The sequence below is a fragment of the Paramormyrops kingsleyae genome, chromosome 12 (assembly GCF_048594095.1).
Source record: "Paramormyrops kingsleyae isolate MSU_618 chromosome 12, PKINGS_0.4, whole genome shotgun sequence".
Lineage (NCBI taxonomy): Eukaryota > Metazoa > Chordata > Actinopteri > Osteoglossiformes > Mormyridae > Paramormyrops > Paramormyrops kingsleyae.
The window spans coordinates 18,076,827-18,328,606 of record NC_132808.1 but is presented as its reverse complement, the minus strand read 5'-3'; the positions used below and the strand labels follow the sequence as shown (position 1 = coordinate 18,328,606).

Below are 251,780 nucleotides of genomic sequence, written 5' to 3'. Positions count from 1 at the left end.
AGCTAATGTAAAAAGACTGCAAACCAGAAAAGCCTAGAAGTGTTTAGAAGATAACAGAATACTTTCAGAGTAAGGACATAATGTGCTTTTCATCTTTTTATGCTTCATTCATTTTAGGTTTTTTATTTAGATTCAGGGAAATAGTATAATGTGATTACAGGGCATGTTTTTCTACAAGTAATGCATAAGCGTAGCAGATGTTAAAGAGAAGAAATCCCTTGTTAGGCCAAATCTGCTTACACTTTGAAGGCAGATAATGACTGATGGCTGCCTTATATGCCTTCATCTGTTGTATGTGGAACATAATTTTAGCAACAGTAAGTATTACAGCGACAAAAAAGAAGCATCTGGTACGATGGGTCTCGTCTGCGGCAGCACACGTGCTTGCCGCTGAAGCGCAGTGCATCATTCTCTTGCTAAAATGTTGCGGCAAAGTTACCAAAACATTACGGCAATCTGTCTGATGAAACATTAAGATCCAAAACCCCAACGGATATAGGAAGACAGAGGTGTGTAATAGCCGGCCCATTTTGCCAGTTTTTCTGCTTCTGAATTTAGTCTTATTATTTAGGTGTGAAATTACAGATATTAGCATGATGCAAATTATCACTAATGATAATGTTGCACAGGTGACTGACACTAATGTTAGCCATATTCTACATTATCAGTGTTAACAGCAGGGGGTGCTGGGTGGGGGGGGGGGGCAAAAGAATGTTCCCTGGAAAATTTCGCCGTGGCAGATTGTTTCTCCGACACCTGTGCATTCCCCCGCCTCGGTTTCAAAGGCAGAATAGGCTGAGGCGACGACCATTGGCTGTGAATGTGACTCATACGTGGTCTTTCCATTTCATTTTATTGTCTTTTATTTTTGTCTCTGGGCCATTTATGCAATGATGACACAACAGAAAAAAATGGATTTTATTTATGCATCTGTACTTGCGCTAAGCTGTACAATATCCTAGCATGGCTAGTTGCTTTGCCCAGAGAGTTTGTTTACCTTGAAAAGTGTCGGCGTCTGCTGCTTATAAATTTAGCAGCTGTGAGCATAATGCAGTACATGGCTGTTCCCGAGATAAACAAAACCTGAATACTGGTCAAATGCTTGATTCACATTGAGGGATAACATGCAGTACACATCCCAAGGAACAGAAAAGTGAAGGCCTGGCAAGGTGATAGAAATCCTACTTGCAGCCTTTGAAAAACAAATAAAGGAATAGCGTCAACGTCAATGTCAAACTCAATGTCAACTGAGGAGAGATTCTACATTTCCTCTGTGCTGGGGTCCCTTTTGCATGAGATCCTCAGCAGTGAGGTGACTGCAACTGGGCCAAAGGAACAGCATATCAGTGTGTCATACAGAGCCAAAATTGAAGTTCAAGCCCACTGTGAAGCTAGATTTCGCTTACATATGAAGGAAAACATCTCTCGATGTGCCTGGGTTGTTTAGGGTGGTAGTGGGGGGTGTTCAGCCCACACACCAACTCAAAATAGCTGTCCTTCTGCTAATATCCTCCACCCTAACTTGGTGAAATTAAATTGCTTACACTCATACGCATTCAGCGTTCAGTTATTAATGTTGAAATGTGACGGCTGGTCCGGGTGCATATAGAGGCAGCTTGAGAGGGCTTACCTGGGCTTCGACGAGTCACATCTTCCTTCGGGGGCCAACTTTCTTTTCGGAAGCGCGCTCTGTGTTTTCGAGTGCCAATCACAGGCGATAATCTTTAAATCAAAAAAAGTGCTCAGGAAGATAAGTCCCCTTTGTTAGCTGGGCAATGCCATTTAATTAAATATATGAACGGTCCTCTGACCTAGAAAGTCTAAACAAAGATAACATCATCTAATCAAAGGAGAGCCAAGAATGGTTCAAGGGCAGAATTATTTTCTATTATGAATTTCCTAGGGGATTTAGCCAATTTCCTTTATTATGATAGAATCAGCATATAGCAGATTGAATTTTAAGATAACGTCACATCGGGTCTGGGGTGAAGCAGGCTATCCTCGATGGCATCCTGAAACCTTCTCGCCATCCATGGGTCTCCCTGTAGTTGGTCCTGCGGTTTTTACTCTGTCCTGTTTCTTCCTTCTCCTGAAGGTCAAACAGCTGGCACATGGGAAGATTATAGAAGGGTAGGTGAGGTTCTCGGCCATTGCTCATAATGGCCAGTTTGTTTGCAGATGGGCTGTTGGCTTTAGGTTGTATAAATGTAGACGGACTTCTCTATCATTTCTGTCACATCTTATTATCAGTTTGATGCATTGGGGCACTGAAAATATACTGTATATGGCTATGATATGGTAGTCAGCACTTAGTCTGACATAATAATTTTACGTATTGCCCTGTTAATTACGGTGGTATCCATGTCTATTCATCCTTCATTCAAAATTCTATAAATACAGAAAATGTGATGAAAATTCAGTTCACTTTGGTGATAAAGTCAATACAAAATGAACTTTAATTTAATTTTGGAAGCTAGTACAAAATTCTCTCGGTTGATTTATTCCATGGCGGTTTTTTTTCTAGGGAGGAACATTCTTAATCCTTAGGGAAGAAATCAAGCGATCCTCCCTCTGAAGTCCGGACAAAACTGGATTTAATTTAGTGTCTCTATGAGGGAGAGATTTGTTCTCAGAGGAATGTGTTCCTGGCTCCTGTCACCATGGCAGTGATGTGGATTACTGTGGTCACTGCGATTGCTTTACTGCCTTCCTGCGTTCTGGCGGCTGCATTTCGGTCAAATACCAGCACGTCAATTTGCATTTCCGATTGCAGTTATCTTCGTTAAGGGATGCAAGGTAAAAACAGAGTACAAATGAGTGTGGAAGGGTGGGCGTCCAGTGTAATTGGACCTCCCATCTCTGTCATTGGCTTAACTCTAGAGTAACAAATAAGAGGCTACCTCTGCTTTCAATTAGGAGGGTGTCCATTATGTTCTGTCCTCAATTCATTGAATGATCAATCTTAGAACTGGCCAAGAACCAGCGAAAGAGATGGCGCTCCTCTTTTTAATTGCCCACATGTCCTTGTGTTATTTCCATTAGATGTGTTCTCATTGTCCTATTGGCTACAGGTAAACAGCCTGCTCCGGTGGAGCTGTGCTTCTGAGAACTCTGAGCTACGGCGCAAGTATCTACTAAAGGCTGCAAAGTCTTGGTAGGAAACTGCATTATTAGACGTAATTAATCAATACATCCATGCAGGCCTGATGTCGGTCAGAAATGAATTTCTATATTAGCGTATTAGCGGGAATAATTAAAAAAATGCACCTATTCATCTGAGGGATTCGCATGTCCTCGAACACATATGCCCCCCCCCCCCCCCCCCTTTCTCAAGGACCCATGTGCCTCCAGGAGAGAGAAAAGCAGAGGCCGTGAATCACATCCTGATCTCCTGTGTGCCTGGTGTCACTGACAGGTTCATTAAATAGCAGCAGGCCTTTGGGAAGGGGGGGGGGCGGGGGTGCAGGTAGGGGAGGGGGGGGGGTCAGCCTCTCGGCGGAAGAGGGGGGATTCTTCTGCGTCGCCCACAGTATTCGCCCACTATCTGATCTGAGCATCTCGGCCGATCTTTCCATTCCGGTGAATACACACGGCATGACTACGAACTCGCCAAAGGCGACCGTGGAGAAGGACTTAATGGTGGACAGGTGCGGCGCACTGAGACGCTTTAAATGTCAAATAGCGTAGCGAGCAGGACTTCTTTTTAAAGGTGGCCTTGCCCCCCACTGCCCTCTCTGCAGAAAGGACCAGTAGAAATTAACGCGCCCCTCGCTGGGCCTGTGAAAACAGCTCCGCCTTTGTTCCGGCTACAGATAAGATTCACTGGTGACGGCCATGTTCCTTTGTGCGCCTTCAGATGCATTGTCGTCCTCTGCAGAAACACTCAGCCGTAATCGCAGGGCTACCGGCGACCTGGAACAAAGAGCCGGACCCTGGCCGGCTCATCTGGAGTCACCTGGCGTCTGCTGACGGTCCAGGGTCCCCCCCCCGACAAGTGGGGCCTGTTCAGTAAGAAGCGGCGTTTGTCTGAGGGGGGGTGGCGGAGGAAGAGAAGAGCGTCAGCCGCTCTGCATGGAGGAGCCGCTCTGCTCTTTGATGAGGGGATCCGGACCTCAATGAGAATCTGACCCACCCTGAAACCGGAAAAAGAAAGAACACTTCATCACTCGGCGTGTTAATGCCCATCAGACTTGCAATTAGTTGTGTCGCATGTGAACACATTTTCTTTTTCTCTTGCTTTGTTAGTCCCTGTACAGTATTTTTCACGGGTATGCAAATCGACTGCCCAAATATCGCATATAACTACGTGATGCTGCTATCGGAAATACAGTAGTGTTTACGAAGCAATCAGCGTTAGTTCTGACTTTTAATTTCCAGTGTTTATAGGGAAGTTTTTATTGTCGCATGACACACAATGAAATTCTTGTGCAGCGGAGGAGACAAGTACATGGGGGGGGGCAGTATGACCAACAAAAAATCAATAATGGACAAAAAGGCAATGCAACGAGAGACATTCAGACAATATAGGAATTTTACTTATTATGGAAAGAAAGAAAAAAATACAGAAGATAATGCAGGAGAGAACCCAAAAACTCACATGGGGAGAAAAAAATCTTGTGGTGGTTCAAGGTCATCCGGCTTACCTCCAAGGTCATCCGGCTTACCTCCAAGGTCATCCGGCTGCCCCCGCCCCCCAGAGATGTTAACATTACAGGTCTGAGCAGAGAAGCATTGTTGGGGTCCGTTGCTCGTTCGGTAATTTGCATTTAACTTCGAAACATGGCACTTACTTTCCATTAAGGTTCTCTTTGACCGCAATATTCTGTTTCCAGCCTGTTTTTGAGTCTCATAACGATGCCTCAAAACACTATTTATACGAACCTCACGTTGATGGCATGGGGGTGAAGAAGTGTACAGTACATTTGGGGAGGTCAGTCTGGGTGTGCGCATGTTACATCATTAGTATGCTGGAGGGTGAGTTCAGGTGAATCTGCAGGAAATCTAGGGGACATGCATAGCTAGCGCTCCCTCCAGCACAAAGCCTTCTGGGAAATGTCAACAGGAAGGCCTTCTATCCTGCACAGCCCACTCAGCTAAATGTTTCTACACCACAGCCTGAGGCACCAGCTGAGGAAATGAGTACCTCGTGCCGTATACCACTCTGCATACAGCGGCTTTGATGTCTGGGGGCAGGGAGAGCCAGGAGAGAAGCAGGAGATATAGGTAATACTGAAGGATTTAATCTCCTGCCGACGGAGGGCACAGGCAAGGGGCCGAGGAATAGAAACCTGTCTCAGATGGATATCTGGGAGGTGTTTCTCCTCGTCTTCTGCTGTAGGTGACCTTGCTATCACGTGGCAGGTAGAGCGCGGTGGTCTCCACCGAAAGCCAAACTGTCGTATAAATGAAAGGTGACCCGGGGCAGCATCGAGAGTTTGCCAGTTATCGCAAAAATGTTTCTGTAGCAAAGACCTTTGAAATCGCGTTTATGGAAATAAATTCAAATTGCGGCATATGAGGACTCGATAGAGGCTACAAACACGTCGCCGGCAACCCCAGCGAGCATTCATTAAGATTTGCAGGGATGGGTCACAATGTTAATTTTGTTGATTAATTGCACAGTCTCTGATGGATTTATACAAATTTCTATTTATTTTTCATTTTTAGATAACAGAACAAAACATTCCATGAAATTACCTTGGACAATGAGCTGCGCTCACTGTTACATTGAATCTGAATTGGTTTCATCATGTATAAGTAGGTAAAATGAACTATGACTTAAAATGATAATTCAACTTTATGGATTTTTATTGTTGTTGCTTCAGCTTAAGTCTGAATGATATTACAGCATCTCTTATATATTGCACAGCAAAACATTAAATTGTCATTTTGAGGAAGACTTCACACCTGCATTTTATTTATTTGTAGATACTATGACCTGTTAATAATTAAAGGCAATCAAATCACAGCGAACAGAGGAAAGAAAACTCCTACTCAGTGTAAAGGCTCAATCGCAACTGGAAAATATCAGGCAAACCCTGTAAAGCTCAATTTAAATTTACTACTGTTATGAAGAAAGAATAAAAAATAAAGGATAATCTGTCATTTTGACACTGATTCTACAGGAAACAGACTTGGATGCATACTCTCAGGCAAAAAGGAGAAAAACAAATTTCACTAATTGCCACATGATTCTATAAATCAAGTGGGAGCAACATGGGCATAAATGATGGGGGGATGGGGAATTGTAACCCCCACCCCAATAATCAAAACCCTGGGCCCCCTTAAATGGGAGGAGACCTCAACCTCCCAGTGCTCAACCCAAAGTTATGCCCTTGGGGGGGCAACCAAAATACAGAAAGAGATACCTCACGAGATCCCAGATCACGGGGGTTGCTGCGGGGATATCTCCCATGCGCTCACTCTTGGGGGAGTAGCAGGGATACCTCTCATGCATTCGCTCCCGGGGGAGTTGTGGGCATACCTCCCGTATGTTCACCCCCTGGGGAGCGGAGGGAATATCTCCCGTGCGTTCACTCCTGGGGGAGCGGTGGGGATACCTTCCATACATTCACTCCTGGGGGGTGGCGAGCTTGCATCCCACGTCATCACTCCTGGTACATAGAGGAGCAGCAAAGAAACATGCTGGAACATCAAAGAAAGGATTTAAGGACAAACTGGACACATTTATGAAAAACAAAAAGGTATAATATTATTTTTTATTCAAATAACAGGCCTCAAGGTCCGAGCACTGCTGTTTTTCCAGCCTTCCTTCACCCGTGAGCCAGGTGTGAAGCCTACAGCCAATCAGAATCATTAAACTAACTACCTGGGAGAACTGAAAACAAGGCCTGGATTTGGAATCGAGGGCCAGATTTGAAGAGCCCTAGTCTAGCTGTTTACAATGCAAGTCCCATGATTAAGCTTAATATTAAATAAATCCTTGTCCTAGAGCTACAATCCATAAGAAATTAAACTATATATATGTTCTAACTTTAACAAACGCTGTGACTGAAAATCCAAACTATTCAGATCACAGACTGACAATGAAACACGATGTCTCAAGATGGTTAGACATGAATGCCCCATTTTATTGATGTATGAGGAGCAAAAATGTGTTCTGAACTCATAATGGACATTTTACACATGAAGCAACACCCACCCTGTCCTGTTTTTCATCCCAACTTTCTTTATTAAATTTTACCCAATATACAATTACAAACTGTACATTTACAATGGATGAATGACAAAAGGATTTGAATAATAAGAAACAAGACACAACAAAGTTATACATTGTATCAATTATAGCTTAGCAAAAGCCCAAGGATAATAAGTAATAAACCACAATATACCATGTAACACCTTCACTGCTCTGATCCTGCACTGCTCCTGGGGTTTGTTAGCCTTTACCCCTAAGGCAGCCATGTTGTTCTGATTCTGTGAGTCACTCGGACTCGAAGCATGCATGGACTAGCGCGGTACCCTGGGTGCACCTTAGGATAAGACCCGTGCGGCTGTCAGGTAAACGTGTGTGACGACGACAGGCTATTTCAGCTATAAGTTGCATGAAATCCATAAAATACAAATCCGGCTCAATCTGCTGTCGCCGCTGTCACGCCCTCGGCAGACAGAATTTGAAATGTGCAGACTGTTCAGAGCCAGGCTCTCCGGAGGAGTGCGGTTTGCTCACGCTGGCCAGCGTGTGACATGTACGACAAAATCAGTACTACAGCACCCGTGTCTGAGGGTTAATGAGCCCTTCGCTACTATCTGTAAACACTAGCATGAAGAACTAATGTTTACTCCTCAACCGTAACGTGTTTCCCCTGCATGTGGTACGGCAGAAATCAGAGACTATTCTAAATATGGATTCAGCCAAATCAGAGCTGATAGTGTTCAATGACACAAACTGCTTGATATGCATTTAGTGATTAGATGACGGCTTATCCATTCATTTTCTAGGCTCCAGAATCTTACCCTGTTACCCTGCATCGGATGAGCTTGTGGGAGTTTTCCTTACACAAAAATGTTCTGAGGGCAGAAGGAAAAATTATTCAGAGAAATAACCAATGATATTGTAGAGGAGGTGGGCCCAAGCAACTAGAGATGTATTGGTCCTGCCTTCTCTAGTCACTTGGACCCACCTCCTCTACAATATGATTGGTTATTTCCCTGAATCATTTTTCCTTCTGCCCTCAGAATTTTTTTGTGTCAATAAAACTCCTATGAGCTTGCAGAGTCGCAGGGGTCTGGAGCACAAGGCAGGGACTAATCCAAGATGAGGCGCCAGCCCATCGCAGGGCACTCACACCGCTCGCATTTAGAGACAATTTGCCAATTCCAATTCACCTTAGCATGTTTTTCGGGAAACATACAAACTGCACACACATAGAGCCGGGCTGGAGGCTCAAACACTGGTCCCTGAGGTATCAGGCAATCATGCTAACTACAGCACCAGCATAATAACTTATGTCAGCATTAAATAATGAATCATATGGATTCTTATTTGCGTTTGTCTCACTGCTCATCTGTTTCTCTCCTTAATAAAGTGATGTTTTGGTACTGATGGTAAGCAATGTCTTCAGTGTTTTCTTAATCCCCCAAGAGCACAGCTATGCAGATTAAATAACCTGATTTTACAAGCTATGGAAAAAAAGCAAAAATAAATAAATTATAATATATGAAGTGTGCAGGGGTCATGAAACATTCATTGGAGCATCTCAATGCAGATTAGCTTGTTATCTGGTATAGTGGAGGAGCTGGATCTTAATACAAACAGCTGACACTGTCAAATCACAGGATAAATGTAGTTATTAAACATACATTGATAGAGAACACTACAGTTTACATCAATTCAGCTGCTTTTGATCAGTGAAAAGTCTCAGTTCTGACACTTTTTCTGTCATGTGAATGTTGGTTTGATTTACTGAAGTTACATGAACAATAGTTCTTCGATTCATCCTAGTTGTTCTTTTAGTTTTTTTAGAAGTATACCTTTTATTGGTATGACTGGGTGATAATAGCAGAAATAAGGCCTACATAATTAACTGTGATGCATCTGAGCTGTTGTCTGCCTTTTCGGACCTTTTGTGATTACCTTCATCAGAAGCCATTGGCTGATCCAGATTCCATCACACGTGCTGACAAGTCACCGGTAGAGATCTTCATCATGTCTCTTCTTTGATGTGTAAGAAGAATTCCTGTCGTAGACCCGAAGACTTCATCCTTTCCAAACTGTCTGGAAAGAAGATAACGTATCCATCCAGGGAATAAGCTTCGAATGAACATTTCAGGCCATGTTAGGGCCATGACAGCCTTTGGACGGTGTGGAGGGGTGGTACCTTGCGTGAGAAACTATGGTTAAAAATCATGTCTATGACTGCTGGAACTGCTGGAACCAGTAGACTAAGCAGATGTGCAAGGAGAAAGGACTGGAAAAACACTCAGTGAAGGAGGCCCAGGATAATCGGCATGGAACATCTGATATACGACAGACAGCGTGGTGTTGACAGCAGCTCATCAAAACACTTACATTACAATAACAGATATTGCTGACCTACACTAGTGGGCAAATATCATACTACTGACAATGCTTCCCATTTTTAAACTCTACGGAACTTTATTCAGCTGCTGCTCCAGTTACTTATTTAATCATCCAATATGTGATATTTGTGACATTCTTTGATTGTTTATAAATATTACCACCGATATTCGTGTAGTAATTTTTAAAGCGCGATGCCAAATATGCTGGGTGTTTCCACAGTTTTAGCCATCAGCGTAACTGATGTTTATTATTTTTTTCATATTTCTGTTATCATAACCGTTACCGTTATTTCTTACAGTGGTGGAAAAAGTGCTCAATTTTCATACTTTTCAAACATACGTAAAAGTACAGATACCACACAGAAATGTTACTGAAATAAAAAATACTTGGTTTTATAAGAACCAAAGTATCAAAAGTCAAAGTTACTACACATTCAAATCTATTGATCTTACAAAATGCAGCATATCCTTTTACATTCAGTGAAGACAGGTTTGACTACAGCGTTGTATCACAAAAAAAAATAAAGTGATTCACAAGAGGGTAAGTGGAATTTTTCTTTACATTCTGGAAATAGGATGTTTGTAGCGCAGTGCTAAACGCAATGTTGGGCAAGTGCTAGGCTTGTGCGATATGACGATATTATCGGTGTACAGCATATATGATATCAGACTAGTAAGCCGGTGTCGGTATCTGACACGGTCTAACTGCTGATTATCATGTTTGTTGGGGAAGTACTGTAGGCTACACACAAAGCAAGATAACAAAAAGGTTTAGAATTTGCCCATCAGTTCAGCCTTATAGTCTACATTTCCAACATCCCCTACAACTTCTTCACAAGTCGTATACTATCTGTGGTGGAACGTGGTGTAAAACGTTTGTGAAGCACTGCTTTAGACCGCCTGTGACACGCTTTTGAATGATTATTAAATCCGTCTGTCGATTGATCATTTTCCACAAAAGATTAAAAAAAAAAAAAAACACAACGGTCAGCAGAACCACCTAATGTTGTTCCTTTTTGACTTAAAAATAAAAAGCTTCCTTAAATAAAGCCTAGGAATATGTTTTGGTGCTTTTTTGATGACCAGTCTGAAGAAGTGCCAGGTGAGTTTACGTCTGACTCTGTAGGTCTGCTAGATACACCTTCCATGGTCCTGCTCGCAGTTAAATGCGAGTTATCATGACTGGTGGGTGGGGGTCCGTCTTCCTGTTCCCCTTTGTCATGTCACCTTTTGACCCTTTTATATATTATTTTTTCACTCTGTGACAGGCTCAGATTTGAAAGTAACAAAGTACACTTCCTGAAATTAATAATACTTAAGTAAAAGTACTGTTATTTAGAAAAGAACAATTTCACAAAAAACTACTTGGTTACAGTAATGAGAGTAAATGTACTCCACTCCTTTGCACTACTTGTTCTTAAAGAGAAGGTATAATTGGTATATTTGGAAATATTATTAATGGGTAAGAATTATGTCTGTTATAGCTGGTCTGAAATTCAAAGAATAAAAAAATTATGAAGTGAGCTAATGTAGCAATTAGTAATATTTAATGATTTAAAATGTAACAATAAGAGCACTGAATTTTGAGCCATGTAGTTATAATTTCCCTGCTAAATTTGCTGTAATTTAGCATTGAAACACCACTATAATTTATACACATGTACCTGTATACATGAAGAGAATACAAAGGACCAAAGATTTACGCTAATATCAGTAGCACCACTGAAAACCGCAAGCCCACAAGACTAGATTTCTCTGGCTTAATGGTATTTTAGGGATGCTGTCACTTCGCACATAAAAAAGAAAAAGGCGAGTGTGCAGCCTTGCAGTTGGACTTGTAGCCTTGAGATAAGTTAATTTATCTGCTAATCAGGGCTGCTCATCTGGGTTTGATGTCACTAATGCATTCAAATGCTAAATGGGTTTAACAGCGAGAGGAAAAGATTTGCACTATCCAGGAATCACACACAGTAAAAACTCTGGACTGATGCAATAAATTGGAAAGAAAATATGCCGATAGTGCGCTATGGTAATGCACTGTGCACTGGAAAATTACACTGGGGTGGCAAAAACAGGGACACATTAATCTTTCGCACGATTCCTATCTATGAACGTGGCTTGCAAAAGACAGTAGAACAAAACAAATAAATACATAAATATATAATAGAAAACTGATAAATGCCCAGCAGTAAAATTCTTTAATTGACAAAGAACGCTCATTTTAAAACCAGGATGTTCCTTTCCATAATCAAAGTCCACATTCTTGATCACAGCTTAACACGTAGGGTTGATGTTTGTTTTTACGTCCCAGGAAAGTAAGAAAACCATTGACCTGGTATTGAGGAATTCCAGTGGGGCCATTTAATAACAAATACTTTCATAGTCCATTAGCAGTGGGCATTAAAAAATGAAAATAGATATCTTCTCCTTGGCGCTCCTCAGCTGGCCACTAATGCTGGGGCTCAGCTGCGACAAGGCAATTAAAAGTCCTCAGACACATTTCAGCTCTGATTACAGTTCATGCCCCCCGCCCCCCACTCCCCCCCCCCCCAAAAAAAAGTAATTTTCGCTTCATTTGTAATTTCTCCATCTGGCTGGTTTACTTTTTGTAGCTCTGCATGCAATACAGAAAGCTTCTGAAAAATCATTGGGTGATGTATATCAGGTTTGGCAAGGATTGGGGGGAGGGAGGGCAGGCAAACATTCAGCGTGAGTTTCCCCCCCCCCCCCAGATTATTGGCCCAAGAGCTCGGTTTAGAAATGGAATGCCGTAGTCAGAGGTTTCCTGACCTGCCAAAACATAAAAGTCCCCCCAGATAGCAGGCTACCCACTGTGTGTCTGCAGTCTATTCTATCAAGGTCCACCCTAAGAGATGCCAGCATGGATATTCAGTGGTAATTACTACAGGGCTACTTCTCTCTCCACAGAAGCTTGTGGCCACGAGGGATGAATTTCATTTTACGCTCCGCCAACGTTGTCTGGAAGCCATTCCCTAAAGTTTGCTGCTTCTTCACACCTATATCGCAGACACTGGGCATAGTTACGTTCTGAATTAATTTAGAAAATTCGAAGACGAGTATGTCATTAAGACTGACATCGTATGGGCATTTAAGATGTCAATTTGCGCCTGTTTTGAGTTTTCACGGACGGTCGTCAACACGTCTCTTATTATTTCGAAACTGTCATTTCTCTATCGGTCCGGAAGCTTGCCAGATAATTGTGATCGCTATTCACAATTGAACCTTTCATGTGTGATGAAGATTCTATGCAACCTATTATTAATCAGTTATAGCAAGCTAAATTTGATGTTAATTTAGCTTGTCAGTATTAAGTTGCAAATGTTTTAAACAGGGCTTTGAAAATCAATGATAGTAATTGTTATTTTCAAAGGAGCTCAACTGCTAGAGCTGAGTATGAACCTGAAAACAGCATTTTGTATTTAAAAACAGTCTGCGTGTTTACTGCATGTTTGCTGAGAAATACGAAGGAAACATTTTTTTAGGTACCAAATATAAACTGGAGCAGAGGAAGAACTAAGGGGCGAGTTGGACTTTGGCAAAACATAAAATGTGGTTTTGAGGTTAATATTAATGTACAATTTCCCAGATCTCATCAAGTGTAATTACGCTCTTTCCCATACTGGGTGCACATCATGTGAAATACAAAGTTACCACAATACAGTGAGAGTCCCGGATAGCTTTGAGACACTGGGAATTCTGGAACTTTCGTTTTCAGCAATTCTCAGGGCAGTGGACTCTGATGCCCAGTTCATTGTGTTTGAACTTGCACCATCTCCATGGTAACTGTTCAAGAAAGCATGCTTGTTGTGTGTGAAGTAGATTGTGTTAGATTTTACATCAAGGTATTTCTTTTTCACTAGAAGATATGATCCAAAACCTAATTTGTTTATAAATGTAGATAACTCATTCTAATTAATGAGTCAACTGTTCATCCACTGCGTAATATTATGTCATTTCACTGGCCCCGAAGTTTTAGCGGTAACTTTCTGGCGGTATTTTCTCCATATCTCTATTTTCTAAATTTATCAGCTGTCCAGACCAACTCCATTAGACCAGAAAGTGCTGAGACTGAAATGTGAAGATCCGGCAATTAAAATACAGCTTTCTCAAATGACAGTTTATCATTTTTTAGCCAATAGGGTTCAATAAAGGAAATGAATTGATATTTAATTGCCTTACAGGTTATTTTTCACTGAATAACCTGACAGTTCCTGTTAATTTCAGATGAAACTTGCTGGGTTGCCTCCTCAGGTTGCTTCGGTCTGACATAAAAATCAAATCACGGGGCCCTGTGGCTCAGGCAGGAGTTGTTGATTCACTCCTCTGAGCATATTGGTTTGAACTGGGCCCCAGGCCTGTGCATGGTTTTCACATGTTCTTCCTATAACCCCCCCCCCCCCCCCGGCCCAGGTTTTGACTGGGATTAAAAATCGGCTCTGGAATTTAGGGTACCCCAAAGTTTTGCTGGGAGGAGGTTCACCATGATGAATTTTGACAACCGAGGACGCCCAGCCCTGCTCCACATTAGGCAGTTCAGAGGACTGTGAGTGTGTGATTCCCATTTTGCATGAACATTTGTGAGTAGCCGGTGATGGGCGATTGTTCTGCCCAAGGCCTATTCTGCCTAACGTCATGCTTCACAGGGCTAAGATTCTAAGTCACTTTTCTTTGAAAAATGGATGGATGGATTTATGGATAGATGGATGGATGGCATCTTCACCCGTGAAACATTTCTGTATTATTTGTTTATTAGCTATTTCATATAAGGGTTACAATTAAAAAGAACAATGTCCGAATGAGGGTGACTTTGGATTCTAAAAACAAGATGGCATTACTGTCTAACAAGTGTATGACAAACTGCACAACTAGTACAAATAGGCAGCATAAAATTTGTTTGAGTAACCTTACACTTTATTTCATGCAGCTTTTGACTGGACAAGTACAGTGGGTTAGCAAACATCTCATTCTTAAACCAGAAGTATTAATATAAAGTTGGTTCATCCTTTGTTGCTATAATAGTGTAGTATAACAGTATAATATTGTAATAATGCATAGTATAATAGAATGTCACAGAAGTGGAAGACTTAATTTCATATTAAACACACTGATCAGTGTAAGGTCGTACAGTTAGGTCATTCATTGAACAGAAGTATACATCATAAAACCCAAAGCACAGTGAGAACAGCTCTGGGATGTGCAAGGTGTGGGATGTGCAAGGTGTGGTAACCCAGATACCGGGGGGAGAGTATTTCAGAGTCATGGAACATCCATGCAGCACAGTCAAGTTGATCGTTAAGAAGCAGAAAGAACCAAGAACATCTTTGTTATTCCCACTTGTCGCCAATGTGGATATTGGTCCGGGAAACCAGCGATATATATGAAAGATCACTGAGTTCAGTTGCTGAGATGTGAGAAACCATTCGTGTATCAAAAAATACCTCTGACCTCTGCTGGCGGCTGGAAAGAAGTGATAATTTGGGGAGAAAGTCCATTTGTAATGGAGAGAAATAAGGATGGGGGGATATTTCAGGAAAACCTCCTATAGTCTTCTAACGACCTGAGCCCATGAGCAGTGTGCTGGTCCAAAACACACAGCAAGGAGACCGACCCAAACGCTGCATTTGCTGCCAAAAGTTGTCCTGTGAGGCATCAGTAATCTAACCCATGTGTCTCAGTTAAATTCCTTCTTTTAAAACACTGATTTAGTCACAAAAAACAACACTGCATAAAAGGCTTTTTAAAAGGTTTATTGTTTTGTATGCCTGTTCGGAGCAGTATTTAATTTAGCCATATGTAGCCTTTAGAAATTATACAGGAACAGAAATCCACTTAAAAGTTAGCAAAATAACGATTAACAATAATAACATGTTTAAAACTGATTTTCTGTGCATTACCGGCTGTTATTCCTGGCCGAATGTTCACAATCGCAAGAACACATGCAAGGTTTCATGCAAAGATGCAGAACCACAAATATTTTTGACCAGCAGGTGTTTTTTAAACACATTAAATTTAATAAGCTTAAATATGTTGCTCACCGGAGCAATGTAGTTATTTCGATCCCGTGGATAGAAAAGTTACTCCATTATTGCCATTGTTATTCCATTGTCATTTCAGTAACACTTCCTTCAAGGCCCTGTGCTCATGCAAAGGAAGGATTCTGAGTTGCTTAAACAGACTGCTCATGTAAAATTGGAGATCATAGACTTACTGTAGAAATTGAAATTGAAGCAAAACAAATGTCTCGTCTGTGCTTATCTGCAAAAAAAACATATCAAGAAGGGTAGAATCAATCCTGCAGGTTACGCTATCATTTAAGGGTATTACCAGTATGAGTGTGCAGGGTCTAGGGCACTAGCAGTGTCTATTTCCAGTAATATCAGTCCATCAACGGAAGTAACGGAAGCTTTCCGTGAGGCTCCCTGTATGATAGCAGTGGTGTCTAATTTTTCCCACATAATCATTGTGGAAGGCCGGAATGCAGTTGTTGTTATATACACCCTTTTTGGAGGGGAGAGAAGCCCCCCAAAAGAGATTACACGCTGGGGGAGGATTACTTTCAGTGGCAGGCCTTCAGTATATAAGCTCTCACCGGTGTCATTGCCGGCATCCGGCAAATGGATCGGCACCACTTAAAATAACCAGTATGAATACCCTGTCCTATTCCTTCTTCGCCCCCCCCCCCCTTATATTTATCTCCCACTTCATTTTTTTGTCTGAATCAGTTCCTTTTGGAAACTTGACATTTCACTGACCTTAATCTATTGGGAACAATATTCCGTCTCTTAGAAAGATATGGAAGCCCAGGTGGCTGAAAAAAAAAGAAGGAATAGCTTGTAGTGACCCAGAATAACTGTTACTGCACATTCTTTGAGCAGCTCGCTCCCCCCAGCATAGGCCTGTAGAGCTGTAGCGGAGCACAAGGTGTTCTTAAGAATCTGAATGCCGCTTGATTGGCAGGCCAGCGCGGCCGCGAAAGTGCAGCGGCACGTTTGGTGTTCAGCTTTGGACTAATCTGAGCTCGTCTGTTTCGCTTGGCTTTTCCAGCCATGTGAGAAACATTGTCACTTTGCACGAGGCCTCTTACCAGATTGAGCGCCGATGGCTGGCGTGAGGTGGGCAATCAAAAAGGAATCAACAAAGCAGACTTTCGACCAAGTCACGATTCTCAAAGAGTAGCTCGCCTGGTGATGGGCTGCCAAGCCATCTAGTTTTCTTGCCTTTTGCCCCCATGCAACCTTAAATAGGCTCCAGACCCTCGTACAACCCTGTACTGGATAAACAGGATGGATGGATGGATGGATGGATGTATTTTTTTATTATTTAAGAACAATAAAATGATGGCGTGAGTTAATGAACCAATAAAATATGCAAGACACACACACACACACATATGTGTATATATACACACACTCATGCATTAAGCGAATATTTAATTTATATGATCATAACTGCTGTTTCCTTGGTTCGTCGTCTGTCAAAGGTTGGTTGTCGTCATTTACGTGTTGGGCTATAAAAATGAAAAGTTAAACATGAATCAAATCATAGGCTTTTTGTTATCAGCGAGGCATAATTTTACCCACAGAGATTGTGCATAACACAGAGTATGTTATAGAATTACAAAAATCTACTGGGGAATGTGGGGTTGTGCTAAAAAAAATAATGTATCTCTCCCAGTCTATTCAAATGAAGCAGGGGATCAAAACAATCTAATTAGCTATATAAACAGTAAAAAGGTTTTGGAGGGAAAAAAATGCTAAAATGTCGCTACATTTTGCTACATTTTCAATATTATCTCCTGCTGAGCCTCAATAGAGGTTGACCCCGCAATATTAAAATTCACCTGCAAAGATCGATAACAATTCTGTACAACATAAATAATGGATGCCTTAAATTTATGGTCCTCCATTATGCCCACGGAGATATTTCAAGGTATAATTGTCATTATACTTTATGATGGGTCATAAATACAAACTTTGCCATAAATATTAAAAGTTGATCACATGGCTGGGTATAATTCCTTAATTGAAGACCACAAAAAACTTTTTTGAAATGCAGCTTTCTGCACTCATAACTCAACGTCCTGTGAAAGGTGCACTTCAGATTTACTCTACATTTTACTTTAATCTTGACTGAGTCATGCAGAAGTAATAGCATTCAAGGCAATCTAGGGTGTCCCCAGAAAACATAAATAATTGTCACGTGTGTGCTCTGCTTTATGTAATGTAACTTCCAGACTCCAAATTCTAGACTAGGGCAAGCATTATTATTTACAGACAATGTGCATGTTGGTTTACATTTGTTACTTTCTATGGATGACCTCAAGCTTGAAGCATTACTGAGTATATGAGTTTGTAGCAGTACATCCACAATGGCTATAATTCTGTATTCTTATATATTGTGTGTTATTGGGTAATTATACAATCATCCATCCATCTTCCCACCTCTTATTCAGTACAGGGTCACTCACTGGGTCACATTAATAAATGACTGAATTCCATTTAAGGTTTTACCAAGCCTAGTTTTTTGGCTGTTATGTAAGAAAAATGTAGAAATCGTCATATTATCATGTCTGAATAATCAAAGTACATGTATTTAAATAGGAAAATCTGAAAGGTATGCATGATTTAAATATTGCATCCTTCTGTATTCACTATCATCATTTGTTGGGTGGATTAAGAACAGACTATGTTAATATAGTATATCCTATACGGCTTTTGTTCCATCTGTTGCAAATACGTGAGAAGAATGCTGTTTGCAAAATAAATGGCACCAGGCTATGATTACCCTTGAAGTTCCTGTGAGAAAAATCATTCTCCTGGCTCAGCACATCCAACTTGATTATCAGGAGGCTGGGGCTTTATTTTATCAAGGCTGCTTATGTTTGACAGTTTCTGGCTGTCAAATACCCGTGCGGCAGCAAAGTTGTCAAGGTGTCAAGGCTTGCTAAGAGAAGCCACAATGAATGGTGAAATTAACTGACACTGCTATTATAAATAAATTAAGCTATACACTAGATCACATTTGGATTCAAGTGAATAAAAACATTTATTTACCCGTTACAATTACAGTTAGAGTGCTTCTCTGAATTTCTGTGACAGAAGGACGCATGGTATTCCAGACTGACTCGCTAAATGAAAATCCTCCTATTACTCAAAGATGTGAATTTAAGAGACGTGTGTAGACAAATCGCTGTTTCCTCGACCTTCAATACCCTGCCTCTTCCTGCCTGACCCACAAAACAAAATTTTAAAACCAAATAAGAAACAAAAAATTTTGACTAGGTTCACATGATTCACATTCCACCGCAGACATGCCGAATGTGTCTTTTTCCCAACAGAATAATGTGATTCGGGGTCCCTTTCCAAGAGACAGCAGAACGCAGGGTCTTTGGGACTGCGCCCCTTTTTTGAGTAAGGTTTCACATCCGCTTCCGTGAACCGCTGGGCCCTGAACCCACCGGAGACCGAGAAGCAGATGTGTGTGACAGAACAGGATTCACTTCACCTTACAGTCTCCTAGGTGTGTGTCTGCGAGTTCTCCAAACTTTCAGCTCCCGAAATAAAGCTTCAAAATATTAGCAACTTTCTCTCACCTAAAGGATAAAATTATCAAAATAGTCTATATTTTCACTAACTTGAAACTGAACCCTTTTGACAAGGACTGTTTTGACCCGATTTGAATCATCAAACCGGATTAATACCAGATTCCTCTTTGGATTCACATATTTCTGTAAATAACTGCATGAAATATTCTCTATGGGTTGGTCTGACACTAACTGGTTCTACTAAATTTCCCGAAGCATGGACATCTAAATCCTATATCCCATGCTCTTTAGCGTACTAATCTGGGAACAATCACTTTATATGACGGAATGTTTGTCTTTGGTGCCAGCAAAAAGCTTGGAATATTTAGATGTACCAGTGGAATGAGTTTAAGCAGGAAATGTGCCAACTGTTTTATTTTTGTAAAATTGCTCCTAATTGGGCAGCAGTCCAGAGCACCAATGCCTGACATCTCCAGGGTTCTTGTCTTTGAAACTGAGGTCCCCTTCTGTGTGTATGTAGCACACCTGGTCTGGTGAGCATGGCAGCGCCGCTCTGGGACAAACACTGCGGCTGTGATGGTCCATTCATGAAACCAGCCCAGGATTCATGCAGGGTCTGGTGAATCCCTGTGGTGGGGCCATGTGTTTGGGTGGGGGGGCTTAATGGACTAGGACACTTGAAATGCTGTCACTGCTTCCTCCAGAATTCCACACAGTTGTCTTCTCCCCTGAAACAGTGGCCTCCTTTTCTCCCGCCCCCAAGATCTCCTCCTTATTGCAGTGTGACCCGCTAACAGCTTGTGACACTGCACTGCACTGGATCATCGACACACAGAAGTACAGCCGATCCTGGTTCTATAAATTCTATAAATGCTACATTGCTCACATAGCCTGTTCTTCTGAGACCAAATTTCAGCCCATTAAGCGGTCTGGCCTGGTTCTGCCCATCTCGCTGGTGTTGTACCTCGGACCTCTGTGGATGGACGGCTTTTAATAAACGCCCCAGTTGCCGTGTCGAAAAAGCTAAAGACAACGTACTTCCTCACCTCGCTTCATACAGTTTTACTGGATTCCTGCTTACAGTACATATACAGTATCAGATATATATCTTTCGTTATACTTTCTATAGTATCTATAATATGCAGGTTGACAAGTAACTCAGTGGGCAGCTCTGTAATTAAAACAGCACCTCCAGGACTTTGGGTTCAGTGTCCACCTTGGCTTGCATAAAGCACCCTTAGTGTATGAGTTTGTGCCCTGTGATGGACTTGCATCCTATCCAAGGTACCTCCCTATATTGTGCTGTAAGCCTTCTGGAACGGGCTCCAGGCCCAGCACGATGCACCATGTACCGCGTAAGTGTTATGGAGTGTTGGATTTAATATTCAGTCATGGTAAATTTTCTGTGTTGAAAGCTAGCTGAATAATGGACAGCTGTTTGCTTAGCAACATGAGTTCATTCGACTCATCTCAGGATTAATAAGTGCTTGTATACGAGATGCCATTTCGGTCCTCTCCGACAAATGCCTGTAGGTACCTGTAAACAATTACTATGTGCAACGGAGCTCGTCTTTCGAGCTGAAGACTGCTTATGGTCTGATATCCAGTACGGGCTTCGCTGCTTAACAACCCGCAATTCGTACTATGCCTGGAGCCCAATCCGTAGCGTGGACCAGCACTGAGAACTAACTGAAAGCAAGAGACGTGAATTTTGAGTCTTGGCGTCTTAAAAAATAATACGAAACCTCTGTAATGCAGAAGTAAACAATTTGTAGAACTTTTTTCTGGGAATTTCTCAAGGGTGAAAGAGACTTCTTGGTACAATGTGTAAGAGGAGCATCCGAGGTAAATGCTTTATGGAGAATCCGCAGGGAGAGATTATTGTTATTGCTTATTGTTGTCTGGAAACATTTAAAGCAGTTATGAAAAAGGCTTGCCAGGCATTCGGGACTTTACTCCTATATGGTATTCTTTTTTGGATGCTATTTTTAGTTTTAATCAAAAACACTTAAAAACAGGTCAAGTGCACTTTATAAAACACTGCCATTGTGGTTTTCCTCTGAATCCAAGCAACCTTGATATATTTGTAATTGGAGCTTTTTTGTGGAGGATGATGATACACAATGGATTGAAATAAACCCCTAGTTTTTCATCATTGACTATCTCTAATCTTACTCTGCTTGAAACCATTTTGTGTGCTTTCATTACTCTGGCAATATCCATAAATGCATGAATACATCCAAGCACCTTCTATTCTGGACATGCAGTGTGGGATCAGAGTGTGCCTAAAGTCTCTGCTGGGAAGGACAGGGTGTTAGGCAGAAGCCACCCTCTGTCCAGTCCATCTCAAGCCACTTCCCATCACACATTATGGACTATTTAGAGTACCTGGTTGAAACACATACGAATATGAACAGCTGAGGGACGCTTTCAAAACCCTTCCTCCGCCAATACTAGGATATGTCAGATTCCAGTGGTGCGGCAGGTGTGTATCATCCCTGACAAGCCAGGGCCATGCATCAGGGATTTTTAGGTATCTCAGAAATTTTGAAGGATGAACCGATCTGAAATTAAGATAAAATTCTACATTTACTGTTGGCCTACATAGGTTGGTTACATGGGTGGTAATACAGTGACTGTGAACCAACACATTAAAATTTTTTTTAGAAATCTTGGCAGGTCGATCAGAAGGGGAATTTCAAGCAACAGGCATATTTGCTCTATATTATTTTTCTCTGGCATGCCTACAGCGGCCCCGCTGCCAGTAAGTGGAGCTGGCGTGAACTCCTGTCATATCAAGGACCTGCGGCCACTAGGGGGCCCTCTCTGACACAGCTCAGCTTTCCAGTGTGACCTGAGATCCAGGAACAGCATGTTACAGCCCTGAGTCTCTCAGAAGGCCCAGCACTGCGTCCAATAGGCAGATGTGCTTTGTAAATAAACCAAAGGCACTGTTATAACTTGCTACAAGGGAGTATTCCATGAGATGTTACAAACATTAGAGGGCGCCCTAAATTATCCACAGACATCTCCCATTGAATGATGCAGTTTGAATTATTTAATCCAATATGGAGAACATGACTGAAACTTTAATAACAAATTCAGATTTTCAGCATGCATAAAACAATATGTTTCTGCCTGGATTACTCTAGTGAGTGGTGTACTGTACTGTCAAATTTCAGATGAATTATTACGGCCCACAGTAGATAGATTATTAATAGTTTTTAAATGATGGTAAACAAACATAAATGTTTCTGGAAGGAATCTTCTAACAAGAAATGAAAAGGTTTAAAAAAAAAAAAATCTGTTTTTATTTTTTACTCTTTTAAGTCTGGTGAACTCAGCAGATTGAAAGTGCTGGAAAGCAGATACATACAACCAATATACCTGCAATTCTAGTCAGCTTTTTTTGACATTAAAATTGCAATTGCAATTACAATTCCATTTTCTAATTGCCTGTTTTAATGTTGCCTGCTTTTGTAGTTGCACCGTGGTTGGTTGCTAGATCGACCTTAAAACAGTGACCAAATGACGTGGATGATACCGTCTGGGGTGGGGAACATATACATCTAAACCACATTCTCACTCAGCTGGATAGACAGAATGGCAAGTGCACTGCCGCCATTGTGGCTCAGGGCAAAGGCTGCCTTTGCCTTGTAGCTGGTACCAGTAACACAAAAGCTGATTGGACGCTTAGATATCACACGAAAAATACTGGGCTGTAATCACCAGCAAATGCACCTTCCTTTTCTACTGAAGCACGTGTCCACACATTAAAAATAGACCAGCAGAACCAATTACAATTGCAAATTAGCAAGTTAATTGGAAAAGGTTCTATCTTTCCTATCTTATTAAAAGACGATGCAAATGATTAATTACAACATTTGTTACATCTCTGTTATACTGGTAAAATCTTATCTAAATAGGTTCTAAGTGGGCTATGGTTATAAAGCATGCTTCATAAGATTTTTTTCTCATTGACTATGACATGGTGAAATCAATCTTTTAATATTCTAACACTCAAAACCAGAATTCAAAACCGAAAACCTTTTTTATGGAGTTGATTATAGCGGAAAAATATTCCCTTTTGAAAAATTCTCTAAGATAATAAAAAAATACATAAAATTTAAAAAGCCATCTCTACCTGAGAGGATTTCCACTTGTGTCTTTTCAATCATGTACCTTTTTATCTAGAAAATAAATTTTAAGCAACTTGTGATGCACCTTGAATATATTTTTAGAGCATATTGTTTTTACCCACCTGTAGGTGTCCTGTGAGTCTCGATCACTGCATAGAGAATCTATAAAATCATACTTCCAACATCTTTCGGAAATGATACTCTTATTAATGATTTAGACCAACATACACTAATCGCACGTAGCTATGCAGAATTAATGTATTATTCCTGGGAACCCATTATGCCAGGAATGTGACAGTTAACATAAGCTGCACATCACTGACACATCCATGAAACAGTTCTAAGGGTTGATAAACTTATGCATGAGACATGACCACTCAAAGCCTTTTAATCCATAAGCCGACTGACCAAACTGCATACACCACTTTTATTTAACTTAAACTCTGTTTCGCTGACTGCCTGGAGATGTTTGTCTTCATGACTCATCATGATGCATTTGTCACAAATACATTTATTTGTCAAGGCAAAGTCAATATTACAGCTTTGAGGAAAAGACCATCTGACTGAAGTCTGGGGAACCAGAGAGATAAAAGTTTGCATTTTCTAAAAATGTTCTTAGCTCACAGCAGGTTTGAGTCCATTAGCATCAGTGGTGCTACCTCAAAACAAATCATTATCTATTACACATCCATCCTGGAATCAGTTTGTTTACACATGCATGTACACAAATATTAGTTTTGTCTTGGTAATTAATTTTGTGTTGGTCATGCCTTCATTGTTTTTCAGCAGGTTTAACTGCTTAACAAATTTCCACTTTTATTTTATTTGTATGGGCTGAGAAAAGATGCAAACCACCCTCTACAAGATGACTCACGGACTATTAGAAACAGATTTCTCAAAATCGCCAACTGTCTATATTCTACAACGTGTCCCGCTTTATTGGCTGTCAATCAAATCAACATACAGCATTATTCATTTGTTCCAAGAATCATTTTTTAAGGAAATTTCGCTTATCAGCCTTGTCCAAGTCTGGAGCCCTGAGGGAAAAGCCTTCCAAATTAAGAATTCCTATTTTTAAACATTTAATTACAAGGAGTTCACTCCTGACAAATAAATATTTAACCACAGTTTTGACCAGGGGTTAAATCAGAATTAGGTATGGGGAGGGGGGGTGGGGGTGCCGAAAAAGCTGCTCTGTAGATTAGTTTATTAGTCCTGTATATTAGTTTATTAGTTACCATGTGTGTCTTAAAGATGCAGTATGTTAATTTGTCGTCATGTTGTTTTACCATTTCAAAGCGATGCAAAATAAACAAATGTGATCAAAAAGTTATTTTTATTCAGTATTGGTATTGTACATAACACATGCTTAAACTGACGGCCTACTTGAATTTTTTTGAAATATAAAACTTAAAAATATATCAAAATGGCTTATCACTGCAAGTAATATTTCTTATTATCAATTCACAAGCCTCCTGTGACGATGCATTAAAATATCAAGCTATTAACAGGCTTCATCTTATACATGTCTTATCATTAGCAGAGTCTAGCTAGTAAGTGAAGTTTCTGCGGCAGTACTGTAAGTCAAAAAAATACAAAAACGTGGGACAGAAATCGAGGCAGCATTTTACTGCAAAACTTTCTTATTAAACCTTTAACTTTGAATCTTTTACTAAATTTTGGGACATTAACAAAAAGGTTAACATAGAATCAGGTGGAGCTGCACTCTGACAAGGTGCGATTTGGACATGAGGGGGGCGGAGCTGCACTCTGACAAGGTGCGATTTGGACATGAGGGGGGCGGAGCTGCACTCTGACAAGGTGCGATTTGGACATGAGGGGGGCGGAGCTGCACTCTGACAAGGTGCGATTTGGACATGAGGGGGCGGAGCTGCACTCTGACAAGGTGCGATTTGGACATGAGGGGCGGAGCTGTGCTCCGCTGTACTCGGTCTATATTTAAACTCTGGGTTTATACATAACAAAAAATGAAAGTTTTTCACACTGTGCAATATGTCATTAAGTAAACATTACTAAGTCACAATACAAACTTAGAATGGGAAAAGGGGCATGTTTATTTGCTTTCACAGTCCAAGAGGGAGCACCCTGAACGAAACTGTCCATGCACAATGCCAGCTTCCTTGAGACCACAGGACAGCAATGCCTACAAACAGGACTTGTCAAGTGCAGAGGGTTGGAAAACCAAGGAACTGGACAAGGAAAGCAGGAAGTGAGTCTGAAACACAAAAAACAAGACCACAACAAACCTCAAACAAGACACACCAGTGACAGAACCCTGTCCAACCAGTATCATGAACACAGAAGCAAGATGCAACTTAAACACAACCATGAGTGACAAGACACTGACCACCCAGAACTGAAAGCCTGGAAACATAAGATCAGACAGAGCCTGTTGAATTACCTGCAATTTGAAATAGGTGTGACCAATTAATTGGTTGATTGATTAATTGAATGGTTAATTAGTTTGCCATAACACCTCTAACGTAATAAAATGAGACATGTTCTTATGTTGCAGTTCTGGTCCATGAATAGTATTACTTGGTTCTTGCCGTTGTTAGAAGTTCTTGTGTAGCTCCTGCTCCAATACTGCTTACACTTGTCTAGTCCACTCCTTCATAGCATGCATGTTGCAATGTGCTATTTGCCTTGCTTGTATGTCACTTTGTACAAAAGCTTCTGCTAAATATGTAAATGTAAAATTAAAGTCTGGAAATCCGAAAGGTCAGGAGGTTCTAGATATACAGTAGGTCGTATGGCATCAATTATTTAGCATAAGTCTTAGCTGGACATTGTATATTTGGATGGGGGATTTTTTGGAAGCAAAAATGAGCTCATGAACTGAAGTAATATTCATTATGCCTGATTCATGGTGCTGGGGGACCCTCCAGGCCAGTCACGACCAGGACTGAATAAGCTACAATGGATACTTACTTTCTTATTTATGGCTTTGTGAGTCAGTGCATACAAGTACAGTAAGTAGCACAGTGTTACACAACAGTGAACGAACAAAGCGCAACCGAAGTCTACAGCCCCCAGAGAAAGACGTTCCAGCGCAGAGGGCCATAGGGACGTTTGGAGGTTTAGGGCAAGATGGGATTTCATGGCAGCTTCCTACGGCAGTATGAAGACCTCGGAGTATCAGCCAGCGACACCGTAATGAACACCTGCTAAAGATATAGAGGTGTCGCGGCTCTGAAGGAAAGGCCCAGCAGGTGGTGTTACTGTGATGAATGATGATGTATTTACCTCGTGATCAACAGCAAGTGTTTAATCTCAGAGAGCTGCCATTCCTCATGTAAATGTTTTTTTAGTGTGTCATTTCTACCTTCAAGTTCTGTATAGAAAAACATTGAAATGCACACTGGTGTAGAAATTGCAGTTCGTAGCAATGTACTTGATCCAGATATCCTATTTACGTCTAGTACGTACTCTATCAAATACATCCAGCAATGACTAAAAATACAACTGACTGTGGCTGGTCGGTACTTTTTATGCACATAAAAATATACTAATTGACCAATTAATCTCTCTTTTTTCAATTAGATCAAGCGATAAACATCTAATGATGTTATACTAATGTTCTTTGGATTCTTTTTTCCCGTTGTCAGAGAGAGAATGGATGTATTAACAAACGCAGCGAACACAATTTCTCAGCCAGATTCAATTATGTGTTTAAAATCTGGTGTGTTTCTTTTTTCCCTCTCATGATTGCGGTCATAAATTACAGCTGATACCTAAGCAGTCTGCGTGATATTTCGCTAATTACTCCCGCAATCTTTCAGGAGCCTGTGCTTAACTGTAATTCCTCCGCCAGACGCGGTAATGGAAGAAATGGAAACGCAGAGACGGGAGACAGCGATGGGATCAGCGAGAGGACAATGACTTTCAAATGCGATTCTTTCGTACCATTCGCAGCAAGTCAATAATATATTAGGCATTTATATATTTTCCATTCCTTGTTACTGCGGAGTCCAAGCAGGGCAGGATTTTACGAAATCAAAGCGAGTGTTTTTAAGTGGGAAGCAGTAACAGCGGCGTAAAGCTCACTTTGTTAAAGGGATAATGATGGCAATGTTTAAATCATAACTTTCATTATCGCTCGCTCTTTCGGGTTATATTTGGAGACGTGCAGCTCCCAAATAGTCAATGATCATTGATAGCGAGTTCAAATAAATGATATGTTTATTGCAATCTAAGAAGGCTATTTGCTGTGTTTTCAGCTACCATAGTACTGAAAATGCGAGCTGGGATTATTTATATACAGTGGTACCTCGGTTCTCGAACTTAATCCGTTCCGGACTCCGGATAGAATCCTAAAAAGTTCGAGTTCTGATCGAATTTTTCCCATAACAAATAATGGAAAACCAATTAATTGGTTCCCGCCCCCCCAAAATTACACCTAAATATGTTTTTTCTTTTTAGCATTTAAACACAAAATGAACAGGATAAAACAAGAAGAGCATTTTTTTCTTAATGGCTTCCAAAACGATAAAGATCTTATCCCAACATTACCCCTGCCCCGATCGTCCGCTCCTTCCGTGTGCCACACCCCCTCGTTAACCCCGTGTGATTTCTGTTTCTGGTTGTTGTCATTAGTCCTCTGTATTAAGTCCGCATTTCAGTTTGTTAGCCCAGTCCAATCTTTGGGTGCGTTCGACTTGCTTACAGCTCTGGCTTAAAGCAACGCATTCTGATCCTGACGCAATGCATTGCGGTTAGATGCTTTGCGACCTCTCACCCGGCTGCACAAACTGGAACCGCCTCCGTGACGACACACCTTTGCCCTTATTGGCTGAAGAGTTTAGTTACACGCATGACGTTTGTATCCCAGGCAGTTCCGATGCGTAATCTGCTATTTCTCCCGAATATCACGTAAAGCAGTGAGAACTGGTTTTCAGTTAATTTACCTGGTAAAATAAAGTTTAAATAAATGACATAAGTGCTCTAATAGTACACGTAAGTTAGTGGTTTATTTATTGTTAGGTACTGTAATGTTGCCCTGCTTTATTTGGTTAATCGTCCAGTCTGTGAAGAAGGCATTCAAGTAAGAATTGCATTGTAGTATGACTCATTTCCTGGCGCATACAATTTATATTAGGTCAGCGTTCACGGTTCGACTTCTGATATTCAGATCGAGTTCTAGGTCAAACTGGTTTGTTCGACTTTCAAGAAATTCGAGTTCTAGTGAGTTCGAGAACCGAGGTACTGTACCACTGTATGTATATAGCCTGCTATATAAAATGTATCAAGCAGGCTGTCCTCATGGGTGTGAGCTATGAGTCGGGTGATGTACTGAGTGACAGGTGTCGACTGTAACAGGAAGCCCTAGACGGCTTTTCCACCAGCTGAGAGGGCAGATACTGCAGAGGGAAGAGCAGAGAAGCAGAACAGTGTCGCCTTGATTTAGCTGCCATCGCTTAACATTAGGTGGAAGGTCACATGCTATTCCAGACTGCCAAGATTTCAGTGTCATTCAAGGGTAACTGCGCATGAAAGCCTGACTAGTATTAAGAAAAAGGTATTTTTTTTAAGAGGACACAATTCAACAGCAAATCAATAACTTAACAGCAAGTTCCCCCAAGAAGGCTAGGTCGTTGTTTAATAATTTCATACTTGGCAAGTTTTACCTTGCAGGAGGTGGGAAAAACACGTTTCAATTTTGTTTGTTTGAAAAGGTTTGATGGAAGTCCTTCCGGTACACAAAAGCCAGGTAATGACAAAACAAAACATATATTAAACGACAATAATAGCCATTCGAGCTAAAGCATATTTTTTAAAATGTAGAATAAACGGCAAAATAAGTTTGAAAGTGTAGAGTTGGTGCCGAATTGCACATTAAAAAGTTGCAGTACCTGAACATTGAAAATAAATTTTCTCAAGATAAAAGAAGATGGTGGATTTGGAAGGTGGAGATGTCTCTGACTCCGACCCCGAGGGGACGGCTGCATATCAACACCTCCATGTCCCTCTGCCAGCACTTCCATATTTTTCATCTAAAGTGACAATTTTGCCAATTTACTCGGCTGGATACTTTTCCGGAACAATTCAGCTGAAGTACCTTTCACACGACTTCGACAGTGGGACACCTTTTGGCTCTGGGGTCGCAATGACACATCTGTTAACCCCTGTGATACCTAACTGGCCCTAGAATGCGACCTGACATCATCACGAGGAAGTCGTGGTTCGAGGGCCGGGTCACACGTGGATATTTGCTACTTTGTGCAGATAGTAAGCTGGAGGTTGCCCTGTATCAGTCCTATGTTGATGATCTTCAGCATCTTTTAGCATCATACTAAATTTTTCTCAATGTCTTCACTAGACACCATACTCTATGTACAGACATAAACAGCAATAGATAGCGTGACATATTGAGTTATAGCTGTATATCAGGGTTGCCCAAATCCGGTCCTGGAGGGCCAGTCTGCACCATGGTTTGCAGATTACTCTGCGCAAACACACCTCACAAACCTGGCGATTTGCTGGTGAGCTGAATAAGGTGCGTTTGACCAGAGAAACTTGCAAACTGTGGTGTAGACTAGCCCTCCAGGACCGGATTTGGGCAACCCTGACTATATACACAGATGAGGTGAGACACCCCCATGGTATGACACCCCCCCAGAGACTTCCAGAAAGTCAGTTGTGTCTCTTTATGTGTTTTTGTTTGTTTGTTTGTTTGTTTTGCATTTAAGTCTTCATGTTCCGAACAAAGACATGACTGGGCTCCTGAAAAGTTTAAACTATTGGCCCCCCTTCTCTAAACAAAAGCTACCATTATCCACTCTCACCCATTCACCCAGTGTCTGGGCCTCTGAAAGTCATTCCCTGCCTCCCCCATAGTGACACCATGGTTACACCAACCAGCAGTGGTTTAATCCCATTGGTGTTACCTTTGGCACCAACCAGCAAGCCTGGAAAGCACTACTAATTCTGTAATTAACAATGTAGGAAATAAAACCCACGTCTAAGTTTCTGATGTCTGCGAAGCCTGTCTGCTATAGCGGTCACCGCAGTTACCTGGCTGGCAGTGACATTTCATGCAAACCCTTGGGGCACCATTCTGATGAGAGGCTGTTCCTACCAGAGGCGGAAAGTTCAGGTTCAGAAAATACAAATCCGGACCAATATTTTGTTCCAACAAATCAGCTGAGTATAAAGAGTCACAGTGACACTGAGTGCAACTGGTTGGCCGAAACAAAATATTGGTCTGGATTTGTATTTTCTGAACCTGAACTCTCCACCTCTGTTTCCTACTGCCTTCTCAGGCTAATGAGTGACACTGTGAATCGGGTGTAATTAGCGGGCACCGTGCTGTTCAGGGGACGAGCCCCTAGCCACTGTATGCAAATGCAGGTGGCCGCCGCAGCCTGGACAACCAGCGCCCCCTGGGGGCAGCAGGCAAGAGACAGGAAGTGGGTGTGACGTGGGATGAATCCTGTGGCTGTGTGTGGGCCCATGTCTGTGGTTATGTTGTGTCTATGGTTTGGGTGTGTGTGAATGTTTGTGTATGTCTGTTGAGTGTGTGTGTGTGTGTGTGTGTGTGTGTGTCTTTGACCTGTTTGTGCATGTTTCTTTTGTATGTTTGTCCCTATGTGCATGTAAGTGGGCATGTAGATATTACTTTGTGGGGACCAAAAACTCCCACATTGTGATAACCTTGTAGGGACACTTTTCTGGTCCCCACAACTTTTCTGGTCCCCACAAAATCTGTGACTGCAATCAAAAAACCGAAATGGCCAAAAGTCTTGTATTTTGTTACTTATGTCAGTGTTTCCCAAACCAGCCCCCAGACAGCCCACATTTTCGCTCCTTTACTATTCTCTGGGAGTTGGGAGGGAGCAAAAATGCAGAACATCTGGGGGTCCCTCAGGACTGGTTAGAGAAACACTGACTTATGGCTAAGGTTAGGCTTGGTAGGAGTTAAGGTTGTCATAAACGGGATTAGGGTTTTGCCCATAGAAATGAATGGACGGTCTCCTCAAAGATATGAATACAAATGTGTGTTTGAGACTGTGTGTAAGTATGCGTGTTTCTGCCTGTGTGTGTATGTCTGTGTGTACGTGGGTGTGTGCCTGTGTGCATGCATGTGCGTTTCTGCACATGCGTGCATGCATGCGCCCGCAGCCAGCGTGTGTCCATCTGCGCAGCTCTCCTGCTGTGCTGCAGGGCTGAAGCAGCTGTATGGGGGAAGCTTTCCTTAACAATGCTAATGCTTAACCAGGGTTTAATAAACGGCACAGGAAGCCACGGCTATACTGCAAAGAGACACCCCCTGTGATTAAATGGACTTGTTGCACAACCACCCCCACCCCCCGGGGAGGCAGAGCCAGATTAAACAAAACGCAAACATCAAAGGGAATGTATTCCCTCTCATTAGTCTGCTACGGAAAAGGTGAGCATGACTTGCAAGTGCCGGGCTTTTCATGTCCGAGGTACAGCAACTCCTCTACATACCTTCATCTGATTTGCCACCGTGCCTCCTTTCCTCTGCGCATTTTTAATTTTGCCGACGGCCCTGACTGAGGTCTGATCCGTTATGCTGGGGGTGCTGCAGTATGGCGGCGGGAGACGGGCTCTCCCCTGACCACATGGAATCTGCCCCTTTGGCCGGCTACACCGTCGCTCTTTGAGGCCACGAGTCGAGCGCCGACCAAGAAATGGCGGCTTCCCTGGTCAGCCACACGCCCTTCCTTTTGGGTAATCGCAGACTGCTGTTCTCCAGGGAAAGCAGAACAGTGTGGTACTGTAAGATGTATACGTACGGAAAAAAAACATGTATATATAAAATAATACTTCTCCTTTCACCTCCCCCATCTTGCTCTGCATGACACACATGTAGGGGAGAGCAAGCTTGGTAGTGAAGGGCCCCCACCTGTGACAGCACCCCTGGAGCTGGGGGTTAATGGCCTTGCTCAAGGGCCCGCAGACATGCAGCTATTCCGGCAAGGCTGGGCTCGAACCGCTAACCTTGAGCCTATACACCAAATCTATATAAATATATATATAATTGCATTATACTCATATATATATATAGCACTGTGCAAACGTCTTAGACAATCAAAGTCAATGGTGTTTAAGTGATCTTCATGTTGTCGTAAAACAATATTATGTCAAAGTTTGTTAGCTTAGACAAAACCTCTCCTAAAATCACCCGGCATTTTCAGCAACAATCCTATACAACAATATATTTTTTGAATTGAGCAGTAGCACACCTCGTATGGCTAATCAGTACATCACTGACTTTTTAAACTAATTAAATTAATTTAATAATTGAGCTGGTGGTCATATTTATGGTATAAAATGGCTGGGGTGGCCCCGAGGAGAGGTTTGGCAACTGTCCAGCAAGATATCAGTGACTTTTTGGGGAACAGAAGGAATTCTTGTTAGTTTTTATTGTGTTACTCTTAAATTGCATATGATTTAATTTTAAAGTGTTTTTTTTCTGAGCAAATATACACGTTCGACCCAGATAAACAGCTTTAAACATTTTAGTTGGCTGCCTAAATACTGTATATTTTAAGGATATTGACCTTCCTGTTTAAGGGTATTACTGAGCAAGTTAACCAGTGAGTTGTTATTTAAATTAACAATTTTTTTCTGTTGTCATTGTTTTACAGCATCATTTTAAAAGAGCGAACCCCTTCCTAACACCAATTGGGGTTAAACATGTCTCACCTTCACTGGGAAAAATGAATCATTCATGGATAAATGAAGTGAGATCATAATTTATGATGATAACTGTACCTGATAAATGGGAGCTAATGGAGGCTGCAGAATCTGCCAGCCAGCCCCTGTGGCCTGTACTGGATCGGCACCGACATGTGTTCAGTTCTAGCTGCATTTAAGGTTTTTGGGATGATCTGTAGGTAACTGTTACTGCAGTATTGGCATGTCAGTGTATGTCCGTGAAAATTCGGTGCTTTTACAATAGAAATCCCCGACATGTCTCTCGTCTTCAGATGCTTTCCGGTGTCCGCTGGGGACCTGGCTCCATGGCCCAGCTAGCTGGGCATATGTGCATCGCCGAATGCGATTTGGAATTGAGGACAGATGGCTTAATCAAGCTTTTATTACATCATAAATTATTTCATCATTTATCTTTTTGTGCAGATTAGTCCTGATAATCATTAGCAGAATCCCCATCGCAACAGAACAGTTTTGAAATGCATGAGAGATACGCCCACTAATTTGTATGTGTATTCCATAGATGCACACGCGCAGAAAAAATTGACTAGATTGATTAAAAATGCTCAATGCATTGATTAGACTTTCAAAACAGCTCCTGGGTGGCCACTTCCTGGAATTGCTTCCCGAGCCTTAACACTCCTTGGGTGTTAAGTGGCCTTCTCTTAACACTGCAGTGTTTAATGCAACTCATAAACAAAGTACTGGAGACGACCTAATAAGTTAAATAACTAATTTGGCTTGAAAGCTTTATGATATTGTAAAACTCACTTTCTGTTGGTCATGGGAGAGTGATTGTGGCATAATCTCCTCGTGAAAGTATCCCCAAGGAAAGGAAGAATTTGCATCCTCACGTGGCGTCACTTAATGTGCAACACACGCAGTCAGGGTTGAAAACGTGTCATTATTGTTTCAAGAAATGTAAGCATCAATATGCAGCACAAGCACCGTGACTACGAAACGGTGCTCAAGGCATCGTGGGGCTAAATATATTTCTGATAGCAGCCTACTCAGTGTAACATATCCAGCAGGAAATGCATAGTAGATAATTTATTTATTTAGACAGTGGTATGTGTAAAGATAATTCTTCAAAGGCGCTGTTCATTAAGCCTACATTTTGGAAGTTTGCTTATTTGTTTATCGGCTGCAAAGAGACTTAACTTTTTTTTTTGTCTGATTCACATGCACAGCCATATTCCCCTCAGAAATAAATCGTCTTAGTAATTCTCACTGTGATATGCCGTCATGGTATCTGACCAACTCAGAATGGTACGCCGTATTCAAGTGAAGATGATTTCCGTTTTGAAGATGGTGTCTTTTCACGTTTTGTGTGGACTAATTCAGCCCTTCATTCAATTTCAAGTCAGAAGAGACACCAGGACTGTTTTTGGCTAAGTTGCCCTTGTTCTGAGCATTTGTCCAATCATTAATCCTCTATTTCAGAGCATTTTCTGGGGTGAAGGCCAGCATAATTGTACTGTACAGTGTGGGAAATAATACGAGTTGGGTCTTAATCGTCGTGCTGTCAGCATTGTGCAGCGACCACAGGGAGAGCAATTAGAATGCTTGATCTGGCATTGTCTCTGGCCTCCAACTGCTAATGACCATTGTGGTTCCTAATGCTGCTCATTCCCTTCGCTTCTGTCTGGCCTGAGCGTATTACCTTCTCCATGGTCATGATTCAGACATCACCGGTTGGCAAAGCAGCGATTCTGTCACGTGAATGAGTTCAGAATGCTTGCAAGGGTGGAACTTGCTACTGGATGACAGGGCTAGTTCAGTAAAAAATATAGTCCTATAAGCACTTTATTTACTAGCCAGCAGGCTAGCGTTCAGATTTGAATTACTCAACTCAGGCGAATGGCCGGGCTTAATTTCCCACCCTGGATATTCAGCAACGAAGCGAGCAAAGCTGAACAAAAAATGAAACTGCTGCTACTATTCAAGTAGTAAGCTACTATTTATGGTGTCTCCAAAGGCTCTAAAAGCAGCCAAACAAGGCAGCGATGCTCTTGGATAGCATCTGGGACCAACATCCCGACCAGAGAAGGGGACATTAAGGCTTACTGTATAGGTCAGGAGGCTTAAGGCCGTGGATTGAAATATCTATGACGACATACCAAGTTAATCAAATTCAATTACAACATGGCTGCAGGATTCTCGATTGATCACCGGGACCTTGTCTTTCATGCCGATGCACCTGAGTAAAAATGAACTCATCTTGAAATGTTTTCAGAATATCGGATAAAACATAAACAGCAGTATTTCACTGAGACACAACACAGGAAAACCAATAATGAAATGCATCTGCTGATTGGTTGTCTCACCACAAATACCCTCAGTTTGGGATTTGAATTAATCGACACAGTGGGATTATGTAACGTTTCGTTCAGTAAAATGCCTGTAACTTCAGTGTGGTCCACAAATGAGGAGATATCAGTCTGTGCATTCGCACGTTTGCTAAGGAGCAACTGATTACCCCTTACAAATCACCCTGATGTAGTATTATTGAGAATGATCCACTCCCCATTTACTCCTAAAAGCTTAATGTCTTATTCAACAATTTAATCTCTGCTGACAGAAATATATCACCTATAAGTTTGTACCACCTAGTTGCTTTGGAGAATCCAAGCGTCAAAAATCAATCAGGCAGTACAAGCCATCTAACACGTCCACCTTCAGTCCCTAGAGCTCGATAATCGAAAACAGCCCTGGCTTTCACAAACCTTTGGTGAGCCGCACTGCTACGTGCCAAGGGCCTCGGGACGGCAATTTCTCAGATTGTCGACTTTATGAAATTGCTCGACGGCCTGTGCTGTGATCCAGGATGACCTTTGCCCTCCCCAAGCTGCATGTTCATCCGGCACCTTTGAGGTTAAGAGGTGGCATTCTCTCCTTAAGCACTTGGAAAAAGGCTTTGAAATCACCCAAAGGCATCAGTAGGGAACTCTCTCCCCCCTCCTTTCATGCGACACTCAATTCACACCCGTTTCAATTTAGTTAAACATTTATATTTACGGCTAAACAATCAAACTATTGTGCAAAAGAGAAATACAAGCAGATGGGTTATCTCTTGGCTGGCTCAGCTCTTTTTATATTGAAGAGACAATGAGAAAAAGAGGGTGATTAGTGAATGTCTCGCCTGATTCCTCTTGATTTTGCGTTTCCCATAATGCCTTGTGTCTATACCGGCCAGCTGTGATAATCTACTCTGCATATTACTGCTGGCTAGAACTGTCAGAATTCCACATGAAGTCATGTGATCCACATGTACGGATGTGTGACGGGGGACACTAATGTAAGCCTAGAAATTAGCATATGCACATTTACCCCCTTTACCTCAAACAACAATAGGGACTGGGAATTTGGAGCGAATTCTACCGAAAGCAGAGTGAAGCGCAGTGCCCCATTCACCGATTCCGGGTCTTATCAATCCTGCTTCTCGATCAGTATTGGGAGCATAATTGGATATTGACCGAATCCAGGCGCATCAGAGTGAGGAAAAAAGGCGGGTGGGGGTTGGGGTGGGGGGACTTACAGAGAAAGGCGGAAACGTAAACAGACCATCTGATTTGTGCTGCAGCCCGGGCAAACAGGAGAGTAAGAGATTTCATTATCTGATGCCATCCTTTAATGTGAAGAGCAGATATGGATTAGCAATTTGAAGGGAGCGCGCTTTCTGTTTACTGGCCGTTCTTTCTGGTCGTCCCCTGTGGATGGCGGGGGGGGGGGGGTCACCTACAGAAAACAGAAACCACCGGCTACCCCCTCCACAAAGGTGAGGAGTTGGAGCACTGCTCCGGTGAGCGACATCAATAAAATCTGGCACCCCCACTCTGTTCCCGCGGCATCTCCCTCCCTGAACACCTGCACGGCAATTTGTCACCAGCCAGACACATGGCGCCAAATGTACAAACGCAATATTTACACCATCAGGCACCTGTGTCGTGTTATTTTTTTTTTTGAACCTCTTTTGCATTGCTAACTATAGTCATGTTCTCCAGCCCTCTGGAGAGATTTATGTGGCCCATTTGGCTAAAGACATACGTGGCAAAACCTCAATTTGTGGCACGGTTAGAATGAGCAGGTCTTAGCGTTTAGACATTGCGGAGAATTCTGCACTCATAACTGTGAAACTAGACCTGTTTATTTACAGTATATTTTGCTTCCATCTTTCCACACCGATTAGGTAGTTAGCTGTATTTCCTTATATGTTTCAATGTTCATGTCTTAAAATGTGACTTTCATATTGTTTATTTGGCTTAATATTTATATTTTATTTGTTACTATTATCTCATTTGCACTATAATCAATGAAAATGACAATCACCTCACTGTATACTCACTATAACCCAATGCATCATATATCTGAAGTTGCAGGGCTATGCAACTCACGGTCCTCAAGGTCTGAGCACCGCTGATTTTCCAGCCTTCCTTTACCCATGAGCCAGGTGTGAAGCCTCTGTGCCCAATCAGTAATTATTAAACTAACTACCTGGGAGAACTGAAAACATGGCCTGGATTTGGAATCGAGGTCCAGATTTGAAAACCCTGCCATAAAGGATGATGTGAGAATTTGCTGTAATGCACATCCACGGCTATGGGGTTCACACACATCCATGTTTCTTTAATCATTAGTTAAAGCTTAGACTTCAGTTAGAGTCCAGGCCTGAGCCAGGTTATTTTTGACCAAACTCCTCTGCAGGTGTGAGTGTGTGTCATCTCCGCTCACAGCTCTGGTGTCAGTGCTGCTGTTTGTTGTGCATGGAGAGGGTGCATCCATTTTTGACGGGATGTCAGTCCTTCTCACAGGTCTCTGCGGGGTCCAGATGGGGACAGATATTGGCCGGGACCTGCCAGCAGGTGGGCTGAGATCATTTCGATGCCCTGGGGTGAGAGAGATCAGCTCTAATGTAACGGAAGTGTTTTCTGGGTGTGAAAAATCAGGAAATTTTTGGTCAAAAACTACACAGGGCCCAGTTTCTGTAAAAAAACAAAACAAAAAACAAATGACAGGGCCGTTTAGGACCCATTTCAGCTGAATCTCTGTTATTCCAATCTTTCACTGGCAACACTGTATTGCTTTTCATTTATTGCATACGATTAAGAATGTTTTTAATTGATTTTTTTTTTCTTTTTGTGAATCGTCAGGGAAAAATGACTAGTGGGGCCCACTCAGATACTTTTAAAGTGACCTCGCCTCAGTGACATCATAGGCCTTTGAATAGCTCAGCAAAGTTATTCTTCGAGGAGGTGCCTGGTATGTGAAACTCAACTATGGATGTACTTTGTAAACTAAAGGAGGACTAAGCCTCTTCACACAGGGGGTGGTGAGCCCCCCCCTCAGGCTCTGTCATTAGTAGCCGAGCCCGGACTGAGCAGTTGGTAGGCCACTGTCTGTCGATAGAGCAGCAGGCTTCACTTTGACGTTCTGTGGCCTAGAATGGCTGGGTTATTAATAGCAGTATTTAGCTACTCCGTGTGCGCGGCTCAGACTGATTGAAGAAGAAGAAAAGGGAAGTTACAGTGATAACACACACAGCCGTTTATGGGGATGAAAATGCTCAAAATATGCACAGGAAATCAAGCAGAGAAGTGTGTAATATCAGGGAGAGACAGAGGATGGGGGATTTCCGTAGGCTAGGGAAAAAAATCATAGACGTTTGTTGGCAGGGGTGGATTTGCTGTTTGGCTCCGCCCCCCTGAGTATGAAGACTGGAGATAGTTATCTGGTTAGCAAATCATGTTGCCTTTATTTAATATTTAGTGTAATGACTGATTGTGTCCGTGGTGGTAAACACTACTGGTGTATGTGGGTAGGGTTTGCATGCTAAGAGGAACAGTTACCTGGATCAGCTCAGAATAAGGGAAATGAAGCAGTCTTTGGCGTCACCTGTGTGGATGTTACATAACTCGGCCCCACGGTGGATCTTTCTTTGAGCTGCAGTCACACAATCAGGTGGACTGTAGCTGTGATCTCCGTTGTCTTTCCTCACGCCATTGTGGCACCTTTGTATGCCTTCCAGTAGGGGGTGATGCGATTACTGAACCCCCCAGGGACGAATCCAATTCTAACGAAACACGGCACCCTTCAATGCAAATTTGATAACGCACCTTTGAAAGCAAGTATGTCCCTTTCGTACCGAGCCGCCGAATAAATTGACCGAGCACATCCGTGGCGATTGAGTTTTGGACGCCAGACACCAATTCAAAGCTTGGCACTCGAACCCAGTGCCTTTCATGTTACCGCATTCAAATCAGCCATTTTTCCCTCCAGAGCTCAGGGGGCTTGTTAGCCGTCTCCCGTGCAAATGCGGGTCGCCCCGTTCCAGCGAGGGGCTTCCTCTTACAGGCCGGTTTGGCACGGCGTGGGTGGAGGCAGATGGCATCGGCGCCCGCCGCAGCTCTGCCGAGGTTCCCAGACCAGCACGGACCTGGGAGGGCCCAGTCGGCGCTCAGAGCGCCGCGGTGTGCCAGTTCAGAGGGGGCTGTGAGGCATCTGCCGCTCTTGGCTTCCGTCTGAAGCATCATAATCCGCCGCGGTGATGGTTTCTCCTGCTTGAGGACGGCTGGTGGTTCTTGAGTGCATGAGGCAGTGGCCAAGCCGAGGTCCATATAGATTTCCATCAGGAGCCTGCAGGCTCTCGAGCCGGATGGCTTCTACATGAGTGTCAGCGAGTCACGCAAGAAATATGTCCGCTACGGCCTGACAGATTGTGAGCATTACAGCAGCATTCTTACAGCATTTACTGTCATTTCTGAAAACACTCATGCAGGCCATTATGTCCTGCTTTTGACATTACAATACTCTGATTCTTAGCAAAAGCTTTTACACAAAGTGACAGTTTCAGATGCAACCAAAATCTTAGCATTTAAGCTTGATTTATTAAACAAAAATTTATGCATATTTGACAGCTATAGTGCTGTGGACTATAGATGCACATCTCATTATCTGAATCAAGTTACTACACATCTGTCAAGGTATCAGCCTTTCCACATCGTGGGCAATCTGGAAAAAACAAGTCAAATATTTTGGTCCCCTTGGCGAGTAAAATGAGCATGTGAGCAAAAGCGTAGCAAAAAGACAGGAGAACCCGAACCCTAATACATAGTCTTTTAAGCTATTTTACGACATATTTCGAGAAACAATAAGATAAGTAAAATGATTGCTTTGTAGTCTTATACTTGCAAAAAAGTATCATAAAGTAGTGAAAAATGCTAAAGAAACAACAATAGTTTGCATTTATTTATAAAGACGAGTTTTTACAGTAGCAATCAAAATGAAAAAACAAGTGACATTTTGTAATTTACAAAGTTACTGCTTACCTGAATTCACAGTGATTAATGAATTGAAACAATGTATTTTTTTTACTGCATTTCCTCAGTGAAAACTCACATCACAAAATAAAAGGTTGCAGGTCCTCAATCAGTGTAAACAAAACCCAAGATTTCAAGATTTCTTGAAATCAAGGTTTCTTTTGTGTGTTTTAAAAATATTTCTATGACAAAAACTTGCAGAGTTTTTTTAAACGGTTTGGCGGGATTTCTGCTTGGTCCAGCAGGCAGGGCTTCCGACTCTGAAGGGTTAACCTAACTAACTGAGAAATTCTGCTTCCTGGAACACCCTCCTGACAACAACACATGCTGGAGTGAGCGAGATCTTTGAAGTAGAATGTATGAAATGTTGTTTAAAATTGAGTATGGAAGACTGAATTAAAGTCGCTAGCACGGTAGCGGTCATGCCTAGCCTACCGTGATTTTCACTTAGCGAACATTTTGCTTAACGACCTGGTCATTGGAATGGAACTCGGTCACTAAATGAGCAACGGGTGCATAACACTCTCACTTCATCTTTGGTCAGGCTCTTCCCACAGAATTATGGGAAGGAAATGTTTGTCAATTCAAGGGACTTTTTACAAACGCTACGTGTTCTGTGTTTGCGCAAAATCCTCCCTCTTCTCCGATGTTGTATGAAAAATCAGGATGCTGCGTAAACAATTACCTATGACTGTATGCATCTGTGTTGTGGAAACATTAAAAGCCGAAGCATTCATCTTAGGGGCATTCGTTTTCAACACAATTCACACACCTACTGACAAGTTTAATTGGATAATTAGTAAAGGTGTGAGTCAATGGGAGGACAGCAACATCACAACACAGAGACATTACAACGCAAGGAGCGCCATGGATTTACAAAGCCCTCAGTTACTGAAACCTAGCAGAGTGGCTGATAGCCTGTTCTGTTCTGGCCCCAAAGTGGGGGCTGCTGGGTGGACTGTTGAAGATGAGGTGGGGGCTGCTAAGAAGAAGGGCCCTCCTTCTGAGTCGAGTTCTGATTTTAGCATTTTGCATAGATTGTAGTTCTTCACCTAAGTTGACCTCGGCCTGTAATATTTTCCAAGTGGTGGATCCTGGCAAGGGCGAGACGGGCATTTGCCCAGGGCGGCATCTTCTGAGGGGGTGCCGAAGCACCCCATCCCCCCCTCAGCGTGAAATTGGATGGTGAAGTTTTGTAGGGGAGGGGAGATCAGCAGTGAAGCTTTTCAAGGGGGGTCACGTGGGCTTTCACTGCTACTGTCTGTCCTGGTTCACACCTCTGCTCCAGAACCTGCCGTAGGAGGCGTACAAGTCATAAGGAGCACAGGTAATTTATGAGGTGTGCTGGAAGCAGGAGGAGAGCGAGCTGCAGGAACGTGAGCCCGGCTCTCTCGTGCTGACAGCACACATCTCCGCTGTCCAGCCAGCCGTAGCCAGCGCCACGCTGAGGAGAACACCGGCGAGAGAACGTCAGCGAAAGCGAGGGCCTCCTGTTTCTCTTCCGTCCCGTTCTTTGTCTTTGTAAAAGAGTTATTACAGACTCTGAGAAGCGGGGAATTATAAAAGATTGGCGTACCCTCCCAACCCGCGCCGTCCTCTTCAGAGTTAACAAGCACCTCTGAGCTTACTCTGCACCTCATCGGCACAATGAGAGAGGTAGAGAGGAAAACAGTGCAAGTTTAACTTTCCAGAACAGTCTCTGAGGCTTCCCTTCGTGCCCTCGCCTGTCTGAAACTCGACACTGCCTTAAGTCTGGCCATCTTCCTGCACAGACATACTGTTTTTTTTTTGTCTCCTTTCTGCCATGTTTATTCCTCTTGTTTCTTTACATCGGGGCGAAGGCAGCTGTCAATGTTACTGACGCTTCTGAGCCAGCGAGAAAGAAATAATTCATAAAATTGGAAGAGAGAATGTGCTTTGACTTCTGCGGCAGGCACATATGAAAGAGTCTCCTTCCAGCATGACCAGTGGCTCACTGGAAAATCAGAATGACATCCCAGTAAGGCAGCAATGAGAAAATGTATTGGGTGACTTCAAACATTTGATTGGCCTGTGCCCCAGGGCTCGGTATTATCTCCTGATAATGATTTTGGCAGCTGTTCATTTCAGTTTTGATATTACTAAGCCAGGTTTGGGTCAGATTTTACTCTCCTCTTCGATATTTAGGCTTCAGTCCACATTTTGCGCTCTTCCTTTTCTTATCTGGCCTTCATAACTTTTACTACTACGGTAAATGCAGGAGACCTTCGTCACTAGATGGTTCTCGTAAAATCCCGGACCAGTTACGATTATGGCTGACGATGTACATTTACATCTGACGATGTACATCTGTTTTTACAGAGTGAAATAATGGAGGCCTTCTTTAATAATTTACACATTTTAAAATGATACAAAATATTTAATACTACTTCAATACATATATACTGAATAAGCATTTGTTTATATTTATGATTTATGATTTTTATATTTTATGATTTCATAAATATAAAACTGCAGATGAATGTAAGCAGAAATGGTTAGTTCTGATCCAGAAAGTACAAATCCAGATCAAGATTTTGTTGCCACCAACCTGTTGACCATAAAAAGTCACAGTGACACAGTACTCAACTGGTTGGATGAAACAAAATCTTGGTCTGGATGTTTACTTTCTGGACCTGAACTTTCCACCTCTGAATGTAAGGCAACCTCTGCTGCTAGTAGTTACAGACAGCAGAGGACCATTCCTATGTCAGTATCTGAGAAGGAATATGAGTGTCAATTATGTGAAAGGGAAAATGAAGCATTGAACTCACTCATTCATATAATATTTACACATAATCCATTTCTGATATCTATATATAGATTTCCCAGAACAATTGTATTGTCTATTAAAAACAACACTGCACAAAAATTCAGTAAGAGAAGGGCATTGTACGGCTTTGTGGGTTAGGCTCGTTGGGTCAAGGCCCTGCTGAACAGTCACATCACCATTGGGCCCTTAAGCAATGCCAAATAAATGGCCCGATCCGGTGCTCAAACCCCAGGCTTTGCTCCCACCTTAATGTACAGCATATGTGAAAAGGAGCATTTCAAAGTAACAACAATTTAATAGTAAAAATCGAAAATGTGTTTTAAATTTCATGGTGCAACAATGGAGTATCCCATAAGTTGTGTACATTTATGAGGTTAATTTGGATGCTTTGGAACTGAATGTTTTCCAAGACATCGGGAAAAAAATATGCATGTCATCATGGCGCCAATTAAGACCCTCAAGGTACCTGTTTGCAGTTAGGGCCAAGGAAACATGTTGTGTAACTCAAACCTCCTGTAAGTACACGAGTTTCCCCACGGTGGGTTCCGTCTCTATGGCGATCCACCCTGAGTTCATTTGCATATTTTATGGCATCGGGAGAGGCCGACTGGGAGGAGAGAGAGGGAGACGGGGGAAAGTAACCGAAGCGGGGTTCAGAGGAGAGCCGGGCAGACCCAGAGGCATCGAATAGGCATCCGTCCAGAGCAGCGATGAGGACAAGCTGAAATCAACAAGGCCAGGAAGCGAGCAGGTAGGAGCAGGGTGGACCTGATGAGCTTGCCTGGATTTTGTTCTCCAGAGGGACAGCGGAGAGAAGACACCACAGGGTCACTTCCCGTGGTGACCGAGGCGACATGTCAAGTGCTGAAAAACATGGGGATAGTGTTAGCTAATGTGCTAATGACCGTACACGTGTAAACAACAGCCTAGCGTACGTGGATTTCTACGAGGGTTACCATTTATAAACATGCTGACACGTTGTTGTTTTTAGACTTTCAGTAAAACTCTTATTAGGAATATTGTTATTTAATAAACCAGATACAATACTATTATTTGTTTTGTTCGCTGTCATATTTTTATCCTTTAATCCTCTACTAATATTCACAGGTAAGCCAAGCCTGCAATGGCTGCGCGTTGAGTCATGGTTTCGTGATTAAGATCCAGAGGCAGGTTACGCCGATGTTTAACTTCATAGTTCATTCGGCTAGTGAACCTCACAAGCAGCTGCGCTGCTTGCCGGTGCCTTGTGGCCTTGGAATTTGTTCAGCTGTGTTTCTCTGGCACATTTACGGGGTGCGCTGAAAAAAACAACGATAAGGAACTACATGCGGACTCCGGCCTTTAGTGCTGCTTTATACACAGGAAGCTTTTAAATGATTTACCAGTTGTGTGCACATGTTGGTCAGGGCACAGATGTGGTGGCGTGATGGAACGGCTGGAGTTTTGTGACCAGACACTAAGACTGGAATTGTGGGTAGGGTTGCGACTTGTCACGCATCATTCCGGCCAGTTCTTTTGGAATTTTACTTTCGTTCTGGTGCCCGAGTGCTCAAGAAAGGCTTGTTTTATTTACAAAACGAATGCTGGATGTCTTGGGAGTTTGTGGGAAATCTATACATATTACACACTGTCCGGCGAATCTGTAAGCAAGGACACCAAACGACTGGCCCACTTTTGAAAACCCCAGCATGAATCAAGTCATGTTCAAATCAAAATAGCTCTATATGAAATATTTATGTCATCTTAGCTGCTAGTAAGTGCTTGATGATGTTTTAATAATGTCTTTTGACTTCAGATCTCATTAGTGTGATGGTGGTTGGTTAATGAATTTACACGCTTAACTTTACGGTCATTAAGTCAGCTGAACCACGGTCACTCGCAACGCTTTGAGTTAGTACGACATGATACGCTTAAGAATAATTAGCAAACGAACACTGCCACTTTGTCTTTGAATTTGAAGTTGTTGCTATATGATGTAATGGAGCGAGTGAGAGTCACAGGTTACGATAAGAGTAGCAGAGAATCTGAGAAGTTTTTTTTTTTTGCGCAGAGAAAAAAAAAGTAGCTTTCAAATAACATTGATTTACAAATAGAAAATTATCCTCTGCATATTTCATGCTTGGTATTTGTCCAGAGACATCTCTGAAGCAGTGTTCTGCATAATGCCTGATGAAATATTTAAGGTAATACAAGACCATTACTACGCTGTGCTGATGGTTTTGTAGATGGGGGCCTGAAGAATCTGGGTGACTGGTTTTAGGGTTTTTGTGGCTTGATGAAGCACTGGGCAGGCTTTGGGAAATGAGAGGTATATTGGGGACGACTTTCGTGGCACAGATAGCGATGGAAGAACCACAAGCCAGCTTTGCGGTTTCTGGCAGTGCTGAGAGCAGAGGAGGGCGGGAAGTGTATCTCTGACCATCCTCCACTGAGCTGCAGTATCAGTCACGGCCGGAGAATCGATTCTGCAGCTGCAGCACCCATTTCAGTGGCAGCGGCCCACTGCGGTTTTTATGAATTAGCTTGCGAGTAACGAACACAGCGATTAGGGCTTAGGTGGAATAGATGTGGATTATTTTTTTTCTCTCGCTGTCCTTGGAGAAACAAAATAATATTTATCATTAATTATGAATGAAAAATATAATGCCTTTGTGGCCTAATTCTGGTTTTCTGGTTTGTGCATTGGGGAATTAAAGTATGCGCCTGTGTTAAATTGATTCGATTGATCAATACTTTTTTGGTTCAAAACCAGCAAGACCATTTCAACTAATGAAAATCATTTAATTAACTTAAAAAAAAGACTGTCTGGTGTATTTATTTTTTTGTCAAGGACTTAAAATTATTTACAAACTTTTGTTTGATCTTACACTTCAGGTTTTAAATGGTGTGAATATTAGCAGACAAAAGGCAACCTCATGTGCTTGTTTGTTTGTTGTTGTTTGATTCTTGTTGTTTGTTTATTTGATGTTTGTTTCTCCTAGCTCTGATAGTGTGCCTCACAACCTGGGTGTAAGTGTATCATCTAGCTGCCAGGGCTGATTGATTCTAGGATTTTTCAAGGTGGGGGTTGGGTGGGGGTATAAAAGGGACCATAATTCATACAGAGGGGCCAACCTTATCCTTAGCCAATGATATGTTTTGAATTTGTGATTGACAGGGGAAGGAGCACCCCGTGGCCCCACCCCCCTGTATATTCCTCACTATCGTCATTGGCTTTGACTGCACGCTGTGTAGATTTTATGCTTTTCTTATATCAGATGCATCCTTCCTTGGCATGACTACCACACCCATGCTGTAAAGACTTCACCTGACTTTTGACCGTGACTCGTGCTATTTAGTTTCCTTATCCCCCATTCCTATGCTCATGCCATACTTTTTAACTAGCTATGAAAATTGCAGGGAAAATGCGACGCAGGTCTGATTAAAAATGCGTCGTATGCAGCTGTGCAGTCCGCATCGCGGAGCCACATGCACCGCCGCTGTGGCCCCAGCTTGCATCGACGCCCGCTCCTCAACGAGGAAGGCTCCTTTCAAGTTGTTGTTGTAATTAAAATCCTGTTGGGTTTATTTGCACACTTTCACGCTGTGGCTCGCTCTGACAGAGTGAAGCGCCTGGCACCTGGCCCTTTAGTGATTAACGCGCACAAACACAAACACACAAACGCGCTAACAAGAAAAGGAGTACCGTGCCTTTAAGACAGTTGACTTCACCTTCTGGTACGAAATGTAACATTGTACATCGTCATTCAATATTTCTTAGAGTCTCTTATACTTTTTATAAAACTGAAACTAGTAGGTGACTTTTGCTGTGACAAACCAGATCAGAAAGTTCCTGGTTCTTATCCCGTGGCCTTGAGTACAACCCTTGTCTCTGATTGCCCCAGGAATGACCCTGATCTCTGCTCCTCACTTTTACGTCACTTTGGACAAAGGCAACTACTAAGTAAATAAATGTAAGATTAAAACAGGATGACGGGCAGGAAGTCGCCTGGAAATGAATCGCGGATTGCAGGCCTTGTAGGTCATGAGGTCACGCAGCTCCACTGGCTCGGAGCAGAAAAACAACACGACCAGAGGAGAGACAGTTCGTGGTCCTTCACGCAGCATCCTCACTTTGTAATTGGTTATGGCATTGGTGATAGATCCACATGAATTATGCCCGTGTTTGTTTGTTATGATAATAGCGTCTAGAGCCCAAGGTAGGAAATTCAATCAGCCTGACTTTCAATCCCCTTTAGCTCCATTAATTAGTAATGAAGGCAGTGTCGAATCAGCAGAGGTGTGTTTGTCATTGACGGGAACGTCGCGCCCATGCGTGTCTGCCACCGTGCCGAGCCTGGAACCGGACGCTGCGACAGACACCCGACTCTGTCCTGATTGTGTTTACAAGCGAGATCCCGCCTATGTCCTCGGCATTTCGGGGCGAAACGTGGAGAAACATGCACCGCCTGTCGCGGAAGATTTAGACCGTTCACGCCGAGCTTCCGCAGTCTAATTAAAGTGCTGCTCCCCCAATGACGCGGCACCGGCGCGGCGCTGCGTCCAGTGAGCGTCTGCCGGAGTCTGTCGGAAGCCCGTTCCAGGTAGGAACTGGCAATCATGCTCGCATACGACCTCGACATTAACCTTTCCCTCAAGTACCAATTAAAACTTACTGCGCCATGCGCCGTCCCCTTGAACCGCCTTCAAAGTCCCGGCGATTCCCACGTGCCCCGTTCATGCGAAACGCCATCTGCTCCGCTTAAGCGGCGCTGAGCTTCGTCACGGATCTCGGCCTCTGTCTTCAAATATCCGCTAACAAACGTGGTATTCTTTTTGTGTATCTACCCGCTGTCCGCCTCGACTTATTCGGCATGGGTTATTATGTCACAATATGCACTTTTAGCGCGCCGTCGCTAAGCACTGAAGGGGACGACAGTAGTGATCTTCCTGGGTCTCTACCGTCCTCAATGCTCATTTTATAAGTGGGCTGAAATGAATGTTTGACTTTTAAGAGTGGCATTGGGTGTAAAAATCATGTCACATGTCATCTGCCAAATAAATAAAATGCAAATAAAATAATCTCCTGCCTGCCACTATGGCCCCCACAACCCAGGCTGCGTGCACAGAACTTGGCACCTGTTTAACTCCCCCCTCGTGTGGAAGGAGAAGAGGCTATATTTTCTTCTGGTACCTCTCCATCATACCGTAAAACTCCACCCCCAAATAAAACCTCCGTCTCTTCTGCCCATCCATGTGGATCTATTTTCCCTCTTGAGCGATGCGGTCCTGGGGACGTATCCAGGCGCATCCGTTGCTGCCTCCTGTCCCCGGTTGGTCACCCCATCTGGGATGGCGTTGCCGTGAAACTGACAGCACCACCGAGCCGGCACAGCGCCACGGCCGAGCTGCTTAATGCCGCGCGCGTAAACGGCGGGACAGGGTGCGGGGAATACTGCCGGAAAGGCGGTTATTACTCATTAGGCATGCTGCCATCGAAGCACCCTCAGTTCCCCTCCGCCTTTCCCCGTGCACCTGCACGGTTGTCGGATGCAAGCGAACGGAGACGTGTTCTTCTCGCGTCACGTTCACGTCTCTCCCCACCTGACAGCCACGGTTGTGCAGCTAAACAGAGCTGCGAGAGGCTCCATAAGGGCGAGCTACGGAGCACCCAAGCCGAACGGAGGGGTCAGATGAGAGCTGAGACTTCATACTCCCCCTCCTCCCCCCCCAGTCCGGTGTGTCAGCGTTCATTGTTGTGGGGGGGGGGGGGTGTTTGGGGGGGAGGTGAAGCTCTGAGCCGGAAAGCCGGGAGAAGAGGAGTGTAATGCGAACACGATGAGCCATGCTGTTTATCACAGGCCAATTTCTAGGTCTTTGAGCTGTCAAGTGTTTCAGATTAAAATACATCACAACTGGCTGGTAGGAACATCTACAGGGCTTCAAAGGCAAGCGTGAGATATTAGGATATAAGGGTCAATCCTGGATGGGAAGCCGGTGTAGGGGAAGCACTCAAGCACAGGATGCCTCTATTACAGGTAACTCGCACTTTGATACATGCTGGCGGTGTAACTCACCTTTATTATTGACACCTCAGTCTTAAAACCCAGATAGATTAAATGGAGCTAAAGTGGTAGCTGTGGAGTCCATCTGCCTAAAAAATTACATACAGCTTTTATTTGGCCATAATGTTTTTATAGTTTTTCGCCATACAGACAATTCTGCGGCAGGTCTTTTAACAGCTTATCTAGTACGGGGTCGCGAGGGGACCTCAAGCCTGTGGCAGGGGGCAGGGGGCAGGGGATACCCCAAGCGGGGATACCCCAAGCGGGAGGCCAGGAATTCAGCTAGGCGATAGCGAGTCCAGATCCTCTGAGACGCCGCTAAAACACAAGACGGCGTTCAGTCAGAAAGCAGGGGTCACCGAAGACTGCGCCGCTGTACGGTCAGCAGATGCAGCTCCGCGCTACATCGCCTGCTGTCCTCCTGTGCACACATCTCCTCAAAGGCTATAGGTGGCTCAGTGCTTTGACCTTTCACCTTTAATGTAATCTGGCTACTTATACAAAGCAGCTGCGTAGCTCCAACTATGCTGTCAGATGTAAAGAAATTCACCTTATTATGTGCAACACTGATGAGTAAGTCTGTTTACTGGGTTATTTAGATTCGTACAGATTCATATAAAATCACTTTAAGAGAAAACACTCTTTTTATCTTTAATAAGCAGCATCATTACATGAGCTCTGGATTTAACTGTATCCCTAATTATAGACCATGATCTTCCTATATATGCTGTTGCAGGTAAAACTGATTGGACTTGCATTGTAACATATGTAAGCGCGAAAAAGACACATGTTATTTGATCTGACACCTGGTCTGACTGAATGCTGCGTTTGCATACCAGAGTATACAGACCTGTCTGCATAATGGTTATGCATTCTGAGCCGGGAATAAGCACACACACTGTCCAGCTGAACAAGAGCCGGTCCCACTATAACCCTTCTACCAATTGGTATATATATATATTTGTGTTTAATAAAACCTTTTTTCCTCTCCAGGACTGATGATTAAGAGGCAGTTGCTATAGTGACGCACTGGCAAGGGACCATAAGATAAGCCTGTAATGGGTCTCTTGGCGCAGCTGGGAGTTTTGCTATGGAAGAACTTCATCCTTCGAAGGAGACAAAAGGTATGCAGATGTGAGTGAGCTGGGCTGGTTCGTGTGGTGTGTGTGTGTGTGTGTGTGTGTGAGCAGTGGGGTCAGTTTGTAGATGTCTGTCGCAAGGCAGGTTTGCTTTATAGATACATGTGTGTTTGGGTCAGTAGATGTGTGTGTGTGTCTCAGTCTGCTTGTTGATGTATCTGTTTTGTAGATATGAATGTGTCTTGGCTGGTTTGTATGGATATGTGTGTGTGTGTCTGTGTGTGTTTGGGTCAGTTTATAGGTGTGTATGTCTAGATCTGCTTTAGATGTCTGTGTTGGCTCGTTTGTAGATGTTTGTGTGTCTTGGCTGGTTTGAACTTGTGTGTGTGTCTTGGTCTGCTTGGAGATGTGTGTATATGTATGTAGGTGCCTTGGCTGGTTTGTAGGTGTGTGTGTGTTGTGTGTTTGGGTCTGTTTGCAGATACATGGTAGCCTTGCCTAAACTGTACTCACACCAGTATTATTTAAATAACAATCTACAGCGAGTGAGTTCCCGAGTTCTTTCCTTATCACCTCACCTGCCTTCTATTAACATTAATTTTCTCTCACTCTCTCGCATAATGACCTAGCTAACGACGGCCCCAGTTAGCTGTAATCGAGTGCGATGTCACCAGACTTGGGGTGTCAGGCTTACAGGGAAGGAGACGGGGCGACGTGGGGGTCAGCACACAGGGCACTATTTTCATTAGCCTCCCCAGCTGGGGAGTCCCAGTTCCATACTGACTCTGTCCTATTTCATTCCTGGTGGGTGGATCCGAGCTTTGATTTAATTCTAGCCTAGATATCTACCTGCCTGTGTTTTAAATATATCCATAGAGATTGGATGCGTGTGGGAGAGATCATCTCACAGAGTGCTGTAGAGATAAGGCTCACTGGGGACTTCCGCTACACAGGATACGAGGCGCTAATGAACAACAGTTAATGAACCGGGCGAAGGTCTGTCTCAGCAAAAAACGAATGCGAGCTTTTATCGGAAGGGAAGCTCACCGCTGCTTCTTCACATCTCGAAAACCACTCCTTAGTACGAAGATCTGTAACTGAATGCAAAAACTATTTTCTGAGCATCCAGAAAGGTTTTGAGATGGGACATTTCAGCCGTCAGATGTACTGTACCTTATCATTAAATCCTAAGATGCTTTGGCACGTATTGATTTTTAATTGTGTGGGGGAAAAAAATTCAACCAACCTGGTTACAAGACAGTTCTGAATATTGAGCCCTTTCATAATTCAAGCGTATTTCACAAGGTTTTCTCTATTTCTCTCCCTGACCACATTATTGCAGCACAAATCTGCTAGCATGGAATTATAGGTAATGCCCACCCCAGTCTCATATCCCTGTGGCCATAACCCACCTCACCTGAAACATAGACACACCCATTTCTCATCTATCGATTAATAGCCTACAGGAGATACAAGGACCTTTGTGAGATGTTGAACTTGCTTATTGTTGAACTACTGGCCACATTGGCTACCAGTGGCTCTTGAGCTCTTTCCTGTTGAAATGGAATTATTGACAATGTGCCAGAAAAAAAGAAAAAGTCTTTATCCAAAGAAACAGACATACCACTATACGGGGAATGGACAAATATTTTGATTATTGTAATCTTAAGTGATACAAACAGGAACCACTATATTTAATTATAGCTATTAATTATACCAAATAATACTCAATAATAAATGCCAAAAGAAATTCCGGAAAAAAATGACATAATGCCTAACTCGTCCCGAGATTATTGTGCCTCTGATTTTCATCAGCATGCCATTCCAACAAACAGAGGCATGATGGGAAATTAACCTGCCAGTTGACACAACCAGAGGAAGAGATCAAAAGCAATGGTGGGAAAGAAGATATAGACCATGAATGGCTTAGATTTCTGAGGATGAAAACCACTCAATTTATTTTGCTTTATTTTATCTTGCTTTACAATCCTCACACATTCTTAAAAAATACATTTTTAAATAGTATTTGGACCAGTATGATGCTAAGTTCTTTTTTTTCTCCATTCTGAGTCTGACAGAAGAGTCACCACCGTACTTATATTCTTGGGCTGAACCTGGATATGCAATGACATTTGTTGAAGGTTAAGAACTAAGCGAGCTACAGAAAGAGCTCCTCGCAAACAGCTCAAAGCCAGTACAGAGGTCTGTATGAAGTGCATCCATCTCTCGTCTCGCTTTTATTTTCTCCCTGGGGACATCAGGCGTGAATTCTGGGAAATGCTGACGTTACCGCGTGACATGTCGTGCTCAGGCTCTTTTGGGAAACGTACGAAAGGGGAACAGATTTCAAATGCCCGGGCCAAATTCCGTACATCCACGCAGAAGCTGCGCACAACCCCAGAAATGAGCCAAAACAAGACAATCAGGCTCCTGGCCCATCTGGCCAAATCCTTGAAATCGTAGCCTTAGCCTGTGGCCACATTCACGGATGATGTGGGAACTCCGCGTTCCTCAAATGCCGCCTCAGTGACCTGGCGCTTTCACCAGAATACAAGGAACGCAGGACTTCAGAATCCCTGAAATTCAGGCAGGACTGCAGGCGATGTCAACAGGGACCGACTACATCGGTTTTAGCAAATGAGGAGCCATTAAAATTGATAATTAGGTCAAAGATGATACGCAATTAACTGGTTCTGGGTCAGTTGGTAGTGAATCTGTTTACCTTTAGTCTGGGAGAGTGTGTATAAATTTGCATCCGAAGGCAACCAATGCCATCAAGGCTGAGCGGAGGCAAAGATATCTGTCAGGTGTGAACGTCTGTTCCACATGCTATGGAGCTATATGCCGGCTCCACGTTTGATTTCCTACTTTGCTCTGGCGGATTGTGTTACTCATAGCAAAACAGCTGGATGTCAGACATACACAGATTTTTTGCAGTCTGAGTGATTTCTTCCTAGGTATGACTTTTGCATCAGGAAATTCTTATAAATATCAAATCATTGTTCACTCGACCCTCTATCTTCATGAGGAATTAATTTGCATGGTGATGGAGGCAGGGCTCTGAGTATGTTGGCCTTGCCCCCCCCCCCCCCCTTTGGTTTTATGGACTGGGAAAACCATGTGACAGGTGGCTAGATAGTATCTTCTCTTCTCTGCCTTCAAGCTGTCACACCTAAGGGTGGCTTTGTTAGCCCCATCAAGCTCAGGTGTGTCCAATTTAAAACTATTTATGTTGGCATCGTGGGAAGCAGCGGAGAACAATTATCTATCGGGCTTTTGCGGTTTTCTGTGACTGAAATTGGCTGGTTCTTGGAGTCTGTTATTGAGGCATTAATTTCGACTCTGAAATGTATTCAGGGATTGGTAGAAATGCATTTTATAATGGAAAAGAATATTTTTATGGTTCCTCAATGGTTTTGTAAACAATTTCACTAGTAATGAGCTCCAGCAAAATGAGTTTAATGTGATAATGGAGCCTTACAATTTGGCGCAAGAGCCAAAACACAGCCTGGCAATGTGGGTAAGGGTACAAGCAACTCCATCCATCCATCCATCCAACCATCCATTTTCTATATTTTACTTTATACTCACTTGTCCTATTATCTTTCAAAATTTCGCTGTTCAAAAATAAATTACCTCTCATGTCCACACAGTTATGTTTTCCGTTTCTCTTGCCAGACAGAAATCACTGATTTCCACACGGTTGGGCTTTTGTTTCTTCTTATTTTTCTAAAGAATAAAGGAAATGACATGACTGCCTTCCCGCTTTCACAGGTGCGCCTGGTAGTCGAACTTATCTGGCCCCTCTTCCTGTTCTTTATCCTCGTCTGGGTGCGCTCCACAAATCAACCCATCTACCAAGGACAGTGTGAGTATGGCTCTTTTTTGTTAAAAAAAAAATCAAATCTTATAAATTGCTGAAGTCCTGAGTCTCTTCAGCTTCCCATAAAGGTGACTGGCGGTGGGTTGTAATCCACGTATACAGCATCTTAAGGGAAACAGACAAGGTCAACCTTGGCATCTACTGATTCACCAGCACACCACAAATGGACAGTAGCAGGGGACCAGTTTAGTTGGAACATAAAGTCAATATTTTTCACAAAAGGTTCAGAGGCTTGGAGTAACGTTCCTGGTTGTCTAGTGATATTTGCTTACCTCTTTCGAATGACTATTTTTAACTATTCATTTTATGTGTAGTACAAAGTCTATATGTAAATGTTTATGATGCTGCGTCATTAGTTGCACTCTAGCGGTCCTGCTTCTCGAGCAGATGGATGCTAATCAGTCGGGCTGTGTTTTAATGATTCGGTGTGTTAAGAGTTTTCTGACGGGCGGAATCGACTTGTGTCCTGGACGTGGCGATTGTGACGTGAAAGCTCAGCCTCTGCACCAGATGAGGCGTGATGAAGTATAAGAACAATATCTGTCTTCTTTCTATATTTGCCTCCCCCCCCAGGTCATTACCGCAATAAAGCCATGCCTTCGGCTGGTATATTGCCATGGCTACAAGGAATGATATGCAATATTGAGAACCCCTGTCTGAGCTCTCCTACTCCAGGGGAGACACCGGGAGAGGTCAACAATTTCAACTCATCCCTGTAAGCATGCCAACCACTTCAATTTGCTACACGGCCCTTTATCACTCGTGTCATACTTCTCTGTAGCACAAAATAGCTTTTCTTTATGTGACAACTTACTGCCAGTTTTGGTATAGATATTGCCAGTCATGTTAATTGTGCCATTTTGTTTCTCAGTGAGATCATATTTAGAATTAACTGTGCCTAGATTCAGTGATATCAATTAATGTAATTATGATTTAATTATTCTTTGGAGGGGAGGGGTGTCTTACTACTGGCTTTCTGGCTTGTTGAGTAATAATTGGTAATGACTGTTATCTGTTGAAATATTGAACGGCGGTACTTGTAACCGCTTCCTTTTAAAGATCCATGCCTGTTCATTGCTGAGGAGTTGGTTCTGATTGGCCTATTGTAATCTTTTCTCTCCGTGCTCAGCCTCAGCATGGCACTGCGCGAATTCCAGTCACTGGTGCTGAATACAACAGCGCTTAACAAATATCAGAGGATCTCCGAAGACCTGCAACAGTGGCTTTGGTTAATGCACAATGCCAGCGCCGAAAGTGGTACGTGTGTGCAAATGTGGGCAGATGCCAGGGCTGCATGATGTCAACGTGTGTGTTTGTGTGTGCATGTGCGTGTGTGTGTGTCCATGCATGTGTGTGTGTGTGTTTTTTTTTTTTGCCAAAACCTCTAGTCAAATTCTGCATCAGCAAAACATTCAACAATGTGCTTTGACACTCATTTGATTTCTGATTTTGCAATAATATAGTATTTATGTTTTCTATTCTGAAATAGCTTTTTGCATATTCAATTTCTATTGTTCCATTTATGGATTCCTGGTGTCTAAATTTGAATAAATAGAGTGAAATATCAGTGCTGTGCAGCCCTAAGTTTCTTTGTTTTTTAGAGCCTTATATATTTTTTGTTCCTTATTTATTCAATTGGCTTTTTGTTGGAATTTCAGTTAAGTATCGGGTTCGAGGATAGTACAGGAAGGGCCCCTTCTGCGATTCTTCGTGTCCTTAGATGCTACTTGCCGCTGCCCTTAGCACCTGCATCGAGGTATTAATGCATGCCGAGTGCCTTGTGTTCCTCATGAATTCCTGAAACAAAAACAGATGATTATTTATTACCGAATTTGCATAAGGACTGGCAGGTCGTTCTTCTTTCTAGTTTGTTTTGAGGGGAGTTTGTTTAGCATTATGTCATTCGTACTTTCATAAGGAACCTAATTTACAAATAGGTAAAGGTTTCTCTGTAGTGCCAAATACACAATGGGTAATACAAATTAGCCTTTTAAAGTCATATGCTCGTAATACTGGAGAGTAAACCCATCAACTATTTGCACCAAGGAATAATTTATTACAAATATTTTCTGTGCTGAAGGTCCCACACCATCTGATTGTTATGAGTATGGAGTATGTAGAGATATCAGTGGAGACAATGGCATTAATGCTTACATGATGAACCAGAAGGTGACAAAATGGTAGAGAGAGAAGACTCCTGTCTTTCAGAACAAAATCCATAACTCACTGGAGGAAGAATTATGTTTTTGGCTTTTGCTTAATGCACCTGTGATTGATCATAATAATGAAAACGTGAAATGAACCTCAGGTATATTGGTTCTAACTGGATGTTGATGCTTTTGTCAACTTGTATTTAGGGTTTGAAAAACACAATTTTATAAATGCAAATTCAAATGTTTCCGCACAGACCTTGGGCCTGTATCACAAAGCAGGATTTCTTGCTTAAGATTTAAGGTCCGCCAGTTTAAATGGACTTTAACTTTGTTCACCTACATTTAGCCCAGACTACCTTAAATTCGACAAGTTACCTAAGCAAGAAATCCGGCTTCATGATACAAGCCCATCCACTTGGATTAAGTTAATATTCTATAATCTAGGTTGGGATAGGTTAAGCAAAGAACCTATCTACCATTTCAAGGGGCTATGCCTCTCTGATGGGAAGTACCTCCTAAGAGATTTCAGCTTGGCAGAAGGTGGCCTTTAGTCTGGCAATCTGGGCACAAGTAGGATGTCGCCCATCCAACGGATGGCAGGAGCACGGACTAATCCTCCAACTTGGATAGAGCGAGCTTCACATCTATGTCCAGATCCAGTTGATTGTACAAACCGAATCTCACGCCATTCACAATGACAGCTGCGGGCCATATCCAAGTTGACGGCAGAGAAACCTGATAGCTTAATTTTTAGTTCAAATAACAGTAATGCCTGTAAAAGTGTGCATGTGTGTACAGGCAGTCTCCAAGCTGCGAGCAAGATCCCTTCCCGAACTGTCAAATTTGTAAGTCGAAATAATAATAATAATAATAATAAAACAGTAATAATAAAAGTAACTACATACAGTACCGTTGAAGCCATGCAATGTTTTCACAATCGTCACAAAGTACCGCATGTGTTCGATATTATGAACCATTGTATTTAACCCACATTTTTAAATGGAAAAGGCGTTATGGCAGTACATCCATAACTACGAATCGTTCATAAGTCGGAAGTTACGAACATTGTATTTACGTTATACGTCCATCCTGTCACAAAGACTGTCCTTCAGCAGCCCTGGCAGATTTTAATGTTTATATTTGACTCACTCTCTTATACACAAACTCGCCTGAATGTAATTCGTATTATGTATTTAAACCATAAAAATGCACAAGCTCTGTACAATGCAACAGACGCATCGCACTACGCGTCAAACAAAGATGCCGTAAATCGACCTTTTCCTGTTCCATCCTCATGAGAAAAAACACATCATTTATTTTTTTAGCTTTTAGCTTGTTTATGCATATAGATAAATCCTCGGTGGTCTGTGGTGAAGTCTGTGCAATATGCGCTTTCTGGATATCAACTAGGGCCCCCCTACAGTGATGGGGGTTGGTGAAGTGGTGGGGGGTGGTACATGCACCATACTAGCCTTTGAGGATATCTGGTTTAAGATGTAAGATGAAAAACAAGAGCATTTACTGTGATATGCAGAAGTCCCTCATTTAATCTCATACTTGATCAGCCTTTGGGCTTTCTTTTAAAGTGTCAATATTTCAAAACAACACACATTTTTTGAGTTTTTATATTCTTAAAACATTTTTAAATGTATCTTAAGTCCAGTTTTCAAGTGGATTCTAAATATTATGTAGTTTGAAGGTCAGGAGATACAATTGAATAGACAACAGTAAATTAATCTCAGAATAAGAAAGAGGTAACACTTTACTCAATGGGGCACAAATAATATAGTATTATATTATTACTTAGGTATTAATTAACCACAAACTAAGTCTTAGTTACATACTGATCTCATGTTCGTTTGTCGTTATTGAATCGTGACATGTTTTATCAAGCAGTTACTGTAATTACTATACTTGTTGCTATACCCGTTAATTTGGTAAACCATTGTGAACTACTGAAGGAACTACTAAAGGAACTACCGAAGGAAGAAGTGATGAATAACACGTTAAATACTGATGTCATGTTTCTTTCATCATTAATGAATTGTGATGCATCTTACCTTAAGTAGCGACTATATTTGTTCATGATTTGCTCATGATTTGTACTTCAGTGGTAACTGAGTTATTACTAAGTATTTATGCTCCTGATTTGTGCCCTGTGCTGCCTGAGAAAGGCTCCGGCGCCCAAGATAAGGCTGATGGGTAGATAAATGTACAATTCCAACAATTTTTCTTTCATCTGATTGGAGAATTGTCCAGCAATACATTTAATTTTATGAGGATCCATAGTAAATTTCAAGGCATTTAATAATACTGCAGTTTTTCCAAAAAACACTGCCTGTAATTACTAAAAATACTGAAACTGTTCTCTTGCTCTTCGTCCAAAACCTCAGAGTTATGGCTTCAGTAAGAAAAATGTCCCAACGTGTCGGAGGTTTGTTCTTATGGTTTAAGTCCGATCGATCGGTCTTATTGCCCTCGACTGTGGATAATGTTAGTAAAGTGAAAAAAGTAATATTGATATATTTGCTGAAATAGAAGCATTATAAAGAAAAATCTTTAGATGGATGTACTGAGCCAGTGATGCTTGTGTATGTTTTATTGCCGCAGACCATACGATGTCAGCAAATATACGATGTCAGCAAATATACAATGTCAGCAAATATACGACGTCAGTGCTTGTTGAATCTGATCTGTTTCTTTACTCCTCAATTCAGTTCAGCCGTTTTCTCTGAAGAGCGTTCTGAAGGACAACGAGACTTTCACCGCCTATCTGAGGGAGAATCTGGCGGTCCCATCCTCTTCTGTAGAGACCATAATGGCCACACGAATTCAGCCCAACAAGGTCTGTTAGCGCCATTACGAGCCTAAAGTATTAAATATTCAGTGTGTACTGACTCTTGTTAACTCAGAGGACGTAAAAATTAATGAATCCTCAGTGTGGGCTGGTGGTGTGTGCGCGTGTGTGTTTGGTGGATTTATTATAGAGTTTTATTATTTCATGCATTTTGTCACCAGCAGGGGTGCTGTAGGAACATAGAAACCCTGGCAGATTCAGGGGGTCCAGCACTTTGCAGAAACCGTAAACATATAAAATTATAAATTTTACTTGGTGGGGGCGGAGCCAAGGTGACATTTTGTCAGGAAACCCAAAATTTCTATCTCTGGCCCTGCCTACGGGCATCCAATCCAGCTTTGTGGTTGTCTTACAGTACATTGAGTCTGGAAGGGTTGCTGAGGTGCAAAGGATGATCCGTAAATAAATCATGACACTTATGCCCTTCATATAGTGAGCCGGGCCTGCGAGTGTGGAGACGTTTTATAGAGCTCGCAAACAAGGGTGTAAATGTGAGGCAGCGTGCGGTTATGGTAATTAACCCAGTAAGTTAATGCACTATCGGCCCGTGCACTGGGGGAGGTAATGTATCATTAACTCGGTAACCAACAAAGCTAACATCCTATTAACCCAGTAACCAAAGCGGTAATTGTACTATCAACTGAGTAACCAAGTTAATTCGCACCGCACACTGAACAGATAATGCAGTGGACAGAGCGACTGAAGCACTGCTTCAGAGCGACTGAAGCACTGCTTCAGGACGGCTACAGCCTTGCTCTACCCCAGCAGGATTTACATAAACGAACAAGAGTGCTCTCAAGCCATTTGCTTATCTACAATAGTATTACTGATACTTCATTCATCCCTGTAGGGAAATTGGGTTGTTTTCAGACATCCCATCATGCTCTCCATGACACACACACACTCACACACACATTCACACACACACAAAGAGGGAAGAAGTGGCACAGAAGTAGGTTATAGACCTGTGCTTGATGCTGTGTTGCTCCTGCTCCAGTCCTGCTTACATGTGTACCCGGGCATGCATTGTAAGCTCAGTCTAGCTGTTCTTATACCTAATATGGTTGCCAACTTTGGTCAGCTGACAGATTTTCAGTTCGAGACACGTCTGCACACACATGAACACGCATTTACATGTATGTGACAGTTCAATTACCTTGCAAATAGTCTCGGGTTTGCAAACTACCTAAACACTTTTGATGTAGCTAATGTTACATTTATAATGGAATAATATAGATTTGCCGTAAATTTGAAAGCGTGAGTGTCTTGCCAGATGCGTAAGAGTTGGAAGCTCCGGCCTAGTTGACTCCTGGACAGCATGTGTAAATGTAAATGATTGGTTCAGAGAGATAACCAATCAGATTGTCTAAGTGGGTCAAGCAACTAGAAGAGGCAGGACCAACCAATCAAATGTCTTGGTCCTGCCTTGATTGATACATTCTGATAAACAAAACAGCAGGATGTACAAGAAAGTTGTGTGAATCTTACAAGAGGCATGTAAGATCGCGAGATGGCTGACAGGCGCCCGAGCTCACTGTGACAAACTGGTGCCTAACGTATTATTTACCCCAGCGGGGGGTTATTGGCAACAATAAAAGCGAAACAGCAACGCGGTCAGGGAGAGAGAACACTATAGGGTGTTCATGATGTTTGTGTATCTGGATGCGAAGGGAAATGTATGTACTGAATACGAGGGGAGACATACTGAGATGTCATTATGTTCTGTGAATTTTCATCCATTAGTCACAAGAGGCTGGAAAACATATTATCAAATAATATAATATACAACGCAGGCAAATGTCTTATAATTTTGGAAATCAAGCCTGCAGCATTCAATGCCTACAGAATAAGTCAGCCATTTATATTAAATTGTTTCTCATTGCGAACGAATATAACAGAGTAGAAACCTTGTGGTTTACTGAGGTAAGGACGTTGTTATAAATACCTATTTAAATAATGTGAATCGTCTGCTAAGTGTGTGGGGGCAGTTTGTTGGTTATGCCTGGGAGAAATTTGCGAGTACGAGCCTGAGATGAGAGTCTACCCGATGCTACCCATCACACCAAGTGCATGACGTATTTGACACACGTGGTGCACGGTGGGTGTAATTCACAGATCACTACAAAGGGTGTACAGGCCCTGATCTGTCCTACATAACACACCTAGCAAAAAACAGGTAAAACGCTGATCGCTACAGAGGGCAAAGGATTTAAAGAAGAACAGCATAGACAGCAAGGCCCGCTGTCTCTGGGAGACAACTGGGTTGGGGTTAGGAGAGAGCCAAGGTGGGAGGAGCTGCGCAACATGGGGGTCCAGTTGAAGTCATTTTGTCCCGGGCCAAGGAATTATGCTTGTCGGCCCTCGGTGACACACCCTCCGCACTTTCATAACCAGACATCGAGTACGCGGTCACAGTCAGCCTGCAGCTTGTCCCTGGAAGCGCAGAGGGCACCTTGGACAGGCTGCCAGTTACGTGGAACACAGAATATAAAACACACAATTACAGGGAGAACAACCTGCGGATGTGAACAGTATTTCTGATTCCTTGGCTTTTTAGGTGCTGGCCTTAAGCGAGCGGGCGGACCTGAAGTCCATCTTCTGCAACGACTCAGTCCTCAAGCGGTATGCAGAGTTCAATTCCTCCGCCGCCGGGGAAGTCTTCCGGAACATCACCTGCTCCCGCTCGGACGTTCAGCTCCGGGGAGCGCGGGACGTCTTCCGACAGAACGTCAACGGCGAGAAGCTGGCTGCAAAGGTTCGTCCCGGCAGGAGGTGTCTGCGGCGCTTCTGATTCCTCTCCCTGAAACTGTCACATGAAATTACCGTCGCTGTATTAGCAGTTTCCGTTCTCAGTGACTGGCAATTTTAACATCTACACTAGTGGCCAAAACTGAGGAAACACCCAGCATTTTACCCTTTAAAAATTTCTACGTGACATTGGTGGTAATGTTTATAAATAAACAAAGAACGTTACACATATCATACATTGGACGATTAAATAAGTAATGGGACCAACCACTGAATAAAGTTCTGCAATCTCTAAAAATTGGAAGCGTTTCCACAGTTTTGGCCTCAAGTGTAATAATCAAATGAAACAATGAGTAAAATGACGTATTCACACTCATTAAAACATTCAGTCTTTGAGAGTTAGTTCTTTAATTTCATTCTGGTTTTATTCCTAGAGAAACTGAATGCAAAATGTATTTCTCAGGAAAATGAGCAAATAAGAAATACAATGAGTAAATACGGCTTTTTAAAGACCTGAATCAAGATCACACTGATCAGGCCAGGCCAGGGAGAACCAAACGTTTGAGAGACTCATAGTTATAGTAGTATGGCAGAGATACTTTAATAACTGAAACGTATCCTTCATAAACACATGGTACTTTTGATGACCTTTGACCCAGTCCTCACATACAACCACCATGTTTAATTGAATTCCACTACGGCTGACCTGCAGTTAAATCTGTGTTTGCTGTGGTTCTTAAATCCATTTAACCAGAAAATTATACCTTAACTGTACTAATGGACATAGGGAGTACTTTTACATGTAATACTACTGATTACTGGTTTTAGGAGATTTGAGTAAGTAGTTTCAAGTGGTTCTGAGTAATAGATGTAATAGCAGATGAATATCGAGACAGATGGCCTGTGTGAATGTCAGCTGTTACTGCACTTAAGCAAATTGTCCCCAAATAAACAGAGGGCCAATGCAACAGCAAATTCATCCCGGGGACCGCTCTGATTAGGGCACTTCAGTGGCTGCGCATTTCTGACGTCTTCCCCTCTAAGCAGGCAAATTAGCAGCTTTAATTTAGCGGGCTAAAAAAGACGTATCTCTGTGCTAGATAAATCATATCGCGGGCCTCCTGATTAGCTCCCGACACGACTTAGACACAAATCGCTCTCCCCACTCCGACCATTTAGCTGCGATTTCAAAGTGCTCCTAGACGGAATTGGCAGAGTGAGACGCTGATGCTTTTCTCATCAGAAGTGAGATTGGCCTGAAATGAATGCACTCCAGGCACAATGGAAGACCAAGCCAGGCTCCACTTTAAGTGACATCTCCTTGAATTTATAAAGGATCAAAGTTTTTTTCTTTTCTTTCTTTCCTCCCTGTTTTTGCCAGATGCTCAGGGTGTTGCATATTTGTATATTTGAGTTCTCTTCAAAGAACTCAAGAGTTATTGTCTGCCCTTGTCAAGGTCAGCGAAGCACACTTATCAGACACACTCCGTGACAGCAGGGGGCGGCAGGGGTGGGCGGGTCTGACAAGCGGGAGTGGCATGTCTGCGGGGTGCTTTAGTGGCCCACTTCTGTGCCCGAGGGGCCTGGCAGCGGAGGACATTTTTGTGAAAAGCCTCCGCGTGTTCAGCACTCCCCGTTGGTGGGCTCTCCACAGGCGTCGAAAACAAACGTTTACATGGCAGGTTTAGAGGTTATCAGAACTGCTGGAAATCCAGGGTTTCTGTTGTTTTTGGCAATAATAAAACCTGAGATGTAAATCTCTCCCAGGTGGTCTCTTAAAAAATCAGATCCAATTTGTCCATTTCAGATGATGGGTTTGAATGCACTGATTCTCATTGCAGTGAATTTACACATGAGGTTTTATGCGTGCTTTGTGCAATGTATTATTGCAATTAACAGCAGTACTTTTAATTAAGGTTACATGCTCTGTAAGTAGTAGCACTAAAGTGGATTGTTAAAGCAATTATTTAGCTATTGCTAATCAATTGTGCTTCATGTAGCTCTCTCCTGGATTGGACCCTGGTCAAGCATCTGAGATTCTTCGGAAAATCGCAGCCAATATTTCACCAATATTATCAGAGGTGTGTTTAGTTTTTCATTTTTCTTAAAAGATGGCATCATAATAATGCAGTTGTAACCTCAATTTCATTCCTTTGTTGTCTCCCACATACAGCTATCCACATTTCAGCAATCAGCCCTATTCAACCTTGCTGGTTCGTTAGACTTCAGAAGAAACATGTTTGGGACCATGAATCAGTTGTTTTGTGGGACACAAGCTGAGACAAATTCGACAAGTGCAGCAATGTCTCGTCCTTCTATATGGTTTTCCCTGAACAGCACAAATGAAAACAGGACACTGACGGATACTGAGAAAAATAACAGTAAGTGAATTAAAATGTATTATTTTAGCAAATAGGATAGGCGTATCATGTTGGATGACTTGACAAAACATAAAGGTACTTTGCACAAAACTCAAGCATGCGCAAAGGTTACTTTGTGTTATGAAGAAATAGGTTAAAATTGAATATATATCGAAATCTTCAATTTGTCAGCGGCATCCCAGCTTCTGTTTTCGGTGACCTGTTGATCAAAGTCGCCGTGATCCAGATCTCGAGAGGCTGATGGTGTAAGGCGGCTTCCCACCTCTCACATTTCTCCTGATCTTAATATAGAAGTGAAGGTGTGGTTCCAAGCAACAAATAATTTATTTAGGCACCTGATCTCGGTTTCACGTCCGTGAACACAATGGCGGCGCAGTCACCCTCGCGTGGCCGTGTGGGGCTATTAAATATGTAGATATGCTGTTTTATGATTGATACGCTGCCTCAAAATGGACATTTCAGGGGGTGGCGGCGCGGTTAAATGTAGCGATAGGGAATTGTAGCGATTTTGACTGATGTGCGGCAGCAAAACGAGAAGAAGCGTAAACCGTACTGGGGTTTTTCCTAATAATAGTTCAAAGGGACGCTGCGTGACTGCTTGGTTCGGATATTTATTTACGATCTTTATGCCGTCGACCTATTTTGTTTGGCCCATGGGCAACCTCGGGGCTATACTTCTCGAGTGTAATCTCTGAAGGGACAGGCTAATTAAAAGCCACGGTGTCCCGCAAAGTTAATTGTCTGCTGTGTGGGGAAAAAAAAAAGAAATCTGTGAATGGCTTTAATAAGCTGCCTCTCCCAGATTAACATTCTACCCCAAAGTGAATTCGCTTGGCATTTGCACTACAAATGAGGAAAACAATTCTCCAACCATTTGACAAAATAGAAAGAAAAAAAAAAAATCAGCGGCCCTCTGTTGCTGCAGTCCAGTCTGGTCCTGGCTCAAAATACTATCTGGGGTAAATGGCCAATTCCTTACTAGTTTACTTTAAACAAGCTGAGTGATGCTCCCTTTACATTCGCCAAGCTGAAAAAGTACTCCAAAGAGCATTTCTGGGATGAAACATCACCTCTGGAAATGCGGCTTCTCTTTAACCCAGATTTATTGCATGGCTGTATTATATGGCCATCTGGCTGCACCTTAGGTCTGGGCTGGTGAGAGCTACACCGCACAGAGCATCACTGTGGGCTCTACTGTACCTGTTTAAGGAAAGAATTTCAAAAACACATCCAGTCTGGGCATCGGTCCTTCGTGACTGTACGTTTACTTTTTGCATACATTTTTATAGATCTATAATTATAACGCAATTGCATGGTTCTTCGTTGTTCAACTACAAAGCTGCTAGATGTTTTAAAATAGCAGGAAAAGGTTTTAAAAGGGGTTCGAAGATGGAACATTTTCCCAATATTCTGCAAAACGGCTGTACACCTAAATGCTGAAGCATGTTTTGGGGTCTCGCTGGTGTCTGACTGCCAAGGGAGGGGCTATTATGTAAGACTAAACGATCGTTTCATTGGATGGTGCAGCGGGATGCACAAGGTGCTGTCTGTTCTGATCCGCCCCCCCCCCCTGCCCCATGCTGCTGATTCTCAGCACTCATTAGTTGGCTGGGGCCCGTGCCTGGACTCTCTGAGGAGCTCACACAAGCGGAGACGGATAGCGGGCTCTATACACGGGGGGGGGGGGGGGAGGTGAAGGAAGTGTAGCTCTGATGATTACCGGAGACCGTGTGTAATGTACAGTACCACATGGGTGTCCTCTGGGACGGATTTAATGAGAACTGTTTTTTTTTTTTCACTCTTACCATTAAAGATGGATTTACTGTTGCTGTTGGTCTTTTAATTTATCAGTCTGATAGTTGTAGTTTAGCCAATCCCCGGAGAGAGAGCCCTGAAGGTTTTTGGTTCACTGACTTCACTTATAGATGAACAAGGTATATATATATATATATATATATATACAATATATATATATGTATATATATATATACAGTATATATATATATATATATAAATATATATATATATAAATATATATATATATATATATATATATATATATATATATATATATATATATATATATATATATAATAAAACAATACAGGATTCTGATGACTGAAAACAAGTTTCAATTATCTTCTGTGAAAGGGGGGGTATGACCCCCCCACACACAGGCAGACATTTTTGTTTCCAATTAACCTTGGGCTGCAAGTTTTGCTTACTTAAAGTGAGTTTCCTGTCTTAATAAGGATTTATGAGGAATTAATAAGGAAATACATGGTGGGGGGAGGACAGAACGAGCACCTCCTTGGGAGAAGGACGTACACCTGAGGTGGGGGTTGAAGTTGAGGAGCCGTTAGAGAAGCTGCCCCCTCCCCAACCACTTTAGTTAGCATCAGACCACAGGCATCACGTTATCGCTCCCCCACTGAGTACCATCCAATGCGACGTCCGTCTGAAACGTCGCGCTCCGACCTTATAGACAGATCCGCGCTCCCGTGGGTCGCTTTTTATCCCGCGCAACGCGCGGCTTAGCAGAGTTTCATAGCTTGTCTGGAAACGTCGTGGGGATGAGAGACGGATGAAAGGTCTTGTCTGAATTCAGCAGTAGGAGGAATTACTATGAATATCAAAAGCAGCCTAGTTCCCTCCATCAGTCTGTCTTTATTTGCCATTGGAGGTTCACTCCCAGTGTTTCCGGATCTCATTATGTTGGATCAGCTTTTTGGACTGACAATTTATAATGAAATAACCTAGGATGTATATGACACAAGTAAAATACCCCTCGAAGGTCTCCTAAATGTCCACACGATTTCATTTTGTCTCCGTGACATGCATTATATTATATTCCAAAATTTAATCTCTATATGAACAAAATATATAATCTAACTCTGCAGATACAGGAAGAAACACTACTTCACAACGGTACTTTTTCTTGAATCCCAGTTGCAGTTTTGCGGTAAACATGTTTAACCCTGTATTGGACTAGCAGTAATATGTTTGATGCGGTGTTAATATTTTTATTTTTAATGAGGATTAAGCGGTGTTTCCTTTTAACGGAACAGGGCGCTGCAGCACCATCTGCAGTCCGCTCGCAGTAGCTGCCTATAGAGACGTTGCCATTCGTCAATGAAAAGTAGGTGGCATGGCAGGAATAAATCGCAACATCAGTACCGCTGGGCTTTGGTTACTGAGGTCGTGTAACGGCGTTACGTTGTCTTATGGACATCGTTTCTGGGGGGAAACGGTCAACACTGCATAGTCTGGCAGACGGGCTGAGGTTTTTCAATGTAATGTTTATTCGTCATTCTGATTAAAGAAGGCTGAAAACATTTGACTATTGACAGCAGTAAATTGTGGTCATAAATTATTAACTTAAAAGAGGTCTGATTTGTACTTGTCTTCTCCCATCTGTTAACCCGCAGGCTGTGGTGAGTCCAGTTTGTTCAGTAGATCTGATTGCCTTCCAGAATCAGCTATTGAAAACGAATAAATATGTTTACCTGTCATAATGTGCCTTCACCCTGTGGGCTCAAAATCATTTCATGCTTCAAAATCATCATTTTTCACGAAGATGGCTCATCTGATGTCTAAGCAATGCTCCAAATAGCTACACCCCAAGAGTGACCTCGTGATTGCAATCTATGTCCAGTAAGAGCATGTTAATACAACAATATCACTCCCATTATATTATTAAGATGGTTGTTTTTTTTTTCTTGCATTAGTTGAGCTGCAGGAGTTTTTGCAGGAGTCTGAATTAATTCATTCTTAACAAATCAGTGTTGAATTTCACTCAGTGGTGGCAGCAGGGTGTTGGGTTAAGGATCTGAATTTGTGACTGAAATATTGCAGCCTCAAGAGTGTGTCCTGCTGTTTCTCTGCAGGGAAATACACCTCAGAGAAGCTGCCAAAGATATAAAAATTTGATAAGCGTTAAAAAACATGCCATGGAGACCTTATGAGACACAGCATGGAAAAAGGTGCCATTTTTCCTTTGTGAAGGGTTCAGGTATCGTGTCGTAGCACTAACAGGTGTGATGCTGTATTCTGCCTGTCTATTGGCCCTTCCCGATGTCAGTCTGTCCTGTACGTTAACCAATCAGCATGCTAGCTTTTTACCGCATAGTCAACTTGTTCTGCGATTACATTCACCCGCAAAAGCTCGACAAATGGCCGCTAGCAATTATATGGCTTGTTTTTTACAACGCTCCACCACCAGTAACAATATTGGATGGTCAACTTGTTAATTAAGATGGCCATATTCCATCCATTATATATTGAAAATTAGTGGCCGAGTTTGGGGGTGCATCTGGGGTGAATAGAAGTGCCACGTTAGTGTGGAGTGGGCTTGTGGTCTGCAACACTGCCAGCCTGGTGCTGTAATGGCCTAGATCAGTGTTTCCCAATCCAGTCCTCGGGGATCCACAGCCGGTCCACGTCTTTGTTCACTCCGAGCTCCCTGTCCGACAGTCCACATTTTTGCTCCCTCCCAGCTCCGGAGCAGAATCCTGGACTGTCTATGGGTCCCCGAGGACCAAATTGAGAAACACTGGCTTGGATGAACGGGAGGATTATAGGGAGCAACACCTGTGTGGGCTGAGGAACAGCTGCTGAGAATAAAGGCTGTCTTTAATGTGCCGCTCATTACGACGATTGGAATCGGGGGCTGTTACTTTAGCTGAACTTTTGCCTCCATATTAAACACGACCCTCATTTTTGCAAGAAAACACCTGACGACCCACATTTCCTTCATACACCGTTAAAGAAAGGTATTAGAACACCTCTTTCCATTAGTTTTCATGGGTGCCATAACAAAATGGATTACGATGCGTAAACAACAATTCTAATTGATATCTCTAATGGTAATAGCATCCAGCTAATCACTGATTTAGCTGACAACGCAATGCCTCAGATGCTAATAGTTGTTCCACAGAGGTGAGCTCTTAGAGTGGTCAAGTAGCATAGCTACTTATGAAACAGACCTAAATAAATGTGAAATCATTTGAAATGCATTTTAATAGCGAATCGTTTTTGCGGAATATGCATAAGACGGGAAGGGGGTGCACTGGAAGCCGTTGCCCTGTGAAATGTACTGGAGCAGTTGTTAGCGGCTGGCGCATGGCAGTGAGGGGAGAGGGTGGTGAAGCGGAATCCTCTGGAGGTCTGGCCTGGGGGCGAGGTCCTGTACTCCTCTATGTCTTAAGGCAGAATCCATTCCCTGACCGACTATCAGAGATGTTCCTATGGCAAAGTCTTTCGATTCTGAAGTTTGCTCATGTTATATATGTTCCGCTTGCCCACAGTTTCAGAAAAGACACCACTGCCAATATGGTTCAAAAGTTTACAGGACAGGGCAAAAATGGGACTGGTTGATGGGGTTGAGTATGTGTTAACTAGCACTTTCTTACATTAATTGTCCTTTTGTTCAATTACTTGAGGGAAAATGCAAAAAAAAAAAAATGACAGTACAAGTGCATATTCTCTGTATGCTAAATAACCGCACTTTCCCGTGATAAAAGTGATGATTCGACTTGCTGGTGAAGATTTATTGTTTTACGTTACAAATGATGAATCATGGTTTTGATCCACAAAGCAAATTAAACGTGGTGAATTGAATGTAATAGTTTCTTTTCTGCAGTTATTTTCACAGCTTTCCAATATTAGAATTTTTTTTTTAAAACACAACCAGGTCAGCAAATGCAAAATCCGTGAAAAGCAAATCTACAAGTGGCAGAATTCAGCGAGAGGCAGTTCTTCGTTTTGGGTTTGCTCTGAAGGCCCTTTGATCTACTAATCTGAAGTGAGGATTTCTGTAACATGTAGGGTCACACAGAGAAAAATTCTAAAAAAAAAATATATACACTATATAGGGAAGAGTATGTGGACACCAGTTTGTCCAACATCTTATTCTGAAACCAAGGGTATCTGTATGAAGCTGGGCCTCCCTTTGTTCCTGTAATAGCCTTTGCTCTTCTGGGAAGGTTTTCCATTACATGTTGGAATATTGCAGGTGGGTTTTGTGGCCACTCAGGTCGGTATTGATGTGGGTGATCAGCTCCCATTCTGTGTGTTTCTGCTGCAACCACTTTGCAGGTGGATTCCCCCTCTTCACAGTCACTTGTGGTTGACCACGGCATCTCTGACAGGGGTAGAAATTTGGTGAACTGACTTGCTGGAAAGATGGACACATTCAAGGGCACCAAGATAAACGCCAATCGCATTTTTTTTTAAGACCCTGCCCCCATTCTGCCGCCGGTGTCTTCGTTTCTGGAGATTGCATAGCTGTGCGCTTAATTATGCACCGGTGTCAGGAATGGTGGTGGCTTAATTTGCTCGGTCCTTTAATTCATAGGCATGTCCACATACTTTTGGGCATATGGTGTAACTTTATATAAAACTGTGAGTCAAAGAGTTAAAAACAAAATACACTGGACCAGGGGTGATTCTAAAATTTGATCCTGAGGGAGACTCAGCCTCCTGAAATACAATAAAGTTTGTCAAGCGGCATGCATGGGACAAATCACAAAATGGTTTTAGAAAAAAATATTATTCAGGAAGTTAGGTAGTATGTAGAACCTACTTATGTATTAGGTACTTATGTATAATAAATAATAAATAATTTTTGCTGTTCCCATTAAACTCCTATCCTAATGACCACAATGTGCCGTTTGAGTTTTACCATTTAGACATTCAAAGTGCTCAGTTCTTTTTTTTAAAATTATTTTAATTTTATTATTCCCCACTAGCATATGTCCGAATATCTGAGAAATGTTGGCATGGCAGCAAGAGCTCAGTCATTTGCAATCTATTAAATTTTCCCTATGATATGTTTGATCATCCTGAAGGTTCAGCCCTTACTGTGCACAGTAGGTACTCTGCTGCTGAAAGGATGCTGGTTCACGCCCCGGCAAAGGACATTCTGAACTCGCCTTGATGTTGCTGTGAAAACATCCACCTGGACAAAGGAGCATAAGAAAAAAAAAAATTAAAAAAACATGAAATTGTCTATGTGGAGAAGAAAGATAAGTGGGCTTAGCATCAAGAGCTCCATAAATGCCGCGGAATCCCGGAATGATTCAGGGGGCCGGGAGATGAACAGGCACCCTGGAACATGCTGGCAGAGATTATATGTTACATACATGGAGGGCAAGGCTTTCCAGCCTCATCCCTGCTTAGTGATGAAATACCTCTAACAATAACAACAAGCAGATAGGTAGAACATCCAGTCCAGGTTGTGTTCTGCTCTGTGCTGGCTCCAAAATCACCATTACCCTGCTTAGGATGAAGTTGTGGGAGTTTTAATTACACAAAAATGTTCTGAGGGCAGAAGGAAAAATGATTGGGTCAGAGAAACTAGTGACTAGAGGAGGCGGGACCAAGACATCTGATTGGTAGGTCCCTCCTCCTCTAGTTGCTTGGACCCACCTTCTCTACAATCTAATCTAATCATTTTCCTTCTGCCCTCAGAACATTTTTCTGTAAGTAAAACTCGCATGAGCATAGGGTGAGGGGTTTTGGAAAACAGATAGATTCCTAGAGTGAAATCTGAAATAACAACAACAGGCTACATGTATAAGACTTAGTGGTTAATGAAAAATATGCATGGAGATAATTGCTAACAGAATTGTGGAGATTTGTACTTGAGAATTAAGCCTAGTCAAAGAAACTAGATAAACTATGTTATTGTGGTGTTTCAAATCTATATTGTAAGATTTTGCTAGCTAATTTCTGGAGCATGTAACTGAGAAATTGTTTCAAAAGTCAGCACAATATAACTAGTATTATTGCATTTATGGTATTTAACGGTTCTATTGAAATCACACAGTGAAGCAATTGTTCTAGTTTAATCACCATTTCATTGCTCATTAACACCTAAGTTAATGTAGCATTTTATTATAACACAAATACTTTCCTTCACTGAGCTGCATCTTAGTCAAAAACATAAAGGCTTGTGAGTAAAATGGAGGAAGACTGATTACTGCTGATATGCCTTTTGAATCAGCATTGCAAGGGTACAAGGAATTATCTGAAAGGCTGGCGTTAATGTGCTAAACTGGTTGATGATCCTTTTAGACGTTCTTCATAGATGATATCTTTTCACTGTATGTGGTAGATTTTATACATTTTCAATAACAGTGATCCAGTGAGGTTTGTAGTGGAACCTTGGGCGGCGTACACCCTGGGCAGGATGCCAGTGCACCACGGCATCTTCACACCAAGGTCATCGTCGAGGCATTGTTTCCCAGAACTGCGTGCTGGTGGACTGTGCTGGAAACCCACACAGAGGAGAATGTGCAACAATGTCGCAATTTACAGTAAATGACCTGAGGTGGGATTCGATCTATAACCCTGACTCACCTCCTCTCACTGCTCCATTTATGTATATATTATGCTTAGAACACGTACTTGACTGAAGGTCCACTCTCCATCGCATTCCCCCGAGAGCCCAGCGACTTCAGCGTAGCGGGTGAATGTGAACGGGGTCCGGCACTGTGTCTCTCTGCAGTGCATCATTCACATCAAAGCCAAAGGCCTGTCTGGCTGCATTCCCTCATGTGGGGTTTGTCCGGGGTAATGGGGAGCCACAGTCCAAATCACAAATGTGCCCTATTTTACTGGATTGGAGGCAGGCGGTGTGGTGTTTGAGCAGTTCAGCGTATATCTAAAAGGGTTCTGGTCTGAATCACAGAAAGGCAATTGCTATTCAGCAGCACTGATCGCCTTCAATAACTTCATAAAAATACACTGTGTAATAATATCATTGTTATACCCAATGTACAGCACTTGCCTCTACACTATGCTTGCATTTTGGTATAGCGGCGGTCCAGTAAATTTCCACTCTGGTACAGACTCCCTTAAAAAACTACAGGAATCGAATAAATAGAGGGGCATAGGCTGCCATGTTTTCTAGGACTATATGTCCTCCAGATCTTCCTCCCACTGTTAAGGTGATGCCAACATTGACTTATCAGCACGAGAGCTGTCAACTTGTTGCACACTTACCCTCAAGGTAAAGTTCATTCAATGGTTTTCATTAGATGGGTCTGAGTATATCCTCTCTTCATGACTGGGAGAGAATTTTTCAGATGTTTTTCTTTTTTTTCCATGGGTATTGGTTTTCAGTCTTGTTATTGCATCTTTCTGCTTTTCAGCAACAGTTACCTTTTATCTTCTAAAACCAACATATTGAGGGATTTTCAAAAACATAAAGTAACAACAAAATTGACTGCAAAGTGCTTTTTTGTATTCAGTACTTTCTATTGAGATTTCTTTTGTTATTATTGGAGTTTTGAATTATTCCTTTTCATTTCTTCAGATTTGACCGTATTAATATTCTTCCAAGGCTGTTCAAAGCGTGGGTCCTATGGAGGCTCAGTGGGTCGTACCAGTGCCTCACATCTCTGGCGTTGGTGGTTTGAATCCCCTCTTTGCTCTTTGTGTGTGGTAGTTGTCTGTTCTTCCAGTTTGTGGGCTTCCTCCCACAATCCACTGACATGCAGTTAGTAGGATTTGTTTCCATAGTTCCTCCTGTGTTGCTATATTTGCCATCTTGTTTATTTAGATGTACAAGTAATGTTTTGCTATGTGTCACAGAAAATAAATAACCACGCGGAGCCCAGACGCCGGTTTTGTGTCTCTTAGGTCAGCCGTGCAACTTCACATGAATCTGGTCTTTCGCTGAGGTCGCTTTGAAGTCGGGTTGAACTGCCAAACTTTGCTTAAGTTATTCTGAAAAAAAAGTACATAGGGAAGCTCGGAAAAGATCAAGAAAAAAAAGTGAAAGTTCTGTTTGAAATTGCATTAAACATGTTAAATCAGATTACTAAAGCTATACAAAGCTGGGACTGAATGGAAAACTTTTATATATCGAAAGAAAGTAGATACAGCCTGTTAGTGAGCCGGGCGGCATGTTTCATGCCTGTCTGCTGCTGCTTCTCATTGCTCAGGTGCCATATCCACGGCCCGCATTTCCACCGCACTGCCACAGAGCATCACTGCCACCTAGTATCAACTTCACTCTAAATGAATAAAACTGGTTATTTCTCTTGGTATGTGTAATTTGCCTCTTTGGCATTAATAATTTAGGCTGGCAGGTTTTTTTTTTCTCAAGTATCTCAAGGTACCCTTTGCCCATGCTAATGAGTGAATTACTCAGTTATAAAAATACCCTTTGGTACTATTTAAACCATTTACATAGTTATTTCCTATACAGGTAAGGAGGATTCAATGAAAAATATCACGACTAAAGATCACGACTAAATTCTAATGCATGAATGAAGTAATAAAGCTAATATTTTTTAATCCTTTTCCTAAACTGTGCTTTTATTTTTTACCCCCGCAGCTGCCTTTTGCCAAACCCTGAATGCCACCCTGCAGAGCGTTCCCGCCCTCCGGTACGTGTGGAAGACCTTCCGGCCGCTGCTGCAGGGCAAGCTGGTCTACAGCCCGGACACGCCGGTGACGCGGCTCCTGGTGGAGGAGGTACAGAGCCGCGCGAGAGGAGCGGCGCCAGAGGCGGCGCGAGCGCCACGCAGACGCGTTGTCGGGTGATTGCGGGCTCGCGGGCAGCGCCGCTGTAATGACCCGCCCCCGCCCCCCAGCTCCGCCAGAAGTCATCCATGTGTGAAGACTTTATAAATCACCACTGCTGTGTATCTTTACCAGAGATAGTTCCTCGCAAGCGGCGTCTCTTGTACACTTGTCGTATTTCACCCTTGCTGTGGCGAGCTGGCTATGCCCATTTTCGGGGGGCTATGAGAGTATTTGTAAGCGTTGACCTTTCGTGTTTATGTACATCATTTCTGTAGCTTAAATTATTTACGGAAATTGAAAAGTTAATATCACAAAATATGCCCAATAATACAATAGGTAAGACTTTACTTGACGGGGCGCAAATAGTTAATAACTCAGTTACTACTTAAGTATAAATCATGAGCAAATCATGAACACATATACAAACGCTTCCCGGGTTATGATGGCCCGTGTTATATTTTGGCTTTACGACTGGTAGATGTTATTATCTTTCAGTGCATATTTAAATATTACATTAATATTGAATTTACATTCAATATTTACATGATATCCAACACTTTATTATAAAATAGTTTTTGTGTTGATGATTTTGTCCAACTGTAAGCTAAGGTAAGTATTCTAAGTGTTTAAGGTAGGCTAGGCTAGGCTATGGTGTAATGTATTAAAATACATTTTCGGTTTATCGGAATAAAACCCCATCGTAACCCAGGAAGAGGCTGTAGTCGCTACTTGAGATAAAATAATTCACTGCTATTGTAACAAATATAGAGATCAGTATGTAACTAAGACTTAGTTTGTGGTTAATTAACACATAAGAAATAGTATAATGTTATATTATTTGTGCCCCATTGAGTAAAGTGTCACCATATAATCTATAATTTGTGGTCAAAGAAATTAGTGGTATCACATATCTACATGCGTTAAACTTGCGCTAAAACCTCTGCATGGCTTGGAATCATCACAAATGGACTACATGTACAATTTGTGATAATAGTAGCATTTAGCATCTGTCATTCCTTCACCTGAGACTTCCTCTGTTACGTGTGTTCGTTCGAACACCTGATGACCATGCTTTTGTTGGACCACCTTTTGTTAGAACAATTGCTGGGCAGCCACTGATAACTACCACTCACACCCCACCACTGCGAATAAAAGTAATTTTGGCCGCGGATTGTCAGAAGCACATCTTGTGGCGCATACCAAGTACCTTCAGGAGTGGTGGAAATGTCAAGCGGGCTCATAAATATTCATACCCCCACTTTTTTGGGAGGGAGGAGACAAATGACAAATCATGTGGGTGCTAAATAAGAGATGCGAATTCCTGAAATCATTCCAAGATGAAACCTGTACTCTTAAGTATAAGATTTTCTTACAATTTCTTGTTTAATTATGAACAAGCTAACCCAATACATCCAAGCTCAAGTTCAAGTGAAAGGATGAGAAATAATTAAAAAAAAACAAAAGAATGAAGGATACTCAGTTCTAACTATTCAGTGCTACCTGTGTGAAGCTTCAGAACCTGTCACACGAATCATTTTAAAGCATGCACTTTTCAGAACATGACCTAAAAATATTTGTGCCTTATGTATAGCGAGAGTAGGGAGAAAAATCAAGAGGCACCAGACTTTGTTGTCAGATAAGAGTGGTTTGTGTATCATATGGTGAAACTTCAGGAAATGTGGTCTCAAAACCATCAAGGGGCAATAGTGTATCTCAAAGTTGGGACGTGAATGTCATTGTTTACAACAAACACTGCTGGGTTAACCTTAGTTTAGGTTCTTTATGACAATGGGTGACAGAACACCGTGTGACTTCAGTTTTAAGGCTCATACAATCCTGATGATTTCTGGGATACTGAATGATCCAATGCCCTTTGCACAGTTGTATACCCCAATGTGATTCGCATTTTAAAGTTGGTGTGGCATTTAGGATTTCATATACTCTGATGTCCAACTGAAATCTAGTTTGTAGTTCTTTGTAAAAAGCGAAAAATGTCCTGTTAACTGTCAACAAAACAAAATACTCGGTCTCTGTATCCTGCATGTCATTGTGAATAGAGCTGAAAGACTGTGATTAGTAGTTTCAGGTAAAAGTATTGAACACATTTAATCTTCTTTAACCAGACCTTTACCTCAAGTGCTGTGACACATCAACTACAGCAAATATCTTCTTGATTGAATTAGTTTGTAATAAGCAGCAATAGATAAAAATGTGTATTCCCAGACTGAATTAATCATCATAATTTTGTTCCTTTACTCCCACACTACAATACTGCAGTCACTAATAGGCTGTTTGGTAACAGATACGGTATGCTGATCAATTTTATAGTAATCTAGCTAAAGGTACCCATGGATACAGTGTGCATTTGACCTTCAAGCTTGTCATAACTAAAATAATATTTTTGATTTTTCTTGCCTTTTTAGGCCAACGGAACTTTCAAAGCGCTGGGCATGTTGAAAGAGCTGAGCGACGCCTGGGAGGCGCAGGGACCAAAGATCTGGGATTTCATGCAGGACAGCCGGCAGATGAACTCCCTGCGGGTAAAAGCCCATCGGCTTGGGGGATGAGCCGACGTGTCGATGCGGTCATTAATGTTTAGCTCTAACCGTAACACCATTACATGAAGCTGCAGTACATGCTCATACTCAATAATCATCAATAAAATATCATAATTTATATATAATTGTAATATATATACACATACACATAGACAAACACACAAAGTACTGTGCAAATGACTTAGGCAATCAAAAAAAATCTTTAAAGCTATTTATCTGACCAGTAAGTGTCCCCTTGCTCAGAAAAAACCCTACTTAAATCTTATGCAAATTCACCAAAATCTAGCAAGGATGGATGCCTAGAAGAACACCACTTCAGTTTCGGAACCCCTTCTCAGGGGACACACTTCATCATCAGCACAATTAAATCAGTAATGTAATTAATTAATGTAAATAACTGAAGTATTGATTAGCCAGACATGGTGTACTAGCAGTAAAGTAAAAAAAAAAACATAGGTGCATAGACGGTGCATAGATGGTTGTTGCAAATGCTGAATGAGTGAATTACTCAGTTATAAAAATACCCTTTAGTTCTATTTAAACCATTTACATAGTTATTTCCTATACTGGTAAGAAGGATTCAATGCAAAATATCACAACTAAAGATCACGACTAAATTCTAATGCATCAATAAAGTAATAAAGCTAATATTTTTTAATCCTCTTCCTAAAGTGTGCTTTAAGCCCCCCCCCCCCGACTTTAGAAGTCAAGTTTTGGAATAGCTAAGCGGAATCATTTTGACAGACATAATATCATAGTCTTAGACCGACATGATGATCATTTACACATCACTTTCTTTGACTGACTTCTGCACAGTGCTGTGTGTGTGTGTGTGTATATATATGTATATACACACACACACACATTTCCCCAAATATATGTTAAAACTATATTGGGGCCTATGGATTTAATGATGTGTGTGCCATGGAATCAGTTATCCAATAAGGGAATATGCTTTATAGAGAGACTAAACTGTAGTTGGTACTTTAACACAAGTGGAACTGAACAGAATTGCATGTTGTAGGTGTTTAATGTTGGAAGGCTGTGTCTAATTACCAGCAGTGGCTTTTACAATGATGTACAGCAAACAGCTATAATTACTGTTATACATGCAGAATCGGTTCACTGAAGACTGATGCCTTGCATCTATAATTTACTTGTCTTCGAGCTCTGTGCAGGTACCTCCACGCTTTTGTGGATGCGGTACCTTCCGAAATGCTGCCTGAATTGGGTGTAAGGAAGAACTTCTGGTTTTTCACTCTGCTGCACTCTCACATGTATGGGAGGCGTGTTGGTGCAGTGAAGAAGTCATTACTACTAAAGACTAGAATGTTTCTCTCCAGGAGTCAGGAAGGGGGTGTGTCAGGGTAAAGAGAGGGCATGCTTATCCTTGGCAAAACTCTGCCTGCTGGCACTTGTGATTGGCTGACAGACACCCATCGGTGTATCCTGAGAGCTGGCCTGGCCTGGCCTATCACAGAAACCAGCCTTTACCCTGGCAACCATGGTAACTTCCCATCAGAACACGGGTGGCAGGTGGCATAGTATAGATAGATCGCACAAGTTCTTTTTGTGTCCTTCGGCTACCTGTAAAACATCCGGTATGAACAACCAGACCCACTTCAGGTGGACGTAATATTTTTAAAGAAGCTACAGCCGGCTGACACTCAAGGTTTCAGCCGGATGTGACGCGGCGTTCACCTAGTTGGAAATGTGTGCAGTTCCGATATCATCCCTCTGCGTTGTGTTCGTGTTCACCTCAGCTCCTGCCGCAAGGGAGCGGCACATTGCGAAATGTCATTTGGACTGACGTGTCTTGTTGGTTAAGTTTTAATAGGTCATGTAGATTAGAACAGATGCTCTGGAAAATTAATTTAGCGGCTGTCAGTAAGAGTTTGTGGTCAGTGACTACAGACAATGCATTGTAGCAACTGTGCCTTATAATTCCTCTTTTCCATTCATAGTAATGTAATGGTTAGTAATGTTCTCAATTATTTATATATGTGCCTACAGTTTATCCAGCTGCTTGTGTGTGTTTATACCATGAGTTGACTTATCTGCTTAAAATATGGCCGTCTGGGTCACTGAAGTGTTACAATATGCTACAGGGGCTTTAGTGTTGTTTTACAAAATGTTTCCTCAGACATTTTGTCCTATGAATAAAATATTCTAGGAGGACAGTTTTTTTTTATTTATTGTTTAGGGCTATTTACCACTCTCAGATTTGGTTAAGCCTCCTTGCACATAGGTACACGCCATTATTTCCCGTGCAAACAGCAGCATTTAGCAGAGTCTTCTTTCTGGGAACTTATGTTCAATGAATGAATCAAGCCACTTTCATGGGGGGGGGTAGCCAGTCATGTTTGTCAAGGCTGACCTATTTGCAGCCACATAGCAGCATCATGGAGTCATGTGGCTTAAGGACGACCTGTGTGACAGCCTCAGAGGGCTGGATGCTCCAGGGTTCCATATGACCCCATCAAGTTTTAAAGTAACTCTATAAAGTGGACTTTTTCCTATGGTGCTTAACCTTTTTGTACTCCTTTTCCCTGTTCTTTGTATTAATTACAATTTATTAGAGCGTAAACTTCCTTATCTTTTGAAATTTTAATTGTGAGCCCTTTTATAAGAGAAAATGGTAATACTTTACTTAAAGCTCATCTATAATGCACTATACATACCTTCATAATGCATTATAATGGTCAGTATAAGAATTAAAGCATTACAGTATCTTCTACTGACAGTCATAAGGCTTTATAGAGCTGATTATAATACTTCATACGCTCTAATGAAGTTTTCATCTATAACGCACTATACAGTATATATCTTCATAATGCATTATAACGGTCGGTATAAGAATTAAGGAGGCTTTATACTGCATTTTAAGGTATCTATAGTGCATTATAGATGAGAGCTACATAAAGCATTTATAATGCATTATAAATATGACTGTAATGTTTTATGCTTTTTCATAAATATTTGGTAACGCTTTAAATTAACTGCACCTTCATTTTGCCTTTATAATGCATTCGCAGAATAACTTAAATATACATTAATAATGATAATAATGATAATAACAAACATTGTATAATTGTATAATGTTTGTTAATAATATATATTAAAGCTGATCAAGTATGTTAGGAAATTAAGGTATCCTGCTGCTTATAAATAAATGTTCTTTGAAAGCATTATAAACATGCACTGAATGTTCTGTGAATGCATAGTGAAAGCATTATGAAGGGGCAGTTAATATAAACCATTGCCAGATATTTATAGCCGTGTTCAAAATGCTTTATGGATGCATCATAATGTGTTAGGGGTGTGTTCATAGATTCTTATGGAAATGGCAGAAAGTGTTACCGAGAAAATAAATGCGCAGTGATAGCAAAGATTTTTTTTATGATGATGAAAGTAATGGTAGGTCCCTGCAGGAGCCGAGGACATTCATTCATTTTTCCAGTTCCTTAATAGAGATATGATAGGGTTCTGTTCCCTTTTTCCCTGACTACCAGAACATATCCCCGACCCAATACTCAATCTCCTTTGTAGCTCTTTCTGCGCTCTATGCTGCTTACGGCAAATCTTACTGCTTTATAGACCAGAATACCTTTATCGTCATTATACAGGTTGCAAGTAAAATGAAATTCCCCTTTCACATACCCCATCTTGCTCTCCTATGAGACATACATACCTATTTACAAGTAATAGTGAACTTTTGGGCCAGAGTGCAGGTCAGCTACTTTTCTGGTGCCCCTGGAGCTTTTGGGGTTAAGTGCCTTTTTTAAAGGCCCTTCAGTGATATGATGACTCTGTTTGAACTGGCAACCTTCCAGTCAGGGGCAAAAGCTCATACACGCCACTCCATGTAACCTCAGCTGATGCAAAGCAACGTGAGTGTTTGGGCCATATCACCTCATCCATACCCATCAAACCAAAAGAGCTGGCAACCCAGCTAACCGCTCATTTGCTGTGGCTGTGAGCTTCTTGAATGGCTTCTGGTGAAACATCCAGGTGTGTAAGGCCTAAGACGCTTCGGATGAAAGGGTCTGCTGAACGACGAGTCGTTTTTACAATAAAAGCAATTCCACAGTCCAGTGGCCCTGCTGGTCAGAAGCCAGTCTGCTGCCAGGGACCTTTTGGGGAACCAGTTATTGACATACTATTGATTTCAAGCTGGAAATAAAACGAGCTGAAATGACAGAGGACATTTTAACAGTTTCCCCGCGAAAGAGTAACCGGGATCAATATCCCTCAAACAATTATTATGCCTCAAATTATCACAGCAAGAGAAAAAAAACGCATATAGGCATTGGGTGTAACAATTGTATTTGCTCTTTCAAAGGCCCTTAAGGCCTGGCCTTTGAATAACCTGTGTGTAACACATATTTTCCTGAATACCTGCTCTTAATGGATTTTCTTATTTAACATTAGCAAAGCGGAGGGTCAAATGAAAAAAAAAAAACATAGCCTGATGTATTATCTTAGATAGTGCTTGTTTGTGTGAAGGAACTGAATTGGATGTTTGCCGGACCACTGCGTGTAATACCAATGTGTGCGCCTTGTGTTTTAACAGAAGCGCAAAGGATACGACAGATGGAATAACTGTAGATGATGCATGATGAACTACTTGTTTAAATATGGGCGGCCCGGTGACTCAGCAGGTAGCAGTTCCGCTTAAAAGCTACCGGGTGCCATAAATGTGTGTATAGGGCAGTGTTTCTCAAGCCGGTCCTTGGGGACTCACGGGCGATCCACGTTTTTGCTCCCTCCGAGCTCCCTGCCAGACAGTCCGCATTTCTTTTGGAGCTGGGAGGGAGCGAAAACGTGGACCGCTGTGGGTCCCCAAGGACCGGATTGGGAAACACTGCTGTAAAGTGTGTATCTTTTACCCGTGTGTATGCCACCTCCGGCCCCATCCCTCCATCCCTGACTGGCTTATCAATTACTGTATATGCGCAGGTGATAGAAGCATAACTGGTATTTTTATCATACTTTCTTTAACCACGGTTAATTGCCACGGAATGGCACAGATTGCATGGTCGCACGGTAACACGGCGAGAAGCGCTGATTTGCAATTACAAATGAATCAGCGGTGACCACACCAACACCAACACCAGCAGCAACCTGTGCCAAAGCGGAACACTCCGGAAGAGACTGATTATACAGATTTAGCCTAAAAGAGCAAACCTGCATGTGAAGCGCGCTTGCATAACACCGTGTCATTACACTGGATTCTCTTAGCTTTCATCGGGATGGCCGCCCATTCGACCTGCTTGGAGCTGTCTGTGGTGGAAAGCTAATTTGCATTTAGATTAATGTGTTTCCCCATTAACCCCTCCAGTTGCGGGTGTAAAGCATGAATGCCCGCCTGCCGTTAGTGACCGCAGCCATTATTCCCGGAAATAATGGCGGAGGTTGGGCTTTCGGCGTGGGAGGCAGCGTGCAGTGCATGGCTGCTCATATCAGAGGATGTTCTGCATGCCTGTACTTCAGCTTACACTCACTTAGCAGACACTTTTGTCCAAAGTGATGTGCAATTGCAGAAAACTTAGGGTCAAAGGTCAGAGTCAGCCAGCATCCATAACAGTCCTGGAGCAATTGGGATTAAAGGCCTTGTTCAAGGGTCCTATGGTGATATTTAGGGATGTTCCAGCCCATTTTTTGGTACCCTGGTCCTATCCATTCAATATTTATATCTGCCAGTCCCTAGTCCTGATCTGATATTTTAATAAATATTTAAATAAATGCACATAAAATAGGTCTTGGTGCATTCTTCATCTGAGTAAGCCTTATGATTCCGCTTATCTTCCTTATGATGTTTATGCAAATGCCTAATTAGATTTGTTGCATTAAATGAGGCTCTGTTGCTACCTCCTCTGAAAAGGATGGCATTGCAAACACCGCAGGAAGCTGAGGGCTACTTTGAGTTTCCACTTTAAAGAATTTCAACACGACTGGCATCTTGATGTTTTGTAGTTTCAAGCCGTGTGCCTCAGGTTTTACTGCAGCGTGTGATGGAACCTTGCAATCTGTGCAACTGACGTAAATAAGACAGACGTGTGGAATTAAAAAGATGGGGCTTTGGATCAGGCTGGTTCAATTAAAAAAATTCTTGAGTTGGCCCTGATTCTGATCTTTGATCTCAGCTTGGGACATCACTGGTAATATTATTAATCTGCTGTCCACGGGATTCAAACCTGACACCTTCCTAACACCTTCCACACTGCCCAGTTGTACTTGTACTGTGCGGCATCTAGTGCAAGTGCGATGACGTAACCTCCCTGACCGTGCCGGTGAATGCTAGCACACGCACGGCTGCACGGGGCTGAGATCACAGGGGAAGCGCTGTCTCCAGCAGAGCTTGGGTAACATGTGCCGCAGACTCCTGATGCGTATTCTTGTTACCTGGTTGGTTCGGTACCAAGAGCCCGCAAGTGGAAACCAGTTGGGGACCAGATGAAAATAATTAAAAAATGAAAAAACGTTACACAAGGAGTTATGTGTTATTGATTGTTTATAGCTGTAGATTAAGTCAATAATAGACAGATTGACTAATGTTTTGGTTTTAAATGTGAAAGCATGCAATATCGGCTGTACTTGATATGCTCATATTCTTGGGTGCATCGCAGGGCCTGCTGCAGAACCCCGCATTCACCGCAGCACTGAACCCACAGCTGAGCCGGGCCCACTTCACCACAGAGGCGCTGGCCAACTTCCTGTACATCGGGCCCCCTGAAGACCGTCCCCCGGGCATGCCGGCCTACGACTGGAGGAACGCCTTCAACAGCACCAGCGAGGCCCTCCGCATGCTCGCGCAGTTTGTGGGGGTGCGTGTGCCTGCCCGCCTGCCCACCCGAGGAGCCACCTCGCGTTTGCCGCACTGTCACATGGGAAACGCTGTCTGGGAAGGTTTCCGGGAAGGCCGTGATGAAAGTGGCATGTCTTTGCGCTTATTTCCATAAAATTTCTGGTGAGGACAGGCCCCGAGAGCTGGGAAAAGGCACGCTTTGTCACCCGTTACTAGGGACAAGGAGAATCTTGGGGTTTGGGAGGAGGTGGCCGTGTCAAGAGCTGCCTCAGATCTGTCTGTTACACTTGCAAACAGCAGAAAGAAGTGTTTCATTCCCCATCCACTGCTGGGTGTTTTCAGTACAGCACGAATCCTGGAGCATTATTTTGCGGAACAAGTATGATGCATGATCATGTGACCGGGCTGGATACAGTTTGGGGTGTGCGATCGTTTTAATCTATAGTTCACAGATGTGCACTGCACTGGGCTTATTAACAGGAAATGCAGAGCCTAGGTCTTGACCCTGCGTCCACTATGAGGCCTGGTTATTACCTGTACAGCTCAGCACCCTATCGGACCTCTATATCCATCATCTGTCACATTCCTTATATTTTCCCATTGCTGTGTGTGCATGGGTGACTTTGCTTGAACGCTATACTTTATAAAACCTTCCATTAATATATCAAGCACACCCTGTGTTTTACACTTTACTGTATATTTTATATATATGCTGGCTGCATAGGATATGGGTCCCCCCATAATCCTGCTTCGGAAAAGTGGTTGTGGATGGATGAATGGATGGGTAGATGGATGGATAGATGGGTGTTTACTGTAGGTTATAGGCATTGTAGCATTATTGTAACACACCTGCATGGTTGTGTGTTTAAATCTCGCTCCCACTATGCATATGGAGTTTGCATGCTCTCACTGTGTCGCTGCTGTTTCCTCCTGCAGTCCAAAGGTATGCAGGGAGGTGAGTGAGTGCTTCTCGACAGCCTGCAGAGCGTGAGTGTGTATGTACCCTGTAAGTCGGCAGCCTGACACCCCCATACCACATAAGAGGTTAGAAGATGGATGGATTTGCAGGTTATATATGTTGCATAGATTATATTCAACTCTGGACCTCAATTCCAAATCCAGGCCGTGTTTTCAGTTCTCCCAGGTAGTTGTTTAATAATTACTGATTCTGATTGGTCAGAGGCTTCACACCTGACTGACAGGTAAAGGAAGGCTGGAAAACCAGCAGTGCCTCGAGGACCGTGAGTTGAATAACCCTGCTGTATTGGGTCCGTACAATATAAAATCTGTTATTTTTCTTCAAGGATTTGTTGAGGGGGAGCAGAATGGCTGTCTGGTGGTTTTTATAATACATCTGTAATGGAAAACATATTATTTGGATAATGAAATATTTGTGGGCTGTAGCACTAGATATTGCACTTTTCTCCTTCATATATATGCATTCAACTTACATATTGCAAGTAGATCATTGCACTAGTGTTATACTGCCCAGCTTGAAATTTCATGAGCGAGGTCATGTGACTTCAGACTTGCATGCCTCATATGAATTTCACAGAACATATTCCCTTTGCCTGTCTTGGGTAAAAATATAAAAACCCAACAAGTTGAACAATCGCCAGTTTCAGATTCCAGTATTGCATGCTGTTTTCTGTGAGACAGTGATTGAGGTCTATGAACAAATGGTGCAGTTTTTGTATGATAGGTGCACACCATCTTACCAAAATGCTGCACTAAAATCAAGGAGCACATTGCTATTAATATATAATTCATCATGGCCCTTTTTGGCCTTAAAGACTGTGTCTGTGCAGCCTAGCCAATCAGGAAGGTCCTCCTTCAATGCATTGCTAAAATCACCTACTGAAGAAGACCATCTTAGTCTTGTAGACTTAGCTATAAATGTGTGCTCCTGTCCCTGCCTTGCCTGGGCCCCCTGTGCTGGTCACTAAAAAGTTTGTATGTTATTTCCAGAAAATCCAAATACGCCCATATTGTGTAGCCACGCCAGAATACCTGCGGTGCGCGGAGCGCCGAGAGAATGTTGTTGGGCCGGTGTGCCTGTTGGCATGGCCAACTTTGGCGAATGAGAGGCGCTTTTCTCAGCAGAGAGTGATGAAATGCAGGCATAAACAGAGCCATGCCATGCGGCTCTGTCATCTGTCAGGTACAGCTCACCTGCTTGGGTATGCGGTGCGGGGGGTGCTGCTGGCTGCGTCACGCGCAGATCCCGATTCCCACAGCGACACCGCCGCATCCGTCCCAAGACAAGGAGATAGCGGCTGCCTCCCCCACCCCCGCGCTCTGATTTTGTGGTTTCTTCCACCTCTGACAGCCTTAGCTTCCGTGGCTATCTCTATTCTGTGGCCACCTTCCCCCCCCCCCCCCCCCGTTGCTTCTGAGGCGGGATTAATAAGTCATATATAGCTGGAGGGGAAGACACAATCATTCTCATTCCCCCTGCTGTGGACTCCCCCACCCCCTTTCCAACTATTGGACAAATTCAGACCACTATAGACTGTAAAATGGGATTTTTCACCAAGGATTTAAAGCTCGGTGTGACACAGCCAGACCCGTAAGTTTGGCTCCCAGGAATGCGCATTAATAGCTGTGTTGCTTTCTGGGGTTTAACACATGTATTGCAACAGAAAGGGATGTAACAGACACAACTATGTATTAGCGGTGTCCAGTATTTATCTGCTATGAGATTAGTTGTTGTTTGTGAAAGGAAGTATTTCTTAAGTCCAAAGATACTGTAGAGGAAGTAATTTCAAATGAGCACTAAGCAGTTTCACGAACATTATGTGGGTGGTGATTTTTGCTGGGACAATTCAGGTTATGTTTCTTGCTTGCTACAGTATATAGTATGGGCCCCCTTCTTGGCATTTACCAGCTCGGAAGACACCAGTTCAGCTCTGTCTTCTGAATCGCCCATGCGGCTTCATCAGCTGACCAAACAAGGAACTTCTGCCACTTCCACTTCATGATTTCCTGTATCCAAACTGGCAAAAAAAGACACATCAACGGCACTGAAATAATCAATACAAACAGAATCACAAAGTCCCCCGGCAGTGAGGATCAGAATTCGTCTCACTGTGCCTCTGTAATTGCTCTGGGGAGAAGTTGTATGGGATTTATAGTTATTCAAAGATCTACAGCTCAGCTGGGTGACAGGCGGTTATGGATAATAATGCGAAGAACTGCAGTATTGATCCAGGTTTAGGGTTACAAAGTAGTGAGATGCTGTTATTTAAGGTATGAAATGAGTGTAGCTGGATCTAAAACCACTATAGAATGTGTATAATATACACTGCGTATAGTACTGTGCCCAGTATACTCCAGCATACTCTTCCCCATGTACAGTATGTCAGCATCCTGACTGCAATCCAAAGACAGCTAGTTCAGTTGAATTTGTGGCTTTATATAACCCTTAATTTTTACTGTTGAGGTGTTTATTGTATTAGTGTTTGTACTCTCATGCAGTACTTCATCAGATTGTTTCTATACCCTTGGCTGGATATGAATTTACTTAGAATGTATTAATAGATGGATCCTCCTTCATATTTTTTTTAGATTTTATGATAAAATTCAATTTTTTAACCCTATTCCCTCTGTCCTTGTAATAAATATAAAACAGGTCACCCAAATTCACAAAATGACGATCACGCTGCTTTCCCAGTGCTGCTTTCCCAGTGCTGCTTTCCCAGTGCTGCTTTCCCAATGCTGCTTTCCCAGTGCTGCTTTCCCAGTGCTGCTTTCCCAGTGCTGCTATCCCCGGATAATATGGACCTCATTGACTGTACTCCTTTGTCTGTTGCAGTGCTTTGACCTTGATAAGTTTGAGGCCGTCGCTGATGAGGGCCGCCTGGTATCCAGGTCCCGGAAGCTAATTGACGAAAACAAGTTCTGGGCAGGAATCGCATTCCTGGATATTGACCCTCAATCCAGCCAACCTCCGCCGTTAGTGAAGTACAAAATAAGGATGGACATTGAGGACGTTGAGAGGACCAACAAAGTGAAGGAGAGGTATGCGCAGGGACAGCGGTTCGTGCCACAGTTTCACTAGTTCGCGGAGAGATTGAATGTGGAAAGGGCATATCCTCTGCTAACTCAAATCTGTTTTGTCTCCTTGGTCTATTTTTTTGCTTGATCTCTTCTTTAACACCGTATGTGTATAGTGTTTGCTGTCTACCACTGATCAAGAGTTCTTTTGAAACTGACATATGGAAATAATTTTATTAAAGAAACAAACAAAAAACACAATGTTCTCTGCCTGGATCGTGATCTTGAGTCATGACACAGCGGCATGAATTTTTCATGACGCCCTACGCCGTCCTGGCCAGTCACGTCTCACCCGATCCTTTACTGAGCATCATTGAGGAGGCTGCCTGTGGGCCCACGTTCTGGCACTGAGTCGTCTGTCTCCCACCAGGCTCTGGTTCCCGGGGGCCCGTGCCCACCCCTTCAATGACCTTCGTTACGTGCTGGGGGGTTTCGCCTATCTGCAGGACATGCTGGACCATGGCATCATCCGAGCCCACACTTCTGCATCCCAACCCCTAGGGGTGTTTCTTCAGCAAATGCCCTATCCATGCTACGTCAATGACGCGTGAGTACAAGGCTTTTATCCATGTAGGCATGATTACACCAGCAAGTCCATGGGGGGCTGGGGGGAGGGTTGTGCATTAATGCAATAAACATGAATCTTGAGGCACTGTCAGCCTCCAGTCCTACAGACTTGATTAATGTTCTTATTAGTTACCCAACACCCACAAATGTCCCAGCAGAAACTATTGGGAGCATCTCTTTTGTTAAAACAATTATCAACGTCTGATTTAGTTTGCTTGCAGCGGATAGCAGGGCAGGCGCTCAGGAGGAACATAAAAGGTCCCACCTCATTAAAATGGTTTCGCCGCATTTAGTCCCTAAGCCCCATTATTTCGGGTTGAAGGACCATAATTACGAAAACAATGTTGAAAAACTGCGAAGAAAGGAGAAGCAGACAAAAGGAAGAAGGGAAAAAAAATGCTCCATTAAAGTGAATGTCAACGAAGGACAAATACCTTGCTGTTGTGTGGAGGCCAGAATGGTCGCGAGCATTAGAAACTTTAATGCGATATAAACGTTTAGCTAATTCGGGACATATTTTCAGTGGTTTCTCGGATTGCTTTCTTAAAAGGAACAACCTTCTGATGTTTCCTTGGTTGAAGAATTGGGGAATTTAATCTGTCTGCGTAGTGCAGTGGGTCAGTAGGTAGTTCTGTGGTCTCGCTCCTCCACTATACGTATTTGAACTCTCCACTTTCTTCTGGGATGTAGCTTATCTCCTGCAGTCTGAAGACATGCAGCTAAATGAAGTAGTGTCTTTGAATCAGCCTCTCTATGTATGCCCTGTGATTGGCAAGCTTCCTACTCAGCGTATCCCCTGCCTTTTGCCCGCTGCCTCCCAGGAAAGACTCACCATAGCAGTTATGCAGTTATGGAAGGTAGATGAGTAAAGTTTGCATCTTTTATATCATTATATGTATATTCATTGCATGAATTTGCATTAAATACCATGCAGTATGAGGTCTTATACTGGAAGTAATGGGTTTGTTTTGAACTTTCAGTTCATGGTGATGATCTCTTTTAGACTTGTGCTGACATGGCAAGACAAACCCGCTACCTTTAACTCAGAGCAGGGGCCTCTCAGATTCAGAGGAGGCTTGTATCTGAGAGCTTTTAGGCACTGAGTCACAGATGTCTTCCTTCACGTGTCAGCAGGTTCTGGATTTTCAGATAATTAAACTTTCAGAGCCTTGATGCAACGCGTAATAAATGACAAATAATTATAACAGGTACGTGGAGCTGAAATGTCGATGTGGGTGAGATGTATTATAGGCTTGTACTTTAGACATTTGAAACAAATTGCCGACACCCCCCCCCCCCCAAAAAAAAACAAAAAAAACAAAACAAAGGCTGTTCTACCATGTGGCAGAAGTTCACCAAACAGGGATGGGTGGATCACTGATTTTGGCACAATGGAGTTTCTCACCATAACTGTTAAGGCTGTAACCAGCACTGTTACTTTTTAGATTGAAAGTGAGTTTGCTGTCAAATCTGTCTGATGTTGAGTTCATCTAATGGGAACCTCTGGGACACCTTGGCAGAAAAGTTTGAATTTCGGAACCAAGTTCAGAGGAACTGTAATAAAACTTTGTTTGAGCTGCAGTAGGTAAACACACAATATACCAAAATGCAGGGAGCATCCTATCGCTAATGGCTGAATTCTCACAGTTCCATCCTAAGCTGTTTTTAACAAAAGAAACAATCACGAGAAAGAAAGCCATGAAAAAGGCAATGTCTCTAATCCTTAACACATTTATTCCGCTCAGTGTGAAACTGTAAATTATTAAACTTTGAAAAACTCTCATTTCTTTTATAAATAATTGAGTGGAGGAGGGGTGAGGGCAGGATTTGGAGGCATGATATGGATGGGAGGGGGGTTTAAGTTTTCGTGCTGGAACATTGCAGGAGAAATATCAGTCATGTCCTTTCATGATAGTGCTGAAGGGCCACTCATTAAGATTTTATATCTGCAATGGAGATAAAATAGCATTATTGTTTACAGGTAAATGGACAAAATACCTTTCATCATATAGAAAGATTCAAGCACAGGTAGAAATGGACAGAATAGATTCTTAGAGTTAAGGGATTAAGTTTATGATTTCACTAGAAATGCAAAGTATAGTTATATAAAATAGTACACAGAAATATTACACATAGTGGTAACACTTTCTTTGGATAGTCTGCCTGCAGAGGGTTTGTAGAGTATTTGTAACATTTCAGCAATTTTTCCGTTGAGACTCAGCAGTTAATGTAACATTGATTGAGTGAACAGTCAAATTCAATTGAATTATTCTAAAAAATATTTAAGTATGTTCATGAATCGTTACATGTACTCCATATACTGTGTATTCTGTTAAACATCTACAGACACAGCAAAACAGCTGAATTGTTGAATCTCAACTAAGTTGTTGAAATGCTACAAATACTCTGTAGGCGGACTATCCAAAAGAAAGTGTTACCCACATATTAGTTAGCAAACCAGAAAATTATCCATATTTTTCATTTTGAGACTTTTTTTTTTAGAAGTAAATATCACCTGTTGTGGATTACGTAAGATAAGTAGCAGTGAGTGGTACTTTTTGGACTGTTCTTATAAGCTTATCTGGCTATAATATTCTGGAACCATCTGTTTTTGATCTGGCCTTTTTGCGGTCACCCTTCCTCAAGTCCTGTCTTTGATAAGACTCCAGTTAATTTGCAGAACAAGGATGTTTTTCAGTATTTTCCTCCCCTTGCTCACTCATGTGCGCACACACAAATGTGCACATGAAAAGCGGAAGATGTCCACGGGCAAATGATCAGTCCAGCAGAGGTCAATGCACTGTCTGGACTTGTCACATAGAGTCATAGAATGAAGTAATTTGTAGGTAGCATATAAGTACGAAAGATCTCTTAAATGCCCAAGATGTGTTGACTATGATGTAACTGGAGCCAGAGCTTACTGCAATTTCTTACTTTGTCTGTCGTTATAAGGAATGTTTGGTGATGCTTTAATGTACATTAATAACAAATGTTATGATGATTCAATGAATAAAATGGTTCTTATTATCATAAAATGTTTGTTATTAATGTATGCTACAGCTGTTAAAGTATTGCAGCGCCGGTTAGAGCATATCCCAGCATGCTCATGAACCCCGTGTTTAGCCCCTGTGTTTGTCTGGTAAATGGCTGTTTGTTTTAGCGTAAACACCTGTTTTGCTCTGGTTGTTGCGTGTACCGTGTTGTATGTGTAATCCTGACGTGTCTATAGCCACTGTGTATTTACTCACTGTGCGTTTACTTTACCGTTTACTGGTTAACCTCCCTGCATTTCCCTGCAACGTGGCCGCTGTGTTGTTGTTACTTAAGTGCAGTTCTTTAAAGGACTGATATAAAGAGCAACTTTGTGTGAATTAGTCTTTCTTCGTCTTCATTCATTGCTGCCACTCTGCCTCACTCTACTTCGCTCTGCCTCGCTGCCGCCACGATGTCTCACTCTGCTTGGTGCTACAGTACGAACATAAGAACATAGGAAATTTACAAACGAGAGCTAATTTACATGTTAGGATGTTAAGGTATACTTACATGCTGCTGATGAATGCTCTACGAATGCTTTATGAATGCATTATGAAGGTGCACTGAATGTTCTATGAATGCATAATGAATGCGAAAGTGGGGAGCAGGTTTGGAGAAGTGGTCAGGGGACAGCAAGGTTCAGATAAAAGGCTTTATTAGTAGGAACCAAAAACAAACAAAGGGACAGAGTCCCTTCAGAAGAAGAAAATATTATGTGGTAGAAAATGAAGAGCCTTGGAAAATCAACAAACAAAAATACTCAGGACATACTCTGGTAGTGGTGCCTTCCTTGGCACTCTTCTAACCCTTCCTGAACCCTTATGAGCTAATCATTCTCTTGAGTGCCATCTGGGTTATATTACTGGAGACATCCATGGAGTTTGTAATCAATCTTGATGGTAAAGCAAGGGATCACTCAAACCTGCTCAACATATGTCAGATAATATCCCTAACATCCTAACAGGGAGATTGTGGACTGAATGCTGTGCAGTGCAGCTACCATTTGTGGCTCCCAAGTGATTTCTTTTTTTTTTTATAGCAGAAACCTGCAGGCTTGTCACATGCCCAGACATACAGGTTAGGAGTCTGTAGTGCCTTGTGCTGCTTTGCTGTTGCACAACAGTAAAGGCAGAATGGATTAGGCAGGAATCGGTAGCTGTTCTGAAGCTGTTTTTAGCAGCAGGAGTGTTGCACGCTGGCAGGACATCCGGAAACGGAACACGGCTGGGTTCTGGCGATTTCCCATCTCCATGGCAATTGATCATCAGTCCCGAGCCCACAGACAGCTCAATTAGTGAAACCCAGCACCCCCCGATTGAGCAAATTATACTGCTTAGGGAAAAATGGGGCCAGCTGGATGCGTTTCAGAAAAGGGGTGAGACTGGGGGGCAAACTTCAAGCCTGGAATGTAATGAAGAGTGGTTCACTCTTTGGTTCAGGAGGTTTTATGTTTAGTGTTTTTATTAATAGAATGTTTTTGTTTATCGGAGCCCTTTTGTCTTGAGCCGTCCTCCCTCCCTACAGACCGCAGCATCCGGCAAAGTTGATGGGCATCCAGCAGAGTTGATGGGTGTCTAACAGAGCAGAATGAGTTTCTGACAGAGTTGAAGGGCGTCTAACAGAGTTGAATGGGCATCTAACAGACTCCAGTGGGTGTCTAACAGAGTTTATGGGCATCTCGTATTATAAATCAATGCTGTCCAGTGTGCGTTACACAGTGTGACAATAAACACAGTTTTAGATGTGTTTTCGGAACTGTCTGAACTACGCCACAATTTGAAGACATATTTCAAAAAAGTGCAATAGAGATATATGCTTCAGGCAGTCTGAAAATTAGTCTATGGACAAATCCCTTGACAATATTTATGTCAGACACAACTAACAATCCTGACGTCTTTCCCACCAAAAATCGGCATTTGGTATTTTTTAAAAACTTGACAGAGGACTTCTCAGGCTATCAGTTATATAAGCCAAATCATGCACATCACAATAGTTCAATATTGCAATATGGCAATTAATTATCTAGGAGAAGACCAAAAATTACTCACCCTTTAAATCAGGGGTGTCAAACTGCGGTCCTAGGGGGCCGCAGCCCTGTGTAGCTTAGTTCTTTCCCTGTTCCACCATAAATGATTCAGCTCAAGAGCTGTGTGGTAATTAGCACAAGGAGTTGAATCAGGTGTGTTAAACGAAGGGAAACCCAAAAATGTGCAGGGCTCTGGCCCCCCAGGACTGGAGTTTGACACCCGTGTACTAGTAACAACCTATCCTTGTCAGCCTTTACCTGAAAGAAAATGAAACAAATAATCAACGGATTGTTGATGTTTAATATTTAATGAAAAAAAAAATTCGGGAATTCAACAGAGAGAATGTGGTTTTGTCTGTAAATCCCATCATTCGGGGATATTGGTGACTCTAAATTGTCCCTATTGTGTGTTTATGTGTGAATGTACCTGAATATACTCACAGAAAATAGAGGAATGGAGGAAGTGTACAGTAGCACCCTGCAATCATACTTAATGTTAATATTAATATTATGCAGTTCCCTGCAAATCCATGATGTAAAAGCTTTGTTTTACAGACAGTCGAGCATGTTAATGCCATGGACTGTGGTTAATTTACGGAATTTCAAATATGCCAGAAATCACCAGAATTACTTCCCTCTGGTGAAATCACGTTATATAGATCTAACTCACAGAGGGATAATTACTTACTAAGCTCATTTTTGAAGTGCGTTTGCAATTACTTTTCATTTGCAGGATCGATGATGACAGCCTTGTGCTTACATGCTTGCTATTTCTGCTTGAAAAAAGTAATTATAAAGGATTTGTGAAATAATTACTATACTATTGTGTTCAGTTTTTGTGTTTTTCTTTTTTTAGATTTAATCAGGTGCTAAATGTATCTAAAAGCTGGAAAGAACCATTTAAACCCACTCAGTTCTTTTTGAATTGCTTCATACTATGTCATTAACTCCAAATATTCTCTGCAGATGGTATACAATGGAAAGTGATGTGATATGTAATTTAAACATAGAACACGCTATAAGTAAATCGACTGAATCTCTTGAATTCGTATTTAAAAATGCGTTTCATTCACTCAAAATTGTGGTGAGGCCTGCCGCATCAGAAACCGATAGGCCATGTAGTCTCAGTATGTAAGAAAGTAACAATGATGATCAAAACATAAAACAGTGGACTAACTGTGGTCAAGCATCATGAAAAGGGCCAGCTACTGTTACCTGTTACAAATCATGTTATCTAGCATGATTTATAACTATGGCAGGTTTGGAAGCCTGCTATATCTTGCGGATCTGTTTCGGGCCTGCGAGTGCCATGTGACAAGTCCCTTCTTTCTGATAAACATGGCTTGCTGAGACGAGTGCATACACTGGTATAATGAAGAATCTTAACAGCCAGTACTGATGGTACGGAGGCATAATTGAGATGAACATGACCTTTCATTGTTGGCCTGATCTGTTGTCTGGGAAACCCTGTCACAAGATCAGCAGAATCTCGCAGCGCATTGGCACATTGAGCCTGGAAGTGTTGAATCTTATCAGAGAGAGTTCTGAGCATCGACTGCTGGTAGCTACTTGGGCATTTCCTCAAGGGGTATGCAAATATGTGTCACCCGGCGGGCGTCCGCCTCTCGGCTTAGAGCACCTGCCCGAGACTTCAACAATGACGCTGGGCTGGGCGCTGCGCGTATCCCTATTACCGCAAGGTTAGCTTTTATGGTGCATCATTATTGAATTCTGCTGACACGCCTCCCTCCGTCTTTTTTGCGGCCACCCATCAGCGCTCGCTGTCGGAGACGTGCGGGATCATCCTGACGGCGAACAGAAAGTCTGCTATCGGGTCTAGCTTCTCGCTGGAAGATGCATCCCCGTACAAAAGCTGCTGGGAGCAAGTCGGCCTCCGTTTATGCACCAGAATGGCCGCAGTCGCTTTTGTTGTGTTATCGTCCATGCGGCTGTTTGCTAGCGGGTGGCGGTAACATATGGTGACAGTGCACTATACTGTATATGTGAGATTACTACCTTAAACCTTCTGCTTGCTGCTGTCTTCCTAGACGCATGGTGATAAACAATATGGGCAGGTGAGATCTTTGTAAAGGGCTCCCTCCATCTGCTAAATGGAACAAAAGTGCCTTTCCGGGCTGTCTTCTAACTCACAATTAGCGGGAGGCATGGACCTGTGATATCATGGGGCCTGAAAGTGTTTTGTCCCCCGGGGGGGGGAGAGGTGGACCTATTACTGTGCTTCCCCTTGCAGAGAACTTCATGTGCTGCCCCAGCTTTTCCGAACATGGCTTTATTTTTTCAGAGATAAAGGACAAAAATAGTTTGGGAAGAGTTGTTATGCTTTAGTAGGAGGTGAGTCTTTTGTCTTGCGTGACAGCAGTTGGTGAATAGCACCGGATAACAGGCAAGGAATATGAGTGTATGAACCATAGAATCCACCTCAAACAGACAGATCTTTGGGGCCTCCTTTGTGGGCTCTTGGCATGCTCAGTGTTTGTGGTCTCTCGTTCTGCTGGTTTATAATGGTCCCCCTTTGTGCATGTCTGCTCTACTTCCCTGCTCTTCCTCATGCAGTGATTGTTTTTTTTTTATATGTATTTGGTAGTCCATTTATGTGTTTTATAGTCTTTTAGCATAATTGATATGTCTAGTTTAAGGTTCAATACATTAGTCATTCTTCAGCTAGTAGGACAGAGAGAGGACTTCCAAGGAGTATTGAAATTATATTTAGTTGACTTTATGAAGCCTGTTTATTAGTTTCTCTTCCTACATTGGTAGCATAAAATGATGTATTATCTTTCCCATGATCATAAACACTGAATGGCTTTTGATAATGCTCATCCACTCATTTTACAGCAGCTTTGAGATGTAAAACTCGGGCATGTTGTCCCATAATGCTGTGCTGTTTTACTACTGCATGTCCAATGGCAGACAAGCAGCACTGACAGCAGCAACTTATGCTGTGTCAACTCTATGACTTTCCTTTACGTCCTTCATTTAGAATAACCCCACGGGTCATTTCTAGATAGCAGAATTGTGAGGCACGATTTCAGGGACTTTCCCTTGGGGCTTAGCTGGGATGGGCACAGCGATCATCTTCAATGGACAGCGGCTGTAACGCGACTCCTTTAGCAGGAAATGTGTCATTGTAAAAGTGACACTTCCCCCAATGGAGTAGCTGAAGCATAGTGAGTGTCATTCAGGCTCCTTAATTGTAGCAAACATGTATCTACGATGCAGTGTGGGCATCTCGGAAAGTGGTGGTATTAAAAAGGACTAGTTAATGGAGTGCTTCAGATTTGGGGCTTTGAAAAAAGGTGACTGCAGCTAGAAATGATCATAAAATAATTTTTAAAAGGGTTTAAAAGGTAATGGCTGATACTACCTGATATAAAAACAGTCTATCGGTCTATTTACTGTAAACTTCAAATGTTTTTTATTTAGCAGAGTAATCTTTTTGTGCAGTTTTATTTGCTTGATTTACAGCTTTTTGTTAAATCTGTGTTTTGTTTATTATTATTTTTGTACATGGCTGATTTCCCTCTTGTAGGTTTTCTATTCTAGACTGTTCTATCTCTCTTACACACACACACACACACACACACGCACATGTAGGGTAAACATATCCTTATGGGGACCGCTCATTCATTTCAATGGGAAAAATGCTAATGCTAACTATGACAACCTTAACCCCTACCCTGCCCCTACCTAACAAAATACAAGAGTTTTTGCATTTTTTTTTGTTTTTTTATAGCAGTCACCGATTTTTATAAAATAGAGTTTTCCCTTATGGGGACCAGGAAACCGGTCCCCATAAGGGAAAAGAAATGGATATTTATCACGTTATGGGGACATTATGTCCCCATAAGGATAGGTAAACCCGCTTGCACACACATACACACACACACACACAAGTTGGTCTTCCTATCTAAATGGGGACCATTCATTCATTTCTATGGGAAAAACCCAAATCCCAGTCACGACACCCTTAACCTCTACTCATCCATAACCTTAACCATAAGTAACCAACCCAAATACAAGACTTTTGGCATTTTTACTTTTTTGATTGCTTTCACAGAGGTTATCCGAATAGGGACCTCAAAAGATGTCACTAAAGGTAGGGAAAATTCAGGTTTAACTGCACTTTGGGGACAATTTGGTCCTCAAATGTGATCTATGCAAACCCACACACACACACACACACACACACACACACAAACTTAACACGTATGATGATATGGTGCCTCCTGCAGTTCCGTGTTCCTCTGGTTGCCAGTATATACCCTGAGAGTGTGAACTTTTTGGTTGCTAGCTTCATCTCCAGTATCGGGGGCATCCTGCCCATGTTCCTGGTGCTGGCCTTCATGTTCTCGGTGTGCCTGACCATCAAGGGCTTGGTGCTGGAGAAGGAGCTACGCCTGAAGGAGGTGCTTCGGGCTGTGGGAGTGCGCAATGGCGCCCTCTGGTGCGCCTGGTTCATCGAGAACATGACGCTGCTCGCCGTGCCTTGTGCGCTTCTAAGCGTCTTGGCAAAGGTCAGTGGAGACCCACTTGAGCGGTCAAGGAGATGGACGGTCTGCACACCACAAAGCACTACAACACCATGTCTGACAAATGAAATCTACCTTCAGAGGGCTAGTTTCAATTAACGTCGTGTTATCTCGTTATGAATCAAGTCACAGCGTTACAACAGGGACAGATTGCAGCAACAAAGTTGCGGATTCTTTTGAAGTCGTTCGGTTTTAGTGCTTTGTGGTTGGATGACCTTGATTTAGGCAAACTCAGCAATCACCTTGGGGGTAGTCCTGAATAAAAACAATGATCAAGGAAACGGGAAAATGGCCGAAGCTTGATTACACTGAAATTGGTCAATTTACAACGGCGCTGGTTGATTGATTGAATATTTGACGAAATTTGGTGTTGGAAATTCGTGTGTAATCTACAACTCATGTATCTAATCCTTTCAGTTATAACTCCTACTATGTTTATTTTTTTCTCCATGCTCTTTGTTATTGATTGTTAACTTTAAACAAGAAATTGATTTGACCTTTAATGTAAAGAGACAGCTTTTTTTCCACTTGCTGTTTATTTTGATTGTGATTTGAAGAATGATTAATTCTGTCAACATTTCACCTTAATAAAGGTAGAATTAAATTACATAAAGTGACATCAAATCATATTTGAGCAAATTTGACAAAGGTAAATTTGGCAACATTTTAAGGCAACAGACATAAAATGTGAAGGCAAGGAAAAGCTGCAAACTCACTCAGAACATTATTACACATTTTAAAGAAATATTCTGTTCCATGTTGTTGGAATTTGCTGATAGTGACCAACTTTGGTAGTGATTAATTGTAAGGCATAAAACTGCAGAGAAGTATGAAACATAAGAAAATAAGAAGATGCACACGCTTGTATCTGTGAGAAGAGAGTGCGTGTTTGCTTCAGTGTCTCAAGCCGTCCAGGGCCCTCCACAAAGATCAGCTGTTTTCGGGAAAACTCTGTCCCTGGCACAGTTGAGTTTGGTTTGAAAGTTCTCTTTTCCGCTGGTTAGTGAATGTTCCAAGATTGAGTCTTCAGTGCAGCTGCAGCCCCTCATTTCGGGTAACACGTCTGCTTTGATGACGACATTCAGCTTTGGCTGAGACGGTGGGTGTTGATCCCGGGTGACTATCACCGCTTAGACTCACTGTAGCACAGCACATGGAAACCGGGCCAGGCACACATCAGACCTGGACTGGGTTCATTCACAGATTTGACCTAGAAATCACTCTGAATAACATTCACGATAACTACATCCCTGTTCAATACAACCATTCAGCCAGTAATGGGAATTATATTTTAAAAGATACTACTACAATTGTTTCATGCTAATTAGTTTAATTAATAGAAATGAATTTAAGGGGCTGCATTTCAGCAGTAATGGATATCAACTAAGACTAAAATGCAGGACTTTTTTCTAATAAACCAGTAGACACCCTGGTATATTTTGTGCAATTTTTAGTTAGGTAGGTATAATGAAAAACTTGTGTTTAGTGGTTAAATTTACTTTTGAAATTTTATTGCTTGAAAAACAATATGGGAAGATGTCATAAAAGAAAAATAAAGAAATATACAGAAACATGTTTACACACATTTATATTCATAATTTATTATCTGCAATTACATTTATAATTAATATATAAATTGCATACAAACCTCTGTAGAACAGTTAATATACAAATAAATTCAGCTTATGAAACATGAGTGCAACTGCTTTAATAAATACAACCGTGTAATTTCCATGCAGAGATATGCCACTTTATTTTAAAATATATTCCACTTAAGCAGAAAGACATCTGTGTATGACCAATGACTATGGATATGCATATAAATGGCATAATTACTTAATATTAGCCCTCTTATATTCTTATATTGTATTTAATTGCACATAACTAGCTTGCCGCTTATAATCTTAAATTATCTAGTTAGGCTTTTTAAAAATGATATAGTGTTCTCTATAGTTCTTTACAAAGGAAGTTGTATTTTTTTCATTTAACTAGGAATTTCAATAAGCCAGCAGATGCACTGTGCATTGTATTGATTTATTAAACCATTTATTGCAATTAGCATAATATAATTGAAAAGTAACAGGCATTGATTGTTGTTCTATGAATATAATTGTAACAAATTAATTTTATACTTAGGTATAAAAACAGACTGCAAGTCTGGATTGTGCTATTGTATCAAGCTGTGTGTACCTACGAGATGCATTCAGAAGTATTTGATTATTAAAATCAGTGAGAGTAAAATGTTTCGAAGGTTTCACTCTGACCCCGAAGTCACTGGCTGCACGACCCGGAAGTCACACACTGCGTGGAATTGTTGCCCCGCCCCTGACCCCTAGGTTCCTCCGCTCACTGTCACGCTCACTACCCTTGTACATGACCCTGGCCTGGATCTACTCAGTGGCCATGATGGTGAAGGGAGTGGTGCAGGAGAAGGAGGCACGGCTGAAGGAGACTATTAAGATGATGGGGTTGAAGCACACCACCTACTGGCTGAGCTGGCTCATCAGCAGCATTATCCCACTGAGCGTCAGTGCCCTCCTGCTGACCCTAATCCTTAAGGTGATTCCCCCCTGATTCATTCGCATTCAGCCATGGTGCTGGACAGGTGGATGGCTACGTGCTGGATGTTTGATGAACGGCCTGGTACGGTCCCAGGGAAAGTTACAATACTAGGGCAACCCGAGAATCCATGTTGAGGAGGACACTTTGAGCTAGGACTGGATTTGGAAGCACTGAGTTCTTGCTGTCTGCTGAATGGTCTGTCTCCTATAATCATGCATGTGTCATTAATATTTATGTGAAACAGCGGCGTGAATATTTCAGTCAAGGAATCAAGCCGGTCAAAGCACAAGAAGAAGTGAACTGTTTAGCCGAGCACAGGAGCCTTTCAGTTTTAAAGTGGTTTGTAAAACCTGAAGTAGTTCAAAGGGTCCTCCTTGACATGGATTAGGTGGTCACCCTGTACGAAACATGCATGGCCAAAGTAAAATATTGTATATTCTAGATCAACCTGATTGGCTAATAAAGCAACTTTATGACACTGGCTCTCAGAAGGTGCTATATAAATGAACTACATGCTTACTTATTTACTTACTGCAGTGTCCAGTCAGGTGCGATCAGCAAGGCTGAATGAACAGACAGTATGTCACCATTTCCCTGTCCAGTCCATGTGCAAATATACAATCAAAACCAATTCATACCAATTGTACCTTGCAATCATGTGCTTGGGTTCCACTGCATACCCTTTTTCACTTGCTTTGCTTTTCCGATAAATCTGTCACTTTTCGTTTGTGGATGATGCATCACGTGCCACATGTGCATTTAGTCGGTTGACTGATGTGCCGTCCAGCGGTGGTGGGCCTGAGTGAGCAGCCACTTCTTCGGGCGGGTTAAACCAGCTGTCCGTATCTCTGGTTGGCAGTACGGAAAGGTCCTGCAGTACAGCGACCCATCGGTCATCTTCGTGTTCCTGCTGACCTTCTGCATCACCACCGTCATGGAGTGCTTCTTCATCAGCGTGTTCTTCTCCAAAGCCAACCTGGCCGCCGCCTGCGGCGGGCTCATCTACTTCGTGCTCTATCTGCCGCACATCCTCTGCTATGCCTGGCGCGACGTCATGAGCTTCCGGGTGAAGATATTGGTGGTAGGTTTCCGTTTGCTGCTGCCTGATGAAAAGTGATCAAGCCCAGCCTCAGCACATCTGCGGGTCCTTTAGCACGGGCCTTAACCCCCAGCTCCCTGGGTGCTGCTATGGGTGGCTGCCCTTCATGGCCAGCTTGCTCTCACCTACAGAGAGCACATTGGGGGAGGCGTAAAGGGAATTTCCCCAAGGGGATCAGTAAAGTATCTATTATTATTATTAATATTATTATTATTATTATTACTAACAAGTTTGTGGACAAAATAAAAAAATTTTATTAAGATCATGTTTAGTCAAAAGTGATCATTATGGTGGACAAACAGGGGCTTCACCAGGGGGAGGGGGACATGTTTTTTGCCCCCCAATATTTCATTTGACTTTATATGTCCCCACCCCCCAATAAACAGATCTTTGCATTTAAATAATGTAGTCGTAATATTAAAATATCCATATCTTATATGGTCTTATGGACAAAAGTCTTCTACAATGTCTGTGCAACAGTACTTTCCTTCGTATTGACATTAATAATCAATGTGCTGCATCGTCTTGCTTACATTGTCCTATATAAGTATATTGTCTGGTATGTTAATATTTCCAAGTGCTTCAAGTGACTTTGCAGGGAACTCTTGACATTGCGATCCTGTGCTGCTTCCAGTGTCAGACGGATGGGACCCTGCACTTATTCGCTTGATGTGCCTCAGACCAGAATGATGTCTAGTTCATCATCTCTGTAGCATTCAAGAAATGTGTTTTTGATCCAAAGGGACATAGAAAAAGTCATTCAGTATTCCCGGGTTGTACACGTACAACATTTTATATTGTACTAGACGGGATGAAAAACTTGCTTTTCAAGCCCGGTGGCTTGTCACTCTTTGCACCTGTGACACGAATCAGATGATTGATGCTCAGGGCTGTCATCTTGGAGGGCCTGTGTCAGAACAAACGTATCACTCTTCAGCCAGCTCATCACGCAGAGGTCAAAGGCCAATCCCACATTCACCCGCTGAGCTTTCTCTGCTGACGCGTAAATTCTGTCCGTATGGGACGTCTGGCATCAGTTTGAGAAATCCTCTGAGGAAAGCTGTCCTTGCAAAGCAAAAAATGAGCGAGGTTAAGCGCTGGGCTCACCTGTGAGTAGGGTCATCTGAGCTGGATTAGAAGTCTTAATATTGCCAGTATCATCCCTTCTGACATCCTGTTGACTCTGTACTTTTCCCTAGTCTTCTGCTGCAAACTGTGTCCGTAAAGGTCTGGTTTGAAATGACTGTTCTTGGTGTCCAGCAAAACGTTCTCTGTTGCCCAACCAGAGCCTTCTGTCCAGTGTGGCCTTCGGTTTTGGCTGCGAGAACTTCTCCCGCTACGAGGAACAGGGCGTGGGCATTCAGTGGAGCAACATCAGTAAGAGCCCTGAGGATGACGAGCGTTACAGTTTTGTGGTTTCCATCATCATGATGCTTGTTGATTCCCTCATCTACTGGGTGCTGACCTGGTACATCGAGAACGTATTCCCAGGTACACGCTCCTTCCCCACCCATGCCATTTGCATCAATGTTGCATGAACAACAAACAGAGAACTCCAAAAGAACAAAGTCATGTTCTACCTTGAAACTGTTGGCTTTAATGGTGAGGGTTGCCAACTTTGGTCAGATTTTCGATTTGAGACAAGTCTGCACACGGATTTATATGTATGTAACAGTTTTATTACATCGTAAATAGTCCGTAGACTTTCCAAACTAGCGCAACACTTTTGATACAGCTAATTTTAGGTTTATAATGGAATAATATGCATTTTCTGTAAGATTCCTTACATGAGCGTCACGCCACATGTGTGAAACTTGGCAACCCTGCATAAGTAATGCATGGCACTTCAGTGAAGATGTGGAGCGGCAGCTGCAAGCAGATGAGTGTGGGGAGCTGGTGCTTCTTGGCAAGGCTCTGCAAGTGCTATAGGGCAAAGAAACATTGTATTTCAATTCTGGGGATTGCAAGCCATGGAAATCAATAGTTTGAACTAAACCCATATTTTAGTGTTTACATTTGCAATTGATTGTATCAATTAATGTATTGTGTTTGATTAAAAATAACGGATTAAGGCATTCCATTATTTAGTGGATGTCCTGCATTCCCTACCTAAACAGACTTCTTAATCAGTTTCAGCCTTTTGTCGATGGCTCTATAAGGCGAAGGAGCAAGAGTGGCGGAACCTCGCTACTGCTGATTTCCCAGCAGGCTTTCAGTGAGGCTTAAGCTTGTTCAAAGAACAGGCCCTGGAGCTGCAAAAACCTCCTAAAGAATGTCTTCCTGTGCTCTTTTCACAGGCCAGTACGGAATACCCAAGCCCTGGTATTTTCCCTTCACGTCCTCTTACTGGTGCGGAACATCCTCAGACTTTGATACCGACCAAGATCCACCAAAGGACCCTGAGCAGCACAATGGTACGTGGGATATTACAGATTATTCTCCGGGAAGATGTTGTGCCCATTTGTGATTTATGGACAGCGGCCTCCATAGCTCATTTCCATTGCTTAATAAACCAAACCGTAAAAAGTCCTGGCAATTCATATGTCATCCTCGCTTATTTGTGGCATTTTAAAATGCAAAGGCGAAACAGTTTTGTTTAGACAGCAAGCAGCTCCTGGTTGAATCTGTGGTCTACTGAAATGTGAATAGAAACTAAAATATGCAGTTGATCGAGTATGAATGCAATGTACATCGGACTGTTTTTGGGCATGTTGGCCAAAGGGGAATGATACAGACACAGAGCGAAATGGAAATATGAATGGGAATGTGACAAATTGACGCAAAAGAAATCTCACAGTATAAAAATAACAGCAGGGGGGAGTGAGCATGAGAAAGAAATCACATATATAACACAGGACAGGATGTGGGGAAGTGGATGATTGAATATGATCTTAAACATGTCTGAGAATATGAAAGTTTAAGCTTTTGTAGCTTTTTAAAGGCTATGACTATTTTTATTCCTGCAAACATCAGTGTGCATTCAACATAACATCGATATATGACTGAAGTTTAAAATGAGTCCAAAACATGGCATTAAAAAGTGTTTAGTCAGATGTATAAAGATGATGAATTTTAGCCCGTGAGATTGTTGCAGCCAAATGGAGCAATGTTCAGGTTTAATCTTCTGTGAAAAAACACGTACACACACACACACATATACACACACATAAAGAAAGAATACAAAAGCTGGTGAAATTATACATATAGACAGACATATACATAAAGCATGAAAGCATGAATACAAAAGCTAGCGATATTACACACACACACACACACACACACACACACACACACACACATATGTCAGGTAAACATATCTTTATGGGGACCGCTCATTCATTTCTATGGGAAAAATGCTAATGCTAACTATGACAACCTTAACCCCTACCCAGCCCTAGCCATAACCATAAGTAACCAAACAAAATACAGGAGTTCTTGCAGTTTTTTCATTGCAGTCACAGATTTCAATTAAATTGAGTTTTCTCTTATGGGGACATTGTGGGGACATTGTGTCCCCATAAGGTAAGGTATAGAAGCTCACACACACGCGCACACACACACACACACAAACACACACAGTAAGCATGAATACAAAAGCTGGTGAAATTCTGTCTGTACTCCAGCTTATCTAGAAAAGCCCCCTTCAAATCTGAAAGTCGGAGTCTCTGTCAGAAACCTCGTGAAAGTCTATAAAACTGGAAAGAAGCTGGCAGTGGACGGGCTCAGCGTGGACTTTTACGAGGACCAGATAACTTCATTTCTTGGACATAACGGAGCTGGGAAGACAACCACCATGTAAGTCAGGAGTGTGTCTGTAATGTTAGTCAGGTAAACGCCTCTTCTGTGAGAGACTTCTAGGGCCATTCTGACCTGTACACTGTTCTTTGGTACGTATTCCATTGACAGCAAATCCACATACAGTAAGAAACTGGAAAAAACAAGTGATTCTAATAACATGGAATAAGACCAAATGATTAAGTGATCATTTCTTTAGTCAGACATCAGTATTATCACAATTAATTAAACATTTACCTTGTTCGATATGTATTATTTTTATGTTTTAAACGTATTTGTGTTTTGAACTATTTGTTTGGGAACAGGTTTGCACTCTGAAGTGCCTGAAAAGTAAACTGCTAACAGGTGTTTACATGGAGCAAATGAGTACAAGCTGCTTAATTATCTTGTATAATCATATTTCTGTTTGGTCTGTTTTGCCACCTTTTTTTTGGCATGCAGTACAGTGTGTCAGGGAGAGAACCAGGTAAATTACTTTGCACCTGTTTGGCAATAAGTATGAAACACTTGCTATTTATAATGTGCTCCTGTAGATTTTGAGAATGAAGCCCCTTGACAGGATGAAAAAGAGGGGAATGAGGAATGTCATGAATTCATGCGAGTGACTGAGATGATTCCCCAATAATGAGACGAGTGCTTTCGGGATGGTTGTGTGGTCGGCTGAAGCTGAGCATTTGATACGGTGTAATAGGGTCAAGCGGGAGTTCCATTTTTAGCAAAAAGCTGCAGTAGCAGAAAAATTAGTAGGTTAAAGATGGTTCAGGTCATTACCTTCAGGGTGGAACAGACCATTTCCTGATGCCCCAGAATGGAAGAAGCCATTAGCTGTTGCCCTGTTATACATCACGACAGGATAGGATATTACCTGCTTCCCCGTGACCTGTCTGTATGGTATGGGCTATTACCTGACCTGACAGTGAGACATTGCATATGGGGAGGGCAGGTTTTTACATGAACAACACGGTACTGTACTTAATGCAGCTGGTATCCCTCCAGACCAACAAAACATAGAGACACAACTGAGGAATTAGCTGAAAATCTATTGTGAAAGAGTTATTTAATATCACAAATAAGTAGACTCAAACTGTTTGTGATAAACTGTGAAATATAAAGACTGTTCTCAAAACATGAGTAGTTGTTTTCACATTAAGTGACTGATTGCTGTAAATTAATCAAAGCTTGTAGATGACTTCTCTTCGTTTCCTTCATCTGTTTGAGAGCCTCTGTCGGCCTTCATTCTTGCTGCCTCTGTAAGACTCTGAAGTAGAAGCTTCTCTCGCTTGCTTACAGGATCAGCTTCATATGTCTGCTCTTGATGCCATAAACAGAAGTTATCAGTAGCAGTACTACACAGCTGAATATAATTTCACATACAGTAGCTACATTAATTTATGAGGCTTGTTTGAGAATTATTGACAGAATAACAATTTTACCTTCATATTATACAAAAGTAGGTCTACATATAGCAGATCTTTTCCTAGATTTCTTCATATATTGCAGTCAAAATAGCACTTCAGCCCCATCCTGTAATTTTCTACAATATTGCTACTCGTTTCTAAAACTTGCATCCTTTCCTTGGCTGTACTCCTCACATGGTGTATTCTGCATACCTGTTATTTTTTTCTGAAATTTAGCTATATACAGTATATATATTTTTTTATCTTTGCTCCCTTTTATAGTGTGATAACCAAGCTGGTCAGCTGGTGCTAAAATGAAAATTGGGGAAGCTTTTATGTGAAATATGCTAAGCGTGACTGTTACATGCTGGCAGTTAACTCTGTCGAAGTTCCAAGATCACTATGTCAGCAGTGTTAATGTCCCTGCTAGCCGTTAGCACCGCCTGCCTGCTCCGGTTTTCCTCTGCTCAGAATATATCTGTTATTTTCAACCATTTCCCTGTATCCTCCTTTAGTATATTTTTCTTTTTATTTCTTACCTCCTCTGCACCACCTCTCTCCTTTGTCCTTTCGCTGTTGCCATCCATCTTTTCCTACATGTTGCTGTGCTGATCTAGCTACCAGATAAGTTCATAGGTGTCCCATGTAATTAAGGCAAACTCGGGCTGTACCACTTGGTAGGGGCCGCTCGTTTACTCCCCTGAATTACCGAGAATGGTTGCGATCTCCCATCTCTAGCCGGCTTCATGGCTCAGCAAGGCATTTTCATAAACATGATATTGTTAGCCCACAGTAATCAGCCTGAAACGTTACCGACCCACCAAGACATCTCCCCAACACGCCCGATTACCACTGCGCCATTTCTGATGGGAATGATACAACCGTAATGTAGTTGAGGGGGAAAAAAAGCTACTTTATGTGGAGTTTCAGGCAGGTTTGATGTCTTACACAGTTTGATGTAATGATGTGATTATGCCCAATCATATCTTATTCGCTGTACTGATGCAGTGCTGTTGCTATATTTGGTGGAGCCCAGGAAGTCTTCTATTCAGGCTAAAAGCAGGTGCAGTGTTTTATTGGAGTGATTCTGGTACAGATAAGGTGAAGGCAGCACAATGTGACCAAGAGTACTAGCAGCAAGTTCCCATTCCCGATGTATCTTCTTCTGTTTCCTTGGTATATCCTTCCAGTATGAGGGGGATATGTTTAAAAATAGTGATACACATATATGTCTTCATAATTAAGTATGTCAGTAACAGTCCTCTTTCTGTTGTCAATTTCAGGTCTATCTTGACCGGACTTTTTGCACCAACGTCCGGAACAGCTTTAATAAACGGGAAGGACATTCGCACGGATATGGATGCCATCAGAAAGCATCTAGGAATGTGTCCTCAGCACAATGTGCTGTTCAAAGAGTAGGTGATTTATAGTGCCAGTTATCTGTTCGATGAGTTGGTGATTTGTGGTGCACGATATCTGTTCAGTGATTATGTGTGTTGTACTGCCAGTGATCTGTTCATTGATTAGCTGCATTACAGAACCATTTTGTTATTTGTTCAGAAAGTAGGTACTGTAATATCCTCTGTGCTTAAGCGCTGCCTCAGTACCACTTAAAGGTCAAAATTACACCGTTGAGTCAGACCTTGGGTCCAGATATAGAATTTGTGATGCATTAAAGTGTCAATAAATATGCACTTATTTTTTTCTGCCTAACATTAGCCCAAATGTGAAGTACCATATTAAAGAGCTTAGACCTGTTAGAAATCAGCCATTAGGCTCTCAGTCAGCTCTGCTGAAGCTGGCTATTCTGTGTTATGTGTTCAATCACCAGCCTGACCGTAGAAGAACACATCTATTTCTATGCACGGCTCAAAGGCAGGAGCGCAAGCGAGGTGGCGGCCGAGATGGAGCAGATGATCAAGGACGTCGGACTGCCACACAAACGCAAAGACCTGGCCAAAAACCTGTCAGGTGAACACCAATCATATGTGGTCATCTTTCTTTTCATTTTGTTTCTCTTTGACAAAATTAGCCTCGACTCCACCCCCCTGCTGGCCACCTAATCTTCTGCAAGGAAACCACAACATAGTGCCGTCAGGCTCTCAGTTAAATAACAGCATCTCTGAACTTTAAAATTATTTTTACCTGTGGGTTTTAACTAAAGTGTTAGCTAAAGGATGACAGCTGAGGCTCTGATTATGGAGATTCCATGTTCTCCCACAGTCCAAACACCTGTGAGCTGAATTGGCATCTCTAAATAGCTCTTTTTGTAAAAATGTGGGTTTCTGTCCTGCAATGGACTGGCATCCGGTCCAGAGTGTCCTGTGTTTGCTGGGATTGACTCTAGGGTACAGTAACCCTGTACTGGATAAACAGTTCTTTAAAATGAATGGAAATGTATCTAAAGAAGCATTTGAACCTTTCATGGATATGGAAACTTCAATGTTTATTTATTACAAATGACCGCCAATGAATTCTGCTACTTTGATATATATGCATATTTTTTTCATCGAAACGTTTATAGTGAATGCTTATCTGTTTGTATGTCGTATGGTATATTACAGTTGGAAAGCAAACGTTAGCATTGTCGGAAGAGTTAAGACTTAATGAACGATGGCGACAATGGAGTGATGACTGTTTTCTCAGGGGGGATGCAGAGGAAGCTATCAGTGGCCATCGCTTTTGTGGGGGGATCTAACATTGTCATCCTGGATGAACCCACGGCAGGCGTGGACCCCTACGCTCGTAGGGGAATATGGGAGCTGTTGCTGAAGTACAAATCAGGTACCTCATGACACATCCTGGTCCTCTGGTATTCTCATCAAAGTCATCCTGGGGGTTTAAAAAGGTATCCCTGTTCTCCATCAGTGCCCGCATATTAATTATTCAGCAATGAGAGCATTTTCATTCATTGGCCACTTTACTTTTTAATGTGTGTTCACAGAGTAGAATGATGTCGTCTTTTCAGTCTTGTCTCCTGTGTAGCCTTACATCAAAAGAATACGATGAGAAGGGCTTTGTCATACAAAGGCCTGGGTGACACGAGCAGAAATGTCTCTTTCGTAGACGTTACTGCATGAGCTCATCTTTAGAAATTTTATTGTCTGTCACTTTGTTGATCGTAATTTGATTTCCCTGTGTCATTGTCAAGGGATGAACATGGGTCATTATTATGATATATCCTTCAAAGGTGTCTATTTGGTTAATGTTCAGCACTTGGCTTTCATTCTCCCTGAGCCAACAGTCATTAGCTTTTGACTCTGATAGGCTTCTCCCTCTATCCTGAGTTTTATCTTGAGTACCAGTCTTCCTGAATAACGGCCTAGCAGACTGAGTCTGTCTGCGTCTCCGGAACAGCCCAACAAATGATAGCTTGTCGACGATGAACGTCTGACAGGCCTCTTAAGTTATGTTATATGCAAGTCCTTTGTCATCCATCATTTAATTCATTTTAACACTGGGAAGGGGCTGAAATAAGACCTGAAAATGTTTCCGATTTGTGCACAAGTAGGGATTTTGTTTGAGAAACGTCAACGACAGCCGATAACTGTAATTGTGTTTTTGGCAATAAGCTTTCAGTTTTAACATTTCTCTTCAGTTAATGGAACTGCACCAAGAGAAGAAATAAATAAAATGAATATATATATATATATATATATATTTTTTTTTTCTCCTTGGTGAAGTCTTTATATCATTAAAGCAAGAAAAGAGGACATTCTCATCATTATCTAATATTGTCCTTTTTTTGTACAATTAACAAAAAAAAAGTATATATGAAAATGACATCATCCCTGATAATACCCAACAAAAATCCCTCTTACTGGATGCAGCACCCACATCCCTGGATAATATGCTCCATAAGCTTCAAGGAGCTTAGAAGTAACATGACATGCTGAGAGTGACACTTTATAATCTGTAAATATTTCAAGCGTGTCGTTGCACTGAATGATTGGCTATAGAGATAATGGCTTCGGATGATCAAAACATTGCCAAAAAAATAAGTTCTCGCTTTGCGTGGGGAGGTGTCAGCATGTTCTAATCAGCTTTTTAAGATTCTGGCCTAAGGTATATTCCCCTAGGTTTCTTGACATTATATTTTATTAGCAAATTAACAACTTTGGACAGGTGCTCATCATCCCACCTTCTAACAAGGTTGAGTCTGTCAGCGTTTTGCTTCACACGCGTTCAGCCAGCCCGCTCCCGGAATGCCGTTACATATAGACCATGCTGTTTTATTTGATTGCTTTGGTTGATGTGCCTCTCTCTTCACTGGAGGGAGGCTGTGCTTTAGGTGAATGTACCATTAGTAATGCTCAAAATGCTTTGTATATAATCCTGTGTGGTGACACGGTCTAAAGATACATTATGCATTATGTTGACTTGTGATGGAAAGATGGTCCCATTAACCTTTAGAACCCGACAAACGCGGAATGCGCCGATTTTCGCACCCCATAATCCCAGGCTTGTAACGCTGGATAGGTATAACGCACATACATGAATCGCATATTTTTGGAATCGAGAGAACTTACTCAATATGGCTGTCCAAGCTGCCACTTTGTTTGCTAAAGTATTCCAGAGTAATCCTGTGTGCAATGAGGCATATATTTGAAATATTTTCCACCAAAAAGCACCCTTAATAATCCATAAAACATCAATATTATTCACATTATATGGGAAACAAAGTGCATATCTGCTTCCGCAATGATCTACGTCAGGGGTCACCAACTCCGGTCCTGGAGAGCTACTATCCAGTAAGTTTTCAATCCCCCCTGGCTTCTGATGAGCCACAGCTGTTCTCAGGTAAATACCAGGAGCAGGTGTGGCTCATCAGAAGCCAAGTGGGACAGAAAACCTACTGGATAGTAGCTCTCCAGGACCGGAGTTGGAGACCCCTGATCTACATACTACCCCTCTGGGGAAAAAAATATTTATTTTATAATTAATTAAGTTTCCTCAAAAATGTCTTTTTTCACACAACACTGTTTTAACACTAAAATCTCATTATAATGCAGAAACAGATATTTGAAGTTTTAATAATGATCATAATTATTGCTAAATAATAATAATGATAATCATTTTATAAATAATTAATGAGCCAAACAGACAAAATCAGATTGGACTGCCATGCTCTGATTAGTCTAACTATACAAATCCATCCATCCATCCATCCATTCATCCATCCAAACATCCATCCATCATTTTTTGTAGCCAATTGTCATATGCAAGGTCACTGGGCTCCGGGACGTATTCTGGAAGTTAGACAGGGGTGCCAACCCATCGCAGACTATAAATGCAACTAAACAAAATGTAGAATAAGTATCTAATGTGTAACATATATTATGTAAATGAGGATATTGCTATTTACAGTTGAATGTATATTTAATTGTATTGTGTCTTGTGTTGTGGTGTCACGCATAGTTGGTAGGATAAGATGAATAGATTAGTGGCACCAGTGGGATTTGAAATACCCAAGAGCTTTTTTTTGTTTTAAGGATGCTGACGATTTATATAAAAAAGGATTTATTTCAATCTTAAGAATTGTTGCTCAGGGCAATGTAATTCTTGAAGCTGACCTCCTAGGCAGCAAAGCATCGCAGTAAATATCAACAGAACAGTAAATGGATCCGACTTGTTTGGAGAACGCAGACAGCATTCATTTTACGTGCCTCCTCTCCTGCGAGCTCTGAGGGATGTTTTCCGGCAGTTTAATGTCGCGTCCAGCTGCGTTTGGGACGCCGTGCACATGCCGGGTCAGCCGGGACTCGGATCAGCGAGGTATGCAGCGCCGTGCCTGAGGTTTAGTCCCTGTGTTCTGCTCGGAGTGCCAGCAGAGGGCAGGTGACGTCGACTGTTAGAGTAACATTAATGGGGGCAGGAAAATTTATTCAGTGCTTCTGTGCCCTGACCTTTCAGAGAGGGGAAGAAAAAACCAGGGAAAGCCTGCTGTGATTAATCTCCAAGTTCATAACGTTATTCTTGATCGTTCAGCCATATCACCCTTCTCTGTTCTCCTCTCCATCCGCTTTCGCTCTATTATTTATGAAGATGCTGCCACTAATGGCCCCGCCTTATCTCCACACTGCTTGTATTCAGGAGCAAGTTTGAAAACAGTGCTCTCTGAATGCCGCTAAAACGGTTTAAAATTTGAGAGCTGCAGTAAATACCCTACCCCTCTTCAGGCGGTAAACCTCAACTCTTATGTATTAGGGAGTTCATCATTTTTTTAAGAGCAGATGGATGGGCCGACCATTGAATTATCAGACGCAATTGTCGGCTGTGGTCAGTTTTGTAATATTACCCAATTTTCATTTTATTGTTAGAATGTTCTACTGTCATTTCTTTCTTTTCAGTATTTCTCTGAACGCAAAGGATAATATCCCATCGATGATATATAAATTGCCCAGTAAATGACGCTACATTTATTTAATATGTGTTAGTATCATACGTATCGCAAAAGGTGCATGGGCAGAATTTCGGCGTGTCGCCATTATTGTAGCAGGTGTCAGAGGTTCAGCAACTGCAGATATGTTGGTCAGTAATTTCCATAATGTTATTCCAGCAGTGAAGTATCCAGTAGCATTAATGCCTGTGTATAGTAAACCATACATTTTATTCTATAACCTTTCCTGAAATTATAAGTATATAGACTTGACATATAAGAAACATGTATACTTGTGTGTGTGTTTGTGTGTATAGGTCATAACTCTCTCTGAAAGGTGTTTATTCCATATTGAATCAGGCTTGTCTATTCTTCCAGTACAGGCAGGAGTAGATGACCTGTCCTGGTTATGGATACATGACAGAGATGTAGCTAGCAGGGGGTCACTGTGCTTTTACTTGATTGTCCCACTCTCTTGGTTTTTCTTATTACATATTAAATCACGCTGACATTGGAGACAACCCAAGGAGTGTGGGCTTAGGGTGCATTGACCCTGATTGTCCTTTTGATTTGCCCACTGCTGTGTATGTATGCAGATACTGTATATAGACCTCCTGTCTGATAACTTATAGAAAAACGTTATAGCTTAATGTAACTTACAATATTATTATCGTCAATGTATAACTATAATATAATTTGCATATTATATACTATGAATTAGATTTATTACATTTGGTCTTGTCAGCTAGCTTAATCGGCTCTGCATTAGCTATAGGGGTGCCAACGCTCATGTATCTCGTGTGACACGCTTTCTGACTCTCGGAAGAAATCTGTATTATTCCATTATTAAACTATAATTAGCTACATCGAAAGCACTGGGGTAGCTTGCAAGCCCTACAGACTATTTACAAGGTAATAAAACTTTCACATACAGGTGAATACATGTGCATGTGTGTACAGACTTATCTCGACTTGTCTCACACCAGCCAGCTGTAACAACCCTGTAGCTAGCTGACTAGCTGGTGGGTTATAGGAGTTTCACTGGCAGTTTATTTGTCTTATTTTTCTGGTTCCCCTTGATCTGACCTCCCCCACCCCCCCCCCATCAAACTGAGAAGTGCAGACCCAGTTTCGTGGCGACAGTCGCCAGTTAACGGCGAAACACCCCGCGGAGAGACCGTGCCGCGCGGACAGAGCCTCGAGTAGCTCTCGCAGGCAGGTCGCGATAGTAGCTGCGTGGCGGAGATTGCTCAAATAAAGGAGATGCAGAAAAGGCCCTGGACTTCAAATTAGAGAGTAGGGCGACGTGTGAGGCCGGAGTTAAGGACGGATCTGGTGACCTGTGGGGAGCATGCGGCTGATTGGCCCTCACCGGGAAATTGAGAGCCTCCCTTTGGCCTCTTCCCCCCAGCATACATCGGATTTTCCAGATAAAAACCACCAGGGACTTATTGCACTTATGGATAATTCACTCAGCAGACATTCTTATCCATGCAGCTACACATGGCCCAAGCAGGAGAGGCGAGCGGCCTGACAGACACATGTCTGCACTCGATATGAGTCTGGAAATGTGGTAATGTGAGCTAGAGAAGGACGTCTGCAAAACTAAAACACGGTAGTTCTGGCATATCTGCTCCTAACACAGTTCTAAGGGGGTGGGTGGGTGGATTGGCGGCGGGGGTGGGGGGGGGGGGCTACGGTCCTCTTTTGTAATACAGTTTCAGCGGTGGAGCCGTCAACAGTGAATATGTGCTGACTTCAGCGGGGCTCTCCAGCTGAATGAAATTACCGTCTCCTTCACGCCTGCTTTCATCATTCTGTTGGGGAAGAAATCTCAATGTCCTGGCTGGTGATATCATTCACCACAGAACGCTTCTGAACACCGAACGGGGAGGGGGCAAAAGTCGTGTCCATTTTTTAATAATAAAGTAATCTAGACTGTTATTAATTAAGTTTTATTGGTTCGTATAAAATTATTTGCTTTTATTGTTGTGATTGTTCATCACTGCATTCATAATCATGCTCCAGAAGTTACCCTGGTCCATAGGTGGTAATACTAGACAAGGAGATAGTGAAGTGACCGCCATACGGAGTGATTACACATCCATCGCATCAATGTGATGAAGGTATCTTTGCTAAATAGCTGTCGGTGTAAGATAAACATGATGCGTGACTAAACCTGATTCCTCTATGGGTTTTGGGGCTTCGAGTTCGGATTTGCCTACATGTCCTATTGTGGTAGAGCTGATAGCGTCATTGGATTAATGGTGTGCGATGCGCTTTCTGGCATCACATTTCTCAAGCCTCTTCAAGCCATTAATGGAATATACATGGAGACATCAAGGACCTATTTAGGCAAAAGAAGGCACTGTATGACTGTAATGATGCCCCTTTCTCTCCCTCTACGCGTCTCCCTGAGTAAGAACCAATCAGGCTTCTGAGCATGCCCAAACAACACCGGCTTGTCCTCAGCTATCTTCTGATGGCTCCGTAAGATGAATCCGGCATTGGCGGCAGTGACGGCGAGGATGTGGCACGGCGTGTCACATGTCCAGACAAATGGATCTTCTGTCTGGGGTAGCTGGGAGCACAGTGCTTAAGGACAAAATCCAATTGCTTGTTGATGTCCCAGCAGTGGCCCTGCTATCAGTTGCTTTAGTACTGGAGGAGGTCTGGTTCGGTTTCCAAGGCAGTAAAATTTTGGGTGAAATTATAAAGCGTGTGGAAGTGTCATATAAGCAATTGAAATGTTAATAGCCAGCAGTATAAATGGGTAATAATATACAGTGTTCATTAAACTCGTAGTACAGTAGGCAATTTTACTCTGTATACTCTGATAGTAATTATAATTTGTAGTAAGTATAATTGTAAACTCTGATAGTAATCTGATAGCTGATAGTATTCTGGTAGTAATGCACACTTAGACAATAGTGTTCCCCTTGATGTCTGCAATACTATTTTCTTATTTATCCTTCTACTTCCTACATCACGAAATGGAACTGATATAAAAACTGTGAGATGGGAATGTGCATAAATTAGCAAGTTTTGCATGCAGACAGAAGTGCTCCTTTTCGTGGGGATTTCATTGGTGACAGCTGATGATGTTAATGTAATTTCCTTCAGCGTTTCAACCAACACCTGTTTCCTCCCTAAGCAGTTTAGAAGCTGAGAGCATCCCGCATGGGAGCATATGCAGTTTACTTAATATCACTGTCCTTGCCGTACGATCACAAGAAGGGCTGGTGTGGCACTTTAGTGGATGGTGATTGAGCAGAACCATTTCCTGAACGGATGGACCACAGTGCTTCAAAATGCAGCACCAGTCTTTTCATGTCATCTCTTTGTTTCACTCATCCTCATAATCAGATGAGCCACTGGTAACTTCTGACCCTGTCGTTTCCATGGCTTCCACCAGGACGCACCATTATCCTCTCGACCCACCACATGGATGAGGCCGACATCCTGGGGGATCGGATCGCCATCATCTCCCATGGCCGACTCTGCTGCTGCGGCTCCTCACTCTTCCTCAAGAAGTGCTTCGGCAGTGGGTACTACCTCACGCTGGTTAAGGCGGGCCAGAAGAGCATGTCCATAAGGCACCAGGATCTCCCTCAGAGTCAGGTGGAACAGGTAACTGGGCTCTTAGCCGGGTTAGGGGCTTGGTCTGTAGTGTGGTTTCTAGTTTGTGTGATTGAGTATGTACATGGGCAACACACTGTGGTACAGGTGTTAGAGTAGCACGTTTTGTAGTGTTTGGGAGGTTGAGTCTATGTTGTAGGTGTTTGTTAAGTCTGTGGTGTAGATCTGTGTATTAATGGGTTGATTCTGTGTTTTAGGTTTGTGGTCTACGTATTATGTGAAATGGGTTGATATATTCTAGCTGTATGTATAATTGGTTGATTTGTTCTAGATGTGTGCATTATTGGTTGATGTTATAAACGGGTTGATTTTGTGATCTAGGTTTGTGGTCTGGGTGTGTGCTTATGGGATTCTTTGGTTTTGCCGATTAAGGTCACTTTGTGTTAATTCATCGATCAAGCAAATAAAATAGTATAATGCGTCTGTATAATCCCTCCAGCTTGTTTCAGGAAATCCCATGATTATTTATTTCCACACATCACACTTGCATGTGTTTTGCGGTTGGTTTGAATTAGCGACAGTCATAAACAGCAGGAATGCGGGGTTCGCCTACAGCCCCATTCCGTTTTGGTGCCTCGCAGCGGACGCCCACTGCTCCGTTACTGGGTCTCGCTGCCGTCGAATGCCAGCTGTTATTAGGGATGCATTTGATCTGCCGCCTCACAGGGCATCTCGCCCCTAATTGTAGTCAATACCAACAAATGGCAGGCAGTGGAAATAATTAGCTGAAGTGAGGTGCCGCTGAGCCGCGCGTGGGGCCCCACGTGGCACGGTCGCGCGGCGCTGCTTCCCGGGGCCGCGGGCACATCCCATGCGCGGCGCCTCCTTTCACAAGACGCTGGCTCGCGGCTGGAATTAAGGAGTACAGACGCTGTGCCTACCAGGAGATTTGGCGGCCACGCTTGACCGGTTTAACCCAGTAACAATAAATGTAGAGCGTGGCATTTCCTGTTCTTACTGACGCGCCTCTCGCTTTAGGGGACAAAAACACACTGAGGATTATGGGAGTGCTTAACAGCCATGAGTGGCTTGACTCTTATGGGGTGTGGGGGGGTATTTATCTGCAGCTGACTACGGCTCTGCACTCCTGAAATAATAATTCAGATAAAAGCTTCCTAATGCAAAAACAATTAAAACTTTAAATGACTGCAAATAATTAAAAATCGAATTGTTGCAGTGAGATAAAAATTACACAAGCTGTCACACCCTCCGAAATGTTGCAGCAGTCTTTCTGTGTAGCCAAACAGTGTCATTTATCATATTGTGTTATTGGGCCATTAATCGTAATTAATATATGGATACAATTAAATGTAGTTACAATAAATCCCAGCACTACATCAGTCCTTCCATTTTATTTTACTACAATGTGCTATTAGCAAGTCACCCCTCGACATCTCCTGCCAATCACAGGATGCTTTTGTGGCAACTGGTAGCAACAAAAATTCCTTCCTAATACAAATTTCTAAGTGATTAGTCATAAAAATTTACAAGAGGTTGAAGGAGCAGATATTCCTTTGCAATGAGGAACCACTTGCTACGGATGAAAGTGATGTTTGATTGTAATTTTTTATTTTTTTTTGTGGACAGTTTAATCAACCTGTCTGTCACGTTTGGATAAATCGGGTTCAACAATCACCCTCATTCATCTCTGTCCTGCCATTCGACCACCAAGCTCATGAGAGTGGGGAGATAATTATATTTATCCGAAATCTAATACAAGGGCAAATGACGACAAGTTGCATGTAATCTGTTTTTTCGACTATCCCGGTATTGCTGCCCTGCCTTCTCCCTGACAGAAGATCAACCCAGCCCGGGGCGGCAGCGTAGACGAGGGCATCGGGAGTCGAAAGTCGATCAGCTCCTGCCTCGCAGGTGCGGCCCATCCCGCTTCAGGAGGTGACCATTTGGCCTCCGGAGTGCTCCATACACGCCCCCCCCCCTCCCCCCAAAATCCTGGCAACAGCACAGACACCCCTGTTGCCTAATTTCATCAGAGCACGTTAGTTTCCATGCCTGGTTTAACATCTGTAATTATCTATGATAGGCTAAAATCAATAGCCTAGAATATGCTTTCCTGAACAGTGCCCAGAAAGATTAGAACTGAAATGTTGCATGAGTATAGATGAGGGTAAATCTATTTACTGATCTCAGGGGATCCAGCCAGCATGAGCTGGACAGACTGCCTAGTTATTACGATCAATCACTGTAATTGTTGTATCTCCACTGAAACATATTAAGAAAGGACACCAAAAAGTAGCACTGGACACAGTTCATTACAAGCTGGCCTATGGTGAACAGATTGAGTTTTGATTAGCAGACAAATGTATGCATTGTGTCCTGCTGAAGCCTGTAATGAACATACTGTGTTTTCACTACGCCGTCTCGTCAAGCGAGGGAAACGTTATGGGCTGAAATGGCACTTGGGGCTTTGTTTGCATCCTGTCCAGATGACATTCTGGAGTAGTGCAAACACGAGCATTTCATCTGCGTGCGGTGATGTATCGGAGAAATGTTAGTTTGTCATATGGAACGCTAATAAATAAAATACATAAAGCCCCCCTTTACCACAGATAAATGTCATGAAAATTTTGCAATAGTTTTTTTAAATAATTTAGAAGGACTCTGTTTGCCTTGTAAACCTTGTTAAGATGTGTTTTGTGCCAGTAAAGAACACTTCAACAACACTTTAATAATTTATACACACATTTTTATATATAATTCATAATGAATTATAATGCACTGATAAAGCATTATAAACATGGCTATAAATATTTATAAAAAGATATAACACATTATAGCCATGTTTATGCATTATGACTGTGTTAGGAAGCTGTATAGATCTATAATGCACTATAGATACCTTTATCCTTGATGCTTATACCGTCCATCGTAATGCATTATAAAGGTACAGTATCTACAGCACATTATAGATCATAGCTTCATAAAGCATTCATAATGCATAGTAAATATGGCTATAATGTGTTGTGCCTTTTGATACATTTTTTTTCCATGTTTATAATGTGTAATGAATGCATTATTATTTATGAATGTGTAATTAAAATACTAAAGTCATGGTCTTAAGTAAAGTGTTACCAATTCTCCTTTTTTGAAAGAAAGCTGTTTGAAATGACGATATTTATACAACAGAGGAGAAAACTGACACAAAATGCATGTTTTGCCTCAATCTTTCTCCCTCACGGGGATGTGGAGAAACTCATTTCCCCCCATATACACCCCGGTCCCCTACCAGGAGAGGCTCCTGGTGCGAGCAGCATCACCCTCCTACTGCACAAGCACATCCCGGCAGCTGTCCTATTGGAATGCATTGGACAGGAAGTGACCTACATCTTGCCCTACGCGGCCGCCCACGATGGCACTATCGCCTCACTGCTCAAGGAGCTCGACCTGGAGATGACTACCCTTGGTGTGACCAGTTATGGGATCTCCGACACCACACTGGAGGAGGTAACGGACTCTCCTGGCCCCCATTCCAATTTATCAACCTCACTGGGGTGACAGGTAATGTGCATTCAAGCAAACAGGTCTAGCAAGCAGTATAAACAATGCTCAACAGTCATGACGCCCAAATTCATCGATTTCTGTTTTTATTGCTTGACATTCAAATATGAAATTGTAGGACTGTTTCTCGGTAGCGTTATTAAATAGTGCTGTACTCATTGCCAAGGAAATGGCTTTCTGGATACACAATAGTTAGTTGGAAAGTAAACCCATCTTTTTTTATTTTTATGCAAAATTCAGTAAATCATTATTTGTGAAATGACAAATATGGTGTACATAAAAAATAAAAATAAATCATTGCTATGGTAAGCTTTTCAAATATTAGTATACCTATGCAAAATGTGTGTAATTCATTTATTGTGTGGAAAATATCTTCAGTGCTGGTTAAGTGTTGTATGGATAAAGAATCCTCATAGTTCAGTATCACTAGTGTGAAATCAAGCCTGCCGCAGATGTACGGGCTGAACAGCATGAGAGACTGCTGCTGTTTCCCGAAACATCTGTTGTTGATCCTACTCCATTTAGCTCCCACTTGCACATTTTTGGCTTAGTTCTTTGGTTTTATTGCCATTCCTCTCATTTATTTCATCTCTTTACAGATTTTCCTAAAAGTGGCTGAAGAAACAGGAGTAGATGTAGAGTTAGCAGGTATTAAATTTGCCGAGGTCTTCCTCGTCCCGAATGAGTCCGGCATGTTGATTACGGTTATTCATGAAGCAGAAATAACTATCTAAATGTCAGAGTTAGAAGCCCTGTTAGACTGCATGTTGAGAATGCGAATGAAAGCACGTTGGTTGCATGTAAGTGGTTGCATGCATCACATGGGATCTACCACGTGAGAGATTGGTGTATGGTAATTAAGCTCTAAGGTCAAGTCCAAAGGCATTAGAGCAGAATGTCATTCATTTTAAAGTAAGGATGCTTGCTATCATTTACTACTACATATTTCAGCAAAAAGCATTTTCTTGTAAAGTTTATAGATGTGCTAGTATTTATGTATTTTAGTTCTATTGAGATATAAATGTATTTTTGCAAGTACAGTTTGTATTATCCCTAAATGATGCTGTACATTGGATTTTACCTTTGTTTCAGATAAAAAGGGTCCATTCGTTAGGGACTGGAAGAGAAGCTCAAGAGAATCCAGACGTCACAGTATAGCCAACGCCAGAGTCTCAACAGAGACTGTTCCCGGAACAGGTACAGTACTAATTTATGGCTGTCCTGCTGCTTTTTCACGGAATTACGTTTGTGGTGATTTACGTTGATAGCAAACCCTGGCGTTTTTTTTTTTGTTTGTTTGTTTCAGCTGCTCTTCCTTCTGCCGTGTGCTCCGCTGACCCAGAGGGGAAAGACAAGTTCGCGAACAGGGTCGAAGGTGCGAAAGTCAAACCGCCGTCTCGCTGAGCCTCTCGTGTCTACGATGCTATCGATCGTCCTGTCAGTCGTTTTACGCAGCAATGAGTCATGACGTGAGGATCGTAAATGGCCACAAGTTTGTTGTCCATAAGAGAGTGGCCCTATTTTGCACAGCCGTGATATGTTATGTATTGATGAAGACATGTGTTCTCTCCTGTGGGAGGTGGGGCCCAGCTATTATTTCAGATTACGCGTCAAACAGCAGATTTGTTCTTTAATATAAACCCCGGCGATCGTAGGGGTGGCTTTTCCCGCTGCCTAGGCTGTGTTAGCGAATTAAAGACTCCTGATACATCTGGCACACCATCTTATATATTCTTCACAATTTCTGTAACCTTCTGGAAGGTTTGCTCTTCTCTTTTTATGGTGATTCATAGTAGTGCTTTGAGTCAGACCCAGTAGGTCTTTTGATCTGTTAATAAATATATCACGTCTTCCTACTACATTATTAACAGCAGATCTGGAGGGGAAAGGGGATTAAAGAAGGAAACCCTTCCGGAAGTGTTGTCTGAGGCGTTGTCTTGTGTTCTGCGCCTTTCAGACTCGACGAGAGTGGCTAGCGCCGACGGGAAGGGATCCTACGCCATCACCGGAGGGGAGCTGATACGGAGGCAGTTTCTGGCGCTCTTCATCAAACGGTTCCACCACGCCCGGCGGAGCCGCAAGGGCCTCGTGGCACAGGTACTGGCGCCGGGGGGGGGCAGTGGGCGGGTGGCAACTCCGGCACATTAAGGGCTTTGGTGTTGACAGGTGAGCTTCCTGTAATAACAGCAGGAGGGACTGGCATCTGTATGGATATTCACAGTGCAGAGCAGCCAGGCGGAGACAGAAAACCCAGCCTGCTGATATTGTGCCTAATATTACAATCAAAATAACGAAGATCGGGTCCGAACTCTGATGGCTTTCATTGTTCCATTAAAGCTCCCCCCATGGATTCTGCACAAACGTTTTGTTATTTTGATTGCTTTTCTTTGCATTGTCTGCAAAACCGATGGTGCCTATAATCTGAATAGGAAGAGTGTGGTTTCTGAAAATGTCTTCCTGCCCATTATTAAATATTTCATTCCAAATGCATATCATCAGGTCCCTTGTTAAGTAGCTTTCTCTCTGTTTGTTAGACGTCCCTTCTGTCCTTTCATTCTGTGACCCAATAATGTTTCTCGTTCCTGTCATCAAGTGCAAATTCTGGATGCACATCAGCTCTGTATGCGCTGCTTGTGCAGAATGAATTAGCATCTCCTTTGCAGCATTGAATGTCTTATTTGATGGCTTAAGGCACCCCCCCCAACACACACACACACACACACACAAAGACACTCATACACTCACGCACACACACTCACACAACCCTAAATGGTGTTGAGTGAAGTGAAGCTTGGTGTGCATACTTTATAACCTACTATAATGCTAATTTTAATTTTATTTATTCTTAACACAGTTGCTCGTGGTCTTTGTATGTATGATACATACGTAATGTCTCCCTGCTGCCCCCTGGAGGATGGGCTCCCCCTTTGAGTCTGGTCCCTCCCAAGGTTTCTTCCTTCTAGGGAGTTTTTCCTTGCCACTGTCGCCTATGGCTTACTCACTGGGGGCTTTGGGTGGGGATGCTGTAAAGCGCTTTGGGACAATGTAATGTTGTGATAATGCGCTATACAAAAATAAATTTGTTGTTGTAATGGTCAGTTACCATGTGAGTTCCTTCGGTCACATTAAGGCTCTTTGAGTCTCGCTCGTGTAATTTGGCTTAATTGTGTGGATCTGCAATAGCAGCGTATGTAAGATGCTGGTGGGGTAATCATGGAGTAGCTGCAAGATGTACTCATGCCACCTTCTAACTGCATAAAAAGAATTATGCAAGCTTCAGTGATAGTAACAACAACAGTCATGATAGTGACTGTTACAAGGGCTTAATGGCAACCATATTATTCTCGTAGCAATATTATGATGGTTCAGATTTTATAGTCTCTTGACCTGGATTTATATGTGGGAAGTATTAGTAACATAATACCACCACATTAAGCAACATGCCACCCCGTATTTATAAAATATAAACCTCAGTTCACAAAGATAAAGTAGGTTCTATAATCCATAACATCATCCATAATGGCTTTTCAGTGCTGGGGCGTGACAAGCCTGGTGCCTCATCTAGCCCGTGCAGATGAGGCCAGAGTACTGAACCCTTGAGCCATTTTAAGTGTCTTCTATTGTCCTCGTAACGTGTGGGTTTCCTCTCACATTCCAGATGCATGCAGATAGGCCATTGTGTCCCAATCCGGTCCTCGGTGGCCCACAGACAGTCCAAGGGAGGGATCAAAACTGTAGACTGTCTGGCAGGGACCTCGGAGGGGGCAAAAATGTAGACTGTCTGGCAGGGACCTCGGAGGGAGCAAAAATGTAGACTGTCTGGCAGGGACCTCGGAGGGGGCGAAAATGTAGACTGTCTGGCAGGGACCTCGGGGGGGGGGGAAATGTAGACTGTCTGGCAGGGACCTCGGAGGGGGCAAAAATGTAGACTGTCTGGCAGGGACCTCGGAGGGGGGGAAAATGTAGACTGTCTGGCAGGGACCTCGGAGGGGGCAAAAATGTAGACTGTCTGGCAGGGACCTCGGAGGGGGCAAAAATGTAGACTGTCTGGCAGGGACCTCGGAGGGGGCAAAAACATGGACTGGCTGTGGGTCCCTGAGGACCAGGTTGGGAAAGGCTAAGTGGTGAATGTAAATGTGCCAAAGCCTAAGACTGTGAGCTTGTGCATGTACAGTATGTGTCCTGTGATGGACTCAGAGGTGGAAAGTTCAGGTTCAGAAAGAAAAAAAAATCCAGACCAAGATTTTGCGTCAACCAACCAGTTCAGTACAAAGAGTCACATTCACAGAGTCCGCAACTTGTTGGATGGAATAAAATCTTGGTTTTGGACATGAACACGGACTGGCATCCCCTCCAGGGTGTATGCCAGCTTCGCTGGCTGGCATAGACTGCTGGGCCTCCCTGTGACTCTGAGCTGGTTAGAAGATGCATGAACTTGTCTTCCTGTTTGTGTATGGTGGTCATTAAATAGATGAATGATTGAATGAGTACTTAAGTATATTTTGTGATCCAACACTTTACCGCTAGTACCATTCCAAGCTCAAGCTGCAGATACAGGTCACAGGTAATTCCCCACAAAACAACAAGTCGCTGTCGCTGCTGGGCTGACGCAGGGCATTGCCGGCACCCGAAGCAGGCCTCCTGTTGTCGTGCGACTCCGCGGTGGCACGCTAATCTCTTTAAACAGTGCCGTGGGAGAATGCAAAGCAGATTACAGCGGCAAAGTCACTCCGGCTTATTTACAGAGAGAAGTTTGGTTCGAACTTTGGCGCGGCGATCACACATATGCACGTGGGCCTCAGGGACTGACTCTCCTGGGAAGCACCCCGTCTTCCCAAACGACGGTACCGCCCCCTCCCCACGTCAGGACGCGTATTTTTGTCCTGATGCAGGAAAAACAACACCAGTATCAATTTTTAACTTTCGCCGGCGTTTTTGCATCTACCGCCCCACTGCGGCCGATGGCGAACACCGCCTTCCCCCTCCATGCCGATGCGCTCCGCCGAGCACACCCCCACGCCCAGGATGCAGGTGAAAGCGGGGGCTTCAGGTGGAAGATGAGCCTGACACATGATTCAGACGAAATACAGAGGAAACAAATGGTACCTCCTCAGTACCAGTTATCGCATCTCTAGCTAGTCCCAAATTTAAAAGTTGCATTATTGTGATGCGTTATCTTTTTCTTGGCCTGTACTCCCTGGGGTAACTGGACACATTTATTTACAGGGCCCCTCTTGCAAATCCTGTAATGAGATCCATACACTGGCCCTTCTCTGGTGCGACTGAAATGCAGAGTTTCTCCACAAGGGGCCGGAGGAGAGCCCAGCATAACACAGAAGTGTGACCTTCCAGGGCAGGGTTCAGTATGAAGCTTGCACCTCCTTGTAGGGGTTACAGAGGGGCTTGGGAGGGTCACACTTAACACAACATGAGCGAAGTGATTTGGACAAGGGGCATGTGTGTCTTTATAATGTGAAATTAGCTTGTTTATCGCATCTTTGCACTTCTCACTATAATTTTAAGCTCTAAACATAAATTAACTACAGAAATTGATATCTGGTCCATTTGTTCTTAGTGTAATAAGGTGTGAATCGAGAAATAATGTAACGCCCAAGCCATCTGGAACCATCCGTAAGCCTTATATTTATAACAAACTCACATCCTGCTTGGGAGAAGAACCTAATCCATATGATATGTCATTTGAGGATAAAATCATTTACATACATTTCTCTCTGTTGCCGTGAGAGTAAATGACTTGCAGAATTATCCTGCAAAGTAGCGTTTTGACATACAATAAATTATGCCGCAGGGATTGATGTTCGGTGGGGGGGGTAACCTGCTGTCACCATCATAATTATGTGCCCATTTGAAATTAGTCCAAGGAACTACGATTTACATTTTGCTGCAAAACAGCACATACGCTAATCATATGCATTGCTGTGTAATTATTTTGGTTTGTTAAAGGCCGTACAATTGCATGCAGATTAGCTTTTGTAGGTAAGAATACTTGTAAAATCATCCAGCAGTCATCTGAAATCACAAGTCTGCATTGTTGTTTGTGCTCTAATTGCAGTTTAATTAATGCAGCCACGCAGTATTAAACTTCAGGATGTCTGAAACTTTGGATGGATTTGCAAATAAACCATGTCTGATGCCTTTCCAGTGTCTACAGTGCTGGGAGTAATAGAAGGGACAGCATACAATTAATCATGTCGAGGAGCCACTCTCACATTGAGTGCAAGTGATTAAACATTAAGTATATTGCTCGTTCTTGCATCAAACTTTTTTTGTTATTTGTCAACAGAGGGACACAAAATAAGCACACGCGTCGACACGGAAAGTGCATGCATGCTAGCAGCACAGACGCCGGATGGAATGTAACACGATTAATTATGCAAATGCACGATTGTTTGGAGGTGCTTAATCTAAATGCGACCATATTCATGAAAGACAAAACAAATTCTCCACATGCATTGTAATAGCTGTGGGTCTGTCTTATGTCTGACAGATGTCTTTCAGATGTAGACTCCACACTTTTTCCCCAAATGTTTTGTGTCATTTCTCTCTGTGACGTGTCACCTCCAGACTGTACTCAGTTATGAGGGGGCGACACCGAGACATAAGAGAAACAGGACCCTGAAATGTGGTGGATGGGGGGGGGGGCAGAAATGTTTCAATCAAGGTAGCAAGCTATGGTTTTTCCACACTGATTAAAGCATTTAAGTAGGCTGAGTCAGATACAGGATCACCTAATACCAATGACTAACGGTAATGACATAACGCTTAATGTGAATCACAATCAGTGGCTTGTGTTCGTACGTAAAGTAGGATTCATAAGATCTCCTTAAACTACCTATTATCATCACCTCAGATCACTGTGCAAACATCCCCAGATTTATCACCTTGGAAACTGGATTACAAAAAAAAAAAATACTGCCCAAAAAAAGAAAGAAAAAAACCCCCACAGAAATGAATTACTCCTTCCTTTTTTCAGATGTAAAAGTTCACTCTTTTCTGCATTGTATAGCGTGCACTTTCATGCCATATCCAACTTGTGGGTTTGCAGTGTGTCCTGAGACAGTTCACTCACTGTATTAGTCACCACGGCAACTGATGTCCGCGAGGAGGCCTTGACAGACCCTCAACCGACCTAGCCTTCTGAAACATTCCGAGCATTGTCAACCGCAGGCTCCTGAGAATCTTCTGCCTTGATGACTTTTCATTTTTTCTTTTACAGTTGTAAAAGGCATTTAAACATTTCAGAACAGAGACCTATCAACCTCGTTTCTGTACTGTCTCTGTGTGTGCGCTCATTTCAAACCTAAGGCGGTGATGGCCGTCGTCTGCTTTGGGGAGGTGATTTCTGGGCGGCTAGCAATGACTGCTGTTTTGTTTCTGTCCTCTGCCAGGTGGTGCTGCCCGCCGTTTTTGTGTGCCTCTCTCTCATCTTCTCGCTCATCGTCCCCCCCTTCATGGAGTACCCGAGCCTGGAGCTACATCCATGGATTTACGGAGTGCCACAGAACACCTTCTACAGGTAGGGAGCTGATCACGTGGGCGCCGCCACACCACTCACCGCCGTTTGCTTTTGAGGCGGACATGCTTCAGCTTTGAATGCGTCAGCTTTCATTTACACCTGCTCTTATTCTCCTAACAGCTACCCAGCATGCTTTGGGCTTCTTTGTCTGTGAATGCTGGGACAGATTGTCAGGTTTTCAGGGCGAGAGCTTGCAGCATTCCAGGGGTGACTAAGTCAGCGGCCACATTACGATGTGCAGTGGTGCAGAGCTCCTTCAGTGTCGTCTCCACTTCCTGTAGCACCTCCTGTAATAGTTCAGGTTTTTAATTGGGGATCACTTCAATTAGCGTGCTTAATTCTTGCAGTCTAAGTTCAGAAGACTTGCAGTTTTGTCTATTTTTCCCCCATTTCACACTGCAAAATGTGATTCATCCTGAGATGAACTTATATACTGTTTACACCTAATCTCTATACAGTAGGTACTCCCAAAAGACCCAGAATTGTAACGTGATGCTGTTTGTAGGAGATCCCAGATGATGTGAAAGCTGCTCTCAAGGGGGACAAAACTCATAACTGGCACAAGTCAAAGATCCGGCTCTGGAATTGAGTCTCTGGTGTTTCTTTTTTTCTACATCTGGATGACAAAGGGAGCAGTGTCTCCTGATGAATGGCTCAAATAAAAATCATGTGGCGCACACTCCATCAAAAGCAGAGCCGGCAACAGTATCTGACAATAGTTCCCCCACATCTGCAGTATCATCAGCAGTTTCATATATATATTCTTCAGGAAATTTTTTTCAGGGCAAGCTGACTTTTCTTTGTGAGATCGATAATTTGAAAATGGATTTGATTGTGTCCTCCCAATCTGATGTAAATATGTGGTATTTAGAAAGCTTTTATGTCTGTTCCACGTGAATATGTTTTATTATTATAATACAGAAATCAGTTAGTGTTCCTAATACTGTCTTTCATAAGCAGTGTGATAGTTTCATTCATGAGCGTTTTGTGTTGTTCTTACCATGGTATAAAACTTAATTCTTATACTTTTTTTTATTCTTATCATGAGAGGAACCATCGAAGTTCCCAAGTGTCATTTTAAGTCATCGATGACTTGCGGCTCACGCCGGCATATTCACAGCTGGTTACCCCGCATTCCTTCTCTGCCGTTCGGACTCTCTGTTCCTTCATCTGCTCCTCTTCAGACACGTCACCACTCGACTACCGTTGCTGAATAATTTAGACGCAACAGTAGACTGCAGGTGACTTGTGAATCATATATATATTTTATGATATTTTTTTTTATTTTTTATTTTTACTTTTTAACTTCACTGGAATAAAATATATGATTTCCCTGACATTCCATCTGAATTCATCAGAAGCGGATAAATGGATCGTAACACATGGGAATTTACAAATGCCATTTAGGAAGGTTTTAACCAGAGCCGAGGAAGCAGGGCTGTGTCGCTGGTTACTGAACTGCTTATACGTCAGTGACAGTCAGGGATTCAGTTGTCATGGGATGCACATGCATGCCATCGCCCTGTGGGGAAAAAAAAAATGAGAAAAACATTCCCCTTTGAAAATATACCATCCCCTCTTTCACCATCCCCGTGAATCATTCAGTGTAATGCCGCTCACGTAAAGTGAATCTGCCAACTATATCAGGGGTACTCAACTAGCAGCAAATTTTTATTGTGGGGGATGCCCCCCCCCACCAAATTTTATCATCGCAACCCCTACCATATCCACCTATCCGCCATCCCCATAGAAACATTTGCACAACTTGACCACTGTTTACAGTCCTAAATTGTCGGACGTAACAAACTGAGAAGACGCACGACGGCCCCGTCTGCTAGTTTCGGAGAAAACCGTCTTTTATTCTCCTGGTGAACGGCAGCCAGTCGGCACTTTGTGGTGAAGGTGAAAAGGACACGGAGGGGGTGGGCAGCACGGCCGCGGGGGCCTCGCCCTGGGCAGGGTGGCCTTTTCTCGCCCGCTCCCGTCTCTCTCTCTCTCCCGCGGTGCCGCCGCGTCCGACAGCGCGTGCCAGGGGCACAGCATGCGCCGGCCCGCAGAGGCGACGCCGGGCGGATAAATGCCCTCTTTGTGCCGTGGCTTTGCTTTGCCTGTGGGGGGCGATGCTCTTTGGCAGGGCTTCTCAGCAGCTTTGGCACGGTGACGTCTGCCATTGTTTCTTGGTGTCTAATGTGCTATAATTAACACCCTTAACCCTTGATTCTGAAAAAACTATACGTATCCAAACACTCATATGAGCTGTCATTATAACAAATATATTCTTAATTGAAATAGTCAGTGGTTGGTACATACAATACATTGAGGTTTATAGAGGCTTTGGAAGCTGTGTTTTTGGCCAGCATGTGGCTGATTTTTCTATGATTTTCACATGTGATGCTCGTGGGGTGAAGCTACATTGTTACCAGTCACCTGGCGCTTAAATCTTGCGTAAAAGTGAAAGACAGCGTGTAAAAGCAACTTCGAGCTCCGGGGGATTTTGCTCTCCTCCTATTGGGCAAATTGTTTGGATAACGCGCTGCTGCGAATGAGCGCAACCTGTTCACAATGGAAACGCTAGGATCTGTGAATGTGTCACTATCCTTAAGTCCCTGAAATGAGCATTGTATAACAGAGGTACAGTTTTACTGTATTTACTGAATTACTAAGAGACAAGCAGGGGTAAATGTTGTATCCATTTTAATTAAGTTGATAAAGTTCCAGTTTAGTTGTGTACACAGATGGAATAAGATGAAATTGGGCTTTATATAGTTCTGCACACGCATTCATATGCACACTTATGAGCCCCCTAGATCAGTGTTTCCCCATCTGATCCTCGGAGACCCACAGTTGGTCCGTGTTTTTGCTCCCTCTGAGCTCCCTGCCAGACAGTCCACATTTTTGCTCCTTCCCAGCTCCCAGTAGGGATGGAGTAAAAATGTGCACTGTCTGTGGGTTCCCGAGGACTGGATTGGGAAACATTGCCTTGGATAATGAATAAATGATATGAAGTCATTGTGTAGGGGTTTTAACCAATTTGTTGTCCAACATCAAAGAAGTCTCTGCATTATGAAACAAGTTAAAAACTGTGCCCAGATAGGTGTTAGAATTACACCTGCTGGTTAATTACTGTCTGCCATTTGGCATGAAGGATTAGGCTTTGACTAGTAGAGACCAGCCTCTGAGCTGATGTTCTGAAAGGAAAGAATTATGCTTGGCTGACTGCAACAAACAGATCTCTGATCGATCAGTACTCCTGATTAAATGCATTGTCCTTGTGGCGATGAATGTGTTGTGCTCTTTAGAAGTTGTCTTCTAATGTCCCAGGGAGCACTAAGATTGGAGAATTTCAGGATAAAGCATAATTGAAAGTTATAGTTCTCAAATGAGGATTTGATCCAAGCTAACCAATGGAGCATGACTTTCCTGACCATGCAACAATTTATAACAGTACCCACACCCAGTATCAGCTTTTTAATTTAACCGAATTGAAGATACACTCACTATTATGATGCCACTGTTCCATTCTGGAATGTGGGGCTGGCTACCACAGTGACCACCTGGTGAATGCCATGGATGGAACACTTGTGAAAATAATATTTTTAAGCAGTCTGTTGTGTGAACTGTTACTAACTAAGCCATTATTGGAGGACCAGATTTTTCAGTGTGAATAATTTGCCAGTCTAATCTGTAAACTGGAACATTTTTGGATATTTTGGCCAAAATCTTGCAGTTTTTCCAGTAGCTGGACAATCTGGCGTGTTTCTGAGACATGGTTTTTGTCCACAGTTAAAACACTAGACTGCTGATTAGGCCGCCTGTAATTCACCCATGTCTTGTTACAGCAATGATGCCCCAGACCACTTGGAAGCCTCTCGTGTGGTAGATTCCCTGGTGAATACCCCAGGATTTGGGACCCGCTGCATGAAAAATGACCCCCTGCCGTGAGTATAGTACCCCAGGACTTCAGGTAGCCACAACCGGCTGTAGGTAACCAAGTGGCATCTAGACAATCAAACCCATGTCTTTTAAGTTAGTTGTGTGCTGTTTATTGACCTGAAAGTGACCACATTGTGGCCATTTTATATTTTAATGTTGGTATGTTATATAAGCTACAGTCAAAGTAACCCAATTTTTCTTCTTAGGAGACCCTCTTTGGTAAAAAGGGAAAAATCTTTTTAAAAATGTATTTAAAGTCAGAGAATCCCAGCTCATGCGTGATGGCAGATCTTACATTGTGCTGTCTTGGTACTGTCAGGCTTCATTTGAAATAATCTGTTTCATCAGGGTTTTTCCTCAGCAGATGTAGTCACCATACCTGGGCCCTCTTTCAGTAATTTCAGTAATTGCCTCAATCCATTCATCATCCACACTCTGATTATATGGAATAATATGCATAATATTTAGGTGTGTGAAAGTGGATTTGCATGTTTTTATTTTGCGCACTTTTCCATATGCAAAAGGACATCAGTGCTTTCATGTTCTAGCATCTCTTTGATGTTTTTTTAGCATTTGAGTTATCTAAAGCAGTGTTTCCCAATCCAGTCCTCGGGGACCCACAGGCGTCCACATTTTTGCTCCCTCTCAGACAGGAGCAAAAACATGAACCGACTGTAGGTCCGGGTTGGGAAACACTACTCTAGAGGCTTTTCTGAATATGCAGGGGTAACAGGAAGTTTCATCAAGGAAACTTATTTACCTGGGGTGTATAAATGTGTAACATCTGAGGCCCACAGATGTTATTACTGGTTTTTTGGAAAGGAAGGCTCACCATAAGGCATATTTAGAACATGGAGGAGGGCAAGGTCAAGGTTATTGGTCCAAAATAACAGCCTTTATTACTGAATTTGCAGATTTATGTTACTATGTTACATTTTTACAAGATCATTTTGTACAAAGTGAGGCTGATAATACACTGCAACATGCAGCTGGCAACATACAGTTGGCTTAGGGGGTGGGACAGGATCTAGATAGGTGACATTTGGGGGTGCCAGTGAAGAGAGACGAGGCGAGGTACATTTCAGCTGATTGAATACCAAACGTGCTTCTACACTCTGAAGTGCAGTTGTTTTATAGCACTTGCTGGCAGGCCTGTCAGTAAAGAGTTACAGTAGTCTTGTCATGAGATGACATTTTTCTGGACTAGAAGCTGGGCTGCATATTCAGATAAATGAGGTCTGATCCTCCTGATGTTACTTAAGTAAATCTCCAACAACAGGAGATACCGCATGTCCCTTGCAGACCTTGATGGAAAAAGGTGACAATCCCTTATTTAGGACGCAACGTCAGCATGGCACTCAGAAATCCAAGCCCAGACTGTGGAGTTCTCTGAAAGGAAGCTCAGCTGGTCTTGGATGTCATCTCCATATTAGGAGTAGAAACTATGTCACTGGATTATCTCGTCTATAAAAGGTAGTGTACAAGGCAAGATGTGGACCAAGAACCAAAACTTGGGGCACATCAGTTGTTACCTGATGCAACTTAGACCTCTGCACCTCAAGACTCTTAAATAGGTAAGAGTTCATCTAGGAAGCATCTTAGAGCAGGCCCTGTGATGCCAAGTGGAGATAGGGTTTACAGGAGGATCTGCTGGTTAATCTGGTTGAGGATTGAAGATGGGATCCACAGCAGTCAGTATGACAGAAAATTATTCTGTGTGAGTAAGTTGGAAACTCGATTGAGGGTGAAGGTGAAGAATATGTCCCGTGTATCTGGGGTGGTATCATAATACAGTAGTTGGTTTTAGCAGCAGTAATGTTAGAAGGGAAAGTGATTGACAGCCTACCAGATCATCAGGGTCGATTTCTTGCACTTACACTCAGCACTCCTCTGCTTTGTTTGTTGCTTACAAATGGCACCAGACTGGAGAGTAGCAAGCGAGTATGCTGGTCTGGAGGAGAGGAGGCAGAGGGGGTAGGGGAATGTGCACCAGAGGCCTCATTTTCATCAGGTGATCAGAGCTGATCAGGAGAGGGAAAGGCAGAAGAGACAGAAGCAAGTCGGAAGGTGAATTCCTGAGACTTGAATTGGGACATGAAGACAAATTGAATAAAGTGACCAGGTGCATGCAAAAGGGTGATATGTAGTTGGTCTGTGATACACTTATGTGTCAAGATGAAGTCCAATTTGCTTCTGGCCCCGTGAGTCAGTGGACTGCGGAACCGTATTTGGTTAAATGAAGTCAGGAGATTAAGTAAGTCACCTGGCCTGTGCTTTATCAAGGTGGATGTTCAGGTCGGCAAGGATGACAAGTGGCATATCATCATCACAGACAACTGGAATCTACTGGAAGCCCATGATGAAAGAGATGGATGGAAGTGTTTTGGCAGGGCACAGAGATACTTAGTTGAGCAAGGCCACGCTTGGGGGACTCATACGGACTAACCAGTCTTATCACAAGCAGGATCTTCACACAGGAACTGATGCTTCAGCACTATTGCTTACTGATAAACTTGGCCAAATAGTACAGGTGCTAACTGCTGGTGTCATAAGCAAATCTCCAAAATTTCTTAACTAACTCCTCACAAATCACTAGAAACAAGGGAAGTCACCTACTAGCTAATAAGATCATAAGGCCTGTTGTTTAACCAGCAGAACTTCTCCGGCCTTATAAAACCATGTAGTTACCTACTATGCTTCCTGTTGCTCCTGGACATTTAGGAGAAGCTGTATTTTAATGAGAGGACATGGTGTCAGAAAAGTTCTTGTTTTATGTGCATATTTTTCCTCTAGGAAACTGCCCTGTTCCTCCAACGGATCAGACTGGTTCACCCCTTCTGTGCCCCCGTCAGTCTCAGAAATCTTCGCCAATGGCAACTGGTCGATGTCCAACCCCTCCCCGCCATGTCAGTGCAGCACCCCGAGCAGAACAATCATGCTGCCAGACTGCCCTCCAGGGGCCGGTGGTCTGCCCCCGCCTCAGGTAAATTCACTTACAGCCCTCAGTACTCAGCTGCTCTGTGTGATGTCATTTAGTCAGAAAGTCGGTGCTTTTATTTAAACCCCTTCACAAAGCTGCCTTTTTCCCGTCCAAACAGCTTTGTATCCACCACCACAATGGTGTAGATTTCAATTAAGCTTAAACATCCTGCATAAAAGTACAGCCACGGCAGCTGCCGTCTCGGTGCTTTTGACTCCTGTGCATTTTCTTGGTCTTTCTGCCTGTAGGCCTTCTCCTGTAAACCTGTGTCAGATGATTTATGGATATTTCCAATAAGGCCCGGGAATTGGTTAAGCGCTATCTGTTTGTTGTATTTAACTTCATCTCCCATCCAGCCTACCGTTTGTCGGCCAAAGCCATTTGCTAACTCCATAAGCAGTGGCTGAGATGCTGCAGCTTGACCTATGTGTTTAGAGCGCGGTTTTTAAGCAAGCGCTAATCGAAGCTCTGCTTGTACTGCATGCAGACGGGTAGCACACCCGCTCTGCACCAGCGCACGCTCAGAGCTGCGTGTGGAGTGTGGGATTGGGCGTGCCTAGGGTGCGAATTGGGCGCCATCCAAGCCATCACTTTAACAACATACACAGCTTGAGGGCCAGCATGGAGGCTCAGGTATTACTCTGCTCCGATCAATACGAAGGAAGGCCACAACCCCTGTCTCTGTCCTTCATTCTCAGCAATGGCAACTGGAGACTTCAGCTACAAATCCATCCCCTCCATTTAGTATTTATAATACTATACGAAATTTATGGGCCAAACTCTTCATACATTTGGTTTTACCTGAAGCTACAAGTCTGCTTCTTTCATTCCTCGGGACTCAGCAAATGACCTACAAGTATGAAGATGATTCAGAGTCGAGCAGGAAGAAAAACATACTTAATGAGATCAAAGGCTAGCTAATTGTGTAAAGCTTATAGATTTGGTGATGGGGGGCACATCTACTTTGAACCCACGGTTGTGCTGTGATTCAGTTCTTTCAAAACTGGCTGACTTCGGCTGACTACAGAAAATCGAAATGCGGAGCTCCACAATAACATCTGCATCAACGTTATTTCATAAAAGAGACTTAACTGAATATGACCAAAGCAAAATTTATTTATTTGGTTGGACTATGTTTTGATCTAATCGGGCCTTCATCCATTATGTCTGTTGGGATAAAAAAGCTGTTTCCTCTACTCAATAGCTTGTGAGACTTTCACTTACATAAAATTTTTCTGAGGGCAGAAAGAAGAATAATTATTTCAGAGAGATAACCAATCAGATAGTAGAGGCCAAGCAACTAGTGTAGGCAGGACCAAGACATCTGATTGGTTGGACCTGCCTCCTCTAGTTGTTTGGACCCACCTCCTCTACAATATGATTAGTTATCTCTCTGAACCAATCATTAATATGTTCTGCCCTCAGGACATTTTTGTGTAAATAAAACTCCCATGAACTACTCAACAGATGTGTGTGCATGTATCTTTCTCCACTGTCTAACCAATAGCATTGCTAGCTCCCTTTGACGGACCCATTTTTACTGCTGGACTCTGAGTCTGTGTTTGGATGAGCATTTTTTTTATATATCTACTCACAGCCATTCAATTATGCAATATTCCCCATGATAAGATCGACTTTGAATTTCTTGCAGAAATAGTGAAGAATTTTGTTGAGTAGCATTGGCTGTGGTATTATTTATTGGATAAAGTTTATAATATAATTCCACTAGAACTTTTTCAATAAATGTGTGTCTGGAAATGAGAAAAGTGCATGGCAAATGTCTCTGTGTACTAAAGTTTATAGCAACAGAAAAAAAACAATTTTGCAGAATTGATTTACTGCTATAAAAACAGTAGTGATGGTTGTAGGAATAATTATAGATTATGTATTGTTATGGACTTGCAGAGATCCATTTCAAGTTGCAAAAAAGTTTTGACGGGAAGAAAAAAATCATCTTGTCATCGCAGTAATAGTCTTTGTTGTCTGGCTTTGTTTTGGTATAACCTCTGTCTGCACATTTGGGGATCAGATTTGTCAGTGTATGCGCAGCCTAGGCAATTTGTCGCGCTATAACCTGGAGATATTTTTTCCACTTGATATTGACAGATGGCGTTCCATGTCTGTTGGCGTCCGTCTTCCCGGAGCAGGGGAGGATGCGGCCGCATGTGCTCGCGTACCACGGCGTGCAAATGGAAACATGCGCCTGTCTGCCTTTGAACATAAGCAGACAGATTCTGGCTGTTGGTATTGAGGGGCTGATTGAGCAGATAGCTAAGAATTCTAACTTCTGCCCATGGATATCTAGCGCTGTCAATTTCCCTATCAGACTCATTCACAGAAACAGCCAAGTCCATAATCCATGGCTGCCCTTTCTGTGGTCCATAGGCACAGTTGCCACCAAGTTGACAACCCCCTCTTGTCATGCTGATAGATTTATTCATAGAAACATGAGAATGGGCTTGAGAGTACACTCAAACCTTCGCCTCTACCTCACTTTATCCATGTCGTTGTCATTATTATTGCTTCAGCTATTTTTTTTTATTCTCTGTAAATGGCACCACACTTTCCACAGCCTTGTTCAAGATATTCATTTTTATTGAAATATGCAAGGAGGGAAAAAAAAACTTTGTTTTCTCAAGCAGCCATTATTGATGTACTGAGAGTGTCATGAAGCCCTGACAAGCTTTTCATCCGTGACGGCGTTAAAGTGCCAGTCCGCAGAGGGCTCTTAGTGGCACCTCCAATTGACGGGCAGTATTCTTTTGTCCAATTAGAAGTCATTTGATAATTAACTTTTAAGTCAGGCATTTTTTTTCCTGCACCAATGATGCATTGCCTTCCCATACTCATAAACTTTGCGACAGAACGGGTCTAATGTAAACACTAGACTTGACCCAGTTTTTATTTTATAATATATTTTTTAGTAGTTACTGTGACTCTGACACATTTGGAATAATTTGCGCCCAAGAAGTAAATAAGAAGTCGTGGTCTTCTTTCTCTAAGTGCTCTTTTTTCCCAGCTCTGGGTGCATAACTTTGTCTCATCAACTTTGAAAATAACAACTTTTCTCTTCTGAGGTCTTTATTTTTTTCTGATTTTTAATTGGAAAATCTACCAAAACCTCAAAGTTTAAGTAGTCTGTTAAAATTTAAACAAGGCCTGCACTTCAAATTAAGGGCCCTTATCTCCGCACAGCCTGTATGTGTCTGGGCTGTCACTGTAGCAGGGATTCCCCTTTGCCCAGCCTGACTTGTCTGCCAGATGCTCGGAAGGCCTCTACTTGTGCCACCTGTGTGATAAGCAGCCATAAATGAGAAGAGATGATGACAGACAGATTGTGACGCATCAGAGAAGAACGAGTTCCAGACAGCCCGGTCAGACATCCGTTCTTAAGCCACCTATTTTTGGATAAAGCTCTTGATGGCGTTGGTTCATTCTTGGGAGGTTTACTTACACAAAATTTGTCTGAGGGCAGAAGGAAAAATGATTGGTTCATAGAGATTACCAATCAGATTGTAGAGGAGGTAGGACCAAGACATCTGATTGGTTGGTTCCACCTCCTTTAGTTGCTTGGACCGACCTCCTTGACAATCTGATTGGTTAACTCTGTGAACGAATCATTTTTCCTTCTGCCCTCAGAACATTTTTGTTTAACTAAAACCCCTATGAGCTGCTGGTTCTTCTCATGCATATGTCATCTTGCATTTCTAGAGGTGATAGCCTGCTGTCAGGTCACAAGGGTTAAAGGTCATGCTAAGGAGAGTGTTATGATTCATGCCCTCAAGTGCCATGAATGATCCTGATGCGAACAAACTAGAAAACAAATTAGCAGGGGCACTCATTTCATATGCCTGATGCACTGTTCCGTTTCAGGTCATGTATTTTGTTTGATTGTTAGTAACACGATTAGTCTAATTAGTTGTATATACAGTGGGAATATGAAACTGTTATAGTTACTCAGATAGATGAGTGTTAAGGGCTTAAGTTGCCAATTATTTTGGTTGCGTACTTTGGGAAGCTGGAGAAGATGCCTTTTCTTAGGTTTTGCCACATGCTCGTAAACGTTTAGACTTGAATCATGTGTGCAAATAATATGCCCGTCACCTGTGTGTTAAATTACACGAAGAACCAGAGTATATGCTGTCTGTGTCACTGTGAAAGAAGCGCTACAAGCTAAGTGCATTTTGATCGGGGTGCAAGTTTTGTTATATAATAAATAATGAATGACGAAATAGAAAGCAAGGCCAATTAAAGTGAGATGTATCTATCCCACTGCCTGCTGTGAAGCAACCTTTTATTAAGTAAGGAACCTTTGGAGACTAGACTGTTGTGTTCATTCTTATTCAGCGTGATAGGCTCTGGGTTTCGCTGGAGTCCTGTGGAGGTTGCTGTGCATGTGTGGGTGCCCATGTCTTTGTGTTCATATCCGTCTGTCATTGCGTGCGTTTGTGTCTCTGTGTTTGGTGATGTTTTTGTCCATCTCCGTCTTTGTGGATGTGTGTATGTAGGTGCCCTTGGATGATTGTGTGTGTAAGGTACATTTATTGTCATCCCGCATCAGATCCTCGCTCTCTCTCTCTTTTTTTTAACGCCGGCTACAGAGATAAGTCGCAGACGGGCCTCAATGGCTCGCTGGGCACGTGAAAGATTTGCTGTGTGCACCACCTAGTGACAGACGGCTGTGGAAACGGAGCTGAAGGGTGTAGGTGTGTTGTCCAGGTGATGTGCTGAGGGGAAGAGCCCCCCAATGAGCCAGCGTTGCTGGTGTCCTGTGAGAGTGGGATCATTTCTGCCCGTCCGTGTCCCTCCCCCGACGTCACACTGCAACCCGCCACAGCGCACCTTCACACGCCACGTCTCTATAAACGCCGGTTCGTCTTTGAATACAACATGCAACAACCTTCCCACAATATACAATAATCATAATGATAACGTGCATTTAAATTTTTGCCATTTCTTATGAAGTATTTGTGATATATTTCATATTAAATTTATAGTCTTTCATTATGTGCTGAATTATCAAAGATAATAATATTTATTAGAGAATTATGATAATAATAGACAAGCATTTTTCTCTTGACATGAAGCAGTGTTGACTATGGTGTAGAATGCTCAGTGTGAACTAGTTATGAAAGAAAACCAAACTCAAGCATTAGATAAACCGGAAAGTCTGTGTGTTGTGCTTAGGTACTGTATTGTCATAGGATAATCGGTTGAACTCTTGAGGTCAGGCCTCGCCCTTCTGGTGTTGTGATGTGTGTCGACCTCTTTCTAGGTGCAAAGATCAGGTTCAGGTACCGCAAGGTGTTAATCAGAGAAGACAGGCATATGTACTTCGATAACATTTGCGTTTCACTACAGAGTTTTAAATTGTGTAAAAATTCTTGCGTTATTATGTAAGAAGAAACACCTCTTTGACTCCATATTACAGAGTTATCTGTCTCAACATAGGGCTACAATAGAGGTATAGATACCCTGGCAGATTCTGAGGGCCCAGCACTGTACAGCAACCTTAAAATACGTAAAACTATACATAAAATTGGGCCAATTTATCACGGGGTCAAGAATTTCTGGTTACGTCTCTGTTTTTAAGTAGGAAGGAGGGCGGAACCACTATCTGTTTTGGGGGGGGGGGGCTGAGCAGAGTCCGTAGTAAAGCTGGTGCTCAGCCTGTCAAACGAAACGAAGGGGTAATGTCACTTCCGCCCGTCAACCGCCTCGCAGCTGTTGCCATGGGGACAGTGGGCTTGTCCACCCGCGTGGCGCTTCGCTTGAAAAGGGCAGAACTAGCAGGCCCAGCATCTTCCGCGGCTGAGAGAGAGAGGACCAGAGGAAAGCTGCGCGGTGACGGCAGGGGCTCGGGACTGCACAGCATGCCGTCCACTGATCAAGCGAGGAGCCGCCGGCCACCAGCCAGCCGAGGACGGGCGTAGCCGCTCGGTCGGGCCTCGTCCAGATACATCCTGATCATTTTTTATTTCTTTTGGGCCCGACCTGAGAAGCTCCTGTGTTGAATTAACCATGACATCGCGAAGAGGTGCTGGAGGAGATTCTTTTATCTCATTTCCTTGATTTTCTACATGGTGTCCTTCAAAATGTGGGCAGGGAAGACATAAAGCAATAGGGCCGCGGAAGAGAACTTGTTATAGATGAATGAAAATTCTGTTCCCATGGATACCGCATGCATCATTACCCTTATTATCAAAACTTTAATATTGACCAATTTAATTATCTCTTGATATTTAACCTTGGCAGCTGAATAGGTATTCATTCTTTATACAATGGCATATATCTGCCTTCCTTTCTCTTTTGTGATTGATTCCTTTCCCCAGTGTCAGCCAAATGAAAAGCTTTGCTTTTTGTTGCCCACGGTGGATGGTTCTGTGGCCGAGCTGGGTCCCATGGATCAGGCTTTAAAGAGCTTTTGGGTCGTTTTGTCTGTGTTTTGCTGTCACAGAGACCTGCGAGTGCTTGCGAGGCCAGTGATTTAAATCGCGGCGTTTGTTGTTAGGCTACTGTCTCAAATAGTTTACATAGATTTCAGTAGCGGCGCGTGTCGAGCTCTGAGAGCCGGGAGAAACTCCCACAGCCCCTGAATGACCCCTGGGTGGCATCATCAGGGTCTGGTGTGAGGTGAGTGGGGCATGTGATCTGACATATGAGGACGGACCGCCTGCCTGCCTATCGCGCGCATTGCACCCACTTCAGTGAGTCAGCGTGACTGGATAAGGTCTCAGGGCCATCAGTGTGGGAGAGGGCTATGCCATTAATAACCCATTTAACTGGATGCTTCTTATTCCCTGTCTACCTCCTGCACAAATACAAAAGAGGAATGCCACAGATTCTCAGCAAAGCAAGGCGCGAAGTGTGTGTTTTCCCTGTCTGTCTGCGGAGGAACGGTGATGCACACCGGGGCCTTTGTGAAAACCTCCGCAGGGACCAATCTCAAAGTCGCTGTAATTCTAGGATGTGTTTGCCCTGCAAGCTCAATAGGTGTGTCAGTCTAAACACATGCAAATCCATATCTGTGTGTGTGTGTGTGTGTGTGTGCATGTTTGCAGGCTGTGATGATTATTTCCAGCTTCCGAGCACCTGCTCTGAGGACGCCAGCGTGTGGCGGCGGCTCATCTCACTGTTATGCCTCATCAAAGACTTAAAATAATTCTTTAGCAGATCCGTAAAATAGCCGACAACTGGAAAACCCAAAAGTTTTTAATTGAGGTGGTCGTACCGTAAGTTACTTTCTGAGACAGTTCTTTATACTGTTCAGAACTTCACAAATGTAAATAAATCGTAAATTATGACAGAATGTTGTGAGCGCGAAAAATTTACAAATATTGGCATATTGCAGACTAATATTCCTGAACCTGGAGATGCACTGAAAGACTGCATGATTTCATTCTAAATGAATTGCTTGGTAATTATGTAGAACAGAGATATAACTGAATAATCAAACATACAAAAAGGAAAAATAAATAGTCCCAGAGATGCATTCCTTAAACATTAGCTATTAACGAAATAAAAAGGCAGTAAATCTAGTGCAGAAATAGACATGCAATAAAAGCACATTTCAGACTTTTACTGAAGTATACAGCAATATAACAATCAAGACTGCTCAAAACACTAATTTTGAAAAATGATCTTTATGTGGAATCTATTTTAAATGCCTCGAAGGATGTGAAATATATTGAGAGTAACAACAATTTGAGATCCAGACCTTTAAAGCGGTCTGTTTTTATTTTTTATTTTTCCCTAGTGGTTGCCTGTAGTTATGGGTGTGACTAGAAATTCTGGGCCCCTTACAAAAAGTCACCTTGGACCCCCCCCTTGGGCTGCAACTCTCAACCTGAAGAAAAATGGGATGATCCCGTTATCGCAACACAACCCCCCCTCCCCCCCCCCAACCCAAAAGCAGGGGTGTGGACATCTGTGACTTTTCTGAGTTCTGCTGAAATGCATTGTCATTCACTTCACCTGCCCTTCATTACCAAGCCTCATATCAGCCTGAGATGTGCTCTCTCATCCCCAGAGAGTCTGATCCCTGAGCTCACATGCTGCTGTAAGCCTTTCCATGACTGGGGGCTTGTTTCTCTCTCACCCATTTTCCCTCCACGCTGACGGCAAATCCACTGTCTTCCTTTTTGGTTCCACCCCACTGTTTCTGTTAAACTCGTCTCCGTTCCCGTCCCCAAATAAAGTCCCCTGATTCTTCCCCCAATCAAGCGTCTCTGCCTCTCTCTGCCTCCCTCTGCCTGTCTCTGCCTGTCTCTGCCTCTCTCTGCCTGTCTCTGCCTCTCTCTGCCTGTCTCTGCCTCTCTCTGCCTGTCTTTGCCTCTCTCTGCCTGTCTCTGCCTGCCTGTAGCAGGCCTTCCAAGGACCTTTTTATAGAATGAGCGAGTTTCGCAGGAATTGGATGTGCCACCGCGATCACAAACGCCGACGTCTGGTAATGGACGCCTTCTGAGGAGTAACTTCTATTAAGGAGAGTGAGAAAAGATCTTGCTTGGCTGACCAATGCAAACATTTTGTAGTTAATATTGCAAAGTTGGCCGTATGCTAGATACAAAATGTGCTATGTATATAATATGCAGTATGAATGCGATTTATAATAGTCCTTCAGCTGGAAGTAGTTCTGATTTTTTTTTTTTTAATATCCAGAAACTTCATCACCACAGTATCTAAATCAGACTGTTGCCATAGCAACATGAGAATCGATGAAACCACAGTAATTTTCCAGCATGAAAAGTCATAAGTTGCGATTGGTTCATTGTATCGATGCTCTGCTCTGGCTTCATTACCGTGGGCAGGGGTGCCGCTAGAGATTTTGGGCCCCATAAAGCATATCATATCAGGCCCTGAACTCAGAACAATCCAATTATGCTCCAAATTTGTTGCAGCCCCTGTGACTTAAGGAATTGTGCTAACCTGCCCTCCTTTATGCTTTCCCGGACCATGGGCCACAGAGCATTCAGGCTTTTGCGCCAGCCATCTTCGAGGAATGAATCGCACTTTCCAGAGTAGATAACGGATAACAGGAAGTCAGAAAAATCGCAACCACCGCGCTTAATTTCAGGTCAAAGCTGTCCGCCTCTTTGTTTAACATCTGCAGCATTTCCAGCATTGCATGAAACTGGCTGCTTGGGTTGTGATCGGGATTTGATTGAGGCAGAAGTTTGTACGTGGTGGTGAGTCAGCTGTAGCAGCAGAGATCGTAGCGTGTTTGCCAGGTGACATCACGACACAAGGGATGCTTTGTTTCTTGTAGACGTCTATGCGCAGGTGAGCTCATGGATCAGAGAGTTTATGGAATATGGCATCTAGCTGGTGTTTAGGTGCGGTCAGCGACAGGCAGGTTAAAATGTGGGGGCCATCAGCGGCTGCGTCAGATCTTCAGGTCCCATTTTGCCAGGTTCCGAGTTTGTCTGGTACTTGCTGTGTAAGTCGGGATAGCGCAGTAATGTTCACCACTGGCCTCTAACCCCAGTGACAGGAATTTAGCAGAATGAGCAGGATGCAGAAATTAAATTTAGTTAATCTCTGAAGGAGGGCAGACTAACATTTATGGACCCTTCCGTTTGACTACCTAGAAACAACTATAGCTGGAAAATATTTTTATCTGGTGAAACATCCTGCCCAGAACATTATGCAGATTAAACGCTAAGCAGCCTCAAAAGAAATGTGCCGTTGGTTTTGTTTTCACATCCAGGCTTGGTTTAATTAAAATTACTTCTGAAATAAGGCTACTCTGGTCTGTCCCTGTAAAAACCTTGGCGTGTCAATATTATATACTTTGTTTTAATAGTAGAACAGCCAATTATTTTACCACATAGAATTCAAAGAATAAGCAACCTTCCAAGCTGTTTTCTAGAATCCAACTTTTAATTATTTTTAAACTTTTTTAATGAAATATGGTTACCTGATATATAAATGCAAAGACAAAGAAATGCTTAATAAGTGGGAGCAAATTGGAGGCCAGCTGAATGAATCACAGAGGAACAGCAGGGCTTTTAGGATGGGAAGCCAGTGCCGTTGGTCCTTTGTCTTTGAGCTATCCGGCAGTTTGTTGCAATACCCATTACAGCTTCTGATTCCGTCCCCATCAAATCACTGTGTCATTTTCTCACATCTTCTCATTTTAGGTCAACAACCATGTTCACTTCCACTGGCAAAAATGTACAGAAAGATGTCTGCAAATACATCACTGACTATGTATATGCCACATCTGTCTATTTAAAGGGTGATTGTACTGTTGACATAACTATTGGTACAGTGTAAATCTTTCGGTGGGTTGGCTGTTGTATATGACTTTGACTCCACATCTGTCCTCAGCTCATGCTGTGCCCAGCAGCCAAGTAACAATGAAACATTATTTGTCGGAGAGGCTTTACGTTGACCTTGCCTTTGGCTGACAGCAATTCTGGCATCTGGGACTTGCCTATGGCTTGCATTGAAAGAGACAGCGCTCCTACAGAATCAAATGTTAACTAGACAAGCTGGCTCTTTTACTTCCTCGCACCAGTGTGAGCACGTATACAAAGCACACAGGATCACACTCATGCTGCCCCTCGCACAAGCATCTGTCTGATGTGCCTCTTTGGATGACACTGAACGTGACAGGTGGAGAAACATAGTTTCATAGTCTCATTACAGCTTCCTTCAGTGCGAAAGGATACATATAGTATAGCCATAAGACCGGCTTGGTACGAGATTCAAAAACAATGTCACCTACACTCAGTTTATGGTGTTCCTTTCTATGATAATACCCTTTATAGGATATTTTATCAAGTATTGTTTTCTTTCTCTTTTTCTCCAGCGGGGAGGTAGCAAATAATGTGGACTGTCTGGGAAGGAGATGGGAGGGAGGTAAAGTGTGGAAGTCTGGCGGGGAGCTGGGAGGAAGCAAAAACACGAACTGTCTGGTAGAGAGCTGGGGGGAAGCAAAAACGTGAACTGTCTGGTAGAGAACTGGGAGGAAGCAAAAACGTGTATTGACTGGCGTGGAGCTGGGTGGGAGCAAATACATGGACTGTCTGGTAGGGGGCTGAGAGGGAGCAAAAATTTGGATGTTTGGTGGGGAGCTGGGAGGAAGCAAAAACACGAACTATCTGATAGAGAACTCAGAGGAAGCAAAAATGCGTACTGTCTGGCGGGGAGTTGGGAGGAAGCAAATATGTGGACTGTCTGATAGGGAGTTGAGAGGGAGCAAAAATTTGAACTGACTGGCAGGGAGCTGGGGGGGAGCGAAAATTTGGACTGTCTGGCAGGGAGTTGGGAGGGAGCAAAAACATGGACTATCTTGGTGTCCCCAAGGATTGGGTTGGGAAACATTGATGTAAAGGACGTCTACTCTTCACTCCTCCTTTTCTTCCCTTTTTCTCCTCTTCTCCCCTTGCTCCTTTTTTCCCTCTCTCCTGGCCTTGGAAGGATTTATTGATTTATAGAGGCACACCAGTAAACCCTTGAGGAAGCCATGGTATTACATATGTGGTGGAATTTTTTTATTATTTTTTTTCACCGTGGAAATCCTGTGTACGTAACTAATTGGAATAATGTGGGAGGCAGCCAAAGTAATTAAACACATGCTGCTTCTTAATGCAGAGCAATGCTAATTATGCAAAGGAAAGAAATCCCTTCTGTGGCTCTTGAGGTTCACAAACCACAGATGGATTCCGGTTCTGGACTGGCTAGCCGTTGACCCATTGTCCTGAAGCCAAGCAACCCTGATGATGAAATTCTTGGAATGGTTTTTACCATTTGCCAAGTGAAGGCCTTTGGTGCGTCTCAAGGCTGTGTAAACAAATTATATCTTGAATATGTATTCCTGACATTTGTTTGATCACAAAAGAAGTTACTGGATTCTTCAGTCTGAAAAAAGGAATTAATTACCACATTCTTGGTTTGCATATATCCATTTCATTACAGGATGACAAATAGAAAACGTTCAAACACAGTTAATCAGCAGTGGGCACTCTCCAAACATTTTTCCCAGCCTGCTATATTTGCTTATAGCTACTGCAATAATCCTAGAAGCAAGTGAGACTGACAGAGTGATGGCTTGGATTGGCTGGGTTCTGGCCCCTAATAAATAGCTTTCATTAAGCTTGCTGGAAAGAATTCTAATCATCGTCAGGGAGAATCTTCAGAATGAGCCTCAATGGGGTGTCGTGTTTGCAGAGAATGCCCACAACTGTGCTACATTCCCTAATTATGTGTTGGAAGGTGTCTATTTATGCTGGGCAGCCCTAATTAAAGGTCTTTGACACTGTCGCCTTGAGCTGGTTGGAAATGAGACTCTAAACGCAGGCATTCCTAATTGACAATTACACCCAGATATCTGTTGTGTTCTAAGGTCGTGTATATCCATCGTGGCTATTGTTAATGCGTGCGAGCATCACCGATAGTCGCATCTGGTTTATTAAAGCTTGTGTCATGCGTAGAGCATGATTTTGATGAATGAAAGGGAACAGCAGCCGTACGTGACGTTTGCAGAAGGATTTGAGGAGGAAAACATCCTTAATATCTTATTTGTGGCATGGACACGTAGAGCATGCTGGATGCAGTCTGATTCTGACTTATCTGCTAACCCTTTGCTTCAGAAATTAGCAGTCCTTAGTTAATCATTCTTTACAAAATAAATAATATTATATTGTTTTAGGCTTTAAAAAATGTAGCAATTGTAGGAAATGACTTTGCATGTTATTAGTTATTTTGTTGATGCGTTTTGTGAGTTTGAGGCATTATTATTTAATTTCTGATGCCTCCCCTCAACCCCATTTCCCCCCAGAGGCTACAGAACACTACTGATACCCTTCAGAATTTGACCGGGATGAACATGACTGACTTTCTGCTGAAGACCTATGAGAAATCTGGCAAAATAAGGTACTTTGATGTAGCAAATGAAAAGCTGCTTCTGTATGCGGCATTTTTTCAAAGGGAATTGCTATATTTAATTTTGTTGTATTATCTGCCTCACTTTCACGTCACTTTTAAGAAACACATCTACTAAATAAATGTATATTTCCACATACATAGTTTTATCCTTAATCATTTATAGCTTGGTATTTTACTATAATTCAAATTTATTACCTTTCTGAAAGAATTAGATTGACAGTTTATTCAGGAGTTCAACTCCAGCTTCTCTCTACGGTGCATGTGAGTATTAAATTGTATTGTGAGTATTATTTACTTGAGTATTATACTTACTTACTTTGTCATTTGTCCCTTTCAAGGTATGGGGGAATTTCAGTCGGTGGTGTCAACTCGCAGGTCCAGATGAATGAAACAGAGATTGGCACGGCTCTAAGACGGCTGGGCAATGTTTTTAATTCCCAGTCTCTGGTAAGGATCTGGGGTCTAAGGGGTGGCATTTGCATGTCCTTTTATGCACACTTGGGCGAAGAATGAGATTTGATAACAAAGAGACGTGTTTTGGTCATCTCAGAGAAAAGCACAAGTGTTTATGACTGTGTCTTTTGTGTGTTGCTACGTGCTTCTGTTGGTTTGAGATTACATAATACTCACTGCAAGACAGACATGCTACAGTATCTATATATTTTAACGTATCTGAGATGTGGGCTTCAGACCATATGGTACATAAATAGCTCCACCCCACATGTACCTTGGATACAATGTCTCAAAGGATGAGCTCAGATGTACTTCAGTCATCACGAGGCTGCTGATGTATTACTAAAAGCCAAGAGTTTCAGTGTTTCACTCCAGCTTGCTCATTATTGGGTGTTTTCAAAGAGACCCATCTTCTTCGGGATCTCCTTGGAAGACATCCGATGCATGTGACCTTGGCAGAGGAGCATGCATTCAACTTTTGATTGGGTGCTTTTTTTCATTCTCTTAAGAGCCATATTTTAGCTCATAAGAATGAACAGGACAGAGAAATCTGTGCAACCCTGCTCATGACATAACAATAAAAATTGTATATATCTTGGCCACGTTTTATTTATTCATTCCCTCGTTTTAGTTAAATTGTGGCCACGTTTTACTTATTTGTTCCCACAATATTTTAAAACGTGGCTACAATATATATAATTTTTATTGTTATGTCATGAACGGAGCTGCGTAGAAATGCCTTCACACATGGGAAGATCCAAAGCATCATCTCTGCCTGCCACAGTTCAAAACCCAATCGATATTTTTGGAGACACTTAGGTCTGTGTGTCAAATATTCACTTGGCAAAATAAGGTGTCTAGTTAACTTATGTCAATATGAATTCAGCCTGTTTTTGTTATAAATCATCATCCTCGGTTTTATTTTTATCTCTACTAAAATTTTATTTTTTATTCCATCTGTCCCTAGCACATAAGATGCCGTTAAGTGTATCAAATTGAGCCGATACTTCTTACAGACTGTTCTACACAAGAGAATGCCTTCCACGATCAGGTTTATAGATGGACGAAATAAATTAGGGAAGAAAGTGCACTTTTCCCCGAACATAGCAAGAGACCGGTTCCCTCTGGGGCCTTTAAGAAAAACTGAGAAGCCATTGTAGACAGTTTAAGTTGTCTGAAGTCACTCAGCCTAACATTAAAGATTACACAAGGAAAAAAAAGCAAAAAAAAAAAAAAAAAAAAAAGCATGTCTTTTTGGAAGAAATAACCCTCGCTTAAAGTGTTCTGTCAAGAGGCAGCAGGTCCCAGGCGCTTATCGATTTTCACTGCGTTTCTCCTACTTCCTTGTTCGCAGGTCGTTTGGCCTTGTCCTTGAGGAGGGAGAATACTTCAGGGAATGGATTAGATTCTGTAAATGCCCTCCGTAGATATTTTTTTCTTCCCTTAAAAGCATGTTGAGCGTATAAATAAATGTGAGGTAACAGATAATTCCGGTGCAGAGGTGGCGGCTTCACCAAGCCTTATGTGTAGAAAGCACAAGCTGGATACACAGAAAGGGCTTATTATTGACCTTAGATGGACAATGATGGTACTAGACTGCTTGCTTTTACATGACACATTGGACTGAAATCGCACATGGTGAACTTCAGGACGGTGCCAGGCATCTACACTGGATAAATGTCTACATGTACAGGACTGGAAAGTACATTGTTAACCACAATAACTCAATCTGATTCCAATAAATGTAAAAACAAACTAATAAAATTAAATTTTTCTAGTGACTTTTTGTTAAAAGTGATTGATTGTCAATGCTGATACACTGCAGCAGGCAGCACTGAAATTCTCCTCTGCATTTAACTCATATGTGACGGCATCTTACTATGAATACCTCAGTGTTACTTTGTGGTCGGGGATTGGAACCAGCAACCTTTTAAATACAAGTGCGCTTCCCTAACCAATCGGCCACCACTGCCACATAAAGCTAAGGCCCCAGCGAGATTGGCACTGATGACCCCTAGTGTACAAGGCCAGTGCACTAATCCCTGTGCGACAGAACCTGATACCACAGCACAGTTTGCGTGCTAAAGACTATAGATGCTGAAGTGTCTTTCCATTCAGACATACTGCAGACCTTAAATCAAACCAAAACTCCTTATTTGAGCTGCTAAACATGCAACAAAATAAAGCTGGTATAATATACTGCAGCCAAAAATACCCTCTCCATCTTGCCTATTCCTAAAGGTTAGACCTACCTACAGTACAGACCCTTGTCCCATGACCCTGCACACACCTCTGGCTACCCATTATTTTATAGTCTACAACTGATTGTGGCTAACAGTCACATCCACAAATAATATTCATAAATGACTATCAATATGATAGATCCACCCCCATAATATACCCTCTGCTATCCTTGAATCTAAATGACTGGGATGTATGACTTGTTTACATGGTCCTAGTGTAATAACTGGTTTTCTCAGTAACCTGATAGATAACTAGTAGACAACAAAGGGATTAATTGGCCTGGCAAAGGCTGTCTCACTTTTTGTGCGAAACTAAGCTCATTTGGATGGCGACGGTGTCATTTGTCCACAAAGTCTTAGCAAAACAGACCACTACTAAATTCTTTGGTTATATATTTTTTTGTATTTATTCTGTTTTTCTCCTGTGTTCATACATAAAACTAGTCCACTAGTCTATGTACTCAGTGTCACGCTATGTAGTGACGACTCGAAGATTAACCTCTCACTTCTGTATGTTTTGCATTTCAGGAAAGAGATGTGTTTTTCCAAGTGTGACCAATTAAAAATCTGTTGCTTTTCATCTCTTAGGGAAATGAAATTGATCACATTCTTCAGAAGGCAGGAACCTTCTTGAAACAACTTGGGACAAAGGATAATATCAAGGTATCAACAAAAGCCAGGCCTGCACAGGGGCTTACATGTATTTCAGTGGCCTTAAAACAGGGGTGGGCAATCTTATGTAGAAAGGGCAACTATGTATGCGGGTTTCGCTGCAACTCCCAAATTAAATCACTAATTAGAGGACTGATTGGCGGAAGAGTCTTCTCACCTGGGTTTGAACAACTTACCTAAAACCCACAAACTTGCATACAAACTGGCCCACCCCTGCCTTAAAGTGTTCCAGCTAAGGACTTGCTTTGGCAGGGATATTACATACAATTCTAACGCCTCTCATTCTGCCATCCATGCATGCCGCATTCCTCATTATCTAATGCTTGTTAGCACATGCTTCAAATAGTGGTTTCCTCTGTTCATGTGCTGAAATTGTTTTTTCTTTCCAAGCATACACAATATGCGATGAGGATATTGCTGTGGGGAAGCCCACATTCTTCACTCTACATGTCATTTGAGCATCCCAGCCACATCACAAGGATGTGTACAATGAGGCTTTGCTTCTGTGACTGGGCTGAAAGGGTATTATGAGGGTCATTTTCCATTGAGGTTCTCCTACACCACATTTTTTCCTACTACAGTGAGTGGTGGTGCCCCAGCTAACAGGGAACATTCCCAGAATTTTAGCCAACGGTATTTGAAGATCTTCTCAAAGTCGTCAGAGAACATTGTTACTATAATAACAATAATGATAGATACTATATTGATCACTGTGGGGAAATTCTTTTTACTCCTCAACCAACTTGCTCTTTGTACGTGAGAGCAAGCTGGCCTTGAAGGGCAACTACTGGTTGTGGCACCCAGGGAGCTGGGAGTTAAGGGCCTTACTCACAGACCCTCAAACATTCTAAAGCTAGGCTTGACCCGGTAACCTTCACATGACAGCCACAGAGGCTTAGCCCACAAGCTGCCCCAAGCATTAAGGGGACGTTATTTCCTCATTTTACATTTTAACAAAGGTTTTCTCAATGTCAGTACAATAACATTACCTGAACATCCTTTTAACGTTGCAGTGGCAGTTGTAGTAGTGGGATAATGTTCTGGGAACATCCTGAAAGCTGAACACTTTGAAAGATTCTATACCTTAATCGTACGACAACAATAAGGGGCTTTAACTACTTTTTGGAAACACTGGAAACAATAATCCAGTTGTCTTTGTTGAGATTGAGGTGTCTGATTTGCTCCTTTTCTAAAGTTGTAAGAGTTCCTGTCCTAGTAGGGAGATTACCAACATGCACCTTTTTTGTCTTCCAGGTGTGGTTCTACAACCAGGGCTGGCATTCCATGGTGTCTTTCATCAACGTGGCCAACAATGGCATCCTGCGGGGCAACCTGGACCAGAAGCGGCAGAACCCCAGAGAGTATGGGATCTCCGTCTTCAACCACCCCCTCAACTTGACCAAGGAGCAGCTCTCGTTTGTCGCTATGTAAGTGGACATGGAGAGAGGGAATGAGAGGAGAGAGACGGAAAGTGGGATACATGAGGGAGGGAGGGAAAGGGGGGAGGGAGATGGGTGGAAATGGGAAAGAGTTAATGAGAGAGCCTTAGTATCAAGGGAGTGAGGGGAGAATGGGGTACAAAATACAAGATTTATTTTTTAATTAAATATTTATATTTGTATTGACTTGTTTAAAATACTTTAGTTCTTTTGAGTTTTTCCAATATTTTGATTTTCAGTTTTCTTAATGTTCCCTGATAAAGGTAAAATATTGTTAATTTCTGACTGACTATATGTTTAAATTCAGCTGTACTGGCAGGGTTTCACACGTTTCGCAAATGCACTTTAGGTGTGTACTTGCGTTGCTGGTGCGTGTGTGTTTGTGTGCACGAGACGTGCTGATCCGCTCGGGACCGGCTGACTTTGCCGCGTTGTGTCCTGTGCCACCCGTGGATTAGCGCCGGGAGCCGGTCCTGAGCCTTGGTGCTGCAAGGACGCCGCCTTTGCGGGCTGGCGCGTCGCAGGGCATGGCGTGCCAAGGAGGCTTAGTTTCCGGGGGGGGGGGGTTATGTGTTCCTGCTGTGTTTGAGGGAGATTGACAGCGATGACTCAGACACGACGGAGGACTTGTGGATAATTAATGCTGCCAGACAGCAGCCCCCCCCCCATCCTCGTTTGAGCCTGCAGGCTCATCGCAATTTATTACTCATGATCTGTGGATTAATGTAGAGCTCCCCGGCCTGGGGAGACGAGCAGCGGGGAGGGGGTGAGAGACCCCACAGGAGAGGAGACCTGGTCCTTCATCTCACGCTCCTGCTACCTCTGCTCCGTTTCTCCCAGGAGAGTTTGCTTTCCGCCTGATCCGGGGTCTCGCTCATGGCGCTAATAAGCAGAGGCTGAGAGAGATGCGTCTCCTTCGTGTTCCTGGGCCCCAGATGGACGCTGCACACACAGGAGTGGCCTTTGTGGCTTTCGGAAATCACATTCCGGCTTTACAACATTCCCAAATATAAATCGACGTGCGCTCACACACTGCGTCACTTCTTCTGGTATCCAGGGCACGTTTTGGCACACCAGTGAGATTTGAAAGCCTTATCACCTTTACCTGTGATAAACCTGTTTCCAGGCCAGAGAAGCCAAAGGTGTTTTTTTTAGTGTGTGTTTACAGATCCTTCAGCCACCTTAAAATTCTCTAGCAGTGACAGTTTCCTATAGACCAGGGGTGGCCAATCTTATCCGCAAAGGGCCGGTGTGTATGCAGGTTTTTGGGATAACCTTTAGGACAGCTGTTCAAACCCAGGTGTGAGGACAGCCGATCAGTCCTCTAATTAGTGACCTAATTAGGGAGTTGCAGCGAAAACCTGCATACACACCGGCCCTTTGCGGATAAGATTGGCTACCCCTGCTATAGACAGTGTTGGGGAAGTTCCTCACAAAAGTTATCCATTACAAATTCAGGTGGAAAGTTCTGGTCCAGAAAGTACAAAACCAGTTGAGTACTCTGTAACTGCGGCTCTTTATACTCAGCTGGTTGGTTGAAACAAAACCTTGGTCTGTATTTGTACTTTCTGGACCTGAACATTCCACCTCTGTCTGTAATGGATTACTTTTGTGAGTGACTTCCCCAACACTGCCTATAGAGACATTTCTCCTTAGTACTGAGGAACGAATTGGTACGTTAAGCACTTGGCTGTTATTCTGAAATCATCAGAAGTGTTATTACATTGACGATTGGAGGGTGGGTGGGGGGGGGCACTGTCATTAAGTTCTTCACAGTCATTTTCTGATCCCCTACCTTCAAGGTTATCGTACCAGTTATTTAGTTGTGCAGGCATGCCTTCGTCATGGTGAGCCTGTTTAAACAAACCTGCTGGAATCTGGTCCTGCATGCCGCGGTACTGATTTCATATTGATATGGCCTAATTGCATCCAGACTGAGCGGGTGAACACAGTGCCAGGTCCATGTTGGTGACTTATTTAATATGTTAATTACCTCACCAGCCGTCTGGAGAGGGAGCACCGGGTGCTTTGGATCGCAGCGGTGGGTTGCTGCGGCCTCATTTCTCAGTTGATGCAGAGCGCTTAGTGAGCACGTCCTCGAACTAGAATAGCTATCGTCGCGTTACACTATTTGACTGTTGCTTTTAGTTTATGGTGAATATGGACTGTTGCAGACACCAGTGCAGTACAAACAAGGGCATAACGTTAGGCTGAACATTGTCGGGGTTGAGGTCTCCATTCATTTAAGGGGGTCCAGGGGGTTATATTGGCTGGTTTTAATTATTGGGAGAGTTACAACCCCACATCCTCCCATAATTTACACCCATGAGTTCAAGAACCTGTTAAGGTTGAGAAATGGTTGTTGATTGGTAATGTGATTCAACTTTAATAATCCTTATTGAAGAAGGGATGGTGACTCAATGAGTTGCAATGCAGGCTCACTGCAAGGTTGGGGATTTCATTTTCACCCCCAGCTCCATTTGTGTTTGCATGGTCCCCGTGAGTTTGCATTACTCTTCTTCAGGTACTCTAGTTTACTCTCATCCTGAGACATGAGGTTGGGTGAAACGGTATCTCTAAGTTGCCTGTGTGCTCAGTGATGGACTGGCTTCCTGTCCAGGGTGACCGTGTACCAGATAAGTGTTTAAGGAAAATTGATGTCTAGTCCTTGAAAAATCATATGCTTGTCTATCTGACATTTTTTGTTATAATTTTAATTATTGTAAGATGTAATCAATTAATCAATGTGTCGAACTGTTTGAGAAGCCACACACGATGAAAAAAATGCACATTGAAATGGAGGTTTAAAGACTGATGTGGTTAGGTATTTACTTCAGGACTGCTAGTGGTCATCTTGTTGGAAGTACCGTGCAGCGGAGTGCCGTGGAAGTTGTGGGAAACCAATGAATTTTAATTGTATACAGCTGAACCTCATCCTCCACATCAGAACTCATTATTCACTGTCTAATGGCTTGTAGCCGCTCGCAAGCTCAACCACATCAAGCCTTAGTGCGGGAGAAAGTGATTTTTAGTGGAACAGACCACTTCCTACTATATTCTGACCAAATGCTGAAGCGGGTTTGCCAACACGCACATATGCAAGCCAAGTGCACGAGATACTTTGCAGGGTTTGTATTGTATCGGCACTGAAGAAGCCTTCTGCTGGGTTTTTGCTCATATGTGTTTCTTCTATAGTTTTTAGGCTAAGTTACAGCTCCATGGCCATTTTTCATGCAGCTTCGTGGTGTTGACCACCCAGAGGGTCTTCGTCTTCCCTACCCAGACTGCTTTACCACTGTGGTCTGCTGACCACTATTCTGTTCAATGCAAGACTGAGTGTACAGTAACTGGCTGATTGCCCGTTGTTACGAGTTTTTAATCCGGTGCTTAAAGAGTCTAATTATGGGCGGATATGTGACTCTGTGGGTTAGTCCTCTGTACCTGTGATCTCTTGGGTGCTGATTTGAATCCTGTGTGTGAGTGTAAGAATAGTGGCATCGCCATTAAGGTCCTTAAATCCCCCAAAATGCTCTAGGAGCTCTGGGTAAATGGCTGATCCACTTGGATGCCAGACTTCGCTCTCACCTCTATACGTTTGTCTCAAAGGAGAGCAAAATGGGATTTGAGAAAACTAAAGAATTCCAATTTACTTATATTTGTACAAAATGGTGAATGAAGTATTATTTAATTTCTTTCATCTCTTCCTTAATGAGGCCCATTTTTTCTCCTGAGTGTGTAGGAGTCCCATGCCATGTTAGAAGCAACTGCAACATAACAGAATGAGATCAACCTAGAGACCTTGTCACCCCATGCAGAGCCACGACCTCCACGGACGTGGTGGTGTCTATCTGCGTGATCTTCGCCATGTCCTTCATCCCGGCCAGTTTTGTGCTCTTCCTCATCCAGGAGCGTGTCACCAAGGCGAAGCACCTTCAGTTCGTCAGCGGGATCAACCCGGTGGTGTACTGGGTGGCCAGCTTCGCCTGGGACATGGTAGGACTCCCAACTTCACTCCCTCCTCAGGCAGCATCATCAGCAGGATGTGCCAGACCAGACTGGCTTTTTTTCGTAGTTAATGAATTGTTTATTATGCACAACATCATGGATTGCCTTGCTAAAATATTAGTTCTGGCTGTACAAATATTCCCACTGTAAAAGAAAATAAATTTGTCCAAGTTCAAGGCCAGGAAGGTCATGAGACCTCGCTAAACCAACAATGTCCTGAGCGGTTCTCATTTCATCAGACTCAACAAGCTGAGCTGAATCGAGTGGTGCTGAAAAGAACCATTATTCTGGGAGCGTGTCCTCCTGTATAACCGCAGTAAACAGTCACCGGGAGAGACATGTACAGCAGCCACATTTCATCTAGCAGGAAACGGGGACAACTGCAGGCAAGCTGGCCAAACTGCTGTTGTGCAGTCTGTCAAATGGCCGGAGTCAGGCGTTCCCGGCCATTTACCTAGTCATCCTGTTCATTGTAATCTTCAATCTTCTTGATCTTCTGCCGTGCAGTCTTAGTGCTCCATTAGCTACGAGACTCCCAAAGTGTCTGCCAGCACTTTCTGCTGCATTTGCAGTGAGCTTCTCCAGCTTTATTGGCCTGAGTGTAATAGATCTCCTGTGTTCATTTATTTAGCTGAGTGAGGCAGCTCTTCCTTAATGTTCTGCATGCAAGGCCCTGATGCCAATGCATAGTGTCGCGTCGGAGGCTTAATTGAGTTGTTTACTGTGGACACTATTTAGCTGTTTCTTCAGCATCCAGAATAAGTAATAATAATAATTAAAAAAATATATATATATATATGTAGAGAGAGAGAGAGAGAGATGATGCTTTAAATATAATTAAAATGATGAGTAGATTGATACATATTGTGAATAAATTATTTTTTATTAGTTTGGGATGGTCGCATTTTCATCTTTTGAGCAGATTCAAATGATTGTACATGCGAGCTGGGAAGAGTTTACAGGGAAGAATTGGCAGTGATATCCAATTAATGAGAAGCTGAATGAATGGCCTGTGATTAAGATCTCCCAGAAGGTCTGAGGAAGGTGGTGTTCGCTAGTTCTGTAGATCCTCCTTCTGCAGGATCACACGGACTTGGCCTGTTCTGACCTCTGACTTTATGATGTTGTCTTCCAGTGTAACTACATAGTCCCATGTCTGATAGTGATCATCATCTTCTTGAGCTTCCAACAAAAAGCCTACGTCTCCCCAGCGAACCTCCCCGCCCTCATCCTTCTGCTTGCCCTCTATGGGTAGGTGCCGACTGGACATTGCTACACTTCATAGGGGACAGGCAAACAATTTAAGTGGAAATAAATGGAGGTTTTCTTTAATGCTGAGTATTATGGTCGTGTGACATTAGCGACTTGGCTAGGAACCTATGGGGAGCAGCACTGAGCAAACAGCACTGCTCTCCTCCAAGTGCAGTGGTGTGCAGTGAAATCTACTGTGCGTAGAGAAATGAAGACAGTGCTCAGGTACAGGATCTCTAAGTAGAATCTTATTTATTCAGCATGTTTCCCTTTCAGGCGTCTACTGCATGTCACGTGTGTAGGTTATTGAATTGATTTGCATCCATGTTTGCCACATGCTATTATTCACTGGCCTGGAAATGCCCAGCGCTGCTTCTAAAATTAATTTGGTTTTAGAGCGGATGAGCAGGAATCCAGCGCGATGAAATCTGTGCTGGGCTCATTCAAAACACCTCTCATAATATGAATATAAGCAGGGCATTTAAAGCTGCCTTCATTTTTATAATGGGGGAACTCGCTTTACGTTTTTGGAATTTATCCTCAGCTCCTCTGTGTGCAGCCAACACGCTCCTGGACGTTTTCCAGGAGCTCCGGATGAGGAGAATAAAATGCACTCCGCTGGTCACATCTCAGTAACTCAGTAACTCAACAGCCAGCTGAATTTGTATATATACACACGTGCACACACACATATATATGAATAGGCACACACATATGCTAATCTTTATATATATATATATACATATATCTATATATATATATACTTCATGGAAAAGCAGGATTACATAACATGTGAATATGAGAATCTCATTCCCCATCAAGAAAATGGGCCTTTACAAGATTTTTCTGCGTTGTCACCTTTTTTTGTAAGTCTGCTTTGTTTAGGTGTAATAGTCGATAGCCACACTGTCAGTCTTACAGATATTTGTTACTAATTAACTGGCCCAGTAAAAATGTTGGGTAGCACATTAGTTTAAGGTCTACCCCTTAACTATTAATATACAGTGGTACCTCAGTTCTCAAACTCATTAGAACTCGAATTTCTTAAAAGTCGAACCAACCAGTTCGGAAACAAATTGCCTAAATTCTGAATCTCAGAAGTCAAACCGTGAACGCCGACCTAAGATAACTTGTACGCGCGGGGAAACAAAGGGTAACGCTTCAGTTTCAGCCTCGCATTCGCTGTGATAGCATCGTGCATGTTTACACTAGCTGAATACATATATTTAGACAGGAAAAATACATTTAGACAATGATAGACAGTAGCAGTAATTATTATTATATAATAAAATACATTTTAAAATAAAGATTTCTTATTATTTATTTTAATATTGATAATAAACCATTAATACATTTAATTATAATAATATTGTCGTGCCGAGCGGGGACGGAATGGAGATAAAGGCGCAGACATCAGGGTATCGGAGAATACGGGGTTTAATTACAGGTAAGGCCGGCAAAACGCAGACGGACAATACAATGACCGGACTGGGGAAACAAACTGAAACGTAGACTAAATACAGAGGACTAATGACAACAACCAGAAACAGCTGATCACACGGGGATTCCACACGGGGTTAACGAGGGGGCATGGCACACGGAAGGAGCGGAGGATCGGGGCAGGACACATTGTTTTTTTTAACTTTACACATATTTTGGATACATTTATTTTCTTACTTTACAAATTACTGTTTTGATAAATGTCCTTAGATGTGTTTACTACAGTATATGCTCTTCTTGTTTTATCCGGTTCATTTTGTGTTTAAATGCTAAAAAAAAAAATATTTACGTGTAATATTTTCGGGCCGGGAACCAATTAATTGGTTTTCCATTATTTCTTATGGGGAAAATTCGATCAGAACCCAAACTTTTTAGGATTCAATCTGGAGTTATCTGAGGTACCACTGTACTAGTAACACTTTACTTAAGGGGACACAAATAATGTAGCTGTGCACTCTTACTTAATGTATTAATTAACCAGAAACTAAGTGTTATATTCTGATCCCATGCTCCTCCATCATTATGTTATCATACGTATGTTCATGTATTTCATGCAATTACTATATTTCTTTATATTCTTTATTTCAGTAGTAACTTACTAAGTTACTCGTACCTACTCAAGATGGTTGCCATTAAGTTGTCGCTAATCATTTGATAATATTTTAATATATAAAAAATCATTCACAAACAAGTTTAGAAATGTGATATCTTCCTCCAGGTAGTTACTATAAAGAGCTTGTAAATCACTTGCAAATATAAAACAATGGGTTAGTAAGACTCAGAAATCAGTAATAATTGAACAGTTATAAGCTCTTTCGTAAATACTTTGTGAGATAGTAAGATAAGTTTGTAATACATTTTTAAACTCGATTGTAAGTGAGCTATTTTATTTACTAATATATTATTAAATAATTGTTATTATACAGTACAAGGGCATAACCATGGGTTGAGCACTGGGGGTAGTTGAGGTTTCCACCCATTTAAGGGGGTCCAGAGCCTTGTTTCTTCTCACCATATATCGGCTGGTTTTGATTGTACATCGGCCCCCATAATTTACGTCCATGATGCAGTTCATTCATAGTTAAGGATCAGACCTTAAACTAAAGTGTTACCAAATGTGGTCCGACACGCAGTTGTTTTTACTAGCCAGCAGGCTGGTGTTGCTTTTTGAAGTCACCCTTCGCTTAAATGTCCCACCACAGGCGAGAGGGGGGCGCTTAATTTGCAGCCATGTGTGTCAGTTCAGTCATGCACTGCTGGAAGTCATCTTATTAAAGAGTGAACTGTACGTCTGACCTTAACGCTGACTCTTCTGCTCTTTGATTAAACCGCGTTCTGCCGTTCCCAGCTGGTCCATCACTCCCATGATGTACCCTGCGTCGTTTGTGTTCAACGTGCCCAGCACGGCTTACGTGGTCCTCACCTGCATCAACCTCTTCATCGGCATTAATGGCAGCGTGGCCACCTTTGTCATGGAGATGTTTGACGATGAGGTGAGCTGTCAGTTTTCCTTGTTTATTGGGTTTTTTTTCCCTGCTGTGTTCCAAGAAAAATATTCGTGACATATTTAATGTAAAGCATAAGTTAACGGCAAAAAGCCAAATGGTTAAATTTACCTAAACAAAAGCAGAGCATATAACTGCTTAACTACAGATTCCGCTTTTCTAAACCTTTTAATATCATATATTAGATAATTGTGCATATGCTATTTTTTACTGATCCTTTGCAATAATTTTTTGTGACAGGTGCGGTACACGGTTTAAAAAAAAAATTTTCCGTCCCATACTGTTCTTCCTCTGGCTCTCAGGAGCTGTTTAGATACCTGAAGTTTGTTTCTGTTTTTAGAACTTGTTGGTTTCATTACACCTTGTACCAAGGTGTGTCACCATGTGTTTTTAAAGGTGAAACTGCACCAAGCCTCTTCTGTTAACTTGTTAGCATCTCCCTCTCCTCCAGGAATCAGGAACATCCTGTCTCGGAGTTTTCTACTTCCTTCCAAATTCAGCATCCCGCTTCCCCTTCACACCCAAAACAAAACCCCCTGCTTCACCTTCCTGCACTAAAATATATCATCTCTGTGTCATGTATGAACCTTTTACCGAAAAAAAAAAAATCTACATAATAGGCATGTAGCCATGTAGTAAAATTATGGGTTTGAATCTCCGCCTCCTCATATCACGAAATTTGTTTGCTAATGATCAGGCAAGTAGCCAGATTCTAAAATTACAAGTGTGAACCCCCCTTGTAATATGCTTCCACTGCTTGTTTGGCACAATCTACTAAAGAAGACGCCCTCCGAACTTTATGTTATAGTTGCAGTCCTGGTATCTGTGCCCTAAAATTAGGTTAAACTGTGTTAGCTAATTGGGTGGGAGGTGCAGTTTTTGTTGACTTTTTGAAGTTAACTTTAATGCGTGACGGTCAACACCCTTTGACTGGTCCCCATTGCAGTAAATATGTCTTCTCATCGAAGGCATACGTAGTTTATCAGCTAGTGAACTTACAACCCAGTGAAACCATCATCCTTGTACGGGCAGGACACTTGTGCTCGACTACTGCCTTTTCATGAGAGAGCTCCACTACATATTAGTTGTCAAGGGCATTGTTTACCGTGCGGAGAATCCTGTCGTGATGCTGTCAGGCTGGATGAGAAAGCAGGCTGCCCAACTTTGTCAAGTCACCGATTCCCTCTCCAGACGGTAGCACTGGTGTCACCCCGGCCAGCAGTAGGATCCCAGCGCTGCTTTCCATTATACGGCTAACGTCAGCTGCACCGTGTTCACCAGGCGAAGTCACTGCTCCCAGAGAGCTACTCTGCAGATTTAATGCTGACAGATTTCCCCATGTTAAGCTTTGGGGTCTGTTGTTTGCCTGCCTCACAGCTGAACTGAATTATCAGGGCTGAAAATGTCAGAGGCAAGTGTCCTCACAGCGGACTGTAGTCTCATGTCACTCATTTCGTCTGGCACAACATGAATTCCCGAACCGGGGCCTAAGGTTGTTACAGCCAGTCCGCTTCAATAAATCACGGTCCGTAAGATGCTGACCGGCTGGTCCAGGCAGGGAAAGGAAACACAAAACGCGAACGGGAGGAGCAACCAAGCTGTCCTTCCACCCCCCATTTCACTTGGGGGGTACGTTTCTCTGTTTCTCTGCTTCCCTCTGCCTGTATCAAATGGAGCTGGTCTCGTCCGTGAGACCGTGTCAGACGTGGTGTGACCCCGGTGAGTCGCGTGGTGCCTGCGACGGGCAGCGGACGGGCAAAGGCAGGCAAAGCTGCCACAGATCTGCAGTTTCGAGATCATAATAATGGTTGGGGGGGCAGGGGGGTGGGGGGGGGGGGGGTTGAGAGAGAGAGACAAGACAATGTCATGTATTGTACATCCAGCCAATGAGTTCTTCATTATAAATTATACCCTTGTCAAATACCATGTAGACAGAATTACCGGTGACATATTTGTTCATTTTTTTGTTAGTAAATAACCAATTTTTATTAAATTCATTTAATCATGCATTTTATGAAGTGTGGAGTATTTCTGGAACTTTTAAGTTACATCCCCATGCGCATACCTACGAAAGTGTTAGACTGTTCTCTCCTCTTCACTGATTTTGTTCTGGTCCAGAAAACAGACTAATAATCTAATCTTATTATTATGTTTATTATGATGACGTTTTAATTTTTAATCTTAAATAGTTTTTTAAAGGTGACGATATGGGTAATTTTGATCATCTTCCTCATGGATAACCTCAAAAAATATCTCACTCGAGATGGAGAATGAGGTACATTTGTCTTTCCACGTATTTATTTTAGTGTATATTTTGTGGCTGCAAAAGCTTCCATCCATTTAAACAGCTGGCTATTTTTAACTGAGCATTTCAGGTGGAGTAGTTAGTACATATTACAGCAGCAGGATAATATGCTACCCACCATCCTTTATCGTATTAACATAGTTTTTGTGTTTAGGTATAGAAATAAAGGTTTACATCCTCCTATAATGTGCTATGATGTCATGTTATTTGAGTCAGGTGTCACTATGGAAACCAGTGCTAGATAAGAACATTACTTCTGTTTTCCTGCCAAGCGCCAAGGTCAACATGAATGTTCGCTGAAAAAAACACCCTTCAAAGAATGTATGATAGTTTTTTATTATTATTATTATTATTATATATATAAGTTGTAAACAAAATATTGGTAAAGTGAAAATAAAAGCCTTTTACTATTATTTTTTTTCATAATTTTTAATTTGCAGGCTAGTGTTCAGTGTCACCTCTTCAACAGTAAAGTTAGCATTGATTTTGTTCTCTTTTTATACTTTGCTCATCCATTCATCTTTTAACCAGCCGCTTTTCCTAGGCAGGGTGACGCGCCTTGTTGCTTTGTTTTCGCTGTAAATAAAACAAAAAATGGCAGTGAAACAGATGTACCATATTCAGCTGTGATTCTGCAACATGGAACTACTCCGCAGAATCAGCTCTACTGTTTAAACCTTTTTCCCTTTTTCTTTGTAGCAATTGTGTAGTGATTGATGTTTATTAGAAAGATCAGTGAGGGAATGAATCCCACATTATTACCATTGAATTAACACTCTTTAATCTGCTTTCCTGTTCTATTAACCCAGCCATTACTGGATACTCAGTTTTTGGGACTGATAATAATAGAGGATAGAGCCTCGTTCCTTCCTTCCGAGTGGATCCTTCTTCTTCTCTTTCTTCACACCAAAGCTGTGTGGGTCACTGCAGACTACGAGCAATGCAACTAAGGTTTAGTGACGTAACCTATAATTCCCAACTGTTATTAATTATCTTAATCCAAATGCACCCTATTCATCATGACCAGACTGGACTGTTTAACAAATTATCTTGAAGGTTCGCCCATGATTTTATTCAACTGATGCTCATACAGTATTGGATTTAATGGTAAGCAGATGTTTATAAACCAAAGACCCAGAATTTGTCGGCGTTTTTCATAACTCAGTGCCAATATTATGTTTTATCTCATAGATGAGACGGTCACATGTGACTTTTCGTTTCTGTTTTATTCAATCCAGTGGATTTTTGTGGGCCACGCCATCAGTTGTCGGTTCATAGCTAAGGACAGGAGCACTGTGCCGTTTTCAGGATATGGGGACTGGGAGCATGGATGCTAGCTTTGTTATCAGGCACATGTAGAGTGTGAAATGGTGTTTGCCTGAGTGTGGCTGCCATGAGTCCGCAGGCAGAGGAAGACGCGCTATCCTTGAGTGAGATTCCTAGTAATGAAACTGTGCAGGAATATTCATGCGGAGACTGTTTAATCTCACTCTACCTCCAGTAGCATTTGTGCCACCATGACTCTTGTCATAATTGCAGAAGCATTATTTCAGAATTTAGCTCAGGCATTCAGCTTCCCTCTGTGTGCTCCAGATCACCTCAGATTCCCTTTCTATGTTTCAGATCACCTCAGATTCCCTTTCTATGTTTCAGATCACCTCAGATTCCCTTTCTATGCTTCAGATCACCTCAGCTTTCCTCTCTATGCTTCAGATCACCTCAGCTTCCCTCTGTGTGATCCAGATCACCTCAGCTTCCCTCTGTGTGATCCAGATCACCTCAGCTTCCCTCTGTGAGCTACAGATCACCTCGGCTACCATCCATGTGATGTAGATGACCTCAGCTCCCCTCTGTTTACTCCAGATGACCTCAGCTTCCCTATATGTGATCCAGATGACCTCAGCTTCCCTATATGTGATCCAGATGACCTCAGCTTCCCTATATGTGATCCAGATGACCTCAGCTTCCCGGTGTATGCTCCAGATCACCACAGATTTCCTCTCTGTGCTCCCGATCACCCCAGCTTCCCTCTGAGTGTGTCAGCTATACCAGTCGTAACTCAGCATTCCCTAGTTTTGCAAAGCATAGGATGTTCTATGTCTTCTTTTCCTCCTGCTTTGTGTGCTTCCGTCTTTTTCTCCCATATGCTTTCCTCATCTTCCCCCAGCTTCTGACAGCTTCACTGAGCTTTTTTTTTCCCAGCATCTATCTTCTTCCAGCTCCCCAGAGCCTCCCCAAGGCAAATCCTAGAACCTCACGTGCCCTCCCGGGTGTTCCATCGTGTTATGACAAACGTGTCAACGTAAGATACTTCCCCATTTCTCCTCAACAGAACATTTCCCGTATCAACGACATTGTGAAGCAGGTTCTCTTGATCTTCCCACACTTTTGCCTTGGAAGGGGGCTCATCGATATGGCCAAGAACCAGGCCATGGCGACACTGTTTATCAGTTTCGGTGAGTGTCCTGCAAATTCTTGGTTCTTTAGCTGAGTCAATGAGAGTGCAGAGGCCAAAAATACTGCAAGTAACATTCATGAGATAAAAAGATGGTGAAAATATTATATTGTACAATGGGAGCCATGCTTATTGTGGAATTATAGGTTAGGGTTTTGTTATTGAGGCCTTTGTAACCTGCTATTGCCGAATACTTGACATAACTGGCATTCACTAGAAGGGTGATGTACAGAAGCGAACATGACAGGGGAGCAAATGTGTTTCCATTGTGGAAGTATAGCAAAGAATTGCCATTTGAGGAATCATTTGCAGTATGGAGCACAAGAGGAAGGCAATCACCACGTAAAAAGGCTTGTCTAGAAAGGGCCTATTTAGCACAGAATGAGACCGAAAGTGGCTTCGGCTTATCTAAGCATAGGGAAAAAAATCTTTTATTTTCGCCAGTTACAGTGCCTTTTATAAGGCTTGCTTTTTTGGGTGATCTACCAGCATCACCGGCAGGAACAAATCTGACACCAATGCCATAGACAACAAAAAAACATAAATAAATAATGAGTCACAGAATACATATTGTGTGTTTTTTTTTGCATTTTGCTGCTGAGACAAATTACATTTGAAGTGTAACATTATGGAATGGAAATTCATTAAAGCATCACAAAGTGCCTTTGAAAGTTTGATTTAAATATTGATTGTCCTTTATTCAGCGAATGTTATGATTATTACTTCACTGTGAGTATTCTGGAAGGTCGCAGCAGGAAGGTCATCAGAGGTTTGATGCTGAATAGACAGATAACCCCCGTTCTCTGTCCAACTTCAGGAGAGGATCGCTTCCAGAATCCTCTCAGCTGGGCCATGGTGGGCAAGAACCTGTGTGCCATGGCCATCCAGGGCATCCTGATGTTCACTCTGACGCTCCTCATCCAGTACAAGTTCTTCTTCAAACCCAGGCAAGGAGCTCAATGTCGTTTCAAGATCAAGCACCCAACTGAATTCCAGAATTAGATTGCTGTATCAGCCTAATGACAATACCCTGATGGTTAACTATTCAGTAAATAATTTTGATCAAGCAAGCGATATCTCATTAGCTCGCGGTTTCTGGGATTAGTAGACCTTTACATCCAGATACAGAGAACGTGCAGGAAAAGAAGCAGATGAGCTTTTTTAGAAAAACGATCTCAGTCTTAGAACAAAGAGGGATGTAAATGGAATCGTAGAATAGACTGTAGCATATAGAGAACAGGAATGCCTGAAACAGAAGGCTGTGGTACAAAGGAAGCTGTCCAATTATCATTTTATTTGCGAAGGTTGTCCAATGCTTATCTGAACTTTGAGACAAAAGGTAAATACGTTTTAATAAAAACCACCAGACAGAACTGTCTTCCTCAGACTCTGAACATCGGCATTTTTTATACCTTCTCATGATTGGTCCATTCCTCTGTCTGTCAGGCTGGTGAAGGTGGGGCAGCAGAGGGCAGAGCAAGAGGACATGGACGTGGCAGCAGAGCGGCTGCGTGTGCGCCAGGGGGGAGCCCGGACTGACCTTCTGAGAGTGTGTGATCTAACGAAGGTAATAGCTATGCTTTAACACGGGACATTCTGCTGCTGCCACGATTGTATCACACTGCACTATCAAGAAAATAGTTGGCAGGATAGTTTCTCAAAGTACTTTTTGGTTAGATAATAAACATCAGCCTCGTGTTGTGCCGTGTGGGGTACCAAATGAATAACAGGGCTCAACAGATCTCTTACTTTTGTTTTGAGTGAATATAGTTATTCTGTGGAGCTGATAATGGTGTGCGATAAATCTTTCCATTTTTATTTAATGTAGGGCATTTTATACACAACCTGTCGCAAAGAACTCTGCGGCGATTTACGATAATTTTTCCCAGAAGGAATCAAAAAGCCCCAAATGCAAATATAATAATAGGAATAACCGAAAAGAATTTCCTGCTCTCTTCAATAGATGCAATCAAGTTGTACTCCTGAAGAATAGTGCCTGTTTTGAATAACAGATGGCTTGATTGTGTTGTGATCATCCTTCGTCCTTCATGGTGTTTACCTCAGCATCACCGGATAACGCAAGTTCTCCATCTTAGCGGTGCCCCTTTCCTGATTGGCTCAGTCCTATCTATGGAGCCCCCACCAGGACTCCACCTCCAATGAGGTGGCAGTGTCTGGCTAGCAGCTTCGGATGCTGTATCTTTGACCAGCAGGTCGCCAGTTCAAATCCCAGGGCTGGGCTCTTCAGTAAGGTCCCGACCCTCAATTGCTCTCAGGGCTAGCTGACCCTCCCCTCCCTAAAAAATGTAAACCACTTTGGATGGATAACACAGTCTGGTAACTGAATTAATGTAATGTAACAGCCCACAGACACCCTGACGCCCAAGCCAAAACTGATGTAAAATAGTCACAAAACTCTCTCAGCTCCTGTACAATTAATCTGAGCCTATTAGCTGGGCCAGTCTTCTGAAGGTCTTTTTTATTAGGGACCATAAACCATATTGTGAACCACAGCTTACTTAACATCTAATACCTGAATCCTCACAGTGTTAATTCCAGTTGTGCAAGTTCGATTTGACCTTCATAATACCCCCCTTAATCAGCCCATGCGCTACATGGAACATGAACCGCTAAGAAATATTTGGCTCTCCCACCAACCTAGGAATGTTCCGAGCTGGGAAGAACGACCCACAACTGAGAATGGCCATCCTACCACAGAAGCCGTAGTGATGGTCTTGCACAGTGATGTAGGGTGACCACTGAATCCTTATCAGGAGGGACACTAAGAGCTACTTCAGATTTTACAAACTGCTTTAAAACTGAAAGGCTCCTGTGCTTTGATTGTTTTGTTTCCTTGATTGAAAGACTCATCCAGCTGTTTCACATTAATGACATAATTGAAATGGTAGTTTGCAAATCCTGCCCAAGCTCAAAGTGTCCTCCCTGACATGGATTTTCTGATCACCCTTGGAGTGACACCTTCGTCACCAGTCACTCTGGGCTTCTTTTGTGCCTGCAAATGCTTTACTTGCTACTACACTTGAAGAGAGCGACAGCTGAGGGATAAACAACAATCGCATAGCCGGGGGGGGTGGTGAATCCTTCATTAATCGCAGACCAGTGCAGACATACCTAACATTCATTATTTTTCTTTTTTCCTTCTTTCATTTCACATCTGCTTCTATATTCAGTCCAGTTTATTTATGTATGTGCCGTTAATTACACAGTTCCTAAGCTTTACCAAAAATATTTGGCCTAAAAATATTACTAAATGATAAAATAGTGTGTGGAAGTGGAAAAATGTGAGAAAACGACAAAAAAAGACTTGGGGGGGCAACCCCACCTCCAGAGATGCTGACAATGCAGAAATGTATGTACGTTTTTATAAATAAAGTTTTGCACAGAAGTAAAGCCCTCCTCTCAGTTCTAATGTAACCTTCCATTCCAGGGAATTGACATGCAGCCACAGGAACCCAATATCTGTTTTAATTTGAGGCTGTCATCCTAAAACAAGGCAGATATGTGATGGTAATCTTTTTTTTGTAATGAAAAGAAAGTAATTTTGGGGGGAAAAAATTGGTTGCTCGCTGCTATAAAGTAACCTCATTTATACGTCTTCCAAAGGATATGGATATTTCTAAACATCTGAAGTATGTCAGAAATTGCATGAATAATTTTAAATCAAGATAATTGATTTGATAGAGAATAATTGTCTAACTTCAACTTGGAAAATGGGAAAGCAGTTAATCCTGCTTTAAGATCATGGATTTTTTTTTTTTGCTGCTTTTTGCCTCTGAGCTGCTGATCCGTTTCCTGATTTAACAGCTATTTCTGGAACCGTGTGTCCCAGGTCTCTCTGGCGAAGATCCTGCTCGACGGTACAGCCCATTTGTTTGCGGCTGATGTTTGCGGAGGCCGTTTCAATGGCATCGTTTTGTTTTTGCTGCATTGCGATGCAAACTGCGTCTGCGGTTTCCCCGAAAAGGCCCTTCCTGAATGGGGCCACCGGTTTGAAATTCAGGCTCGGTCCCGACTTCAAGAACGAGTTCGCCCAGACTGCGGATGAAAGCGATCACACATTAAACAGCAGGAAGATGGGAACGCAGAATGCCGAGTCTCTCTAGTTCCTCCTTCGCTCATTGTGAGACCCTCCATGCTTGTACACCCCCGACAGACACAAGAAATGAACACAGACGGAGCGGCTGCACGGCGCGCCCCACGTGCATGACGGGCTCCTGTTTATGGTCTTCCCGCAGTCGTTTTATCATGTAAATATAAGCACGCTATCTCCAGGGCACAGCTGTGATCCAGCGTTATGACCGAGCTCAGCAGTAAGAATGGGGGACTGAGGAAGCATCATCCTTGGCGCCTCTTTGGAAAGCATCCGACAGCAGAGGCGCAGGAAATCGGGTCACGTGTCACGCAAATCTGTCTCTGAGGGGCAGAGGAAAGCGAGCTTCTCATCAGGATCTTTTCTTGAAAGATGTTAGCAAATAGACACTAGGTCATCCGTTCCAGGAATCCCCTGCTAGCCTGCGGTGCATTTCCCAAACAACGATGGAAGTTAGTATTAATGATGCATCGTACTATGGTAGTTCAAACTAACCAACATCCGAAGTACGACTGTTTCCCAAAACCGTCGTATCACAGTAGTTTGAACCACGATAGTTCGTTGGGACTACTGTAGTTCGAACGTCATCAATATATTGTGTCAGTCACATAACACCAATAATATGAAAAACTCAGAAATAGCAATAGCGGCAAAATAATGGGATGCTTCTAGGAGTGGTAAACAGAAGAACTTTTAGCTATGACACTGCATTTTGTGACCTACGTTCCATCTGTAATTACGTTGATTGCAGTTCATTGTGTTTCAGTCACACTACGAACACTTATAATTCCTGGTCCGACGTTGTCTCTTACAGAATGTTAGTGGCTGACTGGAATAGACAGGTGCGTGTAATATCCAAACATCACAGACGTCATTTCCTGAGTACAAAGGCATGGATTCGTATCTGACCGCTGTAGTGTCATTCTGTCAGTCAATAAGGAGTACTTCATCAAAGTGCTGTACTTTTTCTGTTGTCCCTCTGAAGTTATGTGTGTAATGAAGAAACTGCACAACATCCAATGGTCTGCATAGGGCTACAAATACACACATGTACACATACAAGGGATAATGATTTATTATTATTGGGTTTTATTTCTTTTCTTTTATTAATGTTTTTTAATTATTTCTCTATTTTTTTTACTATATGTGGCGAAGTGTACCATATGGCACAATGACCACTGAGTACACAATATATTTTACCACTACACTACACTAATACACACTAACTGCATATGCTACTACAGGGGTGGGCAATCTTATCCAGAAAGGGCTGGTGTGTTTGCAGGTTTTTTGGGGATAACCATTCGATCAGTTGTGTGCAAGTCGATCAGTCCTCTATGTACTACTTTAAGTAAGGAGTTGGAGCGAAAAGCTGCATGCCTAATGGCCCTTTCTGCATAAAATTTGCCACCGCTGTGCTAATACAATTCTTTGCAGTCTGAGAATTCACCCTGTTGCTCACTACAGACAGTTGCCGACTTGGTCGATCTAATATACAATCATACCTTACTTATGACCAGAGACCCACACAATTACGTTTCAAACTACATTTTCAGACAACTTCACTTTATATGTGATCGTAGAGCTAAATTATTCCTTATTAGGTATTAAAGATTATTAAATTTCTTACGGTAAATTCTTCTCACGGTGACTATACCCTTCTTAGACTGCATTTACCACCATCGCTGACATATTTACCCGGAACTAAGCTTCTAACTACAGCTCGAGAACTGTAATTTGAACTACGCAACTTAATGACAGTGTTTGCGAACATTCGTTCGAACTATAGTTTTGGGAAACACCTGCGTCGTTTAACAATGCATCGCACTACGTAAGTTCGCAGCGTCGTTACCTCCGTAGTTCGAACTATGGTTTTGGGAAACACCTGCGTCATACTTACATAGTTCGAACCACGCAAGTTGCTAACGTGGTTTTGGGAAATGCACCCCTGATGGCTTTCAATTTTTTCTACTATGTACCTAATGTTGCATTTCTGGTTCTTGAATAGTCATTATTGGGTTCTTGCTTAGTTAGAAGTTGTTGTGTTGCTCATGCTGCAATACTGCTTACACTAGTACTTGGTACCTCAGCCTAGCTGTATTTATGCCTAGTCGACTCCCCGAGAACATGGATGTTTGTCTTGTACTATTAGCCTCACTTGTATGCCGCTTTGGACAAAAGTGTCTGCTAAAAAAAGTGAAAAAATATATGTAGAAACTCCGAAAGTATGATTCCTAACATTAGCACAGACTTGGAAAAAGCTGTCCCTATTGCATTATACGCCGGCAATAATATAAAGGGACATATTTAAGAACATAAGGAATTTACAAACGAGAGGAGGCCATTCAGCCCATCAAGCTCGTTTGGGGAGAACTTAACTAATAGCTCAGAGTTGTTAAAATCTTATCTAGCTCTGATTGTGCTGTGGTTGCCTGATTGGAGTTTAGTTTGTTTGACATCACTACTCTCAAATCTCTAACTCACACAAGTACTACAACCAAAATATCTGTGACTTATTATGCATTAACCCTTCATTTATAGATTTAATGAACTATTGATGTATACAAGATTTAAAACATGCATATTTTCTAAAAAAATACACAAGCAAAATTATTAACTTAACATTTGTATAACAGCTGTGTGTGTTTTGAATTTGCTCCCCCTCCCAATAATATCAATTTTCAATAACATAGATATATCTAACATAGCTAATCATTAAAATATTCATAGTGCAATTAAATTTTAATGTAGAAACGAAAAAAAGCTTTTATTAACAAATAGCTACATGCAGCTTGCTATTCTAGGAGGCCTGCCTAATAATTTCCCTGCACTGTAATAAGAAACGACTTTTCTGAAACAAATACACAAAAAATTACTCCAGAAAACATTCCAGTGAAAGAGGCGAATAAATTTCAAAGGTAGGTCAAAAATTATAGCAACAGAGTATCGTTGGGAAGCAGCAATGCCTCTCCTCCATCTCCTCTATGTCCTCTACTTTCCTGCCAGCTATGATTGTTTAATTACCAGATGTAACTTGCAGCTGCAGTGACAAAAAAATGTTTAAACCTGCCATACGAGTAGCCTTCCTCCCAAAATGTGGATTTTTAAAGGTTTTTAATGACGATAGCTGATCTGAAAGAAGCTATGTTAAAACATAAGTCTGTGTTTTATTAAAACATAAATCTACTTTGCATTCTTAAAAACATGTTTTTTTTTTTGTAGAATGTTATACTTTGACTACAGCTTAAAACATTAATGCTTAAACAGTGGAAAGGAAGTAACCCTGCTTCATGCATGCAGTGTCAGAATAGTATCAATTTGTACCCTTGCCTGTCACTGGGGCTGTACCCTCAAGGGTCTGCCAATTGTACCCTAATTGTAGGTAAATGTACCTTTTAGTCTAATTTAAGGTACAGAAATGGACTCTGAGGAGCTTCCCCAAGGTGCAAACAACAAAATGGTACAAAAACGTTACTCATAGTCCGTATCTGTATCTTAAGAGGTACCTTTACCCTTGAGGGTACAGCCCGAGTGACAAATAAAGGTACAAATTGGTGCTCATTTTTCTGACAGTGTAGCAAGGCAGCTCTGTAGGTTGTTTGTGGCACCTGACCACACATCCGGAGGCCGAGGGAGAGCATGTCGGCAGCCGGTAGGCGGTGGTGTCGAGTCCCGACCGGACGTCCTTCACCACACCCTCGACAAACAGATACGCAAAGTCAGGCCAGTACACAAGCTGTGCCGTTTTTTTCTGCAGCCATTTTTTTTCTGAGCTAGCTATGGCTTCAGGATTCACATCCTGACCAGAATAGTGACTTCTTGAAAATATTTTTTGTTGCGACGAAAGGACTAAGCAAACTGTTAAAACTGAGGATTTTTTTTTTTTTCTAGAAAAATGGTGTTGGATTTCTGTAGGACCGTGTGTAGTTGAAGGACTCCACATCACACCTTCAAACTGACAAAAAAGAATAAAGAATAAAGTTTTTCAGACCTATAAATGTAGATCTATTACAGAATTCCAGATCATATATACTGAACATGTACATAGATAACCTGCACATTAACCTTTACACTATTTCATCATTTATTCATCATTGAGTCAATATTCAGTCTATATCTGACAAAGTATGGGAACTTTAAAAATGAATATTTTGAGACATACCTTTGAGAAACATTAACTTGTATAATTCTTTTTCCTAATCATTTCTTGTACCAACTTTGGGACCTTTTTTAGTCTTTGTATTCCATGTCTTATGTAACACCTTCAAATCAGTCAAATTTGGCGATTCATCACAAACCCTGGTTTATGGGTTTGTGATGAAAAGTAAAAATTAATAGGACTGGGCAACAAGAGGGTGGATAGTTCACCTCTAGTTGGTTAGTTTTTTTTTCCCTTTCTTCCCAGTAAATTAATCAGAGCAACTGTATAACCATGACAAAGCAATTTCCCTTTGGGATTAATAAAGTTCTTTGAATCTTGAAACAAAATCTTGGTCTGGATTTATACTTTCTGGACCTGAACTGTCTGCCTGTGTGGGCAGCTCTGATAGGTGAATAGATTATTCTGGTCTAAATGTGGTCACCTGGGCAATGATGAACAATGAAGGCCACCATTATAACTGAAACAATCCCTGGCTGAGGGTAGGCTCTTTCTCCCTGGCTACATTTGTCCATCCTGTATCCCCCAAGTAGAAACACGGCAGCTGAAATGATGTATTTCATGTAGTCACCTTCACGCCCTCAAGCTCCCGACCTTCTGTCCCCTGCAGATCTACCGCGGAAAGAAGAGGCCAGCGGTGGATGGGATATGCATGGGGGTACCTACTGCTGAGGTGAGAGAGCGCCTCCCCAATAAGGCATGTCAAAGCACGTTGATACAAGGGTATCTGCTGTTAATTCAACTACACAGGATCATCTACACTAGTGGCCAAAATCGTGGAAACACTTTTTTAGTTGGCAGAACTTTATTCAGATGTTGCTCCAGTTACTTATTTAATCATCCAATGTATGATATTCGTAACATTCTTTGATTGTTTCTAAACATTACAGCCAATATTCGTGTAGTAATTGTTAAAGCGTAATGCCAAAAAAGCTACCCGTTTCCACAATTTTGGCCACTGGTGCACTCGGAACTCCTCTACAGAGGAAAATGTATTCGTAAGATGTGCGCAGAGTAACTGGTCATAAGGCTGGATGGATGGATAACGCAGAACTAATTTTTATGACTGACACACGTTTGAAAAATAATAATAATAATAAAAAAAAGGAATGAGGAAAAATCAAGTGGGATGAAACTGCAGGAAGGAAATATTTTTAGCATTTTTATCAATTGTGTCTTATACATGATCCCCTCATTGTTGACATGAATATGGGGCCTATCTTTGCATCTTCATTTTCCTGTTTATGCCATATTCATATAAATGTCAGTGGAATAATGTGCCGGGTAGCTGTGGTTCTTCAGCATCTGTCATACATTATTTAGTGGGATGCTTATTGCCATCGAGTGAGCGCTGCTGTGATCTAAATCTCTCTACGTAAACAAACAAGAATAGATCGATGAATGGAAATGAATGAAATATTCAGTGGCTGTGTGTGTGTGTGCGCGCGCCGTCACACGATATTTAATTCCACACGAAATCACGAGGCCTCGCTCTTCTGCCTCCATAGGTTTAACATGAGTTCCTTAATATTCTTTATACCATACTTCCAACTATAACACCATATGAACCAGGATGACTATGTAGCTTGGGTGCGTAACCACAACTTTTTGATATATATATTTATATTTTTGTTATGTTACCATTATTTCCTATTTGCCATTTTTTAGGGGATAGTGAGCAAAATACATCTTAAATTTGGCATTTGGAATTGAATAAATACACTCAATGTCATTTAAATGATGTCATCCGTCTCAGGCTAATTACCTGTATACCGCCATGGCATTTCACCTGGATGTTCATTGGGGAAAAGGGTAGATGAACGTGGTATGCATTGGCATGTCAATTAACTCCAAGCAGTTTAGCACTTTTACATTACTCAGGAACCCATTACCATGGGGCACGGAGCATTTTCTGCAGCCATCCTTCATAAAAGCTTGCAAAACAAAGCATAACAGATATATAATCATATATAAGACTCTTGATTTCTTACACCATTGTAGTTCATTGTGCGTCACTTCTCTTTTTATGTAATTTTCAATGATGATTTATTGCAATGCATCAGCGTTTCACAATCCAGTCCCTGAAGAGCCCCAGCCAGTCCAGATTTTTGCTCCCTCCCAGACAGTAAACATATTTGCTCCCTGGGAGGGACCAAAAATGTGGACTTTCTGGGTGTCCCCAAGGACCAGATTGGGAAACACTGCGATACACCTTTAAATGTCAGCTAGGCTGGGGCAGCGCTCTTAATACAGCATTGAGAAAGGCACGTGGTGTGTGGCAGTTTGCTCTGAAAGATGTGGAGCCAGGATAAAGAGCACTTTGTGGTAGCTGACACGAGCATCTTCCCAGGCGTGCAGAATACCAAGCTGCTTTTTAAGTTTCGGGGAAGCAACAAAGGCTTATTCACTTTCACGTACACGCAAATCCCCTTGGAACTGGTGGGGTATTTTTTTTATTTAATCCAAAAGATGTTTTTTAATGGAAAATCTCTAACCTGTTTACGTTCCAGGAATCCTATGAGATTTTTGCATGCTTGCCATGTAATGTGGCGTGTACAGTGATGGAGCGTTAACCTCTTCTCGGTGTCAATCAACCCTGTTATAAACCTGATGCGTCAATCAGCCTCAGCGGTTCCAGACTGTCACTGGTCCTCCTGCGTCACTGCAGCCTGTGCGATGCCTGATGCTGAGATGGACCAGCCTGCAAAAGTTAACACAAAAGCCAAAATATAGTGTGGTGTGCGAAACCTTCTTCTTAAAGTGAAGGAATCAGAGCTAAAACTGATAATGTGACATGAAAATTATTTCCTATGCTGGTTAAAATTGCTGGTGCTGGTATTGACAACGACAGCTTCAAAAATCAGCAGATTTTTCCCATTTTCACCCTTTTGTGCAAATTCACTTTTACTAAAGTGTTTCATGTACCAGACTCAAAGGATTCTCAGGTCAAGCCACTTTATTGCCGTTTCATGCATGAAATGATATTGTGATTATAGGACAAGATACATTTCAGCAATAAATGCTGGCCTGGGAGGGGGGGGGGGGGCGCAAATAAGAATAAAAATAAAATAAAATAAAACATTACACAGAAATATACATCAATGACAACAACAATGAACAGTGGTTTAGGCAGTAGGCCGTGCAAATGGCAGAAATAAATGTGCGTTTTCCCAACATTTATATGGTGGGTAGACGCGTCTGAAATCACATATTTGTTAGCTATGTAGTAGGTGAAATATAATGTGCTAAGTGAGCAGTATGTCTGAATCCTCAGTACAGAGGGGACAGTCGGCAAACTAATCGGATGACATACTGCATGCTACATACTGCATACTACAATTATGAAATTTTAAAGGTGTGCAACTGGTGGACATTACACTATCCCATAAGACCACTGGAGCTACAACCAGAGGCACAGAATGCCACTTGCTCAAGAGTTTGTTTCAAGATGGCAGAGGAAGTGCTCTCTCTGTACAAATTTAAGTAGAAAACGGTACCCAGTTGACTGAAATATGTCAAGCTACATCATTGGTAAACTACCGGGTATGCAATATGTCTGGGTGCATACATACTGTATGCATATATACTCGGTGCATATATACAGTATGCAATGTTTGGGTGCATACATACTGGGTACATATATAATGTTGTTATGCATACATACAGCATATACTTCATTAACAGTTGAGTAGTACGCTTGTAATGAAATTCAGTAGGTGCTGTGCAAGTACGTGATTTCGAACACATCTGAGAAATCTGATAGCCTGTGGGGGAAAATGATTATAGAGCCCGGTGGTGGTGCCCAGAATTCTCCGGAGCCTTTTTCCAGACGGAAGAGGATGAACAGGCTGTATGACAGGTGTGAGGGATCACATGTGATAGAGTGGGCTCTGCTGTGCAGCTGTTAATATAAATGTCCATAAGGGTAGGTAGATAGGTTCCTATGGTCTTATCTGCTGCCTTCACCATTTGTCGGAGGGACTTGCAGTCTGAGACTTTGCAATTCCTGTACCAGACAGTAACGCACCTGTTTAGGAAGCTCTCTATGGTTCCTCTGTAGAAAGTCACTAGAACTGGGCTGGGGGGGAGGGGGGGTTTGGGGTTGGTCTTCTCAGATGGCAGAGGAGGTGGGCACTGGGAGATGATGTCAGGTCATCTGATATGTCTACTCCAAGGATCTTGGGGTACACATATTACCACTTTCACAGTGGATTGATGTTTAGTGGAGGCTACCATATTGGGCTTCCTGAAATCTGTTATTATCTCCTCGGTCTTCTCCACACTCAGGGCCAGGTCGTTATCCGCATGTCACGCCGCTGCTCACTCTGACTCTTGTCTGTATGCAGTTCCATCATCGTTGCTGATCAGAGCCTCCACTGTCTCCTCTGCAGACCTGATGATGTGGTTGTGCACCTCAGATGCACTCAGCCACAATGCTACAGTCACCCCCGTTAATCTGTGTCTCTCCGCCTGCATATCTGCATAATCAGCTGCATTGTAAAAGTCCTGTTTTTCCCCTTTATCTACAGTGCTTTGGTTTGTTGGGTATAAATGGAGCTGGAAAAACGACCACATTCAAGATGCTGACGGGGGACATCGCAGTCTCCAGCGGAGATGCCTTCTTGAACGGTTACAGGTAGATATATTAACCAATCAGAGTTTGGGTCCTGTCACTAAATGTAGACTCTTGTTCTCTTTGTTCTCCTCACACTAATACAAATCCAGCAGAAGATGTTTTGGGCTCTGCTGCTTACTCCCATGCTTATTCAACTCATCTTCACCTAGCTGAAAGGCCTTGTTTTTTTTTCCATAATATTCTTGGGCAGGCGTTTCCATGGCAACATTATTATTTGCCCTCACTAATTCTTTCCAGTTCTCCTAGACCAGCTTCACCCTAAGGTCCAGTGTGTTTCGAAGCATACTGCTGTTGCCATAGTTAATTTTTCATGAAGCTATTCTCTGGCTCTGATCAACAAAGGACCCAACTGAAAATCTCAAGGCCTTCACATTGCTGTTAATGTTAACTGATGTGGTATGAAGTCAACAGTTACTGCGATCGCCTGAGTTTGGGCAGTGGAATGATGAACGGTCAGCATTCATTTTCACAGCGAGCGTTAGGTCTGTGCATCTGTCTGATTTGTGTTCGGTCAAGATCACTCAAAATTGAGAAAAATTTGTTTTGCTTAATATTGATATCCTACTCTTGACAATAACGCTACCATAACAAAATCAGTGGATGACATATTTTCCTTCTAGTCCCGTCTTCATCATGATGTAGGCCAAATTCCCTTTTATGCTGTAATTGCAGTTAATGAAGTCCAGTGAGAGATAGGCCTTCAACGTCAGTTATGGTAAAACCGGGTCAGATTGTGCCAAAATTGACATCAGAGATGTACTGAGGCAGTATAGTTGCTCTGATTTCTGCATGAAAACGTACGTTGCCTGGAGGGTTAGCGCTAAAGCTGCTCCTCACCATGGCCAGTGTGCCTTAAAAAGAAGTAAATCAGAAGATAAATTTTTGCACCCTTGGACGGGAGGACGAGCGGGTGGGCGGCTGGAAGTCTTTGAACCTGATTTAATTTTACATAATGTTTATAATTCTCTTATCCAGTGGATCTCCTTAATTTTCCAACCAACTTGATTTCTTTCCCCTTTTAACGTGATCAGGACACTTTTATCACTCTAGTAAAGCCAAATTCGAATCTCATAGCAGAAATGCAATTGCTGTACAGCTTGCTGTTGACTTTCTCTCTTTCTTTATGGTGGCAGATTTTTTTATCCCCTCTCCATGTGACGGTTGCTGTGTCTTTGGATCAGCCAGAGGCTCTAGTGGCTGTAGAATTCGTTCTGCGAGAACTTTTTCAGGTCGAGACGTTGTCATAGTAACGCGTTCAATGTGCGCCGCGTCTTGGGTGGCATTCAAGAATGCTCTGTCAAAAATAATTTAGGTGAAAATGAAAGCACAATTCTCAAATTCCTGTGTTCAGAAGAGCTGTTAGGAGCCCTCCACCTTTCCAAAAGGGCTAGCGGGATGTGGCTGCATTCCCGCTTACCGCTATAACCTAAGGTGTGTTCCCAAGCCATACACCCTACTGTATGTGTATTGACATAAGTGTGCACCAGGTCCCTATACAGTTGTGTGTTCTACAGCCATATACAGAACATAGATGCTTTTGATTCTGCTGCTCTCTGTTCCACAGGGGTCTTGTGTGTGCTGTACACGGATATAATGAAAGGCCTAATTTCCAGAATGTGTGCTCTTTGACAGTATCCGTACACAGATGACAGACGTCCATCAGAACATGGGTTACTGCCCACAGTTTGACGCCATAGATGATCTTCTGACTGGCCAGGAGCACCTGGAGTTTTATGCACGCATTCGTGGAGTACCAGAGAAGGAAGTTAAAATGGTGAGCAGGTGCCTCAACTATGCATGTGTGCATTTGCACTTATTCTGTCCTTATGGGTCATTATACACACTTCAGGGTACAGTACACAGTTATTTATGAAGTACAGGTTACAAGGTTGCAGGTTCAAAACAACATCACCCCCTGCAGGATACTGTGAATGTGAATAATGACATTTTCTTTGGGCCCTGGAGCAAGGCTCATAATCCCCCAAAAAATGCTCCCGGGGGGCCTGGCCCTGCGCTCAGACCCCAAGCTCCACTGTCAACTGTATATTTGCCTGCTTACTTTTCAAAGGAGAGCATAATGGGATGTGTGAAGAGAAGCATTCCGAAGTACTTCTGGAAATGGAAAATGAAGCGTTAAAAATAGTTTAATTTCCTGTATATTGAAACTGAGTCGCATCCTCCTTAGTGAAGAGGTCTGACTCTTCAGCACCATCATAAGGTTGTATAAGCCTCCATATAATGAGATGTAATCCAGTTTGGCCACATGTTCCTTGTGGAAATCCGCCATCACTTTGTATAAAGTGATGTGAAGATGAACCCTTCCGTGATGACTCTTTGATGATTTTTCTTTTTCTCAAGATGAAACGCTCGGTGGGGGGGGATGGGGGGGGTGCTAGGCCAAGAAGAGCTGGTCTCAGACATACGAACAGTTAAAGCATGTACTGTATAAAAACTCAGTTTGTGATTGTTGCTTCATTTTTAGCCGTCACCTTGCTCCAAATAGATATGTAGCTTAGAGTTTTACTGAAGAAATTCATGTACAGTCTCTTGCTCCATGGTTCTGCAGATGACACTCCCCTTGGGACAGTAACTAGCAACATTAAGCTTAAAGGCCTGTGCCCTCTTTTGCACACCCTGAATGAGTTCCAGGGGACAGCCACTGTCAGGCCACAGGGTGATATGACAGAATGCATCCCTGTCTCTCCTTCAGGTGGCCAAGTGGGGCATTCAGAAGCTCGGCTTGGTGAAGTACTCAAATAAGTCCGCCGGGACCTACAGCGGAGGCAACAAGCGCAAGCTGTCCACCGCCATGGCGCTGATAGGGTGCCCCCCAGTGGTCTTTCTGGTAAGTGTCATACAGTGCAGCCACAGCCTCAATTCAATACCATAAAGCTCTCCAAAGAGTGTCTCACAGAGGATCGCAGCAAGTCACTGTGGAGCTAAGAGCAGAGAGAGGTCTCGAAATGGAGAGTCGACAATGCTGGCCTGTCCTTTCTGTCGAGAGCTAACAATGGGCCTTTGCAGGATGAGCCCACTACGGGGATGGACCCCAAGGCCCGCCGCTTCCTCTGGAACTGTATCCTCAGCGTGATCAAGGAGGGCCGGTCTGTCATCCTCACTTCTCACAGGTGAGCTCCTATGTCCATCCGCAGTGCTTCACAGTGACCTGCAGGGGGCGATGTTGCTTTGAGCTTCCAGATTCCGTTATTATCGGGCAGATAATAAAGAGCTTTTAACAACCTTGTCCCCAGAAGTCGACATTTTAGCTAATGAAGAACATATGTAACTATACTGAGCTCATCATGCGTCAGTTATTCAGTCGTAATAATGACGACTGTGTGTTTTAGATTAGTTTTTCTCGATTTGGTCCTCAAGGGCCCTCAGATTGTCCATGTTTTTGCTCCCCCCCAGCTCCCAGCTGGAAGGTAGCAAAAATCTGGGCAGTATAGGGGTCCGCGAGGACAATTTTGAGAAATACTGATGTAGACATGATGACCACAGCTGTGGTATAGTACAGGTAACAGCATGTAAGCCCTTTATGTGGAGTAACAGCATGTAAGCAGTGCCTTGTGTGTTGCAGCATGGAGGAGTGTGAGGCTCTGTGCACACGCATGGCCATCATGGTCAACGGCCGCTTTAAGTGCCTGGGCAGCATCCAGCACCTGAAGAGCAGGTGAGCTTCTCGCTCTGTGTGCCTTCATTACTGTCGTCTGACAGGAGGCTGTCTACACTACTGTGCCTTCACAGAGAAGGCCAGCTCATGTAACGAGGCTGTGGAGTTTAACCTCTCAGCTTCTCAAACACAGCCCAGCACTGGCCTACTGCCTACAGCCTGTCGCATTGATTTCAACACTGTTTTTTTTAGCCACGCCTTCTTTGAGTCCAGTTTATCACTCCAGTTTACCACACCCTGTGTTTTTTCACACTGTTTGTTTGGTCCTCTACGCTATGTTTTTCACACTTTACCCCACACACGTTTTTCACTCTATTCCATGCCTTGTTTTATTTTTTCTTTCGGTTTTAGCACGCTGTGTGTTTTTTCAACGCATTAAACCCTGCGCTTTTCATATTTTGTCACAGCACCGGTCATTTGGTTCACCACACTTGTGTTTGTGGTACTTCTGCCGCACCCCTGTTTGTTCGGTTCACCCCACTTTTAACCCCATTGTTCTTATGTGCCCCCCCTTGGCACCACACCCCGTGTTTTTGTGGTTTGCCACGCAGGTCACCGTACCGTGCATGTTGCAGTCTGGCGGGGAGATAGGCAGTGCTTCGGTCTCGGAGGCTCGGTAATTTGACATGCTTGGCTTGGGAATCAAAGTTGAGATGGCATTTTCTGCACAGATGGAGCTGTTGTCAACTCAAATAATTGGTACAGGCAGAAAGAAAACCCACTCAGGCTGCAGCAAAATGTCCAGTGCTGCAAAGAAAACGTTCTTCGAGTAAATGCTTTATTGAGTTATTTTGCAAAAATGATGTATATTCTGGTTTTGATTATCATTAGGTAGGAGAGCTGAAGGAAGTCAAATTATCCCATTGTAAATGTGTGGGCGACATTGGCAGGGGCTTAAAGACGTCTCTGCAATAGAAAACCTGCTTCTGTCTTGTTCTGCATTCAGACTGTAAAGGAGAGACATCTGGGGACACTGTAGCTGGGAAACAACTTACAGAGGAGCGGTGCATTGAGGCAGAGTTTGTATGTGTGTGTGTAACAGGGAGAGGGAGAGAATAGTGCAAAATTATAATATGATTGTGTTGGTAATGTAAATAGCTGTCTTAATACATTTCAATGATTGAAGTGTTATGAAGACAGAATAAGTGCAATTGAAGTGTTTCCCCCCAAAGTGACTCATCTGTGTTATGTTCTGAAAAGAATGCATGGCTAGATGTTAAATGACGCAATTTGGGGACAGGTAAGGCTGAAGACCACAGGTGCTGTGACAGTGACCCAGTTAATCTAGCTCTCTCGTCACATATACATTTTCATAAGCACTCCTTCCTATCTGATGACTGTAATTACAGTCATAACCGTCATTCCGTGTGAAATGGAGATTTTTCCAAAAATCGGAACCGCTTCAGTTGTCAGGGCAATTAGCGATAATTGTGATAGACTGTCCATTTTCTTCCAAAAAGTAGTGATGAAATAACTTAGATATCGTGTAGTGGATCTGTTATTGGTGCTGCTCTCATGTCTTGGATGAAGTGAAATTATAACGAACATATAAAATGTAAAATTCTCTGTGGGTCTGAGAATAAAGAACATATAAACAATAATAATAATAATAGATGATGATGATGGTGATGATGATGATCACACCTCTGGGACTTGGGCTAGGGTCTCCATCCCAGCTCTACCTGTGTGGAGTCTGCATGTTCTTCCTGTGTCGTCACAGCCCCCCCCCCCCCCCAGTGAATTGGAGTTCCCAAAATGCCTGTAGGTATGAAAGGTGTGTGTGCCCCCCATCCTGGGTTATTGCCTGTACCCTATAACCGTCTGGGATAGGTTTTGGACAAGCGGGTATAGAAAATGGATGGATGGATGGATGGATGGATATATTCAAAAGAGAATTTAACAGGCCTCCAGAACACATGCATGATGGGAACAGTTTGATGTCTGTAAAAACCGAAACAGTGCTTATAAATGTTTACTGAGAGCCATGTTGAGCAGTCGCCCCTTCGAGTCTCCTTACTCCTCATTCATTCATGTCTCATTGAATATTCGTTCCAAAGTGACAATAAATAAAGGTCAAGACCACGATTATTGGCATAGAAATGAAGGACACCAAGGAGACAAACTGGGCCTGAATTGTATATTGTGACGCCACAATTGTTATTTTGCTGTTAATCTCCCAGTGCATCGCATACTCTGCGAAAATCACATGCACACATATGCATCTTCATAGCGGCTTGATAAATGCAAGGAAGACACATTACACAGGAAGATGTAGACGGTGCAGGGAGATTCAGGCACAGCAGGGTTGCATCCCTCAGTAGAAATGCAATGTGTCGCATTTTTCACTGCAGTACACCCCGGAACTGACTGCATCTGTTCCCTTTATTTATGCAGACACGCAGCTTGTCTGCTTATGTTGTGGTCATTAAAAAAAACTACAATCAATATCGATATTTAATCATGCAGAGAGACTTCACGTCAGAGGCGAGAGCTTGCACGGAATCGAAGACTTTCCAGCAGCTTGTTAGTACAGCATTTGATGCGAACCAGACAACACATCACATAATCCATTGCAAGATCTGTTTTTTTCCTCCACTGGACATGTTTGGTAGCCATGCTTTTCACAGAGCATAAATGGGACGGAATGGCATTTCTCACGTATTGGGGTTTTAATGATAGAGGCAACCCTGTACAAACAGTAGGAAGATAAACAGCAGAATGAAATTGAAAATGTGTATGATTCCCTTTGTTCTTATAGCCATATTGCATAAAAAAAAAAGAGTTTCCAATGCGACATGATAAATGTCTGTTTGGAATGCATACCATTTGCATTTCATTTGGTGCAACACACTGAAAACCTAAGAAAGTAAATCTTCTTAGGGCAGGAATGAACAAATTTATGAGGCATCTGAAACTTATAGAGAATATCAGAATTTTTGATGTATTTTTTTAAGGGGGAAACTTCTTTGGTACTTTGTAGCTGTGTGTATGGTGTACAGTTGAAGTCAGGTTGCACACATTTACATGTAGTGCTTTTCAGTGTATTTTATGGTAGGTGATTGACCAGTGGGGCAATATCCAATATTAAAACTCTATAAAGGATAAATTTACATGACCCATGTACATTTGAAACCGAAAGTCAAATGAATAGAGAGAAAAAATATACATGATTGCCTCTTATTATGATGGTGGTGTTTGATGTGTTATAATAGTGTTTCCCAACCCACCAGACGGTGCATGTTTTTGCTCCCGCCCAGCTCTCTGCCAGACAGTCCAGGTAACTAGCTGGGAGGGAGTGAAAATGTGGAGTTTCTGGGGGCCCCCGAGGACCGGCTTGGGAAACAGTGTTATCATTTTCTGCACATGTGAATAAAGGCAGAGAAGAACTTGGTGGGAAATGTCAGATGGGAACAGTCATCGCAATCTCTTAGTAATGAGTTTTAGCAAGCCTCAAAGTTCACAGTCCCTTCCTGACACTCATAAAGAGCTCTTGCACTCTAGCTATTCTTGTGGATTGGAGTGCTTTTCAGTGGCCCATAATAATCTTTTTTTAAGTGAACTGTAGTTGTGTATAATCTGGTAATGATTGAAATCAGAATTCAGTTAGGAAAACTGTGATTAGAATAGTGCTGTCTTCTGCTGCACATTACACAGTACCTACTGTCACAAAAGTTAAATGTGGTTCTTAAACAAAAAACTGCAAGCATCGCAATATCACATTTTATCTACTATTTAAAATGAGCACAATATTGACTAAATAAGCATGACTCTCTTCAGTAACCTACAACTCTGGAAAAACAAGAGACACAGCAAAATTTTCAGTTTTGCTCATTTTTCAAGTTATGGGTATTCGCCTGCTTCCCATTGATGAAGGGCTTCCCATTGATGAAGGGCTTCCCCTTGCTTCATGGGTCTTCAGTCCTGCTTCTAGGAGCCCTGATACGAACTGTCCCAGCAGCGCACTGCACAACGCTTAATGTTTCCTATTCCATTTGAAGGTCACTTGAGGTCATCCTCCGATTTATGAGGCACTGCCGGATAAGTTGATAGTCATCTCTGGCATTAGAAAGTTGCTTCTGCCCTCTTCGTTTTGTTCTTGGTTACTGCTGTCTTAGCATATTTGAGCCTGGCAGCAACCTGCCTCTCATTGTAACCCTCTGCCAGCAGAACCAGGATTAAACCAGGATTTAAAAACGCAGATATTTAAAAAGTATAGAGTGGTTTCATATTTTTTATTCTAGAGCTGTATGTTAATGTTAATGTTAATGTTAATTTTAATGTTATCTTTCATTGTTTTTGACAAAATTTCATTTCAGGCCATCATCATTTCATTTTTTTGATTTTCAGGCCAAACATAGTCCTTGTATCACTTTGCAGAAATGGCTTTTTGAGTTTTATTTTGGGGGAAAAAAACAAGTAAATTTTACTTAGTAGATGTAGATAGTATTCTTATAAATTAAGAGATGGTCCTTTATTTGCTGTCTGCAGTACATTTTAATGTTTCTTCTTACAAATCCCATCTTGCTGTCCTTCTGAGGTACACATGCATGTCCTTGGAATATTTTGGGGGGAGGTTAAGGGCCTCGCTCAAGGGCACCAATGGGGGACGTGATCATTCTGCCGAGGCTTGACCCGGCAACCTTCCGATGAGAGGCACAGATGCTTAACCTTCTGAGCCACAAGCTACCCCCCACTGTTTGTACACATTAAACTCTTTAAACATATCGTAGCATCGTTACTAGCTTGTTCTGTGTGTTTCCATTGTGACTGAGAGACTGTTCTCTATTGAGACACTCAGTGAGAAGGACTGCAAAAGATGCTGAGGTTCCAGGAATCAAAGGGCCCAGGGCCCGTGAACGAAAGTGCAGGCATTGGCATAAGAAGGTATTTCCATCAAGAGGAGTCCACTGGGACCTCTAAGGAAAGGTTTACCGTGGCTCAATTCCAGATCTCAACCCAAATGGAAGATGGCAGGGTCTGAAGCAGCAAATGAACTGAAGCGTTTTCTGTCATAATCAACGAAACACCCAGTGATGATGGACCAGTGGTGCTGCAGGCCTCCAGTAGTGGACCAGGGAATATACACCAAGCGAACTCTCCTGGGGGCTCGTGGTGGTCAAAAGCCCTAACTTGGTGTGCCCTGTGTTGTGAACGCTACCTGTAGGCTGTCATAAATCATAACCACCATTATTGTGACTGGGTCTAACCTTTAGGAATCAATACAGAATATGAAGATGCTCTTCAAGCAGAATGCAGAGCAATTTGCATTGTTAGTGGAAGAAATTTAGATTTTATGCAGCGGTATTAGAGAGCACCCCCCCCCCCCCACACACACACCCGTATTTCTTGGTTTGTTGATTTTTCAACAGGCTGCTTATTGGCTGCTCTGGATGTGCCAGCTGCTTGCCATGGAAACTGAGAGAGCCGTCACGAGTTTCTCTGTTTTCCTCTGCTGTGCGCTTTATTTCAAGGGCTCAGATAATGTTCATTAATTAATAAGAGCTGGATTATTGGCAGATAATTACCGGGAGAGTGGTGGCTGTGGCGGGAACACTGTGTAATTATAATGTAAAGTAAAAAGAGCATACGTTATTTGCTGGAACTTTCGAGGCAATGATTTTCACATAATTTGCTTGATGGATTGAAAACCATCAGCAGCGTCCACAATATCTTTTTGGGTTTTTTCGCACTCGTTTTGCAAGTCAGTGAAGCTCAGATAAACCAAATAATTCATTGTGAAGCTTGCTTACTCAGAAATTTTCAGGTGCATAATGACAGGCTTCTAGATATAAAAGGGCTATTGAAAAGATAGTAACAGAGGGACTCCATTTAAAAATATCCCGCAATAATAGGTTTTTGGAGACATAGTGTAATACAAGGAAAAAGTGGGGTTAAGGGAGTTAAATCAAAAAGGCACTTTGCCAGACCATGTGAATAAATGAATTGTACCTGATTTTGTTCTGTACCTTTTAAGTATGTGCAAGAAGCATCTGACTTTTGCTAGGAAAACATGCATAAATATATAATAACGGTTATAAATCATTCTCAGTCTTGACCGCAAGGTTTGCTCATTTCACCGCTATTTAGTTTCCATGGCATGAAAACCTAAAGCTTTTTAGTTTTCAGCTTGCAGATAATGGCTCAAAATATCTGTACCTAAAAAAGTTTACCACGGTGTAAGAAAATATTGTTTCGTTTAGACAAAAAATGCCCATAAATGTGGATTATTGCTTTTTTTTTGTAGCCGGAACTGTAAAATGTATGCAGTATGTCTTATTAAAGGTTGAATATAAAGAGTCACAGGCGCAGAGTACTCAGCTGGTTGGTAGAAACAAAGTCTTGGTCTGGATTTGTAGTTTCTGGGTCTGAAATGCCCAACACTGGCTATAGGCAGAATAGAACCCTGAATTACCTGCGTAGCTGAGGAAGTGAAATGATTGTCCGTTTTCTAGGTACAGTAGGAGGCCTCCCAAGTAAAGCTTTGCATCGGCCCCTTAAAAGGTAGAGCGGGCCCTGTCTTCAAACCCTTACAGAACGAGAGCGACCTCCCCTCCAATTAATGGTCAAATGTAAATGTATCATTATAGTGCTCATACCTTAGCAACTGCTGACTGTGGAATTCCTTTCATAAAAGAACAGGGAAGCATCACAAAAGAGATTTTTACTCAGCCATTGGAAATGGCCACCGCTTTTGTTCTCACTGTTACAATAATTCTGTCTGTAGTCTGAAGTAATTACTACCACCGCTGGTATACCCTTCAGCCCATGTGAAACTCCCAGGTCCAGCACTGGTGGTTTCAGGAACCATTTATCATGCTCCACAGAAACAATTAATTGAACGCCCTATGAAGAAGGCCTGTATTTAAATTGCTTGTTGAGCAGAGTACCGAATAACAACCTTTGACAATTCAGCAGCTTTTACCCAAGGTTGATGGGGATTGTTATTTATAACAATTTATAATGGCGTTTTTTGTGCCTTGAAAGTTCTTGACGAAAAAATACCACCAACGTCTTATCTTTCTCTCACACAGACTCATGCGGCTCTTATTTTCTGGAAACACATTGGGTAATCCAGCTTGTGCTTCTGAGAGCAACCTTAACAGATGTTATGCCAGCGTGAAATCGTGCCAGTTCGGGAAAAAAAGTCACAACAAAGCGGGTGCTGAACTCGCTGGGACACGCGACAGCGGCAGGGCGAAATGTACAATAAAAAAGCAGAAAACAATTATTCCTGTGTTCATGGACTTAAAGTTCGCTTCCCAAATTGAAATCCAATCATTTCTCCATCCAGTCGTTTCATTGTATCTCTCCATCACATTGCCACATCACAGTGCCAGAGTATCAAAAATGTGGGGGGGGGGGGGGGGAGAGGCAATTCCCTTTGAGTCATTTCATTCAGTTTCCCCATTGGTTGTGGGAAAGTCCATAGGACAGAGAAGGAGGGAGACTCAGAGGACAGTATGTGTTGTGGTTCAAATCTGCTTAACAGCCCCAACTTATCCCTGGGAGAAGGTAGGCAGACTGAAGAGCAGCTGTTTCAATAAAAGCACAATGGAAGAGTTGACTGTGAGGAGAAATTGAGAGTGGGAAGTATCGTAGTGGATCTGCGTGTTTATCACAGAGCTAACTGACAAAATGGCTGTCCCAGAGCCTTGTGCATTTCCATAGGTGGACCAACCAACGGAATATTGCAAAGTTTACAGTAGAGAGTTTAAAGAAGCGACATAGTGTGGTCTGGTTGGTGGCGGCAGAGCTAATTCACTTCATACCTGTCATTCAGGATTTACATTTGTATTTAATTGCTTTTAAGACACTTTATCATACCTTGAAATGTTCCTTTTTATCCTTTTAAATCATGGATATTAACTGGAGCAACTCAAGTGAATTACCTTGATCATGGGGACTAAAAAAGCCCTCTTAGGGTTTGGATTCGCGTCATGGATATGCTCACTGCTGCAGGACCACATGTCGATTAGCGATGGCAGCCGTTACATCCATGCATGCATCTGTCCATCTTCCTTAACCACTTATCTAGTCCAGGATTGCAGTGAGCCTGCAGAACAGGCCACAAGGTGGGTGACACCTTGAACGGAATTTAATCAATGAATCATATATCAGCTGTATATTTCAATTTCGTAGGGTATAATAGCCAGAGGGTATAGAATTTGTAATAACGCTTCATAAATATAAACTTTTTCTGCATGAGATTAAATATGCCTTAATATTTCTATACTCTTGCAATTTTTCCTGATTTATGAATAAATGCTTTATTTTTCACATCCCTCCAAATTTTCAACAGTCTTAATGGACTCTGTAAATGATAACTCGTGAATCTGGTTAGTTTTTCCAACTATAAATCTTGGATGACCTTAAATCCCATTTTTAAAAATGCCCCTAAATATTCATATGACATTCACTGGGCCATATAATCTTAAGTCTCCATTGTTGACAGTCTATTCTTCGAAGGCTGACATTATAAAAGCAATATTGTGTGATCTTCCTGGAGCACATGACATCCTTGAAGGCCATAGGATTTAAATGGGCAGGGTACCCTTTGCACACCTGAGGTCTGAGATATTACCCCTCACCCTGGCAGTCCTCACAAGACACGAACGGGCAAACTCTGAGATGTGGCAGTGAGGCAGTGAGAGGGTAAGGGGCAGGGAGGATATTTTACAACTGGAGCATCTGTGCTACGTCATCCCATTGGCCCTTAAAACTAAGTATGAACTCATCCCCTGCAGCTGTTTCATTAATTGGCTTTTCCCTAACGTCGATTACATTTCGTCTTTGAGAAGGCCGTGCTTCATGAATATTAGATGGACGCCACTGTTCATCCGTTCAAGGAGGTGTGCACGTTAACCTTCTGCACACCAGGGGCAAGTATTTATCCGTCGCACACACAATCGAACACTGTACTACTGTGTAGGGAAAATGCTTTTCCACCTACTTTCTGGATTGTGCTTGAAGAAATAAGCAGTACAGTAGTCCCCCGTATCCGCAGGTGATGCGTCCCAAGACCTACTGCGGACAGCCAAAATCCTGGATAATGGCAAACCATCCATGGACCCCATATATAACATGATTTTCATGTACTTACATATGGTAATTGATAAATTACAACAGAAAGACCAACATTAAATACAGTAATAATAAAGTACATTGTACATTATTATACAGTAATGTACTCGAATAAAAGGGATTTGGATGTTTTAGCTTAATTCTCAAGAAACAATAGAGCAATGAAAAAATATCACGTATCAAGGAATGATGGACCAATGAGAATCATGCATATTATTCCCCTCATGGGACAAAGGAACAATGAAAAACATTGGCTATTGTTACACATTTTTTCAATGAAAAATATACCTTTACATAACCTGTAATGAGATACTCACCGGCTTACCACTTGTACTCGCTTGGCGTGCGGTTTGAAACTTACGAACCATTTCTGAAATTTTTCTAATTTTTTTCAGCCCGTGGTGAACCATGGATAACTGAAACCGCAATTACTGACAAAGTGGATACGGGGGTTCCGCTGTACAAAGACGGAGAAAAGCAAAGCAATAGAAAAAGAATAAATAAGAATAACATGATATAAAATAATACACAATAAAACGGAACGCTAAGGACAAAATAACTGTACAATTGAAAAAAATGTGCAGTGATAGTGGGTTGATAAAGTGTGTAAAGGAACTTATTCGCTATGGAGGCCCATCTGTCCATTCATCCATGTTCTGTAACTGCTGTCCTATTCAGGGTCACAGGGGGTCCAGAGCTTATCCCGGAGGCTATGGGTACAAGGAAGGGGACAACCCAGGATGGGGCACCAACAACCCGTCACAAGTCACATTCACACTCCATTCACCTTTTAGTAACTCCAGTTAGCCTCAGTATGTTGAATTTGGGGGGGGGGAGGCAGAGTACCTGGAGAAAAGCCCATGATGACACATGGGGGGGGGGGGGGGCAGGAACGTAGTACCTGGAGGAAACCCCACGACAACACATGGGGAACTTGAGAACATGCACACTCCACACACATGGAACCAAGGTAGAGACTCAAATCCTGATCCCAGAAGGTGTGAAGCTGCAGTGCTAACCACTACGCCACCATGTTGCCCCCCCCCCCCACGGGAGTCTTTATTCAGACTACAAACGGCCTGAGTGCAGAAGCTCTTCCCTAGTCTCTCAGTCTTGGCTTTCAGGATGCAGTAGCGTCTCTCCGACCACAGCAGTGAGAAGGGGCTGTTGTTGGCCATCGTTGGGAGCAGTTGAACAAGACTTTTTGAAAGACTGTACTTTCTAAGATACTTTCTGTGACTGGATGCCGAATACTTTCTAATTTAATATTCATGTTTTGCCTACTATCAAAATGAAATGATTTATTATCTGTGGACCTGTTAACTAATGAAAATGAATTTAAAGGCAGGCTTATCAGATTTCCCTTCACACCAACACAATGATGCAGCCACATGGAGACGGACAGCAAGTGCCTGGGACTTTGCAATCCGGTGGCTCGAATTATACAAATCCAGTGTGTCCATATTTACCGAGAAACAAGGGTTTAATTTGGATCCTCAATTATGCAAATGGACCTGATGTCGCTTGGAAAGTCGTTAGCCGTTAGCGCTCGCCGCTTCGCGGCCCGGCAAGCAAACTCGGGGCTGCAGACGGGCGCGGTGAGAGCAGGTGGCACGTTATCCAGGTGCCGTAGGAGTCGACGCGTCATGCAGTGACGTCCTTCCTTTTCTGCCCCGCGCCGGAAGCTGCCGGTCGCAGCCGTTTTCCGCCAGGGGGCTTGCATGCTCTGATTCTGCCTGAATTTTTATGAGAATGAAAAGAAACCCAGCAAATAGGTGCTAGCTTCTGAAGCCTCACATGTAGGCAGGCACATGTGCTTCACATAGTGCGCCGCAGTTGCGTGTGTGCTGCCACCTTCAGGGCAGACGTTGTATAGCGGCCTTACCTGGTACTCCTGAGGGAGGGGCTCATTGAGCAGAAATGGATGGCGTCTCTGCATGATTTAGGCTGCTGGACCGTTTGTTCCCCTCATTTTAATAGGGAGCCTATTGAATAAATCAATCCAATTTATTTATGGAACTCAGCAAAATAAGTCTGAATAAATTGTCTTTTACAACCCAGGATGGACGCGGCTTCCTCTGGGCCAGTGAGTAAACCAAAATGAAGCGGGGGGGCTATAAACCCAGGGAAAAGGCCCATAAGGCTGTCAGGGAATATGCCGGTTTTCTGCTGAGTGACGCCATTCAGTGGGTCCTGAGATACAGGCCTTTTTTCGGAGACGGCTCTCGCTTGAGCACAGTGCTTAAGAGAAGAATAAAAGCAGTAAAACACCTTAATGCATTAAGGTAATGCAGTGTGGGCCGTGCTTTATGGCAGCAGCCCGCTTCTGGAACATGCCACAAGCTTAGAGAACTTTGACAAGTCACATGGCCATGCAGTACTCATGTGTAAAATGCAGTTTGATGCTTGTGTTGTTCTTACACCTCTCCAATGCAAGAACGTGGACTCTCTCTCTCTCTCTCCCTCTCTCTCTCAGCCTCCAGACTGTCAAATAAAACGATGAGATAATAGACAGGAGATGCACTCAAAATGAATATACTGTACTTTTCACCTCCTGCAGGAGCACCATGAATACTGCATTTGCCATTTTAAGGTACCTCCTTCGGCAGCCGGCTTGTGAGCAGGAGGCAGCGGATAAGGGTTAGATGTGGGGAGCTGGGGAGCCAATTATCCAACCCCCCCCCTCCCACTAGCTTAACTCAGACTTGATCTGGAAGCCTTATGACCTGATCAGAGAGGTGCCAACCTGGCTTGTAGAAGCCGAGGCCCCGGAATAATGCACCCCGGCAGCCTCCCTCCACCTTGGCATTCATTCGCTGGAATAATTCACCTCCCAATGGGCAGGTGCTTCTGAGTGACCTTGTGCGTGACCAGCATGCAGCCTGTGAAGCATATGCTACGTGGCTGCTTGGTGCAGGTCGAATCAGCCTTTTGCTTGCAGATTGACTATAGGGGCCAGCTTGTTATGCGTCAAGGAGTCCCCTTCAGTGAACATCATGTACTTGTTATAAGCTATAGGAGCCCTATCAGGGAATGTCTTCTACTTGTTATACCCACTGGGGTCCTATCAGGGAACATGTTGTACTTGTCATGCTCCATAAGGGCCCTATTAGGGAATGTCTCACACTTGTCATGGTCTATAAGGACCCAATCGGGGATCATCTTGTACGTGATATATACAGAAACTGTCTAAAGAAATGGCTCATGTGCAGCGAGTGATTCTCTGCACATTCTCCAGCCAGCATGGTGTTGGATTAGACAAGAGTGCCTGGGACCACTTTCAGATCCTCTCATAATTACTGGGGTTCACTCTCCTCCTTCTGCTGAGTGACTCGCATCTTTTGCGATGGTTCCTTATGACCATAGCGCCTTAGCAGCTCCATCTGTTGGGCTACGAATGGTGCCTAATGAAACATAAGTGTCTGTACCACTTGCACCTCAGAAGGAATTGATATCCAGGCCGCCTATGTACAAGCAGGTATGACCTCCAGAACCACTTCAAGCATACATGAGTTGTGCATTCAGAGATGCATTTCTGCCATCTAATATCATACTCAGCTGTTATTTTTGCTTGTTATCTTTAATAGCTCTGGCCAATCCCCTCTAACGTCTCTCATTAATATGATGTTTTCAGCCAAAGCACAATCATTGAATGGATGGTTTTTTTTTCCATTGTACTATCCTCTGGTAACTCTAGATGCAATAGTGCATGGAAATTCCAGAAGGACATCTCAAAAATGCTACAACCATCACTTCTGACACAAAACAATCGCACCACCATTTGAAATTGCTTGGATCATGTGTCTTAAAAATTCCAGTGCTTAGCAGCACAGTAACAGAACCTCTTGTCCCTGTCTACATGCTATATATTCAGTAGCAGCCAAATAGTTTACTGTTCGGAGGAGCAAGCTGTTTGCACTAATGCATAGATGTACTTAATATAGTGTCCACTGTTTGTAGGTGTACGGTACAAATTGGCCTGCACCTGGGGAACATTGGTGCAAGTCAAGTGTCCAATGAATAATGGGAGAAAGCATCTGTTCTTAATTAATAATCAGGATGACAATACTAATATAAGTAAGAACATACCTGTTGGGCCAGCTTGACCCAACAAAATGTTCTAAAACAATTTTCTATCAGCGTCGTTTTCTGCTATTTGAATGAATATGGACAAACATATCTAGCTTAAGCAACAGATGGGTAATGAAAGTACCATATTGAACAATGGATTTGAGTCCAGACGGAGTTTCCTATCGGACAGTCAGATTAGAGGCACATAAAATAACGTCTGGCAGGACTGATATAAACATGGTTGGACATTGCTAAATGATGCTTTCTTTATTTTTCCGCTGAAACATGTGGCTTCGTAAGGGAATTAAGATCTCCAGGCAGCCTTGGATAAGGTATGAAGCAAGCGTCTTCGTAGTGTGGAATGCCTGGGAGACATCTCCTCACTCCCACTGTAGAAGACCTGTGTAGTCAGTATGCACAAGTGCAGAATTATTCATTGCCCTCTTGCTCCTGGTCTAGCAGACTATTCCCCCTGGTAAATATATAACAAAGGAATTTTTAGCACAAAGCAATGGATCCACAGGATTCCGACAGTATTCTGTCTTCTCTGTATATGATATTAGCAGGAGTCTCTTGCTAAGTAAGTTTATGCACTGTGGAAAGCTTTGAGATAAGAGATGACTGTCGCAGATGCGGAGAGTTTCTCTGTTGAAAAGCGAGCTGTTGAACTTTATCTGAGTAGCAGTAGTTGTACCTCTAATGGGAAATATTTTGTTATACCTCAGTGTACAAATTTAAAGTCATTTCATCTGAGCCTCAATGGATGCTGAAGCAAGCTATGTCATTAACAGAACGTTATTAAAATTGTCTTTGAGAGTATCACATTCTGTTACTCTACGAACAGTTCTAAAATTGTAGTCAATTTGTGTCCCCCAAATTGTAGTCAATCTGTGTCCCCCAAATTGTAGTCAATCTGTATCCAGCAATTAGATAATCCATTATACTACTAAACCATTTGGCTTTGTTGCGTATGCTTGGTTTAAAGAGCTATTTCAAGAATATTTTACTGTTGCTGCTATTGTTGTTGTTTTTTTTTTTCTTAATTTATTTTTTGTAGCGCACACAGGAAATGACTAGTGGCTCTAAATGATAATGAGGGTCATAGCCTCAATCTCCCGTAAGTGTAAAATGGCTCTTAATCATGTCGTGCGCGTGGTGATAATCTGCTCCGCTGTCTGTGGCAGCAGCTGCGGTGGGCGCCCAGAGAACTGGGGCAGGCCAGCGACTGAAGTGACTTAACTTATCAGTTGGGGATTGAGCGCTTTGTAGTAATTTGAAATGCGGCTGGAATTTTTTATTTTTTTTGTTTATGGACAGGCATAAATCCGGGAGCGAATGTATGGATGCCTAGCTGATTTTCAAAGGAAGGTGGCAGGGCTTCACCTACTCAAAGCTCCCCTTCCAATCTTAGAGAATCTATGTCGGATCCCATTCTTTCCAATTCAATTTATTTTTATATAGCGCCTTTCACAACAGAGTCGCCCCAAGGTGCGTTACATGGGAGTGTTGTGATACGATCCTGCATCATTTATACATAATAACTCAAAAACAAGTAAAAGGGAATAGACACTTTTTTGGCAAATCCTGACTGATGACAAACAAATATCTCGCAATCGAAACAGCCATGCTCCACAAGCGAGAGGTCCGCCACACTTTCACAACTACCTGGCAGGTGTGAGGACGCAGCAGAGAAGCTCTCAGCCATAAAAACGTCAACAAGATTATGATCCGTCTAAATGATTCCATAGGTGGTACCAACACGATATGCAGGTGGTGTCTAATGAGACTCCTGGACTCTCTGAAGTGGTCTTTTTATTAATGGGACGTTCCATGAGTCACTAACTCAAATATAAAAATCCTTCTACAGTCATAAAGAGCTTCATTAAAAGCTGGATCATTATCTAAAATGTTGTGTATTGCTGTGTTTTAAAGGTAACGATTTTAAAGAATTTAAATGTGTCACGCCCTCCACCTGGCTTCTGAATTTGCAGGTTTGGTGATGGGTACACGGTCATCGTGAGAGTGGGTGGGGTGCCTCCAGCCTTGGCCCCTGTGGAGGAGTTTGTGAAGGACACCTTTGCAGGAAGCATGCTGAAGGAGAAGCATCACAACACCCTGCAGTACCAGCTGCCATGTACAGAGGGCGCCCTGGCTACCATCTTCAGCCAGTTAACGCATCATCGGGAGCGCCTGGGAATCGATGACTACTCTGTGTCCCAGACCACACTAGACCAGGTACCACATTTCCCAACCTACATTTTACAAATTGAGCATGCTAATGTTTCTCTGGACACAACACTGACATGGTAAACATCCCTAATGAACCTCACACATGAACTGCTACCAGCCATCTTGAACCTCACGCACCACCAACACTTTGACATCCCTTTAGAACCTCACACACTGACATGCTAACATTCTTATTGACCCACACATACTGACTAGGGTCGTCACCTTTTATTTGTGAGAAACCGGGACACTCAGACATTTTTTTTTTTGGGGGGGGTGGGGCAGGATTAAACCATTTTTAACAAATAATACTATTTGCCTTTCTCGAACCTAGTTGCACTCACTCTGACCGCTTTGTCTGTTGCTGTCCCTTATGAATTTGGACAACCTGACACTTTCATTTCATACCTATTCTCCATGTGTATTTCGCATTGTTTTTGCTGCCTGCAGACGTCCCCGCTGTCCCTCAACGAATGCTTTAAATTCCAAGCGTGAAAATTTCCATTTTAATCTAACTTGCTGTTCAGCTTTGACCAAAAGTTACAAAGGGTAAATTTTTGCAGTAGCTTAATACAAAGCTGTGGTGCTACTTTGTTTTTGCATCATTTTCCAGCGTTGTTTTTCCTTCGTATTTAACAGAATTTTTGGCTGGACACAAAACACTAGTGGCAGAGAACGGGGTGGGGGGGGGGGCAGGGAGTATTTCACAATCTGTTTTTTTTTTTCATTAGCCAGATAACTTCAACCAATTACAGTATAAGGATTGTCAAACAGGAATGTCAAAGTTAACTGGATTAAGTTATCCAGCTAACTGGGAAATTCTGCTTTGTGGAATACCCCCAAAATCTCCTTTTTTGTGCCTTACCCATTCAGAAAAGTTTTCTCATTTCGCCCACTCTGAATTGTACGTTTTAAATCACCTTTTCCTTGACACTGGTGGGTCGAACATCACTCCCCCCATTTCACAAAAAACGACAAAATAAAGTTTTTTTTTTTAATTAATGTTACATCTAGCTAGCAATTTAAGTCACGGGGGGTTGTGGATGTGGATGCACTCCGCAGACCGACAGACCATGCAGTTGCTAAGTAACAAGGCAAGCTTTGTGTGTCTGCTACCAATCAAATAAAAGTATAGACAAGGCCAGTCGTCGCTGTGTTTTACCCTTTTTAATCGTTTACGGACACAGGATTGGATGTATAAACAAAACCAGGAAGGAAAAAGAATAGCTGTAGAAGGAAACCAATTGAGGTATAATTTGAAACAAAATTCTAAATTCGATGTATAAAAAAACTGTACAATTCATGCCCCAGGAAAGAGAATTAATTTTCGGGGACAGCTGCTCAAAAATATCCCAGGAACACCAGGACAGGTGGCACCCTAAAACTGACATACTAACAGCCATTATCACCCTCACACACTGACATGCTAACACCCATTATCACCCTCACACACTGACATGCTAACACCCATTATCACCCTCACACACTGACATGCTAACACCCATTATCACCCTCACACACTGACATGCTAACACCCATTATCACCCTCACACACTGACATGCTAACACCCATTATCACCCTCACACACTGACATGCTAACACACATTATCACCCTCACACACTGACATGCTAACACCCATTTTCACCCTCACACACTGACATGCTAACACCCATTATCACCCTCACACACTGACATGCTAACATCCTCCTTGACTCACACACACTGACATGCTAACACCCATTATCACCCTCACACATTGACATGCTAACACCCATTATCACCCTCACACACTGACATGCTAACATCCTCCTTGACTCACACACATTGACATGCTAACACCCATTATCACCCTCACACACTGACATGCTAACATCCTCCTTGACTCACACACATTGACATGCTAACACCCATTATCACCCTCACACACTGACATGCTAACACCCATTATCACCCTCACACACTGACATGCTAACACCCATTATCACCCTCACACACTGACATGCTAACACCCATTATCACCCTCACACACTGACATGCTAACACCCATTATCACCCTCACACACTGACATGCTAACACCCATTATCACCCTCACACACTGACATGCTAACATCCATTATCACCCTCACACACTGACATGCTAACACCCATTATCACCCTCACACACTGACATGCTAACACCCATTATCACCCTCACACACTGACATGCTAACATCCTCCTTGACTCACACACACTGACATGCCAACATCCTCCTTGACTCACACACACTGACATGCTAACATCCTCCTTGACTCACACACACTGACATGCTAACATCCTCCTTGACTCACACACACTGACATGCTAACATCCTCCTTGACTCACACACACTGACATGCTAGCATCCTCCTTGACTCACACACACTGACACATTAACAACCTTTATGACCCACGCACAAAACTAACACTCTAACAGCCAAATTATTGTAAACAAGAAGCCAGTGTTACATATTTTTGCTGGCGAGTTCATTTCCAAGTGCATCACTCCCAGAGCAACAGTCCGGTCAATGTATCTTTGGAAAGGTGAGGGGGGTCACCAGCTTAGTCTCTGTAGACAGTAATGCAACCATGCCAGGTCCTTTTTTAAATCAATGTGTGACAGGGAAGGTCAGGTCCCATGATAGGAAAACACTCTATTCCACAGCAAACAGGTTCATCTAAAAAGAGCAACTAAAGGTAGTCTTTTCTATTAAAGGTGCAGTGGTGCTTTGTCAGAGCTCATAAAAGTGGCAGTAATTTATTAAAATATTACTTCCTCCTACACTTTGGGGATCTAGCTAAGGGATTTCACATTAGCAGTAAATGAGATCCTGAACAAATCGTGCAAAAGAGAATATCAATAACAATGTTTAATGAAGAAGGCACATTTTCTTTTAGATGGTGAATTAGTGAGATATATTTACCCAGATATAGATGCCTAGTTTGTTCACCCAAAAATCACAGTTTTGAAATATATTATACCAATATTAAGCTAATTAACTAAAAATTATATGAATTCTTAGAAAACTGAGACGGAAAAGGAGAAGGTGTATCTATGCTGGAACTGAATCAATGAAATGAAAGGAACTTAACAGAGGAAGGTGGAGAAGACAATGCAGAGGAAGCAAAGGGCTCAGAAATCGTTAAGGATGAACTCGTATTCCTGCTGTCAGGGAGGCGGCCTGTGGTTTTATGTAGAGACTACAGTAACACGCCATGGAGCAGCACTACTGGCCGGTCTCTTCCACTCTCTGGAAAGAGTTATGCTTTATATTCTGAGGTGGCTGTTGGATAAAGGAGGTGTAGGAGGTGAAGGAGCTTTTGTATTGTGTAAGCACCTCGGAGCTGAAATAAAACTATTGTTGATTACTTATAGTCAGGATATTTTTCGACCGGATGTTCTCCCAGAGTTTCTGTGCAACAAGGACACAGACATTTGGCATGACAGTCGGGGAAGGAACAGCGCCTTTTTAATGCTCAGTGAAGATAAACAGGAAATGTGAAAGACTGTAGGGGATACTGATTACAGGAAGAGTATGGCTTTGAAGTATTGTAGGCATAATTTTTATTTATTACATTATTTGGAATGTTAATGAAATCGTGTTCTGCTGGAACGTTTTTTGAATGAATCCTGCCACCCAGCAGAACCATCCCAAGTCCAGTTCATCTAATTAGAAGCGATGTCTGTTTTGTCGAAGAGTAGATAGACATTCATTAGGTGTGGTGGGTTAAGGAGTAGAAGAAATTTATCCCATAGCAAATGTATAATCCCTGCTGTTGCAAAGAGTGTCCTTTACAGCATCCATGTCCATTGGGAGTCTGCTGAAGGCCTGGCTAGCCTCACAAAACTGTTTCATTGCCATTGTTGCGGTGAAAGCCATTAGTCCAAGGTGACAGAGTTATGGGCAGGATCTTGCGCAAATGTAATTCTCTGCTGGTCCATTAACGGTGGGCTTGTCTGCCTGACAGTGTACAGAGACTGATATGTTAGCTTCTCAGAGGTGACACTCCTGGGATAGTGGACACATTAATGTTAGCAATGTTTGTGATCAGTTACTCAGCCCCCCCATCACCTTCACCTTCTGAGGGGAGGGGAAGCATCTGTGGTGCTGGAGGACTGTAAAGTTTTACTTCGAATGACTCCTGGTGACTCAGCTTGTATAGAGAGTGGGTGGAGGTGGAGGGAAATAATTGCTTACTTTCAGACAAAGTAAGCTAATTCAGTCCTCAGGCTGTTTGTTTCAAAGGAGAACGTGTCAAGTGACATCAGTATTAAGAACACAGCCCTCTAACCTGAAGGTTGCTGGTTCAAGCCTCAGAAGGGTTCTTTGCTGTAGTACCTTCGAGCAAGGTGTTTAATCTGAATCTCTCCATTAAAATGCCCAGCTGGTTGAAGCTGAACCTGCATCAAATTTAAATGTCATTTTAAGAAGTAATGGACCTGTAGACAAAATTATATTTCTAATTGAAACATAATGGACAGAGTTCCAATACTATATTTTGAGGTACTGAATGTGCATCTGTCATGATCAGGGTTTTATTTTCAGGACCAGTGGAAAGTGAGTAATGTTAAAATGGTTGGCGTTTTTCATGAGCAGGCATGTCGGGCCCACACGGATTTATTGTTCACTCACTCAATGTCATGAGGTCCTTTTGTTCACATTATTTGTACCTCCCAGTCAATAGCCCTGCTGCTTTTCTCCAGAGGTCTTTGTCGGAGATGAGCTCACGGTGAGGTCAGAGTTACTTTCTGCCAGTCTTGCACCGTGATTTCGGGTCACTCTTACCTCGGGGATTTCAAGTTTGAGCTGTTCGGCATTCTGTTCCAGCCTTATTAAACATGGCCGTCATTCTCAGTCAGGGACCTCAGCGTGTGTCTGTGCTCCACTTGCCATTGATCCACTTTTCAGAATTCAGAGAATTGGCTCCCCGTCTCAAGGTTCCATCATTGCATTCGTGGACCCGGCACCCCTCTTATTCCGGCCTGCCTTTGTTATTTTTGTCAGCCGAAGCCGGGACAAGATATCTGAAGAGAACTGGACGGCATCCATGACACGGTTGTCAGGGACACACAGCAACTTTGATGATTTTGATGTTTGAAAGTGTACAAAAAAGTGATGAAACTACCAGCTAAAAGCTTTTGCACACACTTGAGATTTTCTACATTTGCATGTTACCCACTTAACATTTACTAAAAATATGTTCGATATTCTTTGCTAACAAATACATTTACAGTATGTTCTCCATTTGAGTACCTTTATTGGCAAGAAAATGTAATATCTTTCATTCATTAAAGTAACAGAGAGAAAATTTGAGGCATTCTTTCTGCAAAGGAGATTAAATACTGCTGTGGTTCATGGGATGAAACAATTAACTAGTGCATTTAAAGTTAAAGGACAGCCTAGAATTGACTATGCCATCACCACACAACCAGTTAATAGAATGTCAGACATGCACTGTTACATACTCTTTCCATGTTATAAAGGAAACCTGTTTTATTTGACTTATATTTTCATTTATATTGTTCACTCAATTTTCCAGTGCTTAACAAGAATTTAAAAAATCTGCAGTTTATGAAATAAATGGCAAAGTGGTAAAAAACTGTGGTGTACAAACACTTTTGACTGGTAGTGTATATAGACAAGTAGGAAGAAGCAGCGTTTAAATAAACAGGGATGCGTATAGCTTTAAATAAAGCCGTGTTATTTTCTGGTGATATGTCGAATATTACGTACCAGTATGTTCGTGTAATGTGTCCTGTTTTGTCAATACTTTTTTGGATCTTGTGAATCTCTGTATTGTTTTACCTTGGCTTTCTTATTACAGGATGAGAACAGATTTTTGTTTTGATGCAAAAAGTAGTTACCCTAACCTGCTTGATATCGCTGACTAAAGGTGGAATGTAAGCCTTTTACAGTATGAGTTCCTGAAGTAATTGCAGGACATTCTTCTGCTGCTGATTCTGTGTTCCTATGTGCAGCAGTATTTCTTTATCTCATTTTAGCTGGTACTGCTTTATCAGTCATCAGGGGCTTTTGTAACCGTTTTTTTCAATATTGATTTAATCTGGGTGTCCCACAGCGTCTAGCACTGGGTCCCACTCTCTTTTCATGCACCGCCACTTCACCCTGAAGATATTCAGGGAAGTTGGCTGGATTCTTTCACTTTTATAACTCACAATAAATTCAGAGAATCTCCCAGATGTGAATTTTACGGAATGTAAACTCAACTCTTTTATACCTCAAGTATGGCAAGGATCTTAAGTATTTTATTAGCGGTGCAATGCAACAGCAACCCAGTGCCGATTTATAATCTGTTGCTGAAAAATAATGTGAAAATTCAGCAAAAAAGTAAGAATATACTGTAGGTTATACTATAAAAACTTTTAAGTAGAACTCTAATGTTTGAGAAATGGTTGGAACAGTTGCTCTTCCTGGAGAATGGTCTGTTCTGAAAACAGAAAATGATACAAAGTGATTTCTGCCACGCCAGTCTTTTATCTTAAATACATATATGCGCTTGAAAGGAATCCCCAGCTGGATTTTAATTAATGAATAGACCGACTGGCATTATTCAAAGCAGCATAGTACACATTTTCAAAGACACAATAGATGTCTGGTGTTTTCATTTATGTTTCAGTGCAGAAGCTTAGAATGAAAGTAGCGTTGCTTCGTTTAGGGCCGTGAACTGTGTCTGCCTGGCATGCTGAGGCGTACAGCCAGATCCCGTGGATCCTTCTCCTTCGTTGTGTCATGAAAAATGGATCTGAAAACCCCAGACTTTCTCTGCAAAGGCCTCATGTATCTACCAGTCCAGTCTCCCAGTCTGAGCTGGCTCTCCTTCTCTTGCAAATTAGTACCGTGAAGGCACCTCCTCGTGTCACGATGTGTCTGTAAATTACCTGATCAGTTCCTTTCTTCCAGTATTAAATAGCATACCTGAAGCGGGAGGAAAAAATAGAATTCTTTATCTTTGGTATTCAGATAAAGGTATAGATTTTTTTTTCTTTTCACTGCAGTTTCAGAGAGGGCAGTGATTGGCTGGCAGGGTATGGAAGGCAGCTGCTTATTTCCTGTTGATACTTTTTAATGCCAGCCTAAGGAAATGGGATAACTACTGTTCACTATTCATCCATTTTTGCTCTTTTCAATGTGGAGCTTTCTTTGGACCTCTAAACACGTGGATTTATTACTCTGCTTGCTATTCATTGCAGTTGTACTGGGCATACACTTATTGTATTTCAAAGCATATTTAATATGAATATAATACAGGCTGCCATATGATTATAATGCTTCAAGGCTAAAATTGAAAATCTTTTTTTTTTTTTTTGCGTGATTATTTTCTTTATTTTAGCCTTGTAGATACTTTCTGTCCTTTACAATATTTCGTGTCCAGTGTTTGATTGAACCATCCAGCTGTGTCTGTGCTCTGGGAGAGCAGGGTGCAGAGAACGCCTTGAGGTGGTTCTCTTCCTCCCCATCCTGCTAACCAGTCGCTTTGCATACTTGCAGGTCTTCGTCAACTTTGCCCAGCACCAGCACGAGGAGGAAGAGGACCGGTTCGCCTACAGCAACCCCGTAGAGGTGACGTCAGAGGAAATGCCAATGAAAAGCATGGAATCCCCACTGCCTGCAGTGCAGGGTTGAAGCCGAAGGGTGCTCACCCTGCGTTAGCTATCCTCACAATGATATCAAGGCTTTGATATCATTTTTACATATAAAAATTTTATGTAGTGTAATATTGCTTAATCATGCATCCATCCATCCATCCATACACCATAGGGGGGCCCCCGGGTCAGTTGCAGGCCACATTTCGCACAAGCCTGGGCTACACCCTGGAAGGGATGTTGCTAGATCATGAAATATCAAAATAATCTATGCTAGTTCTTATCATTGCCACAAAGTTTGCTCCATGTTAAGAAGTCAGTGACGTGTACAGCGCACGGCGTTACTGTGAATGACAGACATTGGCCAAAATAAATAAGGTGAAGAGAACGTACAGATTTGGACAGGGGCTGTGGGCTACTCTACAATCGGCACAGTCGGCTGCCTGTCGCGCTCAGTCGGCTCGGCTCGCCTTTTCTGTACCGCCATCCATGGCCTGCGGGGGCACCGGTGAGACGCGTCCCTGATGCTTCTGTCTGAGTGACGCACACCAAAAATACAGCGGCCTTTAATAAAGCCGTAAGGCGGATGCTCACGGAAGGCACCGGCTGTCGTTATGGCGACGGCTGACTTCACCACCTTCTCCTGTGAGATTATAACCCCCAGCATTGTGTGCTATTAGGGAGAAATAAAGTCCATTCAGCGCGAGTGTCATTAACTCAGGAAGAAAATAAAAAGCATTTTACTCTGCACTAAAATGCTCTTAGGTAAATACCTTTAGGTGAAGGGTTTATTAAAGACTTGAAAAAAAAACATGTGCCTCTTGAACATTTGACTGAAATTTAGGGTTTTAACATTTTTTTTAGAACATGAAGTTACCTTAATTTTAATACCTGCAATTATTTTTACATGTAACCTATGCACAATTAAATGAAATTAATATATTTGTTGTGTATATTTATTGACTTAAATGTAAACTGAGTATACACAAGCAGAAATATTGGAAAGTAAAATATATTTTTTATGTTTACATTATGATGTCAGGGATTCTGCCTTAACTATCTGTAAATTTGTTATGCTGTGTTAGTCTGTAACACCTTTTGGTCAGAGTGATGCTCCTTTGATGTGCTCATATTAAGGTGCCAGGTTTCATTTCTCATTCTAATTCATTCCGCATTCTGTCCGATCCTTTGAAGGAAAAAAATGGTAAATTATATTTGTCCTGAATATTGCTTCACGTCCCTGCAAGATGATTAAACGTTTGCACATATCGTCGTTTGCATCTGAGATTAATTTTGAGATCTTCTGCAGTGTTTGTTCCCCAATGGTCCCAACTCTAACCTGACAGAACATCATTCTTTGAGGTCCGAGATTTTGGGCTGCTGGTCAGCTGACCTGCACATCTACACTACGCTGGCATTTACAGCTAATAGTCACGCAGCAGGAATAATAAAATTAGCAGACAAATGAAGTCCATAACACTTGGTAAAAAAAAAAATTGCATATCACATGCTGTGCGTTGTGTTTGCATAATACTAACCCAGTAAAGCTATAAATCATGACCAGAAAGAGTTTCGTAAACACAGCATAAAAAATTTTTTTTCTTCCTTTCTCCAGCTTTCCAAGGTTAAAAAAAAAACAGATACAATTTGTAAAATCTATTTACCTGTCTTGACGTTATATTTGAATTCTATCTACTACAAATGCATGAATGACTATCAGCTGAACATAACAGTACAAAACTCATGATGTTACTACCATGTAGTCAATAATATTCATTGACATGTTTTCACTGAAACCCAACTATCTTCTAACCACTTATACCGATCAGGGTCAGGAAGAGTCAGGAACATAGGAATTGATATAGTTCAGTATTTCTCTATCCAGACCTCAGGGACCCCCAGACAGTCCACATTTTTGCTCCCACTCAATTTCTAACACACCGGAACCAGGCATTCAGTGTTTTTGATTGGCTGGGAACTAGGAGGGAGCAAAAATGTGGCCTACCGGGGTCCCAGAGGACTATGTTGCGAACCACTGATCTAGTCTTTCAACAGCAAGAGCAACGACAACAAAAATTTCAATTTATCTGGTTCACTTAGTCAAAAATATCAGTTGCTGTTCCAGCAGAGTAATGGGGCAGAGGCTGGCACTTGGGACGGATCTGTGAAAATCCCCACTACACTAGTGTGCATCCCAAACACCTTGCTGAAGTTGTCAGGATGAAAGCATATCAGTGTGATGCTATCCGCTCCAACCTCTGCATCTAGCACAGCTACATGTCACCTCCCATTTCACCTTTGAGTCCTCAACAGCTACAGCAGGAAGGGGATCACAGCAGCCCGGCATTGTCCACCGCCACTGCTCTGCTTCTGGTGTCTGTGATGTCTCCTCCTTGCCCTAAGCAGCTTCTGGATCGATACCAGTGCAGCAAAGACTGCCACTGGGAAACACGGTTCCTTCAGTCTTCAGTGGACAGAGGCTTTTTCTGACTGAAATGGATATTCAGCTGGCATGCCATAGAACGGCCAACTTACCAGGCACTGTTTGGGTCATAATGGCCAGACTTATCCACGCTCCAATCTAAAAAAGGGGGGAGGACATGCAGGTGATAAATTAGAGAAATGTACCATCATCGTAAATAACGATGGTGCTGTCAGCAGTGGACGAAAACACTGTGACTGGAGGGTGTTATGTGCCTCCTAGATGACTGATAAAAGCCCATTGAATATGTGTTGAATATTTGCTGAAAGCCTGTTGTAGGCCCGCTAGAGGCTTGTTAGATACCCATTGAAGACCTTGTTTAAAGCCTCTTTAATGCTTGTATGGTGCCCATTAAAAGATCTGCTGAAAGACTTCTGAGCACCTGTGGAAGACCTGTAAAAAGCCTGCTGAAGACCTGCTGAAGGTCATCCGGAGACCTGCTGAAAGCGTGTTGAAGACTTGTTGAAAATATACTGAAGGCCAACTGAAGTCTTGCTGGGAGCATGAATTCAATTTTGGGTAACACTTTACTTGAGGAGGGACAAATACCTTAGTTACTCAGTTACTACTCAAGAAAAAATCATGAACTAATATAGTTCCTGCAAGAAATACATGAACTGCCATGAATGATTAATGATGAACGAACATGGGATCAGTACGTAACACTTAGTTACTGGTTAATTAATGCATTAAATAAGCGTATTGGATTTTGCTATCAAATTGCTTTGTAACATTGAAGTTCCAGCTTGTGTGGCCTGCTGTAATCAAGCAAGTGATAGTAATGTAACTGGGAAACCACCCAGCCCTCATTCCCTATTGATACTAAAAGTCAAGGTGCTAGACTATGCAAATCAAAGTAGTATGATCAAGGAACCGAGTCGTTCATCACCATCTTTTGGTTCCTGCTCTCTTATCTTGTGTTCCTGCCTGGCTGTGATCAAACATAATCAATTGCCTTAGACCAGGGGTGTCAAACTCCATTCCTGGAGGGCCGGAGTCCTGTGTAGCTTAGTTCTGTCCTTGTTCCACCACAAATGATTCAGCTCAAGAGCTGTGTAGTAATTAGCACAAGGAGATGAATCAGGTGTGTTAAATGAGTGGAAACCCAAAAATGTGCAGGGCTCTGGCCCTCCAGGACTGGAGTTTGACACCTCTGCCTTAGACTCTGTAAAAAGGCTGGTATCATGCACAAGTTAGGAGAGGAAGGTTGTGACGGCTGTGCGGAACAACATATACTACAGTATGCCAGAGAACATCATTTGGAAATAAATGCCTTTGTCCCGAAGAGAGCGCCTCTGGTCTGGTACATTGCTTTAAGGGTGAAACAAAGGAATCTAATGGCATGTACTATTACATTATTTGTGCTATTTCAAATAGTATTACCGATCACACTTCACTTGGGACACAAATAATGTAGTAGTACATGCTTACTCAATGCATTAATTAACCAGTAACTAAGTTTTAGTAACATTATGATCCCATGCTTGTTCATCATTAATCAGTCATGACTATGTATCCCATCCAGGAACTATATTAGTTAACAGTTAAGTTAACTAATTAGTTATTAGTTAAGTAATATAGTTCCTGCATGGAATACATGGTCCGTCATAATTGATTAACGAACTAACACTTAGTTAAATCATGAATTAATGCATTAAGTAAGCGTGTACTGCTAGATTGTGCCCTCAAGTAAAGTGTTACCATGTTAGCCATTTTTGACTAATTTTTCCTGCTGAGTTTTTGGTACAAATAGCAGTGAAAGACATATCTATCACTCTCACACCTTTGGCACTGAATAGATGTCTCACATACTTAGTAATAACAATGGTTTAACCAAGAAAACACAGAAAATGCTCATGATTTCATAGAATAAGAACTGATAGAGAAAACATACATGAATAATAATGATAAGCATTATGGTACTCGATGGGCCCAAATAATATGGCATTATACTATTACTTATGCATTAACCACAAACAATGTGTTACGTAATGATCTGATGTTAATTCATCATTAATGAATCATGATGCATGATTTATCTCAAGCAGTTACTATATTTCTTACTATATCTGTTAATTCTGTAAACTTTTGTGAACAACTGAAGGAACAAGTCAAGAATAACTCAAATGAAACACTGATCTCATGTTTGTTCATTGATGAAATGCGATGTACCTTATCTCAAGTGATTTGTTCATAATTTGTATTTCAGTAGTAACTGAGTTATTATTAAGTATTTGTGCCCCATCAATTAAATTGTTACCACATTTTGTGGCAGGTCAGGTTAAGCTATAAGGAGCAGATTTCCTTTAGAAATGAGCAGCAGTGATGTATCTACATACATTTCCTGCGGTTTCAAAGTCTGCACTTGACACAGTGGAGCCGGCATTGATGCTGCCATAGGCTTTTGCTTTATCTCTTCCCTTGGCGCCGATATGAATCACCCCAGGAAGCTGAACCTGCTGAAAGTCCTCCAGGGACAGTCCTGCTAAGAGGCTTAGAATCTCGCTGCTGAGCTCATGTTTCTGTACATGGGCACGGTCACACACCTCGTAGGTGTACTGGGGACAGTGCACCACCATGAAGAGCCAGGTGAAGGGGTTGCAGGTTGCCTTCGGGTATGGAGAGGGGCTTGCTGTGCGAAGAATAGAAATTCTGGTGTTAGGGGTGAAGGAAGACAGCGAGTGACTACTTCCTGTCTGGGTCATCCGGATGCTTCCAAAGTGATTATTTCCTACTTTCATTCAAATTGATAAACTGCTGATATCACCTATGACAGTAGTGTGTAGAGCAGGGTTGCCTAACCCCACTCCTGGAGATCTATCACCCTGCAGAGCTTTGATGCAGCACTAATTTAACACATCTGATACTGATAATCAGGCCGTTCAGTAGCATATCAGTATTAGAGCCAACTTAGCTTCAACATAGCTGACTCTAATACTGAGATGCTACTGCAGTGCCTGCTTATCTGTATCAGGTGTGTTAAATTAGGGCTGTACCTAAGCCCTGCAGGGTGATAGATCTCCATGAGCAGGGTTGGGCAGCCCTGGTGTAGAGTAATGATGAGCATCTGCAAATCATTAACCAGGTGAGGATGATTTTCAGCCCCAAATATGAAGATTAAAGCCAACAGATGAATACGGATGCTGTTTTAAAGTTTTTTTTTTTTCTCTAACAGCAGAAATTAAGTTCCTGACTGAGTCCTGTAACATAATACAGGTATGCGTTAGTACTGGACAGACTTACCGGTGTGACTGTGCTGTGCCAAAGCCATATTGATAAAGAAGTTACCAGCTTCACAAAACTGTCAAATGAGAGAATGCATCTGCCATTAATACACTGTACACTCCGAATAGAAGCCTTCACAATACAGTGGAATGAATTCATATATATGAATATTCACTTAGGACTAGATTTATATATATATATATATAGATTTATGCAATGATTGTTAATTGCAGACGTATGGAGATTCCAATATAAAAGCCTATCCAGATGACAATCATGGATGAAAATAGCAAAATGTGATTCCAGTGATATCTCATTAACCCAGGATTAGTGTATGGCTGGCCCCCTGACTTGGAATTTACCCAGCAACAGCGGCATATAAGGCTGTGAATCAGGGGTGACTGAGAGGCCCAAGCTGCAGACAGCAAGGGGGCTTATCTTAGCGGGCATTTACTGTGACTTCATTAGGATTGTGGGCTTCCTCTGCCTACCTGCATTTTGTAGGGCAACAGGGGTCATAACTGTAAAGCAATGAGGTTTCAAATACTTTAACAGGTATCCTAATGCAAGTTATCTCCAGAAGGTATTTGTTCTGTACATTATTAGGGAGGAAAGCATACCCTGAACAGTTAAGTATTGTAATGTAATCTGTATTTATAGCATGATTTGGGGACAGAGAGCTTAATCGACTAGTCATACAGGCAGCAAGGACATCTGTGCCATGTTTCTCAGTTGCTACATCATGACATGGTTATGATACATTATATATAATCGTCCTATTTCTATTGCTGTTGTTTCCTGTAAGTTTGGTGCTGGTTCGGAGAAACAGAAAAAATAAGCAGCCCAAAGCAGTTAAAATGACAATGGCTTTTTTGAGCAGATAAGTATTCAGGCATGAGGTCCTTTATGTGTCTGTCCAATGCTTCCAGAGCCCAGGAAATGCGAGCTGTGCTCAGTTCTGCTAGGGGAACAATGTGCCGGAACAGTTCCCCAGTCATTACCGCAGAACGTGTCTGGGGCACCTTCTCCATGCTGAGCACCAACGTGGATGTCAGTCGCTTTGTCAGAGCCATTCCTTTAATTTGAGATCATTTAAAGTGTCCCACAGCTTTCGTGTTGACTCTGTGCTTGGAGACGGTGTGGGGGGATGGGCGTTTGGTTCATGATTTTCGGCAGAAGCGGAGTCGGGGGAACTTGATGAAGTACCCACGCTGTTTTTGCCTTTATTGAGGGCCGTGGGTGTCCTCCACCGGTTTTGCTTAATGATGTGATTTGCGGCATGCTGAGTGATTATGTACATTTTAATAATTTAGTGAGCTTAAGTCACCTTGCCAGTCAGTCTTAAATTGGATGTTCCAAAAGCCTTTACTTTTTTTTTTTGACTCGCACCAAAGATAATTGTCTGCTCAGAAAATTTTGGGAAATTATCATCATCCTTGCAAGGAGAAAAGTGATAGATGGTTGATTGTTGTAATGTCGGAGGGGTGATGTTATTATGTGGCTCCTCAGCACTTTGTGCTCTGTCAAAGACAGAGATCACAGAGCACTAGCCGGCAGGCAGGCCGGCTTCCGGAACATTCTTGAACGCATCTAGATGAGCGAGACTAGGGAGAGCTATAAGGTGTTGGCTGGCCTCGTGCCTCAGCTTCCAGGGCTCGTGTCCTGAATGGATTACGTAGCACACAATAGATGGCAGATTAACAAAAATACCGAAAGCAGGGAACTTTCCAGAAGGTTTCATGCTCCAATCAACCTTTTCTACCTGTGTAGCTCTTAGCAACAGTGTTTTGTACACAATGGTAAATCCTTTTCAAACAGAGGTAAAGTAATTGCTCTTAGTAGTAATATAACTTATTATTGTACCATTATGCAGTCATTTCTCATTATTATAATTATCTGTTGTTTTTGTTACTTGATAGTAGGGCCAGATGTATTAGTCTGACTGGTATTCTCCTTATGCAGAACAGGAAATGAGAAGACAGTCCTCTACTACAAAATATTTGCATTGCTATTCAGCACTAATAATTTGCTCCACCATTATTTTTGGTTCAGTAAATGTTTCAGTTGTGTCTGGGTTTAGACTGAGATAAAGTAGAATTTGCAAAGGATAGGCTTCCCTGCATTTCAAACTTCCTGTCATCAGACATAGAGACTTTCTGCTTCCTGGCTTTGTGTTAACTCACCAAGTCATCTATGCTACAGGCACATGAAGGAATACCTGCCGCAAACACGTATTGTATGCAAGTACACAGGTGTTAGAAAGGTATTGTTTTTTTGAGGCAATATTTGCATGTGGCAGAATAATTAAAATCTAAATGACTGTGTGCAGTTTCACACGTCTTCACATCTTCATCTTTACTCGCAGCAGGACACTCTTTCAGCACAGGACTGGCAGGCTCCTGTATGGTTTTTCCTGATGCCCTTGCATGTCTATGGAGTTCTGCTACTAAGAGCGCAGCCAAGTAACTGGAGAAGGACCTGGTTCTGGCCAGAATGTGGAGGTTACGGCTATCAAAACGAATACTTTGTAGTACAAGATTAAAGCAGAAGAAGGTTTTGCCACTTGACCCCTAAAAGGCCTTCTACTTGCAGGGAGATACATTCACACTGTGTGTAAATGGTTCTGAGTGCCGGACAAGGGTCCCGACCTTCTGCAGATGGTGGCTCCTCCAGCACCCTGACCCCAGATCCTCCACCATGAAGACTCTGTATCCTCTCCAGCGGTTATTATACTAGGCGAGGTGCCAGCAGAGGGTGAAGTTCCTTGCCCACTGCTGTAATGCCTGTATCACTCAGAAGCTACTCAGTGAGGAGCAGGTGTTCTGTGAAGTCTACCAGTGGCTGGAGATCCTGCAGACTATCTACTCATCCCCAGACTGACAACCTCGTCAAGAGCTGCCGCTGGAACCTGGACACCCAGTTTGCCATCCTCATCTGCCAATACCAGTGAGACTGGGACCACCTCCTTCCCCAGGTTCAGTGGGCCTACCAGATGGCAGCCCCAGGAGGACACACCAGCAGCTCTCAAGTGACTTCGAAAACTGAAGATGCCTGTGGACCTGGTGTTTGAGTTTTCACCAGAGCATGAGGAGGCCAGCCTGTAGTATGTGCATCATTTACATGAGTGACCAGTCAATGACCAGTTAGGCACAGGCAGCCCCAGAAGTCTATCAAAAGTGACCTTCCATGGATTGGACTTTGCCCCAGGGAACCAGTTGTGGGTCTATTGCCTTACCTAGAAGATGGGTTTGTCCCCAAAACTTAATAGTTACTGGAGGGGCTGTGTAAAATCCTAAAGCACATGTTGGATGTGTGTTGTTCTGTATCCAGTTCTTTATCCAGTTATGCTGTATTTGTTGCTCACCATTAAAAATGGTGACTTGGTAGTAGATTGATGACCTGCATGGTTTTACCGTATGTTGGGTATGTTTGCATATATGTTTGGAACAATAAAAAACTTTCCAGTCTCAATATTCAACTTGAGCTCAACGGTATTTTGCTAATCTATTCAATGTGATCATTCTACTTACCAAGAACGAGAAAAATGAAGGAATGATTTGCTTGTTGGCAAAATCTAAAAAAAAAAGAATACAGTTATATTATTAGAGAATGAGAAGCACATACCCACTTGGTCTTTCGAGAGAGCAAGGTCCTAATAGGACAGATAGCACTCATTGCTATAAGGCTAGGTCCATAGGTATCGCTAAATATTTTAGCTACATAATTAGCTGTTAGTGTCACATGGCTTGGCCCATCTACCTGATGAACAACGTTGTACTGTATATATTAGTAGGTTAACTGATTTCTTTCCACTCATGGGAGGGCAGAAGGAAAAATGAATGGTTCAGAGAGATGATCAATCAAATTGTAGAAGAGGTGGGATCAACAAATCAGATGTTTTGGTCCTGCCTCATCTAGTGGCCTGGACCCACCTCCTCTTCAGTCTGATTGGTTATCCCTCTGAACCAATTATTTTTCCTTCTACCCTGAGAACATTTTTGTGTAATACTCCCACAAGCGTTCCTTCCAACACAGTAAAAAAATGACATTCTTACTACCCACACTGTGACTTTTAAAATGAAATATTATATATGTAGGGTGAGACTTGCTTCCATAATCCATATGGGCTCCAGTCCTTAAGGCCCTCAGGATGCTCTGCTGGTTTCTTCTATACCTCAGCTCTTAATGACTTCATCGAAGCAATAATTTGCATGGTTCCTCACCTCATCTAGTGTTTGAGGTGTAAATCGGTTGCTAATTAAGGTGTGAGACCTTTAGGGCTGTGGGTCCACAGTGGATACCTTAATATAAAAAGGTTCAGGTGCAGCCGCAGGTGTTAATGGACAGTAAACAGGTGTGCTAAAGGGAGGCACCAAAGGAAAGAGATCCACACAAATAAATCATGCTCTTAATATGTAAATGACATTGCAGTTTCAAATACAGATTGTTCATAAACAAAGGATTTTATGATGCTTGCCTTTCTGGTTGTTTGTCACCAAGTGCCCTACATTTCAACAATGATTAAGACAGCTGTAATACTAATAAATGGAATAGTGATATTTTATTCATCACTGCGGGCAAATTCTCTTTTCGCCATCGCCAACCCTGTCTTGCTGTCCATGAGACACACAGACACATATATAGGTGGGACCAAGCTTGGGGGGGGGGGGGGGGTCAGTGGGTAGCCCCCCTGCAGCTGGGGTTTACAGGCCTGGCTCAAGGGCCCACAGACACACGGCTGTTCTGCTGAAGCTCAAACCAGTGACCTTTCAGTCACAGGCTCAGAGGCTGGGCCACACACTGCCCCAAAGCAATATCTATATATTTTATATATTTGTCATTGTTAGCTGGTCAGTTTTCCATAATAAAGTTATCAGTAGTGCTATTTCAGTAAAGAAAGTTTCTGAGGCAAATCTAAAATAACCAAGAATTAAAAATGATTCATGATTTAATTTATTCATGTTTTTAAAGCAAGTTAATTTGAGACTTGTTTGGAGTGTGAAATCACAGAATATCTGGGACATGATGACATCTCCAACACGAGCCTTGTTTACAGTGCGTAGAAATGTCATTTTCTTGCAGTTTTTAGAGTTCAAAGCCAAAAAATAAAATGAAACACCTGTTAACCCAGCTTAAAATATCTACACATGTATTATTTCTGCATATGAAGCAACAGGAGGTGTGAAAAAACAGGTAGTCTCACATTACTGCTTCCTGTCATCTCACACCACCAGCAAGGGTTCTGGGTTCAAATACCATCCCATCTGTGTGCGCCTGTCTTCTCATGAAGGCCTCCTAGCTTCCTGGTACACCACTTCCCTCAAAACAAACCATTGGATCATTGACTGTACATTTCCCTTAGTGCAGTGGTATTCAAACTTTTTTGACAGGGCCCCCCTAGGGCTGATATATTTGTCCTGATCTCTCCCCCTTCCACACACACATACATGTTCACATTATCTTTAATATTTCTAATGGTTGCGGTTTTGAATTAGATCTACCCCCCATCTCAAACCCCCCACACCTTTCTCTGTTCCCCCCCCCCCCCTCCTCACCCTGCAGTTCCTACATGCCCCAGCAGGAGGGGAGACACCCCACAGTTTGAATACCTCTACCTTAGTGTGTATCAATGCCCTGCGATGAATCTGCATCCCATCCAGGATGTAGGGACAGACTCCAGATCACCACATCCATAATTGGATAAGTGGCTTCTGCAAGTGGATGATCGGTTATATATATCTACACTGTAAAATGAAAACAGCGGGTGCGATAGACTGTCACACTGTTATTTATGTACTTATCTGTATTTAAATTAAAGAATATATTTCTTCCATATCAATGTCCGCACATGAATGACCTGCATTAAAACCTATCACAGGTATTCTTCTAATCTTTCAATGCTGCCTGTTGGCCTTCAACATGTGTTAAAAAGTACGTTGGACACAATGCGTGTATGACAACTGGTGACTGCGTAGGGAGACTAATGAGGAGAGGGGGATGCTCTGTGCTGCAGAAGTACCCAGGAGACAGGGTGGAGATGAATGCCCTGGCTCTCCACTGAGCTCACGTCAAATCCTGTCACCCTTTCTCACCAGACCATTGGCAGAACCTGGCAGGACCCTCGAGCGCTGAGCTTAATGGCCCAGTGGGCTTAACATGCTTATGCTGGCACCCCTTCCCGTCATCTGCATCATCACTGACATGGTTGGAGAGCTAAGGGGCATATCCATATCCAAGTCTTGGCACATGAGAGACCACTCACATGGAGGTGTATACAGAGGGTGGTTGACGTAGTACCCCAGCCAGGATGTAAATCCCCAGTAAAACGCACAGCCCTGCAAGAAAGATAGCTTCACTTAGCACGATGTTGATCTTTACCTTCCGAAGACTGGAGAAGTTACCAAAAAAAAAACAGATGAAAATGACAGGGATCGGCTGGAGGTTCATTAAAGCGTTTCACACACAGGCAGCTGTGGCATGCTGATCTGTAGGCTTGACTGAACACGGAATTACTCACAGGAAGCTGTCCCTGATGGACTGATATGGATCCGCGGACGGGGCTGCTGCGCGTGGGTGTGGAACCTTTCCCGACCATCTACTGTTCAGGTCCAAAAAATTTCCCGCCTACCTAGGGCCATTCCCTCTAAAAAAATTAACCGACCTTCCAACTATGACCACAACGGAGCCCGTGTGCATCGGCTTTTTCATTAGAGACCTGTCTTTGTGGCTTTGGGTTCCCGCATCTGCTAAATGACGACATCAGCATCGGCCACAGCAGGGCAGCGTGGAGGAAATGCGGCTGTGTGCTCACTGGACATTTCTGCATCTCATCAAAGACTCATCGCTCTTGTTTTTTCGTTCGGTCTTAATGAGATGGTCAATGGTTTATAATTCCAGGTGGTACATTACCAGCCACATCTCTCTGGCGTTTTTATTTTGTGAAATTTTCTCAACTATTAAATCTATTTCAAATCTGAATCACATTGTATATGAACGTCAAGGTTTGTTGAGCTTGTGTTTTGAAGCCAAACAGAAGATAGATAAGTAGATAGATAGATAGATAGATAGATAGATAGATAGATAGATAGATAGATAGATAGATAGATAGATAGATGCTCACTGCAAAATACAAGTGCATGTGGTCTTGGTTTCATTTTACTTCAGTGTAGTTAATAGACACCTATGCTCTCTTTATATTTTATTGTATGTGTTGTATAGTCAATCATTGATCACTTCTCAATATTTAACTATGCCTGCAATAAAGAGCTTTTTGTATATTCATAAACGTAACGTCGACTGTCTGTTCTCCTTAGCTTTAATGGCATACTCCTTTGCCAAAATATATGAAATAGCGTGCAGCAAAGTTAATTAGCACCATGGGATTTCAGCGTGAATGGATTCAATGCTTCTGGTGTAGCTTTAAAATGCAAATGTAGCCTCTTTGACATTTCGCCTGGCTCGGTAGAAAAGCAGAACTTGAGTGCAGTGATGTTGTGGGTGTTATCAATGAAGAACTTTAGCTTCCAAAGTGACCAACACATAAGGGTTGATAAAGAAAACCCCCCAGGGCCTTTGTCCATTTTATTCATGCCGCTTGGGCAGTAGCCTCCCCCAGATTCGGCCCCACACATGGCGAGGCTTGGGGGGGGGGTGGAGAAGCGGATGGGAGACAGAGCCCTTTGGTGATTAATAACGGCTCACTTAGGTTGAAAAGCTCTTCCATCACTCTGACACTGCAGACATGACGGCTGATGACACGTAGAACAAAAACACGACGGACTGTTCCAGTTAAAAATCAGACACCTTCGGCACAAGAGCAAGACATTTGGAGGGATACCGCACACCTCGAAAAATCGAGGATCCTCTCCAATGCACGGGCGAAAACCTGGGAGCCCACATGCTCAGGTGGCTTATAAGGAACATTGGAACAGAAGCGCCATCAGCATTTCTCCAACATTCAATATTCTGTCTGGGTCTTCAGGCTTACCGATGGCATGTTCTCAATCTTTCAAGAAGCTGGATTTTTCCTCATGGGATTAATGGTCGTATATTGTGTGTGGGAGGGGCCATCTCTGTGTTAAGCTGCGCTCGATTCCTACAGCGGTGATTTGTCTGCGGGTTAAACAGTGCCGGCCGGTCAGCGCGGAGATTGTGCACAGGCGGCGGCGCTTAACGGATCCTCCTATGTACCTTCAGGAGGTTCCGCAGAGGGGTGTAGCCATCAGACAGCCGATGGACGTACAGAGTCTCCAGAAGATGCTTAACGTAGTGGAGTGAGTGACAGAAACAGGCCAAGCTGTAGAGCCAAAAGCGGGGGGCGGGGGGGGGGGGAGGTTAAGGAAAATAAATAAATATCTGTCTGGACGCATGTTGCAGTTTATGAAGTCCTCCAGAGCCCAGACGCCGCATGCTTCTAAAAGCCAGAGGCGTAGCCCACAATTAACTGGGCACGGTGTGCTCTCTACCAGATCAATAATGCCACCTAAGTAAGCCTCAAAGAGGTACTCCACAAAAAGCTGATTGCTAAGAACTTCCAGGACTGCGAGGACCTGAGCCTGGAGGCCAAGTGTCAGACTCGATTCTTGGAGACGTTTGCAAAAGGTTCTTGCATTCCAACTCGTTCACCTGCCTTAAATGGTCCACTACATACTTAATTATCTATGTTATTTTCCCCAAGTATAGCCATGAAATAAGGCAAACAACAACATTTTATGTGTATCATTGTTATTAAAAATATATATAATGGACCAATTAAGTGCATAAAAATGCACGGAGATGACAGGCCCGGGATAATGAGACAGGTTTATTAATTTGTTATTTTTTAAATTGAGCACAATGATGTCTAAGTCAGTGGTTTAGCTGCCAACACTTACTGTACAACCAGAGGCCGTTGCTTCTTGATGCTGCTGTCATACAGATTCCACGTGTGGAAATAAAACATCAAGTAAATGAGGAGAGGTCCGATATACTGTGTGAGAAATACCTGTGGACACAAAGGGGGGAAATGGCCACAGTGAGGTAGACATGTGTGCAGCACAGCCTGTTTACTCTACAGAAAAAACAGTAAGAAATATCTATGACTGAAGCAGCATGTGTGCTCTATGTAATAAACAGAAGGAAATATCTATGACTGATGCAACTTGTGTGCTCCACGTAATAAAAAAAAGGAAATATCTATGACTGACCCAGCACGCTTGCTCTACGTAATAAACAAAAGGAAATATCTATGACTGAAGCAGCATGTGTGTTTTATATATTAAGCAAGAGGAAATATCTATGAGCAACACAGCGGTGTGCTCTGCGTATTAACCAAGAGAAAATATCTATGAAAAACACAGCATGCGTGCTCTATGCATTAAACAAGAAGAAATACCTATTACTGAGGCAGCACATATACTCTACGTTTTAAAAAAAGAGAAAGTATCTATGAGCTATGCAGCATGTGTGCTCTATGTATTAAACAAGAGAAAATATCCATCCATCCATCCATCCATTTTCCAACCCGCTTATCCTACTGGGTCGCGGGGGGTCCGGAGCCTATCCCGGAAGCAACGGGCACGAGGCAGACAAGAGAAAATATCTATGACCAAATGTTAAGGTCACAGTGAAAGACCCCGTCCTCAATATATGGAATATGAGATAATTTATGATGTAACCATTAACCGTTTTGAGTATGCGAGCTGTAACTAGAGTGGTAGGGTTACTGCTGATTTTAAAACAAAAGGTTATTTTAAAGCATTTGAATGCTATGCATAGTGACGTTAATTCACAATATATATAGTACAGATGCTCCTCTACTTACGAACGTTCAACTTACAAACTTTCAGACACACGAACAAAGAGGAATGTAAGTCCAAATTGTGTTCACTGGGCTCCCGTTTCCTGTCCGCAACATCAATTTTTTTTTCTGCACGCCAATTCCTCCTAGTACGACGTTCTTAGTACTTTGATATACCCTTAAATGATGTTGAATAACAACTTACGAACATTTCAAGTTACGAACGACCATTCAGAATGTATCTCATTCGTAAGTAGAGGAGCGTCTGTATATTGAAGATTAGTATAAAACACCATAGCTACAGCTGCAGTCCCCTCATGCTTGCGTAGGGGGACATAGTACAGTCAAGTATTTTGTAAGTAAAGTTACGTGTGCACGTATTTGTGCTGCAAAATGTTGTTTTATTTTTATTTCACCATTGTGAAGACGCATTATGACGCATACTTATCCAAAAATAGCAATGCTGGTATCCATGTTCTGGCAAACATTTTTTTATTACAAATATTGCAGACAAGTACAAACAATGGCACACAATACAGAACAAAGTACATTTTATCATTATAGTTTAACGCTAGAGGGGATGCTCTGGCATTTGTTTATGTGACAGAAATAACAATTACGAATATCTGGTGCGTAATTATGTAGCAAGGTAACATCCACCTAGTATCCAAATTGTATCACTCATTGTCTGCCCTTATGCCCTACTGAGTGTTCTTTGTAGGGAACACTATATAGTGAGTGAGTGAACAAGTGGACATTTCAATCACAATCTATATGTACTGCAGGCAACTGTGTAGGTATTAATAGCCAACATATTTACTTGATTACTTCCAGCTACATCTTCTGTTAGGCACTTGTTAAAACACCTGTAAAGCTGGAGGTTTAGGTAAGGTGTTCTTGAGTGTGCAGGTGGCTTTTGTACGTGACAGGTAAGGGGGGGGGGGAGGGATGTGGAGGGACTGAGGCACGGTCGGCCCTCACCGTGGTCCAGCCCACCTGCTGGCCGAGATCTGTGGAGTACAGCGTCACCAAGGAGGAAGAGGCCAGTGTCCGCACTAGGCAGGTGTCCCGTAGGAACGGCCCATCTGCAAGACACAGCCAGCATGGGAAAACCTCAGGCATTTGCAGGCTGGGCCTTTTTCCAGATTAAAAATGCCCCCCTTCTGATGCTCCAAGTACCCACATCACCTCCACATACACGCACCATCCATGTTGGATCGATAACTGACAATCAACAGCAACATCTCCTGAGAGGGACCCCCGCATCGAGAAACTTTACTGAGGGATACCCCCCTGGATGCCAAAACGTACTGGTCGGTCACGCCCCCTCATTCTGTGCACGTCACTGAAAAACCTGCCAAACAATGTTTGTCCTAGTCATGTGATCCAAAGAAACAGCCCCTTCCCCCATAGTATGGAAGTGTTCCCATGGGAACAAGGTGGCGGGGGGGGAGGGGGACATTGGGGTCTGTCTTACATTCCAGGATCAGGACCACAGTAAGGGCATGGATATCCGGGCAGATTCAGAAGGCCCGGCACTGTGCAACGGCCCTTGAATACGAAAACTTATAAGGTGACATTTTGTCAGAGGGGGCTTACAATCTCTAGCTATGTCCCCCTACAGGGTATACTGAACTGAGCAAAAAAATGACAGTTTGTGTAACATTTAGGGGGGAAAAGATCAATGTTGTGTATTTAATATGTAATCGGAAGCAGAGCCCCCAGAACACGATGGGAAAGTGAAGGCACACCGATGGTCTCCATCTCATAAAAATATCACATAGTATTACTACTGCTTACATTGATTTTTTTCCCCTTCTGTTCTGAAGTGTCAGACCTCTAAGTAAACAAGTGGATTTGGGGCCTTGCATTTCCCTTCAGTATTAATGCTTGTTTCTGCCCCAAACCACTTTTATTTCTCCTGCATTTCTCATAGTTTAAGCATCAGAGTTACTGGGACTTTAAATCATTAGTTTTATATTAGTAGAAAGACGTTGGCATTTTTCCTTTTTATTGATGTCACACTTTGGAGCAGCAGTGCAAATTTGTTCTTGTTTAAGAAGTCCGAGCCGAACCGGCCCAGGAGGTTGCAGGGGCAGGACAGAGTCATACAGATATCCGAGAAGCTTCACTGCACGTCCACGTCCATGCTGCAGAACTGGACCCCGCAAGGCCAGTGAAAATGAAGCGATTTTACTTTATGCGTTTTAAGCCGGGCACATTTAGAGGTTTTATTTAATGGATTAATTTAGAGGTTTTCCACCGTTTATTTAATAATTGTATTATTCAGTACTTTATATAGGACAGCCGGTGCCACGACAGAACCATGACCAGGAGGTTGGTAGTTCAAGTCCCAGGGGAACCCAACTGGCATGCTGTCGAGTGAAGCCACTTAATCTTAATTGCTCCAGTAAAATATCTGGGTGAAAACGGTAAACAGTAAAATTGCCTGGAGATAAAGCAGGTGTGCCGCTGAGCACATAACGATCGGCCATCACCCAGCTTCTGGGAGGTCTTATGTAATTAGGGATGTTGAGTCCCGCCTCTGGGAGGGCTATCCTGATTGGCTGATGGATGTGAGGCTGCCGCACCACATGATGATGCACCAGAGGACCCATGGTCCGCATTTAACATTTCAGGTCCCCAGATTCCAGCATAAGAAAAGATCCCTGACATCTTATTTTCAGTCAATACACCGTTAAAAAAAGGCACACCCTGCCAAAACTGGTACCTTTATTTTTTTTTGGGGGGGGGGGGGAGCAAAGGCGTTATTTTCTATTACGGAAATCTGAGTAAATGTCAGCCATGTCAGTCAGAAGGCATTAGCTCTGGCTCTCTAGCCACCGACGCCTCGCGCTGCCTCAGACTGGAAAAACAGCCTGGAAACGTGAAGCACCTTCCCGGTTTACCAGCATGTAGCTTAATTAGTGGGAGATTCATCTGAAGTGCAAAGTGACACCATATTCATATCCGTTATAACGCCGCTCGTGTGTAGCCTGCGAGCTCGTGTGTATAAATAGTGCTGTTTTCTGAAAGCACACTGATCAGATCAAGTTATAAGCTGCTGTATGGCAGGGCAGGAACGGGCCATCTGGCTTACCGGCCATATTCCCAGTAGGCAGATGCCGACACGGGCCAGCAAAACTCATTGTGGGGGATCCTCCACAGGTGGCAAAATTTACCAGGGGGACCCCAATGTTCAAGGCTGATTTTTAAACTAAAATTTTTTTTTATTTTTAAGTCCAGCTCAGAAACATGCTTATATATTAAACCCGGCATGGAGAACTTTAGGTTAATCGTTTTTTGGGGCGCTATGGAAACACCAGTGACAGTGTACATTTGACCTCTTCATGACCTAATGACAGATTTCAAAACCCACCCGCCAGTCGGGGTACTTACTGGGCTCAACCCGGAGACCAGTGCGTGACGGATACCATCCAGGACCTGTAGAGGAAGCAGGAGATCAACCAGGTTTGGTAGAATGTCCAAACTGCAATAACCTCGTAAAACGTCAATAACCTCGTAATATCTCAGTTACAGTCCAAGCTTGTTTTTCAGCAATATGATACTAAAATATTCGCTGATGACCAAAGATGAAGATTAAACATATTGGCAAGACATGCTAATATTTGCATAATATAAATTTCATATTTAAATTTTGAAGACCCAGGCAGAGGACAGAACATTCTGGGGTAATGCATTCTATACGATTGCCTGGAGTTGATTTGAAGGCACCTCATAATAATAAATAATAATAATAATATTCAATTTGCTTTGCACATCACCATTTGTACCGTACACTAATAAATTATCACTGAGTCATGGGTGATCAACAGCGTTATCTTAAGAAGCCAAGGTAATTTACTTATGTAACTAAATCATCTTGTGTATTTCAAAATTGTTATGTAATTTAACTATATGTCATATACGGAATGGTGTTTGGCTTTGAAGGAAAAGAATCGGTGTCCTTATTCAGAAGGTTGTTTGTTCAAATCCCATGGCTGGTAGATGTCACCATTGGGCCCTTCAGCAAGTCCCTTAACCTGATTGGCTCTAGGGACACTGGCTGACTGGACAAAAGCGTCGGCCAAGTAAACAAATGAAAATAAATCAAAAATCCCTCTACTAATACTAGTGAGGGCACGTACAAGACTGCTATGCCTACTGTTTACTGGCCTTTTGTGTGGGCCCAGGGAATTAAACCCGTCCTGGTAATTGCATCACCCGGCAGCATAACCAGCTAACAGGAGAAGAATGTCATTCTGGGTGGTGGCAGCTTCGCCAAGGGACATCAGTGTGCTGGTTAACCCCATTTGTATGGATCTGGATGGAAGCAGTTGCCAAGGAGTGAATATACATGAGCAGGACTCTCTGTTTCCAATCAGCGCACAGCTGCCGGCCATCCTGGACTGGGCCACCCCTAAGGCTGCGAGCGTGTGGGGGCTGAGGTTCTGGACGAGGGAAAAGCTCACATTTCTCCGGTGTTCCACCTAAAGCAGCTAATACAATAACATGGACAACAATAACAACAAGACCGTAATCAATGCCCTCAGGGGCCCCTTTTAACACAGTAATGAGATATTGTCTGTAAAACAACCAATTACTATTTTCAACAATCGTACATTAATTTATGTTCATTACTCTACAAAAGGCCTTGGTGCTTTGATGAATTCAGAGCGCACATCCACAAATACAAAAATGATCATTCATTTAGTCTTATCTAATAATGTTAATTTCTTCCAGCTGTTCTTAATAACATTAAAAGTGCACTAATCCTCGACTATGGTGGACTAATCACAAAGCCATTGGACAGGAATCCACAAAAGATAAGGCTTCACAGTATAAACATCAATACGCGGCTGGGTGAAAGCGTTTCGGCGAGCTTCTGGAAGATTAGCTCTGTCCAAAGAGTTTATTTGTTTTGTGACAAAGGACCTGCAGATCTCAGGGAAAACTGACACGCCATCAATCGCCAGGCAGCTGCTGTTATTGTATTATTGAATGTCGTGAATACTGGGATATTCCAGAAGGTCTCAGTTAAAAACCATCGTTAATAACTCGTGTCCCTGACGATCGTCTGAATGGGGCCTTGCAACTGTAGCCCCGCATTGTTCACATTTAGCTGCGTCCTTCAGCACTAGTGAAATTATAAACACTGATTATGAACGATTCATTATTACATGTCTGTTTGTCTCCACTCCACTGCTCAGGGGCGTCAGAAGCATCTTGAATGTGTGTGTGTGGGGGGGGGGGACACTGGCATAAAACTAATATTTAATGTTAAATGTGAGGGGGGGGGGTCCAAACGAATAATTATGAAATGTGAGGGGGACATGTCTTCAGAACCTCTGTTTCTAGTGCAAGGGGACCAGCTGAAATTTCCGCAAAGGAATCTTCGACGCAGATACCCATAGATTAAAAAGATTCCCGCTGTGGCATAGGACCTTTTTCGTTTAGTTACATTTTGGACATTTTTAGTAAGGATTAATGCCCAGAATTATACTGTTCAGCTTTAAAAAGGTACCGAGTACCAAGAGAATGAATGAAACCAAACTCATTAGTCAAAAAGCATCTGAATGGGGTTTGGATGAGCACTTTAGGATCAATGAAATAATTTCCATATTTATGTTTTGAACAGCTCTGCAGGGGCCAGGTGTGTTTACAGCGAGGGGAGCAGTTAGGGGTGTCAAACTTGGTCATTTGGGTTGTGGGGGGGGGCGGGGGGGGGGCTGCTGTTATCTTTGATAGAGCTACTTCACTTGAAGGGCTGTGGCTGTAAAAATATTCAGGAACTGAGCCATGAAAAATTATACATGCAATGAAATGATTAATAATATTTATAATGTAGTTACAATGTATCATCTTAGATACTTTGGATACTTCCCCAATGTAGAAACCCCGTCTCTCCCCCGCCCACCCTGTATCTGACCTGTAGGGTTGCTTTAAACCTCAGGCCATGCTGCCCCCTCAGCCCACCCAGACTGCACGTCCGACCTCCTGGACGGTCTGTGGGGAAATTAACCGGTGAGCTCATGCAGGCTTTGCGTTTCTATGGAAACCTTGCACTTATTCTGTCTCAGAGTTTGAAGCCTTGGTGGGGATTGAGGGGAGGCGCTAAAATGTGAAATCATTCTGTCGTTTTTGCCATCGCTGCCCCTTGTAACCCCCCCCCCCCCCAAACATAAACGCACATGCTGAACAACGTGCCCTCGCTTACAGCCAGAGTTTATCTGTCGACTGCCGAAAGAAAGTGCCATCCAAGGCATTATGTATCGAAACTTGGGTGAAAAGAGCAGAACAGCTTTGCCATCGTCACTCTGAATGCCAACAAAGTTACAGGCTGACACCTGGAAAAGCAGACAAACGCCAGGCCCACTAGTCTAGAGACAGATAAGTGACAGATATGTAGAGATTGCAGAAAAACTTGACATGGTCCATTCAGGCGTCGTCAAAGCAGCTTTTCACTCCATTCTGCTTTTTGTGACGTGTGGGGTGGGGAATGGCACCCAGCCACATCCTGGGGGACAGTGAAGTGACCTTGCTGGCACTGATCCATTTCACCTGTCCCCAGTCTTGAAAAAACATATGTATACATTGTTTCCTTTTTCAACCCCGAACACATTCCGGAATACAGTCTCAGGCGACATCACAATTGGTCCCAGTTTTTGGTTCCTTTGTCCCCGACTCCCACAACATGAGTCTGTTTCTCCCGCCGGGATGGTGCCTTTATTTTTAGTGTTTATGTCTCCTGGTGTGTCAAGTCCATCCCCCTCCTGGCCCGTACCTCCTGTAAAGGCGAGCCCCCCCACCCCCACCCCCCAAATAAACTGCTATCCCCCTGCCTTCTGGTGTCGTGTGGTCCCGTTACCCGTCCCGGCCAGAGGGATTCTCACACTTTTGTAATTGGATTCTCTGTGTTTTTCGTGGTGAAAAACGAACTGGCTGGAGCGACATCTGTGAACGATGTTGCACTGCCACCTGGTGGACATTGTGGTATAAACCGTTCAGCCGGCTGACGGAAATTTCTATTCGATTTTGGTCTCATGTTCTGTGACACCGTCATTACGAAGGAAAATAAAGATTCCTAAACTGTCATTCTGAATCCACAGATATATTCACCCGACTTATTTGTGAGTATATAGAAAGAAGAGGCAACTAAATTGGTTTAGCTCCTAACAGCCCTAGAATTCATCATAAATTGACATGCATCACATTGGGGCAGTGAAAGCATCACTTTCTGGAGACACGATGTAGGCTTGAACTGCTAATGAAAATGATAATGAAAGAAGTGAGGAGTCCAAACCAAGGGTAAGTGGGATTTTCCTACGTTGTCAATCACCCACTGGTGGAAGTCACTGGTTCTTACTGGTTTATTTGTTTTCCTCAGTTTGAAAGAGGCCTGAATGACAGCACATAATAATCCCACTTCCCATTCTCTGGGTGGCGCTCACACGTACACACACACACACACACACACATATATATGTGCATGTACATATATATGTCTGTGAGTGTGTGTGTGTGTGTGTCTGTGAGTGTGTGTATCAATGAGAGTGTGTGTTTTGTGTATCTGTGGCCTTTGTCGGTTTGTGTGTGTGTGATGGGCGGGCATTATGTCCCCAAATGTCCCCACCATGTAATAAAACCTGTTATTTTGACATTGTGGAGACCATTTTTTCTGGCTTCACAAGGGGAAACTCAATTTTATAATAATCTGTGACTCCTATAAAATAAAAATGCTAAATGTCTCGTCGTCATGTTCGGATTAGAGTTTTCCCCATAGAAATGAATGGAGAGTCCCCACGAAGATGTCATTACAAACCTGTTTGTGTGTGTGTGTGTGTGTGTGCACACGCGTGGGTGTGTGTTTGTGTATGTGAGTGCTACATGATTGTGAATACTCACATGCTTTGTGGAACCTGTTTTTCAGTTCCAGAACAGTCGATGAAGGATGCACCTGCAAACAGGACAAGGCACAATGAGGTGACGATCTCCATTAATTGACATGTGGCTGGACCAGACCGATGCGTGACTTCCCAGCTTGTTCTGATCCGAGCCTCGGTAACACATCCGCTGGTCCAATCTGGCGCCCCAGGCAGCAAAGAAAAAAAGAAAAGTGTCCCTTCCTGTTACAGACTGCTGTCAGAGGGCAGAGTCGTCCTTCATTGGACTTGCAGACCCCTGCTGAGCACACAAGAACCTTCTAGAAACAGCCCCTTTGATATTCAGATTATGAAAAGCTCATCTTATTTCACCATATGAGCAGTGGGGCATCATTTGAATCTGAACCGTTAGCAGATGAAATAGTGCTGCAATCCGAGTTGCAGAAAAACTGTTCATATTTCAGGGCAGCAGTGTGGATTTAAATGTCACCCCTACCCTCCTGCACCTGGGGGGGAGGACACAGTGAACCTTATCTGATTTCCTGCCTCCAGACAGATGGCACCGCTATTGCCAAGTGGGCGTGGTAACAAAGCGCAGTTAGAGCACAAGCAGTTCAGCCCTACATCAGCATGGCAGCAGGGGGCGCCGGTGCAAGCTGCCCCATTGGCCCAGAGGCCCACCCCATCGAGGCCTTCCTGAGCCGGTCTGCTGGGGACTCCACCCGTCCATCCGTCATTCTGTCTCCCGCTTGGCCTTTGCCTGGCAGAACGGGCGTCTTCGACGCTCCTCTAAGAAAGCTACGGGGTTTCGGGGCGAAGCTGGGAGGATGAGGCCCATTCGCCGTGTGACGCCTGTGCGATCGCAGTCAGACCCCAGTGTCTCCGCACCGCCGCCACTGCTGGTAATGAGTCACCATCATCTGGATGCTAACCGCCGCCGCCGACTCCCGGAGTCACGTACCGCCGCTCTCAGCACCGTCTCCCGCGGCGTCCCGCCGTGGCCTCTGCAGCCGGCCGCCGTGTTTAGCCTTCCAGACGGCGCCGAGATAGCGCCGTCTCAGATGTTTACCCGTCGCAGCTTGCCGGCCAGCTCCTCGGGTCACGGATCCGAGTTTTTTTGGCTAGCGGGAACAGATGCTAGCTGCCCCCCCCCCCCACCCACCCCCAAAACACACACCGAGAAGGTGATCAATAGCTCGACCCCTACCCACAAGCCTTGGCGTCGCCATATGTCAGCGGGGTTCAGGCCCCGGGATTGGCGCGTGCCGAGATTCTGCCGCTGCTACGAGGCACTAAGTAACTCCGACATCTGCGCGCTACATATTACGTCCCAAGCCATTTTCCGGAGAACGGGACTTAGCAGCAGACGTGCATGTGGGGTGACAGCAGCATGTCGGCGGCATTTTATTTATTTATTTGTATGAAAATTGAAAATAATTTGCGAAAGCATTAATATTGGCTGCGCCTGAAAGACGCCACATATATCGACCATCTGGCTGAGCCCGCTCCTACTCACTTTCCCACATGGGGAATTAAACGCTGTCAGCGCCACCTCAGAACCCCCTCTCCCCCACCCCCACGCCACCCTAAAAGTCGGCATTGAACCTTTAATAGTTCCCTGCTAGTCGACGCCCCCTGCTGATGGGTTGGGGGAGGTCAACGCCGCACAGTCCAATTATGAACTAGTGCTATCTATAGCATGTCATGCCAGCTCACCCGAGCAATATGGGAGGATGTTACCTTCATAAAGACTCTCATTCCCATTATACAGGCAAGATCACAAGACCTCCTCTGCTGTCCATATTAATTAGGTAGTTATCCTTGTCAAAATTATATTGCAAACAAGATGTGTTAAGTTACCGTAGTAACGCTTTACTTAAGACCATGTTTTTAGTAATTTATGAACACATTCGTAATGCATTATAATGCATTCATAAAGCATTATAAACATAGATATAAATATTTATAAAATGGCATAGCCATGTTTTTAATGCATTATGACTGCCTTATGACATTGTCATGTATACTGCACTATAGATATCTTTATAATGCAATACAAAGCATCCTTAATGCTTATACCGACCATTATAATGCATTATAAAGGTATCTATAGTGCATTATAAATGATCCATTCATAATACACATACCTATAATGTGATATGCCTTTTTATAAATATTTATAGCCATGCTTTTTGAATGTATTATGAATGTGTTTATAAATTACTAAAAACATGGCCTTAAGGGAAGTGTTACTGTTTACCTGGAACAAAAGGTCACACTCTTTTTGGCTCAGCGACCTGAGCTTAGCTCCCCTCCACCCCATAGCTGGTCATCCTCCATCAGGCTGATGGGAGCGAGGTAAAAATGCCCATCAGCACAAAGCAGTAACCCTTCAAGTAGATAACTCATCAATGGCCGCCTGGCCACTGCGCGCTCAGCCGCACCTCCCTGTCATTAAACGCCCGATGGGAAGAGCGGAATGAAGAAAAACAGGCCTATCACTTCCCCGTCGCCACAGCCACGCGCTTGCTAATAAGCTGCCATCGTCATACGGGCCGTTTCCTCGCGTGTTACCCGGAACGACGGCCTGTGGGCGGAGACGGCAGGTCGATCTGTACATTAAGTATCTTAATTGGGAAAGAAAGCAGCAGTTCGCAGGCTCGTTAGCCAATAATGGGATGAACAGGAGAGTTGGGCTTGCAGTTGTGTTGCCATGGTGCATGGAAGATGATGGTATTAGAGGGAAATTAATAAATATAAAAGGCTTCTACAGACAAGGCTGGCTGACTTTTGACCTGAATAAAGCTGCCTTTCAGGACATCGGTCGGTGGTAGATAAGGTTTAGAAGCTCTTGGGAGTTTTACTCACACAAAAATGGTCTGAGGGCAGAACAAAAAAATGATTGGTTCAGAGAGATAACCAATCAGATTGTAGAGGAGGTTGGTCCAAGCAACTAGAGGAGGCAGGACCAACCAATCTGATATCTTGGTCCCACCACCTCTACAATTTGATTGGTTATCTCTCTGAAACAATCATTTTTCATTCTGCTCTGGTCCTTGAGGATCCACAGACAAGCCACGTTTTTGCTCCCTTCCAGCTCCCTAGCCTGCTGAGACCCAGCAATTCATTTTTGTCCTCTGAAAAGGATATTATGATTTTCCTCATATCTCTAATACTATACATGCCACTTCATTAAGTCCTTTTGTTTCTTAAACAGTCTCAGGGTCTTGTGAGGTTAAGGCCTGACTGTCATTGTTTGACCATTTGACTGATGTAGGGCTGGTCTCATGAGGAAGTTACATCACAGAACCTTAACTTTATTTTGACTTTGTCAAACAAAGGCGATGTTGATATCATAAGGAATGTTACAGGTTAGGGTGGAATGATGACTCAGTGGGTACTGCTGTCACCTCACACCTCAGAGATTGGGGGCTTTAGTCCCTCCCTCACTGCACGTGTGGAGTCTGCATGTTCTCCTTGATGCAAGTGTCCTGCGCTGCTTTGAATAGGCTCCAGCTACCCTGTACTGAATATGCAGCTGGAAGATGGATGGTTTGAGATTTTTATGCACCGAAGTTGCTGACGTACTTGTATTTATCATTTCAAACTTTTTTTCAACTCGATTCATAATATTCCCCTACTGTGTTTTTTTCCCCCAGTTCAGAATGGATAATTACCCTAGATCTCGCAGTTCTCCCCAAAAGTATGTGCTGTCAATCACTCGGCTCTTTGCTGAGAGCTTCATCAAGCGAAGAGACACGCTTGGAGCAGAGCGTAGCTTGCTCAGATTCACCCACAGACCTGCAGGCACTGAGCAGTGGGTGTCACAGTGCCTGTGAGCCGGGGAATAGAGACCTAGGCTTCTGAGCTTCCCGACACAGAGCGAGAGAACGTACGTGCTCGAGGCTTCCCCACAGCCGTGCGCCATTGAGGCACAGTGGAGGAGGAGACTCTAGCCTTTGACTGGCGAGGCAGACAGACGGGCTTGAATTGGGTGTATTGATGAAGCTCGTATGAGGGCAGGTGCCTCTTAACACAAACAGGCATGAGAAGACACTTCACGGTAAATGTGAACCTGACCTTCAGACACCTGAGATGATGTTACCAACAGAGAGCTGGGATGATATGACCTTCAGGCACCAGAGATGATGTTACCTTCAGACACTGAATGACAAATGACAAATGACATCCCCTTCCATGACATCGCTCCCCCATACCCCTAAGCTTCAGGTGTTCACTGAGCTCCTACCCCCCACCTACCCTATATCTTAGCCTAGTGTGAGCTTGCTAATGACCCACATTATGCATACATTTTGGCATGATCCTGGACCTCATAGACCAGACGGGATACAGATACGACTGACTGGAGAATCGGCCCGGTACGGGCGTAAGCTGGAGAACGTCCTGGCAGCAGAAGGCTTTTTGCTTCATACATAAGGGATGTGGGACCATTTTTTTTCATATTGGGGAAAACAGAAATTCTTTCTCAAGCCCCAAGAGAAAAAGACATAAAGTCTCAGCGTAGAAAGGTATTCTGAAGGGATCTTCGGCAGAACAAGGGTTTGAAAAGGTCCTTTATACGATGCAAGACTCACCATTTTTCAAATGCTTTGTCAACTAAAAAGTAATAAGGGTCAGAGCAGACCTACATGCTGAACTCCATTTGATTGACTTCCCAGAATGAAGAATAAGTCGTCGTAAGACAAGAGATTCAGATTTCATTTCCCTCTCACCATGGGACATAATACCTTCTCGGACCTGGTTTTATTCCAATAAATGGAGGAACACGAACCACCGGCTAGCTTCAGCCACAGACAATACGATGTGCTATATTAAAAGCTAAACATGTAATTCCTGGGCATTCCCCAGTGAAACCACAAGCCAATGAAAGATCACGGTGACCAATGGAAGGACAGCACCCGCCCCCCGCCCCCCCCACCACACACCTTAAGCATTATACATCACGACACTGTTAGTATGCACCACATCTTTTAATACCCCACTGTGCAGAGAGCGAGAAGCGTATTTGTTTATTTATTTATTTTTTTCGGTTGTTAGTTTTTTTTTCTTTTTTCCTCCCTGTTGTCATTGCTCCTGTGTCGCAAGTGTCTCCGTGGCTCTGTGGAAAATGCCGGAACGAAGCGCTTGATGAATCACCGCGGCCCACGAGCCCCGTCCAGCAGAGAGGCAAACATTAATTATCAGGACATCGCTGACTCCACTGCGTTCGCACACACACACACACACACACACACACACCCAATCGAGGTCTCTCGATTTTACCTCTACACACACAGACACACAAAAAGGCCACAGATACACAAAACACGCACACTCATTCATACACACACTCACAGTCCTTGACACGCAAATACATGCATACATACAACTTACACTCCCTCCCACCCACAACAAATACTCATTTGTATTCTTATCTTAACATTTCTCTGTTCTGACCCCTGACCTCACTACATCCCCCACGGCCGTTGCCATGGAAGTCGTCCGCTAATCGTGTGTAATGGGCCGGTGATTTGACCCACGATGGACCTGACTGCCTGGCACCTCACAGTCGCTGAGAATCATTGGCTAATCAGGTCTAAAGTTCAGCGTTTTGATCTGCAAGCTGACCGCCTGCTCACTGGATGGTTCCTTTGGGCAGTGGTGGTCTGGGAGGGGGGGGGGATACACTGGGATTTCACTCAGGCCCCAGGCAATCATAACTGACCCCTTTGCTCCTAATAATACTCATAACAGTGGTTGTGAAGGGCACAGTTGAGACGTGACACAACGAGGTCACCAGGTCCATGACTCAGGCTCATTGCGCATGGAAACGCAGACACTGCCACTGTCCCATGGCAAACATGCACCATGAAAAATCACATTTTCTCAGAAACTACTTTACAACATAAACCTAAAACAACATAATGAGACACTTTTAGCACCACAAATAGAAGCCTGTCTTCACATAGCCGTCAGTAAATGGTTTAATGTGGGGTTACCCATTTCCAGTCCTGGGGGGGCTAGAATCCAACACAATTTGCAGATTTGCCTGCTCAACACACACCTTAATCAGCTAATTAGCAGATTTAGCAGGTGTGTTTGAGCAAACTGTGCTGGATTCTGACCCCCTCAGGACTGGAGCTGGGGAACCATGTGTTTTAAAATTAAAATGAATTTAAGTGGATTGTTCTCAGTGAGGCAAATACACCAGTGTAGGGAGAACAGGTAATGCAAGTCAGGGATGACACTGTGAGCTACGACAGGATCTGTAAACTGCCAGTTCAATTAAAAGCACCCGGATTTCACTTAAGCACCAACTTTTTGCTGTGTGCTGATTGGTCAGTATCCTATATTCATGCAAGTCTCACAATGTTAATGTGAAACAGCTGGATGAGTCTTTCAATCAAGGAAACAAATCACAAGAATAGCTAATTAGCCAAATACATGAGCCTTTCAGTTTTAATAAAGTAGATTTTGAAACCTGAAGTAGCTCAAAGTGTTCTCCTGACATGGTCAATGTCGACAAGATACAAACTAATCTTGCTTTATATTCACAATTAATATTTATGCTAGTTAGCTAGCTATCAAGCTATCAAGTTTAAGTCGTTAAAATAAGCAATTTAAAATGATCGTTATGAATGCAAATGTTAACTAGTACAAACATAAATATCAGTGATATAGATGACTGCATAAAACATATTTTCATTGGTCACTAAGATGTCAAACACTATCAGTAGACAGAGGAAAATGGGTGTTTTCCATATATAGTGAAATGTCAAAAAAAAATTGTAAAAAAGTGAACATGTGAACACGGTTTTCATCAGGCAGTGACAATATATATCATCACGTTATTCAGTTGTTCGTCTGGCTGAAATTGTGTAGAACGGAGATCTGATAATTTTGCACCTCTCAAAGCCGCCCTGCTGGCCTGTTGGTCTGAGGACCTCTAATGAAAGGTTCCTCTTCCAGAAACAAATGGTGTGAAAGCAGAGTCAAGGAGCACTACATATAGCCATCTACTGTGCTCCCATATTAGGGGGCTGTGCTTTGTGTGTGTGTGTGTGTGTGTGTGTGTGTGGCTTCCAGGGGCAGTGAGAGTTCACACCTCACTATCAAAAAATGCTAAGATAAGCATGACAAGCACGTCCTTGGAAACCGGCGACGTTGAAGATCGAGGGTTTCTGAGGCAACAAAAAAAGTATATCAGCACAAAAATTATGCACAGCTTTGTAACGCAACTTCAATTCCCCGGGGTCCTTCTAGAAGAGGCATCTGCCCTTTGAGAAACTCCATACTAAAGAAAAAAAACAGAAATAGAAGTAGTAGAGAATTCTGGGGGGGGGGGGGAAACCTACATACAGGAATCGGTAGAAATCCTGAAACACGTTCACGATTTGTCGGTAATTAAACGTAACCCCTGAGAATCTCACAGCATTGGCCAGTCATGAAACCCACGACGACCTGGTGTAAATTCCTTAATGAAGCTTGAAGGGTCACTAGCATGGATGCTGCGGCAGAAGTGCTGCGTTTGCCCTCGGCCAGCATCCCGAGGATGGACCACGAAGCACTAGAATGGGCTGAACAGCTTTTGAGAGGCAGCTGATTAAACTCGAGCCGTGGAATTAACAGACAGGAAGTCAGAAGGAACCCCCCCCCCCAGGTCTGAGACTCACTCCCCATCACTACCTTCACCCTCTCCTCAGAGACACTACCATCGACAGCAGAACCACCTGTGGCTACTCCAGTGTTACAGTAGGGTGAGCAGTAGTTAGGGCACCGTGTTTATGACCTAAAGTTAACATACTAAAAACAAAGCAGCGGGCCTCCGCCCTACCTTGTCGATGACGTAGATGAGTCGTCCCGTGCGTTGGTCCAGAACCTCCACCTCCATGTAGCTGGGTCGGTGCCTGTGGGCCAGCGGCTGTCCCAACACAAACTGGGGGAAACCATAGAAGGAGCGGGGCAAGGCCCGGCCTGTGGAGAACATCCTGATGCTAGTCTGAGCGGCAGTGTGCGGATCGCTGGGCCGTGTGGAGAAGGGCGCCGGCTCTTAAATAGATCTGCCGGGGCCCCGTGAGTTTTGGGACGTGGCGCGACATGCCAAACGGAGAGCGCAAACTTAGATAACAAAAGAGAGAACAATAGATAGCTAATCACAGGCTATATTTACCCGGGGTGGCAAAATGTCTGCTTTTTGTTCCTGGATCCGTTCGTTCGGCCTTGTTGTGGGTCAAGCTTATCTTGTTTTCCTTTTCATACTGGGGAGGGTGGGGGGGGTGAGAGAGGGTGTACCATCCCTACCATCCCTGCCTGGGGCCTCAAGCATTCAGTCTGACCCTCAAGCAACATGAAACAATGAATTATCAAAGCAATTTCATTGGCCGTGTGACACCCAGACTGCAAAGATTAAGGCCAAGGAGAACTATCAAGAAGACACAAGTTTCGATGAGGCTTTGGGCTGCAGTCATGCCATGTCCTGGCTGTTTATTTAACTTTCTTCCGATGAGTTCCAGCCTGCAAACATCATACGCGGTCAGATCGATACATATCTGCTGCGTAAAAGTCCAGTTTAATCTCTTACATATCACAGCGTCGCCAAAATAGACCCACTGATACCAGCCGACCAGTCAGCCCCGCCGTGTGGCGAGAGAGAATACAGTGCAGATGCTGACGGATCGCTGGCGGCAGCTGGAACGACGGCTAATGGGGTCAGCATGGAGGTGGCAGCATCGACAGCTGGGGTCCCTCTGAGTTTCCGCAAGCGACTTCAGGTAACCAGCCTCGGAATCGATATCGGCATGTGAAATTCCAGAACGCCGGACGACGCGTGGTCACATCATCGTGACCGACTTAAGTGTCCCCGCCGCACGTTCTGCGTGCCGTCCAATCAGACCCAGCAGCCAGTAGCTGCGAAAACACGACGCTGTGATGGACAAGCCCGGGCAGCCATGATGGGTCACACAGCCAGCCAGCTTGTTTTTTAATAATGAGAACTGAACTGGGGGATTCGGGTCATTGAGTTCTAATCCAGAGCAATGACTGCTGAGAAACGGGTGGGGGTGTCGGCGGTATCACCCAGCCTGCGGCACACAAACAGCACCTCCCAAAACTACTTGGTTCTTATTAGCTCCAGCTTTCTAGTTATTTTTTATTAAGACTTATTAAGATTTTTTTCCTGACATTAAGCTTAGCTGGTTCCTGGTAAACGTCTGCAAAACAGCTGCTTACGTATGTATTAATTAACCACAAACTAAATCTTACATACTGATCTCATGTTAATACATCATTAATAAATCATGACACAATTTTTTTTCTCAAGCAGCCACTGTATTTGTTACTGTTAATCCTTTTAACCTTTGTGAACTTTTGAAGGAACTACTAGAGGAACCAGTCATGAGTAACACAAGTGAAATACTGATCTCATGTTTGTTCATTAATGAATTGTCATGCATCTTTTATCTCAAGTCGACTATATATGTTCATGATTTGTACTTCAGTAGTAACTTACTAAGTATTTGTGCCCTGGAGTAAAATGTTATGGCTGAATTACTTATTTTCATCTGCGACATGTTCTTTGGTCAAGTACAGTTCCTGAAAGTTGTGGGGAACCTTAAATTTCTTGTTCAGATCAGCACAATGACCTACTATAGTACATCCGACAGGTGGTTTACAGTGTAGTGTTATTAACTGAAGAGAGAAATTTGTGTCCCTCCAAAGAGTCTTGGAACATTGCGGAATGGAAATTTCCCATTACAGAACCAACATGGACATTTTATGCTGGCTCAGTAGGTATTACTACCACTCCACAGTACCAAGGATGGGGTGATGAATCCTTACCCTTATCTGTGTGTGTGTGTGCGTGTGTGTGTGTGTGCGTGTGTGTGTGTGTGTGTGTGTGTGTGTGAGTGTGGGAGTTTGAATGTCCTCCAGTGTCTGAGTTTCTTCTTACACACCAAAATCGTGCAGCTCTGCATCTCTGAATTAACCACAGATGACGTAAGTATCTGTTGCATATGGAAACCATGTTCCCTCCTTGAGAAAATAGCATTCAAGGAGAATCTTTTAAATGAATGAAAGAAGACTCTAAACACTTTGCGCCCCGTCCTGTGCTAACCAGCTCTGGCTCGGAGCAATGACACAAGTTGCTGTACGGGCAGTAAATTCACTTTCTTTACTTGACTGCAAAACATCTCCTTTCCGTGTAGGAGTGACACAGACATAACAAGATCATATCCAGCAGCAAGGGAGCAGATGTTGCTCAGCACGGCATGATCGTGATGGATGTGCCATGTCTGACAAAATGCAAGAATCATTTGCCACATGGTGTCAGCATAACAACTCGCATTACTGGCAGACAGCTGTTGCCACCGTATCCCGGTAATTGGGCTCTGAGTTTTCCCCTGCTTATGTCATACAGAGGAGGAACAACCAATTAGAGTGACTTACAGTGTGTGCAGCACCTTGAAGTGCCAACCCCCTGCCGCCACATCATGCAGAATTCAATGTTCCAACCTGCCTCCTGCCGCCACATTTAGATGTGTACCATTTGTCTGTTATGTTGCTATAGTTAATTTTTAATATAAACCTACACGTGTGTTTAAGATTGTAAGCTGCGTACCTTCGGGAGTTTTGTATTACTGTTTCTTTGCTAGTAGATGCTGAAGACGACTTTGAAGTAGAATTTGGGATAGTTTACGTTCTGAGTCATTCATTAGTGGTTTGGATTAGAATTTTATGATGTACGTTACTGGTAGTAATGCAAACTAGTTCAGCACCCAAAATCCAATGTGAAACGAGGTCTGCTGGCTTCAGAAGGAATTTACAGTACAGCAATGATTATGAGTAGCCTATAGTCAGTACACCCCTTATTCTTAAAACGCTTACGGATTGTGTGATTTATTATCTTTGTCTCGTGTTTTATTACACTTATTTTTGCTGGTCTGTAAAAAGCTTTTAATAATACCGTAAGCAAATAGAAAAGTTCGGCCGTTATAACACAAATCATACAGCAGGCGGCAGCAAAACCGCGTTTTTCTGCGCTCCAAATACCATTCTTTTTAGACTCACGTAATCAAATATCGCCACTTCGTTCATGGCCTGTGTTTGGCGTATTAATCGATTGTCGATGGTAGGATTCAGTGAAGATGGCGGACACAAATGCAAAACAAATGGCACAAAAAAGGTATTGTAATAATGAAGCATGTTATTTTTATACTTGTACATGTTAAAACGTACTTCAGATAAGTGATTGTTTTGTTATGATGATGTGCTTGTTTATACATTTATGGTTATGGATAGGAAATCACCAGGCAACACCCAAAAAAAGCTCAACATAATTGATAGGCCGGTCGTGTTATCATTACAGTGAATTAATTATTTTAGTAATTTAGTTATATGTTGTCTCAACGATGTGACATGACAGCGTAATATAAGGTCTTGTTGGTTTTAAAGTTCGATTCTTTTTTTGTCTTGTTTAAGTGCGAAAATTGCAGCAGGAGCCGTAGTTTGTGTTGAAAGCGAGATAAAGGGAGATGTCACCATAGGTAAGACGTCTTACGATTACCTCATCCTGGCTGCGAAGCTCGTCATTATTGTTTGCTTATTTTTTGGTTTGCGAACACGGTCGTGGTGTCGCGGTGACTGGGGGCAAACTGCCCTCTGTATGGAGTTGCTTGTTCCCTCCGTGTTGCGTGGGTTTCCCCAGTAATCCAAACACGTGCATTTAGGTGAATTGTTGTCCCTACATTGTTAGTAATCTGTGCTTGTATGTGTGTGTGCATGCATGCCGTGCGTTAGCAGACATCCCATCTCAGCGATATTGATTTCAGGGATGCAGATTAGGGGCATCCGGTAGGGCGGGGATGCTGGCCAATGCGTGGCTGGTATTACGGTAATACCGTATATATATTACCGACGGGGGGGGGAATTTGCTGACCGCGGCTAGAAAGCGGTGGTAAATTTTGGGGCGGGGTTGCAGCGGTACAACTTCTTGCTGGCTAATTTTACCACCGCTGAATTTCCGGGACATTTGCGGGTGTCAGGGAGATGCTGTCATTTTGCGGGAGACTCCTGGGACTTAAGGGTGATTTGGGATGTCTGCATTGGATTAGAATATAGCATCCGGTCCACACTCCTTAAAGCGTAAAGTTCCCCCGTGACCCTGGATAAGTACTCGAAAAATGAATGGATGAATGGACACAGTTGTGTAATAGTTTATGTTTAGGAGTGTTTATCAGCTACTTCTTACTACGGAAACATGAAGCCATTGTCTTGTGGTTGAATCCTTCAGGCCCCCGAACAGTGGTTCACCCCAAAGCTCGCATTATCGCAGAAGCAGGACCGATCATCATCGGTGAAGGGAACCTCATAGAAGAGCAGGCCCTCATCATCAACTGGTGAGTCTGTTTCAGCCGCCTTCCGATGACTTATCCGCAGAGCCGGCCCGACTGATACAGGTCTTTCGTGTTTTCCCAGCTATCCTGAAAACATAATGCCCGACACAGAAGGTGTGGAGCCCAAGACGATGACCATTGGAACAAACAATGTGTTCGAGGTCGGCTGCGGTATCCTTGCATGGCCTGAGATGGCGCTAGAGTCATGTGGTTGGAAAGAATAAGAGGGAAACACAGTGTAACATTAATAGAAGACTATAGATACTCTACCAGAGGAGTTTAGCATAATAGTAAAAACATGGCTCAGTGAGCTAAGCTTTTGTGTCTGTGATCGGAAGGTCGCCGGTTCAAGCCCAGCCTCAGCATGTCTGCGGGTCCTTGAGCACAACTCTTAACCCCCAGCTCCCTGGGTGCTGCTATGGGTGGCTGCCCTTTGCTACCAATCTTGCTGTCACCTATGGAGAGCGTGATGGGGGAGGCGAAAAGAGAATTTCCACATAGGGATCAATAAAGTATTACCATTTCATTTCATTTCATTTCAAAAGCTTCTGGAAAGTTTCATCTTTAACTGACATCGCCAGTGTCTCAAGCTTTGAAGATTGGGGACAACAATGTAATTGAGTCCAAAGGTAAGATGACCGTTTACTGCATTACTTCAGGTTTATAGAAAGACTGTTGCTTTTTATGGGAGAGGTTTGTGTGTGAGAAGCATTTTAACAGTAATCACAGTGACTCCTGTGGATGATCGCTGCTGGAGGGCCCAGTTTAGGTCGCTTTTATGCAGTATGCCTGAATGATGAGTCACTCTCCTACTCATTTCCCTTTCTGTTTGAACAGCTAAGCCACCTGGTCACCTTTGAAGACAGTCATAGGGAAATGGCAGCAGTGTGTGACTGACTGATGAGCTGAGGGACGGACTGACTGACTCAGACTGACTGACGGGCTGACTGACGGACTGACTGACTGACGGGTTGACTGACTGACTGACGGGTTGACTGACTGACGGGCTGGCTGACTGACTGACGGGCTGACTGGCTGACTGACTGACGGGCTGACTGGCTGACTGACTGACGGGCTGACTGGCTGACTGACTGACTGACGGGCTGACTGACTGACTGACGGGTTGACTGACTGACGGGCTGGCTGAGTGACTGACGGACTGACTGACGGACTGACGGGCTGACTGACGGGCTGACTGACTGACTGATGGGCTGGCTGGCTGACTGACTGACGGGCTGGCTGACTGACTGACTGACGGGCTGGCGGGCTGACTGACGGGCTGACTGACGGACTGACTGACGGACTGACGGGCTGACTGACGGACTGACTGACTGACGGACGGGCTGGCTGACTGACTGACTGAAGGGCTGACTGATGGGCTGACTGACTGACTGACTGACGGGCTGACTGACGGACTGACTGACTGACGGACGGGCTGGCTGGCTGACTGACTGAAGGGCTGACTGATGGGCTGACTGACTGACTGACTGGGCAGAAGAACTCGTTCTTATGGAGCTGAATTGTGAAGTTGAATAGGTTTTTCTGTCACTGAGGAGTAGACTTTGATCTTTAGTAAAGGATTATTCATATGCATTTATTTATTTAGCAAACGCTTTTGTTCAAGGCGACATATAGAGACAGGTAAAGCATCACAAACATAGAGCTGTCAGAGTCAATTTTGTTACAAACGTTTCAAGGTAGAGCTGCCATTTAGTGACCAGTAAGAGATGGGTGATGGTTGTGGGATCAGGCTTTACAAAAATGGAACTAATGTCAGTTTATGCTGCATGTCAATGTGATCACTTGGATGGATAAAAGTGGGATTTAGCAAAAGGAGACACTTGGCCCCATAGAGTTTCTTGTTCCGAAATTCCCTGTCTGACCCCCGGCAGCGGAGGTCGGCCGGAACGTCATCCTGACCAGCGGCTGCATCATTGGTGCCTGCTGCCAGGTGAACACGTGTGAGCTCATCCCAGAGAACACGGTCATCTACGGGTCGGGCTGCATGCGGCGTGTGCAGACGGAGAGGCCGCAGGTGGGTCCTGATCATGGTAGCTGCACTATGCGGAGGCGGCGGGGGGGTCGGGGTCACTCACCCCGTGTTCTGAAGGGTGCTATTTGCAGGAGAAGGCAAGCTTCACACCCTTTTTGTACTGAGCAGTCACCGTCATTCATATCAGATTAGACTGACTCTTCTCGTGTTGCCTTTCAGCCACAGACCCTGCAGCTGGACTTTCTAATGAAGATCCTGCCCAATTATCACCACTTGAAGAAGACTGTCAAAGGAAACGCAACTCCGGGCAAAATCTAGCGTGGAGGAGCTTCCTGTGTGTCAGCGCAGCAACATCTGGAATGTAAACACGAGAAGAAACACAGTATCCCACACGGCTCGGAATTCTCCCAGACCAGTTGTATAAAATTCCTTATAACTACCCTAGTATGTTTTTCTTTGAAGTCTAATATCTGATCAAGATAAGATTTATGACTTCTAGTCGTTTGTCTGTTAATTTCATCTGCTAATTTATATGGCTTGCTTTATGCTTTGCCAAAACAAATAAAATGTTAAAAACAATTTTGTTTTTGTTTTTTTGCACATGATATTAGCTGGGAAGATCAACTGTTTTCTCTAAAGGATAAACATCCCATGTTCTTTTCTTAAATTCAGAAACCCTTTCCAAAACAGGCCAGTGTTTTTGGTTTTTTTTTAAGACATGAGGGCTCCTACTGGATTTGGAAACGCAGCTTCTGCTGTAGATGAGCTGCTCAGGAAGTCTTGCAGAGATTGAAATCTTCCAGGAAAATACGCCATTACCGGTGGAGCAGGAAATGACTTCACGTGTAGCTGAGAGCAGGGTGCTGAGCTAGATGAAGCTGTGATTGGGGAGTTCCGGCCCTAATTTACATGAACTGGATTTTTCCGGTCTGTGTATAATGTCTGTGACAGTATGAGGTTTGGTACAGAAGTCAGATCTGCCGCATAACTAGGTAACAACACCGGGTTCTGCTTTCTGTTTTGCTCTCTCAATAGAGATGAAATCTGGCTCTAGTATAATGATGGTGGTAAGATGACAAGCTTTGGTGCGGAAGTTAAATTCCTCACACAGCTTGTATGAAATAATGAGGTAATGCTGTCAGTGCCTGCTTCCTGTCCACTGGGGGGGTCAGTGTTTTGTCCCCCCGTCTATTAAATGAGAGCCAGCTGGAGCGAGCGCCAGCGACAGGCCATCAGAGTGTGTCGTTGCTCTGCGGGGATTAATTAGGCGAGGGGCTAATTATCGCTCTGAGGAAATCGGGCTTCCTTCTTACCCCCACAAGCTGCAGTGAGCTGGCTGGGCGACGCGGCGGCGGACGGTCCTCAGGACCACACCTACGGCTCGAGATGCACCACTGCGGCCGTCTGCTGGTGGAGGAGTCGCTCTCCGGCTCAGCAGCGCACACCGAGTCCGGGGCCTTGAGCCGGAGACGCCACCCCGCCCATATATTATGGGATCCTTCCATAGTGGAAAATAAAATGCCATGTTCCTTTTGGAAGAAATACAGGATGCAATCTGTCCCATATTTCATACATACATCATGTCATGGGTTCCCAAACTTTTCAGTCCATGACCCCAAAAATAACACCAGAAACTCTCCAGCCGCATTTTGCCTTTTCTGTTTGGTTTTGCTACAGTACAGCAGATGTAGCTCCGTGGGCTGAGCCTCTGTGCCTGTGATCGGAAGGTTTGAGCCTGGACTTGTCCATGGCCCCTGGAACAAGGCCCTTAACCCCCAGCTACCACTGCGGGTGGCTGCCCTTTGCTGTCAAGCCTGCTCTTGCCTGCATATGTATCATGGGGGGGGGGTCCCCATGGGGATTAATAAAGCCCCAATATTGTTATTATAATTACCACCGCAGTCATGTGGTTACAGTTACCATGAAAGTTTTACACATTTTTAAATTATAAAAAATATACCCTGGAAGTCATCTTGCCACCCCTACTTTGGGAACCCCTGCACTAGGTTAGGGGTCCCTAACTGTGGACAGCCCTCCACCCCCCCTCCATTTAATTTAGTGTGATTGGTGAAAATTGCTGACTGGGGGGGGGGGATCTCAGTCAGTGCAGAACTTCAAAAGAGACATACTTTCAATCATTTGGGCACAACAGGCAAGTGCTGAGGGACTCCCATCATCATTGTATACTGGGGACCCGAGGGGGGGGGCATCCCCTATTTCTTCACATTGAAAGTGGCAACCCTACTTTGAGTGTTTTTCTTTCTTTCTTTTTTGTTTTGCATCGCCATTGTGTCAGAGAACATCAAAGCCCTGCGCCACCTGTCCAAACTTCAGGGAGTTCAGTTGTTTTTTTTTGAGATAAAGGATTCTCCTTTAATGGTAGCAGACTTTTCCCTTTTGGACATTTTATCGCTCGTCCATGGGCGCGGTCCTTCCACTTTGTACGCGTGTGCCTTTAGAGGTGAGACCGGCGGCCATCTTCCCCCACGGGGCGGCGTGTCAGAGCGAGTCCCGTCTGTGAGGAGATGACGGTGCGGTGACAGCTGGCCGTGGCCCCTCGTGTGCCCACGAGGCACCGCGACTCTCCTCGTATTTCAACGAGAATATTTGATACGGTCACTACGCGCCGTGGAGCCAGGTTCCCCGCGGAATGACGTTTCCGAGCTTGGACACGGCGGTCCAGATGCGCTGATGGGTCTGTTCAGCCCTCAACGCTGCATCAGACACACCAGCCAGTGCCGAACATATCAGCTGATTCTGAAACCCATTACAGACGCACCAGACTCGCCAGCAAATTGCTGCTCTGTTGATACATACAGAAACGCAAATCTTGAGGATTTATTAGGACCAAATGGACCAAACTGAAAGAGGACATAATAAGAAACAATGTTTTAAACAATAAAGCGCAGTGATTAAGCTGCCATTGGTTCCTTCCTTCATAGTAACCACTGATTTAGGAATATAGCTTAATATAGCTTATTTAAATCACATAAATAAGTCATCAAACTCTGTTGCGTCATTCAACACAGAAATGATACCACTCATTACATTTCATACAAAAGATATCATATACATCCCTGAAAATAAAAATTAATTGATCCCAGCAAAAATTTCAGTTTTACTCATTTCTCAATTTATAGGTATGTGTCTGTGTAAAATTCACATTTTTTTGCAAACTGCAGCCTGGTTCTTCTCTGTTTCTCATGAATGAAGGGCTCCTTCCTTGCTTTATGGGCCTTCAGTCCTGCTTCTAGGAGCCTGACATGAACTGTCCTAGCAGTGCACTGGACACCTGCTCTTAATGCTTCCCATTCCTTTTGAAGGTCACTTGATGTCATCCTCCGATTTATGAGTCACTGCCAGATAAGTTGACAGTCATCTCTGGGATTAGAAAGTCACTTCCCCCTTTACCTGACTGGTTTTTGGTCATTCCCAGTGTCTCCTGCTTCACCTTATTCTTGGTTACTGCTGTCTTAGAAACTTTGAACCTGGAAGCAACTTGCACGTGTGCATCCTGCATGTAACACTCAGAGTCTGTTTGAAAAGGGATTGTGAATTATTTTCACCATTGATCGTGAGAGTAGATTATGAAAGTCACATTTATCTTACTACCGTACCACCTGCATAGATATCTTTTCTTTGATGTGCTTTTTTTTAGTGGGCCTCTGAGGTGAGGAGAACCTGCCCATTGAATGCAGACGTGCCCCTTTAATGAATAACTGTTCACCAAATAAGTGCCGTGCCGGTTTTGCCGTGGAGATTAACTCAATGAGCGTCAGGATCAGCCCGCGGCGCGCGGAGTAAAACGTGAGGCTCACGGACAGCGGGGGCCTCGTCGGGATCAGCCCGCGGCGCGCGGAGTAAAACGTGAGGCTCACGGACAGCGGGGGCCTCGTCGGGATCAGCCCGCGGCGCGCGGAGTAAAACGTGAGGCTCACGGACAGCGGGGGCCTAGTCGGGATCAGCCCGCGGCGCGCGGAGTAAAACGTGAGGGTCACGGACAGCGGGGGCCTAGTCGGGATCAGCCCGCGGCGGGCGGAGTAAAACTTGAGGCTCACGGACAGCGGGGGCCTAGTCGGGATCAGCCCGCGGCGCGCGGAGTAAAACGTGAGGCTCACGGACAGCGGGGGCCTAGTCGGGATCAGCCCGCGGCGCGCGGAGTAAAACGTCAGGCTCACGGACAGCAGAGGACTAGCCTGCTCTCTGTCTGTCATTTTTAGGGCAAGTCTCTTTCTCTGAAGGCAGCTCATACTTTCCGCCATTCAAAGCATGCCTTTCTCTGAGAGTATAGTGCGTAGCTGTGTGGGTAGCTTGGGTGCAGTGAACTGTGGTTTATGGCAAAAATAAAGGCGATTTAAACTTTTGCCAAAAAATATGGAGCAGCTTTAAGCAGTTCCAGAATAGGCTCTTTAACATATTTGTCTGTGTCCTTCCTAGCTCAATCTGTGATATTCAGGGGTCAATACATTTATTATAAGATTGAATTATAGTTCACTATGAGAATGTGTCAACGTCCTGGAACTCAAGGTTAAATGAATTCGGTGGGGAATTCTCAGTCTTAACCATTTATCTGCTACGTCCTGAACTTCAGGCAGCCAGGAACTAGCAGCTGTTTTCTGTTGCTCAGATTTGACAGTCATCAGTCAGTGGTTTGCAACTGCTCAGAAAATCCCCCCCACTCCATGCTTTCCCGGCCCGAATCGCCATCGCAGACAGTTTTCAGTCTCACATGCCCATCACATCTTGAAGATTTTCACTTTTAGTTAATCTTATTCACGCGTGCACGCATGTGGGGGGGGGGCACTGACCAGGTGTGCCAGGACAGCGGCAATAGTCTTGTGTCAGTGGTCAGCAAGCCTGTGTTTTCTCTGTATGACGGGGTGACAAGATTGGCTAATTTGTTGGAGTATGTGAGAGTGTGGATGTCTGCAAATGATAGGCACAGAGGAGCCTTAGCTGCTGACTGTCCCGATAGCTGTATCCCGATAGCTGGATCCAGCAGGATCTATACGTGCATTGGGCTTCAAGACAAAAAGGCCAGCTGAACCTTCACACAAACAAAACACTTGCATTATTAAGCAATGCATTATTGATACCTTCATAAGGTATTATAAACATGGCTGTAACTATTTATAAAATCGGAATCAGACTCAGAATTCAGGTTATTGGCCAAGTACAACTGCATGTACTAGGAATTCACAGACAACATATAAGAACAAAGAGCATAAATTACGCAATACAGATAAGTAGAAATAAAACAAAAGTATAAATGAATAAAAGAAATAGCGAACAGTGCAAGCTGTAGAATATATTAACGATAATTATAAGGATTGTACGGGAACTGAAGTATTGAATATAGAGCATAAAAATATATTTTGACCCCGTACTTGGAAAAAAAGATGTAGAAAGATGGGGGCAGAATGAGTGGGGGGATGGCAGAGGCAGGGACTGTGTCAGTGGGGGTCAGGGGGCTTGTTGACGAGTTCAACTGCTGAAGGGAAGAAGCTGTTTTTGTGGTGCATAGTTCTGGTCTTTATAGTCCTGAGTCTCTTGCCGGGGGCTCAGTTCTTTGAATAGTCAATGTCCAGGGTGGGAGGGGTCAGCCATGATCTCTCTGGGGGTGTATAGGTCCTATCACCTCCTCTGCAGCGCGGATGACATACCGCAGTCTGTCCTGGTCCTTGGCAGTGGCTGCAGCGTATCAGACGGTGATGGAGCAGGTGAGGATGGACTGATGATGGCTGAGTAAAAGAGCACCATCATTGACCTTGGCAGACTGAACTTCTTCCGCTGCTATAGAAGGTACATGCTTTGTTGGGCTTTGTTGATGAGGGAGCTGATGTTCAGCTCCCATCTGAGGTCCTGGGAGATGATGATGCCCAGGAAATGGAAGGACTCCACTGTATAGACCGAAGACTCATGAAGGGTTATGTGGGGGGGGGGGGGGGGGGGGGCTGCACCAGGTCACCAAAAGGTGAATTTCCCTCCTGCAGATGGATTCATCCCCACCAGAGATGAATCCAATGAGTGTAGTGTTGTAGCTTGACAGACTCATGGCTGGAGGTGCAGGGGGTCAGAGATGTGCTTCCCCATCTTAACATGCTGCTTCCTGTTGGACAGGAAGTCGGTGATTCACCTGCACACCCAGCTGGGAGAGCTTGTCCTGGAGCAGAGCTGGGATGATTGTATTGAATGCAGAACTGAAGTCCACAAAAAGCATTCTGGTGTAGGATCCAGGAGGATCCAAGTGCTGGAGGATGAACTGAAGAGTTATGTTGACAGCATCGTCTGCAGACCTATTGGCTCTGTAGACAAACTGCCCTGGGTCTGGGAGAGAGTCGTTGATAGATCTGAGAAGAAACAGTACAAGATGCTCAAATGACTTCATTACTACTGAGGTCATGGCAATGGGTCTGAGGTCATTCAGTCCTGTGATCCTGGGCCTTTTGGGGATGGGAATGATGGTGGAGGTTTTGAAGCAGTCTGGCACATGGTATGTCTCCAGGGAGGTGTTGAGGATGTTGGTGAGACAGTAGGTCAGCACCATGCTTCAGTGTGGCAGGGGGGACAGAGTCTGGGCCAGCTCCTTTCAGGGGGTCCTGACACTTGAGCATTTTGCTAACATCCCACTCAGAAAGAATGAGGGTTGTTGTGGTGGAGTGAGGGGGTGGGGGCCGTTCGGAGTGAGTGAATGTGTAGTGGCCCCAGCCGTCATTGGGGTGATGGGTGGTAGAGTGGTGGTGCTGGGGGTCTCCAGCTGATGGCTGAGGGCAGGGGCAGGAATGTCCCTTTGTTTTTCAGTAGAATTTGTTCAGTTCATTGACAAAGCTCTGGTTATTGATGGACTTGGGGGGGGGGGGGGGTTTCGGTTTGTAACTGGTGATTTGCTAAACTCCTTACCAGACAGAAGACAAGTTGTTGGTTGCAAATTGTTGCTCAGTCTCTCAGAATACAGGTGTTTGGTCTCCTTCACCACCTTGCTGAGCATGTGTTTTGCTTAAAAGGCATAACACATTGTAGCCATGCCTATTAGGCATTATGAATGCTCTATAAATACCTTTATAATGCAATACAAATCATCCTTAATTCTTATGCCGACTATCATAATTCATTATTAAGGTATCTATACTGCATTATAAATGAGAGCTTCACAGAGCATTCACAATTCATAATAAACATGGCTATAATGTGTTATGCCTTTTTTGTAGTTGTAGCCGTGTTTATAATACTTTATCAATGCATTATAATGCATTATGAAGGTACCTATAATGCATTAAGATAACTGTTTCAAATGAAGTGTTACCAAAAAACTAAGACATTCCCACTGTGCAGATACAGCAAAACAGAGCAGTGAAAAGACATTTTAACAATCATTCCAAGCTCCAATCAGCAAATTCCCAAATTATCTTTTACATTTATCAAGTTTTCCTAAATAAAACGTTATGTACTGAATGCTGAATACTGATCCTCTGAACACGGCCCTGAGCAATTCTGACCCCGCACATGGTCTTATGACAAAATCTCTGTGCCTGCCAGTTACCATAACAACAAATGTAGCGACTAAGCCGGCTGACAGCATCTGTCTTTTATTCCCTCCCACCTGGCCCGAGGGGGGCGGCCACGAGGGGCCTGCCTCTTCCGGCTTCTCCAGGGGCCCACACCCCGTCTGTTTTTATTCCCGTGGCAGCCCCTACTGCGAGCAGACTCCCAGATTAACCCAGGAGAAGGGATAGAAAAACACTCGGAAGAGAGAGGAATGTGAATGTAAATCCTTCTCGTTGACTGGTTACATGTCTGTAGCGGAGTGGAAACTATTAAACCTGTAGCACTGATGGAGTTTGCAGGAAGACTGGTGCTCTCAGCCTTAGAGAACTGACCATCAGCTCACCCTAGCAACAGCAATCCCATGTAAAATTAGTGTCATGTGACCCGTAAAGACTATCTCCTCAATCAACCCTTTAGTCGTCGTCTAGACTTGGCTCCCCCATCTTAATTCGCTTTGCATCGACTCTGGTGATGTCAGGCCCTGCCTGACTTCGGCGAAACAGCAGCTGAACCCGCGGGCTTCTCTGGCGGCAGGTGAGATCAACCAAGCCTGGCGAGAAATTGACATGGCATACAGTGAAACCGCTATATATAGAAATGCGGGCACTTCGCTCGGCTGCCAACTGATCGGTCAGCTGGGAGCACGAATGGGTGCGGAAAGTCACAAATAAGGCCTTTACCCACCTGCCAGGACTGTAGGTGTCCGGTGACCGTGACTGCAAACTGGTAGTTTTATGGGACACTTTAAAATTGATTAATTAGGCCATAAAACCCTAACTTCAGAATACCAGTATGAAGACATCACACTAAGTACCAATTTGTTGTTGTTTTTAAAGCCGTGTTGAGTCTATAATCCCATCCGTTAAGCCGGCAAACACGATTACACAGTCATGGTATAGAATTAAGAGGTACAAACTCAATACCCATGTTCTGAGTTAAAAAGGAAGTTCCATTTTTACGTGTACAAATAAGGTCATAGCTTCTGCCATCTCATATAATCCTA

The 251,780-nt window shown here is 43.0% G+C and overlaps 3 protein-coding genes and 2 long non-coding RNA genes across 10 annotated transcripts; 3 read left to right on the top strand and 2 right to left on the bottom strand.

Moving 5' to 3' along the window:
• The first annotated feature begins 43,684 nt into the window (after positions 1-43,684).
• Positions 43,685-206,748, top strand: LOC111842617 (phospholipid-transporting ATPase ABCA1-like). Its single transcript, XM_023809414.2, has 50 exons — positions 43,685-43,807; positions 50,094-50,224; positions 53,954-54,047; positions 54,636-54,777; positions 55,192-55,319; positions 58,933-59,060; positions 61,630-61,827; positions 63,821-63,901; positions 63,994-64,201; positions 74,547-74,686; positions 77,161-77,277; positions 83,925-84,122; positions 87,918-88,123; positions 88,530-88,706; positions 98,098-98,320; positions 101,757-101,978; positions 103,283-103,487; positions 104,294-104,410; positions 105,620-105,791; positions 108,472-108,603; positions 109,020-109,159; positions 109,835-109,972; positions 116,983-117,197; positions 119,003-119,078; positions 120,457-120,671; positions 121,325-121,373; positions 121,818-121,922; positions 122,032-122,100; positions 122,683-122,822; positions 128,135-128,262; positions 132,102-132,200; positions 134,989-135,178; positions 147,960-148,054; positions 148,405-148,513; positions 151,351-151,425; positions 152,689-152,861; positions 156,689-156,866; positions 158,014-158,129; positions 160,978-161,122; positions 165,772-165,895; positions 166,712-166,841; positions 167,341-167,461; positions 174,775-174,837; positions 178,694-178,800; positions 180,433-180,574; positions 181,511-181,645; positions 181,825-181,928; positions 182,381-182,473; positions 197,617-197,860; positions 205,385-206,748. Exons 2-50 carry the CDS (start codon positions 50,159-50,161, stop codon positions 205,517-205,519), a joined length of 6,807 nt encoding a protein of 2,268 aa, XP_023665182.2. The 5' UTR covers positions 43,685-43,807; positions 50,094-50,158; the 3' UTR covers positions 205,520-206,748.
• LOC111842622 (uncharacterized) lies at positions 69,817-73,450 on the bottom strand. The gene is made up of 3 exons (XR_002837960.2): positions 73,208-73,450; positions 71,063-71,159; positions 69,817-70,343 (listed from the first exon to the last, which is right to left on the bottom strand). It is a non-coding gene; the product is annotated as an uncharacterized lncRNA (long non-coding RNA).
• LOC111842618 (trans-2,3-enoyl-CoA reductase-like) lies at positions 203,113-236,888 on the bottom strand. Of its 5 annotated transcripts, none has more exons than XM_023809417.2 (13): positions 236,682-236,888; positions 228,870-228,921; positions 224,364-224,408; positions 221,946-222,049; positions 220,060-220,169; positions 219,377-219,482; positions 217,449-217,521; positions 214,717-214,760; positions 211,205-211,262; positions 210,508-210,593; positions 208,015-208,060; positions 207,776-207,920; positions 203,113-204,811 (listed from the first exon to the last, which is right to left on the bottom strand). In XM_023809417.2, exons 1-12 carry the CDS (start codon positions 236,832-236,834, stop codon positions 207,793-207,795), a joined length of 1,005 nt encoding a protein of 334 aa, XP_023665185.2. In that variant the 5' UTR covers positions 236,835-236,888; the 3' UTR covers positions 203,113-204,811; positions 207,776-207,792. The 5 variants fall into 5 exon arrangements, with proteins under 5 accessions (XP_023665185.2, XP_023665187.2, XP_023665186.2 ...); XM_023809419.2 differs by lacking the exon at positions 203,113-204,811 and adding an exon at positions 206,059-206,152; XM_023809418.2 differs by lacking the exon at positions 203,113-204,811 and adding an exon at positions 206,460-206,665.
• LOC111842621 (uncharacterized) lies at positions 210,928-214,625 on the top strand. 2 transcript variants are annotated; one of them, XR_011981803.1, is made up of 3 exons: positions 210,928-211,046; positions 211,137-211,177; positions 213,552-214,625. It is a non-coding gene; the product is annotated as an uncharacterized lncRNA (long non-coding RNA). The 2 variants fall into 2 exon arrangements; XR_011981804.1 differs by lacking the exons at positions 210,928-211,046; positions 211,137-211,177 and adding exons at positions 211,482-211,814; positions 213,389-213,449.
• A 2,984-nt stretch (positions 236,889-239,872) lies between the features above and the next one.
• On the top strand, positions 239,873-243,811 carry dctn6 (dynactin subunit 6). The gene is made up of 7 exons (XM_023809421.1): positions 239,873-240,029; positions 240,326-240,390; positions 241,137-241,242; positions 241,322-241,410; positions 241,821-241,868; positions 243,132-243,274; positions 243,452-243,811. Exons 1-7 carry the CDS (start codon positions 239,992-239,994, stop codon positions 243,548-243,550), a joined length of 588 nt encoding a protein of 195 aa, XP_023665189.1. The 5' UTR covers positions 239,873-239,991; the 3' UTR covers positions 243,551-243,811.
• The last annotated feature ends 7,969 nt before the right edge of the window (positions 243,812-251,780 follow it).

Bases quoted from the DNA above. Each gene is read 5' to 3' on its own strand.
- dctn6 (XM_023809421.1), top strand. From the start codon at position 239,992: ATGGCGGACACAAATGCAAAACAAATGGCACAAAAAAG. The intron at 240,030-240,325 runs GTATTGTAATAA...GTCTTGTTTAAG, and splicing joins AAACAAATGGCACAAAAAAG to TGCGAAAATTGCAGCAGGAG. The intron at 243,275-243,451 runs GTGGGTCCTGAT...GTTGCCTTTCAG, and splicing joins TGCAGACGGAGAGGCCGCAG to CCACAGACCCTGCAGCTGGA.
- LOC111842618 (XM_023809417.2), bottom strand. From the start codon at position 236,834: ATGTTCTCCACAGGCCGGGCCTTGCCCCGCTCCTTCTATGGTTTCCCC. The intron at 228,922-236,681 runs GTAGGGCGGAGG...TCCTGTTTGCAG, and splicing joins TCATCTACGTCATCGACAAG to GTGCATCCTTCATCGACTGT. The intron at 210,594-211,204 runs GTAAGTCTGTCC...TTCTTCGCACAG, and splicing joins GGCACAGCACAGTCACACCG to CAAGCCCCTCTCCATACCCG.
- LOC111842617 (XM_023809414.2), top strand. From the start codon at position 50,159: ATGGGTCTCTTGGCGCAGCTGGGAGTTTTGCTATGGAAGAACTTCATC. The intron at 77,278-83,924 runs GTAAAAGCCCAT...GGTGCATCGCAG, and splicing joins GGCAGATGAACTCCCTGCGG to GGCCTGCTGCAGAACCCCGC. The intron at 119,079-120,456 runs GTGCGGCCCATC...GTCCCCTACCAG, and splicing joins GATCAGCTCCTGCCTCGCAG to GAGAGGCTCCTGGTGCGAGC.